General features: G+C 45.3%; 4 protein-coding genes, 3 long non-coding RNA genes and 2 pseudogenes across 16 annotated transcripts; 5 read left to right on the top strand and 4 right to left on the bottom strand.

Moving 5' to 3' along the window:
• Positions 1–21,198: 21,198 nt before the first annotated feature.
• LOC309645399 lies at positions 21,199–26,697 on the top strand. Its single transcript, XR_014254867.1, has 2 exons — positions 21,199–21,460; positions 22,790–26,697. It is a non-coding gene; the product is annotated as an uncharacterized lncRNA (long non-coding RNA).
• Positions 26,698–27,815: 1,118 nt separating this feature from the next.
• Positions 27,816–44,762, bottom strand: DSN1 (DSN1 component of MIS12 kinetochore complex). Of its 3 annotated transcripts, XM_082430311.1 has the most exons (11): positions 43,410–44,762; positions 41,805–41,847; positions 41,253–41,579; positions 38,849–38,922; positions 38,128–38,200; positions 36,092–36,179; positions 32,295–32,354; positions 31,819–31,893; positions 30,120–30,267; positions 29,165–29,252; positions 27,816–28,582 (listed from the first exon to the last, which is right to left on the bottom strand). In XM_082430311.1, the coding sequence occupies exons 2-11, from the start codon at positions 41,830–41,832 to the stop codon at positions 28,479–28,481; spliced, it is 1,065 nt and encodes a 354-aa protein (XP_082286437.1). In that variant the 5' UTR covers positions 41,833–41,847; positions 43,410–44,762; the 3' UTR covers positions 27,816–28,478. The 3 variants fall into 3 exon arrangements, with proteins under 3 accessions (XP_082286437.1, XP_082286439.1, XP_082286438.1); XM_082430313.1 differs by lacking the exon at positions 41,253–41,579 and having other exon boundaries at positions 43,410–44,744; XM_082430312.1 differs by lacking the exon at positions 41,805–41,847 and having other exon boundaries at positions 43,410–44,743.
• A 1,562-nt stretch (positions 44,763–46,324) lies between these two features.
• MTCL2 (microtubule crosslinking factor 2) lies at positions 46,325–118,241 on the bottom strand. Its single transcript, XM_082430022.1, is given in 16 exon segments — positions 46,325–54,508; positions 58,043–58,439; positions 58,441–59,391; positions 60,974–61,044; positions 62,014–62,085; positions 63,140–63,391; positions 64,964–65,131; positions 66,109–66,213; positions 71,106–71,336; positions 72,575–72,700; positions 75,692–75,838; positions 77,853–79,040; positions 79,702–79,764; positions 89,491–89,649; positions 96,358–96,582; positions 116,789–118,241. Coding segments are annotated over 16 exon segments (5,706 nt in total). The 5' UTR covers positions 118,187–118,241; the 3' UTR covers positions 46,325–54,355.
• A 53-nt stretch (positions 118,242–118,294) lies between these two features.
• On the top strand, positions 118,295–136,083 carry TLDC2 (TBC/LysM-associated domain containing 2). Of its 4 annotated transcripts, none has more exons than XM_082430376.1 (7): positions 118,295–124,045; positions 127,825–127,934; positions 129,793–129,954; positions 130,622–130,774; positions 130,971–131,066; positions 134,655–134,728; positions 135,794–136,083. In XM_082430376.1, exons 2-7 carry the CDS (start codon positions 127,902–127,904, stop codon positions 135,927–135,929), a joined length of 654 nt encoding a protein of 217 aa, XP_082286502.1. In that variant the 5' UTR covers positions 118,295–124,045; positions 127,825–127,901; the 3' UTR covers positions 135,930–136,083. The 4 variants fall into 4 exon arrangements, with proteins under 4 accessions (XP_082286502.1, XP_082286503.1, XP_082286501.1 ...); XM_082430377.1 differs by lacking the exon at positions 118,295–124,045 and adding an exon at positions 124,058–125,724; XM_082430375.1 differs by lacking the exons at positions 118,295–124,045; positions 127,825–127,934 and having other exon boundaries at positions 129,578–129,927.
• A 130-nt stretch (positions 136,084–136,213) lies between these two features.
• SAMHD1 (SAM and HD domain containing deoxynucleoside triphosphate triphosphohydrolase 1) lies at positions 136,214–201,501 on the bottom strand. Of its 3 annotated transcripts, none has more exons than XM_082430188.1 (16): positions 201,165–201,501; positions 196,243–196,309; positions 191,174–191,246; positions 180,173–180,333; positions 172,613–172,728; positions 170,763–170,833; positions 166,407–166,565; positions 164,714–164,814; positions 164,434–164,542; positions 163,520–163,611; positions 162,025–162,140; positions 150,486–150,625; positions 149,600–149,695; positions 144,413–144,517; positions 143,708–143,845; positions 136,214–139,108 (listed from the first exon to the last, which is right to left on the bottom strand). In XM_082430188.1, the coding sequence occupies exons 1-16, from the start codon at positions 201,370–201,372 to the stop codon at positions 138,989–138,991; spliced, it is 1,872 nt and encodes a 623-aa protein (XP_082286314.1). In that variant the 5' UTR covers positions 201,373–201,501; the 3' UTR covers positions 136,214–138,988. The 3 variants fall into 3 exon arrangements, with proteins under 3 accessions (XP_082286314.1, XP_082286316.1, XP_082286315.1); XM_082430189.1 differs by lacking the exon at positions 136,214–139,108 and adding an exon at positions 139,115–140,923; XM_082430190.1 differs by lacking the exon at positions 166,407–166,565.
• LOC309645406 lies at positions 196,316–197,532 on the top strand. Its single transcript, XR_014254874.1, has 2 exons — positions 196,316–196,457; positions 196,489–197,532. It is a non-coding gene; the product is annotated as an uncharacterized lncRNA (long non-coding RNA).
• A 3-nt stretch (positions 201,502–201,504) lies between the features above and the next one.
• On the top strand, positions 201,505–214,272 carry LOC309645372. The gene is made up of 2 exons (XR_014254830.1): positions 201,505–201,748; positions 210,785–214,272. It is a non-coding gene; the product is annotated as an uncharacterized lncRNA (long non-coding RNA).
• On the top strand, positions 206,189–206,992 carry LOC309645336 (translationally-controlled tumor protein pseudogene; annotated as a pseudogene). Its single transcript has one exon. The product of its transcript is annotated as a translationally-controlled tumor protein pseudogene (transcript).
• Positions 214,273–216,657: 2,385 nt separating the features above from the next.
• On the bottom strand, positions 216,658–220,376 carry LOC309645326 (glucosamine-6-phosphate deaminase 1 pseudogene; annotated as a pseudogene). The gene has a single exon. The product of its transcript is annotated as a glucosamine-6-phosphate deaminase 1 pseudogene (transcript).
• Between the last annotated feature and the right edge of the window lie 273 nt (positions 220,377–220,649).

The raw sequence follows: 220,649 nt of genomic DNA, 5'->3' as shown, positions 1-220,649 counted from the left end.
CGTGATCTCTGTACCTCCTAGCATTCACACCCATGCATAATTCCCCACCCCACCAACTGAGTGTGGGTGAGACCCATGGCTTGCTTTTAGCCATTAGAATATGGCAAAAGTGATGGAATGTACATGAGTATCTATATATGATTACATTACAAAAATATTTAACATCTGTCTTGCAAAGAGACACACTTTCCCCTGCTGGTTTTGAAGAAGCAAGCTGGTGTGCTGTGAGAGGGCCATTTGGTAAGAAACAGCCTCCAGCCAAAAGAGCAAGAAACTAGGATGCTCAGTCCAACCACTTGCAAGGAACTGATGGCTGCCAACAACCATATGGGCCTGGAAGTGGATCCTTCCCCAGTCGAGCCTCAGATGAGAAGCCAGCCCTGACCGGAACCTTGATTGCAGCCTTGCAGAGGACCCAGTCAACCCAGCCGGAATCCCAACCCCCTGAAACTGAGATGATAAATGTGTGTTGTTTTAAACCACGAAGTTTGCAGTAATATTTTTATGCAGCAACAGATACTTAATACAATAGTCCTTGCCCTCATGGAGAATCCATTTTAGTTACTTTGTATAAGTAAGAGAACAACACGCTCAGAGTTACACTTCAGAAAGCAACAGTTTGGAGGGTGGATTAAGGGAGAACAAAAATTGAAGGTTAATGCTGTAGCCTAGGATAAACAGATAAACCAAGGCTAAGCTCACTAGCCTTCACCTGGGGAATCAAAGCAGTAGATGGAGAGTATGGTAGCCAGCCTCCACCATGGCCTCCAATGACCCCAAGGGTCCTTGACTCCTGATATTCACACTCATGTGTGATCTCCCATCCAAAAAAATCAGGATGGCCTGTGTAATTAATAGAATATGGCAGAAGCAACAATATGTGACTTCTGAAGCGACAAAGAAAAGGCATTATAATTTCTGTTTCAAGACACTGTAGTCTTGATTCATTAGCTCTGGGGGAGGCCAGTCACCATACAGTGAGGACATTCAAAGAGCCCTCTGGGGAAAAGAACCAACTTGTCAGAACCAACCTACCAGCCATGTGAGTGAGCCACCTCGCAAATGGATCCTCCAGCCCCAGTCAAGACTGCAGATGACGGCAGCCCTGGAGACATCTGACTGCAACCTCATGAGAGATCCTGAGCTGCCCTGCCAAGCCTGCTCCCCAGTTCCTGACCCAGGACCATGAGACATAATATATAACTTTGTTTTGGAGTGATTTATTACATAGCAATAGATAACTAATACAAACAGGGAGAAGTTAGGGAAAGTTGGAATAGAGAGGCAGAGCCTCCATCCTACTGTACAGGAAGCCATGGGGAGAGGCTGCAAATACTGGATACTGCATGCAAGTGATTCCCACCCAGACTTCAAAGCTCTAGGCTTCATCTCCTCTGCCTTGGCCTTGCAGGAAAAATGCTAAATTCATGAGTTGGGAATTCAGACATTCAACAACCATTTACTGAGTACTCACTGTGCAAAGCATTATGGACGATACAAAGAAGGTCCCTGCCTTCCAGGAGCTTACTAAAGAGTAGAGACGACAGCTCTCTATAAAGCTAACTACAAAATGAGAAATAAAAAGAAGAGCCAGAGGAGTTCAAAGGAGGAGCAGTTACTTCTGATTGGTGGGAATCCTTCACGAGATACTTGTTTATTATATTAACCCACTTTTCTGTTTTTCCACGTCCAGAGATAGGCTGTATGGCTTTGACTTGGTTAGCTATGGAGAGGGTATGTGTTCCAGGCAACCTCTTAGCTATTAATGACCGATACACCAAAATAAATCCTGCTCTCAACTATGACTACATTAACGCTGACTAACAAAACCTCTTCTACCATTACTTTGAAGAACCCAAAGGGTGTCAATAGGGACCACTGCTCAAACTATGGACCCCACATGCCAATATGAGGACCCCAAACATTTGTGCCAGTTAGAGAGCACAAGCCCGATATTAACCCCCCTCTAGGACGTGGTTCTTTTCTCAGATCCCAGGTATTCTATAAACTTGATTGAGCTACTGAATGCCCAGAAACTGAATTTTTATTTTATTTTTTTCATATCAGTCACACTTCAAAACGGGATGAGATGGCTTGAACTTTTTATCACCAATTTCAGCCAGCATCTAAAATTTCTCTTTTATAGTCCCCACTTCAACCCAGTTAACTCCCAAAATATTGGCCTAACTGGGATCTACTCAACTGTGTTTATTAATCACACTATAAATTGTGGCTACTTTTCATTTGGATTTCACTACTTACCAGTAATTTAAAATGGCAATTTCAAACTTCTTCTTCCTATTTAAAAGTAATGTGTGCTCACTTCAGAAAATGCGGAAACCACGGAATAATGAAAAGATATTTTACTCACAGCCCTTCCTTCTAAAAACCACCGCTGTTAACATTTTAGTCTATTTCCATTTTCCCCTCATGTAAAATGGTGATTTCCTGAAACTGTTTTTCCAACCCACCTCTTTATTCCTTACTTTAATTCACTCATTTGAAAGCAGGGCACTGCAAGATGTTAATTATTCAAATGTGACTCCATGTGGGGAGGCCTGTCAAGGAGCCTCAGGGACAGAGGGAAGCCTGCGGTGCCTCCAAAGTGACGCATTCACCTAGTGTTCCCATGCATTTTTTAAAGATGAAGAAATATGCAGTTTGTGCCAGGACAAACACTTAAACAAGGGCACAAATTAAATGAGAAGGTTGTCCCTATCAGCCAGGCCCAATGCAGTCAAGGCAGGACACTGTGACTTAGGAACTGGCAACAAGACAGTAGATGTTCACCTTCCACATTACAGGGGACCCAACATGTTCTTCCAGAGACTCAGAAGAGACTCAATTTTTGCTCAGTTCTCACTGCCCTGAACCCTTGCCAATGAGCAGTTTTATAACACCTATAAGAAAACTAAGATCACATGGTGGAAAACTCCATCACCAGATCCCTCAGCTACACAGACTGGCTCCCTCCTGGGGATCTAAGGCCTGCAGTGCCCTCATCTGCACAAATGATATGGCTGCCAGATCCCATCCTGGAACTAAGAGCTATTAATATTTTTAAGAGGCTAGTAGGGATTTTATAAACTGTAGTAGATAAGAACTCTTTTCCAGTTTTATGAGATAGAGGGGAGAGTGACAAGAAAAAACAGCCATCCTCAAACAGAGGAAGCAAACCTTGTATCAAAAGGCTAGAAAGGGAAAGAGGAAAAGTATACTCTGTGCCAGAAATTATAATCTAAAGACCTTATGTTTAATCCTCCTCCTCCCAGAAGTTATGTTTAACATTCCTCCCAAGTAGATATCTTCATTTCTTACTTTATAAGCAAAAAACTTAGGCTTAGAGAAGTTAAGTGACTTTTCCAATATCCACATCTAAGTAAGTAACAAGGCAAGGGTTTAAAAACCTTTGCTTTTCCCACTATACCATAATGTCTATGCCAGACCCCCATCTACTGGTGTAGGACCCTGGGCAGGTTTCCTCCACTCTCCCCACAGAGGCACCTCCTTTAAATAAAGGTGACAGAAACTCAGAGCAATCCTATACCACCAATGACTCAGATGCCTCAGAATGAAGGTTTGAGTCATTACACCAGGACAAGAACTCTCATTATCTCAGTAGTTAGCTGAGGACAAGGAGAACAAGAAATGAGTAGGGAAAAGTGAAGCAAAATCCCAGCTATTACTTGGTACCCAGTTTCTCTGAAAAGAGGGCTATTTCTTGCTTGTTTTCAGTATGATGAGCCTCAAACTTTAATGTACAATCAATCACCTGGAGATCTTGTTTAGGATCCTAGGTATAATCAGTTTTGCGTGATGATAGTCCAATATATGACCTCATCAGCTGAGGAGAAGTGGGGATCATCTGAGGCGAAGATGAAGAAATGAAGGGCATGATTATTAGCAACAATCCTTAATAGAGATGATGAGGGTGGGGTAGAGATAGACTCTATTAATCTAATTTCATCCTGCCTTCTTCCAAAAATGATTTCAATAAATTAGATGGGATTTTTAAAAGATTCAACAGGCCAGACCAACTAGAGGGGGAATACATTGGAGAAATAGAGAAGACTGCTGCAGAAATCTAGCTGAAAGATGACAAGAGTCTGACCATGCTATTGGAATCACAGAGATAAAGAAAAAGGGAGATAGCTTCATTCACCAGAGGGCAGAGAGCAGAAGCAAGAAGAACTACAATTCTGCACCCTGTGGAAGGAAAACCACATTCACAGAAAGACAAACAAAATGAAAAGGCAGAGGACTTTGTATCAGATGAAGGAATAAGATAAAACCCCAGAAAAACAACTAAATGAAGTGGAGACAGACAACCTTCCAGAAAAAGAATTCAGAATAATGATAGTGAAGATGATCCAGGACCTCGGAAAAAGAATGGAGGCAAAGATCGAGAAGATGCAAGAAATGCTAAACAAAGACCTAGAAGAATAAAAGAACAAAGACCTAGAAGAAATAAAAAACAAACAAACAGAGATGAACAATACAATAACTGAAATGAAAAATACACTAGAAGGAATCAATAGCAGCATAACTGAGGCAAAAGAGCGGATAAGAGACCTGGAAGACAGAATGGTGGAATTCACTGCTGCAGAACAGAATAAAGAAAAAAAGATGAAAAGAAATGAAGACAGCCTAAGAGACCTCTGGGACAACATTAAACACAACAACATTTGCATTATAGGGGCCCCAGAAGAAGAGAAGGAGAAAGGACCCAAGAAAATATTTGAAGAGATTATAGTCGAAAACTTCCCTAACATGGGAAAGGAAACAGCCACCCAAGTCCAGGAAGCACAGAGAGTCCCATACAGGATAAACCCAAGGAGAAACATGCCGAGACACATAGTAATCAAATTGACAAAAATTAAAGACAAAGAAAAATTATTTAAAGCAGCAAGGGAAAAACGACAAATAACATACAAGGGAACTCCCATAAGGTTAACAGCTGATTTCTCAGCAGAAACTCTACAAGCCGGAAGGGAGTGGCATGATATACTTCAAGTGATGAAAGGGAAGAACCTACAACCAAGATTACTCTACCCAGCAAGGATCTCATTCAGATTCGATGGAGAAATCAAAAGCTTTACAGACAAGCAAAAGCTAAGAGAATTCAGCACCACCAAACCAGCTCTACAGCATATGCTAAAGGAACTTCTCTAAGTGGGAAACACAAGAGAAGGAAAGGACCTACAAAGACAAACCCAAAACAATTAAGAAAATGGTCATAGGAACATACATATTCATAATTACCTTAAACGTGAATGGATTAAATGCTCCAACCAAAAGACACAGGCTTGCTGAATGGATACAAAAACAAGACCCATATATATGCTGTCTACAAGAGACCCACTTCAGACCTAGGGACACATACAGACTGAAAGTGACAAGATGGAAAAAGATATTCCATGCAAATGGAAATCAAAAGAAAGCTGGAGTAGCAATACTCATATGAGATAAAATAGACTTTAAAATAAAGAATGTTACAAGAGACAAGGAAGGACACCACATAATGACCAAGGGATCCATCCAAGAAGAATATATAACAATTATAAATATATATGCACTCAACATAGGAGCACCTCAATACATAAGGCAACTGCTAACAGCTATAAAAGAGGAAATCGACAGTAACACAGTAATAGTGGGGGACTTCAACACCTCACTTACACCAATGGACAGATCATCCAAACAGAAAATTAATAAGGAAACACAAGCTTTAAATGACACAATAGACCAGATAGATTTAATTGATATTTATAGGACATTCCACCCAAAAACAGCAGATTACATTTTCTTCTCAAGCGTGCAGGGAACATTCTCCAGGATAGATCACATCTTGGATCACAAATCAAGCCTCAGTAAATTTAAGAAAACTGAAATCATATCAAGCATCTTTTCTGACCACAACGCTATGAGATTAGAAATCAGTTACATGGGAAAAAATGTAAAAAACACAAACACATGGAGGCTAAACAATACGTTACTAAATAACCAAGAGATCACTGAAGAAATCACAAAGGAAATCAATAAATACCTAGAGACAAATGACAATGAAAACACGACGATCCAAAACCTATGGGATGCAGCAAAAGCAGTTCTAAGAGGGAAGTTTATAGCTATACAAGCCTACCTCAAGAAACAAGAAAAATCTCAAATAAACAATCTAATGTTACACCTAAAGGAACTAGAGAAAGAAGAACAAACAAAACCCAAAGTTAGCAGAAGGAAAGAAATCATAAAGATCAGAGCAGAAATAAATGAAATAGAAACAAAGAAAACAACAGCAAACAACAATAAAACTAAAAGCTGGTTCTTTGAGAAGATAAACAAAATTGATAAACCATTAGCCAGACTCATCAAGAAAAAGAGGAAGAGGACTCAAATCAATAAATTTAGAAATGAAAAAGGAGAAGTTACAACAGACACTGCAGAAATACAAAGCATCCTGAGAGACTACTACAAGCAACTCTATGCCAATAAAATGGACAACCTGGAAGAAATGGACAAATTCTTAGAGAGGTATAACCTTCCAAGACTGAACCAGGAAGAAACAGAAAATATGAACAGACCAATCACAAGTAATGAAATTGAAACTGTGATTAAAAATCTTCCAACAAACAAAAGTCCAGGACCAGACGGCTTCACAGGTGAATTCTATCAAACATTTAGAGAAGAGCTAACACCCATCCTTCTCAAACTCTTCCAAAAAATTGCAGAGGAAGGAAAACTCCCAAACTCATTCTATGAGGCCACCATCCCCCTGATACCAAAACCAGACAAAGATACTACAGAAAAAGAAAATTACAGACCAATATCACTGATGAATATAGATGCAAAAATCCTCAACAAAATACTAGCAAACAGAATCCAACAACACATGAAAAGGATCATACACCATGGTCAAGTGGGAATTATCCCAAGGATGCAAGGATTCTTCAATATATGTAAATCAATCAATGTGATAAACCATATTAACAAATTGAAGAATAAAAACCATATGATCATCTCAACAGATGCAGAAAAAGCTTTTGACAAAATTCAACACCCATTTATGATAAAAACTCTCCAAAAAGTGGGCATAGAGGGCACCTACCTCAACATAATAAAGGCCATATATGACAAACCCACAGCAAACATCATTCTCAATGGTGAAAAACTGAAAGCATTTCCTCTAAGATCAGGAACGAGACAAGTGGTCCACTCTCACCACTATTATTCAACATAGTTTTGGAAGTCCTAGCCACGGCAATCAGAGAAGAAAAAGAAATAAAAGGAATACAAATTGGAAAAGAAGAAGTAAAACTGTCATTGTCTGCAGATGACATGATACTATACATAGAGAATCGTAAAGATGCAGCAGAAAACTGCTAGAGCTAAGCAATGTATTTAGTAAAGTTGCAGGATACAAAATTAATGCACAGAAATCTCTTGCATTCCTATACACTAACAATGAAAGATCACAAAGAGAAATTAAGGAAACTACCCCATTCAGCATTGCAATGAAAAGAATAAAATACCTAGGAATAAACCTACCTAAGGAGGTAAAAGACTTGTACTCAGAAAACTATAAGACACTGATGAAAGAAATCAAAGATGACACAAACAGATGGGAGAGATATACCATGTTCTTGGATTGCAAAAATCAATATTGTGAAAATGACTATACTACCCAAAGCAATCTACAGATTCAATGCAATCCCTATCAAATTACCAGTGGCATTTTTTACAGAACTAGAACAAAAAGTCTTAAAATTTGTATGGAGACACAAAAGACTGCAAGTAGCCAAAGCAGTCTTGAGGGAAAAAAATGGAGCTGGAGGAATCAGACTCCCTGACTTCAGACTATATTACAAAGCTACAGTAATCAAGACAATATGGTACTGGCACAAAAACAGAAATATAGGTCAATGGAACAGGATAGAAAGCCCAGAGATAAACCCACGCACCTATGGTCAACTAATCTATGACAAAGGAGGCGAGGATATACAATGGAGAAAAGACAGTCTCTTCAATAAGTGGTGCTGGGAAAACTGGACAGCTATGTGTAAAAGAATGAAATTAGATCACTCCCTAACACCATACACAAAAATAAACTCAAAATGGATTCGAGACCTAAATATAAGACTGGACACTAGAAAACTCTTAGAGGAAAACATAGGAAGAACACTCTTTGACATAAATCACAGCAAGATCTTTTTTGATATGCCTCCTAGAGTTATGGAAATAAAACCAAAAATAAACAAATGGGACCTAATGAAATTTAAAAGCTTTTGCAAAGCAAAGGAAACTACAAACAAGACAAAAAGACAACCCTCAGAATGGGAGAAAATATTGGCAAACAAATCAACGGAGAAAGGATGAATCTCCAAAATATATTAACAGCTCATGCAGCTCAATATTAAAAAGCAAACAACCCAATCCAAAAATGGGCAGAAGACCTAAATAGACATTTCTCCAAAGAAGACATACAGATGGGCTTCCCTGGTGGCGCAGTGGTTGAGAGCCTGCCTGCTAATGCAGGGGACACGGGTTCGAGCCCTGGTCTGGGAAGATCCCACATGCCGCGGAGCGACTGGGCCCGTGAGCCACAGCTACTGAGCCTGCGCGTCTGGAGCCTGTGCTCCACAACAAGAGAGGCCGCGATGGTGCAGAGGCCCGCGCACCGCGATGAAGAGTGGCCCCCGCTTGCCGCAACTAGAGAAAGCCCTCACAGAAACGATGACCCAACACAGCCAAAAATAAATATAAAAATAAATAAATAAATAAGACCCGGTGCAACCAAATAAATAAATAAATATTTAAAAAAAAAAAGACATACAGATGGCCAAGAAGCACATGAAAAGCTGCTCAACATTATTAATTATTAGAGAAATGCAAATCAAAACTACAATGAGGTATCACCTCACAGCAGTGAGAATGGCCATCATCAAAAAATCTACAAACAATAAATGCTGGAGAGGCTGTGGAGAAAAGGAACCCTCTTGCACTGTTGGTGGGAATGTAAATTGATACAGCCACCAAGGAGAACAGTATGGAGGTTCCCTAAAAAACTAAAAATAGAGTTACCATATGACCCAGCAATCCCACTACTGGGCATATACCCAGAGAAAACCATAATTCAAAAAGACACATGCACCCCAATATTCACTGCAGCAGTATTTACAATAGCCACGTCATGGAAGCAACCTAAATGCCCATCGACAGGCGAATGGATAAAGATGTGGTACATATATACAATGGAGTATTACTCAGCCATAAAAAGGAACGAAACTAGGTCATTAGTAGAGACGTGGATGGATCTAGAGACTGTCACACGGAGTGAACTAAGTCAGAAAGAGAAAAACAAATATCGTATATTAATGCATACATGTGGAACCTAGAAAAATGGTACAGATGAACCGGTTTGCAGGGCAGAAATAGAGACACAGATGTAGAGAACAAACGTATGGACACCAAGGGGGGAAAGCGGCGGGGGTGGTGGTGGTGGTTTGATGAATTGGGAGATTGGGATTGACATATACACACTAATATGTATAAAATAGATAACTAATAAGAACCTGCTGTATAAAAAATAAATAAAATTCAAAACTTCAAAAAAAAAAAAAGAAAGAAAAAGGGAGATCTGGGGTATATGGTTGGTAAAAATAGCCTGAGATCAGAGAAGAGTCAGATTTTGCCAAGGTTTCTAGGGATAAAAGAATGATGGCACTGTTAATGGAAATGGGGGAACTGAGATACAATACCAGAGAAATTGGTGAAAACAACAATTTTGAACCAGAGCTGAAATTTGGGCTTCCAAGAGATACACAGGTAGGAGTGAGAATTAGTTAGGAAAATCTGTAGGTGCTCACCAAACCAGAGACAAGGAGGAGCTGCAGGCCCTGGGTTCTTCTGAAAGAGAGCTCAGTGACGGAAAAGAAACAAAGAAATAGAAAACTCAGAGGGACTTCCCTCGTGGCCTAGTGGATAAGACTCCACGCTCCCATTGCAGGGGGCCTGGGTTCGATCCCTGGTCAGGGAACTAGATCTCACGTGCATGCCGCAACTAAGAGTTTGCATGCCACAACTAAGGGGCCTGCGTGCCGCAACTAAGGCCTGGCACAACCAAAAAAAAAAGCTCAGAGATGCAAGAGGAAAAGCAGAAATACAATGTCAAAGAAGCCAAGGAAGAAGACTGAGTTACATGGAAGGGGAGGGGAACTGTCAAATGCTGAAGCAGAAAAGAGGAGGAGGAGGAGGAGGAGGACTAAGAAAGGGCCATTAGCGGGAATTCCCTGGCAGGCCAGTAATTAGGACTCCACGCTCTCACTGCTGGAGGCCTGGGTTCAATCCCTGGTGCAGGAACTAAGATCCTGCAAGCTGTGCGGCATGGCCAAAAAATGAAAAAAAAAGGGGGGGGCATTATCTTTTTTAAAAAAAATAAATTTATTTATTTACTTAATTATTATTTTTTTTAATCTTTGGTTGGGTTGGGTTTTCATTGCTGCACACAGGCTTTCTCTAGTTACGGCGAGCCGGGGCTACTCTTCTTCGCGATATGCAGGCTTCTCATTGTGGTGGCTTCTCTTGCTGCATAACATGGGCTCTACGCACGTGGGCTTCAGTAGTTGTGGCATGCGGGCTCAGTAGTTGTGGCATGCGGGCTCAGTAGTTGTGGCTCACGGGCTCTAGAGCGCAGGCTCAGTAGTTGTGGCACACGGGCTTAGTTGCTCCACAGCATGTGGGATCTTCCCAGACCAGGGATCCAACCCGCGTCCCCTGCATTGGCAGGAGGATTCTTAACCACTGCACCACCAGCGAAGACCGGGCCGTTGTCTTTTGACAGGGCAAGTCAATGGCATTAAAATCTAGAAAAAATAAGATTCAGTACTCCATGCTAAAAAGCCCATGACTATGACTTATTAAACATCTAGAAAATGACATTTCTGAATTTAAGTGCAAGCAAAAATGACCAAGAGAGGCACCAGTGTTCTTTGATACTCAGAGTCAGCACTGAGAGGGCCTTTAAAGATCATCAAGATTACTGACTTTTAATTATTGCACCAAAACCCTGATTCTTCTACTCACGGAAAGAGTGCATCAGATGTGGACTCTAGACCTAGGTGGGCCCCTACCTAGCTGAGTGGCACTGGGCAAAGCATTTCCCCTTTCTGGACCTCAGTTTCCCCATCTGTCAAGAGAAGAGGCTGGGCAGGATGACATTTTAGGCCACTGATAGGACTGACATTCTGTGACCCAAAAGCTCCCTGTAAATGTAGTACTTTACGTATTCCCCAGGGTAAGCACTCCCCTAGCCTCTGCTTCATAGGGCTCTTACTATAATCCTAAGAGGTCACCCAGTTATCAATCTAATGAGGTTCAATGATTAGCTGAAGGTCACTCGGCAAATCAGTGGGAGGGTGCACTTGGCCTGATTCCAGGGACATGAGGGTCTCAGGCTTTTATCTCACTCTACACTGTTTATTTAGTCAGAAAAAGCTCGCTGAGATTTCCAGTGCTTAAAAACATTGTTTTGCTACTTTAAAACGACAATAAGGGACTATACATAGTATTGGCTTTCTAAACTACACGCTGTCTTATTTTGTAGCTTTTCCCTATGACCCAGGTAATTTGTGTGGCCTTCATCATGCTTTGCCAGAATGGACTGACACCCGGCCACTAGTTTGTATTCTAAGGGCAGAATCAGTCACTTTTGGTTTTGGCAAGATTGCAGGCAGACAACCAAAAGAAAATGAAGGCAGCAAACGAGGGAGGCACACTAAGGAGACTGAGCTGGAAGGGGTCAGCTGGAGCTGGTGCTGAAGCAGTTAGGACTGGAAAGCTGCAGGAAGTGGCCAGAGGACTGGCTGGGAAAGTAGACAGTGGTGTTCCTACAGCAAGCTGACTCACGTCCTCTCTTCTTACGTATAAACCCCTGGCTAAATGATTATTACAGCACTTTACAATTTAGGTTAAAGACCTACCATCTCATTGGATTATCACAATGGCACTGGGAGGTAAAACACGGGGGCACTGCATCATTTCTATTGCAGAGATGAGGAAACTGAGGCTTAAAGAGGTGAAATGGACCGACCAAAAAACACAACTAATAAATGCAACGGCTCGAACCAAAACCCAATTTTCTTCTGATCCCAAATGTTTATTACTCTATGCCCTGTACCACAGTTCCTCCCAGGTTATCACAGATGGAAAGACCTGGAGGTAAAAAGGAGAGAAATTCAGCTGATTGCCTCACTGCGCCCATCCCACGCTAAGGACCCCTTTATCTCTGGTCCTCAGTTACACTGTGCAGTTAGGATCTGGCCACAGGCTCTAGGATTAAACCTTAATATGAAGTTAATAACAAGAAAGCCCAGATTTGGAACTGGAGTCTGCCTTCACCCATTAATTCAATTGAGTGGGGGAGATTAAGCCTATAAACAAATCACTACAGTTTGAGGCAGGATAAACATGAGCCTATGAATTGGACAAACTCTAAGGCATTTTCTCAACCTCAGCACCACTGATATTTTGGGCCAGATAATTCTTTGTTGTGGGGCTGTCCTGGGTAGAATGTTTAGTAGCATTCCTGGCCTCCACCCACTGAATGCTAGCAGCACCCTCCTCCAACAGTTGTGACAACCAAAAATATCTCCAGGTATTGCCAAATGTCCTCTGGGGGGCAAAATCACCCCCAGCTGAGAACCACTGCTCTAAGGGTTACAGGGGTTTACAGCAAAGGTCACTTAATGCAGGTTGTGGTGCTGAGTAAAAGTTTCATGGAGGAGGTAATATTTGAACTGGACCTTGAAGAATAGATACCATTCCTATAGGTCAGGATGAGAGAATAAAAGAAGGAATGCCAGAAAGGGAGGAGAACGAAAAAGCAAGATGATGAGAAAGCACCGCTGGAAAACGTTCCAGTTTGGCAAGAGCAGAAGCTTGCTGTTGGTAATAGGTGATAAAGCTAAAAATGTCCATTGGAGTCATGTCACAGATAGCCATCCATCAACTAACAGTTACAAGATACACACGCATAATGAAATAGCCAACAGTACAAGATACTACACAGATGTTTAACAGTATACAAGTCAAACCAGTGGTATTTCCATGTGTCCCACCTACCCAGGAGGACAGAATGTTGCCTGAGTATCATGTCTTACATTGCATCTAGTGTTCACTACATTTAGTCAGAGTTAAACGAAGCTCGGAACCAGTGCAGAAGTGGGAGAAATAACTAAGGACTGGGATGGTCAGGAGTTTCCCAAAGAAGTTAAGAGTGGTGGGCCTTGAATGGATATGTTCTGGATAGCTGGAAGGGAGGAGAGGACATTCCAGGTGAGGACATTTGAGCTGGGAAAGAAACAAATGTACACAACATATCCAAGAGACACCAGGAAGAACAATGTAGTTGGGAAAGAAGACAAGGCTGGTCAGAACACAGAGCACATGAATCAAACATCACTGGACAGTCACTGAGGGTTCCTGAGGAACAAAATGACACCGTTGTTTAAAACGTGGCATCTTGTCCAGCAGTTCTCTTAGCTACACATTAGAAAGACCTGGGGAGCTTTGCAGAACGTCAATACCCAGGCCTCAACCCTAAGGATCCAATTTAATCCGGCTAAGACAGGGCCCAGATATTGTTTTTAAAGCTCCACAGGTGATTCTTACACGCAGCTAGAACTGAGAACCACTGGTCTACAGTCATGCTGTCATTTTCAGATGAGAAAAGAGGCCTAGAAATTTAAGTGGTCTGCCAAAATTCACATAGTCGGCTGGGCGTAGGGTTGGGACTGGCATCTGGACTCCTGTTCCAGGCTCTGAAAGATACCACAGAGTCCTGGGCTAAATTCCACACTTCAGTCTTTAAGAGGCACAATCTGATTACTTGCCTCTCAAGTTTTGCCAGGGTTAAGGCCTGAATTAATCATATCATAAAACTACTGACTTAAGCATCCTCTCAAGTGTCTAGGGTAATGGATGCTGATTTCATTGCTGTCTCCTGAGGGCCCTTAGGAAAGGAAAGGGTCTCAGGGGAATCCCCAGAAAGCCAGATAAACAAGCAAAACCCCCAGCTCCGTGGAACAAACAATGACTTTTTAAAATACAGTTCACTGACCTTTCGCACCGCATAAAGGAAAGTCTGGGTTACTCTTCACCGGGAAAATACTTTCAGAGATGCTATGCCATAAGCAGAGGTGGGGGATGGGGAGACAGATCAAAGGCAGCTGCTGAAGCATGCCCACAGACCCTCATTTTAACGGTAAATCTCTCTACAGTCCTCAGCCCTGGATAAGGGCTGTCCATGCACCTTGTGTTTTTCTAAAAGGAAAAGAGCAGCACCCCTCACAACAGGCCCGCCTTCCTGTTGTGTCACTCCTGGATTCCGGCAGCAGGTGGTAAACGGGAGGTCTGCAGAGACTGCCAAGCTGGGAATCTGAGTCTGCTTGTATAACCATTCTATTCATCCCAGGGTACTGCTACAGATAGCTATTAGAACAAAGCAACACACATCTAGGGGAGTTCTTGTTAATCCCAGACACCCATCAACCAGCTGAAGCTCTAACAAGGGGGTCATACTAAAGTCACTCTAGAAGCAGAAGCACTGCCCTCTGTCTCCAACTCTTGACACCAGGAAAGCTACTGCTGGCAAGGCTCTGGTACGTGCTCTTGGGATGGGTTCCAAGTTCCCACCAGCTATAAGACAGAATCCTTGAAAACAATCTGTTTTTTAAGACAACGTGAGCGGAGGTAAAGGACAAATAAGAGCCCTAAGAGGCAATACTTAATACTCATACTAACTTGATGCTCATAATATATTGATCACTGACTCTATGCCAGATACCAGAATAAGCAGTTTTATCCATTATTTCATTTTATTTCCCGACACACTTATAAGATAGTACTGTAATCTCCCCATTTTACAGATGAAGAAACTGAGGCTTGGAGAGGTTTTGTAATATGCCAAAGGTCACACAGCTAGCAAGTGGCAGAATAAGGATCTGAACCTGAGCAGCCTGCAGCTAGAGCTTGGGCAGGCCTCTATAAACAACTTTTCCACTTGATGCCAACTGACCATTAATTCTTCTACTTATCTTTTTCAGGTTTGGCTACGGGAGTCTACCAGGATCTTAATGATCCAAGAATTTTGAAAACTGAGAAGCATCAAAGTTTAGGTATTATTATTATTATCATCATTATTACTTCAATGAATAGGAGAGACCTACACCAATCTGGAGGTATTTGAAAAGCAATTACCCTGTGGACTGTCTAATCACCCAAAGTTACACCTTAGTCAACACCCTGGTTAAAAACCTGGGTCCCAGAAAGCCTGGTCCCCAGAGCTTTCTCAACTACAGGGATAAAGAGATAATAGCCTGATTCCTCCCTTCTCCTTTCTCTGCCAATTATTAGGTTTCAAGTTAAATGGTTTTAGAGCTAAGAAATCTCACAATTTCAAAAAGCATTCATTTTTATCCTTAAGTTGAAAGTTCAGGCTTAAAAGTATAGAAGCACTGTAAGGATAAAACTGTCATTTTTTTTTTAATATAAATTTTTATTTATTTATTTATTTTTGGCTGTGTTGGGTGTTTGTTGCTGCACGCAGGCTTTCTCTAGTTGCGGTGAGAGGGGGCTGCTCTTCCTTGCTGTGCGCGGGTTTCTCATTGCAGTGGCTTCTCTTGCTGCAGAGCACGGGCTCTAGGCACGCAGGCTTCAGTAGTTGTGGCACGTGGGCTCAGCAGTTGTGGCTCACGGGCTCTAGAGCACAGGCTCAGTAGCTGTGGCACTCAGGCTCAGTTGCTCTGCAGCATGTGGGATCCTCCCGGACGAGGGTTCGAACCCGTGTCCCCTGCACTGGCAGGCGGACTCCCAACCACTGCGCCACCAGGGAAGCCCAAAAACTGTCATTTTAAATAAACAACTGTGTCTCTTTTGAAAGCAAATGGTATTTCTGGAAAGATCATCATATGACAACTACCAATTAAATGAAAAGCTGACATGACTTCTCCTCTTATCATTAGAAAAGGGAAGCAAGTTTTTATGAGCTAAATTTTCCTTGTCCTTATACATGAGTTTTTGGGCCCTCACACTCACAAACATAACTGGCTCCAAACCTGAAACAGCATTACCTTTAAAAAGATACTGCAAAATTTATAACAACCAAAAAAACCTTAAAATAATTAGTAATAAAATCAAGTATGAAGAGTGGCTGTATCAGAAATTTATATTTGGTCAATTGAAAACTCAAACTGTAGACTGTGGGCATTTTTAGGTGGTAAAGGGATTACAATCAAATGATATAGCTAAACCCCTCTACCAGGGAAATTAATTTTAATTTTCTATATTAAATCTCTGAAGAATATAAAAAGTAGCACCTCCAAACAAAAAGTGGGGGAGAAGGGACTTCCCTGGTGGTCCAGTGGTTAAAACTCTGTGCTCCCAATGCAGGGGGCCTGGATTTGATCCCTGGTCAGGGAATCAGATCCCGCATGCATGCCGCAACTAAGAGCCCGCATGCCTCAACTAAAAAGATCCCGCATGCCACAACTAAGACCCAGTGCAGCTAAATAGATAGATAGATAAATATTTATAAATACATTAGAACTAGCACTGTAATTGAAGAAAAAAAGAGTTTCATTTACCAAAGAAAGCCCTGGTAAATACTCATACTAAATCTAGTTAAGTTTTTGCGTGCTATTTTCAAGCAGTCTCTTAAAAAAAGAAAAAAGTGGGACTGGGGGGATGGTTTAAAAAGGTCTTTCAGAATAGATGACTGGACATCCAGTTCTGCAGTAAATCCAAATGTTATCAATCTTTGGACTTGAAAGTCCTTGATACACCCCTTCTTTTCATCATCTCTATTCAGGCTTGTCAATTTTTCTTCCAGAATCTCCCATTTGCCCTTTCCTTTTCTTTCTGACTGTCCTCACTTCTTGCCTGGATTTGCTCATTCATTCATCATTTACCAAGTGCTTATTATCTGCCACGCACAGAGCTAGACCCTTGTCCTTGAGCTTAGGAAGCTCACCTGATACTCAGTAGAGCGGCAATCTACCCATCTCGATCATCGGACTGCAAGCTTTACCAAAGGCTTTGTATTTCCAGAACCAGCAGCAACTGGCATACAGCAGACACTCTAAAAATGTTTGTTGTATGACACTAGATTACTTTAGCAAGCTCTTTTTTAAATCCATAAATATTTTAGTGCATATCTTCAAAAAGGACTCTTATTTTTCTTCCCTTTTTAAAATACAAAAGCTATATGTGCACAATGCAAAAATAGTATTGAAAGGTATGGAGTGAAAAGTGAATTCTCCAACCTCCTAAATCCCACTCCCAGAAATGACTACTATTACAATCTGGACTGTATCTTTCCAGAACTTTCCTATGCTGGTATATAACACACACACACACACACACACACACACACACACACTCTTACACTTTTTTGGAACAAGTTCTTTGACAGTTTCTGACTCTAGCTTCTCCACTTTCTAATCCAGCTCAAGTTCTCAAAGTGCTGTGCCTGGATAAGAAGCATCAGCATCATCTGGGAACTTGTTAGCAATACAAATTCTCAGGCCCCACTCCAGACCTACTGAATCAGAATCTCTGGAGGTGGGGACCCCACAATCTGTGTTTAATTAACTCTCCAGGTAATTCAGATGCACACTAATGGTTGAGAACCACTTCTCTAACAGTCAAGCCACCTTGGTCAAGCCGGTTTTTTTTTTTTTTTTTGGCTACGTTGGGTCTTCGTTGCTGCACACGGGCTTTCTCTAGCTGCGGCGAGCGGGGGCTACTCTTCATTGTGGTGGGCGGGCTTCTCATTGTGGTGGCTTCTCTTGTTGCGGAGCATGGGCTCTAGGCACATGGGCTTCAGTAGTTGTGGCTCGCAGGCTCAGTAGTTGTGGCTCACAGGCCCTAGAGCACAAGCTCAGTAGCTGTGGCACATGGGCTTAGTTGCTCCGCGGCATGTGGGATCTTCCCGGACCAGGGCTCGAACCCGTGTCCCCTGCATTGGCAGGCGGATTCTTAACCACTGCACCACCAGGGAAGCCCCAAGCCGTTTTTTTTTTTTTATTGTTCCTTAAACATTATATTGTCAGGCATTGTAACCTTGTTTTGGTTTTACCACCCTACTTCAAAATGCATTTCTTGTCCTTTTGATTAATTCTGATCATACCAATCTGTCAAAGCCCAGAAAGTCCTCGATCCTCCCCAAAGTGCTCTCAGTACCACAGCTCTTACTGATCCCTCTTGCTCCTCCCCCTCCTATGACATACCTAGTTCCCGTACCATACAATTTCACAATTAGGTACGCACTGTCTCCAATGATAGAGAACAGTTCTTTACTTTTCCCTTGAAGACATGAATCATATTTTTGCCACCTCTTCCTCACCTCTGTTCTAAGCACAAATTTTAAAAAAGTTGCTGGTCTTTAAGGATAAATTCACCGAGAGAAATACTGATAAACTTTTTTTTTTTTTTAATTTGGGTTTATTTATTTATTTATTTATTTACTTATGGCTGTGTTGGGTCTTCGTTTCCGTGCGAGGGCTTTCTCTAGTTGTGGCAAGCGGGGGCTACTCTTCATCGCGGTGCGCGGGCCTCTCACCATCGCGGCTTCTCTTGTTGCGGAGCACAGGCTCCAGACGCGCAGGCTCAGTAATTGTGGCTCACAGGCCCAGTTGCTCCGCGGCATGTGGGATCTTCCCAGATCAGGGATCGAACCCGTGTCCCCTGCATTGGCAGATTCTCAACCACTGTGCCACCAGGGAAGCCCTGATAAACTTTTAATGGATAAAAAGTCTACATTCAAGTTGTAGCACCAGTTCTGCAACCTTGGACAAGCTCACTTCTCAGGATGAAGTCTGTAAAAGCAAGACAGCTGGACTCAATGACCTAACACTTCCTTTCAGCCTTGAGCAATGTATGACTTTATGAAATGTCTCACGTTGGAATATCTTATTCCATTATACTTGAGTATACCATCATACTCCTATTGCTTTGCTCGTAAGCTCTGAACAAGAACTATGAGAATCTTCCACCATACCCAGCACCATGCCTTATGCATAACAGCTCAATCTATTTGCAGAAGATTATTTGGAAAAATTATTTCAGAAGTTTCATTTAAGTAGAGAACCTATGCACAGATCTACTGCCTCCCAAAGGGCCCTTTCAAATATTTATTGTTATAAATACTATGAAATGATTTATGGTAAAAATTGTGATTACTCTGATAACACTGGGGCAGTCAGCCATGTAAGGCGAAAGAATGTAAAAATGAATCTTACATGTATTTAGGAATAGACTAAAAAGCTATAAGCCTCAGGTTACCTTAGTGCAACATGCAAATAAAAACAGTCCTGTACACTTAGGTGACATATACCAACTCCACTCTTGGGCATAAACAGGCTTCTTGATGTAGGGCCTTTTTCTGCAAATTTTCAGACACAACAGGGTGACCAGAAGTTGAAACTAAAGAGAAGGACAGCTAAGAGAAATTGAAGGGCAAGAAGGAGGAACAGAAGGGCAGCAGAAAAACGTCACCTTTGAGTAATGAAAAGGAGCAATGGAAATTCACTGAGTCTTTACCAAGGGCCTACTATGAGTCAGTCACTTGGGGCTGCAAAGATGGTCCCTGACCTCAAGGGGCTAACAGTCCAAAGGGTAAGACTGAAGCCTCTACCCTATCTATCTATCTACCTACCTATCTACACACACACATATATAGGTATGTATGTGTGTGTAATTCTAATTGGGAAAATCAAGCAAGGAAGGCTTCACAGAAAAGGTGGTAAGTTAATGGAGTTTTGAAGTGTGTAGGAGGGTTTGCTAAGGAAGAAAAACAAAAAGTTTGAGCTAGTTATTTTGGGGAAGAAACATTCACATATTTTTACAGCCGTTCCTTTGGGACTTTAAATCGGTGAGGCTTCTTAGCTCCAACACTACTTTGTCAATGCTCTCTTATTACTTCATCTTAAATGAGATGTTCAAGCCCAGCACTGGAATAGAGCCAGAAAGCCCCAGGATAAGGGGAATGCTCGCCAGATTCGCTCTGTCACCTCCAAATTCAACCAGCCCAGCTATCCCAGTCTTGCCCTCCTGGCAGCCAGAAAAGGAAGGCTAATAATATCCTCTGGGGACAAAATCTGGACTCAGGCAGACAAGGCTTACCCCTGCTCTGCCAGTAAGCCACCTTGAGAGCGTCCCTGCCTCCTAAACCTAGTTTATCTGTGACAGGGAGGCCAGCTCTGCAGAAAAAAAGCTGCATGAAAAGGAAGGAGGATGCATCCGATGGCGAAGCGCTGAGACACTGAGATGATCTTAAAATGTTTGGCAGGAGCCCTGGCACACAGCAAGCGTTGGATGAACGTGAGCTCTTAATGAATAACATTACTATTACCATTATTACAGTAACACCTCAATTGTACTCCAACAACAAGAAAATGCTGTTTTTGCAGCCTACTTTTATGACGTCGAAGAAGCAACTCCAGAGATCAAAGTGTATTTGATTTTTTTTAAAGGGACAAGATCAAATTCCAACCGCACTAGCCTGACAGCCCCAGACCCTGAATTCAAGAGCCATTCCAGCCTCTCGTCTGGCGCGTGACCTTGGGCACGGCACTTCACCAATCTGTGCCTCAGTTTCCTTATCTGTAACGTGGGGCTAAGAAGCCCCTCCTTCGCATGGTCGTCGCGGGGTCCAGCCAGAGGGTACTCTTTGCGGCACCGGCACCCCACGGGTGCAAGGCGAGCTCCCGGCCCATATTCCAGGCCCCCCGCCGGGCGGACGGGGCAGACGAATGCCCGACCCTGAGGCCCACCGAGCTCCGCCGCCTGCAGAGCAGGAGCGGGAAAGGGGGTCGCGCCCGAGGTGGGTCCCTGAGGCTGAGCTGTTGGGCACCCAGAAGTTCGGCCGCTGCCGCCTGCACGCTGTCGCTGGCGGGTTCGCCCTGGGCCCCGCCGCCCAGGTGGGTAGCGGCCGAGGGAGGCCGGGCTGCCCCCGGGTCCCCAGGCGAGGAGCGCGGAGGGCGCCCGGACACCTAGACGACGCTGGCAGCGCTGACCCGGTGCCCGGCCGCACTGGGGTGACGAGGCGGGGAAGGAGAAGGCAAGAGGAGGGACGACCCCGCATGCAGTACGGCGCGCCCCCCCCCCCCCCCCCCGCCAGCCGGGCTGAGGCGCTCACACTCACCCGAAGCTCCGGCACCCGCCGTCAGCACAGCAGCCGCGGCGGCGGGAGTGGGGCGGGGCGAGGCTCTGCGCCCGCGCAGGCGCGCTGAGGACGCCAGGCGGTGCATATGCGCTGTGCCCGCCCGCCCGGGGACCTACGGAGAAGATGGTGGCTGAGCTGGCGCCATTTTCCGTGTACAGTAGTTTGCCTCATTATTCGTGGTTTCAGTTCCCCCCTGGCCGACTCTGCTCTGAAACTACTGAATGGAAAATAAGTAAATAATTCGTAAGTTTTTAATTGCTGTGCTGTCCTGAGTAGTGTGTCGAAATCTCTTGTCCTGCTCCCTCCCACTGGGGAAGCGAATAATTCCTTTATCCAGCATATCCACGCTGTATATGCTACCTGCCCCCTTAATCATTTAGTGACGGTCTCTCATCAGATGGATTGTATGCATATGGCAGTGTTTGTGTTCAAGTAACCCTTACCTTACTTAATAATGGCCCCAAAGTGCAAGAGTAGTATGGCTAGTGATGTGGATAAGTGAAAGAGAAGACATAAGGGGCTTCCTTTAGGTGAAAGTTCTCAACTTAATAAGGAAAGAAGAAAAACGGTATGCTGAGGTTACTAAGATCTACAGCAAGAATGAATTTTCTGTGAAACTGCAGGAAAAAAATTTGTGCTAGCTTTGCTGTCGCACCTCAAACTGCTAAAGTTAGGGCCACAGTGCATAAAAAGTGCTTAATTGAGAGTGAAAAGGCATTAAATTTGTGGAAGACACGAACAAAATACATATTCGTTGACAACAACGTGTTGCCCCAGAAAGCACTGAGCCTACTGTCAAACCCAAGTTCATGTGTCTGACACCCAGGGAGGCCAAACAAACCAAAACGCTGGAGCTCGGAGCAGACAAAGACCCATTGCAGGGCCAAGCAAGGAACAATCGACCGGTGCTCAAAAGACCCAAACTCCCTGATGTCTTTCAAGGAAGGAATTTTAAAGGCAACATTTGGGGTGAGGGCTGCAGGGTGCATAACTTTCTTCTGATAGCCTATATAAAGACTTCAGCAAGGGATCCTCTGAAAGGGAGTGACACCAAGACATTTACTGCAAATAAGGGATTGTTACACAGATTCAGGAATATTTTGGACTGAAAATAGAAAAATTACTGGAGAGACTGAGTCTGCCAATGAAGAAGTGATACCAAGCAGGACCCTGTGGGGCTCCTGGGCACAAAAACCTTTCTGTGTCCCCTATATCTTTTCTTTTTTTCTTTTTTTTGGCCACACTGCTCGGCTTGCAGGGATCTTAGTTCCCCAACCAGGGATTGAACCCTGGCTCTGGCAGTGAAAGCACAGAGTCCTAACCACTGGACAGCCAGGGAATTCCCCCACCCGCGCATGCCATTTCTTGGTTATAGGAAATAGGCTTCTTTCAGCCTCCATGACCTTCCTGAGTTGCAAAAGCAGATTCAAACAGTTGCTAATTAGGGAAGGGATGGGATGCTGAGACAAGGTAGGGACAGTCAAAACAAACAATAATGCAGCCTTGGGGCAGGGTCCTGTTTCCCACTCAAGGGATATAGATAACAATATCTTGTTATCTGCTATTTTGCAGACACTGAAACCCCCATCAGGTGGGAGAAATTAACTGTATGCTGCCCACAAGCGTGTAGATCCCAGACTGGTTGGAACCAGAAGGTTGATGATGCTGACTCCCACTTACCTCACCACCAACCAGTTAGAAGATTGTCCACTAGCTGATCACACCCTCCTTGAACCATTACGATAAAACTTCTCACTACCCCCTCCAGGTTGAGATACACAGTTTTGAGGGCATTAGCCCACTGTGGCCCTTTGCCTGGAAAAGCAATAAAGCTATTCTTTTCTACTTCACCCAAAACTCTGTCTCTGAGAATTAATTTGGTGTCAGGGTACAGAAGCTGCATTCAGCTTCAGAAGCTGTTGCCACATTTCCAGTAGAGTTGAAGAATTTGACTGAAGAGAAAGGATACCATCCAAAGCAAGTCTTCATGTGATGAAACTGGGCTTTTCTGGAAGAAGATGCCCAATAGAACCAAAAACCATCTGGGAGTTCTGGTTTTTTTTAAGCATGAGCCACCCATTCTTCTTGCTTGGCCCTTGCAATAAAACTTTCTCTGCTCCAAACTCGGACGTTTGGGTTTGTTTGGCCTCATTGTGTGTCAGGCACACAAACTTGCATTCGGCAACAAACCTACCTTCATAGAAGTGCAAAGGAGGCACCAATTCATAAAACATGGAAGAACAGATTAACTCTGTTACTATTGGCAATGCTGCAGGGCATATGTTAAAGGCAGGAGTTGTGTACAGAATGAAGCATCCACAATCTCTCAGAAACAAAACCAGGAATTATCTGCCCATATTCTGACAACATAATCAGGTGAAAGTTATCTTGTTTATGAAATGGTTCCACCAATGCTTCTTTCCAGAAGTGAAAAACATTTGGAAAAGGAAGGGTTGGAATTTAAAATCCTATTACTAATAAGACAATGCACCTGGCCATCCTGAATCTGCTATAAAAATGAAAATGTCAAAGTTGTATTTTTACCTCAAATACAACCTCATTGCTTCTTGACAAGGCATCACTTGGTTTGTCAAGGCCACATACACCCGCCTGATATATGATCACATTTAGTCAGCAATTAATGCAGACTTTCATCTGGACATAAAGCAGTGCTGGAAATCATTCGCTATCGCCAACGCAATAACATTCATCAAAGCTGCAGTGAATGAATTAAAACCAGAAACTGTAAATGCCTGCTGGAAGAACTTATGAAGTCATGAATGATTTTAAAGTTTACTGAGGCTCGATGGAGAAGTTAGGAAACTCATTCACGTAGCAAGACAAGTTGGTGGAGAAGAATTTGCTGACATGCTTGATGAAGAAGTGGAAGAACATATTGAAGGCCACCGAGAAGTGTTAACAAGCGAGTTATTGGAAGAACTCGTGGAGTCATCTGCAGAGGAAGAGGAAGGTGAAGAAACTGAAGCAGAATCAGCAATGTGGACATGACTGAAACTTGCCAAAGTGTTTCGAATTTCACAATCAATTTCAAAATTATGGAATGTGATCCTCAGATGAAAAGAAGCACTGTAGCCATTCATGATCACCAAAGGATTACAAACTCTGCAGCAACACTGTGATGAGTTAAAGAGACAGCAACTCCAATTACAGTGTTCTTCCAAAAGCTTTCAGCAAAAAACCCTTCAACTATCTATCGTGGATCCCCAACCATCAGCATCGTCTGCTCCTGACATCCAACCATTGACATTGTCATGGCTTGCTTATCCTCCTTCTGATGTATGGTCAGAAGGTAAATAGTAGCCTAATGCTATGTCACAATGCCTCACTTCATTTCATCACATAGGGGTTGTATCATCTCACATCATCTGTGAGAAGGGTGAGTACAAGACAATACAATATTTTGAGAGTGAGAGACCACATTCACCTAAATTTTATTACAGGGGACTTCCCTGGCAGTCCAGTGGTTAAGAATCCACGCTTCCAATGCAGGGGGTACGGGTTCGATCCCTGGTTGGGGAACTAGGATCCCACGTGCCGCATGGTGCAGTCAAAAATTTTTTTTAATTAAAAAAAATATAAATTTTATTACAGTATATTGTTATGATTGTTCTATTTTGTTATTGTTGCTGTTAATCTCTTAATGTGCCTAATTTATAAATTAACTTTATTGTAGGTGTGTATATATAGGAAAAAACTTAGCACATATCGGGTTTGGTACTATCTTCAGTTTCAGGCATCCACTGGGGTCCTGGAACGTATCCCCCTCAGTTAAGGGGGGAGTACTGTAGTTTTCTTGCTGTGGAGTCTCCCTGGAGAACCTTAAACTAGAACTGCTCAGAGGGAGGGGAGTTGAGTGCTGTGTCTGGCTGGCTTCTCCCATTCTGCCGAGTTGCATCCTTAGGAAGCCCCTAAGAGCTCTTTACAGCAGCAGGCCCCAACCTTTTAGGTACCAGGGACCGGGTTCATTGAAGACAATTTTTTCCACGGACGGTGGGGGGTTGGGGGGTGAGGATGGTTCAGGCGGTACCGGTCCGCGGCCCGTGGGTTAGGGACCCCTGCTTTACAGGGCATAGCATCCTCCTTTGACATGGGCCCTGAGAGGTACCCAAGGTTGCATGGCACCTAGCACAGTGTTTGGCATGAGGAAAGGGCTTAGTAAGTTTCTGGTGAATGAACCAGTAACTTAAGAACTAGATATAGGACAGGGAACTCTACGCAATACTCTGTAATGACCTATATAGGAAAAGAATCTAAAAAAGAGTGTATATATGTATACGTATAACTGATTCACTGTGCTGTACAGCAGAAACTAACACAACATTGTAAATCAGCTATACTCCAATAAAAGTTAAAAAAGAAAAGAACTGGAATCCAAGACAGGGCTCCTAATTCCTAGTCCTCCATTGTATCACCTCTACTACAGCCACCAGCCACACCATCTCCTTTTTAGAGTGCAACATGAGAAATGGAATTTTTTTCCCCAGAATGATTACATTAAGCTTAATTACACCCAAATTTAAAAAACACCAAAATGTACAGGACATACTCCCTTCCTTGAAAAGAGCTTATAATTTGATTATTTCTTTAGTGTTAAGTATCATTGACTAAAAGCAAGATAGTCTCTTAACTAAAGTAGGGCAAATGGAAGAATACTACCAAACATCTCAAGGGCTGCAACTGTCTATAATATTCATCAAGTGCAATTCCTGAACCAAATTTGGGGAGAGGGAAAACTAATACTGAGCACAGCCTTTTATTATATGATTTGTTAACATTTACTGAGTGCCACATGGGTTCTAGTTGACCCTCCACTCCTATCTATATGTTCTTGGTTAGATTATTAAGCCCCTCCATGCCTGAGTTCCTCATCTATAATGACAAAAAATAGAAGTTATCTCATAAAGTTGTGGTCTGTATGTGTATAGAATGTTCAGAGCTTATTAAATATTCTTTTTCTGTGCTCTATCTTGCATAGCTGTTGAAGACACAAAAACATACTTCTTATCCTCGGGCTTAAACAAATTCTTATCAACAAAAGATGTAATACAATGTAGTAGATAAAATGGGGCTGGAGAGGTACAATCACCTTTGGAGAGAGGTGATCTCTCCCCATTTCACAGAAAGGAAATTGAGGATAAGGATGAAGATTCACTCCAAATTCTACACTCTTTCCACTATACTATTCTGCTTCTGAGAGTAGGCAATTAACACCACTCCTCTGATTCCTAAAAGCTTTCCTTGGGTCTGTCCAGTTTCCCTTCTTGCTCTACTCTGGACAATATTATCTACTCTTAAGGCTTTAATAACTAGATATCAGTAACTTCCAAATTTTATTTCTAGTCCAGGTTTTCCTACCCAGTTTTCCACCTGTATATCCAACATTCTAGTTGACATGTTTGGCATTCCAAACTGAACTGCAAGCTTTCCCATCTCATTATCTGCTCTATTGCCCACCCCCTCCATCATATTCATACCACTGTTCTAAACTTACATTATTTAATCTAACCCTTATAGCATCCCTGTGATATAGATTCTATCATTCCCCCAGTCTTACAAATAAGAGGCTAAATAACTTTTTCTCGGTCAGTTAATACGTGGCAGTTAGGCGTTTAACACGTAGGTGACATGCCTGCTATGTTCCAGACACTGTGGACGGCTCCCCGCACTCATCCATTGCCGACTCCCAGCACAGGCTGTCATTCCCCACCTGATGACTACAATAGCCCAACTGGTCTCTAACACCCACACATACTTGCTTCTGTCTGTTCTCCAAACAGCAACTGGAGTGATTTTTTTTGGCTGCTGCCGCGTGGCATGCGAAATCTGAATTCCCTGACCAGGGACTGAACCCGCGCCCCCTGCAGTGGAAGTGCAGAGTCTTAACCACTGGACCACCAGGGAAGTCCCTGATCTTTTAAAAATAAAGCTCTGATCCCTCCTCTCCCTCTCTCAAAACCTTCCAATGACTTTCGATTATCTTTGTCTCACGTGGCTCTTACATTTCTATCTCTCCCCTCAGACCTTTGTAAATGCTGCTCCTTTTACCTCAAATAACTGCCCTATTTAACTCCTTTCTCCTTCCCAAGTTAACTAAAACATCACTTCTGTGGACTAGGGCTCTCTTCTTGTTCCGTGTCTTCTTGTTCCCTTGTCCCCACTAGACTGTGAGCATCATGAAAGGAGGTCCCGAGTCTGTTTTTGTTCTTTGCTCTCTTCCCAGTTCCTACAACTGTGTGTGGCATACAGCAGGGGCTCTGCAAATCTATGAAAGAATAAGGAATGTAGGTCAAAGCAAGGAGATATCACCTCTCACTAACTGGTGCTTAGGCGAAGGCTTAAGACTTAGGATAATGACTGGGTATTTAAGTGAAATGGATTTTGTCCTAATAGGAGGATCAGAGAATAAGAGACACTAACAATAAATTAGCTGGTGTTTTACTGGTAGTTAATGCTGAGGCGTATCTCCACACTACTGGTTCACTTCCAAATCCTGGCAAAGAGTCCTATTTTCTGCTAAGCCTTCCCTGCCTTTTCATTTTTTTATACACTCAAAATATACACAAAGACAAGGGAAAGCTTTTAAGTATGTGCAATCTTATAATGCATATTATTAACAAATATGGAGAACAATGAAAAGAGGTACTTAACCCCTTCTTGCCATGAATCCAGGATTTAGGATGTCGACTCAATATTAAAAGCTAAAGCACACTATAGACAACAGGATATAGAGAATGAGTGGTACTTCCTTCAATTTGGACATGTTGTGATGTGATTTATGTATCCACACGATGCTAAAACACGATCCTAAAATCACCTTCAAAGCCACACTAGAAATCAGTCTCATTCCCTTTACAACCAGGACGACCCCTAAAATGTTTATCGGATTTGGCCCTGAATGACTTTGCGTTGTTTCAAAGCCTGAAAAACATCTTCACAAGAGGAAGGTTTCTCATCACAAAGGATATTTAAAAGAATGGGCCACTAGTTCTGAAGGTCATTCCAAAGCAGAAGTCTCAAGCACTTTGCACATTCTTGGAAAAAGTTTCTATATGACATTCTTTCAGATGCATAAATTCCATCATTTTAAGAAAAAAATCGAAGTGCTTTACAGTCAGCCAGTTATCTTCAAAGGCAACAGGGCAGATGTCACAGCTTAGCCCGCTGTGCAGTTGCCGTGCACTGGGGCACTCTTCCTGTTTCTCTCCTCTGGAGCATCCTGTGGCAGAAAAGCTGCATAAGGTCACTGACAAGATTTAGAGCAACGTGTGCTAGGCTGCTTCCGTAGCTGAAGCTTGAGCAGTTTTCGAGCTGGTGAAGGATCTAATTGTTGCGTGCTTCTCTTCCCTGCAGAGAAAAGGAGCCAAAAAATAAATTTCAATTGAATTCAAATACCATTTATTGAAAACTTACTGTGTGGACACTGTGCCAGACACACAGAAGGGCATTCCAACAACAAATTAGAGCATGTGCCCTCTACGAGATGGCAGTCTGGCAGGAAAGCCAGCTGCAACTACAACCACAATACCATCCAATGAATAATGAAATGAAGGTATGTATAGCACATAATTTAGGGCTGGAGGTGGTCAGGAAAAGTGATGGATAAGTAATGTCAGTGTCACTTAGTGGATTCTTGAAGAATGAAAAGGGAAAAAAGGCAATGGGTATTTCTTAAGTCTTGGATTTACCCAAACAACACAGTTTGTGGAGATTTAATTCTCAGTCTACTGTGCTTCTGTGGAATTTAAATCTACAAATTTCCCATCAACTTTGAGTACCCACAACGTAATAGTTATTGTGAGGGGAAAAGAAACCCCACCAGATATAGGCCTTACCCTCTGAGACCATATGCTTTGAAGGGCAGTGTGTATCCGAAGGGCTATGAGACATAAAACAGTACAAGCTCTGGTCCCCTTAAGACAGGCTTACCGAGCTGTACTGACACCTTCTGGAGGCACTGGGTACTTTCCTCCATAAAGGCGTGCAGCTGCTTCAATGATCCCTGCAGTTCGTCCATCTGCAGACAAAAGACAGCTGTCAACTGTAAGGGTCCAGGCGTCTTTGAGGCTCCTCAAACATGTCAGGCGAGCTCCTGCTCAGGAGCTTTGCTTTTGCTGTTCTTTCAATCTGGAATGCTTATGCCAGACATCCCCACTCCACTCTTCTCCACACTGCTCTACGCCCCAGCGGGCTGACCTGCACAACCTCCAACAAGATCCCATGTCCTCTGGTTTCTGGGTGGGCTTGGCCAAGAGGGAGCCAAGTGCAAGGGAGCTGAATGAGGTCAGAGTATTTTACCCAGGCCTGCTTCCAGAAGGGTCATCTCGAGTTAGCTGTGTCTCTCAACTGAACGTCATGGCTCTCTCAAAGCATCCCACTATATGACTCCCTGCCAGGTGCCACAGTAACTGTTCCTTCCTCCAGCCGACAGGTAATAGCTCAGCTGCCTCTAAGCCCCAGATTACTTTTGGTTTCCTGAAACCCACACTTTTGTACTTAGCCCCTCTGTAAACAGACTCTCCTTGAATTATCCTCTATCAAATGCCATGCGCTTCCTGTTAATACTTGGGTTGATACACTACTATTCTCCAAAATGTCCTCATGGATCATTCCTCATTTCTTTCAAGTCTTACTAAAGTAGAACCTTAGCAGGACCTTCAACCCCTCTATATAGCAACCTACAGCCCTCCCTCCACCTGATTTATTAGCACTTATCACCATTTATTCGTTTCTTTTCTTCCATTGTCTCTCCATGTTTCCCCAAGGTAGAGTTGAATATCTCTTATCTCATCTAATTACGCATATTCTCCACGTCCTTTAATTTCCAAGGATGACAAGGTAGCAAAGCTGGATAACTCAACAAAAGAAACATGACCCAACTTACCACCAACTCCATACAATCAAAGACTTTATTCTGGTTCTGTAATATTTTCTGGTAGTCAGGCTTTGTATTAAGGACTTCACTCTGGGAAGACCCAAGATATGCTGTAGGTTCCACTTCAACTTCAGTATTTTTGGTTTCAGTTGATCCTCTAAACACAAAACAAAAGAGCTTTCAAATAACTTTATAATCATTTTCTGGGGAAAACAGTAAAGATTACCTAGGGAAAAAACCTCCTAGAAGGCTTTATTAACCTGAATCAATATTCTTCCACCCCACTGAAAGTACAGGCTCTCTAACTAACAGGAGATTCTAAGATCATTATCCAATATTAATATTTTTATACCCCTGGACTCCAGGAAATGCTAGAAGGTTAGCTGACTCCACCTAACAGTAAGGTCCATTTACAAAAAGAACTACACTTGGGGTAAAGCCAAAGCCTGCTATCCTGAAGTCAACGTCTATAATCTTTTACCAAAGAGATGCTGGCCCACTTCAATTATCTAAAATAACTGAATATAGGGAATTCCCTCGAGGTCCAGTGGTTAGGACTCCGTGCTTTCATGGCCGAGGGTGTGGGTTTGATCCCTGGTTGGGGAACTAAGATCTCACAAGCTGCACAGTGTGTGGCCAAAAAACCCCCCCAAAAAAACCCCAACAACAACCATAAACTGAATATAATGGACAGTTCATGAAAACTGATGATGACTCTTTAGTAACAGCTACTACAATTTACTGAGTGCTTACTGGGTGCCAGACACAGCTAAGCACTTTCCATTTAACCTTATTTAACCCTCATAATAACCCAACGAGGTATGAACTAATATTATCCCCATTTTCAAATGAGGCACTTCAGATTGCCTAAGGTCACAGAAGTAAGGAGTAGTTAGGATTTGAATAGAGACAGTCTGCTTCCAGAAGCATTCCTCTTAACTATTAAGCTATGCCCCGTCAAAAGTTTTTATTCTGAAACTGCCATCTTATACATTATCTATCTTCATAAATAGAACATTTAAAGGGTGAAGAAAGTAACTAATAACCATCAATGCTTAGACTGGGGGAGTTTTTCAAACTGTGTTCCTCAAAGCACCTCTCTACTAAGAGGCCACTTTTGCAATTACTATTTTGGCTAATGTTTTATAGTTACATTTCTAGCTAAGATTCTGTTTGGGAAAAAAAGCTTAAAATCACTGGTTTGGATGGTAAAATGGAATCAAAATCTAGCACTTACCCATTTTCTTATGCCTTCAAGACCCAGACAAAGATCCTCTCTCTCCTACACATCATCTTCCATTACCCATTTCATGTCTGTATCTCCGTGAAGGCCCTGGCCAGGGTTCTCTCCCATACCTGCAGCTCAAAGGCCATGTGCTCACTGAAGTCCCTTGATACTGTTCTTGGCCCAGCCCCAGGTTGCCAGGTACAGGGCAGAAATGTGCCTGTCTCCCCCAGGATGTGGAATGGCAGCCAAGGACACAGAACAGAGGCAATTCTGTTCTTTGACTGAAAATAGTGACAACTCTTCCTTCCCTTCCCCCTCACTCTCCATTTACAAAGTGCTAATATACACGTTACAGAGATCTGATGAGTTGATTGGCCTCTAAGAATGGATTCATCGTTCAATTTGTGCTAACAGAACTGAAATCAATTCAAATCAAATTCCACAAGGTAAAAGCTTCCTATTTCCTGTCACAGATCTAACCTGGATATGATCTCTTCAGCCTCCTCCTGGTAGCGCAGCAAGAGCTGATCCCAACTCTGACGTTCTAAAGAAAACCTATAGGAACAGAAAAAAATTCAGTTAATTTTTTATCATCTCACTCTGAATCACTCAGGGCAACAATAAGTGTATTAGGTGTCTACTCTGGTTCTAAGATATGAATAAAAAGGTCATAAAAGGATGAGAAAGCATGACCAATTCAGAGGCTATTAATTTAATCAAATCAAACATGAGTTCTTAATATCAAATCCACATCTTTAGTCTCTAGACTCCATTCTATGAAACTGGCCATCAGTACAGCCCATAAAATCCCAGTGTGCAGCTGTCTAACTTCCAGTGTGGATATACTAGTATTGACACACTGAACAGGATGTTTACTATTCCTTTTTCCCAGGTTTAGTTATTTTCCCCAGATGAATTTAGATTTTTCCAACAAAGGTTCACTCATTTTCACTTACTTTGTTATATATTCCTTCATCTCAGCCACTGATGTTTCCAGAGACAAATCTGGTGCTCTTCTAGAATACAGACAGGATGATGAGATTAACACAAACCTTCCAAGAGCACTTGCTATGGACACCTTACATAATTTTAATGGCAATAAAACATGTTCAGAACTTATCTTTTTTTTTTTTTAAAAAAAAGAACTTTTCTGAAGATTTAAATTTATTTATTTATTAAAAAAGTTTTCTTTAATTTATTTTTTTTGGCTGCGTTGGGTCTTCCTTGCTGTATGCAGGCTTTCTCTAGTAGCGCTGAGCAGGGGCTTCGTTGTGGTGTGCAGGCTTCTCATTGCGGTGGCTTCTCTTGCTGCACAGCATGGGCTCTAGGCGCACGGGCTCAGTAGCTGTGGTACACGGGCTCTAGAGCACAGGCTCAGTAGTTGTGGTGCATGGGCTTAGCTGCTCTGTGGCCATGTGGGATCTTCCTGGACCAGGGCTTGAACCCGTGTCCCCTACATTGGCAGGCGGATTCTTAACCACTGCGCCACTAGGGAAGTCCCAGAATTTATCTTTCAACAAATATTTATTCTTGGGCTCTATTTCACTTTTGCACCAGGTAACAGCTTTCTCAGTGGTCTCTTCATCATCTATTTCTCTCACCAATTCTAATTTGCACACAGCCAGATTAACCTTTCTTAAAATATTCCTTTAATTTTTTTCCTTGCTTAAAAATTCTGTGACCCTCCACTGCATTCAGAAGAAAAGCCAAAACTCCTTAACCTGGCACTTAAGGTTCACTTAAGGTTCTGGCTCTGTCCAGCTCATTAACTTTGATTCCAATTACCCTTTATCTATTGTCTCATATAATGCCATTCAGCATCAAACATCTGAGGGTTTCAATCTCCAAAGTTTTGTTCACACCGTTTTTTAGCCTCTTCCCTTCCCACTAATCAAAACCTTAACATCTTTTAAGAACCAACAATACTTTTCCATATAACCATCTTGTATTCCCACTTAAACTGAAGCTACTGGTTGGATATGTTTTACTTAAACCAATGCCTCGGCTCTGCAGGGCGATTAACCCTAAAGGAAAAGCAGGAGGCATTGAAAATGCCAAAATTTTGCAGATGTACTTGGTACTCTACCTGGCAAAAGCAAATCAGTTGTGTCACAGTTCGTGTTTTTTCTACCAAGGCCTGTGAAAAACAGCCTCTATCACCTCTGGCTGAGATGCAGCAGCCTGTGGCTTAAATATACTGCATTAAGTTATGGGAACATAAACCTTATTGCTGTTTCATTACCATGCAGAGGCCAAATATGAGCAAAAGAATAGCATCCTATATTAATCTTCCAAAGATTGGTTATGGGTAACCCAAGTGATTGTATTATAGTTTAATTAATGGAATAAGAAGGGAATAAATAGCTTCAGTGCTGCCTGATAAATGTAATTCTCTCATGGTAAGATATGTACAGTGAAGAACAATAAAGGAGCACTGATGGAAAAAAAATATATATATATACTGTATTAAAAGAGAAGCTACGTTGAACTAAAATATTTTTCATTTCCTGAATAGTAATGTTAATTCTAAGGATCCACAGAAAGGTAGACCTTTGTGAAGTCAAAAGCGTAAGCCCAAGTTACATGATTTGTTACAGGCAGTGGGTAGAGGGTTGGGTGCTGCCCCTAAAGAGGAACGACCAGTTTGGGGGTGCGACTGCAAAATTTCTCCTAATATTCTTGCTTGCCAACAGCTAAAGAACATAAATTTATCTCCAACTTGCATGGCTAGCAAAGACCCGAAGAGCACTTTTCCTCTCATCTTTCCATGGCTGGTTCCTTCTCACCATCCAGGTCTTATAGGTCTCAGTGCAAAGGTCAAATCACTAGAGGACTTCTCTGAACAGTCTAGCTAAAGTTGCCCACCCCTCAAGTCACTCTCATATTTACTGACTTCTTAGATGATCACTATCTGAAATCATTATTTTCTATGTATTTGTTTGACTGTCTCTCCTATTACAATGTATAAGAAGAGAGATCTTGTTTGATTATTTACCACTATTTATCTCCAGCTTCTAGAAGAGCCTGGTACATAGGAGATGCTGGATAAACGTTTGTTGAGTGCATGAACAACTGTCTAATTAAAATTAAAAGTTTTATTTCTCCAAAGAAGACATACAGATGGCCAACAGGCACATGAAAAGATGCTCAACATCGCTAATTACTAGAGAAATGCAAATCAAAACTACAATGAGGTATCACCTCATACCATGAGAATGGCCATCATTAAAAAGTCTACAGGGAGTTCCCTGGTCTCCTAGTGGTTAGGATTTCACTGCCGTGGCCTGGGTTCAATCCCTGGTTGGGGAACTGAGATCTCACAAGCCGCGTGGTGAGGAAAAAAAAAGTCTACAAATAATAAATGCTGGAGAGGGTGTGGAAGAAGGGGAACCCTCCTAACACTGTTGGTGGGAATGTAAGTTGGTGCAGCTACTATGGAGAACAGTATGGAGGTTCCTTAGAAAACTAAAAATAGAATTACCATATGATCCAGCAACCCCACTCCTGGGCATATGTCCAGAAAAGATGAAAACTCTAATTCAAAAAGATACATGTACCCCAATGTTCATAGCAGCACTATACAATAGCCAAGACATGGAACCAACCTAAGTGTCCATTGACAGATGAATAAAGATGTGGCGTATGTGTATACAAACACACACAGACACACAGACACACACACACACACACACACACACAATGGAGTATTACTCAGCCATAAAAAATAATGAAATAATGCTATTTGCAGCAACATGGATGGACCTAGAGATTATCATACTAAGTGAGTCAGACAAAGAAAGACAAATTCCATATGATATCACTTATATACGGAATCTAAAATACAACACAAATGACTTATTTACAAAACAGAAACAGACTCACAGACATAGAAAACAAACTTATGGGGGACTCCCCTGGTGGTCCATCGGTAAAGAATCCGCCTTCCAATGCAGGGGACGCGGGTTTGATCCCTGTTAGGGAGCTAAGATCCCACATGCCGCAGAGCAACTAAGCCCACGCACCACAACTACTGAGCCTGCGCGCCCCGGAGCCTGTGCACCACAACTAGAGAAGAGAAAACCTGCACAGCTAGAGAGAAACCCGCGTGCCGCAATGAAAGATCCCGCATGCCTCAACGAAGATCCTGCGTGCTGCAACCAAGACCCAACGCAGCCAAAAATAAAAAATAAATAAATAAATAATAAATGTAAAAATCTTTAAAAAAAAAAAAAGAAAAAAGAAAACAAACTTATGGTTACCAAAGGGGAAAGGGGGTGGGGAGAGATAAATTAGGAGTTTGGGATTAGCAGATACAAACTAGTGTATATAAAATAGATAAACAACAAGGTCCTACTGTATAGCACAGGGAACTATATTCAATATCCTGTAATAAACCATAATGGAAAAGAATATATGTATATGTAACTGAATCACTTTGCTGTACATCAGAAACTAATACAACATTGTAAATCAACTATACTTTAATTAAAAATTTTTTTAGGGACTTCCCTGGTGGTCCAGTGGCTAAGCCTCTGCCACCCCAATGAAGGGGGCCCGGGTTCGATCCTTGGTCAGGGAACTAGATCCCACATGCCGCAACGAAGATCCACACACGGCAACAAAGATCCCGTGTGCCGCAACTAAGACCCAGTGCGGCCAAATAAATAAATATTAAAAAAACAATTTTTTTTAATAAATAAATAAAAAGTCCTAATTCAATTATAATTTTGGACAGAAGGGGAATTGCTCTTACCCTTCTGAATCTTCAAAACATTTTTGTAGAGTTCCATCACTTTCCAGTCTGTCTGCAAAATGTTTCAATTCTTCAGAAAGAGAAGATGCTAGACAGAATAGAATAAAATTATATGTTATAAAATAAAGAGAATATAAATTTTCACAGTGAGCTGCTGACAAAGATATAACATACTTAATGTGGTCCCAGCTCTAGGGTCCCCTGTTACATTCTCACCCATTTAAAAAAGTGGTATAAATATGCAGGAAGATTTTATCTTTTTTCTTTGGATAGGTATAGATAAAATGAAAGACAACTCCTCTTTATAACATTTATAATAGTGTTTTTTACACTTGACTGGTGAAAAAGCAGTTAAAAAGACGTATCTGCACGGACATTTCATTCTTTTCAAGAGATTTGATCTGCTGGCACTGGGTGGAAGAACATATTACAGAAGTCAGGCAATGGGCAAGAGTGTAATGAGAAATGTTGGCGGCAAATAAAGAATTATGGGCATAAGGTAAAAACAGGTCTCTGCTTAAATACGGAAGAGTTCACAATTAAATTCAGGTGAGGAATGCAGAGGGGAAAAGATATGTTAAACAGCTATCAAAATAACCTGGGCATATCTACTCCAATTATGGTGATAGTGCAGTTCTGAGATAAATAGCTTTAACTGACTATTTAAGTAAGTTAAGTCCGAGTTCATGTATTTTCTAGGTCTTTTAAGTGGGTAACACTGAGTATTTCTTTTATTTATTTATTTATTTATTTATTTATTTATTTATTTATTTATTTTTGGCTGTGTTGGGTCTTCGTTTCTGTGCGAGGGCTTCCTCTAGCTGTGGCAAGTGGGGGGCCACTCTTCATCGCGGTGCGCGGGCCTCACTATCGTGGCCTTTCGTTGCGGAGCACAGGCTCCAGACGCGCAGGCTCAGTAGCTGTGGCTCACGGGCCTAGTTGCTCTGCGGCATGTGGGATCTTCCCAGACCAGGGCTCGAACCCGTGTCCCCTGCATTAGCAGGCAGATTCTCAACCACTGCGCCACCAGGGAAGCCCAACACTGAGTATTTCTGACCTGGATGATTGTGTAATGACACTGTAAGGAGAATAGCTACTTTCTGGAAAGCTGAAAACTGATTCCTGGGAAAGAATATTTGTAACTTACATCACAGACAAACAGCTAATTTCCTTAATATATAAAGAGTTCCTACAAAATCAATATAAAAGAGCCAATATCCCAATTTTCAAAAATGAACAAAGGATATGGACAGACAATACACAGAAAATAAAGCACAAATGGCTCTCCTCTAAAAATATGAAAAAATTATTATCCTCTTCAAAAGAAAAAGAAACACAGATTAGAAGTACAAAAAAATACCTTTTATCACCAATAGTAAAAAATCTAAACTTATAGTTACAGTATAATTACACTAGTTAATTTCCAATCTAGAAATTTATCTTACTTTTACTTGAATATGTGCCAACAGGCTTGTATAAAAAGGTATTCATTATCCATTCATTGCAACAGTAGAAGACTGAAAACAACTCTAAAAGTCCATCAGTAAAAAACTGGTTAAATCAAATATGGTACATTTATAAAATGGAGTATCATGTAGCTACTAAAATGTCAAGACGGCTCGATAAGTGTGATATAGAACTATCTGCAAGATAAATTAAGTTAAAAAAAAAACACAAGGTAAAGAACAGTGTAGAGTGGTTTACTCATTTGATTTCAATGGATAAATGTTCAGAAATGCAATAAATCTCTCTGCAAGGATACACAAGAAGCTGGTGACCGCGGTTGCCTCTGGGAGGAAAGAACTGTGATTGGGGTCACAGTGGAAAAAAGGTTCACTTTTTTCACTTTTGGACCTTCTGAACTTCATAAACATATATTCTTATTTTTTTAATGCAATTCCCCAAAAAAGGAGGGGAGCTGGTTTTGTGAGGCAGCAGTTCCTGTAAATGGGGATCCTGAGAATGGGGCTTCAATTGACCCTCATAGAAGGTACGGACCAAGGTCAAAGCTCACTTGTCTAGTCTTAGTAACTTACCTTTGGCTCTAAAACTTTCAAGACTGAAGCCCTCAGTGCCCCTTAGGAAAGGTTCAAGTTTCTGAACAGAGAACTAAATAAAGAAAAGCATTTTCAGTACAACAACCAAGATTTCCCAGGCCAGTCCCGAGTTCATGTAATTTTATGATGTTTAATAAATGTGAGTAAACATGATTTAATTCTACACCTAAGATTTTTCATATAAACAAAACAAAATGAGAAAATCAAAAGGTAAGGGAAAAACTCTTTGTTGCCTAGACTATATGATTTGATTTTTGATTCAGGAGAAAAAATGGTCATTTAATTCACACAAATTACTTGCTTATCTAAACTGATGTGATCACCAGTCAGCCATATAATACCAACTTAGAATGCAGTCAGACCTCAAATGACTGCTTAAACTTAGATTTGACCTCCGCTCACTGTAAATTCCCATCGTTTGCTGCCAGTGAGCAAAATATACTAGATCGGGGAAATCTGACTGTTAAGTGCTCAGCGACAGCAGCACCGATGGGACTGGTAGAGCCTAGTCCAGAGACAGATCAGCTCCCGGGATTAAAGCTGGCTTTTAAATTAATCCCACTAGAGAGAAATATCTTTTACCCTTTACCGATAAATCACACAGTATTGATCTCTCTTTGGGGATGTCACAGTAACAGTTTAAAAAAAAAAAAAAAAGAAAAAAGAAAAAGAAAGCATTTCCCAATCCTGAGACTCTCACCTGGAAACTGGAAAGCAGGAGACAGCCCAGCCGCTTCCTTTCTGCTATGTTGACACTGATGGATCTGCAGAGCTCTAATATAAAATATCACCATATTGAAGGAGATGGATACTTACACAGTTAGCAAAGTAAAAAAAACTGAAAAATTCCCTCCCCCTTGATGTAGTCCAACTTAAGAAAACCCAAGCAGCCTTCTCTAATTAAAGGGAGAATTCATATATAGTCACATCTAATTTGTTCAAGATCACCAAAGAATGACATTTACCCATCTGTGCATCCTAACTTTGAAAAGTTATAAGAACCTTTTGTGTACTACATTAAAATCTTGTCTTGCTAAACAACGTAGATTAAAAAAAAAAAATTTAACTCCTTTTATGTTTTATATTCACCATTTGAAGAAAGGAGGTGGGAATATTTCAGTATTTCTATGACAGGCACTGCAGTGTGCTTTAAATACACTGTCTTGGGACTTCCCTGGCAGTCCAGTGGTTAAAGACTCCGTGCTCCCAGTGAAGGGGGCGTGGGTTTGATCCCTGGTCAGCGAAGTAAGATCCCACATGCTGTGTGGTGCAGCCATGAATGAATGAATGAATGAATGAATGAATAAATACATACATACCTACATACGCTGTCTTAAGAATCTTCTTATAAACTATGAGCTCCATTTTATGGATGGGGAAATTGAAGCTCAGAGGGGATATAACTTGTTTGAAGCCAGAGACTGGTGGAGCCAGAATTCAACCCCAAGTCCATCACCAAAACCTGTTTTCCCACTAATACCATGCTGCCCCTCTATAATGACCTAATGATACATTAATAGTAATTTGTTGAACATCTGCTATCTAAAAGGCATTTTATTAAACGCTATACACACCTCATTAAAACTTGAGGCAAGTATCTTATCTGGGTGAATCTTTTTTTATTTTTTTCCCCACACCGCCCGGCATGTGGGATCTTCCAAGACCAGGGATCGAACCACTGCCCGCTGCAGTGGAAGCACAGAGTCTTAACCACTGGACCGCCAGGGAAGCCCCAAGTATCTTATCAACTCAATTTGACAAAGGTTAGGTAATAGGTAACTTGCCCAAGGTCACACAGTGAGTCAGCCAGAACTGAACGGGCATTTTACATAATTATGCCACTGAATCCTCAAACAACTAGAAGACATAGATACTGTTTTTTCAATTATGTTCATTTAAAAATATCAACCATTATACAGCAAAGGAAATTTGCTTTGAGAATTGGGAGAGATACATGTCTTCTTGCCCTCCAGCTTCAGCTGGCTGTGTTTTTAAAGTTCTTTTGTGCCCTCTCTTGATTACTTCTCCTTGCTTTTAGTCATGAAAAACAGGATACCTTCTGCCTATAACCAAAGAAACTTGGCAAGTGGCTGGTAGTGACCGGGAGATAACAAATCTTATTATGCATCAGTAATTTTCTATTGCACAGAATTTTAGGCCCACGTGCTCTGGAACAGAGATGCAGGTTAGGGCAATCTTAGGAAACTGAAGTTTCTTGGCACGTCCATGGAGTAAAGTGCATGAGCCTAATTGTGGTAGCAATTTTCTGATATGCTACATGGCTGTTTTTACCCAGAATTCCTTCTAAACATCAGACCCTCTGGAAGTGAGGTGATGTCTTTAAAATAATCACTACAGCTTAACACTTGAGCTATTTATTTACCGTGTGCCAAGTACTGTGCTATATATCAACTCATTTAATTCTCACACAACCCCGTATAATAGGTATTATTTCATCCCGTTTACTGATGAGGACCGTAAGGCAAAGGAGGTTAAGGGACCTGCTCAAGATCACACAGCTAGTAAGGTCTTCCTGAAATGTGTTACTTTCCATATTAAATCTTGTACTTCAATGCTTACTGAGATGCTATTATTATAAATTCACACAAAATCACATTCAAATACAGCATGTCTAAAAAACTAGGTTTTTACCCTAGATATTTTTATGTGTCCTTCCCTCTGCGACATTTTCAGTTATAAAGCCTAAAATCAGGTAGCGACCCATCCACCTTCTGTTCTGCTTAAGGATATGAGGCCGAAAGCCACAGGAAGAAATCTTTACTTCTAGCAAAGGCGAATGTTGAACATTCACTTAGCAGAGGTGAGTGTTGAACAACCATAAATCAGATTTTCTGTTCATGGTATAGATTACAGTGGGTAGCTAATAACATGATATAAATAGCAATGATACTGAATACTTACTAGGTGTTTGACATCAGTACTTATAATCTTAGGATACTCCTACAGATGAGGAAACTGAAGCTCAGAGAGATTTGCTCAGTCACATAGCTAGTAAGCAGCAAAGTCAAGTCTATCTGTCTGCCATACCTCACTGCCTCTTATCTGAGCTGGAACTCCATTGTTTTATGTACATGGCACCCCACCTGTGATGCCCTGATGAAAGGGAGGCAGTGACTTCCGCCGGTTCGTTTCTTTCATACTTGCTCGCCGCCAGGACTGCCTCCTGTCTTGATGACGGGCACACTGTTCTTGGGGGGACAAATGAAGGGACCTGGAATGAAGTCCTTCCTGGTGGCTGAGATCACAACTTTCCCCTTTTTTAGGGCTAGAGCCAAGGTGAATCTGTTCCTTTGAAACGCCTTCAGTCATCTCCAGGGAGGTGGACGAATTACCACACGCTTCCGCAGGGTTGGGATCTGATTCCAATTGACGATCATGAGTCTTAGATGCCACTGGTTCCTCTTCTAGCACTTGTTATAAAAAAGTCAAAATACAGAATCAAACCCATCACAACTAAGTATCTGTGCAAAAAAGTGGAAAAAGGAAATGTATGCCCCAGATCATGGAAACACTGAGGAAGCATCTCTGCAAATACGTGAATAAGTGCTTTCAAATCCACCAGGAGCCAGGAAAGTATTTAGGTAAGGCTCAGGAACCTGAACCCAAGAGGTACTGAATTTCACTACAGTACTCACCTTCTACAGTCTCTGATCTAGAAGTCATCCTGGGTGGAGAACCCTGAAAACAGGAAAATGAGGTGATCTGTTCTCCACATTTCAGTCCCAGTCTTGCTGGGGCTTTACCACCCCAGAATCGGCCTTGTGCTTTCTAGTCTCTTTGAACTGCCCCGCTTTGCCCCATGAAATTCTACCTGCCTGACAAGGCCCAGTCCAACCCCACCTCACCCACCTCCTCCAGAGAACATCTGCACAGCTCACCACCTCCTGTTCTCAATTTCTACAGAATTCATCACTAGAAATACTCACCTTAACATGTACCCCATCTTATTTCCCAATTATTTTGTGTTTAACAAGTGTCTAAGTGCATAATTCAGTTGATGGCATTATGATCTACGTGGTCTTCAAAACATGAAAAAAATCACATTATCCTTGATTAATTCTACAGATCCAAAGGCCTGTTCATTCTACTTCCAACAGTCTCTAAAACTCTTCCCCGTTTCCAGTTATCGATTTAGATCAGATCTCATATTTTCTACCACTCTCCCCCACCTCCCCCAAGAATCTAACAGTCTCTCCACTGGTTTTTCCTACATGCAGCACTGCTCCTCTCCAATCCATTCTTATTTATTTTATTTATTTTACTTTTGGCCGCGCCGTTTGTGGGATCTTAGTTCCCCTGCCAGGGACTGAACCCTGGCCCTCACAGTGACAGCGCGGAGTCCTAACCATCGGACCGCTGGGGAATTCCCTCCAATCCATTCTTTAGACAGCAGCAGAGATTCCTCCAGTGTACTCAACACCTTCCAGAAGCTAGTCCTAACTAGTACCCATTCCTGCTTTCTCCTGCCACTCCCATTCCACGCACCACTTTTGACTCTTTGCACACATTGCCTGTAAAGCTTATTCATCCTTCCCAATCGAGCTCAAGTGTGAAGCTTTCACACCACTTCTCTTTGGCAGAGTTGGCTGCTCCACCCCTAGGTCTCCCTAGCACTGGCTGTAAAGTCTGTTTACATGTCTGCCTCCCCAGCCAGACTGTATTTCTAGAGCCTGTTACAGACAACTAACGGATTGGAAAAGGGCAGGGACATGACTGAGGCATCTCTACATCGTCCATGCTTCCCCCGCCCCCATCCCCAACAGAAATCGGTACGTTGCGGGGTGCTTAGTAAAGAGAAATGAATATATGCGAAGGGACAACATGGCAAAGATAACAGAACAACGAGAGGTAGGTCGAGGATCTACATCGCCCCAGTTACGACTGTATCACTCAGATGAAAGTCTGGATAATAGCAGCAATCACTGTCGCCCGTTAAGCGCTTATTACATTCCAGTACCTGGGTGTGTATGCAAACAAGTTACTTGCATCACTATCCCATTAATCCTTTCCACAGCTCTGTAAGTACCATCATCAATTCCACGTTGCAGATAGGAGAACTGAGGTTGAGAGGGGCAAAAGTCTGGCCCAAACTTGTGCGGCCAGCCTGGAGCAGAGGCGAAATTCCAACCCCGGCCTGCGACCCACCCCCAGCCTTCAACCACTGTTCTGGAGTTTAGACCGCTGGCTCGGCAAACAGGCCCCGACCGAGAGGCGCCGCCCGGCCTCGGCTCTCCTCTTACCCGGAGGTGGCTGCAGCGACCCCCTAGTCCCCGCTGTCGGGGGTGACGACGGGTTGGGTCTGGGCTGGGCCGAGGTGTCCGACCCCAAAGAGGATGGTGCGCGGGTGAGCGGGGCCGCGTCCAGGGAGACGTCTGCGACTTCCTGACCTCAGAGCGACGCCCGTCCAGCCCAAAGCCTCCGTGCCCGAAAAACAAGGTCGCAGGCCACTCTCCGCGGCCCCGGGTGACCCCCGCACGCCCTGCGCCAAAGCGGAGGCTCCTTCCTGGTCTGGGCCCGCTGGGCGATCCGCCACCCGCGCCAGCCCCGCCTCCGGTAAAACTCCCGCCAGACGAGGGCGCATGCGCGGCCGGCGGCCTCCAGGGCTCGCGCACGCGCACGCGCAGAACGCCGGCTTCCCTCAGGGTGCATGCGCAAACTGGTGTTCAAGACTTGTTGCCCCGCCCGCTTTGTCCAAGTTCTTCCCACCCTAGACTTTGCCATGTTACACCTCTTCAGCTACGCCACGCCCAGGGAGTCACTAACTGGGTCCCGTCACACCAGCGTATCCTTTGCGCCCAGTATGCTTAGAGCCTTTCTAAGATGGGGAACAGAGGTCCAGAGAGGTACTTGCCAAAGGAATACAGTGCATTAGCGGCTGGGCAGTGATGCCTGCTCCGTCGCTAGGCCATGGTCACCCCTCCTTTCATCTTCTTAACGCTGAAAATGTGGACCATGACTCGCACACTTTTTCCAGTCCTGCTCTAGTACATGTTCTCCCTTTGTGGTCCCTTCTATACTTGGCAAAGTTCAAGAACTCTCCTTTGTAACCTCACTGCAGGCCACCCCCTCCCCAAACTGCTTGCCTCTCCTCTCATCATCCCCCATTGCTTCTACTCCTTTGCTCAAGCCATTCCCTCTGCCTGGGAAGCCCTTCAAGCCTTTTGTTTTTGGCAAAATTCTCCGATTTTAAGCCTCAGCTGAGGATTCATCTCTCTCAGAGCCTTCTCTGAGGCGCCAGGCTGAAAAGCAGATCCCCCTTCTGTGCTCCCAGGAGCCCAGCCTGTGCCTGGTCCACTATCCCTTGCTGGCTTGGGTGCTCCCAGATAGCAGACTGCTGCTTCAGCACCCAGCATGATGCCATCAGAATGTCCCCTTGCATGTGCAGTCCTTTGGGATCTGAAACCGCCAAGTGTTGAATTACAAGCAGTCCACAGAAACTGAAAGAAGGGTTGGTGAGCAGCAGCTGGAACGTGACTGTGGTCATCCTTCTATAGCAGCTGTGGTCCTTGGGAAAGTTTTCTGGTGGTAGGCAGAAATCTGCCTTCCTGAAATTTCCACCATGTGGTTCCAGCATGTTGGCTCCCAACAGACATCTGAAAGCAGAGATTTGCTCTTTATTCCCTGAATATCACTTTCTAGAGCCCAGTTCCTTCTCTGCTCACCCAGCTCCTTCAACTACTACTCGCTTGTCAATATCCCAAGAACAAAACACAGCCAGAACTGGCCGTCCTGGGGCACAGTGGGTATACTGCTTCATGGCATCCAGACCCAGTACATCCTCTATGTCCTTTACCTGCTTTCAGTTCTTATGTGGCTCTCTACTGTCCACAGGACGTGGACACTCCTTCCCTCATAAGGCCCTGCGTGATCTGACCCAGCCTCTTTCATTGCACCAGTGACTTCTTTCAGTTCCCCAGTTCTGCTCTTCTTTCTACTAGGCTTTCACACATGTCGTTCCCTCCACCTGGAACATGTCCTTTCCGTCTCCTGCCTACAGCACACCATCATCTCCTTCATCTGGTCGTCTCAACCTTAGGTATCAGTTCAGATGTCCCTCTGCAGCCTTTGCTGATTCTTCCTAGCTCCCTGAGCACCCTGGGCTCCCCCTGGCCATTGACATTTGCTTTCCTGTTTTTCAGGCCCATATATTGTTATCCTCAATGCCTAGCACAGGCCTGGCTATTGTTAGGCCTTCAGAAAAGAGGAGATCTGTGTAATTTTCATGTGGTTGCTGGCTTCCAAGATGGCCCCTAATGTTCCCCACTTCCTGGTCTTCATACCCTTGTATAATCCTCTCCCACAAGGAATAGGGCTAATCTGTATAACCAATAAGATACTGCAGAAATGACAGTGTATGATTTTCAAGGCTTAGTCATAAAAGACATTGTAACTTCTACCCTCCTTTCCCGTATATCACTTGCTCTGGGGGAAGCCAGCTGCCATGTTGTGAGGATGCTCAAGCAGCCCTATGGAGAGGGCCACCTGGGGAGGAACTGAGGCCTCTTGCCAACACTGACTTGCCAGGCATATGAGTGAGCCACCTTGTGGATCTTCCAGCCCCAATCACGCCTTCACATGATTGCAGCCTGACTGACACTTGACTGCACCCTCAGGAGACCCTGAGTCAGAACTACTCAGCTCCCGAATTCCTGACCCACAGCATCTGTGATATAATACATGTTTGGGGATAACTAATTCTACTGTAATAGATAATTAATCCATGTCCTTTTCTATGATAAATTTTTGAAAGTCTTTTGTAGAAAGTTTCAATTCCTTTTTTTTTTGGCTACACTGTGAGGTTTGCAGGATCCTAGTTCCCTGAACAGGGATTCAAACCTGTGCCCCCTGCAGTGGAAGCGCGGAGTCCTAACCACTGGACCTCCAGGGAATTCCCTCAATTCCATTTTTGATGACTCTGCATTTGTTTCTCAGTGGCCATATCACCCTTCATGGGAGACTCTGAGGTGTCAGCAGTCAGTAGCCAGGACCCCCTGGTGGCTCCTCCCAAGTGACCCCAAACCAGCCAGCTGGCTGTGGCATTCCCAGGGCTCCTTCCTTCCCAGGCAACTGGGTGTGGGGTAGAGTCAAGTTTCCAATCTGCTGAGCACACCACCCACCCAAAATGAGAAATCAGAGAAGAGGCCAAGTCCATGGAAACTGTTCATATGACATACTTTATTTCCAATCTACAACCATTAAAAACGCTTTGTAAGTTTACACTGTACAGTTATTCTCATGTCTGAAATAAGACACGGGGGCAAGGAGAGCTGGCGGATTGGACCATGGTTGTCCTAGCACCCAATCCATCCTGGGAAAGAGCCTTTTGAAGACAGGAGTGGGGAGGAGAAACAGCGGACAGGAGAGGTGGACAGTTTGGCCCAAGGATGCCCTTAGTCCCTTCCCTCCCAAAGGCCTTTCCCTGGGGAACCCTTAGGGCCCACAGCTGCAGGGTCCACACCAGGAAACCAGGATGGTCAGGAAGGGGGCTTCACAGTATTGGCGGGGTTTGGGGAGGGGGACCAGGATGAGGAGGAGGGACAGCTTCTGGCTCTCTTCCCCAGCTGCTGGGGGTTGGAGCTGTTTTTTGGCACTGTCTACAAGGTCTCCCTAGAGGTGAGAGAAGGAGGAAGAGGAGCTCGCTGGGGATTTAGGAGTCTTTCTTTGAGGAGTTGTTTCTTTCCATTTGAAGAGAGGCCATAAGCCTATGGTGAGGTTCCCAAGGGATAAACGGTCAGGGTCTTTTGTCTCCCGCCCCCACCCCCACCAGGACGCCCACCTGCTGCCTGGCTGGCACAACCCTACACAATCTTTTGTAAAACCCAGACAAGTAGGAGAAGTGGGTAGAACTGGAAACAAGCCAGGGGCAGGGAAAGGAAAAATGTATGCCTTCTCCCAGCCCCCCAGTTTCCAGGAAGAGGAGAACATAGTTTTGTTTTGCTTTGGGTAGGAGCAGGGAGGGTTCGCAATCTCTCAGGAGTCCAGATGAGATTGGTGTTTCCTGTTCCTGGTCAGGGCCAGCCTCAGTCCCTCACCAGGCCACACTATTTGCTGGTCTAGATCAGCAGGTGGCAAACTCCTGTGTATATCAGAATCACCTGGAGGGCTTGTTAAACCCCAGCTTGCTGGCCATCCCCCGTCCCCCAAGGTTCTGTTCCGTAGGTCTTGAGTGGGCCCAATACTTTGCATGTCTATCAAGTGCCCAGGTGATGCTTCTGCTTCTTTGAGAACCTCCAGGCATCTCATCCTCAGCAACCTGGTGCCCCAAGACAGTGCCAGGGAGCTGGGCAACAGCTGGCAAGGCCCTGCCTTAGAGGCACCAAAATATCTGGGAAGCTGCTGGGAACAGACTTGTGGTGAGCGCCCCTGTGCGGAGAAGTAAACTAAGGCACAGACATCAGTGGCGGAGCTGAGAGGAGCCAGGATGCCGGGGCCCAGCGGACACAGGATGGTGATGCAGGACTCCAAAACGTGAGGGGTGCTCTGGGGCCCTAAGGATCATCCTCGTGCTTATTATAAAATCATACAACCAGCCAAACACAGAGAAGTTAAGACGTCTCCTGGGCCAGGTCTCCAGACTCCTGGCTGAGGTTCCTTTTCATGGGAGCAGTTTGAGTGGTATCAGAATGGAGAGTGACAAGGTGGCCAGGCCCTGACGACTTCGGCCCTTCAAGGATACTTAGGGGAAACCAAAGCTCCTTTCCTTAGACCCTGGGGTCCAGGGGGCTAGTGAAGGGCAGGAAGGGAGTGGAGTAGGGCTGATGGGATACACAAGGTAGGGTCCAAGAAGAGTGCAGGAGGGGTGGGGAAGAGCCCTGGGCAGGGGACTCAGGCCCAGCATCATGTCACCAGTCCCCTTCCGTTCTTGGGTCTGTGGACTTTGCAAACACTGTTGGGAGGGGTAAGGGGTAGTGCCAGGGTGGGCTACAGGTTTTGCCAGGGTGGGCTACAGGTTCTGCCAGGGCAAGCTGTTCCAGAGGCCGTGAGGTCCAGGGGAGAGTGGAGAGTATGGGGGATGTCAAATGGACAGACAGATGGACGGATGGCCAGGGAGAGAAGAACCCAAGCCAGGCTGTATCTACTTTCCAAACAAGGCCATGTGGGGCTGGGCAGGATAGAGGAGGCCAAAATGGGGGATCCAAGCTCCCCCCCCAGTTCCCAGTGGAAAGTGTTGGGGTCTTGCCGGGAGGCCGTGGACAGAAGAAAATGGGGCTCAAGGGTGGGATGGGGGGATGTCTTTCTGGGCTTGGGGGTGTGGTCACTGGGGCCAAGCCCAGCCTGAGGCACTGGGGAAAGGCTCCCCCTTCGGTGTGAGGAAACACAAAATAAAACAGAACCCAGGGAATACAACCAGATCTGCAAGCAAACATCTGGAGTTGGGAGACCACAGACACGGGAGGATGGGTATGTGAGGCTGAGGGGACAGGGAGGGGTTTGCTGAGGTTACAGGGAAATCCACGGGAGACGAGTGGAGCTGGGGAAGCCGTTCTGGGAGGGCTGAGGGATGGGTGCTACCAGGAAGCCTGGTGCTCAGAAGAGGAAAACCTGGCCATGGGTCAGGGCCACTCAGTCTGCTGGTGGTAATCAGCTGGAGAAGAGGAAGCAGGAGGAGGGGAAGCTTTGGAGGAAGATGATAAAAGAGAGTATGGGTGGGCAGTGGGGAGTGAACAGACTGAGCCCAGAGAGAGGAAGGGGTTCAACCAAGACCACGGAATGGTAGGTGGGGGGTGTCTCACTCACCACTGGGGATGCAGAACCTGATGGGAGTCAGGAAGCCTGGGTTCTGGTCCTGATTCTGCCTTTAACCTGCTGTCTGACCTTGGGTGAGCCACTCTCTCCCTTCTCTGGGCCTGATTCCTCATCCAAAAAAGTGAGGGGGTTCGACACAAAAGGACAAACACTGTATGTATGATTCCACTTATATGAGGTGCTTAGACTAGGCAAATTCATAGAGACAGAGAGTAGAACAGAGGTTACAGGGGCTGGGGGGGAGGGATGGGGAGTTATTGTTTGGTGGGTATAGAGTTTCAGTTTGGGGTGATAAAAAGTTCTGGAAGTGGAGAGTGTATCAATACAACATTGTGAACGTATTTAAAGCCACTTAAAAATGGCTATGTCTTATGTATGTTTTGCCACAATTTTTTAAAAAGTGAGGGGGTAGGTCCATTTTATTTTTCTTTCTATTCACTAAGACTAGTGAGGGGTGTATCATCCCTAGGGCCAGGGCACCAGGAGGCTGGTGTGGGAACAATGAGTGTGATCAGACCACTTTCCATGGGTGTAGAACCTTATGCTTTCCCAGGCGCATTCACAGGCACAGTACTGTATTTGGTCCTCAGCACAGCCATGCAAGGACATTCTCCAACTTTATAGCTGGAGGAACTGAGGTACAGACTAGCCACATGCTCCGGGGCCAAGGTCGTTCAAGTTGGTGGCCGTTTGTTATTATCTTAAAAATAGTGACCTGGAAACCATCTTTGCATCTTAGGTTCACACTGCAACCAGCTTAGTGGACTTTGAAGGAAGGACACATGCTCGAAATTAGCAGCAGAAGAGTTTGTCTCCTGGGGCAACTATGGTTACATCCCATGACTGGATGATGACATGCTTCCCTTTTTACCGTGATGTGCTTCCCTTTTTACTGTGGCTGCCAGGAAACTCAAGAGTAAAATTTAATTGCAGGATTATGGGAATCACGTCAGATAGATTTGGGGAATGATAATTCCTCTTGCTTTTTGACTCTTTTTTTTTTGGCTGCGCCGGGAGGCATTCGGGATCTTAGTTCCCCAACCAGGGATCGAACCTGTAACCGCTGCAGTGGAAGCACAGAGTCTTAACCACTGGACCGCCAAGAAAGTTCCTGACTTTCTTTTTTTCTGTTGTCTTACTGATCCTTATGACTAAGATTGTAAATTGCCTCCAGTGCTTTTTGGAAATTCTCAGCATAATTAACCCAAATCAGAGCTGGCTTGAGGACCAGGTCCCCTAATTACCAGCTCAGTGCTCTTTATAAGATATAACATCATGGTTATCTGGTTAAGAATAGATGGCCTAACGGTCAGGGCTGTGAACCTCAATGGTGTGGCCACTGGTACTCAGGATCTCCCTGGGAATTTGTTAGATACGCGGATTCCTGGCCCAGAGGCTGAGGCGGGTCCCAGGAAGCTGCATTTTGGACATGCCCTAAGAGGATTCTGATGCAGGGGGTCACCACACCACCCTCTGGGACACACGGGTCCAGTGATTCAGAGTGGACTGGTTTTATGTCTGGGTTGGGCAGTGGCATATTCTTGGTGTCCTATACCCACACAAAGCCCCCAGTGGGGCAGTGGGTTGACACAGCAAGCAGGACAGAGTTGGGTTGGGGGATCCAGTAGACCCAGGCTCTAGTCTAAACTTGATGACTTCCCAGTTAGATGACTCAGGGATGAGACCTGCACTTCAGTTTCCTCATCTGTAAAATGGGAGCACTAACCCCTATCCTGCCAAAGTTGCCTTCCAGAGTTGGCCCTTAGAAGTCTGAAGGAGATGTGGCATGGGGAAGCAATTTCTAAATAGCAACGTGCTCTAGGAGGGGTGTACGGGGTGGGGGGGGGTGATGCTGGTGGGGCTGGAAGGCTGGCAAAGCTGGGGTGGGGAGGACCCCATTCTAGATGGGAGAGGAGAGGGAGGAAGGGCCTGGAAGTTGGATGGGCAAGAGGAGAACAGGCCGGGTGACGAAACCATGAAAGGTGCATGGGGGCAGGCAAGAGGGAGCCATGTGGCAATTAGGGTGTAAGAGGGTCAAGTCTTGGGCCCTCAACTTTGTCACCTGGGAGAGCAGCTGGTAGAAGGGCGTCCCTGGGGAGACCAAGGGGCGGGGCCGTTTTGAGCAAGACCTCTTGGAGGAGTTTTTAAAATTGGTCAGCCTTTGGTGGGGAAAGAATTAGCAGGGGGCGGGGAAGGGCTGCCAGGGTGACAGGGACTTGGATACTGATGCTTTGTGCATGCAGGGCACTGATGCGCCAAAGCGGTTCGACTTTCATTTCAAATACAGACATCATTGCCCCCAGGAGGGTTTAATTTGGCTCTGGGAAGAGGTCAGACAGAGGAAACACAAGATCGTCCAGTTTGGGGTCAACCATGCCAACTGGTCTCCCATTTCCCCTCAACCAACTGGTGCCAACACAATGGATCCAAGCCTAGGGGTCTGTAGGGAATTAGGACCCCAGGGTTCCTTGGGACTTTGGCTGCAGAGAATAGAGATGGGGAAAGGAAAAAGAAGGCTAGAGGAGGAGGAGGAAGAGAAGGAAGAAGAAGCTGCTAGGAGTAAAAAGGTAAGGGGTAGCAGGAAGGGGAAGAAAGGGGGAAAGGGCAGTGTTCCTTCCTGGGACCCAATGCTCCAGGGGAGTCCCCACAGAGGGCCAGGCAGTTTTCTGCTTTGGGAATGTTACCAAGACTTAAAAAGGCATTTGAAGAAACAAACTTAGAAATTACATTCCAAAAGAGTAGAGAGTTTTTACAAACCAACCCCCCACCCCAAAAAAGAAAACACAACCGTTACTAATTAAAATGCTAAAAATCAAACCAAACCAATATTTACACGTAACATTTTCAACCCCATCAAGCCCCACGTCCAGAGGCTTCTGTAGGAACAGGGATGAGTGACCTTGCACAGTGGCATGCAGGAAGCAGAAACTGGGACTTTATTGAAAACCAAGATCTGGGGTCTCTGACACCGGCTGAGGGCTGGGTGGCCAGGCTCTAAGACAATGAGAATGCAAGGACAATCTTGGGTGAGAACGACGGTAAGGCTGAGCGGTCCGCAGGGTTCAGGTCTCACGAGGATTTCTCCCCAAGGCTAGAAGCACAGCCTCCCTGGCCCTCTGCAGCTCTGGGAAGTGCCAGAGGCCTCTGGTGGCTTGTGGCCTTGTGTGAATCCCCTCACTTGGAGATAACCTTGGAGGGGACCCCTGACCTCTTGAGTGGGAGCAGTGGCATCCTAGAGGGGATTGGCCCATGGCTCCATCAGCCTGCCTGCTCTGCCCACACAGGTCACTATAGCATGAGGAAGTGGCTGCTTGCACTAACGTAACCCCAAGTTCTGCTGATAGGGAATGGCGATGAAGGAATTTGGGTAACTGGTCCAGGTGCCCCAGAAAGGGCAAGACCGGGAGCTGGTGGGTGGGAGCGCAGAGGCATCTTCTGAGTCCTGGGGGCAAATTAGCCAAGCTGCTGGCTTTTGGTCTTCCTGATGGCAAATTCACAGATAAGCCACTTTATCCTGGTGTTTCCACTCTGAGCCCCTAGCCTGTAACAGGCAGATGTGTGGGCATGTGTGTAAACAAAAGGGGTTCACTGGCACCAAGGGGTAGGCCATCTGAGTACACCTCCCCCATCACCACACTGCAATGAGCCAAGGTGCAATCCATCCGATGGCTCAGGCAGCTCACATGGGACATGGGGAAGGGTGGGCAGTGGAGTTGGGGCTGGGAGGCGAGCCAGGAGAGCCCATAAGGCTAAGGAGAGAGGCTGGTGAAAAAGCTGGCAGGCTGGTGTGAACTGAGGCAGGCTGGCAGACACTCTCAGATCCATGTGCAAAGCTGCAATAAACAACATTCTCGAAGTTCAGTCCTGTTTTCCTGCGAGTTCTCACTTGGGGAACTTGGAGAGATCTCCATGCTCTTGATAAAGCCTTAGTAATCCGTGTTTGACTCATTGAAACAAAAAAGGTGTCAGAGGGAGGGAGGAAAATGAGAAAGAAAATGGAGAATGTTTAGGAAGTGGTCCAGCCCTCCACCCTGTCTGTGAGCATTTACAGACTCACGGCTGGGGGTTGGGCAAGTACCGGGTATTGAGTGTAAAGTGGTGCTCTGAGGCCAAAGGGTCAGCAGTTTTGGGGGAGCAGGCTGCAGGGCTCCAGCTTTGCTGGGGGGCCCTCCAAAGCTGACCTGGAGACCAGAGCTCGGCTGCTGAGTTGCCTCATCCACACAGGGGACCCTGCGCCTGTCCATCGTCTTAAAGCCTTGCATTGTCCCAGTGGCGAGAGTACATGTATCAACCTCCAATAAATTACCTTAGGGGCTTTGGGGTAAGTTAAATTATTAAAATAAAGTAAAACCACCTTAAATATTTATAGTAAGAAAAATTCAAATAAACAACCTAGGCAAGAAATGTGTTTCCAGGCCCCAGTCTATTGCCATGTCCTGGGGCACTGGCCTCTCAGAATGCTCCTCGGCCTGACCTGGCCATCTGGGAGTCTCTTACTGGGAACGTCTTTGCCCTCCACCAGCTGCAGGATGTAAACACAGTGGAGATGTGGTGCCCCTCCAGGGTGCCAGGGAAAGAGACCCCAGCGATCAAGGCAGTGGGCAATTAGGCATTTATTTATCTGTGCACCAGGTCTTGAGATGGACTTTACCTATTTCTGTCCTCAAGGAGTCTCCTGGGAAGGTTGGGGCCCCCCACGTCACCTTGGCAAGAAAGGCAGTTCCAGTGGCTCCCCTACCCTGAGCCCCTCGTCTTCTAGTCCTTGCTGCATCCAAGCTACGGGCAGGGAGATCCAGGGCTCCAGGATTCCAAGCAGATACTTGACCCTGGTTACTGCCCTATCATATCCCCTAGAGCCACAGCAATCCAGAGCAGCAGGGCTGGGAGGAGGAGGCGGTGGAGGGAAAAAATGGACGGGGTGATGCCCATTTCAGCTCCACCAAGAACCCCAAGTTGAGCCCTAGAGCAAAGCCTGTTCTTCTCATTGGTGTTTCCTCCCCATGAAGAGGGATGTGGTTGGCAGGGAACGTCTCTGTGAGCCCTTTTCCCTGAGGGGCATGGCCGGAAGTGTATCCTTTCCTTGGCTCCTCTGAGAAGTGGGTGTGGCTAGAACCAGGCAAGGCTCTCCCTTATGACCCAGGGATCAGCTCCCAACGGATCAGCTCCCACGGGATCTCTCTGGAGATGCTTCTGAAGCCCAGTTTTGGTCTTTCTCCCACTCGCTGCCTTCCCCTGGGAAGTCAGAGATCGCCACCCAGCAGTCAGCAGGAGGCCCCGCTTTACCTGGATGGGAAAGCTCTTCTGCGGCGGTGGTGCAGCTGCTGTCCCTCCTGGGCGAGAGATGCAGGGGGCGCGGGCCCCTCACCTCGTCTCCTCTCCGCGGGTTCCCTTTGGCTGTCCAGGGACTGGGCTGGTTGAGGTGGGGAGCTCGGCTGCTCTGTCACTCGCTGGGGGGGGCTGCCCTCTCCTCCCCACCCCAGGCGCACTCTGAAGGGTGCAGCCTGCACTTGGAAGGAGAGTGGCGGACGGCAGAGCGGGATGGCCGGGCGAAGCAGGAGGCGAGAGACTGGGCGCTACAGTCACACACGGCATCCTGGGAGGAGGGAGGAAGAAGTCGGGAGGAGCCAGGAGGCACTGCCCACCCAGGGACTGGGTGGCCAGGCAAGGAATCTGGACTCAGCTGTGCCCAGGGACCAGTTCCCAGGGGCTGTAGCCCCTCTCTGGACCAATTTTTAAAAATTATTTTCTCCCATTAGAGCAGTAATGAATGCTTATAAACAACCTTCCAGAAGGTAATAAATTCTGGAATATACAGAGAAGAAAGTAGACATTGTCCATGAAAGATAAATTCTCAAAACATTGCACACACATGCATTTACCCAAATGATTTCAACCCCTACAGCTTATTTTGTAATTGCAAAACATGAACACTTTTTTTGTCATGTATGTCCAGATCTCCTTCTTTTTAATGGCCATATGCTATTCCACTGAATGGAAATAGCTTGATTTATTTATCCAATGCATTTTTTATGTGGATATTAGGTAGTTTCTAATTTTTTTTTTTACTATTACCAACACACAGGGATAATGGTTAAAAGTGCTGCAGTACATTATTTACAATTGCCAAAACCTAAGTGTCCATCAACAGATGAATGGATAAAGAAGATGTGGTATATATCTACAATAGAATACTACTCAGCTATAAAAAAAGAATGAGTGTGCTGAATTGGGCGATTGGGATTGACATATATAAAGTGATGTGTATAAAACTGATGACTGATTAAAAAAAAATTTTAAAAACAAAACAAAACACAACAAAAAAAAGAATGAGATTGCAGTAACATGGATAGACTTGGAGGGCATTATGCTAAGTGAAATAAGTTAGAGAAAGACAAATACTGTATGATATCATTTGTATGTGGAATCTAAAAATTACAACAAACTCATGAATATAACAAAAAAGAAGCAGACCCACGTATATAGAGAACAAACTAGTGGTTACCAGTGGGGAGAGGGAAGGGGGGAGGGGCAATATAGAGGTAGGGGATTAAGAGGTACAGACTATCAAGTATAAAATAAGCTATTGTACAAGGTTATATTTTACAGCACAGGGAATATAGCCAATACTTTATAGTAACCATAAATGAACTATATCCTTTAAAAATTATGAATCACTATATTACACACTTGTAACATATAATATTGTACAGCAACTGTACTTTGAAAAAAAAAAAAGTGCTGCTGTAAAACTCAATTGCTTAGTTCAAATCCCAGCCCAACTGTCTACCAGCTGTGTGAACTTGGATAAGTTATTTAACCTCTTTGAGCCTTGATTTTTCCTGCTCTAAGATGAGGGACGTGATACCTTTGTCAAAGTTGTTGTGAGGGTCACATCAGGTATATGTGAAGCATTTGATAGTGCCTATTAAGTATTCAATAAATCTTAGCAATTTTTATTAATAATGCAATACATTTCCTTACACACGTATCTACCTCTGTGAATATTTCCATAGGCTACATTCCTAGGAGAACTACTGGGTCAACAGGTAATAAGCACATTTTACATACTGAAAAACATTTGGATCAACTATGAAACCAACATTCAAAATACGGCCAGCTTTGTACCTCTGTTTCTTGATGTAGGTGTGGTTATGTGGGTGTGATGATTAATTTCATGTGTCAGCTTGACTGGGCCACAGGTCCAGATATTTGGTCAAATATTATCCTGGGTGCCTCTGCAAGGATGCTTTTGGAAGACAGTAACATTTAAACCAGTAGATTGAGTAAAGCAGATGGCTCTCTCTAATGTGGGTGGGCCTCATCCAATCAGTCAATGTACTGAACAGACCACAAAGGCTGACTCTCCCTGAGTAAGAAAGAATTCTTCCTTCCTGATGACCTTTAGATCGGAACTACATCAGCTACATATGCTGTACTGGAGCTATACTGTTGGCTCTTCTGGTTCTCAGACTTTTGGACACAGACAGGAACTAAACCATTGGCTTTCCTGGGTCTTCAGCTTACAATATAATAAAACTCTCTCTCTCTCCCTCTATATATATATATACATATACACACACATACACATACACACGCATAACCACAAAGCCTATTAGTTTTGTTTCTCTGGAGAACTCTAATACAATGGGTGTGTTCAGTTTGAGAGAAGTCAATAAGCCAGATTCTTACAATATGCTCAGTATGTATATTAACCTCAAAAAGGGTTTTCTTAAGTTAAAAAAAGAGGAATGAATATTTAAAAGGTTTTTTTTTTTTTTTTAAATGCAGCCAGAGAGTATAGGGAAGTAAGGCACTCACCATACACTCCTGGGGGTTCTAGAAATTAAACAAAGTCTTTGGAAAGACAATTTAGCAACACTTATCAAATACCTTTAACAATTTACAGTCTTTTATTCTGGAATCCCATTTCTGCAACTCAAATGTAAGGAAATAATCTGCAATATGGAAAAATGCTTTTGTATCAAGATGTTCACCACAGCATTACGTATAAATAGGGAAAAACTAGAAACCAGCTAAACATACAATATGTACAAATCACATGGGTCAATCCCAGCCCATGCCACCTCTCTGTGCCCCCACCTACAACCCTCCTTCACTCCGTGCACTGCAGACCATGATACCACCCCTGACCACAGCTGACTGGACCAAGGGGTTACACTGGACTCAAGTTACACTAGTCAGTTTCTTCCTGAAATGTGGAATGGGGACACAGGGATTTGAGTCAGTCTCCCTCAGGTGCTGGAACTGGAAGATGTTATAAAAGCAGAGTAGGCAGAGCCCACCTGGACCATATTCAAATACAACAGAGACAGAGGGAGGAAGAGGACATCAGAGAAAATGAAGCTCAAGAGAGAGGAGAGGGAGACAGAGCAGCCACTGGGGCCTTTGGGTCCCTGCCCTTGGGTTCCATGAGATCCTCTGCAATTTCCCTTTCTGCAAAGCTAACTTACATGCGCTGTTTTACTAACATGCACATAATCCCTAACTAAATCTGAAATTGGTATCAGGAGTGGAGTGAGCAGCAAAAGAGTCTCAGAGGAAATGGAAGCACTTAGGGATAGAGTCTTGGTGGGGTGAGGGCAGTGGTGTGCTGGTACATGTTTAATGACTAGTTTCCCAGGAGTAAGAGGAGAAGCCCTGATCTGCAGCATTTCCAATTTTCACGGAGTAAATCCTCCCATGCAGCACTTCTAATTTTCACGGAGTAAATCCTCCCCTGGTGGCCGACCTCAAGGTACTAAGGTGACATCACTAAACACAGAGATGTACACGATTGGCTCTCATGAACCAAAGGAGGTGGCTCCCGCACACCACTGGGCAGCAGGAGGGCAGTGAGCATGCCTCTTCCCTGGAGGGGATGCTGGCAATCTCTGGGGTGTGGTGGCAAAGCAGGTGGGTATGCCACCATGCTCACCAGTCTCTTGTATTCAGACTGTGTGTCCATCAGGTCTGCTGTTCCAGGTCTGGGGCCTTCCAACCCCCATCCCAGAGCAGCACAAGGACCTTTAGAAATACACAAACCACATGCCTGAGTTTGAAAACCAAGAGTGGGACCTTATAAGCCAATCTCACCTGCCAAGAAAAAGGGCAGACCCCACCCACCTACCTCATTGGGAAGGACCGTGGCTCCATCTCCGTCACGAGGGACCCCATCCTTCCCCATCTGGGGGAGCATGCAAAGCCTGGCCTCCTCGCTGCCGCCTGACTTGGCTGCCTTCTTGTTCAGGATCCTGGCCATGCCCTCCGGCTGGTGGTAGCTGGCGGGGGAGATGGGCTCCAGCTTCTTGGCGCCCTCCTCCCCGGGTACGGACGTGGGGCTTGGCGCCCGGCCACACACGTTGCGGAAGAACTCCTGCACGATGCCATACTTGGGAGGCTCGGGCTTGGCCCGGGCCTCGGACACGCCCAGTTTCCAGACGGACTCGGTGCTCCCCGAGTGCTCCACCACGCTGAATAGGCTGGACAGCCCATCGTTGATGTTCCTCAGCACGGGGCTGTCGCGTGGTGGTGGAGCGGGCCCAGGCCGAGCCGTTCTGCTTGCCCTGATGCAGGTTCCACAGGCTGCGGTCCTTGGCCCCGTCCAGCTTGGACACAGACCGCCTCTGGAGCTTGGGCGAGCCGTACTTGGGCGAGCAGCACGGCCGCTCGATGCGCGAGTGCACCTTGTCCAGGGAGGAGGAGATCTGCTTGCTGCGCACGGACACCAGCGAGGAGCTGCGGGGCGACCAGCTCTTGCCATGCAGGCTGCTGCGGGGCGGGTCGGTCTGCAGGCCCACGCTGACTGTGCGGGTGGTCTGCGTGCCCACGCTGGCCAGGCCCACCGTCTGGCTGGACGTGCTCTTCACCTTCCGCTCCAGCGAGCCCGAGCGCATGGCCTGGCGCACACAGTTGGTGATCTCCTTCATGTCGTCGCTCATGTTGCCCGACATCTCAAAGTCGTGCAGGGCCGCTGGGAAGCCGGGCCCGGCCGCCGAGGGGCCGCCCCCGGAGCCCCCGTCCAGGCGCTGCCGGGAGAAGTTGCAGAGCCAGCGGCTGTAGGAGCTTTCCGCCAGCCCGTCCGCCTCGGCCGACTCTTTGGGCTTGGCTGTGGTGAAGAGGAAGCCTGGCTCGATGATGATCTTGCCCTCCCTGTCATGGACCACGGGGACGCCCAGGCGCCGGGCCACTGGGGGGCTGTAGTAGACGCGGATGCCCGTCTTGTCGGGAGCCGTGTAGCTGCGCTGCATCTGCCTCCCCGCCGGCTCCTGGCAGCCCAGGGCACCCAGGCGGTTGCAGTCACGTGGCGAGAGCCCTGGCTGTTCCGGGGCAGCCTTCTCCGGGTCCACTGGCTGGGGGCCCACAAAGGCAAAGGCAGGGCTGTTGGGCAGCTTCTTGCCCCGGGCGGCTTCCCCTGCGAGGTAGGGGGAACAGTCCAGCAAACTTTCAAACTCTGACATGGAGGAAACCGATTTGGTCCTGGGAAGAGCAGGGGAGAAAGGGCAGAGTTAGTGGAAGATGCCTCACGCGGAAGCAGGTACTCTGGTCTTCCTCCCTGGTCCGTGCACTTCACGGGCAGGGGGCGGTGGGGCAGTGGGGAGACGGACCATGACGGTCCTGCTCACCTCTTGCGGAAGGCGCTGTAGGTGCCCTGCCCCTCGTCCCCTCCACACTCACACCTACACACTCAACACTGCATCTCTGAGCACCTGCCATTCTCCACCGGAGGGCTTTTTTCTGTCTGCAGGAGCACACTTGGCCTCCACCCACAGGAAGCTAGAAATTCACATAGTTTATGGCCCTAGACACAGCCCTCAACAAACAGTGAGTGGGGTTTGGTGGCTTGGTACCAGCCTCCCTGCCCGCAGGTGGGAGAACTCATGTTCTGCTCTGGCTCCCAGAGGTGCTGTGAAGCTGAGCTCCAGTTGCCCACGTGTATCCCGGTTGATAACACCTCCTTCATGGTGCCTTCCCTTCCCTGTCTCACTTCCACGCTTTTCCTGGAATCCCCTCCCAAATATACCATTTGCACTCAAATCCTTGCCTCAAGGTTTACTTTTGAGGGAACCCAATCTAGGACGCCATTTAATCTCCAGCCCAGACCTGGCACGTGTGCTGCCTGATGACTGTAAGTGCCGGGCATACGTGACAACATTGCACACGTCAGACCATTCAGTCCTCCGACAACTCTAGGGGGCAGTTCCTGTTATCCCAGTAGGTAGAAATGGGAAGTACAGCCCAAGGGCACAGAGCTAGAAATGACAGTGCTGGAATTCAAATCCCGCACTATGGACTCCAGAGCCACCCTCCTATCCCGGGGCCCACCTGGCTTCACGCTACTCGCATGGCCCCTGGGAGGTTCTGTTACCCTGAATCTTTTCATAATGGTTTCCTAATGGTGGAGACATGGTCCTGATAGCCCTAGGGGTCTTCCTGGCTGTAGCACAGGGCTGGGCCCAGAGGTTGCTGCTCACTAGTCCCAAGAATAGATGTCCGGCTGGACTCTCCCAACTCCAGGGACAGGAAGAACCCCAAGAGGAGCTAAACAGTTGCTTTCTCAGCTAGGATATTCTGGGGCCCCAGTGTTCCACGCCCAGAATCAAAAAAAGCACAGGCTACAATTGCCATCACTCAAACTTTCCCAGCTCCTAAGTGGCTTGGGTTCCATAAAAACCATACCCCAGGGGACTTCCCTGGCGGTCCAGTGGTTAAGACTTCACCTTCCAATGCAGGGGGTTCGGGTTCAATCCCTGGTGGAGGAGCTAAGATCCCACATGCCTCCGGGCCAAAAAACCAAAACATAAAACAGAAGCACTATTGTAACACTATTGTAACAAAAAGCACTATTGTAACAAATTCAGTAAAGACTAAAAAAATGGTCCACATCAAAAAAAAAAAAATCTTTAGAAACCATATCCCAGTGTTCTCCCAATTCAGCTGAGGTGCAGTGGCAGAGGAAGAGAAGGGAGGCAAAGGGGCAGGGCAGCCTGCAGGGTGGGGCTGGGGGGGCAGAGCAGGGGGAGGGGCTGCAGAGTGGAGCATGGGGAGGGGCTGCTAGCACCTCTTTAAGCCGGTTCCCCCAAGCTCAGCTTCAGAAACAGCCTCCTTGTTGTGGATCTTCTCACTGTGTGTCTGCCATGGAAGAGAGACAGGAAAGGGTCAGTCTGGCCACTAGCACATAGAGGGAAGGTAACAGGGGGTCAGTGTGGGAGCTGGCCCCGAGCCCCACGCATGAGTCTCCTCTTGTAGAGCAGGAGTGACGTCAGCACTGATCTAGAATGCTCATTGGTCAGTTTCTGGCTACAGTGCACCTACCCCCTCTCCACACACACATAGGTATTTGATCCAGGCATGGCCAATCAGTGGTCCAAGAGAGAATCCAAGGAAAGAGACTCTATTTAGAACTTATTCTGAATGTAGTGGCAGCAACAAAGCACCCAGTAGTCGCTGCTCAGCTGAAGGTGAAAGCAGTGACCTGAGGTCCTGCTTGGGGTTTGCCCCACCCTGGTTCAGAGACCTGCACCAGTTTTCTGACCCTGCATCACCAGCCCTCTTGAGCCCCTAATGAAAGCCTTTCCTGCTTCAGTTCCCCAGAATTGGCCTTTATTGCTTCCTCAGGCTGTCATGAGCAAGGGCCCATATGTTCACTGTTTGGTTACTCGGTGTGTGGCTATACGGACAGTGCACCTGAGGCTTAGAAGCAAACTTCACTGATTGATCTCCACAACCAGGGCTGGGCTAAGGCAGAGAACGTGATTCTCATTTTACCAATGAGGCAACTGGGGCCCAGAGAGGGAGAGTGACTTGCCCAGGATCACACAGCTCTTTGGAGGCTCTGCTTTTGAGAAAGGCACAACTGAAACACAGAGAAACACCTAGCCTTTGTCCCAGGCATGGAAGGATGGAGCTAACAGGGGGCTCTTTACAGGTCTCAAGGCTGGAGCCATGAAGTAGAGACCTCAGGATTGAGGAGCCCAAGGGGGTGAGGGTGTGTGACCTGTGGGACAGGATTAGCATCCTCCTTGTCACATTCCCCACAAGTGAGAGACTTTCCAGTGTAGCCAGGAGCACAGCACATGGGCGGCCTGCCACCCCACTCACCTCTTTCCAGCTGTTGTCCTGCTTCTCCAGATCTGAGTGCTTCAGGACCCAAGGGTCAGCAGCCTTCTGCAGCTGGGCAAGAGTAAAGAAGATGGTCATGTGCAGGCAAAGATGGTGAGCAGGGCCCTGTTCTGTGCAGGGCCATTCCCCAGGCTCCACTCTGCAGCCCAGATGACCCAGATCATGGACTCAGAGCCACCTTCCCAGGGGGCAGCAGCTCTGAACCAACGGAGTGGGTTTGACAAATGATCATGAAACCAACCACTTACAGGCATCCTTATAAGTGTCATTATATCAAGCACAGTAATAGTTGTTATTACCATGTTAATTCACACTACAACGCCTGCAACAGCTACATCAGCTAAGCAGCAGCTGAATGACATCAAAGTGGTATCGCCACCTAGGTATGCTAAGCAGCAATTAAACTGAATGAGAGTGGCCTCTGCATTCTGTCATGAATAGCTCTCTATGAAAGAGGCAAAGTGTAAATAATATGTACATTAGCATTCAATTAGTGATTTTTTAAAATCTCTGAATGTAAATTTAAACAGCAAGAAAGGGAGTGAGTGGGTTGGAGTATGCTTTTGTAATATCTGAGTCTTATATAAAGATGAAGTCCTGACTTATACAATTGAAATAAAAAATAAACAAAGGAAAAAGTCACAGTGGAGCATAGCAGCTTGATAAGCTAGGTGCATGTTAACTGTAGTGGGGCTGTAATGGTCAATGATTGTTTTTCCTATTTCCCCCTTTTGGTCAGAGGACTCTAATTTTCACGGGAAACCTCTTGGTTCCGAGGTTTTGGCAGGTTCTAGGTGTGGGCACGTGACTCATACCTGGCAGATCAGAGCCTTGTGGAAAAGGAAAACTCTCTTTCCACTGAAACTGCTAAGCTGTGAGGCTATGAATACAACACTAACAGAGGCCATCTTTGAGAACGGCTTGCTTCAGAATAAAACACAGCGGAAAGCAAGCCTGTGAGACTGGCAGAGAGGAAGACCTGGTCCCTACTGCAGCCTCTGAGCACACAGATCCATCTCTACCTGAAGGAGTCTTCCCCCTGGTCTGCGCCTATAGCAACTTCCCCCTTGTGGCTTAAGCCGTCTTGGGCTGGGACAGACCTCACCTGGCTCAGGCGATTCTGCAGCTCCTTTACCTGCTGCTCCGCCTGCTGCTTCTCCCCCTGAAGCCGCTCCACCAGCTGCAGCTTCTCCTGGCCCCAGTTGTGCTCACTGATCCGTAGCTGCCGCGTCAGCTCCATGACTGCACTGTAGGACTCAGCCAGGAGCTGCTGCTGCTCCTCCCGCTCCCTCTGCAGGGCTGCCTTCCAGTCGGGCCCCATCCGATCTCCAGCCCCCTTCCCAGCCTTCAGCTCCATCTGCGGAAAGAAGAGCAACCTGGGTGGCTGGCACCAGGAGGCCCCTCCTCTCTGCCCTCCCTCGTCCCTCCCCGGGCATCAGCAGGGGGCAGGGGGGAGAGTGCTCTCCTCACAGGACCCCTCACCCAGGAACCTTCACTGACCTCCTCAGTTAGAACTAAACTTTTCTCACAGGCAAAGCTTGTGTAGCACAGCTTCTACACACCAAGCTCCGTGCTAAGGGCTTTTCAGGCATTATCTGTGCCCTCAAGAAAACTCAGCAAGATAACCACCATTTTCGATATTTTACAGAGGAGGAAGAGGTTCACAGAGGTTATCTGTCCCTGGTCACATAGCTACAGAATGGCAGAGGTTCCTAGTTATTGCTTCTCAGGATATTTCATCAACACTTACCCATGTTTACCAGGGTTTACGGTTAGTGGGGGACATGCACAGTCACATAAAGAATGTGGGCAGGAATCACCTGAGCGTGATGGCTGTCTTGGCCCAAATCTTGGGGGGCAGGAGGGAAACGTGCAATCTATAGAATCAATGTACCCCACACCCCCAAGCTGTGGTCAGATTCCCATGGAGGGAGGGACACCTGGAATGCCTGGGGTTGGGGGGGCAGTGGGAGCAGGGGACACTGTGGAAGGTGCAGGTGGGGCGGGAGCTGTGAGATCAGCAGGGAGGGTTGGGAGGAGAGAATGGTGGCACCAGGAAGCCAGAAGTCTGAGAATTGGGAAGAAGGTGGGATCACGGTCATGAGGAGACGGAAGGGCAGAGGTTTGGGGAGTGAGGGTCAGGTCTGCCACTGACTAGCTGGGTGACCTTGGGAAAGAAACTTAACTCCTCTGTGCCTGTTCTGTCACTTGCCCAACAAAGATAATCAGTGTACCCACCTCTGAGGGGCCCGTGATGCCTGGGAAGGCAGACTGCAGCAGGGGCAGAGGGGAGGGAGCTGGGCCCCGCAGAGTTCTGGCGTGGGGTAGGGGTTGGGGTGGTGAGAGCTTTCTCTCCGAGTGGGAGGAAGCCCATCCTCTCACTTCTCAGGCCAGAGTGGGGGGCAGCACCTTGCCTCCAGGCACACAGCAGAGACCAAATATCCAGGACTCCTGGTTAAGGCTCCTTTGATCATCTGGGTTGTAAGGAGGGGAGTCCCCCAGTTTGGGTGGAGGGAGCAGAACAGAGTCAGGTAGCAGGGGCTTAAGGGGATCCTTATGAGGACAGCAGGCAGCAGAAGTGTGGGTGTGAGGATGAAGGATGTCACCAGGTGCAGACAGGCATTTAAGTGTTCCGGCCCCACCTGTGAGCTCATGGTGCGGCGGAGGCGCCTGTGATGTCCCCACGGCTCCTTTGCCAGTCCCTCACCTGCCTTCCCTAGCCCAGGGACCTTCAGCTCCCACTGTTTCTGGTACCCTTGCTGTGTGACTCTAGGCAAGTCTCTTGCCCTCTCTGGGCCACAAGGTAAGTGAAGGGGTTCCTATGCTTCTAGAAGCATGGTTTGGGCATCCTCCTCCCCAGTCTGACAGCTGAGGCCTTGGCACAGAGGGGAACAAGGAGGGGGATGTCTCTGACAGGTGGGAGACTCACCAGGGAAGTATGGCTCTTGAGCTCTGCCCGCTCTGTCTCCCAGGTGGCCTTGGCCTTGGCAAACTGTTGCTGAAGCTCAGTCAGACCACGGCGTTCATCCCGAAGCAGCCAGCATAGCTCCTTCAGCGTCACCTTCATGTCGGCGAGTGTCTTGATGTACTCATTGGGCTGCAGATGGGGGCAAGGCCTGGGTCAGGAGCTTTCGGAGCGGCAAGGAGGAGAGGCTGGGCTGGGAACTCATCCAGAGTCCAGCCTGGGACTCTACCAGGCCTCAGGCAAGTCCCAGGACCTCTTCGGGTCATCTCCCCGTAAAACAGGCATAACAAGCCCAGCCCTGGCCACCTCTTAGACTGACACATGCCCCAGTCTCACAAAAACACAAAATTCTGTAGTTACAGCAATTATTCAACCTAAATCTGAGCTGGGCCCTGGCTTCTCTGAGGCTCTGCAGCATCTAGGCCTCCGTCTTTCTCCTTGCCCAAGATCTGCCTTCTCTGACCCACCGTAGGCCAGATGGGGAGTCTGAACCACGGAAGCTCCCTGACTGCCCGACTTGGACCCAGTCTTCTCTCCTGGGCCCATGACCTGCTTCCCACCTGTAACCCAGCTTACTGTGGGAGCCTGACCCTACTGCTCTATACTACCCCGTGGCTTGATTTGATGGTTCCTGATCCTAGGCCACAAGGCCCTTCTTCATACAACTCACTCTAGCCTGATGTCCTTACCCCCACTATGCACATCCCAAGCTGCAGCCAGACTCAGAATACCTTGCCACATCTCTGTATATACAGTTCTCTTGGTACAGAATGGCCATTTCCCTATTCTCTATTAGGCAAGCTCCTATTCATCCTTCGAAACCCACCACCTATGACCCCTTCTCTGTAATACCATCCTTTATACTCTAAACAGAATTAACTGCTCTCTCACCTGAGACCCCACGGTCCATCATCTGACCCTCTGTCACTGCCCTGGGGTGACTTACATACCCCATAGTACTGAGCATCTGGGGCCAGTGACCAAGCAATAACCTTCTGCCGCTCCAGTGCCTGGTGTAGGACTGGGGTCAGAAAGCAGCAAGATGTGATCACTAAACAGACAAAGGAACAAATGGACAGGACAGGACTGGAAATGGGCTGAGAACGCACCGTGTTTTGGGTCCAGCTGTCCCCCGTGCAGGTCTTGTTATCAGAATGCTGGGCGTTTAATTCCTCTTCCTCCATTAGCAGGTACAGCTCCTTCATGCTATTTACCTGTTTTTTAAAAACCACACTCAATAGCGGGTAGGAGGGCATCACGCCTGGGGTCTGACCCTCAGGGGGAGGGGATACAGGCTAGTGGCCCAGATAGAAAGTGGGCTGCACAGCCAGGCAGGAATAAAGAATGGGGGTTTATGGACCAAAAGTACCCCAGCTGGGTACTGATTTCCCAGATTTTAACTTTGAGCCCTGGGCACCATCCAGGTCAAGGAGCACAGCTGGAGAGTCAGACCCTTCTGCCCCCCACACCATCTCTTCTGCCCCAAGGACCATGAGGCATCCCTGAGAGCTACTCAGAAATAGCTATGTTATCAAGGTAGGCACTGTGGTTGGAATAAAGGGCCACAAGGCACCCTCATAATTATAGATAAGGGCAACCAGAGGCTTGGGTGGGCAGAAGGGACCCTTCCTGGGAGCGGAGGGGTTTGCTGCTGATGGATTCTGGGCAGGAGTCCAGAGCCAGCCCAGGAGACCAGGGTCTAGTTCATGATGGGAGTGAAGCAGAAGAAGTGGGTGCTCATTCACTATTCACTTCATTCATTCATTCATTTGACAAATATTTATTGAACACCTACCACGCACCAGGCCCTGTGTTCAGAGCTGGGAATACATCAGTGAGCAAGACAGACAGAAGCCCTGGTCCCCTTGAGCTTCCATTCCAGTAGCAGGAAAACAAACAAATATGTGAAATATTGATACATGAAACATCATTAAATATATGGAATGTTCCATAATAATAAGTGCTATGGAGAAAAAGAGAGCTGGGAAAGGAGCCAGGATGTGCTGCACTGGGTGGTCAAGGACGGCCTTAGAGAGAAGGTGCTATTTGGGCAAAATCCTGAAGGAGGTAAAAGAATAAGCCATGTGAATACGTGCAGGTTGAGAATTCCAGGTTAAGGTCACAGCAAATGCAAAGACCCTGAGATGGGAACACATCTATTTGAAGAAGAGGAAGAGAGCCAGGGAGGAAGTGAGAGGTACGGGGACCAAGGCTGGCTGAACAGGCTTTGTAGGGACTTCGGCTTCTACTCTGGGTGCCATGGGAGCCAGGGGAGGATTGTGCTGAGGAGTGACACTGGCCTGACTTTCAGTTTTACGAGATCACTCTAGCTGCTTTGTTGAGATACTTTATAGGGTAGCAACAGAGCTCCATACTGCACAACACCAGGGGGCACCATCCACGTGGAGTACACGTGGCCTGGTACCTCCCTGCTTTGAATAGAAGATGCTCGGTGGAAGGGTGCAAGGGCAGAGGCAGGGAGACCAGTTAGGAGGCTACGGTGATTATCCAGGCGAGAAGTGGTGATGGCTCAGATGGGGGTGGTGAGGGGGTAGGCAGTGCAGCTGGGTCAGATTCTGTAGAATCTAGATAGATTCGCAATGTGCAAGAAAGGCCATGTAAGCCAAGTGCCTGGACAAGCTCCCCAAGGAGGCAGGTGAAGGTCAAGGAGAGACGCGGCCTGAGGGCTGAGCCCTCGGGACTATTACGTTAAGGGGTCAGTTCAGGGAGAAAAGGAGGGTCCAGCCAAGGAGACTGAGAAGGAGCAACCAGTGAGGTGGAAGGAAAACCAAGAGAGTGTGGTGAAATCAAATGAAGAAGGGTTTCTGGGGTTCAGGGCAGGCACTGAGGCTGGAAATATGTGGGGTGGAGCAGGGCCTGTGTGAATAAATACCCAGTTCCCTCCCTGGTCACCAGTATCTAAACATACTGACTTTTGATTATCTGTATATGTGCACAGTTCTTTCCCTGAAATTCTTTGGGCTGGGTGTGCTTGGAATTCAGAATTAATCGGGATTTAGAAAGATAATATGATACCTACACTGTATATTGTAAAACAGCCCCGTCTGGTGAGATACCCTATGCTTGTGGACACCAATATTTCCCCTTCAAACATGTGAGTACTAACAGGAAATGGGGTAAATAAAGGTTTTGCTGCCAAATGAATGTCAGGTCAATTTTTTCCAACTGAGTTAGACCCAACAAACCACAGTTCTCAGAGCTTCTGGATTTCAGAATTGAGGACAAGGAATCAAAGATCTTTATCTGCAGTAGAATGGGGATAATAATTGTTTCCACATCATAGGGCATGTGTAAAAGTGAAATGCAATTATCCAAACAGAGCATTTATCACAGTGCCAGGACACTATAAATACTCAATATATGAGGGTTACCATTCATATATATAGTTTTAATTCTACATGTGTGGACACACATATTCTTTAAAAGTATGAATGTACATCAAGTTTGTTATTTATATGGTTATCTGTATTTTATTATGTACTTGTTTATATGTATTTTATACACATGGGCTTTATATCATTATATCTATATATATATGTATTTTTTACAGTGTGGGTGGTTATGTTTCTTATCACGTCTATCTCAGTAAGTATGTATATTTCTATTTATTATAGGCATGTATATTATTTTATTTTCTATGGTTACACCTTATTTTTTTCCTAAAGTAAGTTTCTGTTTCTCTCTGTTATCCCAGTACGTTGAAATGGCTAGAAAGATTTTCACCAAATATGGAGAGTTTGCCTGAGACAACCTGATTTAAAATCAGGCTACGTGGCCTGAAGGCAATTAATTTTTTTGGGGGGTTGAGGGGGACATCTTCCCTAGCAGCCAAAAGTGGGCTTCAGCTATGGAAAACAGTATAGAAGTTTCCCCCAAAATTAAAAATAGATCTCCCATACGCTCTAGCAATCCCACTTGTGGGTATATATCCAAAGGAAATGAAATCTGGATCTCTCTATGTTCATTGTGGCATTATTCACAGTAGCCAAAATATGGAAACAACCTAAGTGTGTGTCTATGAATGAACGGGTAAAGAAAATGTGATATATACATACAAGGAAATATTATTCAGTCTTAAAAAAGAAGGAAATCCTGCCATTTGCGACAACATGGACATGGATGAACCTGGAAGACATTATGCTAAGCAAAATAAGCCAGAGACAGAAAGAGAAATACTACAAGATCTCACTTACATGTGGAATCTAATGAAGTCAAACTCATATAAGCAGAGAGGAGAACAGTGGTTGCCAGGGCAGGCGGAGGGGGGAATAAGGAGTGAATGGGTAAGAGTTTCAGTTTTACAAGATGAAGAGTTCTGGAGATGGACAGTGGTGATGGTTACACAACAATGTGAATGTACTTAATGCCAGTGAACTGTAAACTTAAAAATGGTTAAAATGGTAAAATTTATGTTTTGTACAATATATTTTACTATAATATAAAAAAATAAATTTTAAAAAAGTTATTAAAAAAAAACAAACTGGGCTTCATCCAGAGGCTTGTGTGGGACTTCCAAACAGGAGGGACAGTCCTAAAGCAGACAGCGGCTTCAAATAGAGTCCCCAGGTGTCACAAAGAGTGATGCTCGTGGGGCAGCCATGCTGGGCTTTCCAGGTGCTTCTCATAGGGGTGCCTTCATGTCAGACATTCCTGGGAGAGGGCAGCAGGGAGTGTGTTCATCTAAAGATGGTCAGCAACTCTCTCTAGAGGCCCTTGGGGAGGAGGCAGGCGGCCTATGAGCCCCACTGGGGGTCGGGGAGGAAACTCCTGCTACAGATTCAGGTCTAACCACCATCCCCTGCTCCTGGGACATTCAGGCTACTCTGGGGGACCGCTGACAGGGGTACATGGGGACTGCCACTGGTCCCCATTGGCTCTGAAATGAGTAGTTTGAACCAGAGAAGGGCCAAGCCTGGGCTAGGGCAGAGGTACCTGTACCTAAAAGGCCAAGGCCAAGGCCAAGGTGAGCAGTGCCAACTCAGGTGGGTGTGACTGAGGTATGACGTCCTTACATGCCCCCTTCTCCTAGCAATGTCAGTGTGCTGATCATGACAGGAGGAAGGGGATTTGATGACAAAGGGTCCTGCACAGGCTGAGGGACAAATGGGCCACGTGAGTCCTTCCCAAGCTTCACACATTCCCAAAGCTCCACTCGTCATGTTTCCTGCCACACCCAAATACTACCTGTACTATCAGTAATGCTTTTAAGTCAACCTACCCTTTCTAGTTAAATAAACATATCTAAAAAAGGAAGTTGACATTACTAAAAATGGAAAGCCAGTGTCCATTATCATTGTCAAAGGTAACATTAAAAATAAAATAGGTATATTCATAAGTGAAAAATAAGCAGCAATAAAGAATCAACTACTTTTATAGGTAAAATGTGGATGAATCTCAAAGAATCATATTAAGCAAAAGCCAGACACAAAAGACTACATGCACTTGTATGAAGTTCTAGAATAGGCAAGATTAATCCATGGTGTAAGAAGTCAGAATAGTGCTGACTGCTGGGGTGGGCATATCACCTGTGGCACCCGGGAGCCTTCTGGAGCACTGCAAATGTGCTCATTGTGATCTGGGTGATGCTATACTATGTATCTGCAGGGTGTATACTATAAAACTTCATCAGCCGTACACTTAAGATGTGTGCACCTTACTGTATATAAATTGTACCTTAAAAGAGTAAAAAACATTAATATATACTATATTTGCATATAATGCAAAAACAACGAAACCAGATCATTAAAGGCATCTATATCCTATTGCCAGCTCGAGACTCAGCTTTGTTAAAAAGGGAAACCAACAAATACCGCAGAGGTGTTAAAGACCTACTGTCCCCCAAGCAGACTTCTTCCTGGGGAGGCCAGGACTGAGTCTGTCGTCTTCACCACGGTCTCCCCGGCATCTGCCACAGCACCCAGTAAAGAGCTGGTTCTCAACAAACCGATGCTGAAGGAATGAATGAATGAATGCAAGGATGGAAGCTGCAAGCTGATGCCTCGTATCTGAGCCCCAGGGCTATGTCCCTCCTGTCCTCTCTCCTCTACCCCACCCCACCCCAGTCCCAGTCCCAGGGGACCCATACCTCAAGGAAGTCATCCCCCTCGCTGGGCAAAACCTTGCCCTGCCGCCAGCGCTTGAGGAACCACCTGAGCTTCATGAACAGCAGGAGGAAGTTGTGCTTGAACTGCTGGGACTCCTGAACCAACATGTTCTTCTCCTGGCTCCAGAATTTCTGCTCCAGCCTCCGCTGCAGGCTCAGACTCTGCAGCTCAAACTCCCGCCGCAGGAGTGCCCTCTGCTGGTCCTCCTTCAGCTGCAAGGGGGACAAGAGCGTGAGCTACCCCAGCTGTCTAGGGGACCCTAACTCACCCCATTCCAGGCCTCACACAAGGGCCGAGAGGAAATTTCAGGCGGTGCCTGGTGGTGACCCCTGACAGTGATTCCGCCACTAGCAGTTCATTGTGTTGAAATAAACAGTGCCTTCTGCTACTCCAGGGGAGAAAGACTCATAAAAAACAGCAGCAATCACAGTAACAATCAGTGAAAGAGCTGGGATCTGAATCCGGCTCTGTCTGATTATAAAAACCATGACATCATCTAATGAGCCCATACCGGGAACCAATGTTTCACATGAACTCTCACATTCATTGAGGCACCTGGGAGGGTGAGCAATGATGGCAGGGAGGGGTGACCCACGTGCAGAGCAAAGGGCATGCTCGGGGTGAAGAAGGCTGACAGCATTAATACCTTAGTAAGCAACGCGGTGTAATGGCTCAGAGGGAGCCAATAACCTGGATTAGAATCCCAGCCCCAGGGACTTCCCTGGTGGTCCAGTGGGTAAGACTCCACGCTCCCAATGCAGGGGGCCCCAGGTTCGATCCCTGGTCGGGGAACTAGACCCCGCATGCATGCCACAACTAAGAGTTTGCATGCTGCAACTAAAGATCCTGTATGCCGCAGTGAAGATCTTGCGTGTTGCAACTAAGACCTGGCACAGCCAAATAAATAAAATAAATAACAAAAAAATATTAAAAACAAACAAACAAAAAGAATCCCATGCCCACCTTGCCCTGCAAGTGCAACCCTGGGCAAAGCACTTCAGCACTCTGGACATCAGTTTCCCCACCTGTAAAATGGGGACACACTTCACAGGGGAAAACATGAGGATTAAAGGACATGATGTGTGGCAAGTGCCCTGACATACAGTAAGGGCTTAATAAATGCTTTCTACTAGCAGAGCTACCATCTTGATTACCAGCCAGGCCTACGGCCTTTCTAATACAGATTTTCAACTCTGACGGGGCAATATTTCATAGATGGGAAACTGAAGCCCAGAGAGGAGACAGAATGGCCTTGAGGTCACACAGACAGTCAACGACAAGCCCAGGATTCCAGCCCAGCACAGCTAATGCATAAGCACCAGTGCAGCATGGGGCGAGAAGACACAGGTTTCCCCTGACATTCCTGCCTCTGAAGACCCATGGGCCGCTAAGGTTTGGTTCAGGGAAGACAGGTTGCAGTAGGTGCAGGAGAGCCCTGGGCACCACCCACCTGCACCATTTTCTGGTTGAAGTTTTCAGCCTCCTCCTTCCGCAGCTGCCGCTCTTGGGAGAGCTGCTCTTGCAGGCCCCGGAGGCTGTCATGTGCTTCGGCCAGCACCAGCTGCAGCTCCTTGATCTGGGGTCGAGATGAGGGACACAGATAAGGAGGAGGGAGAGAGCAGGAGGAGGACAGAAGCTGCAGTCAAAGGATGAGAGTCGTAGGAGAGCAATTGCAGTAAGTCAGGCCCAAGCTGTCCTTCCCGTATAAACCGGGCACGGCAGCTGTCCCTACCTCGGTGGGTTGTCATGACGATGAAATGAAACGGTGCACATCAAATCTAGCTATTGTTATAATTTTAGCTTGATAATTTCTTGCAGAAATTTATTTGTAGAAAATAAATACTATGAAAACTCAGTTTAATTCACAAAGATGTTCGTCTCGTTTATAATTGCAGTAATTTACAAACAACTAAGATAAGTTAGGGATCAACCATATGAGTTTCATGGGTCTATACTTATGTTAAAATCCATTCAACTGCACACTTAAGGACAGTGCCCTTGGGAATTCTCTGGTGGTCCAGTGGTTAGGACTCCACACTTTCACTGCCGAGGGTGAGGGTTCGATCCCTGGGTCGGGGAACTAAGATCCTGCAAGCCACATGGCATGACCAAAAATAAAATTAAATTTAAAAAAAAAAGGATAGTGCCCTTTATTGTATGTATATTATTATGTTATACTTCAATAAAAAGTTAAAATTTTATATACTCAATAGAAAAACATGAAGGACATGGACACACACAAACTAAATGTTCACAGTGGTTAATTATGTGATAATCTTGTGATCTTGACTTTCTTCTTTATATCCTTATGCAATGCTGCTTAGGGACTTTATTATAGTTATTTGTTGTTTATAATGACTATATAATAAAACCTTACAAAAAAGACAATAAAACTCTACCTTTGGTGAGGGAGGGGCGGGGGGATTGGGTTTATAAGGATTTGTAGCTAAACAAGCAAAAAAAAATCTATTTTGTTAGAAGTCAGGATGGTGACTAGATGGGGAGGAGAAGGGAAGCTTCCAGGGCCAGGTCATGCTCTGTTCATTGATTTGCTTGCTGATTACACAGTAGTGTTCAGTTGATGAAAATTATTTGAGCTGTACACTTACAATATGAGTGCTTTACTGCATGTATGTTATACTTCACTTAAGATTTCTAGGAACCTAGAAAAATGGTACAGATGAACCAGGTTGCAGGGCAGAAGTTGAGACACAGATGTAGAGAACAAACGTATGGACACCAAGGGGGGAAAACTGCGGTGGGGTGGGGATGGTGGTGTGCTGAATTGGGCGATTGGGATTGACATGTATAAAGTGATGTGTATAAAATTGATGACTGATTAAAAAAAAAAAGATTTCTAAACGTATTTCTACTAATAAAGGGAAATTTTTATGCTGTCATGTTAAGCAGGAAAACAAAAAAGAGAAATGTCAGCTCCAACACCTACATAAAAGGTTTCCAGGTATGGCAAGATGTTCCTCTGTGAAAAAACCAAACACTCGTTATCTGGCCAATAATGTAAAAATTTGGTAATGGAAGGCACTCTGGCTTGAGGTATATCCTGTATGCCTGTTTTTGTTTTTTTGTTTTTAATATTTATTTGGCTGCATCGGGTCTTAGTTGCGGCACAAGGAATCTTTTGTTGTGGTGCATGCGCTTCTCTCTAGTTGTGGCGCATGGGCTCCAGAGAGCATGGGCTCAATAGTTGCGGCACATGGGCTCTCTAGTTGTGGCGTGCGGGCTTAGTTGTCCTGAGGCATGTGGGATCTTAGTTCCCTGACCAGGGATCGAACCCGCATCCCCTGCATTGGAAGGCAGATTCTCAACCACTGGACCACCAGGGAAGTCCTGTGTATGCCTGTTTTTTATTAAAAATCCTTAAAGGGCTCAATACTACCTATCTCTGGTGTTCTCCTTAAACTCAGTGCCCAACACGGTGCCTGGCAAATTGTGACTTCTCAGTAAAGAGTGGCTGAATGAAACAATAATTGAGGGCAGGTAGGAAATTATTTTCTCTGCAGGTGAGCTGGCCTATCTCTTTTACTCAAAAAATAAGAACTAAGTATCTCATGCTTCCTGCCCCCTCCTCTCCTCTTTTGCCATGGCTGCTAGGACACTCAGGCCACTTCAAGAGTTTGATCCATCAGCTTCGAGGGAGCGTCTCCCCCTTCACAGTTGCAGACTGGCCTCCCTGGGACCAAAAGTTGCCTTCCTAGGGATGCTGAGAAGAAAAGGACGCTCAGGTTGGGGCACACATGAGACTCTCCATGGTTCAGGAGTCTCAGGGAGGCCCCATCCAGTCCATAGGAGCCTTTTCCTGCTTCAGGTTCATTATGAGGTGCTGGGGAGAGGCTCAGTAGGCTTGGGAGGGGCTCAGAACCATCCGGAATTCCTCAAGGACCAGGGAATCCTAGCAATTCTACAGCGACCACCCACTCTAATCCTCCCATATTACAGGTGAGGAAGCTGCAGCCAGAGAGTGGGAACATGCCTGAGGCCACACAGCCTGGCAGGTCTCCTGAGGCCCAGTGTTGTGTCATCCTCTTCCTCCTCATCCTCACCCAACAGGGACCAGGCCTTAAGCTAAGGCTTTTCATGTATTTAATCCTTTCAACAACCCTATGACACATTACCTTTATTTTAAAGGTGAGAAAACTGAGGATCAGAGAAGTAAAGTGACACTTGTACAATTTTACAACTAGTATACATAGATCCGCAATCTGAACCCAGTCAGCCTGACTGTAGAGATTGCTGCCTTCCTGCTAAAGAAATGACTGTTTCCATTAAATGACATAAATTATTAAATTCCCTGTGGAATTCAGTAGTATAGGAGAACAAGATCAATTTCCTTGGATAAGTTTATAAACTTCCTTTCATCAGGCCCTGAGAATGGCCCAAACTTCCTTGTTTCCCTCTCAGCCCTTGCTGTCAGGAAGCTTGGAACCAAAGGAAATACTCAAAACCCATATCATCACCAGCTAAGATTCTCCACAGATCACTCTGTTCTTGAGCGGCCTCAGCCATTCTCCTCCTACCCTCCCCCCTGCCCGCTCAGGCCTATGCCCACCTCAGAGGCATAGGAATCATTGTCTTCAGCTCGGTAAGGCCTGAAGCTCCGGCTGGGGTCGGGCTTGGAGTCCAAGTCGCCGCTGCGGAAGGCCTCTCGTATCCTGGGTTCCCATTCCGGCAGGTCCCTGAGGTCAGGTGGCTGCACCTAGAGGCGCAGGCAGAAGAGACTAAAGGTAACCACGGGGAGGGGGACATGGGGGTGCTAGAAACTGCACCCACCCCAGGCCTCTGGCTCTGTAAGAGGCCTCTGACCGCACACCTGAAGGCAGGGGCCTAGGTGGATTTGCCTCCGTAGCTCAGCGCCAGCCCTGGTTGGCACACTGCGACTACCCCATGAATGTCTGTTGAAAGGCTGAATGACTAGTGGTGAGTGAAAACACTGATTCTGTGAATGCCTGTCTTGTGCACAAACCTTCTGAGCCAGCTTCAACTGTCCTCCCACACATGCGGCCCCAGCTCATTCCTAACCCAAGGAGAACCAAGAGGGAGACCCAACATAGGGCAGTCTGCTTGCTTAAGAAAAGCAAGACCGAGCCAGATGCACAAGGTACTGATTAAAGAAATCAGTTGTCAGAAAGAAAGAGCTAAACCTCTCTGTACAGACATGGGAAGACGCCCCTCCCCCATTGCTCTCAGGATGAAGATCAAACCTCCTGACACTGAGGTCCAGCCGAAGATCAAACCTCCCGACACTGAGGTCCAGCCGCACTCTTTCCCTTAGTCCTTGGACACATCCTGCTCCTTCTGGCCATAATGCCTTTGCACAGGCTGTTCCCTCTGCTTAGAACACTCTTCCCCTGGTAATCCATCCTTCTGATCTCAGCTCAGATCAGAGGTCCTCCCTGACCCAGGGTCTAGGTCAAGCTTCTTGTTCACAGAAGCCAGCACCTTTCCTAGAGAGCCCTGATCTCAGTTTGTGATTTCCCATTCAATGGCATGATATTTTGATTAACATCTCTTTCCCCACTAGATGATATAGGCTGGGGGGCAGGAATCATAACTGTTTATTTGCTTACCATGGCACCTCCAGCACTAAGAACAAAAAGCATATGAACAATAAATAGAGCATCGTAAATAAATGAACAAATAGATACACTACACAAGAAAAACAAGTTGTGTGGTAGCAGGAGGTATAACATAAAACAATTTGAGGCAAAAACAAATACATGAGAGTACGTGGAGAGAAAGAGTTAGAAGGGCATGCTGTGCTGATGAAATGTTCTAGATCTGCACCACTTGACACATGCAGCTACTGAGCCCTTGAAATGTGGCTGAACTGAAGAAGTGAATTGTCAATTGTATGTATTGTACTTTTTATTAATTTAATTTTAAGCAGCCCACATGTGTCTATATGACAGCAGTGCTCCAAAACCAGTGTTAATAGCAAAACCTTGAAGGAGTAAGAAGCAGGGAGGAGGAGGCTTCATCTTTTTACCAGAGGCACTTCTGAAACTCTTTGCATGTTTATGGATTACTCTTGCAGTGATGCTTTTTGGGGGGACAAGTGCTTTTGCTATTTTAATTTTTTTAAGTAGTAGTTTATAGATATCAAGGCTGGAAGTTCATTACCTTTAGAAAGCCAAGTTTCTGGCCTTTGCACAGGATCTGACCAAAGCTTTTTTTTTTTTTTTTAAATAATACTCGTTTTAAAATACAGCGTTGCAAAAGAAGCATGAAGAGAAGAAAGGGCGACCTGGCAAAAAGATAGGGCTTTGGAATGAATCCTTTTATCAACAGTAAATGACTAAGGGAACTGTGGTATATTCACCCCATGGGATCATATTCAGTCATGAGAACACACACATTATTGCCACCTGAGACAACAAACATAATGGTGAGTGAAAAGTCAGGCACAGGTGAGTGCGTTCTGTGTGATTCAATTTATGCAAAGTTCAAAGACAGGCAAAACCGAATAGAGAGGGGTTACCCTTGGGAGTGGGGATAGTGGCTAAAAGGGGACCTGAGGAGGGGCTTCTGGGGCGCTGGTCATGTTCTCGTTCTTGTCCTGGGTGACGCTTACACAGGTGCGCTCACTTTGGGAAAAGTCATTAAGCTGTGTACTTGTGCTTTGCGTGCCTCTCTGTATGTATGGTTCAGTAAAAAAGCCCATACCTACATATATAAAAAAAGTAATAGGGCCTGTGACTGGGACATCTTACCTGGAAGTCTGAGCCAAGGTCTTTGGCCAGAAGAATCTCCTTGGAGGGTCCCTGGGAGCCCAAGGCGGGCAGCGTCGAGAAGGGCTCGGGCTGCTCCTTGCTGGGGCCCCCGAGGACCGAGTCCGCCTTCCGCGTGAAGGCGTGGAGCTCCTGCTGGAGCAAGCTCAGCCGCACCAGGAGGGCGTGGATCAGCTTGGTGTCCCTGGGGCCCTCGCTGTTGTTGTCGGGGGCCTCGTGCAGCCGGAAGTCGGCACACTCGTTGTCCAGATACGGGCGGAGGCCGGCCGTGAAGCCGTTGGCATCGGCCACCAGGACGTCGATGGCCTTGCTGACCAGGACGGCCTGCTCCCTCAGCCCCGGCAGCGCCTCGGCCTCCCGGGCCCTGCAGAGCCGGGCGGTGTGGGGTCCGTGGGCCTCGCCTAGGGCCGCGGGCACACACTGGGCCGAGTCCCCAGCCTCGGCGTCCGTCTCCAGCATCGGCCGCGTGCTCTGGCAGGAGGCGAGGTCACAGCGCTGGAGGTTGGAGAGGAGCACCCGGTTCTCGTACTGCAGCTTCTTGACCTTGCCGCTGAGCTCGCCGATCTGCAGCTTGGCGGCTGCCAGCTCCTCCTGCGAGGGCTCGCTGAGCACGGAGCAGCTGTCCTCCGACAGCGTCACGTCCAGCTCGTGCTCCGAGCGGTACTTGGCCAGCTCGCTCAGCAGCAGCTTGTTCTGGTCCTCCAGCTCGGCTGAGGAGCGCCGGAGCAGCTCGGCCTCCTCCTCCACGAACTGCAGGTGTCGCCGCAGCTCCGCCAAGCTCTCCCCGCACTCGCCGCCGCCGCCCAGAGCGGAGAAAGCCAGGCGGGCCTCGGGGCCCCCGCAGCCGCCGCCGTGATCCTTCATGTCGTCCATCTCGGCCCGCAGGCCGCGGTTTTCCACCTCCAGCTCCACGATGCGGCGGCTCAGCAGGTTGGCTTCCTCCTCCACCAGCTTCAGATGAACCTTGAGCTCCGTCTCCCGCGAGTGGGGTGCGTCCGCCAGCTCCTCGGCCGACAGGGCGCCATCCAGGTCCCCGTAGAGCGAGCGGTACTTGAGCAGCTCCTCCTTCATGCTGTCATTCTCCTTGGCCAGCTTGGTGAGCTTCTTGCACATGAGGGCCGACTCCTCCTTTGCAAAGTGCAGCTGGCACTTCAGGTCGGCACTGTCCTCCTGGGGCCCGAGGGGGAACAGGGACAGGCACGACCCAGCAAGGTTAGTGTTGGGAGGCTCAGCCACAGCATTTCAGGGAGCACTAACTAAGTGCTGGGAACACAGCCCTGACCCTCAAGGAGCTCTGGGTCCAGAGGGGAAGCAGAGAGGGGGACATACATATTGCAGCACAGATGGGGCACCGCATGTAGCCTGGGGAGTCCAGGAGGGCTTCCTGGAGTAGGCAACATTCTGCCAGGGTCAGTGTTGCTGCTACTACTACTACCATTACTACTGCAGTTTTCTCATCTGTAAAATGGGGCAATAACATTCCCTCCCTCACAGACCATGAAAAAAATTAAATGAGACAATATATAAAAAGTGCCTGACACCCTGACCATCCAGGACCACTAGAAACGAACTATATTCTATGCCTGACCTGTGCTACATATAGCACTTTCTCTAGCAGAGCATGTGAGAACCATGGGCTCAGGGTGTAGTTTGGGGAAGTAAAGTACACAGCGAAGCTAAGAAAGTGAACAAGGGGAGGATGGAGTAGAAACTGGGGCAGGGTGGGCACCTCTGGGGACTCCCCGAGCCACACGGAGTTAGGCCTGGGGCCTTCAGACTGAAAGCTACTGCTGGGGGCTGCACAGAGGCTGTGGAGGCTGACGGGAGGTACCTGCATGGAAGGTTTCTTGTCCGTCTTCCCAAGGGAGCGGGTTCCTCTTTTCTTCAAGGAATGCTGGAGCGAGATTAAAAAAAACTGAACTGAAAGCTCACAAGGGTGATGCACATCCAAAGAGCAGTCACAGTGCCTAGGGTTCCGCTGAGGGCCCCTGCCCTCCCTGGCCAGCGCAGCCCAGCCACGTCCAGCCTGGACCAGCATCAACTGCTGAGCCAGAGGAGTCTCAAGACCACCCAATGGGCTGCAAATGGGGAACAGGCCAGAAGCACTTGAGACGATTCTGAACCCACCTGCCCAGGGTTCCTCCCCTCTCTCCCACCCCGAAATTGTGATCCAGTTGGGTTGAGCCCAAGACCCAGAAATCTGGGTTTCTGTTCTTGTTTGTCTTTCATTCATTCACCAAAGACACCCTGAGCACCTATCATGTGCCAGGCATAGTTAGGCATGGAGAATACAGCAGGGACCATGACAGACAGGGTACTTGAGGGGGATGCTGGAGTGTTATGCCTAAACCCCCCCTTTAGGACTGGGGCACGCATTCCCCTGGCTAAGCCCTCAAAGTTGAGTCCCTCTCCCAGCAATGGCCATTGGCTGAGGGCAACCACCTCATCCAAGGTCATGTGCCCTCCCTGGGTGGGGGTGCTGGGGGAGGCGGGGAACCCACATCCAGTGACTGGTCCATGCCCCCTTCCCACTCCAGCTCCAGAGCTCCCCATGGGATCAGCTGAGGCCATTGGTGTGAATGCTCTGCAGCTCAGCTTCTCCCTCTGCCTCGATCCCTGATGGTGTTATTCCAAGGGGACGTTTCCAGAAGCCTCTTGTATGCACATCTCCATCTCAGGGGGAGTCCTGAGCTCATGGAACTGACATTCTAGTGAGGACTTTAATTCAGCATGGATACTAATAAACAAAATGAATATGGTTAAACAGATCATAACTGTACAAGAGGCTTAGAAATGATGAGGAACTGATCAGTTTTTACAATTTAAATGGTAGGTTTTCATGCAGATTAAAGCAAAATAAGCCTATAATAATCATCATGATTCAAAACTACAGAAGCAATAGGGGAAGAAATTGATACATTTGATTAGATAAGCAAATTCTACACGGGAAAAAAATACCCTAAGGAAAGTAAAAATAGAAATGATTAACTGGGAAAAAATACTTGCAATGTATTACACTGACAAAGGGTTAATATCTTAAATATGTAAAGAGATTCACAAAATAGAGGAAAAAGTCCAACAAACCTATAAGAAAAATGGGCTAGAGATATGAAAACCAGTTCACATGCAAAAAAAGATAGATGGCTCCAACCATAGGAAGATGCTCAACCCTATTCATGGTAGAGAAATGTGAATTAAAACTATACTGAGATACAATTTCTCACCTATCAGATTGGCAAAAATCCAAACACCTGACAACACATTCTATTGATGAAACTAAGAAGAAACAGGATCCCTCATATTTCACTGGCAAGAATGCAAAATGGCACAAGCCCAATGGAGGGGAATTTGAGGAATTGTTATAAAAATCATTTCTGAACTTTCTCCATGTTTAAAAAAGTCACTCAGTTAGAGGCATGAGTCCATTGAACACTTCTTCCCATGAGAGGGGTGCTTCATGTTAGTGGCATATAAAATCACCCTTGGGTTACATTTGACTTTTCAAGTCAGGCAGGTAATTTTCGAGCATGCTCCCAGGTAGTCTGAATACATGGGCTCCCGGTCCCCCACCTCTCACACCCAATCCCTGAAGGTGAGAACCACTGATCTAATCCAAGCCCCCAGTTTACTGAAGGCTAGAGAGAGGTCCCACAGCAAAACCAGAGCTGACCTGGAACCAGTTCTTTTTTTCTTTTTAAGTCTTTATTGAATTTGTTACTATATTGCTTCTGTTTTATGTTTTGGGTTTTTGGCCATGAGGCATGTGGGATCTTAGCTCCCGGACCAGGGATCGAACCAGCACCTCCTGCATTGGAAGGTGAAGTCTTAACCACTGAACCGCCAGGGAAGTCCCTGGGACCAGTTCTTGACAGAGTTCTTGTTCTAGCTCCAAAGACCTGGAAGGAGAAAATGTGCCTTCTTGGACAAGGGACAGAGTGGAGCCAGCACAGTGGTTCTCAATCTGGGTGCACATCAGAATTACCTAGGGAAACTTAAAAAGAAAAAAAAAGATGCCCAAGGTCCCAACCCCAGAGATTCTCACATCATTGGTCTGGGTAGGTCCCAGGCATCAGTATTTTTAAATAGCTTCCAAGGTGATTCTAATGTGCAGCTAAGCTTGGAACCACAGAGCCAGGGAGACAGGCTCTTAAGTTCATCTTAGAGCCCAATCAATTCCTAAAGAGACCTTTTGAAATGCAAATGAGGCAAGAAGGCAGAGGCTGATATTTCAGACGCTGGGCGCCAAGAGCAGGGAGCCAGTATTTGAGAAGGACTGATGGGGGATCTTTCCAAGGCAAGGAGGAAAGAGTAGAGAAGGCGGGGGTGAGGGCCACAAAACAAGTCCTTCCCCAAAGACCCCCTCCTACAAAAGGGGCCTGGGAAGGGGGTGCTCAGAGACCCCTCCTGGAGTGGTGAGGTGGGGGCCCGGGAGTCAGGTGGTCAGGTTTGCAGATCTGCGCCCGCCCATCACAAGCTGATGGGAGGGGCTGTGAACTCAGCTGGGACCCCCTCAACACGGAGTTGATGATCCTGGGTGAACCCCTCCCTCTCTCTGAAACTCCATTTCATCATCTATCAATACAAAACTGAGCCACGGATTAGGTGACCACTGTAGACTTTCTGGAGGAGGGAAGTGGGGTGACAGTAAGGGGAACCAGGGGTCTCCAGGGGCACTGAGAGGTCCCAGCTATCACACATAAAGGAGTGAGATAACACAAAGCCTAAAGCCATGAAAAAGGACAGAGGGAGAGTGAGATTCACTGACATGGTAAAATCTCTGAGACAGCTTGGTAAGGGAAAGAAGGAAACTGCAAAACAAAACCTGCAACCCAAATGTCCACCAACTGATGAATGGATGAACAAAACGTGGCATAGCCACACAAGGCAATATTAGCCACGGAAAAGAATGAAGCCTTGCTCAGTGCTACAACATGCTTGAAAACAGCATGCTGAGTGAAAGAAGCCTGTCACAAAAAGCCACATAGCGTATGAATCCATTTACATGAAGTGTTGAGAATAGGCAAATCCACAAAGGCAGAAAGTAGATTAGTGGTTGCCAGGGAGGAAGAGGAAGAGGGAGTGGGGAGTGACTTGGGGTTTTCTTTCTAGGGCGATGAAAATGTTCTGGAATTAGAGTGGTGACGGCTGTACAACTCTGAATATTCTAAAAACCACTGAACTGTATCCTTTAAAAAGCAAACTATATGGTATGTGAATTATATCTCAATAAAGCTGTTATTAAAAACAAAACTAGAACGTTACCATTTTTATAAAAATAAGACGTGTGTGTGTGTGTGTGTGTGTGTGTGTGCATACACATGTGTACATGTGTATGGTGGGGGAATATGGTCTAAAGAATATGCACCAGGCGGATAATGATGAGAGTACAGGGAACTTGCACTTTGCACTTTTCTTCCCCCACATTTTTTCAGGAGGGAAGACATAGTCCTCCAGCGTTTTCTCTTTAAATTTTTAAAAATTATACAATATTTTAAAAAATAAATTAATATATAAAGACACATTCTCACTGTAAATCTGTACTGTTCTGACGAAGCAGAAGCCCCCCTGTTTACACCCCCATCCCTTCTCCTCCTGAGGGTGACCACAGCTGAGGGTCAGCTGGAGCTCCTTCTAGATCTCTGGCTCTGTGTTTAAAATACTGAAATAGATGGTGTTCTTTTAGACTCTCCTTCCTATGTTTACTTGACTCTGTGATCTTTGACTTTTATAATAAGCACCTTAAGCAGAAGAAAACCCCAAAACATCCAGCATTTAAAAAGACAGTCTGTGGTCACACTATACTATTCTGTATGTTACAGAAACTGTGCATGTAACATAATCCCATCTTAATGAAAAAAAATACATAGAGGAATATACATCATATAAGCATAGAGAAAGGCCTGAAAAGACACAAACCAAACCAAATCACAGGTTAGGCTGAGTCAGGCGTCGAATTGAGGGAAGTGGTTAGGGGAGCGTTTCTTCTTTTATCTTACGTATCGTTATTATTATTTCTTACATTTTGGAGAACACACTCACATACTTCAAACTTCAAAAAACCCAAAAAGGAATACAGTGAACCCTGTAACCAGCTCTCTTGCCTGAGGCAAGCAATGCAACCAGAGTCTGATGTGTCCACCCTTAGAGGTATGCTAGGCATGCATTTATATGTTTTTGTAATGAAATTTTTGCTTCACTGAGCTTATATTACTTTTTTAGTAAAAAAAAAATGCATATATACATTTCAATATGTGTGTGCGCATACATAGAAAAACGTATGGGAAGTATAACATATTGGGAAGTACTCCCACCCAAATAGTAATTTGGTAATTACTCGGAGGAATTCTCTCTGAATATTGGATTACAGGTGAAACTTCTTCTCCTTATGGCTTACTTGTAGTTCCTAGTCTTTCTCTACTACGCATATATTACCTGCTGGGTGGGAGGAGAAAGTTATAGTAAAATGTTTTTAAAATGTACTTCCCCAAGAAAAGTCATGAACACCATTCCAACACATTTTCAGAGGGTAAGTTCTGAGTGCCCACCAGAAAGGGAGGGCAGTGGGCAGAGAAGAGGGGCTGAAGCAGCAAACCTTTTCAGGACCAAAGTGGTTCCAGCCTTTTCTGGATGGAACTGCCCCTGTCCCTGCCCCCCACCTCATCTAAGCCATTTGGGCTCCCACACTGCTCTGCGGCTCTGGAGGGAAAACAAGGCAGGCTCACAGAGCATAAAGACCTTCCTCCTCTCTGCAGGGCAGCAGCTGGCCAGGCGGCCTGGGGGACTGCGGTGCCCCTCCAGGGAGCCAAGGCCCGTCAGAGCCCCTCTGTCGAGCCCCCAGGGGCAGATGTTCTGGCTCTGGGCCTTAGGTGGGCGGGCTGGGGCAGGGCAGGACAGCACCCGGGCACCAACAAGAATGCCAGTCACAAGTGCCGGACCCCGAGGGCACAATCCTTGGCCTGGCACGCAGCAGGGGCTTCCCCACCCACCAGCAACTCACAAGGCCGCTTTTGAGCAGCCAGGGTGGTGTCTCTAAGCTTCCTTGGTCTAACGGCTCCTAGTAGGAGCAGGAGCTTTGCCCTCCCTTGCCCTTCTCCAGGAGATTAGAAGAGGGTACCTCCGCCCCTCCAGCCCACACAGAGAGGCTGCCTGAGCACAGCTCTGGAGAGGCCTCCTGTCTTCTAACACCTTCCACGCTTCCATGCTGCCAGGAAACAAAGACCAACCTTCAAGGAATAAAATGAGCCTTCTGCCAAAACAGTTGGGTAGATTTTCATCCAACTTAGAGGGGATGTTTGAAAAGGTCTCACTGAAAACACAGACTGTGCTGTGTGTACGAAATTTACTCCAGGGGGGGAGCCTGGGGTAGGGGTGCATCTCAAAGACTGAGGCATTCTTCCTCCAAAGCGGCTGAAGCAGCTGGAGAGGCGGTGTGGCTCCGGGCTGGGGGAGGCCGTTTGGGTGGAGGAAACAGAGTGGTTTGACATGGACCCCAAATCAAAGTACAGGGGCAGACGCTGCCAACAGCAGGCGTTGATTTGCTACCTAACTGCTCCTTCCATGGGCAACTGGCAGTTTGATATGGAGAGCTCCTTGCTAGAGGCAGCAGAAGGATATTTATTGAACTAAGGTAAATGCTTCTCCAGGCCCACAGCCATTGTAGAGGTTGCGAGGGTGGTGATACTGATAATCAGTATTTACCGAGCTCTTATTCTCCACTAAGCATTTTACCTGCTTGTCTTGATTAATTCTCACAATCACCTTTGAGATCTAGGGATTCACGTTCCCATTTTTTAAAAATTTATTATTTATTTATCTTGGCTGTGCCGGGTCTTAGTTGCGGCACGCGGGATCTTTAGTTGCAGCATGCAGAATCTTAGTGGCGGTATGCATGCGGGATCCAGTTCCCCGACCAGGGATCAAACCTGGGTCCCTTGCATTGGGAGCGTGGAGTCTTACCCACAGACCACCAGGGAAGTCCCCATATTCCCATTTTATAAATGAACAAACTGAGCACTGGAGTAGTAACATGATTTGCCCAATGCTACAGTTATTTGCAAATAAGTGGCAAAGCCAGGATTCAAACTCAGGCCCGTGTGACTCCAAGTTCGAGATTGCCCTGCAGCACACAGGCCACGGCTAGGCTGCATCAGATGACGCCGCCAGCAGAACTGAGATTTGAACCCAGGTGAACTGATGCTATGGTGAGTGCCCTTCCTACACCATGAGAGTGGGAATCAGGCCAAGAAGCCTGGGCCAGAGAAGGAAGTACTCGTTGGAGTGAGTGGCCTCTTCAGAGCTTCCGAAACACAGCCGGGTTCTAGGAAGGCCCCTGGATGGGGCAAGGAGGGCACGGGCATCGCCCTAAGAGTTAGTGTGGCTTTGGGAGATGGAGAGTCCTGGGTTAGGATCCCATCCTTGTCTTTCCCCTGTCCCATCTATATACAGCAAGTCCACGCTTTCACTGCCGAGGGCCTGGGTTCAATCCCTCGTCCCGCAAGCTGTGTGGTGCAGCCAGAAAAATAAATAAACAAAATAAAATAAAATGGGGACAAAATCACTATGTACCTTGGGAAGCTGCTGGCTACACAACGTGAAGACACACACAAAATGCTTAGTGCAGTGCCTGGTACAGAGCAAGCACTCACACAGCAGCTATGTTATAATAAATCCCATCAACACTGATACTGGCTTTCTGCCGAAAATGCAAAGACGGGGAATGATACTGGATTGGGGGTGGCGGTGGCTCGTGTTACGATTTTTGAGCTGCAGCCCAGCTGGCAACGGTGCCACTGCAGAACACAGCTGGGGCAGGCCACCCTCCCTCCTCTCTAGCAAAGAGCCATCTCCATAGCAACCACATCAGCTCAGGCCAGGGGCTCCTGTTCCCAGCCGGGTGACAGCATCGCCACAGCAACCTGTCAGGATGGCAAAGGCAGATCTCAATGACGGGACTGGAACAACTCTGGCAGAAGAATTGCTAAGGGACCCTCGTCTCCATAGAAACCATATCAGGAAGGAGAGGGAGGAGAAAGGGCAATCAGCAAATAAACACAGCGCCACACCTCCTTCAGCAGGTCCTAAGACACCGAGGGGCACATCAGGGAGGGCTAGGCCAGCCTCACTGACATCGCCTTCAAGAGGAAGTGAACCAGTGTTTCCTGAGCACCAACTGTGTGCCAGGCACCACAAAGGGCTCTTTACATGCTTGACTTTATTTAAAATTTCACTAATAAAAACCACGCCCCCCCCCAAAAAAAACTCTAAATACAGCAATCATAGAATAAAAAGCAAAAGCCATTGCCTACCATACTCCCACCATTTCTAATGCCTCAGTTCAGTGGGTTTTCCTCCAGACTTTCCTCCAAGCTATTCATTTGCACATATAGACACATGCTTCAAAATCAGTTCGTTCTGTATGGCTTTCCAAAATAATTAGTGGGATTGCACAATATGTATGGTTCTATAGCTTTCTCTTCCTGCTTAAAAATGTACCCTGAGATCTTTCCACATCAGTACATATGTATCTGCCTTTTATCTTAAATCGTGGGAAAGTACACCTAATATAAAATTTACTATTTTAACCATTTTTTTCTTTTTTATGGCAGTAAAATATACTAAGATCTGCTATTTTTAGCCATTTTCAAGTGTACAATCCAGTGGCATCATCACCATTCACCTCCAGAACTTTGTCATCATCCCAAACTGAAATGCTGTACCTATTAAACAATATCTCCCTATACCCTCCTCCCTCCGGGCTCTGGTAACCTCTAACCTACTTTCTGTCTCTATGAATTTGACTACTCTCCGTATCTCATCTGAGTGGAATCATATAATACTCGTCCTGTTGTGTCTGGCTTATTTTATTGAGCACAGTGTCCTCGAGGTTCACCCACGTTGTAGCCTGTTTCAGAATCACATTCCCTCTTAAGATTATACACACATTGTAAGTATATACTACATTTTTGTTCATCGATGGACATTTGGGTTGCTTACACCTTCTGGCTACCGTGAATAATGCTGCTATGAACATGAGGGTACAAATATCTGTTCGTGTCCCTGCTTTCAATTTTGGTATATACCCAGAAGTGGACTTGGCTTATTTGGTAATTCTGTTTAATTTTCTCAGGAACCGCTATACTACCTTATTCTTTTTAACTTCTTCACAGTGTTCTATGGTTACCCAATCTTATGAATGATCATGAACAACCTCATAAACTGGGTACTGTTATTATCCTGATGTCACAGATGAAGAAACTGAAACTTAGGGGAGGTGGCTTCAGGGTCTCAGCCCCATCTCAGCCAAGGAAAGGCTGGGTGAACTCAGGCAGGCTCTCCCTCTCGGACCTCTGTTCCCTCTCCTTTACAATGGGAACAGGCTGACATCCGAGGCACCTTCTGAAACTGTCTCTCCTTTTCACTATCAAGGGTGGCAGCAATGAGATGTGTGAAGATGGTCCCCTGTTATCGGCCAGGCCATGGAGGGCAGGAGGCTGCCTGGGGGAGGGGGCCTCCCATGCAGCCCTGGGCAGCCCTGAGTAGCAAACACCTCCCATCTCCACACCGAGAAGCCTTTGGCACGTCACACCAACACACCCAGCGGGGAGGGCAGCAGAAGGATTGTTATGGCCTCAGGGCCGTGGTGTCTGTCCTGGAATGCTGGCACGCCTGCCCTTGGGAAGGTGAGAACTGTGCCCCAGAACAACGTTCGATCCTAGCATGCCTCATGAGCAGCCAGACAGCTGAGGCCCAGCTGTGCCTCTGGGGGCAGAAGGCACCCGGGCCGCCTGGGACACAGACCCCTGGATTCTGGAGGATTCCAGCCCTTAGGCATCACCTGGGCTGATGGTTTCCAATCTGTACAGCCCACTGGGCCCTACGTGACCTGGAGGACATCGCTCCCTCCCTCAGGGCTGTGTTTTCATCCATAAAACTGGTACAATCACAACCTCATCAGGCCTTTCTGAAAATCATGGGAAGTGTCTAGCATGGTGCTTAACATGCTGTACACCTAACACACAGCAGAAGGAAGAAGGGGATGCCAGGTGGCGGGACTCTCATGACCAAAGACAGAGAGGCTGGTGCCTGGGGTCACACTCAAGAAGCATCTGTGTCCTGGAAATGTGTTGAGACACCAGCCAGAGGCCCAGACCCGGCAGTGACTTTATACCGAGTGGCAGTGCCGGGCAGTCTCTAAAGCATGTCCACAAAATCTATACCACTTAGTCCTTCCAATGACTCGAAGTATTACTATCCCATTTTATAGATGAGGAAACTGAGGCACAGAGGGCTGGGTCCCTTGCTCAGCACTGTTGCATGTTTTCTCAGGCAATCCTCTCCCAGCTGTGGTCCTTTGATGGCTGACTGTCTCCTTCATTAGCCTGTGGGCTCCTCGAGGACAGGAACCAGAAGTCTCTCACGCACCCCTGTGTCCTTAGTAACCAGCACACAGTGAACACAGGAGGTGCTCAGGGAGTGTGTGCTGGAGCAGTGAATGAATAGACAGCTCTGCCAGGGAGGCATAACTGTGCAGAGACAGAGGTTCAGAGACACTGGCTGGATGGGGCTGGCACATGCCTGCCCGGCCCAGGCCTGGCCCTGCCGGGGTGGACGGGGCCCTCACCTCTCTCGGCCGCTCCAGCTCCGTCTGCAGCACCTGCTTGGCCAGCTCGGTCTCAATGAGCCGCTGCCGAAGCTCCTCATTCTCCTCCTCCAGCCTCGCCCGTTTCTTCTCCACCGCCTCGAGCTCTTTATGCAGCCGCACGGAGATGTCCTTAGAGACCTGAGCAAAGGTGGGTGATGAGCAGGGCATGAGCAGGCCATCCCACCTCTACCACAGAGCAACCCCAGGGTAGGCAGGTACTCTCATCACCCCCACTTAGAGAAGAGGAAACTGAGGCACAGAGAGGTCAAGTAACTCACCAAGGGTCGCACAGCCAGGAAGTGGTAGAACCAAAACCCAAACCCAGGCACCCTGTGTTTCCTATGTCCACATCATAGTTCAGCTCCCAGAAAGCTATAGAGGCAGTGCCTGTTCTTAGCAATGCCTTTACTTTTATCTGGGCTTTTTAATGCTTCCAAAAGCCTCTCCTGTCTACCCTCTTGCCCAGTCCTCACCAGAGCTTATGACAGGACCAGAAGCTCATTTTATTTATTTTTTTTAAATTTAATTTTATTTATTTATTTTTATACAGCAGGTTCTTATTAGTTATCCACTTTATACAAATTAGTGTATATATGTCAGTCCCTATCTCCCAATTCATCCCACCACCACTACCCCCCAAGAAGCTCATTTTAAAGGGAGGGGAAACCCAGAGCAAGATGGGCATCCCCAGAGCCACTTGAACCCCATCTCTGCCAGTGACCAGCATACGTTCCTGGGCAAATTATTTCCCTACTCTGGGTCTCAGTCTCCTTAACTACAAAATGGGTGCAATAATAACAGCACCAACCTCATGGGCCGACAGGAGGACTGAATCAGCGATTGCACAAAGGCTTGGCTGAGCGCCTGCACAGTGCGCACTGGGTAAGTGGTGGTTGCTGCTGGGAGGCGCTGAGCCCAGAGGGGGCATGACTTGCGGAGGGTCACAATGTGACACAGACCCTGAGGCCTATTTCCAGTTGTCTGGGATACAGAACATACCCCCAGTGACAAAGGCTGGGCAGATGTCCAAGTCATCCCTACAGAAGGAGCTAATGGAGCTGCAAACTCCAATCCCGGTTCCAGGACTCTGCTGCAACAGCACCCCGTTTCCTTGAGGACCCCTCTGTCCTGTCCCCTGCTGGCTGGGGTGAAAGGTAGGAAAGGGGGTCTCTTCTCTGGGGATGAGGAAGGCCCTTCTGAGCTGGTAAATCACAACTAGTCTCCATCCCCAAGTGGACTAAGTACTAGCATTTGTTGAATACCTGCTATGTGCCAGATTCATTCCTCTTCACCCCAACTCTGCCCCCATTTTACTGGCAAGGAAACTGAGGCTCAGAGGGCAAATGACTTGCTCAGAGTCAAACAGAGCTAGTGTGGGCCAAGCTGGAGGGAGCTCAGGGGCTTTGGCTGAAGGGCCAGCCCACAAGGGGTATGAGGGCTTTGCCAGCAAGAGGTATGTGTGGGGCAGACAGCCCAGTGCCTCGTGCCTGCCAGTCTCGGAAATGGCCATGGCACCTCCTCCCTGCCGGAAGGGAAGAGGGCCCTCCCTGGCTCTGCCTTCTGCCTGGGCCCAGGCCCAACTCGGCACGGACCCCTTGGCAGTGTGCAAGGCAGGCCAGGAAAAACAACGGCCAGAAAGGAAATCGAGCCCTGCCTCCCCCTCCTCCCTCCGTTGCCCACTGCCTCTCTCAGCCCCCTGAAGATCTCCTAGGACAGCTGGAAGCTGGCCCACGAGGCTCCTCCCACAGTCTCTCTAGGCCACCAAACCTTCCTCATCCACAAAGTGGGGGGAGCAATCCCTCACTAGCAGAACAAGGACTTTGCAGGTGGGAAAACTAGAATCAAGCCTGATTCCAGCCCTCACTGGGTGTGTGACACAGGACAGGTTACTTAACCATTTGAAGTCTCGGTTTGGTCATCAGTAAAAGGGGGTTGATATAGCCTAGTCACGAGGCCTGCTGTGAGGAATAAAAGACATAGTGCTTGGAATCCCACTCCTGGGCATATACCCAAAGAAAACCATAATTCAAAAAGACACATGCACCCCAATGTTCACTGCAGCACTACTTACAATAGCCAGGTCATGGAAGCAACCTAAACGCCCACTGACAGACAGATGGATAAAGAAGATGTGGTACATATATTACAATGGAATATTACTCAGCCATAAAAAGGAATGAAATTGGGTCATTTGTAGAGACATGGATGGATCTAGAGACTGTCATACAGAGTGAAGTAAGTCGGAAAGAGAAAAACAAATATCATATATTAATGCATATATGTGGAACCTAGAAAAATGGCACAGATGAACCGGTTTGCAGGGCAGAAATAGAGACACAGATGTAGAGAACAAACGTATGGACACCGAGGGGGGAAAGCGGCGGTGGGTGGCGTGGTGGTGGGATGAATTGGGAGATTGGGGTTGACATGTATACACTAATATGTGTAAAATAGATAACTAATAAGAACCTGCTGTAAAAAAAATAAATAAAATAAAATTCAAAAATTCAAAAAAAAAAAGACATAGTGCTTGGGCTGGTGGCTGGAACATAGCAGGTGCTCAAAAGTATAATGATTTTTAATGCATTGTCAAGATTACTGCTTCACCTCTGTGCACTGACTTTATCCAGGTTGGCCCAATACCCCACAGCCTCACTCTTGAATTTAGTGTCCGGGTGTTCAGCCCCAGGTCCCAAGTTTTAGGCTATTAGGTTACCCAGTGAGTCCCTGTCCTGATCAATACTCCATTCATTCATTCATTTATTCATTCATTCATCTGCTTAGCCCCTGAGGGCAGGAGCACAGAGGTCCAGGCCCCAGGCCATGCCGGGGCTCCTTCATATCTCTGTGTCCCGGTAGCAGTGCAGGGTCTGGCACACACTAAGTGCCTAATAAATGCTTGTTGGATGAACAAACAAATCCAAGACTCCAGCAAGCAAAAAGGGAGGGAAATGAAGGAGTGAATGACTGAAACATGGGGAGCTGCACATGCCCTAGCTTGGCTGGGGATGCTCCCCCCAACTGCCCACACCCCCAAATGTCCAGAGAGGGCTGTGTCCTTGACCGGGATGAGGGATCAGCTGCTGGTTGGACTGGGGGCTCCTCTCCCAACTATGCTCCCACCTGGGCCAGCTCCTCTCCACCTGGGGTTCACTCCATCCCCACCATGGCCTTGACCTGGGCAGGTGACCCACTCCCCACCAAGAAGTCATGATTCATGTGGATTCCTGGATCCTCTTGGGTTCATAAGTGACGCTATGGATTTCATCCCTTCCTTGAGTCCCCATTTGCCTTCTGCCCCATTCTCCATGGAACCCCCTTCTCTATCTGCTCTCTACCCCCAGGGGTGCTTTGTTAAGAAGGCCTAGCCCCAGGCAGCTTACAGAATTCCAGTGTGGACAAAAGAGCCCTTAATCTCAGATCCCCACAGAGCCCTGTGCCCCTGACGGAGGCCCACAGGAGCAAAGAGCATGCCTGCCTGGGGGGCAGGAGCCCGGTTGCCTGGGTCTCTCCCTTTCTCTCTCTGAGCCTCAGTGGTCCTGGGCCCCCTGGCTCTCAGGTAATCGGCAGAATCAGCTGCTGCTCCCTGAGCACCCACCACATGCCTTTCATCCCCTGGGAACGTGCTTTGAATATCATCCCCACTCTGAGGCTCAGAAAGAAAAGGTCATTCGCCCAAGGCCACACAGCTAGGAGGCTACAGAGCCAAGATCTGAAAGCAGGTGGGTCAACTCTGGAGTCTTGCTCTCAATCTGAGCCGCTGTTGGCCTGAAGCTTGAAGACACATTATATTAATATCAATAATAGGAGTATTAAAAATAAGCGCAACAGTGGGCTCACTGTGTCAGGGGCTCACGGGGCCCCACCTGCCTGTCTCATTTGATTCTCTCATGATCCTTCCAACTATCCCCAAGGTTGGGGGGCTGAGATACTACAGGAGGTGAAGCAGCTGCAGCTTCTGGAAACCAGGGCAAATCCCCAAAGCACAAACAAATGCTCTCAGCCATGAGGTCACTGTTACAGCGCTGGGGCCTGGCTCCTGCCAAATGCAACCAGCAGCCTCCAGCCCACAGCCACCTCGCTCATCGGCCCCTCGGCTCCTGGGCCTAAGGCTTTAAGGGGTCTCTGTCACTCTGAATCCCCAGGGTGTGGGATAGGAACCCTCACTAAGGAGCACCCCCTGTCCAGGCAGCATCTGGGTTCTGTGTGGCTAAATCCTCCCAGGAACCCCAGGAGGGTGGGAATGTCACCCCCATTGTACAGATGAGGAAACTGAGGATCAAAGAGAGAAAGTTACCTGCTCAGGTCACCCAGGAATTAAACCCAAAGCCAGAACTTTTTCTCCAGCAACATCTGTTTCTAAGAATTGTTTTACTGGTGTGTCCTCGGGCCTCCCACAAGAGTCCCTTCAGGTGGGAATTTTCACCCCTGATTCCCGGGATTTGACGCCCTCCTACAGGATCCCAAGCCCTGAGGGTGGGGCCTGGGAATCTCCATGGTGAACAAACCTCCAGGCTATACTCATCTACCCAGGGAGGCAGAGATTCTGGCCTCCTTCTCCACCCTGGTCCAGCCATTTGTCCCACTAGTGCCTTTTAAGTTCTTCTCCTGAACAGTAACACCCCAGGCAACATTTGCTCACTTGCTGAGGGAGCACCCCGAGCCAGACTTTGTGCTCAGCACGCTCTTTACTTGAGCTATTTCATTTCATCCTCACAAAAGTCTCTACAGGTAGAGACTTGTTGCATCTCCATTTTCCACATGGGGAAACTGAGGCTCAGCGCTGTCAAGGAGCTTTCCCAAAGCCACACAGCAAGCAAGTGGTAGAGCAGGTCTCCGCCCCCTCCACCCCTGCCCTCCTCATGCTGAACAATGTTCCTGCTGAGCTTCTGTGGGTCCTGCCAGCTGTGAGAACCAGCAGAGAGTGAGAGAGCCTGGGGGTGGGGGTGAGGGAGAGGGAGGGCCAAGGCCTGAGGTTTCTTTCATGGCACCCTCACCAGTAATCTACCTGCTTGCTTAAACCACTGGGGCTGCAAAAGCCCTGAAGATTCAGCTGCTCTAAGCCCTCCTTTTAACAGAAGGGAAAACTGAGACTCAAAGAGGTGGCCTCACGCCAGTCTACTCTTGCTGGCAGAGCAAGTCAGAGGGCCCCCGGGGATACCCTCCCAGGCAGCATCCAATTCCCTCCACACTTGGGTCTCTCAAGCCTTCCCAGGCGATGCCAGGGAAGTCAGCACTCTGAAAGCCTCCAAAAAATGCCCCAGAACATCCCCAGCACCTGGGACACAGAGAGGCGGCCAAAGCTGTCCAGCCCAGGCCAGTGCGGATGAGCTCAGCGCTCCAGCTGCAGGCGCAGGGAGAGGAGGGAGGGAAGGGGCCAAGCCACTTGCTGATTGGCTAGTTCAAATCCCAACAGAAGGGGCCGCTCCCCTCCGCCCAGACTCCAGAGGGCCTCCCCCCCTCCCCATTCTACACACACACACCAGCTGCTCTCAGCTCCTCCCACAGAGGCAAGCCAGCCAGTCTGCTCCCAGCTCCAGCCTTCCTCCACCCCTTCCTCATCTAAGGCTGACTTTTCGGTGTCTTCGCCCCAAAGCCTCAGCTACCTGGACCCAAACTCAGATTCCTCTAAGCTTCCAGGGCTCTCCCTCACCCCACACCCTCTCAATCTAGTACCTGGAATTTGAATATTTGTATAACAATTTATCCCAAGAGCTGCCTTCTCAGGTACAGGTGCACTTTGGCCTTGGTGGAGATATAACCTTTCTGAGCTGTTTCCTCACTTGTACAGCAGACCTACAATCCCACTGTGCCCACGGCATATGCAAGAAAATAGGAGACGCAAAGGCCGGTGTGGGTCTGTTGCTCACTCTTCACCTCCCCTTACAGGGGCCCTCTTCCTTCAACATCCCTTCTTCCACCTCAGGCCTCACCTCAGAGGTCACCCCTGCAGGAAGACTCCACAGGCGCCCAGGCTGTGCCAGATGCCCCTACCCCCAGCTCCTACATCCCTGGATAACACTGGGCTGAGTTCTGAGAGCAGGGTGCTGGGCCAGGTCCCCTGGAGTTCTCAGCCCCCAGACCAGGGCTCATACAGACAGGCAGGGCAGACTTCTCTTCTGGAAGCCCCATCTGCCAGCCTCCAGGCCATCCCTTTCCTGCTCTCTGAGGCCAAGAGCAGCAAGGTCAGGCAGCAAGCATGGGCGGCTGATGAGTCTGAGCCCTGCCAGCTACACGGAGGGTCACATGACCTTGGACAGGTATTTCCTTTCTCTGAGACTCACTTTCCTTATCTGGAAAATGAGAATAATAATAATAATAATTATTAGCTAACCTTTTCGAGTGCCTACAGTGACCTCTTACCTACCTGATCTCATTTGATCCTCATAGAACCCTGTGAGGCAGGGGCTGCCGTTACACGTGTTTTACAGATGAGGAAACTGAAACTTAGGTGACTTGCTCAAAATCATAAAATTAGGGCATATTGGAGCCAAGATTTAAATCAGCCTTATTCAACTCCAGACCTTCACTACTCTCCATCAGCGCAAGAAACCTCCATGGAACTATGCACGGATAACTTGGAGCCCAGCACCAGGTGTGTGGCTCATACTCACACAGCAGCTGCTGTTCGTAGGTATCATCTTATGATACCACTTTGGGACAACCGTGGTAGATGGCCTATCAGTTCCTAGGGATCCCCATTTTACAGATGAGGATGTTGAGGCCCAAAGAGATGATGGAACTTGCCCAAGGACACATGAGGAGTGAGCTGACCTGGGCACTCAGGCTCATGGTCCTACCCCCCAGCAAGGGCACCTGCGAGGGTTGGGAGGGCCCTGGGCTTACCTTGACGTCCTGCTCCAGGCCACGGATGAGCTCGCCGTCCACCTGGCCAGTCTGGGCAGCGCGGAGGCTGCGGCGCTCAGCCTTGCGCAGCCGGTACTGCAGGATGCGACAGGTCTTGCTGGCCTGGTCCAGCTGCTGCCGCAGCTCCTGCAGCTGATACACATCCTCCTCCATATAGACGTCCCGCATCTCCAGCATCTCTGCCCGCAGCTCCTCAATCTCGTCCTGCACAGGGAAGGAGAGGTCAGGTCGCTGGGCTCTATGGCAGTGGCCAGGGTACTTGAGTGCAGGGCACACTCGATGCTGTCCTAGGCACACCTCGGGGGGTCTGGGTGTGGCAGACTGCGTAATGGCCCCCCAAGATGCCCAGAATCTGTGATATGTTACCTTACATGGCAAAGGGATTTTGTAAATGTGATTAAGTTAAGGATCTTGAGATTGGGAAATTTTGCTGGATTATCTGGGTGGGCCCAGTGTAATTACAAGCATCTGTATAAGAGGGAGGCAAGGGGCTCAGAGCGGGAGAAGGCGATGTGGCAGAGGTTGAGGTGATGTATGTTGAAGATGGAGAAAGGGCCATGAACCAGGGAATACAGGCAGCCTCTAGAAGCAGGAAAGGGAATGGATTCTCCCCAGAGCCTTTACTGGGATGGAGCCCTGACAACACCTTGGCTTTCAGACTTCTGACCTCCAGAATTAAAAGATAATAATCTGGGATTGTTTTAAGTCAAATTCGCAGTAACTTATTATAGCAGCAATAGGAAAGTAATACACTGGGGAAGTAGAAGAGGCTCATTCAACAAGCATTTATGAGCACCAACTGTGCACCAGGCTCTGTGCAGGCACAGGGGGTGGGGAAGGAGAGTGGTGACCAAGACAAACGTGGCCCTTTCTGTATTGTCTGCATGGAGCCCCAAGTCTCATTGGCAAGACACAGAGTAAACTGAAAGATAAAAAAAACCCTCAGATACTGTTAAGAGCTGTGAAGACAAAAAACCATAAAACCAGAACCAAAACACCTGGGTAATATGAAAGAGTAATGGGGGAAGGTGCTATGTTAGAGGACAAGGTCGGGGAGGCGGCCTCTAAAGCGACATTTGAGCTGAGGCAAGAAGGAACAGCCATGCAGAGAGAGAGGCAGGGAGCAGTGTGTGCAAAGGTGCAGAGGCAGGGAAGAGCTCAGTGTGTCAAGATACAGCAAGGCAGCCAGGGTAGCTACAGGGGTAAGGTGAGGCTGGGGAAACTGACAGGGGTCAGCCATCCAGGGCCTTGAAGGGTTGAGTAAAGAATCTGAGTCTGGGTTTTAAGTGGAGGGGGTTGAGGGGGATGACCTCACTTCCTCAGGGCAGCTCCTGACCACCTCTGTCATCAACTCCCAGATGTCCTTCACTTCCCCTTTGTCATCATGGGTATATCAGCAATTCTTCATTTAAGAGTTTGTCTCCCAGAGAGACCGTGAGTGCCTGGGGGGCTTCCCCACGTCTACCTCGCTCCCCGCTGTATGCCCCACACCCAGAACAGGGCCCAGCATCCTGCAGGCTCCCAACAAATACTGAGTGCATGGAGGCATGTCTTGTTAGGTAAACAATCACAAAAAGACATACCAACGTGAAACAATCATTAGACACAAAGTGTAGGGGGATGAGCGGGGAGACACAGGAGAAGAAATGGATGATTACTATGTCTAACAGCAGATGTGAAAGCTGAGTCACAAATGGAAATAATAATATCTGCCCTTGGTGTGATTGAACGGATTAAATAAGATTGTACACTAAAAAGAGAAACCGAGTCACAGGAGATGAATGACCTGCCAAAGGCATCCCAGAGGAGTCACAGAAAGCACCTAGAAATGGTGCTGATGGGAAAGCGGGGTGGGTCCAAGAAGCAAACAAACAAACAAACCACTGTGCAGGCCCTGGAGAGGGACCGCAATCTGGAGAGCTGGGTTCACCAGCCCTCTGAGCCTCCCTTTCCCCAAAGAAAATGGGTGGCTCCCTACGGGGGAATGGCGTGGGGTTCCCAGCGCCCCTGAGACTGGATGGGTTGGTTTAATTCAGGGTTAGGAAGTGGCACCTTCAGGCTGGTTCTTAGTATGAAAGTTCATGGAGGTTTTTATATCCATCTGTACCCAGCTACTCCTGGGACTGTTTCTCAAATGGTTCTGAACACAGGAAAGGAAGACAGAGGGGACGACAGGGTATCTGCTTCTCTCAACCCCAACAGATACTGTCCCATTCCCACCTGGCACCACAGCCTCGCTCCTGCTTGGGGGGGTGGGTTCAGCAGCACCCCACAAAGTGAATGATTCTGCCTGCATCAAGCTGCAGAGGAATGGTCACTTCATCAGGACCCCCACCTCTACCCCAGTATATACACAGACTCAACCTCCCCCCCATGCCAAGCAGACAGAACTAAAAGTGGAGAAGGAGGAAGTGGGACAGTCAATGATCACACCAGTTAAAGAAATGAGGAAGTGAGGGGTCCACACTCATTTCAGCTGGCAAGATTAAGGAAGCATAAAGGAAACAGCACTCAGGAAGTGTGGGCCAGTTGGCTAAATCCAAGCTAAACCAGCCTCCAGATGGGCCTGTGTTCAAATCCTCACCATACTATTTACAGAACATGTTGACAGGGAGCACCACGAAAGTGCAGGGTGAGCCAAAGGGAAGTGCAGGGGATGCACAAGCTAATGATGCTGGGCTACATTAAGAGATGTATGACATTTAGATCATGGGAGGTGACATCCTACAACACAGGACCACACCCAGGGCACTGGAGTCATTTTTGGGGACCACTTATTTTTCTCACTTTTAAATAACTGATTTTTTCAGGACTTCCCTGGTGGTCCAGTGGTTAAGAAGCCGCCTTCCAATGCAGGGGATGCGGGTTCAATCCCTGGTTGGGGAGCTAAGATCCCACATGCCGCGGGGCAATTAAGCCCGCATGCCACAATTAGAGAGCCCACACACCGCAACTACTGAGGCCGCGCACTCTAGAGCCTGAGTGCCACAACTAGAGAGAAGCCCACGTGCCGCAATAAAGAGCCCGCGTGAGCAACAAAAAAAGATTCCGCATGCTGCAACGAGGATGCCGCATGCCGCAACGAGGATCCCGCGTGCCGCAACTAAGACCCAATGCAGCCAAATAAATAAATATTTTTTTAAAAAAACTGACTTTTCTGTTTATAAAAGTAAATGACGGGACTTCCCTGGTGGCGCAGTGGTTGAGAATCTGCCTGCCAGTGCAGGGGACACGGGTTCGAGCCCTGGTCTGGGAGGATCCCACATGCCGCGGAGCAACTAGGCCCGTGAGCCACAACTACTGAGCCTGCGCGTCTGGAGCCTGTGCTCCGCAACAGAGAGGCCGCAATTGTGAGAGGCCCGCGCACCGCGATGAAGAGTGGCCCCCGCTTGCCGCAACTGGAGAAAGCCCTCACACAGAAACGAAGACCCAACACAGCCATAAATAAATAAATAAATAATTATTAGAAGAAAAAAAAAATCCACACTGCTAAATTAAAAAAAAAAAAAAAAAAGAAAGAAAAAGAAAAGAAAAAGAATCTGCCTCCAATGCAGGGGGCATGGGTTAGAGCCCTGGTCCGGGAAGATCCCACATGCCGCGGAGCAACTAAGCCCGTGCGCCACAGCTACTGAGCCTGCACTCTAGAGCCCGTGCGCCACAGCTACTGAGCCCACATGCCACAACTACTGAAGCCCGCGCACCTGGAGCCCGTGCTCCGCAACAAGAGAAGCCACCGCAATGTGAAGCCCGTGCACCGCAACAAAGAGTAGCCCCCGCTTGCTGCAACTAGAGAAAGCCTGCATGCAGCAACAAAGACCCAATGCAGCCAAAAATAAATAAATAAATAAATTTAAAAAAATGTTAATCATAAAAAAAATTATTAAAAAAAGTAAATGACGGATTGTTTCTAAAAAAAAAAAAAAAAAAGTAAATGACGATCATGAAGACAGTTTAGAAAACAGAAAACATAAACCACTCATCATTCCTCCACCTGGTCTTGAATCACAGTGGTTCTCAAAGTGTGGTCCCTGGACCAGCAGCATTAGCAACACTGGTGGGGGGGAACTTGTCAGAAATCCTCATGCCCTGACTGAGAACTACTGAATCAGAAACCCTGGAAATGGGGGCCCCCGAGTGACTCTAATGCAGGGTGTTTCCTTCCAGTCTTTTTTTTTTTTTTTTTAATGGTGAAGGGCAGGCCTTTTTTGGCTGCATTGGGTCTTCGTTGCTGCGCGCAGGCTTTCTCTAGTTGCGGCGAGCGGGGGCTACTCTTCGTTGCAGTGCACGGGCTTCACATTGCGGTGGCTTCTCTTGTTTCGGAGCACGGGCTCTAAGCACACGGCCTTCAGTAGTTGTGGCTCACAGGCTCTAGAGCTCAGTCTCAGTAGTTGTGGCACACGGGCTTAGCTGTTCCACAGCGTGTGGGATCTTCCCGGACCAGGGCTCGAACCCGTGTCCCTTGCATTGGCAGGTGGATTCTTAACCACTGTGCCACCAGGGAAGTCCCTTCCTTCCAGTCTCTTTCCGTAAATGCGCAAGAGTCACGTGTCTCAGCACACAAGTCCTCAGCCCAGAGCCTGGCACAGAGCAGGGTCTCAATAAGCATCTATTGAAGAAGTGAATGAATGAATGACCTTTCTCACATGAGCAGCTGTCTCTCCAGGCCTGCCCTTCACCACAGTCCATTTCTGAAAATGCAGGATGTTGCATTCATGCCAGCTCCATCTCTCCGTGGTGGCCAAGGGGGGCCCAGGCCCCCCGGGGGCTTGTCCCAGCTGCAGGCAGAATGTGGTCAGCCCCTCCTGGCACCATCCACGTGAGAGGGTGAGTCCACAAAGGCTGAATTGTGGCCCGCACGGCTGGGTCTGCTGGGATGTGTGCAGCAGAAGCTGAGCTTTCGGGGTCTGAGGTGGGGGCAGGGAAAGGGGCTGCTGGGACATGGGGAGGGGGCCGAGGGTAGGACTCTGCTTCCCTCCAGAGGTTCTTGGACCTCACCGAGCCTCCCAGTCTCCCGGGACTTCATCCAGGGACTGTCTGATCCAACCGAGGGAGCTGGTAGGGAATTGCCGGCGGGTGGGGGGGGTGGGGAGCTCAGGCTTCCCTTCAAAGACAGCTCAGTGCGGCTTCCCTGGTGGCGCAATGGCTAAGAATCTGCCTGCCAATGCAGGGAACACGGGTTCGAGCCCTGGTCCAGGAAGATCCCACATGCCTCAGAGCAGCTAAGCCCGTGCGCCACAGCTACTAAGCCTGCGCTCTAGAGCCTGCGAGCCACAACTACTGAGCCCGTGTGCCACAACTACTGAAGCCCACGTGCCACAACTACTGAAGCCCGTGCGCCTAGAGCCTGTGCTCCACAACAAGAGAAGCCACCGCAATGAGAAGCCCACGCATGGCAACAGAGTAGCCCTCGCTCACCGCAACTAGAGAAAAGCCCATGCTCAGCAACAAAGACCAAATGCAGCCAAAAATTTAAAAAAAAATAAATTAATTTTAAAAAAAAGTTTCCTCCTTAAAAAAAAAAAAAAAAAAAAAGACATTTCAGTGTCCACTGAGCCTCTCACCCCAGCCGCGGGGAAATGCGGAGAGAGGGGGCCAACACCACTGAACTAAGCCAGCCCAGTGGCTATACAACAAGGTTGTCGGATACCCCCCAACGTCGGTGGGGAAACCCAGACTTCATCCCCCACTGCAGACAGGAAGAGGCCACACTGCCCAGCAGTGCCCACCTCAGAGCCCAGGGGCCCCCAATTCTCAAACCGCCCCCCGCCCCACCCCCCACCCCCCCCAGTCAGAAAGTCCAGACTAAAGAAGCTGAGCAAAGGTGCTCAGATCAGGCACAGCCTGCCAGGCCTCCAAACCCATCCCCTCCGGCTGCTCCTTCAAGGTAACCTCTCCTCCCCTCGAAGCTTAACCTGATTATTTAACCTGGACTGAGAACAGGGAGTGAAGCGGGGAGGACGGGGGACAGGATCGGGCACCCACGCTGCTGCCGGGGTAGTCAGCCTTTCCCTTTACAGAGAATGTTTATTTTGCTCTGATTATAGAGGTAATACCTGTTTATTGGGAAAAAAAAAGCAGATCGCTTTCTATCTCCTCCACTAGTTCCCACTGGTCTCTGCGTTAGGTCCAAGCTTCTTACCCTGGAATCTGAGCACACCCCTCTCCCACCGCCCCCCCCACCCACGCCGGGTCTCCTCCCCACTTCTGTCTTGCCTCTGCCCTCCATGTCCAGGTACACCACGATCAAGAGATAGCCACCACCTATCGGGAAGCTCACTAATTACCAGGCCCAGTCCAAGCACAGTACGTGCACAATAGTTTGACCCTTACCAGCTCTGTGAGGTAGGTAGGGAAAATGTTCCCACTTTGCAGATGAGGAAACTGAGGCTCAGAAGTTTCCCAGAGCTGCTCAAGCAAAGGAGCAGTGGAGTTGGAATCCAAACAAGCCCTGTAACCCTGGGCCAGTGCATCTTAACTGTGTGTTCTACTCCCAGGGTTGCTTGGGTTATTCCCTCTGCTTGAGAGCCTTTGCCAGGCTAACTGCTAACTTTCTCATCCTTCCAGAGTATTCCCTCCTCCCCCAATCTGATTCAAACCCCACGCTCTGAACTCCATTCTTCTTGTGCTAACAACTTTAGGTTGCATTTGCTCGTTTTCAAGTCTATCTTCCCCAAGAGCTGGCGGGGAGGGCAGGTGTTGGGTCTGACTCGTGTCTGATCCCCAGCACAGCCCTGGACAGGACATGGGACGGAGCAGACACCCATCACTGTCTATGGGTGGGTAGATGAATGAATGAAAGGAGTATGGCTTCTGCCCTGCCCAGCCTCTCTCACAGCCCAGAGAGGGCAGGCACTCCTGATCCCAGCCCCAGGTCAGCTACAAAGAGTCAGGGAGAGCCTAGGCTGCTCCAGGGCTGGCCTCGGACCCCCATGCCACCTCAGGAGGATGGGCAGGGTCTCTCGAACCTCAGCTCACCCACCCACTCCCTGCCCACAAGTACACCTCTGTCCATCCTCCCTCACATGCCCTAATGACCCATGAGGTCAGCCTGCAGGAATCAGCCTCTCAGGGGCAGACCCGCTCCCCGAAACGGATTGGTTCCCAGGAATCCTGAGGGAATTGGCCAGGAAGAGTCTTTCGGTCCACACTGGGCCGGAGGGCCAAACATGAGCTCACACTACCGCTAATAATAGCGTGGCATTGCACGGCAGCACGGGGCTTCACAGTTTACCAAGACATTCCATGTGAATCATCTCACGGGTCCTCACAGAAGCCCCACGGACACGCAGGACAGGGATCACCACCTCTGTTCTAGAGGCAAAGAGCGGCAGGGGAGCACAGGGGAGGTGGGCTGTGTCCAGGGTCACACAGAGACACGTCCAAGCGGGCCTCGGGCTGCAGACTTCAGGCTCTTTCATCTGCACCAGAACGCAGGGAGTCCATGAACTTGGATGGGAAGGGGAAAAAAAAAATCACGTCTTTACTTTCACTAATGCTAACTAAAAATTAGCATTTCCTTCTATTCTGGACAAGCCACAGTTGTATCAGCAGTACTTACGGCTTTGGCACCAAAAGAAACCACAGATATTTTCATATCCCATAACAGTTGTTGCAGAAATGTCAAAATATTGTATACACTCATCAGTACTTTGAAATTACAGTAGTTAACAGACCTGTTTCCAGATCTTATGAGTTAATAAACACACATATTACTATATCATAATTTAAAAAATATACTTTGATAACTATATTTCAATATGCTTGCTTTCCTTTATATTTTGTTTTAAACATTTAAAAACATTATTCTGAGAATTACTCTCAGCACATGGCACAAAATAAGATGGAGTCTGTGTTCCGTCTGGAGCCGCCTCATCTGTGGGGTCTGGGTCGCCACCCCAGACTCTCGCTCTCCACCATCAGGGCATAAAGCTGGAGAAGCAGAGCTCCGCTTTCACGCCACATTTAAAATGTTCCAGGAGGGGGACTTCCCTGATGGCACAGTGGTTGGGAGTCCACCTGCCAATGCAGGGGACACGGGTTCGAGCCCTGGTCCGGGAAGATCCCACCACATGCCGCGGAGCAGCTGAGCCTGTGCATCACAGCTGCTGAGCCGGTGCTGTAGAGCCCGCGAGCCACAACTAGAGAAAGCCCGTGCGCAGCAACGGGGACCCAACACAGCCAAAAATACATAAATAAAATAAATAAATTAAAAAAAAATTTATTAAAAAAAAAAAAAAAAAAAGTTCCAGGAGGGACTTCCCTGGTGGCACAGTGGTTAAGAATCCGCCTGCCAATGCAGGGGACACGGGTTCGATCCCTGGTCTGGGAAGATCCCACATGCCATGGGGCAACTAAGCCCGTGCGCCACAACCACTGAGCCTGCGCTCTAGAGCCCGTGAGCCACAACTACTGAGCCCCAGAGCCACAACTACTGAAGCCCGCACACCTGGAGCCCATGCTCCACAACAAGAGAAGCTCCCGCAATGAGAAGCCCACACTCCGCAACAAAGAGTAGCCCCCGCTCACCACAGCTAGAGGAAAGCCCGCATGCGGCAACAAAGACCTAACGCAGCCAAAATAAATAAATAAAAATAAAATTTAAATAAATTAATTAATAAATAAAATGTTCCAGGGAATTCCCTGGCGGTCCAGTGGTTAGGACTCGGTGCTTCCACTGCTGTGGACCCGGGTTCGATCCCAGGTGGGGGAACTAAGCTCCTGCAGGCCGTTCGGTGCGGCCAAAGCAAAATAAAATGTTCCAGGAAAGAATGCTTTCTGCAGGAAACCTACAGGAATGCAAGATGATTAATCTCTGCACAATGAGGACAGAAGGGGGGGTGAGATGTGGGGCTACTGGAACACTCGCAGTGACTCCAGATGCCTGGGTCTGATGGAACTGGTCTGGAAAAGTAGATGGTGAGAAGGTCTCCCGACCCATGGGGCTGGAGGTGAAAGTGACCAAACACGAAGCCCCTCTGCAGAAACACAGCAAGCAGCAATGGGTGGGTGAGACTCAGCAACAGCTCCCAGCTGGTCCACAGGGGACAGGGAAGGAACCAGGGGGACAGGAGACTCCTGAAGGCACGAGGAGGCAGCCTCTTACCAGCCACCAAGGAAGAGACTGTTCCAGCGCAGAGGTCCCCTGGCCAACTCCCACCCAAGAGAATCAGCCCCCACAGGGCTAGGGTGGACCCTGGGAGGGGCCTGTTCACCCAGCGTCCCCAGGGAACTCTGATCTGGGCCCTGCACAACACATTCTAGAAACCCTGGGATACTGAGGTTGGGTCGGGAGCAGGGAGCCGGGGTCTCAGCCCACCCAGCTCTGACAGGGACTCTGCACTGCCTGGGCCTCCTTCCATTCTGCATCTGTCTCCCACCTCCTCACTGCTCCACCTCAAATGCCACCTCCACCAAGAAGCCTCCCTGGCTACCTCAGAGCACAGCCGTTTTGTATGAACAATTAGTGAGTAACTATGGTGGGCCAGATTCATCACCAAATCACTGGATTTAGTCCCCATGATGGTCAGTCTGCTCCCCACTAATCTGTTCTTCACTTAGTACATGGAGTGATTTTTTGTAAACTGCTACTCTCCTGTTTAAGACCCTCCAATGATCGCCAAAATCTGGAAACAACCTAAATGTCCCTCAACTGGTGAATGGCTAAACAGTGGTACATCCATATAATGGAATACTACTCAGCAATAAAAAGGAAGGAAATGCCAATACCCACAACCACGTGGTTGGAGCCCAAATGCATTATACTAAGTGAAGGAAGTCAGACTCCGTTGGCTACGTACTGTATTAAGCCATTTCCATGACACTCTGGAACAGGCAAGACTATAGGGACAGAAAACAGATCAGTGGTTGCCAGGGGCTGGGGGAGGAGGGAGGAACTGACTACAAAGGGACACGGGGGAATTTTGGGGGTCGATGGTTCTGTCTTGATTGTGGTGGTGGTTAACAGAGCTGTGTGCATTTGTCAAAACTCATTTTATGGTATGTAAATCACCGGACCTGAAAGCAAAACAGAAGCCTGATCCCGCCTACCTGTCCATCTTCATCTCTCCCCATTCCTCCTCTTGTTGGCTACACTCTAGCCACTCGGGTCTTCTCCCAACATCCAGAAGACACCTTGCCTGTCCTACCTCTAAGCCTCTGCCTGGATTCCCCTCCCCTGCATCTCCCACTATCGGCTCCCCGTCCTACTTGAAGCCTCCAATTAAATGTCACCTCCTCAGAGAAGCCTTCCAGACCCTTCTAAGCCCATTGTGTCCATCTCAACCCTGTGTTTCTTTCAAGGAGCGTATCACAGGTCCCAGCCCAACTGCGTCCCTGCCCAATTTCAAACCTTACCCAAATTTATCACCTCTTGCCCAGGTTCTAGGGACCCAACCCACCAATGGGCAACAGACCCAGGAAGAATGACTGCTGAGCTAAGGGACCCAGAACCTTCACTCTGCGGGAGCCTCTGCCTGGCCCGCCTTCTCCCACACCACCCTGCCCCCCACGGTCCCTCCCTCAGGCCAAAGCCCAGGCTGCCTGCCCATCTGCCACCCTGGCTCTGGCCCGGGCCACTCACCCTAGCCCGGAAGGGCTGACCTGCAGTTTGGGCCAGCAGTGGCCACAAGGGCGGCATGCCAGCCCCCCGAGAGGCCAGGGCAGCCATCTGCTGTCCCTTCTGCCTGTCCTCCAGGGTCTGTCAAGGCTCCAGATGAGATCTTCACACTTGGACCCCAAGGAGGGCAGAAGGCTCTGCAGAGCTCCACTTCCCTCCCAGCTCAAAAGCCAAGACTGTGGGAGTAGCAGCAGGCGGAGGGGAACCCAGAGACTCCATCCCTTCACAGGCAGGGACACTGAGCCTAGAGAGGGACTGGGGACAACCCCATAGTCCCCCAGACTGAACAGAGTCAAGCAGGGAGGGACTCTGGGCTCCCGCCTCCCAGCTTAGCCTCCTTGCCTGGAGGCTCAGCTCTAGTTTTAGGGGAGTCAGGGTCAAAGGTCCTGGAAGAGGAGGGCCAGGGTCCCAGACAGGCACAGCCATGCTACACAATGCCCCCTCCCACTGGCATGGAGGCTGCCTGGTCCCAGTGACCCACAGGGTCATGAGGGAAGACAGGTCCTGAACTTACCTCTCAGACAGCAATAAACAGTAACAGGCACTGAGCTCGCTGAGCACTCCCCCCGTGCCAGGCACGTGCCAGGTAGCACATACTATCTCACTGTATCCCCAGCCACCCCACTGACTGGCGAGGAACTGAGGTCAGAAAGGTCAACTCAAAGTCACAGTTCAATGGCACAGCCAGGATTTGACTCCAATTTGAGCTCTAGCAAACTAGACTAGACAGTCTCTATAATGGGACAATAGTGAGAATCATAATAGCTAACATTTACAAGGATTTACCATGTGCCAGACACCGGGCTGAGCTCTGAATGAATGTCTGTTATCTCAATGACAGTCCCTTTGAGGAAAGTGCTATTACTTTATGCCCATTTTACAGATAAGCAAACAGAGGCTCAGGAAGATGAAGGCTCCAAAGGCAATCAGGAGTAAGCCTCCCAGATGTGGCACAGCTCTGTGCATGAGACCACAGACACTCTCTCTGGTGGGGAGCTGTGTGTGTGTGTGCGTGCGTGGAGGGGGTGGGCAGAGAGGAGATGCCCAGAGACCACTGCCCACCAAGGCCAGGCCTGGCTTGTCACTGCCCCATTCCAGGCCTCACACGCCAGAGCAGGGAGACCTCCGCAGTCCCTGATGCCTCTGGGGGGCACTCACAGTGGGGACACCTGACAGTGTCCCTCCTGTCCTTTCTCTGTTGACAGGAAGGAAGGCAGCTTTTGGATCTGGATGTGTTTAAAACATCCCCCAAAGGACTTCTGGGCTACAGCCAAATCTCTGAGCAAAGAGCATCACGAGACCCCAGTCCTTCTGCCTCTTGCCACTTGTAGGCTGTGTGACCTTTGGCAAGCCCTTTAACCTCTCTGAGCCTCAGTTTACTTACACTTGTGTGAAAGGAAGGGGTTAAGTCCCACCCTGGTAAGATCCCTGCCCTCAAGCAGAGCACACAGGGGGAGGGGCTGGAGTGAAACCTGTAATTATCCCATTAATAATCTAATTACTGTAGAGGTAAATGCCCCAAAGGAGCCTATAGGAAGCCCCTACGTGTCTAACACAGAAGCCTGGCCTGGAGCTGAACACATGAAGGTGGAGGATGAAACCAAAGGAGGCGGGAGGGAACTACAGTACAAAGGCCCCAGCAGTGGGAAGAATGCAGGGATAGAGGCTTGGGGTGCATGGAGCACTCAGAACTTGGGTGAAGCAGGGGTGAGGTGAGGCTGAGAAAGGCAGGACCACACAGGCCACCCAGGCACTTGGGCAGGGCCCAGGATGGGTGTGGAGGGGAGAGGCTGATGCAACTGACCCAGAAGATCCCGTGTGGATCTGGGGCAAAACCAGGCGAAAGATGTTTAACTGGTCCAGCCTAGCCACAGGACCCAAAAGAGTTTTTCTATTGGAGCCTGAGCTTCTCTTTGCGGTGCAGGCAATGGGAGATTATTCACCCCAGTCTTAGAATGTGAGACCCCAAAGGCAACCCTCCATCAGCAAAGGAGGATCAGCATCCCCATTTTACAGATGAAGAGACTGAGGCTTATAAAGGCAAAGCTCATAGAGGAAAAGGCGGAACCAGGATTCAAGCCCAGGTGGGCTCGGCTCTAGACCACAGTGGTCTTCACCACCTTGGACCCCAGAGAAGGGAAAGGCTGGCCTGCTGCTCCCACCTTCTCTGACTCCCTGCCATTCCTCAGGGAGGCCAGTGCCATCTGCTGTGGGTCTGTGGGTCTCCAGTGAATGCCAGGGCCAGCCTGGCCCAGAACACCCCAGAGTCTCTAGCTCTTTCCTCACCCCAGCTCCAAGTTCCTTCTGGCACCAGAAGGAAGAGAATGTGACTGCAGATGAGGTCACGCTTATGGGGCACCCGGGGCAATGACCTTAGTAATAAGCTTGGCTGCTGGTCAGGCCTCTGCTTAGAACTTAGCCAAGCCCCTCCCCTGCGGAACTCTCTCTGCCCCAGAGGCTACACAGGACATGGGGCTCCCTCCCTTCCGCTGTGCCCAGGACAGTGCTGGATGTGCCATATACTTGAATACTAATCCTCCCAAGCGCTCTGCAAGAAAGGGATTAAGTTCCCATTTTACAGATAGGAAGACTGAGGCTTGATGAGGGGGCCTTGCACATGGGGTTCATGTACAGGGAGGCGGTGACAAAGCAAGGTTTGGTCCCAGACCTGATCCCAAAGGTGGAATTTGTCCACCTCCCTCCCGAGAGGCCCTGGGGCCTTGTGTCCGGTGCTACAGACATGGAAAGGAGGCAGCTCCTAGCTCTGCTATAGGTCAACACGGCCCCCTCCCAGCAAGGTGTTCACAATGCCTCAGCTCAGTTCGGCATTCAGTGCCCTCCCCCAGCAGGCCCAACTCCCCTTCCCAGCCTCTCCCTCACCACTGCCCCCTCCCACAACTCCCTCCAGCTCTTCTGTTTTAAGCCTGCAGCCGGCCTGCAGCCCACCTGCAGACCCTGATCACTGCCTTTCATTCAACCATGCAACAAATATTTATTGAGTCCCTACGATGTGCCAGGCACGGTCCCAGCAGCTGGACACAGAGGCAGTCATTCAAGGCTAACTCCTCAACTCTAATGCCTCCTCCTCCAGGAAGTCTTCCAGGTCCCTCCTCTGAGTGCTCACATGTCCTCCAACCTTCTCTATCCTGGCCTCCTTTTCCCAGGCAGAATCAGGCACCCTTTAGGGATGGCAGTGGCATGGTCCTCCACAGTCCCTAGCAAAGGGGGAGGGGGGAGGAGGCGGGAGATGAGGGCAAGCAGGAAATTCCGAGGAAATTAGAAGGGAGTTGCCCCTGGGCGCTGGCAGGCCTGACAATTGCTCCATTTCACTCAGCTCATTGGGCCCAGGCCCAAGTGCTGGGTGTCCGGGGCCTGAGGGCCTTTGGTGCATCTTCTCCACCTTGGTGACCTGGCAGCCCCTTATCTGCCTACATACCACTCAGCCCCAGCCAGGCTCCTAGGACCCCCAGATCCAGAAGACTGCAAAATCAAGCCCCTGCCACACTCCTCACTGTTCCCAGCAGCCTAGTGGAAGGAAGCCTCATGGAGGAGCTGAAAACAGTAGTTTGTACACATGAGCTCCAGGGAGACACGGGCCAGGATTTCCTGTGTTTCTGTGTAGCTGAAATGTCACAGCCAGTTTGTGTGTGTGTGTGTGTCTGGGTAACCTGGTCTGTGGGTCTTTGGCTCCTGTTAGCAAATGCTACAGGTCTGACATCTGAGTGCTCTGTGCTCGTGTCCTGCTTCTATGTACATAGCTACATGTCTTGCTCACGTGTGTCTCTTGGGTGTGTGTCTATGAGCCCCAGGCGTGCAAGGACCTCTGCTGCTTGCTCTCTTTGTGGAAGAGGCAGCGTGGGTGGCTGGGTGATGAGCTGTGTCTGAGCCCGCTTGGCAGGGGCGTACCTGTGGATCTCCGCGGATGCGAGCACCTGTGTGTAATGACTCTGGGTGGGTTTGTGTGTGCGTCCGCATACACACGTGTGCTTCTGATATGTCTGACGGTGTCTCCAGGGTGTGTCCATCTCTGGGACATGGCCAAGTGTGTCTGGGGGTGTGTAAGTGTGTGTTTCTGAGCCAGCAGTCTCCTAGATGGTGTGAGTCTCTGTTGTGTCTGTTTGATAACTGCGGGTGTGATGAGACAGGAGGTGGTGTATCTTGCATGGGTTTGTGTACTTCTCTGAGCCGGTCTCCTCCCTAATAAGTCTGGAGGTGTGCTTCTGCAAACAGACAGCACAAGCATGTCCCTGGATGTGTATGTGAGACATGTGTGAGTGGTCGCGGATCTCTGAGCACACGCTGTGAATATGTGTACATGTGTTTGTGTGTGCAAGAAAGAGTGTGCCCAGGGACACAGGCCAAACCCCTCTGTAAGGAATGCTGGGAGCCCTGGTAGCTTCGTGGTCCCCCTAAGGCCTCAGCAGCAGCCGTCTCACCTTCTGCAGCTCATTCTCCATCTCGCTGGAGCTGCCCCCCTCCCCCCATGACAGGCGACCAGCTGAGGATCCTTAAAGACCCAGTTCTTGGAGCAGCTTCTTTCAGGCCACCTCTCAGCTGCCACAGGGAGGGCTGGGACTCACGGCAGGGACTAGCCAGGAGCTTTGCTGACCATGGTGACCACTCCTCTCCCCCCCACAGTGACAGATATACTGGAGTCCTCCCCCTACAGCTCCCAGGAACTGAGAGCTTCACAACTTGTGGGTTACTGCCCCAGACACCTGGCACAGGTCCTGGTACCCAGGAGGCACTTGGAAAATATGTGTTGAATGAATGAATGAATGAATGAATGCCTGGAGAAGCAGGTATGGGAATGGTGACAACCAGGACAGGCACTAACATTTACTGTGCACTAGATCTATATCATCACTCGGAAGAGGGTCCCCATGACCCTGGGGCAGGCATGCTTATCGCCCATTTTTCAGAAGGAAATACAGACTCTGAAAGACTGAGAATCTCACCCAGAGTCACACAGCTTATAACTGGCAAAACCAGACGAGAACCCTGCTCTGGGAAACTTGGAGGCACAAGCTGCCTCCTGCATGGGAGAGGGTGGAAGAGAGACTGGGGAAGGGAGCTCCTTGGGGTTGTCTAGTGAGGTTCCCAAGTATATCAGCTGTGCAATCTTGGGCACATTACATAACCTCTCGGTTTCCTCATCTGTCAAATGGGTCTGATATCAGAACCCTCCACACAGGATTGCTGTGAGGAGTAAAGGACTTACTTAACCCAGAGCCTGGCACACTGGAAATGATCTAATAGTTGATAGCATTTGTGAGCAAGAACCACAGAAGGCTGGGGATCAGTGGTCTGGGGGTCTCCTGGCCAGCTCTAACATTCCAGCACTCTGGATTCCAACCTAACCATTATCTAACCCTTAAGTCTTGATCCAAACCCCCACCACTTCCTCCAAGACCTCAGATCCCTGGTCCCAATCACACTTTCTACTGGTGCAGGGTACATATTCATGTACACACACGCAGGCACATGTCCCCCACACACCGCCTGCAGGCTCCATGTTCTCGGCCCCAGCAGATGTCATTCTCTACTTGGTCCCAACAAGTCTTAGCCTGGAGCCCTGCACACAACAGAATTCCTCTCAACAACCTATGTCCCAGACTAGACACGCTGTTAGCAACCACAAGCTCATGCTCCAGTCGGACTGTAGAAAGAACAGGACCCAGAGTTAGACCAACCAGGTTTGGAATCCTGGCTGTGTGACCAGGAGCCTCCATTTACCCAACTGTACAATGGGAACTGGAGGGGAATTAGATGCTTCCTCTGGGCCCTTCTGGCTGACATCTAGATTGGCTACACTTCAAACATGCACATGTAGAACCTCCAAGGAGGTGGGGAGGCCTCACTTCATGAAGCCCACACAGCATGGAATGTGATCACTCCTTCCTGTCCTCCTCGGAGCAGTTCCTGATTTATCAACATCCTAAAGCTAGGGGGATTCCCCCCTCCTGGCTTCTCCCAGCTCCCTCAAGAATGAAGGCTTTGACATCCTATCTGCTCATTGGCTAACAATAATAACAATTCCCTAAAAGATGAGGGATTTCACTGCTTGCAAAATGTCTTATCTATTCACACCTCCCTGATTCCTGAAAACAATCCTATGAAGTTGTCCAGGCAGGTTCCATCATCTTCATTTTATAGATGGAAAAAAAAAAAAAAAAAAGAGCTCAGAGAGGCCAAGTGACTTGCTCATGGCCACACAGTAAATGGCAGAGTCAGGTCTCTAGACCAGGTCTTTGGGCTCCAACGCTCAGATTCTTCCATCCATACCAGGTGGGTTCCCAGCATGTCCTCAAAAGATGCATGGGCAACAGTTAGTGGTGATGGGGAGATGGAAGACTTCAGACCACCAGGTTTTGAAGGTCAAACAGTCCATGTGTCTGCCCTGCAGCCAAAGCTGTCTCTTAGAATCCTGGAACCTTAAAAGTTAATAACCTGCAGACTTCCTTGGCTGAGGTCAGGCAACTCAACTACAGCCTCCACATAAATATCCTCCTCAAGTAATCACAACCACCACATTTTGTGTCGTTTACCAGCTGCTTTCCACAAACCCCATGTCTTTATCCAACATGCAAGGTTGAATAACTCTGAATAACTCAACGGACAGCAAGCTCACTCCCTTCTCTGTAGCAGCTCCTTCTATCGTCTAACTGAGAGAGAGCTGCCCCATTTCCACTTTTTCCACTCGGGCCCCAGAGTAAGCCTTATGCCACAGGACATCTGCCGTCACCCGCAAGGTCTTCCCCAGTTGATGGTTCCCAGTGCCGCCCACCAGCTGAGAGGTGAGCTCAAGCAGGGCCCCACTGGACTCAGTGGGACTCAACCCAAGGCAGCACGAGGCCTGCTGGGAACACACTGGGGATCTGAAGTCCTTCTCCTGGTAACTCAGAGCCTGCATCTTAGAAGCAAAGTGGCCCAGAGGGGCAGGAAACACGTCAAGAGTACAAGGTACTCTTACTCCAAGCCTGGCTGCCTGGAGAACTGGCTCTGGGACCTGGAACAAGTCCCCTCCCCGCTGTGGCCACAGTTTACCCATCTGCAGAATGAACAAAACAACACCTCCTGTAATAGCCTCTGCATCTATGGCCCACATCCATGGCCTCTAGATTTTCATCTTGCCTCTGTGAGGCTGGCAGTTGGAGAGAAGTTCAGGGACTGACCCATGTATACACAGTGGTAACCACACAATCTGGTCCTGCTCACCTCTCCATCCAATCTCCTTCCTCTCTCCAGCCTTGGCACTGATCCTCGAAATCCACGAGCTTTTTCCTACTTCCCTTGGCCTGGAATAGTCTTACTCCAGCTTCTTATTCAGCTGGCTCCATCTCATCCTTCAGCCCCTGGCCTCCCTTAGCACCCCTAGCCCCAGCTTCATGTGCTCTCGGCACACTGTGTCCCTCCCCACCCTTATCACGATCTGTACTGTGACGTAGTGTATGACTATTGTTTAATCTCAGTCCCCCCCACTAGACGAACAGCTCCATGAAAACAGACACTTCATCCTCTCCCATGGCTGTATTCTCAGATCTGCGCTAGTGTCTGGTACACAGTAGGCCTTAAATAAGTAGTTGGTGAATGAATGAACAAGGGGCTGGGACTGCTTCAGATGGGGAGGAGGATCTATTCTGCCCCCATGGAGTCCACAAGAGAACATGATAAGCGCCCACGGAAATGTGTCACATACCACTTGAGAATAGCAGTGATGGAAATTACCCTCATCTGAGGCTCGCTACATGCCAGGCGCTCTAGTGGTGTTTGCACACATAATTCATTTAACCCTTAAGGCTGGAAGATGTGTGATGTCCCTTTATACAACGAGGAAACTGAGGTCCAGAGACATTAAGTAACTGGCCCAAGATCACACAGCCAGGAAGGCACAGACCCCAGATCTAACAGTGGCCTAAGGCCTGCACGTGAAGCCAGAAACACTGCATGAATGGGGGAAATTGAGGCTGCACCCTGACCCAGGCAGTGGGAGGTCCCCAGCCTGGCCCTGGCCCCTGTGAGACCTTAGGCTCAATCCCCAACCTTCTGGAACTATTTTCCATCTTAACAGTCATGGGTGGCTCACAGGGACTCCAGAGCTCTGCCTGCTGACTTCCTGGAATGAACAGGAGCCCACAGGGGTGGGTGCGTGAGACCCTAAAGCAAAGCTCTATGGCCCATCTTCCCTTGCCAGGGGGAGCAGTTGGGGCCAGGAGGCAGGAGTGAGGAGCTCGGGGTCCGAGTTTAGAGCAGCTCAGGCAAGGAGTACTGGAAGCAGCTCAGAGCACCAACTGGGCAGGGCCAGGCCTCCTTCTGGCTTGTCTCCCTCCTCTTACCCACCCTCCACTTGTCTTCTCCTCACCACTGGCTTTTGAATACTATAGGAGCTGACTGAACCCCTGATTGTCAACAGCGAATGGGGTCTTTAGGAAGGCTTACCCTCCCAATTAACAGATGAGAAAACTAAGCCCTGGCCTGAGGAAAGGTTAGAGGCTAAAGGGGTAGATTATTCTGATTCAGACAGACCCTGTCCTTCTATTCTACAACAGTTACTAAACGTACGCTGGATAGCAGATGCTGGGGAAAATAGGGAGGGGGAGACACAGTTAAGTAAGACCTTACAAACTCTAATGAGAGAGAAACCCTTTTGGCCAGAAGAGCTACAGTGCAAAGCTAAGTGTTGCTGGGCAGACATAAACTAGCCGAGTGCCGTGAACTCGGTGGCTCTTGGCCAGGGGTGCTCTGGGTATTGTGCCAGGACATCAACAATAAAATAATAAATAATAATAAAAGTAGGTACATTTCAGCCTCTTCCAAACCATGCCCAGCCAGTGGTGGCAGAACCCATGAAGCTTCCCAGGCCAATATCGACACACAGGGCTGGGCTGTCCCTAAAGCTGCCTCGGTGCCAGGCAGCGGGCAGACAGAGCCTGGCCTGCACCCAGCAGGTGCTTATGTCCACTGAAAGCGTGAAGGCCAAGCCTGCTCTCCCGGGGAAGCTCTCAGGTCCCCACCACCCCCAGCCAAAGGAAAGGCCCCTTTCAGATGTCAGTTTCCCTCCTCTCACTGGGAACATGGGAAGGAGATGGGCACTGCCATGGGACACCAATGCAGCTGCTGTGTGTACAGGGCCTGTCCCAAACTGGGCAGAAGATAATACCCTGGGATTTAGGAAGCTGCCTCTGAACCGGTTCTCCCACGACATCATCCTCCCAGGCTGTGGGACCGTTAGGGCGGAAGTCGGACTCTAGCCAAGGGGATGTTCCCAGATGTCAATGCTTTCAAACCAGACCCGCCCTGAAAGGCAGGCAGGGACAGGCCTGAGCCAGGAAAGCCCTGGGTAAAGACTCAGGATGGTGTTCTGGCCTCTCCTTGGCAGGGGATGGCCACAGGTCTCCCTGGCAGCATGGCACACCAGTGCCTGTCCCAGAAAGGAGAGCCGCCAAAGGCCTGGCCTCTGGCTTGGGGGTGGAGGCTCTGAGCAGCTGAATCAGAGGTCCAGCCCCTCACTAAGTACCCACCCCCATCCCAAGTACCGCATCTAGGCATCCTCCAAAGTACTTTTCTCAAGCCCCCCTTCCCAAATCAGGGTCCTTTGGGCAGTCTCCTCTTCCAGGTTCCTTCCTCAGGAGGTGTCCCAGATACAATGGGAAGCGGGATGTGAGGGAGCCCCTGAGGGTTTAGGCCCCTTTCCCAGCTCGTGCGGTGGGACAGCGGGCCGGCTGGTGCCTCAGGCCGGTGGGGCTGACACCCGCGCCTCCCCGAGGCCTCCCTTTCCCGCACCAGCGCCCTCACCTTGAGATAGTCGTTTTCTGAGCGCAGCTCCTCCAGCTCTCGCACGAAGCCGCCGGGCCCGCAGTCCAGCATCTCCTCGGTGAGGTCGGAGAAGGCGAGCGAGGCACTGAGTGGCAGGCGGCTGCTCCCCACCGACGACGCGGCCACCGACGGCTCCTCGGGGGAGGCGGGGGGCCGCGGAGGCTGTTGTGCGGACGGCGCGGGCTGGGACGGCTGCCCGGTGCGGGCGCCCCCCGGGCCCCCGGCCGCTGACTCGGCGTCGCTGCTCAGCGCCAGCTCCAGGCCCAGCAGGCGCGCCTCCTCCGACGCGCAGTCCGACACCTCCGAGCTGCTGTCGGTGAGGCTGGGCGGCGGTGGCGGCGGTCGCGGCCCGGTCCCCGGACGCGGACGGCCCTTGGCGCGGACCCCGGTGCGGACACCGGCCACCCGGGTCCCTGAGCCCCGCGCCCCGGACGCCACCGCACGCCCCTTCTTGTCGGGCCGCGCCGAGGACGCGGCGCTGCAGGCGGCGGCTGCGCCCGGGCCTGGGCCGCGGCGGCCCTTGGCCAGCGACCAGCCGGCCACGTCCTTGGGCCGGGCCGGCGACGGCGCGCGGTGGCTCTTCTTCCTCTCCGGAGCGGGAGCGGGCGGGGGGCCGCAGCCCCGAGCCGGGGACTCCCCCGCCGGCACCTCCATCGCGGCCTCCCTCGGCCTCAGCGAGCGGCGCGCATGGCCCGGGCCCGCCCGGCCTCCGCGCCCCGTGGGAGGCTCCTGGCGCCCCTCCGGCCGCTGGGGCCGCGGCTCCTCTCGGCCCACCTCAGCCCCCCGGCTGCGCTCTGGCCCCGACCCCCGCCGCACGGTCTCTCCGCTGCCCTGGGCTCGGAGAGAGCGGCCCGATCGCCTCCAGGCGCCCCGGCTCCGGCTCCGGCTCCGCCCGGCGCCCGCCCCTTCGGCCTCGCCGCGCCCCCGGAGCGCGCCCGGGCCCCGGCTGCCTGCACGCCGATCGCTCTCTCGGGCTCCGAGTCCGGCTGCGGCCCGGGCCCCGGCTCCGCCCGGCGCGGCCCGCCCCCCGCGCAGCCCCGCCAGCTCCCCGCCCCGCCGCCTCGGCTCGGGGGCGCGCGGCTCCGCGAACAAAAGGCGGACGCGGCGGGAGCGGCAGGGAGGGACACAGGCAGCGAGCGAGGGAGGGATCTGCGAAGCAACAGCGACCCCCTCGAGGGTCAGGCGGGCCGGGGCTGCCGTGGCCCGGGCTCCCTTCCCCTCCACTCCGCCGCCGCCCCCTCCCTTGCTGGCCTGGGGAACGCACCCGGCGGAGGCGACCCTGCTCCCCTCGTCCGCGCAGGGGTCGCGGGAGCGGCGAGAGGGGGGACTCCTAGGTAGAGGCCGGGTGGACCTCAGATCGCGGGAGCCAGCATCCATATACACGCCGAGCACCTCGCCCCTCGAGGCTGTGCAGAGCGTGCGCGAACTCCGCCCCCCTGAACCTCGCAGAGCAAGACCGATTATCCCAATGTACAGATGGGTAAACTGAAGCCTAGGGAAGACAGGCGATCAGCCCACGGTTAGCGGCAGAGCCGGGATGGAAGCCAGACCTCGCGCCTCCAGGGCGTGCTCCGCATCTTCTGGCTTGGCTTCCCTCTCACAGTCGTGGGGAGCGTCGGGCCCTGGGTGCATGCCCGGCTCTGCACGCCGTGACCGGCTTGTGATCCCAGGCATACTCCCTCCTCCCCTGACCCCGGTCTCAGGTTCTGCAGGGCTAAAATGGAGGCGACCCGTTCTCAGGAGTCAGACCAGCGGATGCTTTGGGAATAGGTTTTGGCTCCCGTGGGGGCTGGTCCGAGCTGGACACGGTTGCCCTGATCCCCACACGTCCCCCACAGGAACAACTCCGGATAACCCCGGAGTCCCGGCTCTGGTGGGTGTCGTTTCTTTCCTTCCAGAACTGTGCTCCTGTGTTGTTGATTTTCCCTTGTGTCTGTCACGTCTTCCCCGCCCCCGCTCCTCGCTGCTACTCCCTATCGCCACCAAGCCGCTGCTGGGCAGAGCCACTTGAAGTCCTTTGGCTGCCCGGCGGGCAGGCGCTCACGCTCAGGGTAGCACCCCCTGGCGGGCGTGGGGGGCAAGGCTGGTGTTTACCGGTCTGCAGCCTCTTCTTCCTCCCTCTATTCCCCTTCCTTTCCTTTTCCTCCTCCTTCTCCCCCTTTCCTCCTTTCTTTTCCATTGCTCTCTTTCCCTCCTCTTCCTCTTCCCCCAAACCTGTTGCTTCACCTCCTCCTGCCCTTGACACACAGCTGGCCCAGGTCCACTCTGTTTCTGTGCCACCTGCCCCGCAGCGGTGAATACACTCCCGGGGTATGCCCTCTCCCGGTGAGGCACGGCTTCATCCCCATCTAGGTGTGTCTAGGTGTGTAAGTGCCCCCTCTATCCTCGGATCCTTCCTCTGGGTGCCCCCCACGGAGCCAGGTAAGGAGCAGGGCCACTCAGCAGGTTCTCTGCAAACACTTCTTCAGGGGCATTTCTGCCCCCGTCCTGGCAAGGCACCTGCTCCCCTGCCCCCACTGACTGTCCACTCACCCAGTCCACAGGCACCAGGTGGGACCCTGAGGGACACAGTGGTGGACTTGTCAATGGTGAGTTCCTGACCTCATGGAGCACACAGTAAAGGGAGGAGATGAGCCACAAAAGACTCACCACAAACAGGATGGCATGGCATTTCACAGGGGCAAGGGCCAGGGTAAGCCCTCCTGCTTCCCGGGCCTCAGAAGACCCCACTTGGTTTAGTCTGATGTAACAGATGACAGGGTCCTTCTAGCTCTGATGTCCCCGTTTCTAGTAGACTGGTTCTGGCCTGGCACAGAGAGATGCTGTGTGGCTCTCGGAAATTGTTTACCCTCTCTGAACTTCAGTTTCTCCATCTATGCAGAACGTGGGCTTGGAGATGTTGGATGGTGGGAATCCCGGCAGGGGACATGCTACATAGAGCAGGCTGCTCAGCCACTCCTGACACACCCAGGGCCACACCAGCGGTGGCCTGGATCTCCCCATGTGGGCCTGGGCCCGAGTCCTGGCTCTACCACAAACCCTGTCTGGGTCGCAACACTCATGGCTGAGCAGGGGGCTGATGGCCATTCCTGCTTTGAAGGTCTTTGGATTTGGGGAGCCATGAATCTACATTGCGGCCCCAGAAGAGCCTGGGGAGCAGCAAGGCCCTGGTGGGGAGGGGCCCAGGGCTTGGGTCAAGGTGGGGCTCTGGACTCAGGTCACACCAGGGAAACAGCGAAAGGAGTAAGACTAGCCAGGGGCCCAGAATTGGCTCCATGCAGGTGGGGAGGCCACCTGGGGTTTCCTGAGCCCTGGGCACTCATGCCAGGCTCTGTGCTCAACACTTCAGCAGAGGATCTCAGAAAGGTTAGGAACTTCTTGTGGCTGATTATATTTTCCAAAGACAGGCTCAGCAATATATAGCTCATCCCAATTATTCTTTTTTACAGTGTGGCAGTGACACTCTTCCAGTTGAGTGACGTGGTCTATGTTCCCTCTCCTTGAACCTGAGCAGACTTTTGTAACTGCCTCAACCAATAGAGAATGGCAAAAGCAACAGTGGGAAGCTAGGTCATAAAAGGCAATGTGGCTCTTACAGCTCAATTTCTCTCTGCCTCTGTTTCTCTGTGTCTCTCAGTCTCTGTCTCTCTGTCTCTCTCTCTCTCAATCCACTCTCCCTTGGGACGCAGCCACCATGTTGGGAGGAAACCCAGGCCTCATGCAGAGGCCACGTGAAGGTGCTCCAGCCAACAACTCCAGCTCCAGTCCCCGCTAAGCCCCGGACATGTGAGAGAAGGAACTTTCAGATGATTCAGCCCCCAGCCTTGGAGCTGCCCCAGCTGATGCCAAGTGGAGCAGAAATGAGCTGTCCCAAACTGCAAAATATTGTTGTTCTAAGCCACTAATTTAGGGGGTAGTTTGTTATGCAGCAATGGATAACTGGAATGCTTGTTCAAGGTCATACAGCTTGGAAGAGGCAGGGCTGGGGTTGATTGGAACCCAGGGCCATCCAGCTTCAGAGCCTGTTGTGCTGCACTGTTGGGTGGTATCCAGCTCAGGCACACAGTGTGTGCCATATAAAGCTCTACTCCAGAAGGCATGAAGTGTTAAATGATTCTAAGAATTATATATCAGATTGTACGAAATGAAGATGCTGATCACCCAGCGGAAAAACAGTTTATGTTCTCCCATTCAAGTGGCTAAATTGACCAACATGATGGAAACTGAATGGAGAGTAGGAAGGCTCCAAAAAGGAGGTGATTTTTTTAAAAAAAAAAAAAAAGGTTCTGTTCCTTATACAAACCACTGGCTGAAGGAGAATTAGAAGAATTAGTGGGGAAACCTGCTTTTGTTGTTGTTGCTGTTTTTGGCCGCACCACGTGGCATGCGGGAAGGATCTTAGTTCCCTGACCAGGGTTCGAACCCATGCCCTCTACAGTGGAAGCATGGATTCTTAACCACTGGGCCACCAGGGAAGTCCCAGAACCTGCTTTAAATAGGGTAGTCAGGGAGGCCTCTCTTAGGAGGTGACATTTAAACTGAGTTATTCAGTTTAAATGAGCCAGAATAAGAGAATGCCAGGCAGAGAGAACAGCAAGGGCAAAGGCTGAAGGAGGAACAAGCTTGATAGATGTTCAAGGAAGTAAGAAGGTCAGAGTGACCGGCACTTGATGGGTAATAGAAGAAGGACAAGACAGAGCAGGACTGGACAGTGGGAGCCACAGCAGCCCTGGGCAGGGCTTTAATGTTTGTTTGTTTGTTTGTTTTTAAAATATCTTATATATATATTTTTTAAATTTATTTATTTTTGGCTGCATTGAGGCTTCGTTGCTATGCGGCTTTCTCTAGTTGCGGCGAGCAGGGGCTACTCTTCGTTGCAGCACGCGGGCTTCTCATTGCGGTGGCTTCTCCTCTTGCAGAGCACGGGCTCTAAGTGCGCGGGCTTCAGTAGTTGTGGCACGCGGGCTCAGTAGTTGTGGCTCATGGGCTCTAGAGTGCAGGCTCAGTAGTTGGGGCACACGGGCTTAGTTGCTCTGCGGCATGTGGGATCTTCCTGGACCAGGGCTCGAACCCATGTACCCTGCATTGGCAGGCAGATTCTTAACCACTGCACCACCGGGGAAGCCCGGGGCTTTATTGTTGATGCAGTGACAAGCCACTGGGGACTTGGGAGTAAGCAGGGGTGAGATGTAATCTAATTTGTGCTTTAAATAGATCACTCTAGCTGATGGCAAGAAGATGCTAGAAGATGGGTAAAGGGCCTATTGAACCAGCCTCTGAGAGGTAACGGTGGCTTGGATGAGGGTGGAGGCAGTGGAGAGGGAAGAAGAGGGGTAGTTTTGAGATCTGTTCTGGAGCTTTGAAGAGTTAGACACGCTTGGTTGGAGGTGAGGGATCAGAGAAATGAAGTCAAGTTCAACTCCCAGGTTACTGGCTTTCGTTACAGGATGAGTGACGGTGCCATTTAACAAGACAGGGAAAACAGCTTAAATGTGGTCGGGGGTAGAGAGACCAGGTTTAGAGGGGGAAATGGAGAGTTCTTTCTGGACCCGATCAGTTTGAGATGTCTGTGGAGACATCCAAGTCATATAGGTAAGAGACCTATGAGTGTGGAGCCCAGGGTAGCAGTTGGTCCGGAGTCATGAAGAGTCACCTGCATTTAGACAATATTTAAATCCATGAGACCAGATAGGGTCACATAGAGAGAGGGTCTACAGAGAGAAGAAAAACCAGGAAGTTAAGAATTCCTGGTTCTACAAAATTGGGTCATTTGTAGAGACATGGATGGACCTAGAGCCTGTCATACAGAGTGAAGTAAGTCAGAAAGAGAAAAACAAATATCGTATATTAACACATGTATGTGGGATCTAGAAAAATGGTACAGATGAACCGGTTTGCAAGGCAGAAGTAGAGACACAAATGTAGAGAACAAATGTATGCACACCAAGGGGGGAAAGCGGGCGGGGGGGTGGTGGTGGGATGAATTGGGAGATTGCGATTGACATATATACACTAATATGTATAAAATAGATAACTAATAAGAACCTGCTGTATAAAAAAATAAAATAAAATAAAATATTGAAAATAAGTAAAATAAAATAAAGAATTCCTGGTTCTATCACAGATACAGAGAACAAACTAGTGGTCACCAGTGGGGAGAGGGAAGGAGGGAGGGGCAACATGGGGGTAGGGAAGTATGAGGTACAAACTATTCTGTATAAAATAAGCTACAAGGACATATTGTACAATACAGGGAATATAGCCAATATTTTATAATAACTATAAATGGAGTATAACCTTTAAAAATTGTGAATCACTATTCTGTACACCTGTAACTTATATAATGTTGTAATCAAGTATACTTCAATTTAAAAAATAAAAAATAAAATAAAATTTAAAAATTCAAAAAAAAAAAGATTGATAGCTGTTACCTCCAGGAGTGGATGAGATTGGGAGAGGACAGATGAAGAGGGCCTTCAATAATTGCTCCCAAAACATCTATCATGAATTGTTTGAATCTTATTAAATAAAACTGTATCCATATATTATTTCTTTCATAAGGTAGAAAATTGAAAAAAAAAAAAAAAAGGAGAATTCCTGGTTCTAGAAAGTGGTTAAGAGAGGAGAAGCCAGCCACAAAAGACAGAGAGGGAGTGGCCGATGAGGGAGGAGGGAAATGAAGACAGCGTGTCGTCAGGGAGAATCGCTGTGTCAAGCGGCATAGGAGCTGGAGGAAGATGAGAGCAGCGTCCCCTTCCTAGGGCAACACGGAAGCTGCTGGGGACCTTGCAAGAGCAGGCGTGGTAGGGACAGATGCCAAAGGCCGGGGGTTGAAGAGTGAAGAAGAGGTAGAGGTGGAGTGTAGGGAGAAGAGGAGGGAGCAGCCGTGGAGGGGACGGCTGTGTTGAGAGGGGCAAGCGAGAGATGGGTGAGGCCGAGAGAAGCCGGGCAGGAGAAGCGGAGAGCGACAGAGCCAGGGAGGCCCAGGGGACCGGCTTTCGAAAGCAGCAGGGGCCCTTCCTCCGTTGTCCTGGACGGAAGGCGGAAGAGATGGGTGAGATGCAGGTGGGTCTGTCGGGAAGCTGAGGGAGTGACTGATGGCTTCTGTTTTCTCAGTGAAGAATAAAGTTACCGGCTGAGTGAGGAACCAAAGGCGTGGAGCTTGTGTGAGGAGGGCAAAGACCGTCTGTCACAGGGAGCAGAGAAGAAATCAGACCTCCCAGGATGTGTGAAGGGGTATGTCATGCACCCATCCGAGGGTCAGAGTGAAGCCAGTCGACTCAGCAAACCACAGAGCTGAAACTGTGCCGCATATCCAGTTTTATATGCGGCTTTTTTCACTTTACAGAGTAGCAGAAACATTTCCCCGTGCATTTATGAACTCTTGGCAAACATCACTTTTAATACTTAGAAATAATCCACAGAGGGGATAGTCCATGGGTCGCTTAAACTTTTCCCCTTCTACTGGACATTGAAATTGTTTCCTGGCTGTGACTGTTGCAGTTCTCAAAGAGGCGGCCTGTGGTCTGGTGGAGAAAGGACAAGACAGGCTGCAAGGCAGAGCTGGGACATTCAACACTCTGGTGCCTAGAATCTCATCGTGGAAGCTTTTTAGGGGCCAAATACATGGCAAGTGGCTTTCCTGCCAGGTCACATTCCTAGACTTGAGGATAAAGAATGGGACAGCAAGGCACATCTCACTGGCCTCCCAAAGTGCCCAAAGGTTCAGGAATTGAGCGTGGAGGAAATAGATTTGGGAGAGGGGCCCTGAGAGCAGGGAAGGCCAGACGTGTGACCCCCGAGCTGTTGACAGCTCAAACACATATAGCAACAACCATGTTTGAGGTGGCAACAGGGCTCCTCACTTGAATGTTTTCCCCATAATACTAGTCCTTTTGGTATCCCACCTTCCTGGAGCGGGCATTGCTCCAGGAGACCTGGTCATGGGGAGAGGATCTGGGGACCCGAGTCTTTTCCACCAAGGCCAGCAGGAGGGGGTCTCTTTCAGGTCTGTGAAGATGGAGTGAGCCACCCGAGAGAGTGGGCTTACCCACCCAACACGCTGGGGGACCCTTGGTGGGCATATTTTTTCAGGAGTTTCTGCCCTGGGTGGAGGCCGCTTGTTCTGGGACTGGCTGAAGCCCCTTCCAAATTTGAGGTTCTGTGTTTCAACAACAGCATTCACTGAAGTCCCCCTATGAGCCAGGGACAGAGAAGTACCGCACTGACAGTGTGCCTACTGTATGCCAGACGCTGGGCTTCCTGGACATGATCTCACCCCATGGCATGACAGGCCAATGAGGAAAGAATCAGCACCCCATGTGAGAGTGGGAAACCAGCAGGGCTGCCTCCCCTCACCTCCCAGCCCCGGGCCTCCCCTGCAGCACAGGGTGATTGGTGGGGACCCCACGGAAGGACCCTTTCCTGGACATTTGCACCCCTTAAGGAAGCGCTTTATGTCATGGGCTTCAGGCACCACGTGCCACCTAGTAGCTGTGGGTGAGAGGCTCCAGGTTAGAGCCAAGGAGCTGAGTAAACCCCACCTCTTTGGGCTGGTGGTGGCAGAGCTGGGGGCCTGAGGTGACAAGGTCTTGTTTGTGGGATTTGAGTTTCTGATGGACGACATTGACTGCCAGGCCTTTCCAGCTGGAACCGGAGCAGGCTCAGGGCCAAGGCCTGCCACCCTCTGGGCAGGTATAAGAGCTGGGAGGAGGGCTGGAGCCCGGCTGGGGCAGAGGTGCCAGCTGCCCGCTGGGGGACCAGGGTGCAGAGCTAAAGCTGCTTTGTACAGACCGCCAGGTGGACAGGGTCAGTTCTGGAAGTGGCCCCTTCTCTGTGGGAACCAGGAGATGCACTAGGGAAGCCATCCGGCTGGACAGGCTGGAGGAGGTCACCTGAGGCTGGGACTCGGCAGGGTGAGTACGTTCTTCCACGATTCCTGCCTTTCCCTTCTCCACTGAGCTACTCACCCCTGCAAGTGACTGAGTGACTCTCTGTCCCAGAGGTGCCCAGGTGGAGACTGAGTGGCCATTTGTCAGGGACTTGAGCCCTGAATCTCTCAAAGGGGCAATGTGGGGGGGGGGTAACCATAGCACTGTCATTTGTCCAGTGCTCACCAAACACCAGGAACTGTGAACAGGAAGATGGAGGCCTGGCTCAGCATCCTAGTTCTTCAGGCATTATCTTCATTTACTCTTACAGCAGCCCTATCAGGTAGATAGGTATTAGTATTTTACAGATTGGGAGACGGAAGCACAAGGATGTTAAGTAACTTGCCCAAGGTCACACAGCAAGGAAGTGGCAAAAACCAGGAATTAAACTCCCTGACTCCAGAGTCTGTGCTCTTAATGACTGTGTTATTCTATCACGTGGCTGTGGTTAGTCCCTTCTACTTTCTGAGTGGCAGTTCCCTTATCTGCAATTTAAGGGTGTAAAACATGATGATCAGAAATATATTGTCCTGAGATTCCTGAAAGATATCTGGACATGGATCAGCCTTAAGCACTGGGAAGCCGTGTTGGAACATTTATCAAGAATGTGTGAATGGGGACTGCCCTGGTGGTCCAGTGGTTGGAACTCCGTGCTTCCAGTACAGGGGGTGCAGGTTTGATCCCTGGTCGGGGAACTAAGATCCCACATGCTGCGTGGTGGGGGGGTGGGGGGTGGGGGGGGGAAGAATATGTGGATGCCCTTTGATCCATTATTCAACTTTTGAAATTTATCATAAAGGATATCATCAGATTTATGAACAAGGAGGTTCATTACGGTTTTGCTAATAATCACAGAAAATTAGAAGCAAACAAAATGTCAGACATTTGAGAAATGATGTACATCCTGTGATGAAATAATATGCAGCCATTAAAAATCCTGTGTTCAGGGCTTCCCTGGTGGCGCAGTGGTTGAGAATCTGCCTGCCAATGTAGGGGACACGGGTTCGTGCCCTGGTCTGGGAAGATCCCACATGCCACGGAGCAACTGGGCCCGTGGGCTGCAATTACTGAGCCTGCGCGTCTGGAGCCTGTGCTCCACAACAAGAGAGGCCGTGATGGTGACAGGCCCGCGCACCGCGATGAAGAGTGGCCCCCGCTCGCCTCAACTAGAGAAAGCCCTCGCACAGAAACGAAGACCCAACACAGCCATAAATAAATTAAAAAAAAAAAATTATTAAAAAAAAAAAAATCCTGTGTTCAAAGGGTACTGAATGTAACTGGAAATTTTTCATTTGTTAAGCTTGAAAAAGCACTTTATAAAACGATACACAGTATGATCTATTTATAAATGTGTGTATATACTTATATATGAAATAAATATAAAAGATGGGAAAAAATACCCTTAGGGGTTGAGAGTTTATCTCTGAGAGGTGGAATTATGAATATTTTTGTATTTTTCTTTATTCTTTTCTAAATTCCTCAAATTTTCTATAGTAAACATGTATTGCTTTTTTAATTAGAAAAGTGACTTTTTTTGTTTTCAACATCTGTTCTTTTGGTCTAGCTTGGCCCCTTTCAAGCTTTGAAAGGAAACTGAATTGCAGGCTGTCAGTCTTGTAGGGCCTCTGAAATAATCTGGTCTCAGAGAAACCAGAGGGGAAACAGTGTAATATGTTACATGTGGGGAAACATGTAACAGTGCTACATGTTACATGGGGGGAAACCCAGTTACATGTGGGGAAACCCAGCGGTGCAAGGGACTTATGCAAGGTCATACAGGGAACCAGAGGCCCCAGACCCCTATTCTGGGGGCTCAGGCATCTGCCCAAAGGCTACAGTCCATGGGCCAGGCTGCCAGAAGGGCAAGGAGGTAGAAGGGAATCACAGCTAGAATTTACGGCTAACGTGTTAATTGCTAACTACAAGTGCAGCCTTGAATGCCCAGCGTAGCTGACCTCACAGACCCACCCAGTGACATACTGGCCTGGGAATGACAGGTGAATGACAGGTGAGAGGGAGCAAAGGGTAGGCGGGTGGGCGTGGAGCCAGCCGGGTGTGCCCCAGGTTTCTCCCTCTCATCTTTAGGCCTCAACAAGTGGTGCTGCCTCCCCCAGCAAGGCTGAGGGCTCGCTTACTGCCCTCTGCTGGGCTCGGACAGAAGAATGAAAGGTCTCCGCTGGCGCTACACTCGGCTGGTAAGGGGCCAGCTTGGGCTGGGGGTTGGTCAGGAAAGGCGGGGGGAGGGGGTCTGGGCAGGATTGGATACAGGCCGGTGTCCCCCTTCCAAGCCCCTCCCCAGCTGGCCCAGGGTTCAGAGCAAGGACTCAGGAACCTGGGGCCTTAGCGCCCAGCCCCATGTTCCCAAGACCCTCAAGGAGCACAGACCACTGTCTCCATCCCTTCCTCCCCGGAGTGGGTGCCAGATGGAGCTCTATCCAGAAGCCTGCACAGCTAGGACCCCCTCACTAGGCCTGAACCTGGGGAACAGGAAAGCAGTGTCCTGTCCTTCTCTCCTTCTCGAGGAAGTCTGTCTTTTTTTTTTTTTTTTCTTTAATGGAGTACCCCCTGCTGTTTTTTAAAATTAATTCATTCATTAATTAATTTTTGGCTGCGTTGGGTCTTCGTTGCTGCGTGCGGGCTTTCTCTAGTTGGCAGCAAGCAGGGGCTACTCTTCGTTGCGGTGCGCAGGCTTCTCATTGCGGTGGCTTCTCCTGTTGCGGAGTGCGGGCTCTAGGCACGCAGGCTCAGTAGTTGTGGTACGTGGGCTTCAGTAGTTGTGGCTCGTTGGCTCTAGAGCGCAGGCTCAGTAGTTGTGGCACGTGGGCTTCAGTAGTTGTGGCTCGTGGGCTCTAGAGCGCAGGCTCAGTAGTTGTGGCGCACGGGCTTAGTTACTCAGTGGCATGTGGGATCTTCCTGGACCAGGGCTCGAACCCATGTCCCCTGCATTGGCAGGTGGATTCTTAACCACTGCGCCAGCAGGGAAGTCCTTGAGGAAGTCTCTCCTGATGAAAAGCCCCGAAGTCATTGTGTGCAGGCGTGCATACACACACACACACACACACACACACACACACACATACACACTCTGGTACAGAGTGGGAGCTCAATGGAGTGAATGAATGAATGAATGAATGAAGACACCACCATACATGCCCACTGACACACAGATATATTTACACAATCCCAACTCACACTCACAAACACATTGACAGGTAACACACGAAGTTGCACTCAACACCTTCTCACACTGATTTGCCTACACAACTCTATTTTAAGCCAACACACCACACACATTCACACAGACAATGTGCATTTTATACGAATCTGTGAACCTGCACGCTGTCTCACCTATGACTACTGGCTGAAAGGGCCTTCTTTCTTCCTTTGTAAAATGGGGGTAGTAAGAAGCACATTCTGGGGAGTTCCCTGGCAGTCCAGTGGCTAGGACTTGGCGCTATCACTGCCGTGGCCCGGGTTCAATCCCTGGTCGGGGAACTGAGATCCCACAAGCCACAGAGTGCGCGGCCAAAAGGAAAAAAAAAAAAAAAAAAAAAGCAGCACATTCTTCTTAGAATTCTTGGGAAAATTCAGAGAGATCACGCACAGCAAGCATTTCACACAGGCCTAGTCAAGTGTGTGCTGTATATTGTATATGTCGGCCACTACTGTTGTTGTTATTATTATTATCGTTATTTCACGTACAAAGGCACAGCTGCGGCTCCCAGAGCTGGGCTGTCATCTGCCCTTCTCTCCTGCCCACAAGCTTAGAACGCAAGCCCTGGCATCCACTCTGGATCCAGAGAAACCAGGCAGACAAACCGCAGGGCCCACGGCCACATCTGATGGGCATGGCTGGCAGGGGCCAGGGAGGGAGCTGGCTGGAGGCGGGGCCAGGGTCTGGTCTGTCGCTGATGCTTGCTTCCTCTGGCTGGGCTGGTGGCTGCAGGGGCCTGGGCAGGGGGGATGAGGTGGCCGAGGCCCTCAGGCTCCGGGTGTGTGGAAGCTGGTGTCTCCTTGCCCCTCCACTCACCAGGCCTCTTTGTGTCTTCACAGCCCAGCCAGGTGGAGGACGCTCTGTCTGGGGAGGAGGGTGAGGAAGAGGAAGAGGAACGGGAGGAGGAGACAGCCCCAGCCCCAGCTCCTGCTCCTGAAGAGCCAGTGGCGCCCCAGCTGGCAGAAGCCAGCCAGGTTCTGGGAGCCTCGGAGATGAGGCAGGTTCGGGCACAGTCCATGGTGCAAAGATTTCAGCCCTGAGCCTAAGGGTCCCACGCTCCTGCCCCACCCCAGCCAGGCCCAAGGACACCCAGGGTCACTCCTGCTCTGTCCTCTGCTCACTGTGTCACCTTGGGCAAACCACTTCTCCTCTCTGGGCTTTTCTTCCTTTCTTGTAAAATGATCCAGTAATCCTAGCACCGCCTTCTTCCCTGGGCCAGGAGGTTAAGGATATAGTGAACTAATCTAGTCCTTGGGAATTGACACCAAAGCTGGGGTGGGGGTGGGAGGATGAGGTGGGGGGATTAGGAGGAGGGGTTCAGCATCTCATCTATTCTCTGGCTGCTAGGGGCCAAGGTGACCCCTCTGACCTGGGTTCAAATCCTGGCTCTGCCACTTACTCCCCATGTGGGCTTCAGGCAGGTTGCTTCACCTCCCTGAGCCTCAGCTTCCTCATCTATAAAATGGGAATACTAATCCCTCTCTCTGAGGGTCCCTGCTAATTGGCGTGAAAGTCCCCTGGAAACAGTAAAGTACTCTGTAACCTGCAAAGCACCGTGCTTGGGTGAGTGGTGGCTGTTCAACCTCAGTCCTCCTGGGACCCGAAGGATACGGGGCGAGGAGGGTGGGAGGACCGGGAACCCTCACTCACCTCCAGTCCTGTCCCCAGCTCAGCCTCCACCTCCCCCCGAGAGTCGCTGGACACTCCTGGAGTCTGGCCTTTTGCACGTCAAGGGACGGCTTCAGTCTGCGGAGCCTGTACAGGCAGATGGAGGGCCACAGTGGGCCGGTGCTGCTGGTGCTGAGGGACCAGGATGGCCAGGTGAGCCGTGTGCTGGGAGTGTTAGTGGAAGCGATGCATGTCGTTGGGCCCCCGAGGGCCTCTCCATCCCCCAGCTCTGCCCCAGGCTCCCCGGGAGCCTCTCTAGGACGGGCCTATGTTACGAAGCCTGAAGGGTGGTGCTGCCAGTGGACCTCCAGCTCCCTTCCAGCTACAAACTGCAAACTCTTCTTTCGAGATGTTTGGGGCCTTCTCCTCCTCGGCTATTCGACTCAGCAAAGGCTTCTACGGTACTGGCGAGACGTTCCTCTTCTCCTTCTCTCCACAGCTGAAGGTGATGTTCTTAACCTTCCAGGAGGGGAGTGGGATCTACGGCAGGACAAAGAACCTGGGGTCCCAGTGGCCCCCAGCTCCATCCCCCGTGCTGGGTGCCTGGTGTCCTTCCATCTTTCCACAGAGGGAGTACAGCAGGGCAGTGGCAGGCAGAGCATCCCCCTTCATTTAAAAAGTGCTCAGTTCCTGGCAACCACTGACTGGCTTGAGAGGAGGTTTGTTGCTCAGCAGATACAGGCTGGAAAGACAAAACTGGTCCAAGTGCAGGTAGCCCTGTGGGTGTGGGGGTATATTTTCCTAGGCAGTGTCGGGTAAGGCCATCAGATAAGGGTGGGGATAGAGAGGAGGGTGTGAAGGTTGAGGGGAGAGGAGGTATGGCAGGAGTAGAAAGGGAAGCTGCTGGAGAAAACTGGAGAAACAGAAGGGCAGCTAGGCAGGGCTGACTGGAGGTCCGACACTGTGAATGTAAAGGCCACTTACTTCGGTGTGTGCTTTTCTCTAGCAAAATTCAGCTCCTCAGGTTCAAGCACGGAGAGCGCGATGGGAGGGTTCAACCACGACTGGGGTTTTGCCAAGCTGCTTTACTAGAGGGAGACAGGGAAAAGGGAGTTGAATGGAGTGGAAACACAAAATAGATGAAGCACTAGTTGCAGGTGCACTGGTTTGCCATTAGAAACCCCTGTCCCATGCACAGAGCAAGACACCTACAGATACATGCAACAACATAGGCATCTGGTTGCATGACAAGGAGGTCACAAGCTTGGACTGACTGCCTTGCTGAAGGCAAAACACACCATATCTGCTGCGTTGCCTCCATCGCCAGCCTGGAAATCTTATCAGGGAAGAGGAGAAGGGACAGTTGTTTACAATAAACCCATGCTGGATACTAGTCCTCACCGCTGGCCTTCCAGGCTTCACGTACTAGAATCCCCAAGTTGTACAAGGTTCCTCCTACTGCTCCGGCAGCTCCTTGGCAGAATCCTTTGCTGGTTCCTCCTCATCTCCCCAACCTTTTAACGTCATGGGGTCCTAAAGCTCAGGTTTTGGTTGTCATCTCTTCTCTGACTACCCTCTTTTCCTTCGAGGTCTCGTCCATTCTCACAGCTTTCCGTGCCATCCAGGTGCTGATGGCCTCTCCTCCGGACTCCACACTCACATACATCCAACCACTACCCAGTGTCTCCAGTTGGATCTAAATGGCATTTCAAGCCTCACATGTTCAAAGCTGAGCTCCTGACTTTCTCCCAGAAAACCGGTTCCCCCTGCCATCTTCCCTGACAAAGTTAACGGCACCTCTATCTTTTCTGCCATCAAGACCAAAAATTTTGGAGCCCTTCTTAACGCCTCTTTCACACCCTACATCTGAGCTGTCAACGAATCCTGATGGCTCTTCCTCCTCTTTCTATCGCTATCCAGAATCCACCACTTTTCACCATGTCCTTTGCTGTCACCCTGGTTCAAGCCACCATCATTACTTGCCTGTGTTCCTGCTATAGCCTCCTAATGCTTCCACCTTCAGTCATCACAGTACCTGGAGTGAGCCTTTTAAAATATAAGTCAGGGCACGTCACTCCTGGGCTCCAAGCTGCCGATGGCTTCCTTTCTCCCTCAGAGAAAAGCCAAAGTCTTTACAGTTACCTACAAGTCCCTACGTCTCTTGGCCTCTCTCTGATGTCATTTCTTGCTACTTTCCCTCTCCTTCACTCTGCTGTAGCCACACAGACCTGTCGGTTTGTTCTTAAACAGGCAGGCCTGTTCCTACCTCAGGGCCTTTGCACACACTGCTCTACCTAGTGTGCCCTCCACAGGATCTCCATGTGGGTCGGTTCTCACTTCCTTCAGGACCCTGCTCAGATGTTACCCTCTGGGCAAGGCCCTCCCTGGCCACCTGCTTTAAATTTGTAACACTCCAGCCCCTAGAAATTCTTATTGCCCTTCTCTACTTCTTTCTCCTTAGCTTTTGTCGCTACCTAATATACCATTTATTTTACTTATTTACCCGCCTCCTGCCGCTAGAGTGGGAATTCCAAGAGGCAGGAATTTTTGTCTGTTATGTTTGCTGTTCTCTCCAGTGACTAAACAGTACCTGGTGCTAAGTGCCAAAAAAATTCTTCAAAGGAACTTATGATTTTTTTCAGGGGATCACTACAGTCTTCCCAGGATACTGTTATGGAATCTCATCCTTCCAAAACTTGGCTAATTTTTGCCTGTCTTTGGTCTTCTGGCACCTCTTGTGTTCTTCATGAATTCCCAGCCGTTCCTTGACCGCTCTTCCAAGAAGCACCATGAACATGGCCTTAATTTTTTCTGCAGCAATGTTTATCTTCCTCCTTCAAGTCTGAAGGTCATGTTCCTTGAGGAAAGTAGAGGAGGAGCTGAATGGTTCTGTCTTCTCGTGGCCACTTGTTAGTATTATCTCACCTCTTCTGAGCCCAGGGCTTATCTTTTATTAGTCCATTTTCTTGCTTAACACCCTTTGGTTGCTCAGAGCATTTTTGGCAACTAATTACAGGCTATAATATGCTATACTTCTGCAGCCTTTAAAAAATCTTATTAGCTAAATTGACCCTTGAATAATTTGTTTATTCAACAAACATCTATACCATGTCTCAGGAATACTGCCGGAATCAAGGCAGCTTTCACAGAGCTTACCTGTTAGCTGGGCAGGCAGTGGCATATTGCCACATGAACAGGGCCTGGGAGGAAGGGCTACTTTCAATTTCTCTGGGATGACATTTGGGCTGAAAGATGAGAAGTGGGCCATTTGAGGATCTGGGGGAAGAGCATCCTGGGCAGAGGGATCAGCAAGCGTGAAGATCCTAGAGCAGCAATAGCTTCAGGTGTCCCAGGGACAGAAGGGCCAGGGTAGATGAAGTGCAGTCGTCAAGGGGGAAAAGAGGTCGGAGAGAAAATCGGGGGCACAGCAGGCTGGGCTTTCGGCTGTTGTAAGCGGTTGGATTTTATTTCCAGGGCCATTGGAGGGCTTTAGCAGAGGAGGGCTAACACCTGATTGGATTTTGAATACGTCACTGACCGCAGTGCGGACATGGGCTCTGGGCTGGAAGACAGTGGAAGCAGAGACCCATTAGGAGGCTGTGATCCAGGGAGGAGTGACTGGCGGGGACGGATGGGACAGAAATGGTGGTAGTCAGGGTGTCTCTTTGGGGTGGGGCCCACAACACTTGCTGAGCAACTGGGTGTGAGGCAGCACTGGGGAGTGTGCAGGCTTGGTGTTGCCTCCAGCGAGGGGAGGAAACAGTTAGTAATGGTAGAATCAGGGCCCCGCTCCTGACCTGGACTTTCCGCCTCCTCTCTCCAGCTTTGGAAGCAGGAAGCCTCAGAGGGCTCTGGTCTATTCCTAGAACAGAAGGGCTTTGGGGCTGTGGGAATTCAGACTGGAGGGCAAGAGGAGGTGAACTCCAGGGAGACTGGAGAGAAACTGCAAGAGTTAGGAGCCCAAAGTAGTTCCTGCGCCTTCGTTGGGGCCTGGAGGTTCTGTTTCCTCCACAACACTGCCGCCCAGTGGTGTAGAGTCAAAGTGCAAGGGCAGGACTCGCCCAGTAACCGCAGGTTTCTCCTATCATCACAGGTCTTCAAGTGGACAGGAAACAACTCTTTCTTTGTGAAAGGAGACTTGGATTCACTGATGATGGGCTGTGGCAGGTGCGTGTCTCAGTCCTCCCCGAGTCTCGAGTGTCGGGGTGGTCTGTGCTCGGATCCCTTCTCCCGTCCGGAAATGCTGAGCTAGGCTGCCCCAGACAAGATGGGGAGGCTGCTGGTTAACCTTCAAGCCTCTCCCTTCAGCAGCTCCTGGGGCCTGCTCAGTCCCCTAGCCAACCCCCTAAACCCTGCTCTAAGTCAATATTGAGAGGAGAGGGTGGCGTGGACCCTCCCCCAAAGTGTTTCGTTGGTGACAGCTTAGGCTGAATTTGTGTGTAACTTTGGGAACACCATTCCATATGGTTGGATGAGGCTAGATTCAAGGGATGGGCAAGCCTCAAATTTACCTGTCAGCTCCATGATCGTAGGAACATAACTCACTGGAGGAAGGCAGGCATCTGCCTGGAACCCGGCATGCGTGCGTGCGTGCGTGCGTGTGTACGCACGCACGTGCCTGTTGGGGGTGGGAGATGGAGTGCGTTAGGAAGACAAGGTTAGTCACGCCTCTGGTATGACTTGAAAATTCAGGCAGAATAACTCTTATCCTGAGGGTACAGATGAAAGCATGGCTTGCTTAGTACCAGGCAAGTTCTTTGCTCTCCCAACTGCCTGAAAAGCCTCCACTGAGAGGCAGATTGACACAGAACGCACCAGCCATGGCTGATTTGCAGTAAGCCACTTGCCAGCTCCAGCCTAGGTTTTCTGTCAAACGAGGGGATTAGAACGGATGCCCTCTGACGTGTTTTGGGCTCAGAGTCCACGCTTGCGAGAGTCCCTCCTTTGGTTAAGCATTGCCATCTTTAACGTTCTGAATGTTCTAAAACTGGATTGTGGTGATGGTTGCACCACTGTATATATTTATCAAAATCATTGAACTTTAAAAAAAAAAAATGCTCCTGTGGGGAACAACATGCGAGCCCCTAACAATCAGGATAAACTGGTTTAAGGGGAGATGAGACAAAGGCGAAGTGGGGCTGCGGTCGCAGTATGGCCAAGCACCGCTGGTGCAGGTCCGAAAGGTGTCAGCACCCAGGAGGGAGCGATGCCAAGACTCTCCTCTCTCTTTAGTGGCCACTTTGGGCTGTGGTTGGATGGAGACTTGTATCACGGGGGGAGCCACCCCTGTGCAACCTTCAACAACGAGGTGCTGGCCCGGCAGGAGCAGTTCTGCATCAAGGAGCTAGAGGCCTGGGTCCTGAGCTGATGCCCCGGTGGGCAGCTTCCTGAGGCAACAGGGGCTTGGATCTGCCCCCGGATGCCGACGAGGCCTCCCGCACCCCAGGCAGTCCATTCTGTCCGAAGCACAGATGGCGAAGTGTCCCAGTGTGGACTGTGGCCGTGAGCCAGCCTCCCGTCGCCCGAGGACCAAGACAGGCATGGGCACAGGCCATGTTCTCCTGGAGACGGGACTTTGAAGGAGTGAAAGCACTTATACCTCACCCGAGCAGCACAAAGTCCCTCAGGAAAATGATCTTTTTAGAGAGTATACAGTTAATACATGTTTATTGTAGAAAAACCAGAAGATATAAAAGAATTAAAGTTGCTTAAAATTCAACCACCCCCCAAAACACTAACATTTCATGTATATCCTTCCAGATAATTTCCCAAGGAGATATATATATATATATATCTTACAAAATGGGATTCTACTCTATATGTTTTGGACATTATTTTAACTTAAAGAATACTGTCAAACCACAGACACCAGTACTCAACCAGTGAAATTAATAAAGACTCCAGTAGCATCCTTCTTTTCCCAGAACATTGAGGGCTTTCTGTCTGCCACCAGTGTGCCACCGGGTGCTTGCAAATCTCTTATTTAATTCCACGAGGAAAATATGAAAGCAGCAAATGAACAATATGCATATTTGGGTAAAGAATTTGAAATTCTGTAGATGGGAACCTCAGGGAGGTTAGAAAGGAGGAAGGGTATGTTTTCTGGCAAAACAGGAGCTCAGAAAAACTAAAAAAAAAGAAATCCATATCCCTCCCCATGCTAGTGCCTGTCTCCTGCCAGAAGATTCTTTATCAGGCCATTACTTGCCATTATTGAATGAGGAAAACCAAGTAACATAGGCCCTGTTAATACCATCCCCTCTCGAAGACCCAACACAGTGCTGAGGTATAAAGAAACATCTGGGCACATTCCTAGACCAAACACAGTTCTTTTGCACAAAAGGGTCAAAACTGGGCACACAAGTGTGAGAGAAAGTCGTCAAGGAAGACACGGCCGGTTTCAAGACAGAGATACAGTCATGAGGTTTTATTGCAGCTGTTTCCTTCACCCAGATGAAATAACCAGTCACTTGAACTTGCAGTTCTATTTACATTCTCAATGTGACAATGTTCAGTAACTCTAGAGGCCAAGCTGTTAAAGTCTCCGTTTTTACACAAACAGTGAAGATGTTTCTTAAGAAAAATTTAACCTTGTCAGTGGCACATGGTTCCATAATTAAAACAGTTGCAAAGAGCATAAAGTGCAGCTGCCTAGTATGTAACAAAAGATGCAAACAAAATAGATCCAAGTTGCTTCTCAGAGAGCACAATGATACAACACTGAGACCACAAAATTGCAGAGTAAAACAATGACTTAAAGGTAGGAGGTGCAAAAATAAAACAATCTTGGCAGAGAAACATTACATTCTTGACCTTGGGTCCGCGCACATGAAGTCTGGGACGGATGCTTCTCCCTACTGAACATTTCAGAGGCACCTTGGTTAAAATGGACATGACCCAGTACCACGGACCACTTTCCTTGTGCTTCTATGAGCCCATGTGTGACCACATCCCCACCACACAGCATCGTGGTGGGAGAGGAGAAGGGTTCTAACTACTCTATGAATTAGGGTCAACTCTTGATTATCTACTGAGGGATGGGGGAGGGGTGATAGTGCACAATGGCAGACATTCCAAACAACTGTCACCCTAGTGTCTACAGCAGAGAGCCTGGTTACACAGTGGAAGGTGCAGCACTCCTAAGGCCCTGTGGATAATCCACTGGCCTGCGGTCTGAGTTCCTCCCCACTCCCTCTTGCTCTTGCCCAGGGCCAGGGCTGGCTCCCCAGGCCCAGCCTGCCAGGGAACGTCAGGCTTTCGTAAGGGAGTGTCGAAGCACAAGATGTTAGGGGCTCATGACTACACTCCCCACTGCCCTGCCTGTGGCAGCCACCAGCTTTGGCTCTAACTCCAGACTTTGCTCTTGGTGAATTTCTGTAGCACTGGGGATGTGCGTATGGGGCGAGAGCCCTCAGTTCAGGAGCGCTGCTCAACCACAGTGGTGTAGAGACACAGAGGGGAACCTGGAGTTCACTGGGCAATCACTTCATCTCTGCACGGGCAGCTACCAGCAAAAATGAAGTCCCAGCTCTGAGGAGCCCTGAGGATGGATGGTTCCTGTCATGACCTCTGATCAGCACCCAAGCAAGATGCAGAGAGCAAGTGGGAGGGAAGCTGCCTTCTCCAGGCTGGGCAATGGTAGAACCCTCAGGGCTTGGGCAGTGAGCACTCAGGAGAGAAAGAAACCAACATGGGCTAGAGCCACAGCTGACCCAGAGAACAGCCTGGTTTGGGGGATCCCTCTGCCACTGGGGCTAGGGGTCTCCTATAAGGTAGTTTTATGCCCCACTTCGGAGGAGGCCAGAGCCCTCAGTTCTTTTCAGCAAATCAATCAGGCCTCTCATCAAAATGCTGGAGCCCCTCCTGGCCCTCATCTACTGTTGATCCCACATGGCAGCTTACAGGGGGCTAAAAGGGTGAGGGTAGGTGCCTTTCACTAATGTTCCAGTCACTCAAGGAGAGCTCTCTTCAAATTTGGGGTGTTGGGCACCTCCTCAGGGGCGCAGGATTTTACGTTTTGCTTTTAACTGCGGCTGTTCGTGACAATCCCAAATGCAAATTCCAGTGTGCACCTTTGTCTAATTTCCAAATTTTTAAAAAAACAATCATATGTCCTAAGAGTTCAAAGTACATAAAGGAGTGGTTATTCTAAGAAAACAGGCTGCTAAAGAAGAAAGGCTTTGATTAATATTAAAAATAGGCAAGGCAGTGCTTTCCATAGCTCATGTAATAAGGTTTGCCTAATACCTGTTCCTCTAAATAAAAATGACTTAGCATGTGCGTACATTCAAAATATAAAATAAAAAGCACTAGTTGTCAATACATTTGTAGAACTCTGTAATCAAATTCCCTAAATTAATTGTGTTGGGGGGAGGAGGGAGAGGCTTTTTGTAAACAACTGATTGCAGACATTCACACTGAGTCATCTCAAAAAAGCTGGACTCTGAATTTGGATGCTTCTCGGGTGTGAGCTGGACTCTGGGCTGATTCTGTGTTCTTCCACTCCAATTTTCGAGGTGTTATAAGTGGGGCTACAATATCACCATCCTGTGAAAAAGAGAGAAACTAGAAATACAGAAAAGCCAGTTTTCATGGTTTTGAGCGAAAGCCTCAGGTACACATATCTTTGTCCTGCAGACAGATTGCTTCTGGACAGACTTACTCTTGGGAAACCCCAGATTGTATATATGCTCAGTGCGTGGGCTGAATTAGAAACACCACGGTCCTAGGAAGGGAAGAGCCCTCAGAGCAAAAGCCACCAGACCTATTCTTTTCACATGGCTAGGTTTTACGGCCCTCTCCCTTCACACACTTCCACAGAACACACTCTGTCCTGGTTTTCCAGGAGAAAGAGGGGCCGCACTGGACCCTTGCTCCTCTCTTTCCTGGTCTCCCCTGTAATAAATGTCCCAGGTCTGTAAGACGGCAAAGGGGGGAAGGACAGTGTGCGCCTGCAGAACTTGAGCTTTGCTCCACAATTAAGGCTATAACTTTGGCCCCATCAGCATTGACTCCAGCCAAAACAAGCAATGGTGTCAAAGTGAGGTGACACTACGACTTGAAAACAAATAGTGTAAGAAGCTAGGCCCTCTAACACCTGACTCTGTCCTGAATTGTTCTTGAACTTGTGGATGGATTCTCGAGGTTATATGAGGGTACAGGATCCGTGAGAGCCTTTATTGCACTAGGAAGAGAATGCTTGTGATAGAATATTGTGGCCTTCATTTGCCTACTTGCTCTCAGATCCACTCTTCGCCTCCCTCTGCTGTGCTCTGTGTCACAGGAGCTGCTCTTGTGAACTACGTTTCCCAGCTCCCGTGTCTACTGGCCTCCAGTCAGGTTTGGCCGATGGGAGGCACCGGTGGGAGGCTGGAAGAGAGGGGGGCAGAGAAGCCAGGGTGTCTCTCCCCTAACCCCTCTGGCTGGGTACAGTGGCTGTGATTCTGCTGTGGTTCTAGCTTCTGCAGGTGGCCCAGCACCTGGACTCCCACCTCCTTCCCTAGAGGTGGCAGCAGCTCCCTCCTGTTGTCTCACTGTCCTGTTTGCCCATTTAGCTCTTCTAAAGCTTTCGGATCTCATGCCCCGTATCACATTTCTTCTGCTGACCTACGCTGGATCTGACTTGATAGAGCTATTATTAAAAGCAGCCACACTATTGCCATGACACTCATATTTGGAAGACCCGTACCTCAAGTCAACATTATTTGTTTTCAAACTCGTCTCTATTTCTACCAAACATCCTTATTTCTACCCATTCTAATTTCAACTCTAGTGAATTTTATGAACGCCGACTTGACTATGTCACTTCCCTGCTTACACACCCCAATGGCTCCCACTGCTCTGGTGCTCTTGGCTTACAGGACTATGCACAGTGCCCCGCCCCCGTCCCTAAATGCACCCTGTTCTCTCCCACCTTCCGGCCTCCCCCCCACCCCCCTTTACCCAGCTGACTTCTCATCCATTCTTCAGGTCTCAGCTTCCAAGTCCCTCTTTAAATAAGCCTTCCCCAACAAACCAGACTTAAACTCGTCTCCTTTTTGCTCCTCTAAGACTGTCCACACTGCCCCTGACCCCAAAGCACTTACCACACCATTGTGATTGTTATTTACTCATGTGTCTGTTATCCCCAAATAGAGCGAAACCCGTGGGAACTGTCTCAGGTACCATTCCATCCCTGGCCCCTCACATAGGGCCTGGTGAAAACACTCATTCCCTGACTGAATGTATCTGGATTTAAGGTCACTATCACCACATGGCTGAACTTGAATAGCCTCTTGTTTCTCTGCTTCCAGTCTCTCCACGTTCCAATCCATCTGCTGCTAGAGTTTTCCTTCTTCATCAGGGGTTTAGTCTCCTTAGGAGCTACAGTACATAAGACAGACATACTTCCTTATTTCCACTGGTCTCACTCTAGCTGGAGACAAAACCCAGAAGTAAATAATAATTACAGCAGCATGGTAAGTCTTGAATACTCTCGACAATTCCCTGCCCACTGTACGTAACAATAAATCCTTCTTAGCTGATTACCCACGCTTCTCCACAATCCAGCCGACTCTTCCGTTTCCCCTGTCACCGCAACAATAAGACTTTTCTCCTCCAGTCAGACGGGTCTCCTCATGGCCCCCAAACACACCCAACTTGTTCCAGTTTCATTTTTGTGTAGCTCCCATTTCTCTCTGCTACTCATCCAAACACAATCCAGCTTTCTGGATGTAGTAGAATCCTCCCTCCTGCCTAAGACTTTTTTTTTTTTAACATCTTTATTGGAGTATAATTGCTTTACAATGGCGTTAGTTTCTGCTTTATAACAAAGTGAATTAGCTATACATATATCCCCATATCTCCTCACTCTTGCGTCTCCCTCCCACCCTCCCTACCCCATCCCTCTAGGTGGTCACAAAGCACCGAGCTGATCTCCCTGTGCTATGCGGCTGCTTCCCACTAGCTATCTGTTTTACATTTGGTAGTATATATAAGTCCATGCCACTCTCTCACTTTGTCCCAGCTTACCCTTCCCCCTCCCCGTGTCCTCAAGTCCATTCTCTACATCTGAATCTTTATTCCTGTCCTGCCCCTAGGTTCTTCAGAACCATTTTTTTTTTTTTAAGATTCCATATATATGTGTTAGCATACGGTATTTGTTTTTCTCTTTCTTACTTCACTCTGTATGACAGACTCTAGGTCCATCCACCTCACTACAAATAACTCAATTTCGTTTCCTTTTATGGCTGAGTAATATTGCATTGTATATATGTGCCACATCTTCTTTATCCATTCATCTGTCAGTGGACACTTAGGTTGCTTCCATGTCCTGGCTATTGTAAATAGTGCTGCAGTGAACATTGTGGTACATGACTCTTTTTGCATTATGGTTTTCTCAGGGTATATGCCCAGTAGTGGGATTGCTGGGTCGTATGGTAGTTCTATTTTTAGTTTTTTAGGAACCTCCATACTGTTCTCCACAGTGGTTGTATCAATTTACAGTCCCACCAACAGTGGAAGAGGGTTCCCTTTTCTCCACACCCTCTCCAGCATTTATTGTTTGTAGATTTTTTGATGATGGCCATTCTGATCAGCGTGAGGTGATACCTCATTGTAGTTTTGATTTGCATTTCTCTAATGATTAGTGATGTTGAGCATCCTTTCATGTGTTTGTTGGCAATCTGTATATCTTCTCTGGAGAAATGTCTATTTAGGTCTTCTGCCCATTTTTGGATTGGGTTGTTTTGGTTTTTTTGATATTGAGCTGCATGAGCTGCTTGTATATTTTGGAATTCAGCACCACCAAACCAGCTCTACAACAAATAATAAAGGAACTTCTCTAAGGCTTTTCTGACAGCTCTCCCAAAGCTCTGAGTCCTAACAGACTCACCTGTGTCCCTCCCTCTGGCATCTGACAAAGAGCCGATGTACTGGGCTACTCTTTCAGGTCTAACCTTTGGTTTTTGTTTCCTTCAGCACCCAACACATGGGGGTGGGGGTGGGAAGCAGCTAAGGTGTTGTGAGAGACAGCACTAGGCCAGGAAGTAGAACTCTGTTTCCCACCTGCCTGCCAATCATATTCATTCAGTCAACAAATATCAACTGGTCACATTCTCTGTGCCAGGCACCCACCGTGTGCAGGTCAATAAGGGACAATTTCAACAACATTCTCTATGGGATTGGCAACTAGAGAATTTAAATAGGTTACAGGTTTGGGAATGCTGAGTTTGGAATAAGTTAGAAAACTTATTATCAGTTATATGTGGCCTTAAATAAGTTAAAACTCAGCTTTGGTAACCTTCTCTTCAAGATGAGGACACATACCTTATGACAAAACTTCCAGTTATAAAATACATGCAGATAAGTCCTGGGGATGTAATGCCCGGCATGGTGACTATGGTTAATAATACTGCATGGTATAATGGTATATTTGAAAGTTGTTAAGAGAGTAGGTCGTAAAAAAAAAAAAAAAAAAAGATGAGAACACAATATCTCACCCGCCAGGGTCACTGGGAGGACTGGGTGAGACAACTGGTGAGAACATTGTCAAGTACTATTCACATGTTCACCATCTTAAACTTTTATTATTAGGACAATATTGATAAACAGAGCACCCACTCACAATTGCTGTAGGAAGAAACTGCTGGTGGACACAGGTTCAGGCATTTTAAAAGGAAAGCTTAATGTGGAAAAACGTTTTTTTCCCAAACGAAAACCAAATGACATTTATTTATTTATTTACTTTAAACTTTTTATTTCATATTGGAGTATAATTGATTAACAATGTTGTGTTAGTTTCAGGTGTACAGCAAAGTGATTCAGTTATACATACACATGTATCTATTCTTATTCAAAATCTTTTCCCATTTAAGTTATTACATAATATTCAGCAGAGTTCCCTGTGCCATACAAGGTCCTTGTTGGTTATCCATTTTAAATACAGCAGTGTGTACATGTCATTCCCAAACTCCCCAACTATTCCTCCCCACTACCATTCCCCTCAGTAACCGTAAGTTCGTTCTCTAAGTCTGTGAGTCTGTTTCTGTTTTGTAAATAAGTTCATCAAATGACTATATTTAAATGAGAACTTTTCAGAGGGATGTAAGGATTGCTTGTGTTTTTTACTTAAAAATTTGTGCAACGTATGTGAATAATGTCACCCACCTGTGGCTTGGTGAAGTCATTGATTAAACACCAGTGAACAAAATGCTGTTGTGCAGCATGCAGACTCCTTTTATCCGTCTTCTTACAATAAACTCGAATCAGCTGCTCAGCAAATACCTCTGGCAAAAACTGTGAAACCTTTTTAAAGAAGGAAAGATTTCACTGTCACCTTGAATTCACACACTGAAGAGAGAAATCAGTTGTTCCTAAGCTCCATGCTTGATGTTATATTAAAAGCACCATGTTGTTTTGCTATTTTATCCCAATGATAATCCAGAGAAAAGAATTCTAGGCAGCTGTCATATTGCAAAATGTCCCGCAATTTTATGTCCATTAATAGAAGATGAAAGGTTTGTATGATATAATTACATGAAGACTACAGACTCTCACACAGAAGATATGCAAATACGCACATTTAACTTAGATGACTTCAACCATATGACACTCCCTTCCCACCAGACTTATAAGCTAGCCTCTAAACCAAAAAACAGAGCTTTCTTCTATGTTTAGCAAACAGGAAAAACTGGCTGTTAAGATGGTCTAGGCTACACAGAATCAGGTATACTTGAATTTTAAAGATATGCTTCTGCTTCTTTTTTTTTTAACGGTACACATTGACTTTAGGACTCAACCTGAAAGTAAAATGCAATTTACTGTAAAGATCCAAATGCCACTGTAGTATATTTGTTTTACCTAAGTAGTTACCTGATTTTTAGTAATCATGATTGCCTGGCTGGGCTCACTCTTACAATAGAAGCGAACATGATCAATAGGATTCTTGTCTTCCATCCCATAATCCATGTTGATAACCTTAATACAAGCAATAAATAAGCGATCATGTACATAATAGCAATGAGAGTTCAATTCAGGGTTGTGGGGCATCACAAGAAACGAAGAAGAGCTCTCTGGAGGTTGAGAAGTAGGAGCCCTGGTAGGGTGGCTCATAGCAGAATAAAAGTAGCTCTGGTGCATGACCCATAGGGAATTGGTCTTTGAAATCTGGGTGGGGTGGGAGGGGTATTTGTGCTTTCAACATAAGTAGGGTATAACATCAATACCTACTATGTGACAGACACATGGCAGGCACTGTTGTGTAGAGATACAAGGACCCTTGATAAAATCCCAGCCCCCACAGACCACATGGCCTAGACTGAGGTAGAACAAATAATTTAAAAAGTAACTATCAGGAATTCCCTGGTGGTCCAGTGGTTAGGACTTGGTGCTCTCACTGCCAGGGGCCCCGATTCCATCCCTGGTCAGGGAACTAAGATCCTGCAAGCTGTACAGCCTGGCCAAAAAAAAGTAATTATCTAACCCCATTTGTTATGAGAGCTACCAAGGAAAAGCAAATGGTACTGTGAAACTTTGTAACCTGGGAACCTAGTAGTCTGGGGCACCTAGGCAATGACTGGAAATGTTTTCCTAGGAAAGTAACTTTACTAATAAGTGAGCAGGAATTAACCAGGCCTAGGTAGGAAAGAAAAGAATTCCAGGCAGAAGAAATAGCTCTGAAGCAGAGAGGACTGAAACTTGTCTGCTGGTTTTAGTAACACTGAAGTCATTGGTGATCTTAGTGAGAGTAGTTTTAATACAGGCAGACCTCAGAGATATTGCAATACATGCAAAGTGCAATAAAATGACTTGCAATAGAATGAAATGTAGCTGTATAGTGATGGTGACAGAGAAAAGGTTCAGAAGTAGATGAGAAGGGACTTCCCTGGCGGTCCGGTGGTTAAGACTCTGCGCAGGGGGCACGGATTCGACCCCTGTTCGGGGAACGAAGATCCCGAAAGCCACGTGGCATGGCCAAAACAAAGAAACAAACAAAAAACAAAGCAAAACAAAAAAGAAGTAGACGAGAAATGAGAGAGAAGACAACTTTTGGAAGTTTGGCTGTTAAGAGAGGCAAGAGGGGAGAATATGAAGTGGACCGTGGTACCCAGGAAAGGTAAGGGGACACAACTTTTCTATGAGTTTAACCCTGAAGAAGAGAAGATGGGTAAAGAGGAGTGCAGGGTTTGTTATTTTCTTAAGATGAGAGTCTGTTTAACTGCTGATGGGAAAGTCAAAGAGAGAGAGGAGAGAATGCATACTGTGTGGTTCTGCAGACGTTCTGAGACAAACTGCTCTCTGGCTGCACTGCCCAATGGGGTAACCACTGGCTATGTGTGGCTTTTTACATGTCAAGTCATTAACATTAAATATAAGAATAAAATTAGTTCTTCAACTGCAGCAGCCACATTTCAGTGCTCAATAGACATGTGTGGCTAGTCACTACTGAAATGGACAGCACAGATACAGACCATTTCCATCACCACAGGAAGTTCTATTGGACAGCCCTGGCCTGGAACACAATTAGAAGGGTTACCCTTAGCCTTTTGATAGGAAGAGAGACATTTCCCCACTGTACCAGAGCGAAGTCTGAACACAGCTGCACATGGAGGCAGGCTTGCTTATTTGATGGTGTAGGTGGAGAGAGTTCCTATCTAATAACCTATATTTTATCTCTGAAATAAGACCTGAAGTGGGGTTAGTCACTGAGAGTGAATACAGTTGGGGTTGGGAAGCAGGGCTGGAGATTTGGGAGGAGTGAAGATGGTTTGAAATAGTCACTATGGAGACTAGCAGAATTGCACTAAGCTTGCCAGAAAGTCCAGAGGGCCCACCTAGGGTTGGTGACCATGAACTGTCATTCAGCGTTTTGCGAGGGAGTTGAGGGTAACTGCAGAAAATGACTGAATTAATGGAAACACGATCTAAGTTAGATTGGGAGAGAAATGAAGATAGAAGATCACTAACAAGCTGGAAGAAAGTCAGGAGACAGTAAACTGGAGCTCCCGATGAGCTAGGAACAAGCAAGTAAGGAAGAAAGGGGTTTATGGACAGAGATGGGATGCTTTAGTTAGTGATTTTTAGAGGGAGGGCATTTTCAAATGTTGATAAGGTTCAGAGTGTAATCTGCCGAGCACGTTGGCTGAGGTGGAGGGGATAAGGTCACCGAGGATGAAGGTAAGGAGATCAGAGCTGGCGCCATGTGGACTATGAAGCCACTAAAGATGATGGCAGGAGCTGGAGTAGAGTGGAAGGCTCTACACCATGCCAAAATCTTCAACCAAGAGGACAGGAGATGGTTTAAGGATGTCAGTCTCAGAGGAACAGGGATCTTGCATGGGGCCTTGAAGTGGTACTAGGGAACAAGAGGACTGATGAACAGGAAGGTCTCCTGACCCTGAGGAATGTGCTTTTCCTGAAAGAGCTGCAGGGGAATCAGGCTCTCAGGGGACAGCCAGGCTGCAACAAAGGCAAAAAGATAGTCAGCGAAGAGGCTAAAGATAGAGGGGAGTTAGTTAATTATGGAGTGGAAATTCCAAAGGGCTCCACGGACCGGTCTGGGACAAGGGAAGAGACTGGAAGTGAAGTAAGGGAAGAAATAGAGTAATGTGGTGATGACGGTACAGAAAAGAACAGGTGATAAGAGGGGCTTATCCTGTGAGTGGTGACTGAAGAAAACCGGTATATGAGCTTTGCTGTCTATGCTGCCAGTGGCCTGTGAGACAAAGGTGGACATCTGAGATTCAGCCATGGTCCAGAAGTGAGACCAGGGGTCTGCAGTACACGGCCAGCCCTCCCACTCTGCATGGTCTACTGGCTTTGATAGCTGCATCCCTTTATCTGTGAGGGAGCATTGCTCAGTCCTCCCCACGATCCCAGTGCTGGTGCTGTCACAGGTCTCTCTCCTGGGTGTTGTTTCATAAGGGAGGGACCTGATGCAGCATTGACATTTTACCCATCGTGGTAAGGCATGAACACTAATCAAATTTTCAACAATTTAAGTGCCACTACCTCTTCGGTATTTATTTCCTTGGCTTTAGAATAGTAATAAAAGGCAATCCCTATTTTCTTCATAATGCATAACTCTAAATTCCTCCTTAAAGCAGATTGATAAAACAGTTACTTTCCAGAAGGGCAATGTTATACAGAGATCCCATTCTCAAGCAAGGACTCAAGAGTAAAAAAGTAGCTACAGACCAACAACAATGAATCTTTCATTCTAAATAGTAAATTATGTTTTATAGCCCATTACATAATCATAAAAGTTACTACACACAGTCCCCAAAGGGGCCACGTATGGTAAGATGCACCACGTAAATATACTACACTGTCAAGCTAAAACTAGATGCTAATTCATGATAAGACATTTAATTAGCAATTTTACTTGTTTTCTCAGAATACAGATGGGCTTTACCCATCTTAAAATGGAAAGAGTTTCAGATTATGAAACTCTTGTACCATACTCACTGTAAAAAAAAAAAAAAAATCACCTGCAATTCCACCACTCAGGTAGAAACAATGTTAACATTTTACTATTAATATATCCAAAATTTTTTCAATATGTTCATTGCACACACACATTTAAATGTAATGTATATACATTTAAAGAAACAAAAAGAAAATCATTCTGTATGTACTTTTTTCACTTATTATAAACACCTTTCGATGTTAAAAACAACTTTTAATGTTTGCATTATTCCACTGAATTTCCTATTGAGAGACATATATAGGGACTTCCCTGGTGGTCCATTGCTTAAGACTCCATGCTTTCAATGCAAGGGGCGCGGGTTCGATCCCTGGTTGGGGAACTAAGATCCCACATGCCGTGTGGCATGGCCAAAAAAAGACATACACATTTTCCCCCTAATTTCACATTATAATAAAGCTACAATAAATATATTTGTGCTTTTTTTGAAAAACTGATCACTTCCTTTGGACAAATCCCCAGAATGAAACTGCTGGGTCAGTTAAAATTGACCCTAGTTTGGTCTCTTGTATCAATTTACACTCCCATTTTCACATACCTTTATTATCACAAAATCTTATAAAAATGTTCTTATCTTATACGTCTGATAATCAAAAAACTCGTTGCATCAATTTGCCTATAGGTTAACAAGAAAGTTAAACTTCGTTCATGTCTACTGGCCATGTGTATGTCATCTTCTCCTATGCATGGCAGCCACTTGAAGTACCTCTGATCCTCTATCCATTGGGAGATGGGGAGGTGGGGGACTGACTAGGAGTAATGCCTGCACTGAGGGCAAGGGCAGACACGTGGGAGCCCAGGGATAACATTCTGGAGAGTGAAGCCTTTCAGAGCCTCAGGAAGTCAGGATGTGAGATCCCTTTATTCTGGTGGAACCTCATCTAATGAAACAGGAAACTGCAGCCTGATCTGCAGATCTGAGGCACTTCAACACATAGTCAAGCGAATAGAGAGAGGGTCCAAGGGCAGTTCACTCACTGTGTCCCTCGGCAAAGAATGGTTATGGAGAGATTGCCTTTTGCTCAAAGATGCGTCAGCAAGAGAATAGCAAATGAGAGGCTTACGGAAAAAATACACAGAGAACACTGTCCTGAGATTTCAGAGGAGTAGAACTCTGAAAAGAATTTCTTAGAGGAAACAGAAGAAAATGTGAGAAAGCCATTTGGCATTCTCATTAGGATACAAGAAGACACTACATCCTCTATGAAAATAGGAGTCAAAAAGTCTTAACTTTTTCCTTTGTGTGTATGTGTGCAATTAAAATATTATTGGTATGTATTACTTTTTTGATCAAGAAAACATTCAAAAATCACTATATACAACGTTCTATTCATGACATGACCACAATTACATAAAAATATTTACAATATTGACATAAAAATGTCAAAGAAGATTTTAAAACTGCTTAATGTTAGTTTTTTTCTGTGATATCACAGGTGATTCTCTTTCTTCCATCTTTCTGTATTTTCCAAATTTTCTATAATGAACATGTTCTACTGTTATAATGGGGGTGGTAGTGGTGCTTTATTTTAAATAAATTCTTTGCTTAGTATGTTATTGGACTAACTACTTACATCCACTATGAAATCTTCAGCCTTCAGTTCAGGTTCTAGCACCATGTCACTGGGTTTAGCACTGGCGACCCCTTTCGGAAGGCTTTCGTAGTTTTCCTAGAAAAGACAAGGCTCCTCGTGTTAGAACTCCAGTCCTTCATTCTACAGTGTTTGTATCACGAAGAGGTTCCCTCTCTAAAAACGGCACTTTACCAAAAAAAGTGGGTAGAGATTTCCCTAACAAATATATGGCTTCTGCCTATGCCATCTTTTAATCAAATCACAATAGTGCAATTTTCATAACAGAATTTCACATTGAAAAAAATGTGGCATTAACGTATTGGTAAAACAAGAAGAAGTAAAGTGTGACCCAAGGAAGTATCATGAGGCAGGGTGTGGTTATCCATGTGGCTTTTGTTATGGGCTTTCTGGCAAAGAGAAAACCCTTCAACAAGCGGGAGAGATAACTGATAACTGAACTAAAGAAGGCAGGCAAGCACCATCTGCGAGAACCTGATAATCTGTGAAAGAAGGAAGTAGTTAAAGCAGGTCCTTAGAGTGTCAAAGAAGCTCGTGCAGATACCTCATTTTGAGGCCCCTTTTTTCTTACATTCATTTTCTTGCCTTTGGATCTAGACAAAATTTGAGGCCCCCCTCTCACTTCTGAAATGAGAGAGTAAAGGTTTTGGAGTAAATGAGACTTGGCTTTGAATCCTGGCTCACTAACTGTGCTTCCATAGGCAAATTATTTAATCTCTCCCAAGCCTCAGTTTCTTCATCTGCAGGGCAGGCCTCAGAAGACTGATGTGAAGATTAAATGAGAACGTGTAAAGGGCTTAGAATACAGTCATGGTATTGTGATGGGCTAATGCTTTCCTCTTGGGGGTCAGAGGACCTTTCAACTTACCCTTTTAATCTTTATTTGTCCAATAGGCTGAGTCTCACCTACAAACTTGTAGAGGTTACGGCATTCAATTTTCTTTAAAATCGCTCGTGCAGCATCCAATTTGGGATCAGCAGAGTATAAAATCTCCAGAAAAATGTTATCTGCCAATTTGATGAAATTTCAGTTACATTAAAATGAAAAAACAAGATTTTAAAAGACTCATACATTGCTGTATGACTCATACATCGTCTGAAATGATTTCAAGCAGTTTACAAACGTAGGTACACAATGATTATAACAATGTGAAAAAAAATTTCTAAGCCTGAAGTGAAAAAACCTTTGTAAAAGTGTTGCAGTCAATGTCTCAGATTTGCTTCAAGGTAATCTAATGAGTGGGAAAGGGGAGAGCTGAGACAAGACTGCACTGGAGTTGATGACTTGAGACTGGGTTTTAGGTACAAAGGTGTATTAATTTAGGTGTATTAATTTATTGTTATGTTGGTTTTTTAAAAATACTTATTTATTTATTTTTATTTATTTGGCTGTGCCAGGTCTTAGTTGCAGCATGCAAGCTCTTAGTTGCAGCATGCAGGATCTAGTTCCTTGACCAGGGATGGACCCAGGCCCCTGGCACTGGGAGCTCGGAGTCTTAACCACTGGACCACCAGGGAAGTCCTTATATTATGTTTTTTTAAAGAGAATGATACTTAAGGATTACAAAATTATGTCTGAGATCTGCTTCAAAATGGCCCAGGGTCTGATGGGGTGAAGGGATGAAGCAAAGTTGTCATGCGTTGATAATTGCTGCAGCTAAGTGATGAGGCTAAGTGATGTAAATTTCCTTAATAAAAAGTTTTTAAGGGAATTCCCTGGCAGTCCAGTGGTTAGGACTCCGTGCTTTCACGGCCAGGGCCTGGGGTCGATCCCTGGTCGGGGAACTAAGATCCCGCAAGCCTCGTGGTACCGCCAAAAAAAAGAAAAAAAAAGTTTTTAAAAGTTTCATTCCCTGATGATAGAAGGTAGTTTATTTTCCTTCTTTCTTTTTCTTCCAACTTTTTATTTTGGAAATTTCAAAATAAAATACACTTCACTGAAATTTATCCACTGTTAACATTTTCCCACATATGCAAACACTCTCTCCGTGTGTGTGCACACATAAATTTTTGAGGAAACATTTGAAAATTACAGACATCAATACCTTTCACTCCTAAATACTTCAGCATGTACCTCCCAAGAACAAGAACGTCCCCCAACATAACCACAATCATGCCAAGAAACTTAATACTGATATAAAAATATCTGACATACAATCTATATTTGAATTTGCTTAATTGTTCCAATAATGCAATTTACGAATTTTTGTTGCTGTTTAGAGAAACCAGTCAAGTATTATGGATGACATTAGTTGTTGTGTTTTATAGTCTCCTCCCATCTAGAACTAGGATAATTCCCCTGACTTCTTTCATTATGTTGACATTTTAGAAAAGTTCAGGCAGTCATTATGTAAAATGTCCCAGACTTTGAACTTGTTCGACTGCTTCTTCACCATTAGATTCAAGGAAAACACTGTTGTCGAGAACACTGTATAAGTGTTACAACATCTAAGAACACTATATAAGAGCTTGGCTCAGTGCATCACATCACAAGTCACATAACGAGCTTTGTTATATTTACGGATTATGTTAAGTTCCAACAGTTGGTTAAAGCAATAACCACCACCCCGCCCCGAATTTCTCTGTTATAAATGTATCTTTCCCTTTGTAATTAACAATCTGCAGGGTAATATTTTGAGAGAGACTGACTATCCCAATAAGTTGTCAACCAATGGTTTAGCATTCATTGATAATCCTTGATTGAAGCAATCACCACATTTTGCAAAGTGAGTTTTATTAAAATGCCTTTTCTTGGCAAAATAAAATATTAGTAGTCTATGTCATTCACATCACCCACATGTATATGTACCAATCCATGGTTAACACATTCCTCACCCTCTCAGTGATGCTGTCTACAAACCCATCTCTCCATCTTTAGTTTTCATTATCTCTTTACACATTATGCGCACAGTTTGAAAAACAGAACAATTTTATTTTAACATAAACAAGACCAGGGGCGGGATGAACTGGGAGATTGGGATTGACGTATATACACTAATACGTATAAAACAGATAACTAATGAGAACCTGCTGTACAGCACAGGGAATTCCACTTCGTTGTACAGTAGAAACTAACAACATTGTAAAACAACTCTACCCCAATAAAAAACAACAGCAACGACAACAACAACAAAAACAAGACCACGCTTTTCTTATCCATGCTTTTACCTACCCTATTCCCAGGTGAATTAAAGAAATGCTTTTCCCCATGACAGAATCTCACTTCCTGAAGGCCTGTCTAATCCCTGAGGTTCATCTCAAAAGGCACCTGATTGTGAAACCTTCCCTAATTCTTCCAAACCAGAGATGTAATTCCTCTTTGAACCCCATGGAACTCAACTGATACTCTTCTTATGCCTTTCATCTTATTCTACCAGGTACAGGTTTTGGGGTGGACTTATATTTTCATTTCTGTTGGCTAAATGGGTAAAAGAAGGATTACTGGATCACAGGATACATATATGTTTAAAAGAAAATGCTCAACTTTTCCCAAGTGGCTGTACCACCTGCATTCCCACCAGCCATGTATGAGAGTTCTATTTGTTCTATGTACATATTTTCAGAAGAGTCATCTACAAAAGTAAACTGCTTGTCTATTAAATTTAATGACTAAAATATCACTAAAATAGTGTAAACAACATTCAGCTTGGGAGTCAGAAGACTTGGTTTGAGTTCAGCTTTGCCATTTTTTAGGATAAGCTACTTTCCCTCATTTGGCCTGTTTCCTCATTTGAGGGGTTTTAAGCGGATGATCTCTAAGGTTCTTTTGAATTTAACATTCTAAGACCTCAATTTAATTAAGGGATTTGGGGGTAGGGTCTTGCAGGGGAAGGGAGGGAAGGGGTAAGGTCCACCTATTGCTTAGGAATATTGCGGGATAAAGACCAAGGTTTAGCATTGGTATTTACTAAATGTATTAGGATTTAGAAAATGGTTACCTAAGACAGTGGTCATAACATTTGCAATGCTTAAGATAGCTACATCCAGATAAGCTGAAACATCCATCAGAAATAGAAATTTAGGAAGCAGAGAGAATAGATAAAGAAACAGCATATTCATATGATAGACTACTACTCAGCAATAAAAAGGAATGAACTACCAGTACATGCAATCTGGATAAATCTGAAATACATAATGCTGAGTGAAAGAAACCTTACACAGAAGAATACATACGGTATGATTCCATTGCTATAAAAGTCTAGCACAGGCAAATAGTGGTTGCTTCTCAGGGTGAGGTAGGGACAGGAATTGACTGGGATGGGGCATGAGGGAATTTTCTAAGGAGAAGATAAGGTTCTGTGTCCTGCATTTGTTTAGCAAATGTTACACTTAAAATTTTTGCATTTATACAAATTGCATGTAACTTTTACATCAAAAGAAAAAAATCTATAAACAATTAGTGAACTTTAGTTAATCTGTATGCTGAAGGAGTTAGGGTAAAGTATACTGATGTCTGAAATTTATTTTAAAATGTATCAAACTTTAGATAGATTAATAAATGGATAGAGGGATGGTAGGTAATAAATATGTGATAAAGCGAGTCCAGTAAATGCTAGAATTTAGGTGGTGAGTATACAGGTTTTAACTGTAAAATTCTTTCAACACTGCTGTATATTTTCAACACTTACCCCCAAAATGTGAAAAAACATTCTAAAAAATTTGAAAATAAGAAGTGGAGATTTGCGACTGCCCTGGTGGCACAGTGGATAAGACTCCGAGCTCCCAGTGAAGGGGTCCCGGGTTCGATCCCTGGTCAGGGAACTAGATCCCACATGCATGCCGCAAATAAGGAGCCCGCCTGCCACAACTAAGACCTGGTGCAACCAAATAAATAAATAAATAAATAACTAAAAGCAAATAGATTTAAAAAAAGAAGTGGAGATTTTTAAAATAAAGATAAGGTGAGTTGCTTTTGGAAATGCAGCAAAAGTAAGGAAGGCTCTCACATGGTCCTATTCCTTCAAGGTCATGTAGTTAAGGAGAATAAGGATTATATGACTGCTCAGAATCATATGCAAGAAAAGTACAATGATCCCTGTCTCAAATGCTGAAAGCTGGAAAGGCTATATGCTTGTTCTCCAATACCCTGGCAGATAAAGCACAAAAATGTAACCTAATTTCTTGTCTGCGATTTTTGACATTGTTATAACATCCAAGTATGTGATCAGTGAACTCATCTCACCGAATGGGGTAAAAACCAGTTTGGGTGTTGTAGAACTTTCATGGTAAGCAAGAGCTATATATAGTCATGAGCACTTAAGACCTCATTAAAATGTATGATATTTTAATGGTTTGTCAGTTAACCCCAAAGTGTATAAAATGCAGAATTCATTTCTTTTCACCAAAAGATAATTTAAATGTAATATAATGTTACAGGATGAATGGTTGGGACTGGTCTGTGAGGAAAACTGAAGATGATTTTTTTAAAACACAGCATCATTTGCTTCATTATGAGCAAAAGTTAAAGATAAATATCCAGGGAGGTGCCTTCAAGATGGCGGAGGAATAAGATGTGGAGATCACCTTCCTCCCCACAAATACAACAAAACTACATCTACATGTGGAACAACTCCTACAGAACACCTACTGAACGCTGGCAGAGGACCTCAGATTTCCCAAAAGGCAAGAAACTCCCCACATACCTGGCTGTGTGGCTGACAGGGTCTGGTGCTCTGGCTGGGTGTCAGGCCTGAGCCTCTGAGGTGGGAGAGCCAAGTTCAGGACAGTGGTCCAGCAGAGACCTCCTGGCTCCACGTCATATCAAATGGCGAAACCTCTCCCAGAGATCTCCATCTCAACGCTAAGACCCAGCTCCACCCAACGACCAGCAAGCTACAGTGATGGACACCCTATGCCAAACAACCAGAAAGACAGGAACACAACCCCACCCATTAGCAGAGAGGCTGCCTAAAATCATAATAAGGTCACAGACACCCCAAAACACACCATCGGATGTGGTCCTGCCCACCAGAAAGACAAGATCCAGCCTCATCCACCAGAACACTGGCACCAGTCCACTTCACCAGGAAGCCTACACAACCCACTGAACCAACCTTACCCACTGGGAGCAGACACCAAAAACAACGGGAACTACGAACCTGCAGCCTGTGAAAAGGAGACCGCAAACACAGTAAGTTAAGCAAAATGAGAAGACAGAGAAATACACAGCAGATGAAGAAGCAAGGTAAAAACCCACCAGACCAAACAAATGAAGAGGAAATGGGCAGTCTATCTGAAAAAGAATTCAGAGTAATGATAGTACAGATGATCCAAAATCTTGGGAACAGAATGGAGAAAATACAAGAAACTTTTAACAAGGACCTAAAAGAACTAAAGAGCAAACAAACAATGATGAACAACACAATAAATGAAATTAAAAATTCTCTAGAAGGAATCAATAGCAGAATAACTGAGGCAGAAGAACGGATGAGTGACCTGGAAGATAAAATAGTTGAAATAACTACCACAGAGCAGAATAAAGAAAAAAGAATGAAAAGAATTAAGGACAATCTCAGAGACCTCTGGGACAACATTAAATGCACCAACATTCAAATTATAGGGGTCCCAGAAGAAGAAGAGAAAAAGAAAAGGACTGAGAAAATATTTGAAGAGATTATAGTTGAAAACTTCCCTAATATGGGTAAGCAAATAGTCAATCAAGTCCAGGAAGCACAGAGAGTCCCACACAGGATAAATCCAAGGAGAAACACGCCAAGACACATATTAATCAAACGATCAAAAATTAAATACAAAGAAAAATATTAAAAGCAGCAAGGGAAAAGCAAGAAATAACATACAAGGGAATCCCCATAAGGTTAACAGCTGATCTTTCAGCAGAAACTCTGCAAGTCGGAAGGGAGGCAGGAAATATTTAAAGAGATGAAAGGGAAAAACCTACAACCAAGATTACTCTACCCAGCAAGGTTCTCATTCAGATTCGATGGAGAAATTAAAACCTTTACAGACAAGCAAGAGCTAAGAGAATTCAGCACCACCAAACCAGCTTTACAACAAATGCTAAAGGATCTTCCCTAGGCAGGAAACACAAGAGAAGGAAAAGACCTACAATAACAAACCCAAAACAATTAAGAAAATGGTCATAGGAACATACATATCAATAGCTACCTTAAATGTAAATGGATTAAATGCTCCAACCAAAAGACACAGACTGGCTGAATGGATACAGAAACATAACCCATATATATACTGTCTACAAGAGACCACTTCAGACCTACAGACACATACAGACTGAAAGTGAGGGGATGGAAAAAGATATTCCATGCAAATGGAAATCAACAGAAAGCTGGAGTAGCAATTCTCCCATCAGATAAAATAGACTTTAAAATAAAGATTATCACAAGAGACAAAGAAGAACACTACATAATGATCAAGGGATCAATCCAAGAAGAAGATATAACAATTGTAAATATTTATGCACTCAACATAGGAGCACCTCAATACATAAGGCAAATGCTAACAGCCATAAAAGGGGAAATTGACAGCAACACAATAATAGTAGGGGACTTTAACACCCCACTTTCACCAACGGACAGATGATCCAAAATGAAAATAAATAAGGAAACACAAGCTTTAAATGATACATTAAAAAAGATGGACTTAATTGAAATTTATAGGACATCCCACTCCAAAACAACAGAATACACTTTCTTCTCAAGTGCTCATGGAACATTCTCCAGGACAGATCATATCTTGGGTCACAAATCAAGCCTTGCTAAATTTAAGAAAATTGAAATCGTATCAAGTATCTTTTCCGACCACAACACTATGAGACTAGATATCAATTACAGGAAAAAATCTGTAAAAAATACAAACACATGGAGGCTAAACAATATACTGCTAAATAACCAAGAGATCACTGAAGAAATCAAAGAGGTAATCAAAAAATACCTAGGAACAAATGACAATGAAAACACGATGACCCAAAACCTATGGGATGCAGCAAAAGCAGTTCTAAGAGGAAAGTTTATAGCAATACAATCCTACCTCAAGAAACAAGAAACACCTCAAATAAACAACCTAACCTTACACCTAAAGTAAGTAGAGAAAGAAGAACAAACAAAACCCAAAGTTAGCAGAAGGAAAGAAATCATAAAGATCAGATCAGAAATAAATGAAAAAGAAATGAAGGAAACGATAGCAAAGATCAATAAAACTAAAACCTGGTTCTTTCAGAAGATAAACAAAATTGATAAACCATTAGCCAGACTCATCAAGAAAAAAAGGGAGAAGACTCAAATCAATAGAATTAGAAATGAAAAAGGAGAAGTAACAACCGACACCGCAGAAATACAAAGGATCATGAGAGATTATTACAAGCAACTATATGCCAATAAAATGGACAACCTGGAAGAAATGGACAAACTCTTAGAAAAGCACAACCTTCTGAGACTGAACCAGGAAGAAACAGAAAATATAAACAGACCAATCACAAGCACTGAAATTGAAACTGTGATTAAAAATCTTCCAACAAACAAAAGCCCAGGACCAGATGGCTTCACAGGCAAATTCTATCAAACATTTAGAGAAGAGCTAACACCCATACTTCTCAAACTCTTCCAAAATATTGCAGAGGGAGGAACACTCCCAAACTCATTCTACAAGGCCACTGTCAGCCTGATACCAAAACCAGACAAAGATGTCACAAAAAAAGAAAACTACAGGCCAATATCACTGATGAACATAGATGAAAAAATTCTCAACAAAATACTAGCAAACAGAATCCAACAGCACATTAAAAGGATCATACACCATGATCAAGTGGGGTTTATCCCAGGAATGCAAGGATTCTTCAATATATGCAAATCAATCAATGTGATAAACCATATTAACAAATTGAAGGAGAAAAACCATATGATCATCTCAATAGATGCAGAAAAAGCTTTAGACAAAATTCAACACTTATGATAAAAACCCTCCAGAGAGTAGGCATAAAGGGAACTTACCTCAACATAATAAAGGTCATATATGACAAACCCACAGCCAACATCATTCTCAATGGTGAAAAACTGAAACCATTTTCACTAAGATCAGGAACAAGACAAGGTTGCCCACTCTCACCATTATTCAACATAGTTTTGGAAGTTTTAGCCACAGCAATCAGAGAAGAAGAAGAAATAAAAGGAATCCAAATTGGAAAAGAAGAACTAAAACTGTCACTGTTTGCAGATGACATGATAGTATACATAGAGAATCCTAAAGATGCTACCAGAAAACTACTAGAGCAAATCAATGAATTTGGTAAAGTAGCAGGATACAAAATTAATGCACAGAAATCTCTTGCATTCCTATACACTAATGATGAAAAATCTGAAAGAGAAATTAAGGAAACGCTCCCATTTACCACTGCAACAAAAAGAATAAAATACCTAGGAATAAACCTACCTAAGGAGACATAAGAACTGTATGCAGAAAACTATAAGACACTGATGAAAGAAATCAAAGAGGATACAAACGGATGAAGAAACATACCATGTTCTTGGACTGGAAGAATCAACACTGTGAAAATGACTATACTACCCAAAGCAATCTACAGATTCAATGCAATCCCTATCAAACTACCAATGGCATTTTTCACAGAACTAGAACAAAAAATTTCACAATTCATATGGAAACACAAAAGACCCCGAATAGCCAAAGCAATCCTGAGAAAGAAAACCGGAGCTGGAGGAATCAGGCTCCCTGACTTCAGACTATACTACAAAGCTACAGTAATGAAGACAGTATGGTATTGGCACAAAAACAGAAATATAGATCAATGTAACAGGATAGAAAGCCCAGAGATAAACCCACGCACATATGGTCACCTTATCTTTGATAAAGGAGGCAAGAACATACAATGGAGAAAAGACAGCCTCTTCAATAAGTGGTGCTGGGAAAACTGGACAGCTACATGTAAAAGAATGAAATTAGAACACTCCTTAACACCATACACAAAAATAAACTCAAAATGGATTAAAGACCTAAATGTAAGGCCAGACACTATAAAACTCTTAGAGGAAAACATAGGCAGAACACTCCATGATATAAATCACAGCAAGATCCTTTCTGACCCACCTCCCAGAGTAATGGAAATAAAAGCAAAAATAAACAAATGGGACCTAATGAAACTTAAAAGCTTTTGCATAGCAAAGGAAACTATAAACAAGACGAAAAGACAACCCTCAGAATGGGAGAAGATATTAGCAAACGAATCAATGGACAAAGGATTAATCTCCAAAATATATAAACAGCTCATGCAGCTCAATATTAAAAAAACAAACAACCCAATCCAAAAATGGGCAGAAGACCTAAATAGACATTTCTCCAAAGAAGATATACAGATTGTCAACAAACACATGAAATGACGCTCAACATCACTAATCATTAGAGACATGTAAATCAAAACTACAATGAGGTATCACCTCACACCAGTCAGAATGGTCATCATCAAAAAATCTACAAACAATAAATGCTGGAGAGGGTGTGGAGAAAAGGGAACCCTCTTGCACTGTTGGTGGGAACGTAAATTGATACAGCCACTATGGAGAACAGTATGGAGGTTCCTAAAAAACTAAAAATAGAACTACCATATGACCCAGCAATCCCACTACTGGGCATATACCCTGAGAAAACCATAATTCAAAAAGAGTCATGTACCACAATGTTCACTGCAGCTCTATTTACCATAGCCAGGACACGGAAGCAAACTATGTGTCCATTGACAGATGAATGGATAAAGAAGATATGGCGCATATATACAATGGAATATCACTCAGCCGTCAAAGAAACAAAATTGAGTTATTTGTAGTGAGGTGGATGGACCGAGAGTCTGTCATACAGAGTGAAGTAAGTCAGAAAGAGAAAAACAAATACTATATGCTAACACATATATATGGGATCTTAAAAAAAAAAAAAAAAAGGTTCTGAAGAACCTAGGGGCAGGACAGGAATAAAGACGCAGACATAGAGAATGGACTTGAGGACACAGGGAGGGGGAAGGGTAAGCTGGGACAAAGTGAGAGAGTGGCATGGACTTATATACACTACCAAATGTAAAATAGATAGCTAGTGGGAAGCAGCCACATAGCACAGGGAGATCAGCTTGGTGCTTTGTGACCACCTAGAGGGGTGGGATAGGGAGGGTGGGAGGGAGATGCAAGAGGGAGGAGATATGGGGACATATGTATATGTATAGCTGATTCACTTTGTTATACAGAAGAAACTAACACACCACTGTAAAGCAATTATACTCCAATAAAGATGTTAAAATAAATAAATAAATAAATAAATATCCACAGCTTGCTCACATTGTCTTATAATCTCTTCCTCCATTCCTATCCACACAACAATGGGAGACTAGTATACCTGCTATGATGTTATTAAAACAAAACACAGAAACAATTTAGATACATTATCCCCTATAAGTAACTTTGTCATCAATCCAACCCAGATTAATTAACAAGCAAAAAGCAAACTCACTTATCACATTATAAACTGTAAGTACTGATGTACAGTGTTCTCAGTGTACACAGACATTTGATACAGGGAATCACCATTTCACTTCTAATCTTTGGTTTATCTATGATTGGAAAATGACTAAAAATTTACAAGTGTAATGGGGACTCTCTATATTATATGCATATAAAATAAAATCTAGCAGAGATGGAGCAGGAAGTTGATCTTGGTTGTGTCTGAGGCCACTCAGTTTCTGTTGTTCTTGCTTGGTTCAGAACCTCCAGCCTTTCCACTGATTCTGTCATGTTGTTTTTAGTTAAGCAGAGACAGTTTTAGGATTTGCAACTAAGAACTCTGACTGGTACACGCTTTTTGGTTTACCTCTTTTGCTCTACTGATCTTTATTTCTCAGTCTACACTCTCCCACATTAAAGAATCAGCTGCAACCCCTCACCTCTCTTCCTTCACACCCTAAGCCGCAGAGTTTGTTTCTGCTGACGTGAGGGGAAATGTTTCTCACATCCTGTGTTTTGCAACAAAGATCATGTTAAAAGGGCAAGTCAAAAAAAAAAAAAAAAAAGGCAAGTCAGCTTTTTGATACTGGTATGGTATTAGTCCAGCTGTATTATAAGTTAAATAATAATTAATATTGAGTACTTATGTGCCAAGTACTATTCTAGGTGCTATATGCCTCATAGAAGCATCACAACAAAACTATATGCTAGGTGTCATTACTCCCATTTTAGATGAGGAAACTAAGGTTCAGAGAGGTTAAATGACTTTATCAAGGTTACCCTGTTAGTACAAAGCAGAGATAAAACTCAAATCCAATAGTATACAATCACTTTAGAAGCTAAATACATTGGAATGTTTGGAAAATAACTCATCTGCAATCCAGGGAAAGCTTATACTTTATCTGAGATGGACCACCTATGTTACCTTCTAGTCCTTACCTGTCAGCTTAGTGAAGGCTTCCATGTCATCAATTGCTGTAGAAATGTGATACTTTTTTCCTTCAGAACCCGTTATCTCTATGTAAGGGTCTGCTTTGAGGAAGGCATCTGTAATCCTAAAGATCATTTTATAAACATTTATGTTTATGAGAAAATTTGAATATTTGCTTTATGCCTTGCTTAAAGTTAAGGAAATCTTTCTACTTTAGGGAAATAAAATCTTGAGACACAATGTTCTAAAGACAACTGCTTCTCAGACTTACAGATATAGAGAACAAACTAGTGGTTATCAGTGGGGAGAGGGAAGTGGGGAGGGGCAATATAGGGGTAGGGGATTAAGAGGTATAAACTATTAGGTATAAAATAAGCTACAAGGATATACTGTACAATGAGGAATACAGCTAATATTTTATAATAGCTATAAATGGAATACAACCTTTAAAAGTTGTGAATCACTATATTGTACACCTGCAACTTATAATTTTTAAAAAAGCCAGAAAAAAAACACAACTGCTTCTCAATCATGCTAAATAAATCCATGGTGATTTGTGAACTACTACATTTACTGTGTTCCAGGCATTATAACAGAGCTTTAAATACATCATCTTATTTAATCTTTCCAACTATAAGATAGGTGTAATCAGCCTCAATTTTACAGATGTAGAAATTAAGGAATTTTCATTTAATCAAGTTAGGAAGAAGCGGTACCAGGCTTTGTACCTACATCTCTCTGATTCTCCACATTAAAAACAAAGAAAACAACAAAATCTCTTACCAAAGTGACAACCATACAAATAGAAGAATTCTAACTAGTGTGCTCATGAGAAAAGATGAGGAATAAAGTAGAAAAGAAGGTAAATTTTCTCAACACAAATGTTAAACATGAACATGAAAGGCTTAAAATAAATCAATTTAAAACTATTTTAGAGACATGGAATTAACTTGACTCACACCCAACTTTTGGTAATTCCTCATGGGGTCTTTGAGTCACACAGAGACCTGGCTGTACTTTTCTGCTTTGGTTCTGACTGGATCGGGGAGAAGAGGTGAAATTCCTGTAGGTTTTACTATTTGCTACTAATTTTGATAATTGACAGGGTAAGGAGAGACATTAATCTTAATCTTTAAAATTCATTTTTGTCATTAATTTCAGAATATCAAATATCCATGTCCCACCTCTCACCTCCATGACTAATATCTGGTACCTAAGCGACTACCTGTGCAGAGGTCTAAGCCATCCCAGCGTGGCCTCCTTCCTGCCTAGCCTAAACCCCATCTTCTGCTTGAATCTATCCTCTTTACCCACTTTCCTCCTCACCTCTAACGAAGTTCACTTTATGCTAGTTTTTGTTTTATTTGTTTAAGGGAACCATTTTAGGTTTGTTCACTTAAAATTCACTTGAATTTACCTAGAAATCTCAACTTGACCCAAGTATGATACTCCAGCAAAGCATCATGGAAAATTTTATAGGGAAATAACAATCGAATTTCTTACATTGTATCAATGATGTTGCCAACTTTGTGTTGATAAGCTCTGCGATGCAAAGAGTTGCGTGTGTGGAACATGTCATACAGGTTTCCAACCTCCTGCAGAAGAATGTGGAACAATGTAGGATCAGATTAGGTTCCCTTGTTAGCAGACAAGTATATAAGTCAAGGAAAAGGGATGGTGGCATAAAAGAAGACTAGGCACAGGGGCTACTTCATTAAAACCCCTGAGCCCACTAAGAAAGAGCAAGGCAGATTCATAAAACTACTAATTTGCAACTTTTGTTCTTAGTAAACCAAAATCTACTGAGTGTTTTAACTCAGTGACACATTCTGTTTTAGGCATCTTAAATATATTCTTTAAATTTCCCAATACCTCTAGAAATTAGGTATTATTATTCTTATAGTCTTCATTCTCAAAAGAAAGACCTTCTATAGTATAATACTGTAATATTCTTTAGTTACATGATTCTAACCTAGCAGGGGACCTAATGATTTTAGGATTTTAACTACCATGAAACACGTAATATAGTGATTAAGGATAATACTCAAGCCAAACTTCCTGGATTGAAATTCCAGTTCTGCCATTAATTGTATGTCTTCTCTGTGCTTCAACTTGCTCATCTGTTAAATGGGATAATAACAGTATCTATTCCATAGGGTGGATGAGGATTGAGTTAATCCCTCTAAAGCACTTACAACAGTGCCTAGAACAACATTCAAAAAATGTCTATCGTAATTTTATTATTATTTAACAATGCAGTAGAAGTGAAAAGAGCCTTAAGATACTTCCAAATGCTAAGCATGAAGTAAAGAGATTGACAATTTACCAGGTAGTGATTTTTCCAAATTAGTTAAAGGTTATTTCTAGATTTCACACTAGGAACTATACCTTCCTCGTTGTTCTCTGACATAGCTTACCTTTTCTCTAGTACAAATGTGCTTCCTATCATCTACCTCACAGACACGGGCAAACTTAATAAAGCGCTTGTAATCAAAATTATTTTGAATTCCAAGATGATGGCAGTCCCTAGAAAGATTCCAAAGCAGAGAAATGAAATATTTCAACAAAGGAAACTGTACCTTAAATATCAACACTAAATTTATACAAGAATTTAATTTTGTTTATTTAAATAAAAATTGTATATATTTAAAGTATATAAGGATTTTAACCAACTTTTCTGAAGTGTTCAGTGCATACCTGGCAAAATAATCCCATTTGTCCACATCAATGCCATTTCTTTTATTGGCCACTATCTCATAAAGGAAGCTTTTTTCTTTAGGACGTCCTTTATACAGCCACTGGAAGACAAGAAAACCCACTGAAAGTTTTAGGATAGGAGCCAAATCTATTTGTAAGCAAAGCAAAGCAACTGTATTACTCTGAAAAGTATAAACAGATATTTGAACGGGAAGGTTAGGTAAGTGAGAAGGTTCTATTCATTCCTTCTTCCATTTAATTCCTAAATTAGTAGAAAAGGGAAAAGAAATGCTAAAGTGTGATACCCTGTTAATACTAAACCTTGTGCCTTCGGAAGGATCCTAACTCTATTACACTTCCCATAACCAACAAGCTTTCTTGTTTTCTTCGTTTAAAATTTTTTTAAAAATATAAGATCTAATTATGAACTAGTAAGAATGTTCCTTATATTCTAATGCTTAAATTCAGGCATGAAAATAGTATTGTCTTTCAAAGTAGCCACACATCTAGTCTAAATGATATGCACCATTCAAAGAATTTTTGGAACTCTGTTTTCTGTCTGTTTGGGTTTTTTTTGGCGGCGCTGTGTGGCCTGTGGGATCCTAGTTCCCCAACCAGGGACAGAACCCGGGCCCTCAGCAGTGAAAGCGTCACAGTCCTAACCACTGGACTGCCAGGGAATTCCCAGGAGCTCTGTTTTTTGGAAATAGGATATTTGCTATAAAATCCACCTCTTTATCTTATGCCTTACAAGTAGCTTTGTATATTTTAAGGAAAAAAACTTTAAAAACCACAAAGGGAAATTCTTTTTTCTAAGTAAAATAAAAAGAAAAAAGATCAAAAGGAAACAAAACATATTTCCCTCTGAACTAATTCAACTTTTTTTTTTTTTTTTTTGAACTACTACAACATTCTATTATTTGTTAATATATGACCGAGGTTCTTTTTTTTTTTTTTTTTTTTTTCCACACACACACACTGTATTTTATTTTTACAAGAGATAAATAGCCTGACACCAAGCATTGTACATGGATGACCACAACAAAAGCAACGATTGCCATTACCAAACATGAAACACACTCATACTATGTCATAATATTGACATTCAGTCCAGTAATCCTCCACTGTAACAGCTCCTTTACTTTGCCGTGAAAATTGATTTGTATATTCTTTGCCTCTGAGTCCTTGTGGGATTTTTTTTTTTTTTTAATTCAGACAGAAAGTCACAAAAATTATACTCATCCTCATCAGTTCACTCAGTCCCATGTAATTAATTGTTTTTTTTCATCTTGATCTTTTGTTAGCACTTTTATGAGTTCATCAGTTTTTCCTAATTCAACTTTTTTCTAGGTCTTCACATATCTAAATATTTCAAATATGCTAATTTTAATGAATAAACAAGACACATATTTTACATTTTCCAAACTAAGTTACTTTAGGCTTCTATATAAAATACTGCATACATATTCATTTTAATTTGGGGGATAACTTCTGAAGAACTCAGTTAAGAGCTGGAAGAACTATATAAGTCTTTTATTTTTTACATTAAACAGTAGAAATGTATCACATATTTTATCATTTAGTCTCTCTAAAATAGCCAAATGTCACCTCTTCAAATAGATCTGAAGGAATCAAGCAGAGAGACTAGATGAAAGGAACCAGTCAGTTCAAATTAAGTTGTACACAAACTTACCTTCGAAGAATCTTTGATGGGTGATTCAGGTGGTCCTGTAATTTGTTCCTTGATAAACCAAATATCTTCTTCAGGGATGAGACCATAGTGTTCCATGACATCTCTGAGTCCGTTAGAATTAACTAGGTGCTCAAACATCATAACCGAGCCCTGTTCATGCTGGGAAAAGTCAGCACAGTATGGTCTGTTGTAGACTCTAGTCCATCAGAGATCCCTGATTATTTAAATTACTCTTGGCTCCAAGTAATTCAGAGATAAGGTTCTAATGCATGTTAATTATCAAGTTTTCAACTACAATCTTACAGATATTTTAAAAAATCTGTCAAATTTGTCTATATTGGGACTCTCCTGGTAGTCCAGTGGTTAAGAATCCTCCTTCCAGTGCAGGGGATGGAGGTTCTATCTGCGGTCAAAGAACTAAGATCCCACATGCTGTGGGGCAACTAAGCCCGCACGCTCTAGAGCCTGCGTGCCACAACTGGAGAGCCCGCGAGCTGCAACGAAGAGCCCGTGCACTGCAATGAAAGATCCCACATGCTGCAACGAAGACCCAATGCAGCCAAATAAATAAATAAATACCAGATGGGACTGGAAAAAAAAAACTGTCTGTATTTTACCAGTCTATAAACCTTTACAAACCAGGTTCATCATTATTACATAAATATATTTAATGAGATATAATCATTTATAATACATAAGTATTGTACAGTACAACTGAATATTACCAGATCATAAAGATAGAAATAGCTTTTTTTTTTTTTTCTGAGATGTACCACGTGCAGAATCTTAGTTCCCGGACCAGGGATTGAACCCAGGCCCCAGCAGTGAAAGAGCTGAGTCCTAACCACTGGACCGCCAGGGAATTCCCAATAGAATACCATTTTAATGAATATCACTATAAAATTTAGTTGTATTGTTTCATCAGCTTTGGAATTTGTGAAGATACAAGTTCTGTTAGCATTTCCATCTACTGATAAAAAGGGGTAATTCCAAACTTGCCAGTAAAAACAAAAATGTCTCAGAGCCCTGAAGTCAAGATCTGGGCTGGAATCTCAAATTAGACTCATTTTACTCATCTGTCTCTGCTTGCTCATTTATAATCATTATAAAGATCAAATGGCCCCCTGGAGGGAGACATCTGCCCTATCACAGGTCTTAGCAAAAACAAACTCAAGAAACATGAAAACAAAACCCTGAATGGTCCTATATCTATTTTTTAATTGAATCAAGATACATATTAATTACACAGAGGAAAAACAGTAAGTTTATGAAATTTGGCAGCCATTGCCTTAATCAGGTGATTGAAGTTAATATTACCAGTAATGGCTTAAAAAGACCTTATGTGCCTCTGATGGGATACACTAAGGTCACAACGTGGCATTCTGCCAAAAACAGATAGTCTGACAGTATGAGGAAACCGAAAACCGAAACTCAAAGTGAGGGGCAATCCACAAAATAATCTACCTGTATACTTCAAAAAATGACAAGGTCATGAGAGATAAAGACGGAAGAATTGTTGCAGATCAAAAGAAACTAAAGAGGGGCTTCCCTGGTGGCGCAGTGGTTGAGAATCTGCCTGCCAATGCAGGGAACACGGGTTCGAGCCCTGGTCTGGGAAGATCCCACATGTCGCGGAGCAACTAGGCCCGTGAGCCACAACTACTGAGCCTGCGCGTCTGGAGCCTGTGCTCCGCAACAAGAGAGGTCGCAATAGTGAGAGGCCCGCACACCGCGATGAAGAGTGGCCCCCGCTTGCCACAACTAGAGAAGGCCCTCGCACAGAAACGAAGACCCAACACAGCCATAAATAAATAAATAAATAACTTAAAAAAAAAAAAAAAAAAAAAAGAAACTAAAGAGAAATGGCAACTAAGGGTAATGTATGATGAATCAGGACCAAAAATGGTTTTCTTTCCCCTTTTCTATATGGACAGTTGTTGAAATTTGATAGAAGGTCTGTAAATTAGATAATAGTACTGTATCAATAATAATTTCCTGATTTTAATAAATGTACTGAGGTTATGTAAGAGAATGTTCTTGTTTTTAGGAAATACCCACTGAAGCTTTAGGAATAAAGGGGCATGCCTACAACATACTTTCAAATAGTTCAGAAAAAAACTTATACATACAGAAAAATTCAAGTTCCACAAAGATAGCACAGACAATAATAACTAAAATTATAAGCAACTTAGAAGTAAATATAATAAAAGATGTATAAAACCTTTATGGAGAAAATTACAACATTTATAATAGAAGAGCAAAAGGCCAAAGATACCTAATAAAAGAAACAGCTGTCCTACCAGCTATCAAGACTTATTATAAAGAAGTAACAATTATGAAAAGTGTGGAATGGAACAGAATCCAGAAAGATTCATCATTACGGAAAGTTAAAAAAATGTTGGGGTTGGTATCACAGAATCAGTGGGGACAGTGGTAGAGCGTTTGACTGCAGATCATTGGGGAAATTCAATAAACAATTATCCATATTAAAAAAGAACTCAAGATTTCTACCACACATATGCAGAGAAATAAATTCCCATGAGGTAAGGACTTACACGTTAAAGGCAAAATATTTAAAGAAAAAGACTTGGGAATGGCTGAGTAGATCCTATTTAAATCGACCTTGTTGAAAACAACTATTAACTCTGGACAACTTCCTGAAGGTATTGGATTACGACCAAAAGCAGGCAGATGTTAGAGGGAAATAAACACTTGGAAGAGGAAGGCAGTGGGCAATATTCCAGTTCTTTTATGGCTTTTAGCCTGAGGGAGGCCCTAAGGCTGCAGAACTGGAGAGAAACTATCCATCTTACCAGGTTGAAGAACCAGAATACTTCATCAAAATTTAAAATTTCTGTTTCTCAAAAGCCACCTTCATTAAAGAAATGAATTGGTAAGTCAGAGACTGGGGTGGGGACGGGGACTATATTCACAATACATGTATCTGACTATATATATAATTACTCAAATTGATAACTAAAAGGCAAACATTCAAATTTTTTAAATGGGTAAATGGAAAAACTCTTCACAAAAGATGATTTACCAATGACGAAGTACAGGAAATGGTACTCAACATACCACAGAAGATATCAAAAAAAAAAAAAATCCTAAAGAAACCATTTCACACTCATTAGAAAGAATAATTTAAAAAATGAAATGTTGGTGAGGCTATGGAACAACAGGCACTCTCATATTGCTGGCAGAGTGTAAAATGGGAAATGTCTGGTAGTTGCTTTATAAAGTTAAGTATCCATCTACTTGATGACCCAGCAATTCTACTCCTAGGTAAGGAGAAATGAACCTAAGACAAATGAAAACATTTTCCATAAAAATCGTGTACAGTAACATGCATAGCATCCTTATTCGTAACAGCCAAAACACTGAAAACAACCCAAATTCTACAAAAGGAGAAAAAATAAACAAATCGTAACTTATTCATACAATGGAATACTACCTCAGCAATGAGCAGGGACCGACAACTGATGCATGACACACCAACACCAACGAATCTCAAAATCATTATGTTGAGTGAATAAGAGCAAGATACAAAAGAGTACCTATTATAGGATTCTACTCTTATCAATTCTAAGACAGGCAAAACTAATCTGTTTATAAAAATCAGAAGGTGATGGTGGGAGGGAGATGTAGGAACTGACTGAAAAGGGTCACAAAGGAATTTTCCAGGAAGATGAAAATATTCTATATCTCAACTTGGGTAGTGGCTACATGGATGTATACATTTGTCAAAACTCACTGAACTGTACACTTAAGATCTGTACAACATATTGTATATGAATTACCTTTAAAGAGAGAGAGAAAAAATAGTGGTTGACATGTAAGAAGTGTTCAATATGTATTAATACCTTTTTCTACTCCAAATATAGTGTGGCCAAAAATAGGAGTTGACCTAACTTTACTTCTCAAAAATTGATTCCAAAAATACGGGTCAGTCACCTACAAATCTGTAAGTATAAAATGAACTTAGCTGGTATTAGTTACTTCATGGTCATACAAAATGAGTCAAAGCCAGAGTCAGCCTTTTATTTTTTATTTTATACTAGTATGATAGAGTAGAAAGAGCATTAAATTAGCAGCTAGGAAACCTGGTTTTCTAGTGCTGGCTTTATCATTTAACAACTTTGTGATTTTTGGTGCATCAATACACCTCTATGAGTTTCAAGTTCCTTTATACTTACAAAAATGGAGATAATGATTTCCTCCTTAGAGATTACTGTGAGGATCAAAAGAAAGCATTATATATAAACACTCTGAAAAACTGTAAAAGGAAGAATACTTTAACACAGCAGTCACTGCCTAGTCTTTATTTTATTGACTATTAAATATGTGAATACATACCGTCCATTTCACATCTGGGCGAGCAAGTGGAATAAATCTTCCATCGAACATATGAGAAAATGGCCCATGACCTTAAAAACAAAAGCAGCCTTAGAACAAGAAAAATGTTTGTAAATTGGTAAAAAGTAAATCTTTTTAGTTAAAACTTGAATATCAATAGAAATTAATAATCTATAAATACATCACAAAAAGGAACAAATCCTTCCTTCCTATTTTCCAAAACAAGAGAACAGGAAGCAGAACAATACAGGAAAGTAAGCTCTCCATTGAGGGGTCTCTGAGTCACCAGAGTTTACATAAATCTGATGAAAGGACAGTTTTGTGTAACTAAAGGAATGTTAATGACAAAAACTTTTGGCTTCTTCAGATTATATATTGTTAGTGTTAGAACAGTAGTTTTAAGAAAATCCACTAGGGTTAGGAAGAAAATGTTAGAACTTTATTACTCTCAACCTTTAAAAACATCTATTTTTATGTAAATTTTATAATGTACATAATTTACTTTATAATAAATATACACATATCAGGGTTTATCTTGGGTTTTTACTGATGATATGGGCAATCAAAAGTGGAGATCACTACTTTATCTTATTCGTAAGTGATCTTAACATTCCACAACATCCAGTAATATGAAACTTTGCTGAGGCACAACTCTGGAATTATCAGAATTTCTGAAGGAGTTACAGTTGGCCCTCTGCATCCGCAGATTCAATCAACCTCGGACAAAAAAATATTCAGAAAAAAAAATTCCAGAAAGTTCCAAAAAGCAAAACTTGAATTTGCCAAGCTTGCTGGCAACTATTTACATATAGTTTACATTGTATTGGTATTATAAGTAATCTAGAATTGATTTAAAGTACATGGGAGGATGTGTGTGGGTTATATGCAAATTTTATATAAGGGGCTTGAGCATTCAGGATTTTTGGGTTTTTTTTTTTTTGTACCCGCAGGGGGTCCTGGAACAAATCCCCTACCCTCTTCCCTGACAGATGGGACAGGGAGCCTACCTGGACCAGCCCTGGGCCTTTTTGCATGTTGCAGTCTGTACACAAAGGCTTGTTACTACAGAGCTCAGACTCCTAGGAACTGGCAGAAGTTTCCCAATGATTCCCTCTCAAAATACCAAAAATCTGTTAAATTTGTGATCTAGGGCTGATACTGGTCCTACTGAAATCTCCAAGGGGACATGATGAAGAGAGTGCCCTATGCCTTTAAGTATCTGGCTACTGAAACCTCCCTTTCCCTGCACTGAGGGCACACGCAAACTCTTAGGATCCTCCAACAGGTAGGAATAAATTACAAGGATAGGGGAAAAAACTCCTGTGATAAAAGAGAACAGTCCTTTTTCTCTTTCTTTGACCATGGAAAGGGATGATATTCTTCTACTTGGATTTAAGTGGCCCAAGACCTCACATGAGCCAGGGAAGAAAAGGAGTTCTCTAAATCTGTTGTTAATCTGTTAGAGCAGATTATGTATTCTAGGTGTGAGAAGAATAGATTTGACAAATTATCTAAAGGAAAACGGCAATTTTATTTCGACCAAGATAAAGGAAAAATCAAATTCACATCATCCAACACACAGTAGTCAGAAAAAAATCACTATCAGAAAGTCCTTTCATATAACCTGCAACAAAGATGTTTAACATGGGAAATTCACTGAAAGACTACAAAAAAAAAATAGCAATGCTTTGGGCTTATGAACCATTCTAGAAAGAAGCAATGGCACATTTAATGTTAACTGAAGAATTAAAACACAACTTTCCTATTCTCCTAGTTAGTTGGATTTTTTAATTTCAAAGAGAGGTACCATGTGGTTTTACATTAGAACTCTGGCTCTTTGAACTGCTTACCGAGATCATGACAAAGACCAGCGATCTGAACACAGAGCATATCTCGTTCACTTATCTGCAGCTCTGGTTGTTTTTCACTCAGTTCACGAACTAGGCGTCCTGCTAGATACCCTACGCTGCAGAGCGGAAAAAACAAAACAAAAATGAAAGAGTTACTCTTCTGTTTGAAAGATGAGCGACTGTTAAGATTTGTATTTGTCCTTGATAAATCCTTAAGGAGGCTGTGAATTAGACTTTGGGTGAAGGAGCCTTCCCAGCAGTTTGAGTGTAAAAAGCCCTCTTTTTCCCTTTTTGTTTCAGAGTCTACCTGATTGAGCTAGCTAATTAGGCTCAGTCTCAGGTCATTGTGGGCTGTATTACATTTCTGATTTGTAGAGATTTGCAAGACAAAGACAGTTGCTTTTAATTCCCCAAAGAACTGCTCTGCTGCCTAAATGATTTTAAAAGATTGATTTGCCCAACTACATTTTCTTTAATTTGATTATTATTAGCTTCTGAATATTAGCCCCTAGTTTTACATTATATTGTGTGGGTTCAGGTAACCTTACTGGGTTTTTTGTTTTTTGTATATTTAAATTAATATTTTCTGAGGGGCAGATTTACATACCCTGTCTTATAATACCAGGCAGGGGAAGCATTCCTCAGTGAGACATAATGACTACACACAATATAGTGAGGCAAAAGAGATATAAACATCTTATATTAAGCCCACTTAAATATACCTACTTTTACAAACTGTCATCTCAAATTCAATCAACTCTTACACCTTTAACTTTAGCCTCCATTAGGACCCCATCAACAAGCTGTGGTCTTACAAGGAGTCCTAGAAAGTTTCCTTTTTATTCTCTGGCTATTTTATCTATTTTTGTATAAAGGCTCTGGGGTCTCCAGGGAGGGGTTGAGCCAAGGGACACAGGTCTTTTTAGAAAATCTTTAACTTGATTAATTGGCCTGTTGCCCCAAACAATTGTTCAACTGTTGATCACGTATCTCAGTGTAATTTTCTTCCAGCCTTTTAAATATGTGTGTGTGTTTGTGTGTGTGTGCGTGTGTGTGTGTATTAAACTGGGGTAAATAGAATGGACTTCCTCGGGGCCCTTAATGTTGGGGACCAATAAGATGTCCCCTTGGCCCATCCAACCTTACATAGTGTTGTATAAAAACCTTTGTTTTAATCTCATTACCATCCATTTTATTTATCCAATTTCTTAATAACCATCTAAAGATTTTTATCCTGCTGGGACAAGTCCCTTTAAAATTTCCACCTTCTTGGGAAGAAGTCTCTTAACTTTCCCCTCAGCTTTTTTTCCCTATTAACCAACCCAATTAACATTAATTAACCTAATGTTTTTATTAGCATCTGTAAGGCCCATTGAGGGTAACCCTAGAGACTACAAATAAGGCTTCCCAAACTGGTTTATTTTTGTCTTTTTTAAACTAAGGGAGTTCTGAAATTGGGTCATTTGTAGAGACGGGGATGGATCTAGAGACTGTCATACAGAGTGAAGTAAGTCAGAAAGAGAAAAACAAATACCGTATGCTAACACATATATGTGGAACCTAGAAAAATGGTACAGATGAACCGGTTTGCAGGGCAGAAATTGAGACACAGATGTAGAGAACAAACTTACGGTCACCAAGGGGGGAAAGTGGCGGGGGTGGGGTGGGGGTGGTGGTGTGATGAATTGGGCATTTGGGGTTGACATGTATACACTGAAGTGTATAAAATTGATGACTAATAAAGACCTGCTGTATAAAAAAATAAATAAAATAAAATTCAAAAAAAAAGTCAGTGTCAAGATAAATTCAACACCTATGTTAAGTCCACAAAATCAAGAAGAGATAAAAAAACAAAAAACAAAATACTGAGTATAGTTCCCTGTGCTATACAGTAGGTCCTTGTTGGGTATCTATTTTATATATAGCATTGTTGAACTAGATAATATGGTTTCTATTCTTAATGGAATATGTGGTGAATTTACAACAAAAGGTAACATTTAAATTAATGCAATTAAATCCACAACTTATGACAAAAAAAAAAGTATCAAATCATGTTGTACACCTTAAACATACACAATGTTAAGTGTCAATTATATAACGATAAAGCTGGGGGAAAATAAAATATTCAAATTTTTTAAAAGTTAAGAAAAAAAACTAAAAATGCTAAAAAATGATAAATAAATAAACTAAGGGAGTTCTTAGGTTAGCCGTTTTATATATACTACCATCTAATTTGTTTTTTTATAGGTAAAAATAAAACAGCTGTTTGTAATGAGAGCTCTCTAAAAAATTTACCAATTTACCAAGTTTCTCCAATTTTAAGGATTCACTGTCTGGTCACTGATGAATAGTATCTTAATAGTGACTCAAACCAATAAAATGCAAGAGGCGTCCCCACAAGAGAGCGCAAAGGATGCTAGAAATTTCCTCCCCCAAACAGCCCAAGAGAGTAAAGTCCTTCGTTGTACAGGTGGTTGCAATGAAGGTTGAGATGACAAAGGCCCCTTATGGGCTGGGACCCCTTATGACAAATTTTCCTGAGAGTTGACACAGCCAGACAAAAAGATTGCTCAGAATTCCAGTCTATTGACTGGTTGCCAAATGTACACCATATGTGTACCTTCTGGGTAGCAGAGACCAAGCTCTCAGAACACAGGAGAAAAAAAAAAAAAGCCTAAGAAGATCAGGTAGAACATTTACATCTCTAAGACAGAGGTAGAGAAATGCAAGTTCTCCCAGAAGGGCTTTTGTTTCTTTAAGTTCAGAATTTTGAAAAGATATTTTATTAAGTTGGGTTTTTCTAGCTGCATATGAAAAAACAATTAATTTTGGAATGTCTAAAGAACCCCAGTTTGGCCATTTTTAGGATGAGCTTTAATTCCCAATTAAGCAAGTACTTGCAAGTACAAATTCTGTACGTACATAATAAAAATTTCCCAGTGTCTGTCAATTGGGGCAACCCATCAGCGTTTTTTAACTGAGCAAAATCTTCCCAGTGTCTTTCAAGTGAGGATAACCCACTCTGTCATTCAACTGACCAAAATCTTCCTAATGTCTTTCAACTGAAGATAACCCAGGTACCACCTCTTTTTGAAACTAAGTTCAAGGAAAACCTACTCCTCCAGTGAGAAGTTTAATACCACCAAATAAAACTTAGGATCATAAGCGAATAACATGAGATCCAAGATCCAGGAGACTCTCATCCAAATTCATCTGGACTTACTGAGGAGACAGACGGGCACAAGAGGCCTCTGCTAGTACCAAGGCTCCAGATCCTCGTAAGGTTCAGGCAAAGGAGAAAAGTTTGCTCTGGATCCCTTCGTGGTCACTGAAACTGTCAACTGAAGAAAAACACTACCTAAAAGTTGCAAGTTATGTTTTATTCAGAGATCTTACTGAGGACTCTAGCCCGGGAAACAGTCTCAGACAGCACTGAGGCATTGTTCCAAAGAGGTAAGGGAGGAACCAGGGTATATAGGAGTTTCTGGTGGAAAAAAAAAACAAAAAAAAATTTAGTCCAACATCAAAAGACTGCTGCTAATGACAAAAACCAGTCACCTCAAGTTAATAATTTTTAGCATTTTCCTATGTATGGGAAGATGCAAGAGTCTGGGGTCACTGAAATTATTCCTTAGATATTCATCTGATCTATCTAGGGCCAGGATGCTGTTTTTCTCCACCCTGAATTCCGGTGCAGCATTGGGGGTCAGCTGCAGTGGCTTGATGGCTTGACGGCAGGCAATATTTGTTGTTTACTAGAATGACAGGTAACATTTTTTTGTCCACATTTGTGATTAGCAGTAATCTTTTTACACTTGACCACATGTTTTTCCCAGCAAAAAAGTTCACATATATACTGGCTCCTCCCTTACCTCTCTGGAGCAGTTCCTCAGAGCTATCTGAGAACTCCCGGGCTATAGTACTCAGTAAGGTCCCCAAATAAAACTTAACTTCTAACTTTCACATCGTGCATTTTTCTTTCAGTTAACACTCAAGAACTTCAATATGTTTTTCAAATGTTCTAATATACCTCGAGGGCAACTTAACAGAATAGTCTGTTTCAGAACTAGGCAGAAACACACAGATTCCCCAAAGCAGGACCTCTTGACTCAGAATCACTTATCATTAGGGAAATGCAAAATCAAATCACAGTGAGACACCACCTCACACCCATTAGGAGGAGTTTTTTGGGTTTTTTTTTGGCTGCTCCACGCAGCATGCAGGATCTTAGTTCCCCAAACAGGGATTGAACCCTTTCTCCCTGCAGTGGAAGCGCAGAGTCTTAACCACTGGACCGCCAGGGAAGTCCCTAGGATGTCTATTATAAAACAAAACAAAAACTAAAAAATTTTGACCAGAATGTGGAGAAATTAGAACCCTTGTACACTGTTGGTGGGAATGTAAAATGGTGCAGCCACTATAGAAAACAGTAGAGCAGTTCCTCAATATATTAAAAATAGAATTACCATATGATCCAGAAATTCCACTTCTGGGTATATACCCAAAAGAAGCGAAAGCAGGGTCTTGAAGAGATATTTGCACATCCACGTTCATAGCAGTCACAATTGCCAAAGAGGTGGAAGCAACCCAAGAGTCCAAAGATGAATGAAGGGATAAACGAAATGTAACATATACATACAATGGAATATTATTCAGCCTTAAAAAGTAAGGATATTCTGACACATGCTCCAACATGAGTGACTCTTGGGGAAATTATGCTAAATGAAATAAGCCAATCACAAAAAAGACAAATACTCTATGAAATCACTTATATGAGGTACCTAGAACAGTCAAATTCATTAGAACAGAAAGTAGAATGGTGGTTACCAGGGACTGGGGAGAAGAGGAATGGGGAATTGTTATTTAATGGGTACAGTTTCAGTTTTGCGAGATGAAAAAGTTCCGGAGCTTGGTTGCACAATAATGTGGATATATTTAACACTATTGAACTGTAAACTTAAAAATGGTTAGGATGGTAAATTTTATATTCTGTGTATTTTACCACAATTTGTTTTAAAAGCATAACTTCTGGTGTTGTAATGTTTACAACATAGATTGTAGATAAGGTGCTCAACAAATGTTAAATACACTTTTAGCATTTCCACCTGAAAGTACTTCCTGAATGAATATCTTTCTTGCCCCCTAAACTCTGAGCTTCACAAGGATAGAAACAGTTGATATCTTGTTGGTTTGGTAGGCACTAATAAGTTTTCAATAAATATTTGTTGATGAATAAATAAACATTTGAGTAGATGCATGTGTTCTGGCTAATTAAAGATGCTTCTAAACAAACAAACAAAACCAAAGTAACACAGCAGTTTCCCCTTATTATTGGTTTCACTTTCCTCATTTCAGTTACCAGCAGTTAACCATGGTCTGAAAATATTAAATGGAAACTTCCAGAAATACACAATTCATAAGTTTTAAATTACACTCCATTCTGAGTAGCACGATGAAATATCACACTGTTCTGCTCCATCACGACTGGGTCGTGAATCATTCTTTTGTCCAGCGTGTCCCACACATTAATCACTTAGTAGCCGACACAATTATCAGATTGACTGCCGAGGTTTCACAGTGCTTGTGTTCAAGTGACCCTTATTTTACTTCATAATGGCCCCAAAGTGCAAGAGTAGTAAAGCTGGCAATTCAGATATGCCAAAGAGAAGTCGAGAAGTGCTTCTGGTAAGTGAGTGAAAAGGTCAAAATTCTCAACTCAATAAAGATAGAACAAAATTGTATGCTGAGGTTGCTAAGATCTATCATAAGAACAAATCTTCTACCTGTGAAATTGTGAAGAAGGAAAAAGAAATTTGTGCTAGTTTTGCTGTTGCATCTCAAACTGTCAAAGTTACAGCCACGGTGTGTGGTAAGTGCTTAGTTAAGATGGCAAAGGCATTAAATTTGTACAATAAGATATTCTGAGACAAAGAGAGAGGGAGAAACCACATGCACATAACTTTTATTGCACTGTATTGCTATAATTGTTCCATTTTATTATTAGTTGTTGTTAATCTCTTATTGTGCTTAATTTATAAATTAAACTTTATAATAGGTATGTATTTTTAAGGGAAAAACATAGTATAAACAGGGTTTGGTAGTATCTGTGGTTTCAGGCATCCACTGTGGGTCTAGGAGCATATAGCCCGTGGATAAGGGGGGGGACCACTTACACTGTGAGTACTTCATGAAAATCTAGATAACTGTCCGATTCTTCTGGGCTTATGTCCACCTGGCTCTACATTTTATAATGAAAAAGCAGACCAGGGACTTCCCTTGTGGCGTAGTGGTTACCGCCTGCCAATGCAAGGGACATGGGTTCGAGCCCTAGTCTGGGAAGGTCCCACATGCCACGGAGCAACTAAGGCAGTGTGCCACAACTACTGAGCCTGCGCTCTAGAGCCCGCGAGCCAAAACTACTGAGCCCATGTGCCACAACTGCCGAAGCCTGCGCACCTAGAGCCCATGCTCTGCGACAAGAGAAGCCACCGCAATGAGAAGCCCGTGCACTGCAACGAAGAGTAGCCCCCACTCGCAACTAGAGAAAGCCCATGTGCAGCAAAGAGGTCCAAATGCAGGCAAAAAAAAAAAGCAGAGCAAAGTCTCAACTATATTGTATGTAACAGAGGTGCCATCTTCTCTAAGCTTGTGAATGCTTTTCTGATTTACACGTTTCCTGATAGGTAAGAAAACAATGTGGTTTTTTTGTTTTTCGTTTTTTTAAATTTATTTTTGGCTGCATTAGGTCTTTGATGCTGCGTGTGGGCTTCCTCTAGTTGCGGTGAGTGGGGGATAATCTTCGTTGTGGTGCACGGGCTTCTCATTGTGGTGACTTCTCTTGTTGAGGAGCACAGGCTCTAGGCGCGCAGGCTTCAGTAGTTGTGGCACATGGGCTCAGTAGTTGTGGCGCACAGGCTTAGTTGCCCTGTGGCATCTTCCCGGGCCAGGGCTCGAACCCGTGTCCCCTGCATTGGCAGGTGGATTCTTAACCACTGCGCCACCAGGGAAGCCCAATGATGTGGTTTTAAAGGGCAATTATGTATAAGACTAAATAGGGAATGTAGGAAAATTAAATAATCAAACTTACAAAGTTAGTTATATCAGTAACCAACCCTATTAACTTTTAAATAATATTTAAACACAAATATTTCATCTAAAAGGCCTGCCAGGCACTTTCATTATCTTTCCAGGAAGGATTTGAGGTGGCTTCTAAGAATACATAAAATAAGTAAAGTAGAGCAAGGTAAATCAAACCCTCAACTTTCTCATCAATAAAATAAGGATATTATTGGGAATTCCCTGGCAGTCCAATGGTTAGGACTCCACGCTTCCACTGCACGGGGCACGGGTTCGATCCCTGGTTGGGGAACTAAGATCCTGCATGCCACGTGGCTCGGCCAAAGGAAAAAAAAAATCAAATATTGTCTCAGTCAAACAAGGCTCTTAAAAAAAATAAGGCTATTATTACCATTTTATAAAACTATTTGTTTTCTAAAAGATACGATGTGACCGAGAACGGACTTAATAACTATAAGTTCCCCACCCCAATACCCTTCTTACCCTAGACTATGCTCAAATCGATTGTGTGAAGCTCCTGGAAAAACATAGTAACCGCCTCCCAACTGCTTAATATATCGCAGGCGCTGAAATTGAGGTGTGTCGATGATTCGGATGAGAAGAGGGTGAAATTCAATGTGACCATGGATAGGATCATTAATCACCTAGAAAATTATAAATTAATGTGAATAACAATACATAACACCATCTAAAATTTTGTCCAGTCATTCCTATCTACAGTGCAAAGTCAAAGCTATTCATTTTTAAGTAAGAATAATACTAAGGGAAATGACAAGTTATGAATATCTTTACCTTATTTAGGTATCACTATCAGACAGAGCAACTATATTGGACCTGATGGATTCTAATAATGGATTAATGGATTCTAACAACAGAAGGGTAAAGATTTCAATCTTTCTTTTATGTATATGAGTTCATTAGCCTTTAGTAAGTTAGTCTGGTATTCAAGTTAAACGTACTCATTTAACACACTCATTCAGATCACATACACTATTTTACCACAGGCACTGTATCTAATTTTTTTGTAAATGTATCTACCCATCACTATAATCCTTAATAAAAAAAAAAACCCTCCTACCATGTAGTAAACAATCATAGGCAGGAAGTACTATAAAATTCTACAGCACTTAATGTCTCTTAGAAGTACTTATTTATACTTAGTAAACATACATTTCACAATTATTCATTACTCTAAGCTTAAACAGGGGCTTTAAATATGGGTGAAGATTTAATGCTCCTCTATGTTTCTTTAAATAAAGATAACATCTTTCTTAATTGTCCATAACTGTCTTTTAAAAAGAATGTTTCAGAATAAAAAAAGGAACATGATAAATGATCTAATCCATGATTTTCAAACTGCTTCAAATGGTTCCATGAAGTTCCTAAAAAATGTATGGAATTCTGGGAGGTGAAGGGCCTTGTCTGCCTCATTTACTGCCATATTCTCAGAACCCATCAAACAGCACAGTGCCTGGCACAGAGTAGGAACTCAGACATGTTTTGAATGACTGTTGAAACATTATTGAAAAGTAATACATGTTAACAAGCTATTATAGTTACAGTGTACCAAGTATATCTTTAATAATACGCCAAGAATGACGTCAAGGTATCTCAGGAATAGAAGGATGTTGTAATTCAACCCTGTGAATGTCCTTATCAGAGAAGAAAAAGTTGCACAATTTTTAAATATATGAAAATCATATACTGGTCTATTCTTTCTCCCTTATACAAGATCAATGTAACCATGAAACGAATGAGAATCTATTTTTTAAATTAATTAATTAATTAATTTATTTATTTTTGGCTGTGTTGGGTTTTAGTTGCTGCACGTGGGCTTTCTCTAGTTGTGCCGAGTGTGGGCTACTCTTCGTTGCAGTGCACGGGCTTCTCATTGTGGTGGCTTCTCTTGCTGTGAAGCACGGGCTCTAGGCATGTGGGCTTCAGTAGTTGTGGCAAGCAGGCTCAGTAGTTGTGGCTCGTGGGCTCTAGAGCCCAGGCTCAGTAGTTGTGGTGCACGGGCTTAGCTGCTTAGCAGCATGTGGGATCTTCCCGGACCAGGGCTTGAACCTGTGTTCCCTGTATTGGCAGGCAGATTCTTAACCACTGCACCATCATGAAAGTCCCAAGAATCTATTTTATTTTGAAAAATTATCAAAGAAAAATCCTATAATCTACTTTTAATCCATTTAAACATCTAAAAGTCTTCACTGTCAATTTTTCACTGGTTAATAACTGTTTTTAAAAGAACGCAATGAAAATTATTTTTAACTTAATACCATAACACACACTCTCCTTTCATGTCAAAATGCATCATGAACAGTTTCTCATGTTTTTACAAATCTTAATAATTATCACTGTAATGGCTCTGTTTCATTGATGAACCGACATTTTTAAACCATTCCCCTAATGTGATACTGGAAATTCTGTTTAGTCAATTTCATATTCCCTTCGCAACCCTTAGTGTGTATATGTGATATTAAAGTGTTTTGATCACTTTTTAAAATTAATTTTTATTGGGGTATAGTTGCTTTACAACATTGTGTTCATTTCTGCTGTATAGCAAAGTGAATCAGTTATACATATACATATATCCACTCTTTTTTAGATTCTATTCCCATACAAGTCATTACAGAGTATTGAGTAGAGCTCTGATCATTGTATATAATGTTATTTTTGTTCTTGCGGTATTTTTTTGAGGTATAGTTGACTTACAGTATTATATTAGTTTCAGGTTACAACATAGTGATTCAAATTTTTTATAGAATATACTCCACTTACAGTTTTATAATATACTGGCTATATTCCCTGTGCCATACAGTATATCCTTGTAGCTTATTTTATACATAGTAGTTTGTACCTCTCAATCCCCTACTTCTATTTTGCCCCTCCCTCTTCCCTCTCCTAATTGCTAACCCCTAGTTTGTTCTCTATTATTCTTGAGCTTTTTGCTGTTTTGCTATATTCATTTGTTTCATTTTTTAGATTCCACACATAAGTGATAACACAGTATTTGTCTTTCTCTGACTTATTTCACTAGGAGTAATACCCTCCAAGTCCATCCATGTTGTTGCAAATAGCAGAATTTCACTCTTTCTTTATGGCTAAGTACTATTCCATTGCTTATATATAATATATCTTCTTTATCCATTCATCTGTTGATGGACACTTAGACTTCTTCAATATCTTGGCAATTGTAAATAATGCTGTTATGAATATTGCGATGCATGTATCTTTTCAAATTAGCATTTGTGTTTTCTTCAGATATACGCCTAGGAGTGGAACTGCTGGATCACATGGTAGTTCTATTTCCAGTTTTTTTGAGGAATCTCCATACTGTTTTACACAGTGGCTGTACCAATTTCCATTCCTACCAAGAGTGTACAAGGGTTCCCTTTTCTCTATACCCTCGCCAACATTTGTTATTTGTGGGCTTTTTTTTTTTTTAAAAAAGAATTATTTATTTATTTATTTTTGGCTGTGTTGGGTCTTCGTTTCTGTGCGAGGGCTTTCTCTAGTTGTGGCAAGCGGGAGCCACTCTTCATCGCGGTGCGCGGGCCTCTCACTATCGCGGCCTCTCTTGTTGCGGAGCACAGGCTCCAGACGCGCAGGCTCAGTAGTTGTGGCTCACGGGCCTAGTTGCTCCGTGGCATGTGGGATCTTCCCAGACCAGGGCTCAAACCCACGTCCCCTGCATTGGCAGGCAGATTTTCAACCACTGCGCCACCAGGGAAGCCCTATTTGTGGGCTTTTTGATGATAGCCATTATGACAGGTGTGAGATGATATCTCACTGTGGTTTTGATTTGCATTTCTCTGCTAATTAGTGATGTTGAGCATCTTTTCATCTGCCTGTTGGCCATACGTATGTCTTCTTTGGAAAAACTTCTATTCAGGTCTTATGTCCATTTTCCTTCTACTAATTTTGGGTTCTGTTTGTTCTTCTTTTTCTAGTTCCTTTAGATGTAAGGTTAGGTTATTTGAGATTTTTCTTTTTCCTGAGGTAGGTTTTTATTGCTATAAAGGTCCCTCTTAGAACTGCTTTTGCTGCATCCCTTAGATTTTGGATTGCTGTGTTTTCATTTTCACTTGTCTCCAAGTATTTTTTGATATTTTCCTTGATTTTTTTCAGTGATCCATTCGTTATTTAGTAGCATAATGTCTAGCCTCCACAGGTTTGTGTTTTTTGCAGTTTTTTCTTGTAGTTGATTTCTAGTCTCATAGCATTGTGGTCGGAAAAGACACTTGACATGATTTCAATTTTCTTAAATTTACTGAGACTTGTTTTGTGGCCTAGAACGTGATCTATCCTGGAGAGTGTTTCATGTGCACTTGAAAAGAATGTGTATTCTGGGACCTCCCTGGAGGCCCAGTGGTTAAGACTCTGAGCTTCTACTGCAGGGGGTGCGGGTTCAATCCCTGGCCAGGGAAATAAGAACCCACATGCTGCATGGCACAGCCAAAAAAAAAAAAGTGTATTCTGCTGCTTTTGGATGGAATATTCTCCATATATGTTACATTCATTTGGTCTAATATGTCATTTAACGCCTGTGTTTCCTAATTGATTTTCTGTCTGGATGATCTGTCCATTGGTGTAAGTGGGGTGTTAAAGTTCCTTACTATTATTGTGTTACTGTCAATTTCTCCCTTTATGTCTGTCAATATTTCCTTTATGTATTTAGGTGCTCCTATGTTGGGTACATATATATTTACAATTGTCATAACTTCTTCTTGGAGTGATCCCTTGATCATCATGTAGTGTCCTTCTTTGTCTCTTGTAACAGTCTTTGTTTTAAAGTTTATTTTGTCTAAGTTTTTGTTACCCCGGCTTTCTTTTGCTTTTGCTTTTTTAATATTTATTTATTTGGCTGCACTGGGTCTTAGTTGCGGCACACGGGATCTTCGTCATGGCATGCAGGATCTTTAGTTGCGGCATGCAGGATCTTTTAGTTGTGACATGCGTACCCCGGCTTTCTTTCGATTTCTATTTGCATGGAATACCTTTTTCCATTCTCTCACTTTGTCTGTGTTTCTTTAGGTCTGAAGTGAGTCTCTTGTAGGCAGTCTATATAAGGGTCTTGTTTTTGTACCCATTCATCCACTCCATGTCTTTTGATTGGAGCATTTGGTCCATTTACATTTAAAGTAATTATTGATAGGTATGTACTTATTGCCATTTTGTTAATTGTTTGGGGGTTGTTTTTGTAGTTCTTTTTTGTTCCTTTCTTCTTCCTTTGTTCTCCTCCCTTGTGATTTGATAACTATCTTTAGCATTATGTTTGCATTCCTTTCTCTTTTTTGTGTATGTATCTATTATAGGTTTTTAGTTTGTGCTTACCAGGAGGTTTATATATAGCAATCTATATATATAAATGATTATTTTAAGTTGCTGATCTCTTAATTTCAAATGCATTTTAACAACCTTACATTTTTACTCCCCTCCTGCCATGAGTACTGTTATCAGTGTCATATTTTACATCTTTTTGTTTTGTGTATCCCTTAACTGCTTACTGCAGATATAGATGATTTTACTTTTGCCTTTTAACCTTCCTACTAGTTCTGTACGTGGTTGATTGAATACCTTCACTGTATATTTGCCTTTACTAATGAGTTTTTTTCCTTTCATAATTTTCATGTTTCTAGTTGTGGCCTTTTCTTTTTTGCTTAGAGAATTGCCTTTAGCATTTCTTGTAAAGCTGGTTGTGGTGATGAACTTATTCAGGTTCTGCTTATCTGTAAAACTTGATTTCTCTATCAAATCTTACTGAGAACCTTGCCAGGTAGGTTCTTGGTTCTTGATATTCTACCACTCCCTTCTGGCCTGCAGAGTTTCTGCTAATAAGTCAGCTAATAGTCTATAGGAGTTCCTGCATACATAACTTGTTGCTTGTCCCTTGCTGCTTTTAATATTCTCTCTTAGTCTACTGTTGATGCCTTCTAGTGTATTTTTCATTTCAGTTATGGTATTCCTCATCTCTGCTTGGTTCTTCTCCATATTTTCTAACTCTTTGTTAAAAATTTCTAACATCTCACTCTGTGAATCCATTCTTCTCCTGAGTTCTTTGATCATATTTACTATCATTACCTTGAACTCTTTATCAGCTAGATTGTCTATCTCCACTTCACTTAGTTCTTTTGAGGTTTCATTTTGTTCAAATAAAATAAACATATTTTATTTAGTTTGGAACATATTCCTCTATTGTCTTGTTTAGTTTGGAACATATTCCTCTATTGTCTCATTTTGCCTAAATTGCTGTTTTTATTTCTATGTATCTGATATGTTGGTTATGTTTCCTGACCTTGGAGAAGTGACCTTTTATGGGAGACGTCCTATGTGTCCCAGCAGCGCACTCCCCTCTGGTCACTAGGGTTATATGTTCTAGGGGTGCCCCCAGTGCGAGCTGCATGGGTCCTTCTGTTGTGGTGGGCTGACTACTGTGCGTGGTCTGGTAGGCATGGCTGGCCCCCCAATTTGCTTGGTTGCCAGGCCCTACCTTGTGTGGAGGCTGCTAGCCACTGGATGGCAGGGCCGGCTCACAAGGTGGCTGGCTGCAGAATCCCAGGGGATCCTGGGGCTAATGCTGGCTCACTAGTGGGCAGAGCCAGGTTCTGAGATGAGTGGTTGTGAGGCTGAGGTTCCTGAATCTGGTGTTGGCCTGTTGGTGGGTGGGGCCAGTTCTTAACACTACTGGCTGTGAGTTCTAGGGTGTCCCAAAGCTGGTGCTAGCCTGCTGGTGAGTGGGGATGAATTCCAGGGTGGCTGGCTGAGGAGTCCAAAGTACCTCAGAGCTGGTGTTGGCTTGCTGATGGGTAGGTCCAGGGCCTGGGGTGTCACAGGGCTGTTGTCAGCCTGCTGGTGGGCAGGCGCAGGGCCCAGGGTGGGTCCCAGGCTAGTGCCAGCTCACTGGTGGGTGGAGCTGGTCCTGAGGTCTCTGGATGCAGGGCCCTGGGGGTCCCGAAGCTGAGAGTCTGCTGATGGGTGGGCCTGGATCCCAGGGTTGCTGACGGACGTACCCAAGGTGCCCCAGAGCTGGAACTGGCCTACTGGTGGGCAGGGTTAGGAGGTAGGGCCCCAGGACTGCTGCTGTACTGCTGATGTGTTGGCTGGGTCCTGACGGGGCAGGCTGTGGGGCTGCAGTGGTGCTGGGGCCTGTGTCTGCCCTCTGGTGGGCAGGATTGGGGTCTAGGAGCTCCTGGGACTGATGCCCACCCACTGGTGGGTAAAACTGGGTCCTGGGGCTAGTGCTGGCCCAATGGCGGGGGCACAGCTGGGTTCTGGGGTCTCTGGCTGCAGGACCCAGGGGTCCCAGAGCTGGTGTCAGACCACTGGGGGTGTGGTGGGGCTGGTTCCTGACACAGCTGGCTGTAGGGTCAGGGCTGTCCTGAAGCTTGTGTCAGCCCACTGGTGAGCGGGGCCAGATCCTTGGGTGGCTGGCTAAGGTGCCCAAGGTGTCTCAGAGCTGGTGTCTCCCAGTATTATTTAATATAATCTACTCCTTCTATAGTCACATGGTCCACTTACTTATCACTTTTAAAGGTATATGATATTCTACTGTGTTACTAGCCAAGCAGGATAAAACAATTCTATTGCCTTCTGTATATGCCAAGCACTGGCGATGAGGGATGAGTAAGTTACCATTCCTGCCCCCAGGAAAAATAATAGAATCTATTTGTAGAGTAGTGGGGAAAGAGAATGGGGAAAAAGAAACAAAAGAAGGAGTGGTCAGTTCTACCCTGAAGAAAGGGGAACAGGAGCCCTCAGAAAAAGATTCAGAGGTGGTGATTCTATAATTTCACACATATTAGGTAGACATTTCACTGTTTTAAAATTCACCAGGGACTTCCCTGGTCGTCCAGTGGTTAGGACTCTGTGCTTCCACTGTGGGGAGGGCACGGGTTAGATCCCTGATCAGGGAACTAGGATCCCCAAAGCCACAGAGCATGGCCAAAAAAAAAAATCACCAATACATTTGACAAATTAGTGCCTACTATGTCAAACACTGCACTTCATCCTCACTATTATGCAATTCCTGGCTTCAGAGGCCAATTGAACTAAATTTAGCACGAAGAAAACTAAGCCAAGAATAAGAGGTTATAGTCTTGGGTTAGGCAATGGTTTCTTAGATATGACACCAAATGCATAAGAGACAAAAGCAAAAATAGATACACTGGACTATATCAAAATTTAAAACTTTTGTGCTCCAAAGAACACCATCAAGAAACTAAAAAGAAGGGGCTTCCCTGGTGGCATGGTGGTTGAGAATCCACCTGCCAATGCAGGGGACACGGGTTTGATCCCTGGTCCGGGAGGATCCCACATGCTGCGGAGCAACTAAGCCCCTGCGCCACAACTACTGAGCCTGCGCTCTAGAGCCTGCGCTCTGCAATGAGGAGTGGCCCCTGCTCACCGAAACTAGAGAAAGCCTGCGCACAGCAATGAAGACCCAACGCAGCCAAAAATAAATAAATAAATAAATTTACAAAGAAGCAATACTGATTAAAAAAACAAAACAAAACTAAACTAAAAAGATAGGGAATTCCCTGGTGGTCCAGTGGTTAGGACTCTGCGCTTCCACTGCTGGGAGCCCAGGATTAATCCCTGGTCAGGGAACTAAGAGCCCGCAAGCCTCATGATGTGGTCTAAATATATAAGTAAAAAGACAGTAAAAAGATAATCCAGAGGATGGGAGAAAATATTTGCATATTATATATTTAATAAGGGAATTGTATCCTGAATATATAAAGAACTGTTACAATTTAAATTAGATTGTGGTGATGACTGAACAATTTTGTGAACTTTCTAAAAAACACTGACTTGTATATTTAAAATGAGTGAATAAAAGAATATATCTGGGGGCTTCCCCGGTGGCGCAGTGGTTGAGAGTTTGCCTGCCAGTGCAGGGGGACATGGGTTCGGGCCCTGGTCTGGGAAGATCCCACATGCCGCGGAGCAGCTGGGCCCGTGAGCCACAATTGCTGAGCCTGCGCGTCTGGAGCCTGTGCTCCGCAACAAGAGAGGCCGCGATGGTGAGAGGCCCGCGAACCGTGATGAGGAGTGGCCCCCGCTTGCCGTAGCTGGAGAGGGCCCTCGCATAGAAACGAAGACCCAACACAGCCAAAAATAAAAATAAATAAGTAAATAAAATTAAAAAAAAAAAAAAAAGATCATAAAAAAAAAGAATATATCTGTGTATAACTGAGTCACTTTGCTGTACAGCAGAGATTGGCACAACATTGTAAATCAACTACACTTCAATAAAAAATAAAATAAAATAAAATAAAATGAATGAATTGCAAGGTATGTGAATTATATCTCACTAAAGCTGTTTTTATTAAAAAAAAAAAAAACGTTAAAAAGTAACTAACACACCATTGTAAAGCAATTATACTCCAATAAAGATGTTAAAAAAAAAAAAAGGTAGATGCCAAATTAGGGTAGGAATCAATTCTTTGTTCAACTGTACTGCTGATGAAGCTAAGGTCAAAAAAGGTATCAATTTCATTACTAGACAGTGACTCACCGACTCAAGTACTTAGTAGCATTAAGATCTATTTTCAATGACTATAGTTTATATATGAGGTTAAACAATATTGTTTTTAATGAAAAATAGAAAAAATAAATACAAGGGGGCAAATGAAACTACTGACTGCCTTGAAAATTACTTCAAAAAGATTTTTTTTGGCTTCCCTTGTGGCAAAGTGGTTGAGAATCTGCCTGCCGATGCAGGGGACATGGGGTCGAGCCCTGGTCTGGGAAGATCCCACATGCCGCGGAGCAACTAGGCCCGTGAGCCACAACTACTGAGCCTGCGCGTCTGGAGCCTGTGCTCCGCAACAAGAGAGGCCGCGATAGTGAGAGGCCTGCGCACCGCGATGAAGAGTGGCCCCCGCTTGCCGCAACTAGAGAAAGCCCTCGCACAGAAACGAAGACCCAACACAGCCAAAAATAAATAAATAAGTAAATAATAATTAAAAAGCTCTTTAAAAAAAAAAAGATTTTTTGTTGCAAACTATGAAAATGTGACCTCAGAGATTATCTGAGATGATCTCAACTAATGAAGAAAACTCATCTTATCTCTGCCCTGCCTGATGAGAACACCCATGCTGCTGCTATTGAGAAAGGACAAAAAAGAATGCATGACAGCAACTGTCTCCCAACTGCAGGACAAAATATTTAGATATCATCCTTGGTAAGTGATTCTTCTATTTACTTCTTCATGAAAATGAAGTTTTTTAACATTAAGTAACTTTTTCAAAAAGGGCTGGGATTTGATCATTCCTCAAATAACAGATTTGCTCTAAGAACAACTACTTTGTCTGTAAAAGAAGATTCTTGTGGAATTGAACCTAACACATTTATTAAATATCTTCAAACATGATTTTCAATGAAAAATAAGCAGACTAACTTATAACAGTAAAATTGAAATTCATGTGCTCATAGGATCTGAGATAACTCAATATATAAAGCACCTCTGATGAAAAGTGCAAAAGATGACTGTGTAAAAGGGGAATGAGACCCCATCCCCTCTTCCAGGTCTGAAACTAAGTTTTCTTACCCTATAGATGTCAAAAGCGTAAACAATGTGGTACATTTCCTGTCACCAACCAATCAAGAAACATTTCTTTAATTACGGTATTAGAACCATACTGAAGAGCTTGTGAAAAATGCACATTTCTGGGTCTCTACTGTAAGTTCCCAGAATCAGAATTTCTGAGATGGGAGCTAGGCAGTTGACTGCTTGTTAAAATGATTCTTGGGACACTGAGTGTGAAAAACAAGGCTTTTGAAATGTCTGGAAGGGGGTGGAGGATGAGAAATAAACAATTATTGATAGATCAAATTTTAGGCATATATCTATTCTTTGGTCTACTGTTTGACAAAACAGTTTACCAAAACTGATAAGTAATTTTAATTTAAAAGTTATTCTATGACTAAGGGATAACTAGGGCTATATGTGTCGATATGGATATTTCTCAAAAATATAACATTATATGAAAGTTTAGAAGGTTACTTACTGTGAATGAAATTCCATTTATAAATGTTTAAAAAATATGTAAAACAATACTATATACTGTTTGTGGCTATACATACATATGTAGTAAAAATCTAAAAAAACATTCAAGAAAATGATTAAACACTTGGGGAAGAAAGGATGGAAACAGAATTCAAGAGGGGTACAAAGGAGGCCTTCTATTGTTTCTAATATTTTGTTCTAAAAATAACAGATCTGAAGCAAATTAGGCAAAACGGTAAGATTTGACAAGCTGGGCTTTTCTGTGTGCTTTTCTGCTTTTCTGTGTGCTTAAAATATTTTAGTTTTTCTCGTGGTTATTTTAGAAAATGCAGAAAATTTAGAAAAGTAAAAACCCATTACTCACAATCCTGTTACTGTAAAGAGATTTCTTTCCATTCTTTTAAAAATGAATTCTACATAACTCAGTTATATCACTTTATATTAAAAAAATAATAAACTCAGATTCCTCTTACCTTCATTGTATAAACATGAGTTTGATCCAGTTGTTGGATATTATTAAGCAGCTTTATTCTCTTCCCATAGGAACTAAAATTATAACAGGATAAGCAAATCTATCATTATTTGCTAAATAATAATCCCTGGAGTATATAATAGTATATAATCAACTTTAGGTTGTTAGAATAGAAGTCAGATTAAAAGGAACAGTTAATAATTCAAACATACTCCTACTAGAAACCCTCTCCTTCCTTTGCTTCTAAGACATGAGACTCTTCTGCCCTCAATCCTCTTCTCTCTTGGTAAATTCAGACTTCAACACTTCTCATACCTACATCACTGAATGCTCAATTTACACTTCAAACTTACTTTAACCTAATTGAGGCCAACATCTACCCTCATGATCCTAAATCTGCATGGCTCACGTAAGCGAAATCTCAAGATAGGTAAGTCTCTTTGAAGTAGAGCACAGTGATAATGAAAAAGGTCTTTGGAATCAGGCAGAACTGGCTCACATCTGCACGTGGAATCTCTATGACCTTGGAAAAGTCACTTAACCTTTATTGGTACACTTATGTTCTCATCTATAGCACAGATATAATACTATCTCCCTCACAGGGTTGGAGAGGGATTAAACAGTGTGTTCGGCACTGGGGATACAAAAGACTCAGTTCCTGCCCTCAAGAACTATAGGAGGATTTTAACTATGATTACAGGTGTTATAGAAATTATTATTGATGTTAAATTCAATATTTATCCCATCAGCAGTGTTTTAAGTACAAGAATCTAGGAGTTTATTAGTGTAACCAAGTGGTGAATATGTGAACAAAGTTATCTAACTAAACTGGCCAAAGATGTTACATATAGGAAGACTACATTTGTTTGAGAAACTGAGCCTTTGTCATATCAAAATAACTTTCAAAGAGAAATAATTATTGCTTACATCAACTAAGAAATAGTCACATCAAATGCAAATGTCTAGGATACAATGAAAGGAAACGCAGGACAATGTAAGACTTCTTGGCAGGGGTGGTTGTCAGTCATGTGATCAGTCCATGAATGGATTTTAAAAACTCTTTATAGTGATGAGTTGCAAAGGTCCAAGTTTGACTTATGAGCATCAGGTATGAATTATGCATGAATCAAATATATATGGTTTTAGCTTCATTTATACCTATCGTCCTCTATCAGTAATTACTCATAATGCTCCAGTCTTGAGAAAGAATTTAATAGGAATTAAACAACTCAAAATCCTATAATTCACATTCTTGTTCCATTAACACTTACTAATTGGTCTAGGCATGTTAGCCTGATACCTGGCTGAAGCAGGAGGCAAGGGGTTAGCCTTTATCAATCCTTTAGCTAATTAGACTGAAATGTAAATCTTTTGCTAAAAGTCCTAGATAGACTTGGAGCCAGAAGTACTACAATTGACCTCTATGTTGTCCCCCGAGACCCACAGTAACTACAGAATCTAAGAATGATTTTTTTGGAATGTAAAGAAGCATCATTAGAGCTGATAAACCATTAAAGCAGCATAGCTTGTGTTTTACTATTCCCCTACCCTCATCAGTTTGAAATATCAAGCACAGGGAAAGGCCAGGCTCCAAGAAGTACTTTAAGGCAGAGCTGTAACTGACACAGGTTAAGTATAGTTGCACAGTGGAGCATAACCAGGAATCACAGCATAAAATAATACCAAACCTAAACTAACCTCACAGCCCAGTCTTTTCCTCAACGGATACTCAGTATTCATCACTTAATTAGAAATCAAAAAGAAACTACTGTATTCATAAAGAAATCACATGGGGGGGGTGGGCAAAATGGGTGAAGGGGCTTCAAGAGGTACAAACTTCCAGTTTTAAAATAAATAAGTCATGAGAATGTAATGTACTGCATGATGACTATAGTCAATAATGTTGTAGTGCATGTTTAAAAGTTGCCAAGTGATGGTATACAATTTATGTTTTAAGCAGGGCAAGAAAATTTAAGCATAACATGTTCCCTGCTTGTACTGGGCCCTCCCTAATGTTCAATGTGCATTATACATTAACCAGACCTCCTCAAAGGTGGGAATGCCTGCTCAACTGTAAAAAACAATGCTTTTTTCCTTCTTCTGACGCCAACAATGTAACTCCTTAGAAGATTAATTTTTCCTTTCCTAATCCTGTAAGGGATCATGGTGATATACTGCTCCTATGTGCAGATCTGGACTATGTATCTTTGGTGAACTTTACATAAAATGTCAGTGTGTCACTTTGATGTACAATCTGTTATCTCGAAAATGTATATGACTGTTCCTTTGACTTCTAACAGGCAGAAGAGTCCTCAGAGTTTTCTAAAAGACTGTCTCTTGGGTTATAATCCTCAGGTTGGCTTGAATAAAACTCTCTATTTCTCCTTTAGATCGAATATTGATTAATTTTTTGTTGACCCAAGAGAGTAAATCTTTTTTTTGTTGTTTTTTGTTTTGTTTTGTTTTTTTTGCGCAGCTTGCAGGGTCTTAGTTTCCTGATCAGGGATCGAACCCTCACCCTCGGCAGTGAAAGCACAGACTCCTAACCACTGGACTGCCAGGGAATTCCAAAGAGAGTAAATCTTAAAGTTCTCGTCACAAGAAAAAAAATTTCTTTGTAATTTTGTATGGTGATAGAGGGTACTAGACTTATTGTGGTAATCACTTCGCAATATATACGAACATCGAATCATTACATTGTACACCTGAAACTAACGTAATATTATATGTCAATTATACCTCAATAAAAATATTTAATTTTTTTAAAAAAATCACTGATTAAAGTATATTTAAAAAGCCACCCAAAACCTGGAGGTGTGTTTGTTTTGGCAAAGGCTACGGCAAAATAAATACTTTAAACAAAGATTTGAGCCAGAATAGTTGGACTAAAATAAGATTTTATTTCCATATTTCATCATTTCTGAAATCTAATGTTTCTTACAACTGATGTGTACATTTAATGTGACAATATTTCTTATTTTTTTTTAGAAAAATCTTTTACCATCATCAGTTAATCATAAAACTGAGGAAATACAGGAGTACTTGTCTAAACTGGATTCCCCCTAGAAAGCAGAGTCTAGGACAAGAGCTTGCATACAGTTAATTTATTTTGGATGTGAATCCTGGGATATGGAGTGGAGGGCTAGAAAAGGTGAAACAGGAAATGAGGGGAAAATAATGCAAGGGTACATTAATAAGTTGGTTGCATTGGACCACTGTGAACAACTTCAACGGATCCCACTGAAATCCTCAAAGGCAGCTCTGTCCAGGAGAACTTAGTCATGATGGAAATATTCTATATCTGCCCTGTTCAGCATGGTAGCCACCAGCCATAAGTGGCTACTGAGCACCTGAATTATGGATAGTATAACTGAGAAATTAAAATTTTCACTTCATTTAATTTTAATTAATTTTAACACATAGGTAGTGGCTGCTGTATAGGAAAACACAGCTCTAAGGAGTACTGCAGAATCCACCTCAGAGTTAAGAGGTGGGCACAAAAAGACATGACATATAGTGTTCCTTTTGGAATTTTTACTGTTTTGTTAACTCATGTGTCCCAAGTTCCTGGAAGAATGGCTAACACATAGTGAGCCCTCCATAAAATATTTGTTGAATAAATCAACAGCATTTGGGTCCACAAAGTATATGGTTCCCTTTAAAAGCAAAACTCTATTAGAAAAAATTCCATTCAGTTCAAACAATAAGCTACTATTATACATAAGAAATAGGTAGTAAGGGGGCTTTGGGGGGACAGAGGGGGCTGATACATAATTATGAAAGAGGCAAGATTAGGTTCCCAAGGATTCTGACCCAAAGGAGGCTTATTGAAAGTCAGTAAAATGTTCTAAAGTGATCTTTTCCCTCAATCTACTTGCATTATCAATTAACCAAACAACAGTGCATGAAGTAATTCAGTATAATCTTTTGTTCTGATTCTTTGGTTACTGTTTCCACAAACAACACTTAGCTAAGTGGAATTCCAGAAGAAAAGACCATATTTTACCACTGTTGCCAATTCCCTAATAGAAATAGAGTCTCTACTTTAAGGAAGGTTTAAATATTGATTGGATCTTCAACTGAGATATTTAAAGTGGACTTACAGGGCTTCCCTGGTGGCGCAGTGGTGGAGAATCTGCCTGCCAATGCAGGGGACACGGGTTCGAGCCCTGGTCTGGGAAGCTCCCACATGCCACGGAGCGACTAGGCCTGTGAGCCACAATTACTGAGCCTGCGCCTCTGGAGCCTGTGCTCCGCAACAAGAGAGGCCGCGATAGTGAGAGGCCCGCGCACCGCGATGAAGAGTGGCCCCCGCTTGCCACAACTAGAGAAAGCCCTCACGCAGAAACGAAGACCCAACACAACCATAAATAAATAAACAAATAAATAAAAAATTAAAAAAAATAAAAAAATAAAAAAAATAAAGTGGACTTACATAAATCTAGACCCTAGAATCTCCAGTCATATATAGGGATCTCAACCTACATATATAATTTATGAAGGGCTTAACATGTGCTAATCACTCTACATACATTGTCTCATTATTATTATCCATTTCACAGGTGCAGAAACTGAAGGGTTAAATAAATTGTCCCCAAGTCATACAACTGAAAAGTGCCAAACCACTTTGGATAGTGTCTTTAAATCTAATACCAGGGAAGCATTCCAGCCTTAAGTAGCTTTAGAAAGACCTAGAAATATACTCAAGATAGGGTTGTAGCCTTGATTTTTCTTGCCAACATTTTTTTCCTATCAATTCTTCCACATTTTCTGGAGTGTATAATTCAATTATTCTGAACTTGAGAGTAAAAAGTTGGTCACTACAAACTTCATGAAGGCTTGTTAGCAAAATTTTTAAAACAGGAATCATTAGTAATATTTAACATAGGATTTGCACAGCAAAAACAAACAAAAACAACTCTTAGACAGCAGGTGTGGTATTCTGTTTTAAAACCTGTGCAGATTAAAAATGAGGACACTTAATATCAGCAATCTTGGGCTTTGTCTGTTCAGTGTGAATAAAAAGGTCTTAAGTGTGCTTGGCTACAATGTGAATTTTATCATTCTTACCTTATTCCAAGGTCTTCAAGAAGAGAGTCATCAAGAAAGGGCAGTATTGAACCTGTGATTTTCTTCTCTATGGAAGAAAAGGGAGAAAAAAAATGAATGATTTCAATATTCACAGCACATGCTTTTTGATTTCTTTCAATTTGGGTCCACAAGAATTTACTCAGATCAACATTTTTTTTTTTTTTAAAGATATTCGCCATGTATTTCTTCTTTAGGTCTTTTTTTTTTTTTTTTTAAAGAAGGTAGTCTTTTTTTTTTTTTTAATTTATTTTTATATTTATTTTTGGCTGTGTTGGGTCTTTGTTTCTGTGCGAGGGCTTTCTCTAGTTGCGGCAAGCGGGGGCCACTCTTCATCGCGGTGCGCAGGCCTCTCACTATCGCGGCCTCTCTTGTTGCGGAGCACAGGCTCCAGAGGCGCAGGCTCAGTAGTTGTGGCTCATGGGCCTAGTTGCTCCACGGCATGTGGGATCTTCCCAGACCAGGGCTCGAACCCGTGTCCCCTGCATTGGCAGGCAGATTCTCAACCACTGCACCATCAGGGAAGCCCCCAGATCAACATTTTTTTGAGCACCCAGTACTGGCAACAAACTGTGCCAAGTATCACATTTTTGATTGCTACTTGGAAAGTCTTAATTTTATTTATTTTTTATTTTATTTTTTTAAAAATAAATTTATTTTTGGCTGCGTTGGGTCTTCGTTGCTGCGCATGGGCTTCCTCTAGTTGCGGCGAGTGTTGGCTACTCTTCGTTGTGGTGCGAGGTCTTCTCATTGGGGTGGCTTCTCTTGTTGCAGAGCACGGGCTCTAGGCGCGCGGGCTTCAGTAGTTGTGGCACACGGGCTCAGTAGTTATGGCTCGCAGGCTCTAGAGCGCAGGCTCAGTAGTTGTGGCATACAGGCTTAGCTGCTCCGTGGCATGTGGGATCTTCCAAGACCAGGGCTCAAACCTGTGTCCCCTGCATTGGCAGGAGGATTCTTAACTACTGCGCCACCAGGGAAGCCTGGAAAGTCTTAATTTTAATTTGATAACTATACCAAGAGGATTTTTTGATAAACCAGGTAAAATTTTAAAAATTATTTTAGTAAATTATTTGCAAGGAAGTCCAGCTGCAAAACTGGCAGCTTCCTCCTGAAACAGGTGAGGTTTGGGGTGGGAGCAGGGAAAGAAATGTCAGTCTATTGTTAGAATAGTCAGGTCAAAACCATAGCCTGAGGGATACTCCACATGTTGACTTAGTTCTAAAACCTCCAAAGAAAGCACACAATCTGTTTAGTAAGGCTTATATACATTTTTTTTAAAAAAATTATTTATTTATTTATTTTGGCTGCGTTGGGTCTTCGTTGCTGCATGTGGGCTTTCTCTAGTTGCGGCAAGCGGGGGCTACTCTTCGTAGTGGTGCACGGGCTTCTCATTGCGGTGTCTTCCCTTGTTGCAGGGCACGGGCTGTAGGCACACGGGCTCAGTAGTTGTGGCGCGCAGGCTCAGTAGCTGTGGTTCACGGGCTTAGTTGCTCCACGGATGTGGGATCTTCCCGGACCAGGGCTCAAATCCACGTCCCCTGCATTGGCAGGCGGATTCTTAACCACTGTGCCACCAGGGAAGTCCCACATGGTTTTTCTTTATCTTTCTATATAATTAATTCCAGACCTTCCTGACCTCAGATTCCAGAACACTGGACTATTTTCAAACAAACAAAAGTCCTTCTAAAGATAACAAGAGAAAATGAGGATGTAATTTTCCAGAAAGAAAAAAACATTTAAATGAAAATGGCATTTTTGGGGGTGTTTTTCAAGCATAAAAAATATTCAATATAAAAAATCCAAACAATATAAAGTATAAAATATCAACTTACTCATATTCTCCCAATAATCATTAATATTTTAGATAACAACATTCAAGACATTTATCTATGCAATTATGTAATTTTACACAAATGAAATTATGTTGTTTATAATCTATTTTTCCCAACTAATAGGTCATAAAGATCTTTCTTGTCAATTATTAACAATTATTAATGATGTAGTTTCATCATTTTTAATGGTTGTCTTTTATTCCACAGTACAGATGTACCATAATACATTTAACCAATTTCTTCTGAACCTGATGCTCCTCACCACTAAAATGAGTATAACTGAACCTATGTCACAGAGTTATTGTAAAGATTTTATAAGATGAAACATGAAGTGCAGAGAATAGTACTTCACGCAAAGTAAATGCTCAATAAATTGTTAATCATCAATATTATTTACTACTATTATCAATGGATATTTAGATCATTTCTACTTTTTTGCTATTTATAACTAGTGGTTAGAAGAATAATCTTGAATATATTTATTTGGACAGTGTACAAATGTTTCTGTAAATTCCTACAAGTGAAATTTTCTATAAGTAAAAAGGTATTCCCAAACTGTCCAGGGTTAAGCAAATTGATACTTCTATCAACTTTATTGGATTATCCATTTCTCCTATTACCAATTTTTAAATATTTTTCTATCTAAATTTTAAAATCAGTGTTTTTAAAATTACTGTTAAGACTGAATGTTTTTTTCTGTTTTTATTGGCTGGTTGTCAATTGTCCTTGTGTTTTGCTCATTTTCCTACTGAGGTGTTTTTTCCCTTGTTCTTAGTTGACTTTATAACTTTGGTTATGTTCTCCATTTTTTTTCTTTTCTTACTGGTTTGTTTATTCCCTTATTGTTGAGGGAAATCCAATGTATTTTGATGAGAACACTTGTTAAGGTAAAAGTGGCATGAATTCTGGAGTCCAAAGACCTAACTTTAAAATCCAGCTCTGCTTTTTTCTAGTTGTGTGGCCTTTGAACCTCAAACACATCATCTACTAAAAAATACAGATTACAGTCTCTAAATTCCTGTGAAACTGTATTCCAAAATGAGGAAAGGGACCCAGCACCTGTGCTTAGTTTTGTCAAATAAAAACAAATTTGGACTTGCAAGCTGCTGTGTATAAAACAGATAAAAAACAAGGTCCTACTGTATAGCACAGGGAACTACATTCAACATCTTGTAATAATCTATAACGGAAAAGAATCTGAAAAAGACTACATATATATATATATATATATATATATACACACACACACATATATATCACTTTTCTGTATACCAGAAACTAATACAACATTGTAAATTAACTATACTTCAATTTAAAAAATCTGGACTTAGATAGGGACAGACTCTAATTAGGGAGAAAATTATTGCAATAGGGAGAACGTTCTGATCTCAGAAATCTGCAAGTGGCTCAAAATCAAAAAGGTGTTTTTTGGTTGGTTGGTTGGTTTTTTAATAGGATAAAGTAGGGGCAAGCAGAGATAAGCAGAATCTTTGGAGGGGAAGTGACCCCAGTCTGACAGGACATTGTCCGGCTGTGGTCAGCCAGTTCTTAGGAGAAGCTGATCAAGGAGCATATTCCACTTTTTTAGTGCTTGCTCAAGTTTGGGGGCAAGTAGGAGTTCAGAGGCCAGTAGAAGAGAGAGAAGACTGACTAAAGTTTGGTCAAAACAAAGCAGACAGCAAGAAATGAGCAACTGTGAACACTTAGTCAGTTTTTACCAATTAAAAGCATGTAATGTCTTCTAGTTCTTCTGTGGGTCAAGAGAACAGATCATTCTGAAGACTGATGAATTAATCTACAGGACACCACTGAAACAGGCAGCCAACAATATAGCCAATCACGTTTTGAAGACATAAAACTACTTCATCCCCACCTACTGCTACTCAAAAGAAAAATCCCAGCCCAGAAGGGGAGGAAAACCAAGGCCGGGGGTGGGGGGGTGGGGGGGTGGTGGTAGGGAAAAAGAGAAGTGCAATTTCCTTCACCCATCAAGCTATCTTTAAGTCTTGAACACTTCTTTAGTTCCTCCCACCCAGCCTAAGCAAAGAGGGCTCCACCCCCCAACTGCAAAAGTTTACTGAATTTGCAAATCACACCACTTTCCTATTGAACACTTCAGAGGGTAAAGCAGAGGTTAAACTTCAACCCCCTTACGGGAAGTTGAGTAGATTTCAAGTGGATGGATGCGTGAACTTAAGCCAGTAAAGTCGCTTAAAACTCACAACCTACAGGCCAAGTTGTGGGCACCTGGGAGTTCAGTGGTCAACTGAACCACCCCAGGGTTCAGATTTAGCGAGGGAAACTTCTGGGGAACAAAACATGATCTTTACTAAGCTCTGCAAGTACAGTCATCAAGCATGTATTGAGTCCTACCGGGATGCTACGGATTCAGAGATTAACAGAAAAGTTCTTTCCCGGTCAGACAAACCCCGAGTTGGGAGGGGAGCGGAGGAAACAAACTTTAAAGCACCCAAATATACTCTAACGTGGCAAGTGTTCAGGGAGCTGCATCAGCAGAGGGGGGTCTCCCGAGCCTGGTGAGCCTGAATGACAGCAACCCTCCCACCATGGGTCTTCTAACTGAAAAAGGGACCTGAGTCCCGCCTGTCCGGCGCTGGGGTGCCAAGTTCCTGAAGAAGCCCACCAGAGTTAGACCAGCTGCCCCCTCCCCGACCCAGGTTCACAACCCCCAAAGTCCGCTCCCTTCCTACGGGTCCGCAACGCCAGACGCCCCATTTCTCCTTCCTCCATCTCAGGGTATCCCTCCCGGGCGCCGCCCCTCAGGTCCACCCCTGCGGGTGCCCCCCGCGTCAAGTTTCACTCCCCCGCCTCAAGCAACCTTCTCCGAGGGCTCGCCGCCTCAGGTTTCCGTTCTCCGCCTCAGGTCATCCCTCCGGGGCGTCCCCGCCTCAGGTCCACCCCTTCGGGTGCCTCCCGCGTCCGGTCTCCCTCGGCCGCTCTGGCTCCTCTTTGAGGCCCCCCGCTCACGACCTCAGGGCGCCCTCTCTCAGGCCCGGCTGTCGCGACCTCGGGTCGCCGGCCCCCGGCCCCTCACCCCTACAGCCCTGCTACCTCGGCAGCGTTCCAGCAGTCCAGAATCGCTGAAGCCACAGTCCCTTAGGAAGGAGCACACCTGCTCCGGGCCCCAGGTCCGGTGGTCGGGGTGAAGGTCGGGGCTCGGGGACCTCTCTGCGTCTGCGGGAGGGGTGTCTGGCGGGGTTCTCGGGCTCCCATCGCGCCGTGGCCGCTTGGGGGGCTTCTGGGAGTCGGCACTCTGCATGGCTACACCCAGCGCCCCGCGCGGCACAGTCAAGAACCCCGGCGCCCGACCCGCGCGCAGGCGCACTCGCAGCTCAGTGGCGGCGGCGGCGAGTCAGCTTAGTACTGCCAGCCTACTGGCCGGCCGCGCAGGCGCACTGACAGCTCAAACCTTGGGGCCAGGCAGGCCACCCACTTCAGACCCCCAACCCCCGGTCCCGGCGCAGGCGCAGTGACCGCCCAATGACCCTTAGCCCCACCCGCGCGTTTACGCTAAAGCGGGTGAGTAGAAGCAGAACTGAGGGTGGTGTTGATAAGGGCGGGGGCCGGGAAGGAGTGTGCCCAGGACAGCCCGCTACAGTCCAGAGCAGGGGCTCTTCTGGTGAACTGAACTTCACGTGAGTACCCCAGGCTTACCCTTGGCCGTGTTGGTAAAAGGACTACTACTACTACCACTACTAAAGCCAGTACACTTTCCCATCAGCACAGCCATAGACCCATCCAGGAGATACAGGGTGAGTGAGGCAGATTATCATCAAGCAGCGTGAACTAGTTAGTGGTCTAGGGTTGAGCAAAATATTTTCAGCAAACACTTAGAGCTTTACTGTGTGCCAGGCGCTCTTCTAAGGGCTTACAAATATTAATTAAGTATCCCAATAACCTTAAGACATAAGGAACTGAGGTACAGAGAAATGAGTAAGTGTTTTGCCCAAGGTCACCCAGCTAGGGAGTGGTGAAGCCTGAATTCACACCCAAGCAATCTAGCCTGGCTCTAAAGCCCATGCTCCTACTCACTTGCCAACAATTGCTCACTAATGGGAGTTTTGATATAAAATTATTTTATATTAGTTAATCCAAATTTTTCAGTTGCTCCCTTATCCCATAGACCCGTGGGGGAAAGTATGGAGAGGTGACCTTGCCCTCCTCTGCACAGAAGTGCCAGGCCCAGAAAAACAAACCTTTAAACCACAGAATATTTTGAGAAAAAACAGTTTTCAAGACTTGTGAAACCAAAACAAGGGGAGAGGGGTCAAAGAGACAACAAAGAGCATAAATGTGAAAGACATATTTAAACTTGGAAATGGCTGTTTGAAAATTTGTGTTTATAAGACTTGTGGGAAAATCTGCCCTGAAAGCAAGGTTTCTTGGGCAGTAGAAGGTGATAATAAGCAGGGTTTTAAGTTTAATCAGTTGGGTTTGTTCAAAGCAATTGGTTTTGAGAATTTAATTTTTATTTGTTTTTGCTTGTTAAAGGGTATAATTTAATGCCATATTTATGATGTTTCCCCTAATCTCCTACTTTGTAGGGGCCCTAGATCTTGCACAAGGTGGTTTCTTGAGCAAGGTCACATGGCTTGCTGACCAAGTGACAGAATCAACATTCAAAGCTGACTCCAAAACTTGGGTGGTTCCGAGTTTGCCACTTCACTTCCACTTGGTCCTGGTGATCCTATTCCATTCAGTCATTCCACAACGTGGAAACAAATGCCTGCTAGACACAGGCCCTCTGCTCTGGTTGTACTGAGAGAAATGACTATTCAGGCTGTCCTCTGATGTCAGTCTCACCATAGTTAGGACTAGAAAAATCTCTAAGTTCAATTAATTTAAGGCCCATTGCTTAATGACGTTGAATACCCCCAGCAGTTCTTCCTTGCCCTTCCTTGCTTCCATACACCCAGCTGAGTTGGGCAATTTTATTTCTGGCAGTATTAACCTTGTGGTTTTACATCTCTCCACAACTTCCTCTTAAACCAGTGCTGCTAGTTCTCAGTGCCACCTACCACCAACCCTTGGTTCTTTCTTTGAATATAACCTCCTCAAGACATTCTTTTTTCCATCTGTCAAAAATCCCAAAGCAAGCCAAAATTCTTTTTTAAAAAAGTATTGGTTTTCTTGTCTGATAAAAATAATGCTCAAGAAAGAAAAGTTGGAAAACAAAATGTGTATACACACACATACAGATCCAAAGATCACCTCCTGGTGTGTGCCCCATAAGTCTTTTTCTTTTTTTTTTTTCTTCATAAGTCTTTTTCTGTTCGTAATGTAGAAACTTATCTCCAGATCTGTCAAGGAATTCTTTGAAAAAAAAAAAAAAGAGACCTTGCAAAATGATAATAGCTACCATATTTGAGTACCTACTATTGATCTTGGGTGGCCACAGCCTGCAGCGGCTTGAAGCAGGGTTTCGGTTCCTGGCCAGAGACTGAGGTTGGGCAGTGGCAGTGAGAATGCTGAATCCTAGCCACTAGACCAGTGGCCAGTGACAAGGACCTGGCCCTTCGGCTTTGCAGAAATGAATTCCCACCATACATGGAAAGTAGTGAAACGAAGTGTTTAGTAGGAGGAAAAAGAGTAAGTGTGGATGGACACACGGGCGGGCTCAGAGAGAGAGTCGCACCCTCGTGGTAGTTTGAATCACTTTTATGGGGCATTTCTTCCGGGTTTCCTTTGGCCAATCATCTTGCTTTTCCTGGTTCTGTGTCTGTATTTGGTATATCTCAGGGTTTTTCCATGTGTGCACACGCATCTCTTAGCCAAGATGGATTCTAGCGAAGAGGCCTATGGGTAGGTTGACATCACTTACTATGAGGTGACGCCCCCCCCTCCCTTTTGACCTCCGAGGAACCTTTCTGCGAATGTATAGTTGGGAAGGTCTCCTTGACCTCGAGAATAAGAAATATGTGGTCTCTATCTTTTATCTGGGCAGGGCTCAGCTCTTCTCTCGCTTCTATTTTGGAGTTTCTGTCCACAGGGGACGAGCTCCAGCTGTTCAACCTGGGGCCCATCTATCTCCTGCTTCACTATGAGTCAGATTTGTGCTTTACTTTATATCTATAATTTCTAATCCTCATAACAATGTCATTAGGTGGTATTATACTAGCTGGGCTTATTTAGTTATAAATACATTCATTCATTCAACAAATATTAATGTTTACTGGGTACTTACTAATTTGCCTGGCACCTGAGACATATCGATGAGCAAAAGAAACAAAAATCCCTGCCCTAGTGAAACATATTCTAGTGGGAGGAGACTGGCAGTGAATAACAATATAATTAACAGTAATAAACTTAGAAGATAGTACTTTGGAAAAAAAATTTATTTTAAAGAGGAGTAGAGGAGGATAGAGTCACAGCCATAAAAGGTGGTCATAGGCCTTTTGAGAAAGTGACATTTAAGCAGACTGGAAGGAGATGAAGGAGTCAGCCATGCAGGTGTCTGGAGGAAAAGCATTCCAGACAAAAACCATTCCAGACGTGCAGGTGCCTGGAGGAACAGCAAGTGCAAAGGCTTTTGAAGCAGGAGCATGCCTGGTGTTGAGAAATAGCAGAGAGGCCAGTTTGGATGGGCAAAGTGAGTAAAGGGGAAGTGTTAAGAGATAAAGTCAAGGAGGGTGCAAACCATGTGGGAACACGAGGGCTACCCGCTGCAAGCAGCTTTGAGGTCCCATCTTTATGGCTTCACATCTAGAGATGAAAGAAAGCCTCTGCTCCTCCAGTTCCAACGTAAGTGAATGACTTCAACAAGTCTGATTGCATTCATTCCTGGACCAATTGCTGTGTTATAAAATGATCGACCCAAACAGGTCACATGTTACCCTTGGGTTAGAGGGTAAGGTCTAGTATCAGGAAGAAGAGAATTGGTTTTGGATAAAGACCCCAGGTGTTATTTAAAAGATTTGGAAATGAAGCCCAGGGAGGTGAAATGACTTGCCAAAGGTCACACGCATGTGTTAAGTGCTTTGGGATTTTAACCTAGGTCAGCCTTGAAAACCATTGTTCTTTTCTGTAACTTGAGCTGGGTACAAATTCTATTGCTTTTAGGCAGTCACAGAGAGAGGCCATCCCATCCTATAGAGTTTTGCTTGTGGTGACTTCCCGGGAGTGCCTCAATGTTTGGGGTGGGGTGACCATGTATTTGGGGGTTGGGATGCTCAAACACATGAGGGAGTGGCCAGACTTCAGTGGGGTACTCCTGAGTAAACATAGTTGATGAATCCTTTTAAACTCATTGCTAACAGCCAATCTCAACACGTATTTCAACTCATATTTTAGGAGCATTGGCTCCTAAATTCAAATGGTAGTTGCATCAGCCAGCCTGATTCCAACATAGATTTGCTTGGGAGCCGCTAAGATATGACAAAAGGTGAATTTGCCATTGCTATGGTTAGCTCTCCTGAAATCATTAGGAGGAAAGCTTTTGATAGAAGCCAAAACTGTGGAACAGACTTTGGGTTTTGATGAGACTATTCAGCCACTTGATCAACCAACCCAAAAATGCACCCTATCGCTGCACTTTGTGAAAGGAAAATCAAAATGCAGTCAGTATTACTAGGAGAGCTCTCTAAAATGGAGCTGAGAGGCCACTGAGGAAGTGGGATTTTTGTATGTCTCAGCCCGGATGAAATCTGAACTTTGGCCACTTATTGTTTTAAAACAGTGATCCAGAACATCTGCACAATGTTCTAGAAACTCAAGATACTTATGAGACCCTTACCCTAAATAACCTGTCACAGTCTATGATACTTACCAGACCATTACCCTAAGTAATTCATGAAAGCTGTCCCTTAAGGATGAATATTTCCTTTTTGCTTGAGAGCCAAACATAATTCTTACAACTTGAACCTTGTAGCTTTTGCCCTGATTCTGTCTGTTCCCTGGAACACTCTTTCGGTTTTACCTGAATCTTAGGCATTGCAATTTTCTACCAAATTGCAATGCCTAAGACCCCAAATAACACTCTTTGTACTTTGCAGCCTTGAAACTGATTATTGTTGGACATTTCATGGTGTCAGAAGTGGGAGCCGACGTGCTCGCTATATGAGGTTAGGGAGCGGCAGAGTCGGCCTTTTCCGCCCACTCCCCCCTCCCCCCGAGCGCCGCTCCGGCAGCACCGCGCTCGCTCTGAGCTCCGTGCTCCTAAGCTAGTGCCACCGTTGTCTCCCTCCTGTCGCCATCATGGTCATCTACTGGGACCTCACCAGCCATGATGAGATGTTCTCCGACATCTACAAGATCCGGGAGGTCGCGGACGGGCTGTGTCTGGAGGTGGAGGGGAAGATGGTCAGTAGGACAGAGGGTAACATTGATGACTCGCTCATTGGTGGAAATGCCTCCGCTGAAGGCCCCGAGGGCGAAGGTACCGAAGGCACAGTAGTCACTGGTGTGGATATTGTCATGAACCATCACTTGCAGGAAACCAGCTTCACAAAAGAAGCCTACAAGAAGTACATCAAAGATTACATGAAGTCAATCAAAGGGAAGTTTGAAGAACAGAGACCAGAAAGAGTAAAACCTTTTATGACAGGGGCTGCAGAACAAATCAAGCATATCCTTGCTAATTTCAAAAACTATCAGTTCTTTATTGGTGAAAACATGAATCCAGATGGCATGGTTGCTCTGCTGGACTACCGCGAGGATGGTGTGACCCCGTATATGATTTTCTTTAAGGATGGTCTAGAAATGGAAAAATGTTAACAGATTTGGCTGTTTGGATCTGTCACCTGCTCGTCATAACTGGCTGGCTGCTGCTGTTCATCCACACGACACCAGGACTTAGACAAATGGGACTGATGGCATCTTGAGCTCTTCGTTTTGATGTTGATTTGTTTGGAGCGGAGGCATTGATTTGAGGAAAAAAATAACATGTCATGTAGGTTGTCTAAAAATAAAATGCATTTAAACTCAAAAAAAAAAAAAAAAAAGAAGTGGGAGCCAAAGTGGGAGCCAAAGTGACTACCCCTGGAGCTGCTGCAGGCACAAGTAAGGCACCTACAGGAGTCCTTTGTACTCAATCATCTCCTCAGTGGTCTTGGGTCTTAGGGGTAAGTCTTCTTGGTTCTGAACCTCCCAATATGGTTGAGGTTCTGAGCCTTTATTTGGGTGTCCTCTGTTGCTGGATTTATCTGGGAAGGGAATGGTTCATCTTGGTGAGTACTCAGTTATGGGGAGTTGGGTTTCTACAGGCACTGCCACCGTCCAGAACTCCAGATCAATTTATGTTTAAAACTTATGGGCCTTCCTCTTGTAAATTTCTTTCGCATTGGACTAAAATCACCCACAACAACTTGAAACTCTGTTGGTCCACTTGTGGCTCATTCAAAATTTCTAAATTAGTTTGTGTGCTCAATTGGAGAAAAGCTATAGAACAAGACAAAGAGAATGGGAAGCATATTTCAATTGGTATTTTGAGGCCTCCAATTGTAATAATGAATCCACTACTATTGCTTCCCCCAGAGAAACTAACTCTCAAAAAATTTCCAAACTAGAAAAATCCTCTGAGGGTTCTGAGAACTCTCTCTCTCCAAATCTGCTTTTTTCTGTCCCTCTGAATGTCCGCCATAAGGCTCTCCTTCTTTCTATCCATCTCTCTCTGAACTTCCTTTTTTGTAACACTGAGGTTGATCCCCTGCAGAAGACCATCCATACTGCCCATCCTGTAATGGCAGCCCCTTTTAAAGCCAGGTCCAATGAGGATGGCACCAACACCATCACATATACCCCCTGGACTAAGGCATGTAAATCCGCCCTTCAAGCACTATTAATTGGACGTGCTAAAGGGAACCAACAACATTGCCTGGGCAAAACATAAACATTTTTTGACTTACATCTCAGAAATCTCCCTAATATAAAGAAGCAAATTGAGGATAAAGTAGTTGGATGGGTGGATCAGCCTATGATGTCATTTAAATTATACCTTATGAATCTTTGTGAAACTGGAAATGCAGTTCTAGAGACAGTTCACCCATTTCTTTTCATCATTCCCTACACCTCCCTTATTTATCTCAAAAGGCTTGTAACCTCTCTGGGAACTCTTATCTAGACCATCTCCAATTCCTAAAACCAGAAGGAAAAAAAAAAAAAGAGAGAGCATGAAAAGGGCTTTTAAAAATACAAGGTGCTGGGTTTCCCTGGTGGCGCAGTGGTTGAGAATCTGCCTGCCAGTGCAGGGCACATGGGTTCGAGCCCTGGTCTGGGAAGATCCCACATGCCGCGAAGCAACTAGGCCCGTGAGCCACAATTGCTGAGCCTGCGCGTCTGGAGCCTGTGCTCCGCAACGAGAGGCCGCGATAGTGAGAGGCCCACGCACCGCGATGAAGAGTGGCCCCCACTTGCCACAACTAGAGAAAGCCCTCGCGCAGAAACGAAGACCCAACACAGCCATAAATTAAAAAAAAAAAAAAAAAAAAAAAAAAAAAAAACAAGTTGCTATAGAAGCACTTTTGCCCAGAAATCTAGTTCAAGGAAAATTTTAAAACAAAAACTGTAAGGCCTCTGTTTGCATCTGTCTGTATGTTCATGTGTGTCTATATATAAATATGTTGTGGCTACATGGTATTTTTTCTTTGGATGGTATTGCTAAAATTAATTTGTAAAAGAGTTCTATGTAATTGGCTTAAAACAAACAAGCACTATATAAATTAAGTATACTTGCAAAAATATAATAGAAACTAACTGAAATGTTCCTCAAGTTCACATGATCTGGGATGAATCTTTAGTAAATAAAAGCTAGTTTAAGTTTGTTGGTTAAATTAATACAGACATATCTTTAGCATTAGCAACGTTAAGTATAACACTTTTATTCTACTTAGGTTTACTGAAAGTCAAATAAGCTCATGTTATCTCTGTTACAAAATTTGTCAGTCAGGAAAAAAAAAAAAAAATTTGTCAGTCAGAAAAATAACTTAGGATGATGACTGATGTTGTCTAATGCCAGGCTGAGAAGTTTTCTATGAGAAAGCACATGTTTCTAGAAATTATAAAAAGTATTTATGTGTGCCAATCTACACAATGCCTATGTAAAAGACAGTTCATAATTGCTTACTTTTTAGTTCTCATTCATTTTCAAAGTAAAGGTTTCTAAGGATTTTTAAAAAAAAATTCTAATATATGTGATTAAAGCTAAATAAATAGATAGACAAATAGATAAATAGAAACATCTCCGTATGTGAGGAAAGTAGAATGTGTGTTTTCCATAAAAGAAAGTTTATGAAAAAGGAATCTTTGGAAAGGACTTTTATGCAAGGTCAGTACTGGAAAAGATTGAAATGAATTTAATTAAGTGAATGAGTTTTAATATCAAAAGTAAACTGGTACAAAATTCGAATTTGTTTTTCTCTCTCTGTTAAAAGGACAGAGTATATTTTTCTATTGGTCTGCTCTTCAAATGAGAGATTATGAAAGGTTTTTCTTTACCTTTAAGTAATCTGGTTTTCTCCCTCTGTTAAAAGGACAAACTTTTTTTTTGTTTTTTTTCCCTATCTGTCTGCTCTTGATAATAAGAGATAAGGAAGGTTTTTCTTTACCTTTAAGTAATGTGCCTAGGAAGAAAACAAAGATATTGTGTCTTGTCAGAATAATCATCTGTCTTTATCAGATGATTACTTAAGTAATCCTAGTCCTCTCGGTATTAAGTTTTGCTCAGAACTATATAACCTTCTATATTTGCCTATGAAGTCTTTAAGTGTTACTTTGGTTAAATGGATAACTAAGCATTGTTTCCCAGTGACCTGTGATCCTATTTGACTAACTGTTTTAGCACCTTTTGGATATTTTTGACAAACTTCCCCAAATTAAATTCTAAATGAATTCTTTTTGACTTAGAACTAACTTAGAGATATATTTCAAAGGGTCTCTGAAATATCTCAAAGGTTTGTTCTTTCTCCTTGTAAAGAAAGAGATATTAAACTAATTAGGTGTATTTGATATTTTTAAATTGTAGGGGAAGCATTGTCAAATAAGAAGTAATGTTAAGACTTCTTTATGTTGTGTCTATATAGGTATGTGTTATAAGCGTTCCAGAAATTGTGTGAAATTCCTGGAAGTCGGATATGTCCTGACGTAAAATGTTGTCTGTCATCAAACTGAGGCTAACACTAAAAGGACTGAGTACAAGGGAAATGCCCTAGCTGACTTTCGTGCAAAGGCAGCAACAGAATCTGTAAATATTGTGACATATGTAGATGAAGTCCATTCTGCTTCTACAGAAGAATTGACCCCTTACCCTTATTGCCAGACTTTCGCCATCCTGATAACTTGTAACATGGCAACAGACTGCTTCTGAATCAGATAAATTAAGATGGGTAAACAATGGCTGTAAATTAAATTGACAGTGGGGGCTATGGGAAACCCAAGACAACTGCGGCTCCCTGGCAAACTCATTTTTTCAGTCTTTGCACTCCTTCACCTACCATAGCGCATTTACAATGACTAATCATTTAAGCTGCTGTGGCCCAAAGCACTGCCTTTGGTTTTGCTTAATCTCAGGTCCACTCCCTCAGGAAAAAAGAGACTGGTGACTATGTCTATTGGAAACGACACCTTCACAAAAATGTCCTCCAATCTTGTTGGAGGGGACCTTTCCAGGTATTGTTAACTAAACTTGTGCTGCTAAACTTAAGGGCATTGACTCATGGATTCATGTTTCTCATTTAAAGGAGGCACCATGTCCTGCTTGGACTTCACAACAGTCTAGAGACCTGAAACTGAAATTAACCAGACAAAGGCCAGGATAATGAAGCAGATGACATCTGTTGTAGACAGTTTTCCCAAGATTCAGGACCAGATGAATCATCTAATGTCATCCACTTAATGAGTCATATGAAAAAGCAAATAACTGCTATGAATGACCTAATACCAAGTCTTGGAGAAATACTAAAAGGAAAAATGATAGCTAGACACCTGGAGATGATTGACCACTCCTATAAGATTCTAACTAATGAAGATTTATGAACTTCTCTTATTTTGAATGCCACTGAGGACCTGCTTCCTAGATGACTCCTTGTTGCTCATATATGGCCATAAACTTGCTAAAAGCGTACATTTCACACAGCCACCTCTTTCCCTCCTCTGTGGGACATGACTCTCTGGGAATGAGCCTTCCCAGCACAGAGGAAGTCGAAGCCAATGACAGATAACCAAATGGTTGATCATTGATGCCTCCCAAAGAAAGATCTTGATCAAAAGGGGGAAACATGAAAGAAAAATAAATATGGAGTAGGTATTGCTAAGAGAGGTCTCTAAAATGGACCTGGGAGGACATTGAGGAAATAGGACTTATGCATGTCTCAGCCTGGATGGAATCTGAACTTCTGACCACTTATTAATCTTAACACAGGCATCCAGAACATTTGCCAGAAACTCAAGATACTTATTAACGTTACCCTAAACAAACTAGTGACAGCCTATTCCTTAAGAACAAATGTTTCCTTATTTGTGTCAGTCAATCACAATTCTCACCAGACAACTCTAACAACCTTGTGGCTTTTGTCTTTATAAGCCTCTGACTCATTTCTTCTCCTGAGCGCTCTTTTGGTTTTTACCCAAATCTGTGTCTCCTGAATTGCAATTCTTTTTTTAAAAATTTTTTATTTATTTATTTGTTTATTTTTGGCTGCTTTGGGTCTTCATTGCTGCACGTGGGCTTTCTCTAGTTGCAGTGAGCGGGGGCTACTCTTCGTTGTGGTGCACGGGCTTCTCATTGCAGCGGCTTCTCTTGTTGCGGAGCGCAGGCTCTAGGCGCGCAGGCTTCAGTAGTTGTGGCTCATGGGCTCTAGAGTGCAGGCTCAGTTGTGGCGCACGGGCTTAGTTGCTCCATGGCATGTGGGATCTTCCCAGACTGGGACTCGAACCCATGTCTCCTGCATTGGGAGGCTGATTCTTAACCACTGTGCCACCAGAGAAATCCCTGAATTGCAGTTCTTAACACCCCAAATAAAGGTCTTTATTCTTTGCAGCCATGATACTGATTGTGGTTTGACAACTTCCAACTACGTGAGCCAAGAAACTTTCTTAGTTCTTAAGCCAGGTTGAGTTGGATTTTCTCTTTTGTGTGTGTGTTTTGTTTTTCTTCTATTTTTGTTTTTATAAATTTATTTATTTATTTATTTTTGGCTGTGTTGGGTCTTCGTTGCTGCACGTGAGCTTTCTCTAGTTGTGGCGAGTGGGGGCTACTCTTCGTTGCAGTGCATGGGCTTCTCATTGCAGTGGCTTCTCTTATTGTGGAGTGTGGGCTTCAGTAGATGCAGCACACGAGCTCAGTAGTTGTGGCTCATGGGCTCTAGAGTGCAGGCTCAGTAGTTGTGGTGCACGGGCTTAGTCGCTGCGCGGCATGTGGGATCTTCCCAGACCAGGGTTCGAACCCGTGTCCCCTGCATCGGCAGGCGGATTCTTAACCACTACACCACCAGGGAAGTCCCATGTGTGTGTGTTTTGAATTTTTGGATTTTTCTCTCAGTTATAGCCGAAAGCATCACTGATACACAACTTCAGCATCCAACAGGACTCTGTTTCAGATATTCAGTGTTATCTGGCTGATTTTTAGCTTGTAGTGACACTTGTATCTAGTCCAGTCTAGTCAAGTCCTCAACACTCATGCCCTGCAGTCCCTAGTGAATACCACTGCCTGTCAGCCAAGTTCACAAAGGTCATTTTCTCTGAGAAAGTCACCGTGCCACTCACTGAGTGGATCCATGGTATTACGGACTGAATTGTGTCACCCCAAAATCACATGTTGAAGTCCTAGCCCCCAATGTGACTATATTTGGAGATGGGGCCTTTAAGGAGGTAGTTAAGATTAAATAAGGTCATACAAGTGGGGCCCTAATCCAATAGATAGGACTAGTGTCCTTATAAGAAAGGAGGAGATAGCAGAGATCTCTTTCCCTTTGTGCACACAGAGGAAAGGCCATGTGAGGACACAGCAAAAAGACAGCTGTCTGGAAGCCAGGAAGAGAGATCTTACCAGAAACTAATAAAACCATGCCCCATGGAGTTAACAGAAGCTGATAACTAATAGAAATTTTTGAACTTATTTTACAGAACAACAGGTAAGGGAACAGCTTGTTAAAACTGCCTTCATTGATTAATTTCACTTTCATTTTCTTTCTTTCTTTTTTCCTCTCTTTAATTGCACACCTTCCAAGCTTCACAAAGCCCAGTTGTTTTACAGGAAGTTGGAGTCAGCTCCTGCCCAGTATGAGCCAGCTGGGGGTTAGTTGGGACCACCAGCCCTAAAACTGGGCCTGCACAGCTGTCCAGTGAAGGGCCTTTTGATGTTAGAGGGCTGGAAAACTCCACCCTCAGATCATGCTAAGCACCTCCATTTTGAATATGCAGAAGCATGTAACCCAGAAGCACCTGTGCAGAACACTGATTACCTCACCTTTTTCCCTACTTCAAGTCACCTTTCCCCATACCTAAGAGTGTTACCAAAATGAACTTTGGTCCACTCATTTGCCACACAGCAAAACCAATTTACTGACATCCGGTTGTTGTGAAGGAAAGTAACAGCTTTTATTGCAGGTGCCAAACAAGGAGCATGGGAGGCTCATGCTCAAGAGGCCCAAACTCTCCACTGATGGGTTTCAGAGAAGAGTTTTTAAAGGCAACTTTTGGGGCGAGGGCTGCAGGATGCATAGCTTTCTTCTGATGGGTGGATGGTGAGGTAACGTGTGGTGTTCCAGGAATCTTGTGCTCTGCATGAAGTCACCATCCTCCACCTGAGTGGGGGGCCTTAGTTCCTATAAAACAATTCAAGATATGTATCAGATTGTTATGAATATCTCTTGAGGAGGAACTAGGACTCTGTTTTATTGCTGCCTGTTGTCATTACTTTTCTTGCTTAACTGCTTTTCCTTTGTTTTTGCATTACCTCATTTCTCTAGTTAGTACCTGCTTGAATCTGCCCTTTGGAACTCAGAGAAGGTCTAGGAGGCTGAAGCCTTTTTCCTACATATGAAAAGTGGGGGACATGGAAGGGCTTTTGTACCCAGGAGGGCCCTGCAGTGTCCTGCTCAGTTTCAAGACCACCCTGCTTATCCAATAAATACTTCAATTCTCTTGCCTAGAGGGAGGTGGATCTGAGACTTGTTCTCCCATCTCCTTGCTTGGCTGCCTTGTGAATAAACTCCTTCTTGGCTGTAAACCTTGGCATCTCAGTGTTTGGCTTGCTGCACATTGGGCAAATGGACCTGGTTCAGTAATGCTAACTGTGCTATCACCTTGATCTTGGGCTCCTAGCCTCCAGAACTATGAGAAAATAAGTTTCTGTTGTTTAAGCCACCCAGCCCATGGTGTATTGTTATGGCAGCCCTAGCAGACTGATACACACAGCCAACATGTTTGTACTATGTGACATCTACTCCTGAGTTGATGGCCTAAGTTTGGGCATTTTGACTTAGTGGTTCCCAGTCTTTGGGCCCCAGGCTTCTGCTTCTGATGACTGTGGAGCTGGTTACAACCAGGAACCCCTGTGCTATTGGATATCATGCAAAATAAAGTCTCATATATACTTGTCTATATCTCCACTATGAGTGTGCTATCATTAACAAAGTAGATATTAATTCAAATGTTAAGGAAGGCTTTGATTTTTTTTTTTTTTTGAATATTTTGGCCGTACCACACAGCATGTGCGATCTTATTTTCCTGACCAGGGATCTAACCTGCGCCCCCTGCAGTGGAAGTGTGGAGTCTTAACCACTGGACTGCCAGGTAAGTCCCCTGATCTTTTAAAAAATATTCTTTCCTCAAAGTTAAATATCTTGTTACATAGTAATCCTTCTCATCTAAAAACGTGACCCTGGGGCTTCCCTGGTGGCGCAGTGGTTGAGAATCTGCCTGCCAATGTAGGGGACACGGGTTCGAGCCCTGGTCTGGGAAGATCCCACATGCCGCGGAGCAACTAGGCCCGTGAGCCACAACTACTGAGCCTGCGCATCTGGAGCCTGTGCTACGCAACAAGAGAGGCCGCGACAGTGAGAGGCCCACGCACCGTGATGAAGAGTGGCCCCCACTTGCCACAACTAGAGAAAGCCCTCGCACAGAAACAAAGACCCAACACAGCCATAAATAAATAAATAAATAAATAAATAAATAAATAAATAAAAAGACTTTCTGTTTCACTCTTTAAAAAAAAAAAAGTGACCCTTATCTCAAGGAGAAGGTCTGAAGGCATTCTAGTGTTTGGGACTTGTTAATCACTGTGATTAACAAGGAAAATAGTTTCAGAATTTTTATAAAGGTGGGGTTTAAAGCCAGTAACCTGGGTGGGACTGGAGGGTTGTCTTTGGAGTTGCATTTGCATAATAAATATATTGTAGTTCCCTATATCGTGAGTTAGAGTACACCAATACACATAGTAGTGTTTAAGATGCTCTTATTTACATTGTTTATAAGACTGAGAAAACCTCAATTATCCCTGCTAATGAGAAGTATAATTTACATGTGAGGTGGCTTCAAGGGAATTGAACTTTCCCCTATCTACTGTGCTCTGAGTATCTGGGAATAAGCTGGCAGTAGATTCTGAGAAGGAGAGCAGTGTTCCTTGGAGAAAAAGACCCTTTTCAGTGCCACCTTGACTCAATCTTCAGGACGTTGGTGAAAGCTGGTGCTAAGGCTTCTAAGGTGGAAAGTTTAGGGAAGATGTATTAAAGGCAAGTAATCTAGGGCTCCCAGGAGGCAACTGGGAGAGAGGGTTTGGAAGAGAAGGATTGAGTGAAGGGAGAAGATTGTTATTGGACCACATTAATAACCCCTCCCCCCCCCAAATATTTGTTGTAAGCAACTTTTTGTAAAGGAAATCTTTCAACAAGCTGAGTTTCCTCTGTGTGTGATGCAGGTGAGAAGATCTGCTCCAAAACAAACAGAAACAAGAAATGAGAATGTTTCACATGGCAAAGGAAGAGAGAAGCTTAAGGAAGACAGCCCAGGACTTCCCAGAATACGGCGGATATAAATCTGTCACCTCAAGATTAATATCAAAAGACACAGTATAGCTTACAGATTAAAACTGAGCTGTAGTCCATCCAAGGGTGAATGGATAAACAAAACGTGGTCTATACACACAATAGAATATTACTCATCCTTAAAAAGAAGGAAATTCTGACACATGCTACAACATGCATGAACCTTGAGGATATTATGCTAAGTGAAATAAGCCAGGCACAAAAGCAAAAATACTGTATGATTTCACTTAGATGAAGTATCTAAAGTAGTCAAAATAATAGAAACAGGGCTTCCCTGGTGGCGCAGTGGTTGAGAATCTGCCTGCCAATGCTGGGGACACGGGTTCGAGCCCTGGTCTGGGAAGATCCCACATGCCGCCGAGCAACTGGGCCCATGAGCCACAATTGCTGAGCCTGCGCGTTTGGAGCCTGTGCTCCTCAACAAGAGAGGCCACAGTAGTGAGAGGCCTGCGCACCGCGATGAAGAGTGGCCCCCACTTGCCGCAACTAGAGAAAGCCCTCGCCCAGAAACGACCACCCAACACAGCCATAAATAAATAAATAAATTTAAAAAAAAAAATAATAATAGAAACAGAACGTAGAATGTTGGTTGCCAGGGGCAGGGAGGGAGGGGAAAAAGGGAGTTGTTGTTTAATGGGTATAGAGTTTCAGTTTTGCAAGATTTTTGAAAAAGTTCTGGAGATTGGTTGCACGACAATGTGAATGTTAATGCCACTAAACTGTATACTTAAAATGATTAAATGGTAAGTTTTATGTTATACATATTTTACCACACAAAAACCTCCTAATTTCATTGAATTAAAAAAAAAAATTTGGGAACCAGAGTGCTTGAGTTTGACTCTTGAGACCTTGGGCAAGTTACTTAAAATCTATGAGCTCTAATTTCCTCCTCTGTAAAGTTTCGTTACAGGGCTTTATGAGAATTGAGTCTGGCACATAGAAAATGCTTAATACATGTGAGATATAATTATTATAAAAAGCAACCCTGGGACTTCCCTGGTGGTCCAGTGGTTAGGACTCCACACTTCAACTGCAGGGGGCGAGGGTTTGACCCTTGGTTGGGGAATTAAGATCCTGCATGCCGCGCAGTGTGGCAAAAAAAAAAAAACCCCAAATCAAGACAAACCACCCCCCAAAATAAAAACAAAAAATGTCCCTAAGTCTCTTTCTTCAATTCACGAATTTGACAAATGTCAAGCCCATACTTCCTTCAATGCATCATTCTACACTCTGGGAAAACTACAGAAAAAATGTTCCACCTACATGGAGCTTAATTACTAGTGGTGGATTCAGATAATACATGAGTAGATTATAAATTCTGGGAAGAAAAATAAAACATGTTAAGAGTATAGGAAAGGCTGGGAAGTGCTGTGACCTGACACTTGAGCAGAACACAAATGAAGTAAGGAGCCTGTGGGGTACTCCACTGTGTAATGAATATCTACTATTTTAGCAACCTTGTATCATAATGTTATAGATTAAATACTGCCTAATTCTTAACTTTGCGAACATTAGACTCACTAAACAAAATTTATTCCAAATGCCAGTATCTGAAACAAATTCAGCAAAGAAATAAAAAAAATCCAAAACCTTTTAATCTTTCCTGTATTTTTTTTCTTGAAAATACTAGATTTAAAAGAAAATGTCACATTGTAAACAAGTCCAGTGATCCATTCGCTTAAAACAGAATGACAGCACAATCACATTATAAAACCTAAAAATGAAACGCTGGTACCAAACACAGCAGTTAAAGAGAGGCCTGAGCCAGGCTCTGAAAGATCTTGCCCAGAAATAGAGGCAGCAGCAGCTTCAAAGAGGCACAAAAATTGGGAGAAGGAGGAGGCAGCATTCAAACCATCAAGGCATAAGAGTACAAAAAAAACAGAGCAATAGACTCATCTTGTGAACAAGGGGGGTGAAGGATAAAAGGGTAAAAGCGTACTTCCTGATGTCCTGGGAACATCAGACCACGCCACATGAACACAGGTGGGTTAGAAGGACAGTTTTTTAAGTGGGGAAAGGATATTAGTCAACTTTAGAAGCACTTGGTCTGTTTCTTGGCACTCAACTCTCAGGGACACAGGAAACACGTCACTCTAGTGTTGTTTCTAAACTCATAATTGAGCTGCTTGCCCTGACCCCATCACCTTGGCTGAACATAACATTGAATCTTGGCCGTGTCTGTTGCTTCCGTGGACGTCCTACTTATGAATGAGTATGTATAAGAGAGGCGCCACAGTGAGACCTTGGAACAAAACACAGGGCTCTCTTGGGAAAAGGGTTTCTGCCTTCCTCCTGGTGCTGGAGGGTCCCTGGGGGATAAGAGTTTGATGTGGCTGGGCCCCTTGAGGCTCTGAGTTCATCAGCAAAACTTTCTCTTTAGCCCCACCCACCCAAATCCTTCCCCAAGGAGGCTCTGAGTTCATGGAAAGGCCAACTGAGAGAACAGAAAAAAACAGCTGGGGAAAGAAAGTAAGGGATAGTCTTCTTCCTGTGGCACTTGTTACTGACCAGAGTGACTACTTCCTTATAGTGACTTTAGACATTGAGAGAGTTTGTTCCTTAATCTGGAACACTGATTCTCAAATAAGGGGAAGGCCTTCCCAAGAGGGGCTCTTAAGACTCTCCAAAGAGGTTTTGTCCAATATACATAAGCCCCAAACTCCCTCTCAATTGAGATCAGTGCATGTAATGACAGAAATTCCTGATGGGAGTATATTGTACATCTGAACAGTGTTAGAGGCACAACAAAAAGCTAAAAACCCCTAATCTGTGGGGCAGACGTCAAAATTATATAGTGAATTTTTTTCTCATTAAGTTACAAATAAGTAGCTAAATTCCATGACTAGACTCCACACTGAACAGCCAGGAACAACAAGTTCACCCATTCAACTAGTAACCACACTAGATTAAAGCAATACAATTCTGTCCTCCTAAAGACAATTTCCATAAAGACCCGCCTGTCCCAGTGAGGTAGTTGACACTAGGATTAGCACAGGCTAATCACTGTACGGTTTCTTAGAAGACTGGCTTTTCTCTGTTTCTTTCTCTTTCATAGTGCACAAGTGGTCCACCAACTTGTTATGAACAAGCATTAAACCTCTGAAATACTTGACAGTCTTCACTTTCAACTCTAGGGTGGCATCCTCGTCGCACATAAACACCGTGTGGGGATGCTACTGGAAGGCAGACATATGGCTCACTCCCTCCTCCATGGCCTTATACAGAGCAAACGCCTTGTGAGCACCTGAGATGAAGATTAGCATCTCTCTAGCACCCATCACAGTGCCCACTCCCACCATCAGGGCCATGGTGGGCACCTTGGTGAGATTTCCATCAAAGAACCTAGCATTGGCCAGGATGGTGTCCACGGCCAGTGTCTTCACACGGGTCCTACATAATAGACTGGAGCCCGACTTGTAAAAGGCAATGTGTCCACCAAGGCCGGTGCCTCCCAACAAACAGCTCAATCCCTCCCGCAGCCTTGATCTTCTCTTTAAAGGCATCACACTCAGCCTGTAGGCCAGCTGCATTCCCATCCAGAATGTGGGTGTTTTCTGCGTGGATGTCAATGTGTTTGAAGAAGTTGTTCCACATGAAGGCATGGTAGCTCTCTGGGTGGTCTCAAAGAAGGCCCACATACTCACCCATGTTGAAAGTCTTCACATATTTGAAGGACAGGTCTCCATTCTTATAGTACTCAATCAGCTTCTTGTAGCAGATAAGTGGGGTGCTCCCAGTGGGGAGCCCCAGGGTGAAGTACTTGTCTGGCCCTTGGCTAAACTGGATGATGCGGTTCCTGATGTATTTGGCCACCCACTCACTGGCCTGAGAAGTCCAGGATGGTGAGCTTCATCTTGTTGAGGACACCTCCTGCGGTGACTGTAGAGACTGCACTAATCTTTCCTTGTTTAATGATAACATAAATAATTCATTGGAACAGAAGCATTAAAATTGTCAGAAAGGGGCTTCCCTGGTGGTGCAGTGGTTGAGAGTCTGCCTGCCAATGCAGGGGACACGGGTTCGAGCCCTGGTCTGGGAAGATCCCACATGCCACGGAGCAACTGGGCCCGTGAGACACAACTACTGAGCCTGCGCATCTGGAGCCTGTGCTCCGCAACAAGAGAGGCCGCGATGGTGAGAGGCCCGCGCACCGCGATGAAGAGTGGTCCCCACTTGCCACAATTAGAGAAAGCCCTCGCAGAGAAACGAAGACCCAACACAGTTATAAATAAATAAATAAATAAATAAATAAATAAATAAAAGAACGTGAATTTCTATTAAAAAAAAAAAATTGTCAGAAAGGTAACATTTAGACATTGCAAAGATGATATATTAAGTGACATATATGATCCATTTTTACCTTAAAAATACAATGATTTTTTCAATATGCATTGAAAAAAGTCTAGGAAGATTCACATCAAGAGGTGGCTACAGTGCAGCCATTATGGAAACCAGTATGGAGGTTCCTTAAAAAACTAAAAATAGAGTTACCATATGATCCAGCAATCCCACTCCTGGGCATATATCCAGAAAAGATGAAAACTCTAATTCGAAA

Source organism: Balaenoptera physalus, assembly GCF_965194825.1.
Source record: "Balaenoptera physalus genome assembly, chromosome: 16".
NCBI classification, from domain to species: Eukaryota; Metazoa; Chordata; class Mammalia; order Artiodactyla; family Balaenopteridae; genus Balaenoptera; species Balaenoptera physalus.
Note: the sequence above shows the minus strand (reverse complement) of the source record. Positions and strands in the feature narration are given on the sequence as shown.

Coding starts and splice junctions, on each gene's coding strand:
- DSN1 (XM_082430311.1), bottom strand. CDS start 41,832: ATGACTTCTAGATCAGAGACTGTAGAAG. Junction 38,923..41,252: donor CTTTCATCAGGGCATCACAG/GTGGGGTGCCAT, acceptor ATTTTATATTAG/AGCTCTGCAGATCCATCAGT. Junction 31,894..32,294: donor ATGAAGGAATATATAACAAA/GTAAGTGAAAAT, acceptor CTGTTCCTATAG/GTTTTCTTTAGAACGTCAGA.
- TLDC2 (XM_082430374.1), top strand. CDS start 129,703: ATGAGGTGGCCGAGGCCCTCAGGCTCCGGGTGTGTGGAAGCTGGTGTC. Junction 129,955..130,621: donor GAGCCTCGGAGATGAGGCAG/GTTCGGGCACAG, acceptor TCCTGTCCCCAG/CTCAGCCTCCACCTCCCCCC. Junction 131,067..134,654: donor CCTTCTCTCCACAGCTGAAG/GTGATGTTCTTA, acceptor CTATCATCACAG/GTCTTCAAGTGGACAGGAAA.
- SAMHD1 (XM_082430188.1), bottom strand. CDS start 201,372: ATGCAGAGTGCCGACTCCCAGAAGCCCCCCAAGCGGCCACGGCGCGAT. Junction 191,247..196,242: donor CTTGAAGACCTTGGAATAAG/GTAAGAATGATA, acceptor TTATAATTTTAG/TTCCTATGGGAAGAGAATAA. Junction 180,334..191,173: donor CTCATGTTTATACAATGAAG/GTAAGAGGAATC, acceptor ATAATTTTCTAG/GTGATTAATGATCCTATCCA.